At 41.7% G+C, this 286860-nt stretch overlaps 5 protein-coding genes across 5 annotated transcripts; 4 read left to right on the forward strand and 1 right to left on the reverse strand.

Annotated features, from left to right (window-relative positions):
* Positions 1-13434: 13434 nt before the first annotated feature.
* On the forward strand, positions 13435-27185 carry hepacam2 (HEPACAM family member 2). The gene is made up of 9 exons (XM_033636654.2): positions 13435-13639; positions 16904-17263; positions 17351-17638; positions 21336-21635; positions 23739-23864; positions 24192-24213; positions 24304-24338; positions 26112-26185; positions 26299-27185. The coding sequence occupies exons 1-9, from the start codon at positions 13582-13584 to the stop codon at positions 26407-26409; spliced, it is 1374 nt and encodes a 457-aa protein (XP_033492545.2). The 5' UTR covers positions 13435-13581; the 3' UTR covers positions 26410-27185.
* A 2598-nt stretch (positions 27186-29783) lies between these two features.
* On the forward strand, positions 29784-168566 carry vps50 (VPS50 EARP/GARPII complex subunit). Its single transcript, XM_033637672.2, has 28 exons — positions 29784-29924; positions 30443-30511; positions 39972-40094; positions 41005-41076; positions 51477-51530; positions 58320-58390; positions 58843-58960; positions 60440-60475; positions 60894-60976; positions 72019-72061; positions 73759-73857; positions 80214-80354; positions 93985-94117; positions 106434-106519; positions 106753-106847; positions 108448-108546; positions 110092-110182; positions 111547-111732; positions 113671-113789; positions 115729-115835; positions 117794-117915; positions 123668-123748; positions 147344-147492; positions 153522-153618; positions 154449-154607; positions 160378-160499; positions 164087-164276; positions 167000-168566. The coding sequence occupies exons 1-28, from the start codon at positions 29892-29894 to the stop codon at positions 167117-167119; spliced, it is 2898 nt and encodes a 965-aa protein (XP_033493563.1). The 5' UTR covers positions 29784-29891; the 3' UTR covers positions 167120-168566.
* Positions 168567-197704: 29138 nt separating this feature from the next.
* calcr (calcitonin receptor) lies at positions 197705-282938 on the reverse strand. The gene is made up of 22 exons (XM_033637450.2): positions 282552-282938; positions 235824-235891; positions 230143-230290; positions 229744-229851; positions 227931-228016; positions 227674-227833; positions 226881-226991; positions 225475-225587; positions 224113-224185; positions 223899-224009; positions 223563-223675; positions 221461-221626; positions 221245-221355; positions 220946-221058; positions 218239-218330; positions 214281-214407; positions 208364-208517; positions 207488-207548; positions 207243-207309; positions 206880-207098; positions 206215-206256; positions 197705-198947 (listed from the first exon to the last, which is right to left on the reverse strand). Exons 2-22 carry the CDS (start codon positions 235866-235868, stop codon positions 198726-198728), a joined length of 2442 nt encoding a protein of 813 aa, XP_033493341.1. The 5' UTR covers positions 235869-235891; positions 282552-282938; the 3' UTR covers positions 197705-198725.
* Positions 248754-250274, forward strand: LOC144467417 (uncharacterized). Its single transcript, XM_078175999.1, has one exon. It carries the CDS (start codon positions 248754-248756, stop codon positions 250140-250142), a length of 1389 nt encoding a protein of 462 aa, XP_078032125.1. The 3' UTR covers positions 250143-250274.
* Positions 251778-253331, forward strand: LOC144458330 (uncharacterized). The gene has a single exon (XM_078176001.1). The coding sequence runs from the start codon at positions 251778-251780 to the stop codon at positions 253164-253166; it is 1389 nt and encodes a 462-aa protein (XP_078032127.1). The 3' UTR covers positions 253167-253331.
* Positions 282939-286860: the final 3922 nt, after the last annotated feature.

Consider the following 286860-nt stretch of genomic DNA (forward strand, 5'->3'; position numbering starts at 1 on the left):
CTAATGTAACCATCTTGTTGTGATCTCATGGCCTCTTGAGTTAAGGTGCTTGTTCACTTTCCTCACTTCCGTTTCACCCAGTTGAACTGCAGATCAGAGTGATCTCACTCACAGACAGGCTCTGCCACCTCCGACCCCTATTCAACATGCTGAATTGGCCAAAAAAACCCCGATGAGGGCCGACTAGTGCCAACAGTGTGGGACCCTTGGGTGACAGATGCCCGACGGTTGGTGTTTTGGTGTATCAGGGCCTAAATGATCAAATGCTAAAACCTGTGTTAGCATTAAATAATTTTCTTTTATGTGATTAATTGACTCTGTTTGAGGTGGTTAACAGCACCATGTCATTGACACAATCCCCCTACCTGCTCTAATGCCTTATAAAGAAACATAAAAAGACATTTTCCAACATGACTTTATTAACATTTTGGGTAAAAAGCACATGTCCGACAAACACAACCTAGTTTGACAAGAGGTCAGAGCTTAGCTCATATATCTACGTGTCCACAAAATAATAAATCAAGCTCATGTCAGTCAGTTGTCATTCTTCTCAAGTCCGATGGGTGAAACCTTCTCAGACAGACAGCAGTTTAAAGCTTCCGCAGCCCCTTTAAAGGCCCCAATCAACAAGTGTCAGTTTGGGGTCAGCCAGCAAGACGAGGCTGCCTACGTCCTCCTGCTGCAGGCGGAATATTCTGGAGAGACTGGCGAGTGAACCTCTGGTGCCTGGCTGCTGTTCATTAAGAGTATTAATGATTAACTGAGAGTGCTATTGTCCCCTCGGGCCCAGCTGTCCCTCCTTCGCCGTTGATCCACTCCGATGCCTCTGAGCCACTAAACTGGCTCCATTCATGTGCTAAAGTGACAGCTGCTCCTCACATTCCGTAGAAAATTAACTGCAGACGCTGGGGGAAAAAAAACAAGCCGGGAGCAAATGAATAATATTTGACAGATTTCTTTTGTCTTTTCTTTTAAAGGGATGGATTGGCGATTAAAGGGTGGATCGGAAGGATTATTTCTGGCCTGTGCGGTAATAGTTAAAGAAGCGGAAGATGGGAAGGAGGGGGTGCAGATAATATTTGCTGTGTTGGTACTTAGTCACTCAGGATATGTGAGTCAAGTGAACTCAGCAAATGTGCTGTTGAGATGAAAGCCAATATACAGTATCAATGATCAATTAAAGGTGGAGTCTATAAAAATGCAGAATCAGCATTGTTGAAAAATGTAATCCTACTCTCTGTAGAGTGATTTATTTTGTCACCATTAAAGATATACCATGCAGAATATACCTAAAAATCCTAAATATTTAGAGATCAGTCCCCTGCCTGTATTTTCTTATCATTTTGCTAGCTTCTGGGCACAGCGAGCCTGGTTTCACTCTGAAGTCGTTGAAATCAGGTGCTTGGGCAGCGGCTTGCGGCCTCAGAAACCAACAAAAAAAGGCGTTCTTTAACGTCGGAATGATACATGGCTAGTTGCCGTTATAGTTTAACGACATCCGGCAGTGTCAGAGGGAAACACAGCCGAACAAGGACGAAAGTTAAGGCAGCAAAAGTCTGAGTGGGGTGGGTGTGAGGGGTGGTGGATGGGTCACTGACTTTCACCCGAGCTAGCAGTGTTTGCATCCCGTAAGATTCTAAAGCCAGACCCTGTGCTTTTTTCCTAAAACTAACCACATGCTTTTGTTGCCTAAACCCAACCATGTGTGTTTGTTATTGAAGGAAAAGAAAACGTCAATTTGCGGTTTAAAAGAGACTGTATGTGAAAACGGAAGTGTATCTTGAAAGAAGACAATGCATGTACCGGGCAGAACTTGACACCACGTCCCAGAACGTCAACAGCTAACTCACCCAGGGTACCTTGCAGGTTGTAGGTGGTTGTGGATAGTCCATGACCAAAACTTCAATATGTGATAAAGTTGGAGTGGGAATGTGTTAGCACAGCACACAGGTAAGGTTGTGACTTTATAAAAAGCTAGCAACCAGGCAGTGATAGCAGACTTCGAAGAGGAAGCTACGAAAATCGTGGACACAGCACCAAAAAATGCTAATATAGCAAGGCAAGGCACTGAGCGTTCATTCCAAAACGATAGTGAATCTGGGGTTGGCTTTCACTTTTTCTTGAAAGCAATGAAGGAGTGGTTGAAGAACGACGTGCAGTTTTTTTCGTTGTCTGTTGGACAGATAGATGCAGGCGGTTAGCTTAGTTAGCTCGCTTTAGTAACAATTCACTATCAGCCGAACTAGCTCGCTGTCCTTGTGTGAGACATAACGTTTGTGACGGTAGATGAGAGACTGTGGATGGAGCATATTGAATATCGCTGTCTGCATGTTTACATGTTCATGCTTGCTGAACACATGTATTGATAAAGTATTGGCTTCTTACTCACTAAGGTTTAATGTCACTTACAGTAATGAGTGTAGCTGGGTCCATGTCATTGGTCCGACAGCCCATTGGTCCGACATCCCATTAGTCCGACGGTCCGCGGTGCTGAACGGCTCCCGGCGGGCGTATTTCTGCCTTGATGGTGCGCCGTGACCGGCTCTGGGTCAGCTGGGAAAGGCTTGAGGCGAAGCAGGCTCACAGCTTATGTGTTTGTCACTTTCTTTTTCATTTTAACCCACACTATGATCTTTTCCTGACCCTAACCAAGTGGTTTTTGTGCCTAAACCTAACCAGACCTTAACCACAGGGCATCATGATGATTTCGGAACGGACTTCAGAACAATGGGTTTAATATGGTCGGAACAATGGGATGTCGGACCAATGGGCTGTCGGACCAATGGGCAGTTCCCGTGTAGCTGCTGTCAAATCGAGTCATTTTCGAGTTATTTTCACTTTGTTTCCATTGCGGCCGCTCAGCTGTTTGCTAGTAACCGCGTCACGTTGTTGTGTGTGTAGATGTGTGTAGAGGAGATCAGCGCCGGCACAAAAGAACCAATACCGTTAGCGCTTATCAATACTACGGTCTTTAATAATTTAGCTCCGGGGCTAATTTAGTACCGGGTTTTGGTACCCATCTTTAATCAAAACACAAACGAAGTGAAGCTTGTAGAAATGAAAAAAAAGTTTGCAGCGGCTGCCCGTACCAGGAAGTGCGGAACGCTGCAAGTGTGTGCTCCACCAATCAGTGTTCTTCGGCAAACAGCCCCGCTCCTCAAGAACTGCGGGTAATCTGAAAAGTCCTACCCCCTACTAGGTATTTTTTCCAGGGTAAAGTTGGGGGTGAGGGAAAGTTTTTTACCCGGGTAATTTCGGAGGAAACGCACGGAGGTTTTTCAAAATTCCAGGTAATTGATAAAAATTCCTGCGGTGGAAAAGGGGCTAATGTTACGTTCCCACAATAGTAGCTTGCAGTGACAGCAATTTATGGAGGAAGGGCCAAGTTTGAGTGTTTACAAACAGTAACCGCCTTTGATTTCCCTTCCAAAAACTGGCATATCATTTATCATATCTGACTGTAATCAAGAAATAAAGGTGGGTGTTTTTTACCTGGATGGGACTTTGACTTGAAAGGTGCCGCTGAAAAAAATAAATAAAATTACACAAATGGTTATATGTATTTTTGTGAGTGTTTATGTATGTAGCACACATGCTCCATGTAGCCTGTTGTAGCAACCATTTAAAACTCCTGTCTGGAGTCACATATGTGGTCATTAGTCACTGGCATTTGTGCAAAAGGAGCAATACAATGAACAATATGAGCTTTCAGATGCTGTGCCCTCTTGTATTGTTTTATAACATCTGCAGTAAAGAAATCAAAGCCGGTTTATCTTTCCGCAGGGAGAGGACTTTAATTGGACCTTAAAAGGCACCGCTGGTGTTTTGCTGGCATCTGCAGGTCTTGCACTGTGAAGAATTGTTACTGTTTCACCTGGGAACAATTATACCATCTTGTCTGTAATCAGTTGAGTGGTCACAGATACTGTATGTGCATGCTGTGGGAGTGCAGGGCTGTGTTACTGAGCAGCATATGGTCTTACTGTCCCGTTTCCTTGTATTTGTACCCCTTAGAGACAGGTGGGATCTAATTACTGGTAACATGATGGTTGTTTTCCACATCTCTTTCAATTAAAGGGTCTCTTTTTATCTTTGTTCATGGTTTTTGCACAAGTAAACACATACTTTACATTCCACTTTTTGTGTTCCTGGATTTTTACAGAGGTGGACAAAATAGCACCTTCCTTTGAGTAAATACCAAAGGCTTATAATTATTAGATTTTGCTCAGTGTGTTTGGAGGTGTTGGTAGAACTCAGTGGTTGTTTTTGAGGCTTGTAGTTAGCAGTGTTGCTCTCTCCACTGTGGTGAGGGTCTACTTGTGTTCCTCTTTGCTGTATTTGCAGTATGTCGACATCAATTTTGAGACTTTTCCTCTTGCCACATTTTACACTTTTGTGACTGATGCACCAACTGTGAACTCAGGCAGTAACCAGACTCTTCTTTAAAACTTCTTTAAACGGTTACTACATCAGAGTACTCACAAGAATATTAAATTATGCTAGTTTCCTAATTGTGAATATCCTCAAATAACTGCATTTACGTCATAAACATTCAAACATACATTAACACATAGGTGTTCAATTATAAGATGAATGTGTAAGGGACTGTTGCTTGCAATTCCGTGAACTCCTCCCTCTGAGTCTTTGAACTGAGGCCAAGGTGAATCCAGTGTGGATTGACCCTTTCCTTGATACCGACAAGGGATATAATAGGTATCGAAACCGATTCCAGTTGTAAAACCATTCCAAATTGTCTAAGCTTATCAATTCCTTTTCATCGATGCCGGCATGTTTTTCTGACATCTGTGTATTGTCCAGCAATGATGACAAACGTATGCGTCTATACTGCAGGAAACTTGCAACAAGAAGGGGTCATGGCACAAAGGAAGAAACTGTCCAAAGTGTGGCCTCATTTCACAAATACTGATATACTTGTTTTGTGTATTTGTTTATCCTCGAACTTAGGAGAGCAACCTTCAGTGCTTTGCAATCTCATAACCAGTGTATAGATGATGTTGAACTGCACCACTTTGACCTGCTTTGCTTTAGGTCTGTGCCTGATATAGGTCTTTAAGTCTCTTGCATTGGCCCAGGTCTGAGTCTGACTCACAGTCCCTTTGCCGTTACAAAAACAAAACAAAACAAAAAAACGCTCTTTTGTTTGTCAGACCTGTTAAATGCACGAAATTCAGAGCATGAGTTGTCTAGATATGGTTCTCAGCATGGAGGTGGCTGAGCTGGGGGCTAGCAGCTAACTGTACTAGCTCTGTAAACAGTGCTAAACAACAGCGACAGTGCTGATGGAGCTAATTGGATTAACTAGGGAGGAAGCGGAGGATGGGCACTGCATTTCTGCAACAACGTCACTAATACAGCAGCGGTAACTGCTGTATTAGTGTAGTGCAAAGCAGCAGCAATGAACTTGCCAGGGGGATTCACACATGCATGCATGGCTGGACCAGTTTACATAAGCAAACTGCGGAGAAGCTGGGGTTACATCACACGCAGAGGTAGTGTGACTTCAATCTGTGTTCAGGACACCATTACTCTGCTCAGAGCATCTTAAGCTGACACATATGCTTATTGGTGCGCCATAATATGACTCATCTATGTATCTGCCCCGTTAAGAGTGGTTTACTAAAGTCACTGCCCGAATTACTGCATCAGTTTTAAAGTCAGCAAAGTTTTGTAATGTGGTTAAGACAGACAGTTCTTTTGACTAGATCTTCATCAAGTCTGACTAAAAGACACTTAACTGCCTGCAGTATAAATACAAACGCTGACTGAAAATGACTAGACGAAACCTCTAATATTCATTGGAAAAGCTGTCCCTTACCATCTTTGTCTGTGATGATGAAATTGGTATTTAATACTTTATTATTACTGTTATTTTGTCAAAGCATCAAAATCTGTGTGTTTGTGTATGTTTGTGTATGTGGAGCAGTGGTGGTTTGGTGAAAGCCTGGCGAAGGGTGTAGAAGAACGGGTATTTCTGCATCTGTGTACATGTTTTTTTTTGCGAGTTTGCACGCAAACACACAATGAAAGCTCCCTTACAAAACTTCCTCTTCACGAATTCAAAATAATTTTCGGTTTCCTTAGAAAACCAACAGACACGCTACCTTGGCATGTTTTACTTTACACCTCCTGCTGATTACATCACCACTGTGGGTGGTTACGGATATCACATCTAAATACTTTCCAACAAAGGAATAGCTCCATTTAAGAGACGTTGTGTGTGATACAGTAGGCCCCAACCAGCTGTTCAACCTCCCCTATCCATACATCTCTCCTCTTTTTGACAGGAAGTATGTAATCTCATACTTGTACGAGGCAGCAGTGGGAAATATTTTACTCTGACGTCTCAGAGGAGAGAGGGAGAGACCACCGGAGGCTGGGCATCACAGCAGGGTGCAGCATTATGTTGCATATGACTGATTAATGGCAGAGTCCTTTACAGCGGTGCACATGAGCAGCCACCCGCCAGTTTGTGACGAGTGACGATAAACATGGGCACACCTTCCATGACAGGAAAGAGGCCAATGAGGTGGTCCCTGTTAGAGCCAAAGGTGTGTGTGTGTGTTGGGGGCCCAGGGTGTTTTGACTCCTACCTCCCATGGCAATTCCCAAATACAAAACTGTGCTTTCAGGAAATGAAAAGTGTACCTGGTGCTTGTGTCTGACATCATGTCACAGAATGTCACGTTTTCCTCTCGGGTTACTTGAGGCTGTTACTAAGTCAGTGAGGCTGGTCAAATAAGGTTAATATATACCCTTTTACCTCCAACTGATGCAAACACAGTTTTGCTTTCCCTTATCCTGCGCTTTACGACTATGCAAAGCAAAGACGTCAAGCACAGACCTGAGCAAAGGGAGTACTGCCTTTCAGCCTGGGATTGTGGTCGGTCTTAACAGCCAACGGTTTACTGCTGGAGAGAACATAGAGGTGGCTGTGTCCATTCGACTCTGTATGCATGCACGTGCACCCACCCGCAAAAACACACACAAACACACACCAGTTTGGTTTGTGGCATATGCGATGTAAATACTTATTTTTCATAGATGTGTGTGTGTGTGTGTTGGAAGAAATGCTGCTGGAGAATTAATTAAAAAGTCATTACTGCCATGGAATAACTGTGAACTTTCATTTCGCTGGTTTAGTAAATACACACGTTGTACTGCAGATGTTTAAACTTAGTCATGTCTGTGATAGACACTTTGCATACTTTAAAGGTCCAGTGTGTAAGATTTATCGGGATTTAGTGGCATCTAGTGGTGAGGACAGCAGATTGCAACCAGCTGAAACTCTTCCCAGTTAGGATACCTTCATTGCTCATTGTTCAAAAGAGTTTTACTGGGAGCCGAATTATCCACAGAGGCCTCCTCCTCTCCAAAACAAACAGACCAGTGATTTAAACCAGTAAAAAAAAACAAATGAAGCAGTTTCACGTCACAAATCAGTGTTTTTCAAATGTAGTTTGGCTTGTTGCAGACCACCCGCTAGCTCAACACCTGCTTATGTGTGCTCACCTTTTTTCTCTGATAACTTTAAATCCAAACGTTCAAACGGTTTTTATCAGGAGCCAAATTATCCACAGAGGTCTTTTCCTCTCCAAAACAAACGGACATGAATGGTCTCATTTAGAGCCAGTGTCGGGTTTGTTTGTTCTGGGCTACTGTAGAGCGAGGTGGTGCAACATGGTGGACTCTGCGGACGAGGGCTAAGGTAACAAAAACAGCATGAATCTTGTTTTCAGGTGATTATTCACAAACGAAAGCAACTTACTTATTTCATTATATTTCTGTATATATTCCCCCCTTAATCCTACACATTGGACCTTTAAGTTAAACACCCCCCACCCAACCACCTTTGCATGGCATATGTCTCAAAAAGTGTCCAATCTGAATAAGAATCTTTGATTTATAATCTCTCCGAGCAACTCAAGACTTGAGAGCAGAAAACAAGATAACATGTCTGTGTGTGTGTATATGGGTGTCAACTATGTAAACACAACTGAAAGTTTTTATCAGCGCTACACCTGCCATTGACAGATACCACGTCACATGTGCGGCAGTAAATGTACACTTTATGAGTTAGAATTTAAATAAAGCAGGCCCATGTGCTCCGTCATGTTCACACTTTGAATTAAGAAACCAATCACTCAACCGGCCTTCAGCAATGCACACAGACTGAGCTGAGAGTGCAGCTGTGTTCCTATAGATTTACGTCGAGCTCTGCGCCGTGGGTGTGTTAAATTTTGCGCACACAAAGTCTTTGACTGGAACCAGAAGAGGATCTGGGTTGCAGGGAGCAGGATTTGACATCAACTTACTTCCTGTCATTGACTGCGGGTCACATGGTGAGTGCGTGGGCGCTAAATAGTGGAATGCATTAAAGGGGTGAGGCTCTTGCCACCAGGCACACACACACACACACACACACACACACACACACACAAAGGGAGTGATAAAAATATGTAGAATCATTTTCACACCTCTGCTTTGATACACACTTGCATTACACACATGCACACACACTGACAATGTTTTGACTGTTGAAAGTTCAGGCTGGAGAAGGCGCTTTCTGAAAGCTTCGCATTGACTCGAGCCATGCGCCCTGGGTCAAACACTCAGTTCACGAAGTCAAGGTGGTATTTAGGCAACAACAGTCAGATCCAGAGAGAGATAGAAGAGTTCAACGGTGCAGCAGTAAAAAAAAAAAAAAAAAAAAAAAAAAAAAAAACATGCGAGCATGAGGGAAAAACATGCGCCTGCATCCACCCACACACATGCACGCACCCACACTGTGCAGCGTGTGTCCAACATTCTGTTTCCCACTGTTATAAATCTTTGTGTGTTAATGAAACTTTGTCATCCAATCAAATCACTCACAGGCCATGCAGACATCCCCGCCCCTTTTTGTTGCTCCTGCACTGCTCTGTTTAATCCCTCTGTGTGTGTGTGTGTGTGTGTGTGTTGGACTCTTACAGCTATAGGCTAACATTTATACATATGAAGCATTTCAAGTTGTCATCCAAGGTGTGACATCCTCTTATCAACAACCTCAAAGGCACAACCGTAAACTACCGCTTCTCATTTTAGTCGCACAATAATTGATTGTGTGCGAGTGCGAGTGCTTGCTTCCCTTGTTAACTATTCTTCAGCATAACTTGAACTGAAGACTGGCACATATGTATTCATCTTGCACTTCGACAACCTCCCTGAGAAAATCAAGGGACCTTTAAACATAACCACGCAGCTACAGTTATACTTTATTCCACATTTCAGTGGATTAAAACAGAATTTTGTAAGGGAGCCCAAAGTATATCACGGTAGGCCGCTGACACCCTATGTGGCCCCACTGTAAGGACTGCTCCAGACACACACACACACATGCACATGCACACACGTGTGCCAATAGTGTGGCCTTGATGTGGGCTGGTGTGCTGCGTCTGCTCTGAGTGTCTGCAGCTGGAGGCCAAGGCTGCTAGAGGAGAGGAGGAATGAAAAAGGAGAAGAGGAAGGATCAAAAAGAGAAGAAGAAGATACTGGGGTAGAGAAGAAGACAAATACAGGGGGTTGAGGAGGAGAGGAAATTATCATAAGGAGGAGAAAGAAAGTGAAAAAAAGAGTGTGGAGTAGTTTAGGTTGGATCAGTAGGAAAATTATTTAGCGCTACAAGAATGAGGAGAAGTAGATAATATGATGAGCATGAGGTGGAGGAGAAGGATGCGGCGGGAGGCAAACAGTCCAGAGGGGTAGAGTTGTGGTGAAGTGTGGCAACAGTCACAGACATGGGCTGGGAGGCTGAAAATGGAAAAAGTGACACGTTTTAGCACTGCAAGAGGGCCCCCATTTGAGGTTGTGTGTATTTGTGTGGGTGTGTCTCTCAGCTGCTGTGTCCTGGTTTTTGGTTGGGCGGTCCAAAAAGGCCGCACCAGGCCATACGAACTATAACGGCACTCGCTGGATGTACAGAGCCAGGCCAGACCAGATTAACAAAATATGTCAAACAGCTTCCGTTGATTGTTTCATTCATAATACTGTAAGAGGAAGAACATAGACAGTGGTTAGGGATTGCGAAATCTCACTGAGCAGAAACCCCCTGTCATTCTGTCATAACTGCACATCCAAACTGTTGTTTACATGGGCGGACTATTAGATGTTGTGCCCCTGGGCACAGATATGCAGAGGGCCCCACCACCTTTCCTACACAGGGGCAAAACACACAGAATGTATATTGGTTTTGTGTATCTTTGTGGTTATTTTGCCTGCCTTTCTAATTATTTTGTTTTTCCTTTGCATCTCTTTGCGGTCTTTTTAAGTCTCCCTGGTTGGTACGTGTTAAGGCCCAGACACATCAAACCGAGTTCAAAGAACTAGCATCAATGAAAGCTGTTGAAAACTGTTGCATCGCCTCATGTCGCCTGTGTCTCAGCCAAAATGTTGCATGGGAATGCACCGCAAAGACTACAGCTGACAGCTAACTCTCCACACCAGCAGATGGCAGTAGTCTGTATTCATAACTTATTCATCCTGATGCTAGTTAGCCACTTAGCACACTGACAACACAATCCAGTGTTGAAAGAACAAAGCATATTTCAATGTCAATGGCTAAAGAAAACTAATCTTACCGTATGTAACAAGTTTGTTTTGGTCTCACTCCAACTTGACTTTAGCTGTTTGTTTACTTTCCTCACTTCCGTTTCTCCTCTTGTGCACTGAGCTAAACTGCAAGAGTGATTTCATTCACCTTCAGGCTCTGTAGTCACCGACATGCTGAATCAGCTGAAAAAAAGCTGATGCAGGCCGACAAGGGGTAACGGTGCGGGACACACCGCACCGACTAGGGCGACAGACACTCACCGATGATCTAATCCATCCATGGCTGTTAAGGACACATCTGTATGAAATACTAGCTATTTTTATTGTCTATGTCTAAGCTCCAGGATGTGATCTACTTTCCTAATGCATCACTCATCGCAGTGGTTGTCAAGTCAAAAGGTCACAGTGTGAGCCGTAACATCCTGACCCAGCCATTAGCAAAGTTCTGTTTGTCTTTCTCAATATCCCCCAGTCTTTTGGCAATATGTTGTTCCCTTCTGAATAAGAATATACAACATTTCTTGTGATGTGCTGTAGAGCTATCGTTTAAGTCAGCACTCTTTAAGGAATATTTCACCCACAAAATCACCAGTTGTAAATCAGTTAGTCATGCTGTGTTACCTTGAATTTGTGAAGAAAACTTTGTCTTTCTCACATGCGTCCATGGAAAATGGTGAACATATTGATTTATGGATTGACTGGGGACCAGGTTAACAACTGGAAAACTCATGCAGCCTCATGTGCACAGTCATCTGCACAGTACCTCTGAAACACATGCATTGAAAAAACAAACAAACAAGAAACAGTGTGTGTTGAAGTGGCTTTGAAGAGAGCACAGATAAGTTTCACTCTCAGATCAGTTTTAAATGGTAAGGTTTTAACTCAGGGGCGTACCGATCATATGACTGGATAAATGAAACTTATTATTCTGAATGAGTTGCATGAGAGTTTGTTAATGGATGCTTTGATCAAGTTTGCTTTGTTAAAAGCAGCCCCAAATCAGTCAATAAATCACTATGTTTGCTGTTTTCTGTGGAGGCGAGGTGAGAGAAACAAAGTTTTCTACACAGATTCAGGGTATCACAGCATGACTAATTTATCTACAAATGGTAATTTTGTGGGTGAAGTATTCATTCAATCCTTCATTTTCAACCATGTTTTTCAACCACCAGAGAAGAACAAGGCAAAATATAGAAATAAATTCTGATTATTTTTCTGAATTTAACTGTCTGTTATTGTGAAAACTAGGCAGTAAACCTCACCAGGCCTCTAAATACTGAAGACAAGCTCTAATAAGGGAAAATCACTCCTCTTGGAATTCATTGAAATATGCAACCTGCAACATGTGGCTGTGATTTAAAGGGTCACAAGCCAAATAAGTCTGGAACCACTGCCATACAACCATGCAATGCCATACCTACCATTAAATCTATTGAAACCTGCTCAGTTCACGAAGCCAGTGGTGGACTCTGTCAAATAGATGATGCACTGACCCCATCTAAAGGTGGAAAGGAAACTTGCAGGTTTTGTGAACAGAGCCTGCCTCATACAGTAAAGGTACAAAAGAAAACAGTTTTTTTAGTAAAAGAATATTAAGTTTGAACATTGCATATTTCATTTTTTACTTTTGTTTAAATCATTTTGGACTGCATTTATTCTCTTGTTAAATTTGTGAGGTGGATTTGTTTCCAACACCACGAATAGATGACTCCGTGTCATATTCGCCAAATCATGTGTCCAGGCCAACAAATAGGCCACTGTACTGTTGATGTGATAAAACCTCGCTTTAATCAGGTTCCCCTTGCAAATGGGCATCCCACGAAGAATGGGCAGCAGAGAAAATAATCACTGTATTAAATGGTGCCATCACCAAACTAGGCACTCATTTACTCAACCTACAATGCCCCAATTCATTCACTGCACAGTTCAGTCCCAAGTTTCACCACATCCTTTCAGAGGATGACCATGCAGAAAAAAAGCCACTGAGCGGACATAGTGAGTGTTTAAGTGTTCAGCATGTGACTGTTATGTGTCTGTTGTTTGAACTTTGAGAAAAAACGTTTGAATGATTTCTATTAACATATCTATAAAAAAATAAAACCCACTTTCTTCATGTGAAAATGTCTTTTATAGAGACTTATGCCTAGAGTTAGACAGACATTGGTTGTGGCACAAGCAAGTCTTTGTTTTGCAGCAATGCAAAACAACTTGCTGGACAAAAATTGACAACAGATTTCCCTCTGCTTTTTTATCATGGAATACCCCCCCCCCCCCCCCCGCAATATCTCCCCCAGGGCTGAAAAATAATATATAAGTTACGTCATTGTACGTCTCTCTGGTCTCGATGAAAATCTGTCTTGAAGGCATTTGAAAGGTCAGTGATACTTGTGTCCATGTCAGAACAACAGTCCATTTAACCCCAGTATCTGTTTTTCTGTCTTTCTGTCCTCTAATTCCAAGACTACCAAATCATTACTGACAGGGTAGCTGATTGCTGACCGTTACCAGCTCTGTAACTTAACCAAACTGAAAGACGTTAGCTCTCTGTGTGTCTGCTTTTCTTTGTTTCACAGCCTGAGGGACTGAAGCAGCAGGCAGCTGGTGTATTCTAATGTAAAGACTCGACTATCCTTTTACAGTTTTTATGTCTCAGTTTCTCTTTGACAGAGTAAAACCCTCAGCCTTAGGGCAGCTCTGTGTGTGTGTGTGAGGACCATGCTGTGCTGTGTCCCTGCCAGGTGGACCTCGTCTTCCTCCTGGTGTCACATGGGAGGGGCCTGGCTACACGCAGACTAAAGGCAGCTCCTCTTATTTCCCTGGCAAATGTTGTCACCACAACCAGTCACATTTCTCTCCTCCTCCTCATCGTACTCCTCCACCTCTTTTTTCTTCCACTCCTCTCCTCCTTCCTACATCCCTCACTCCCTGCCTGCCTGCCTGTCAGAAGTCCCACATATCCCTAGAGGATAAGATGCCATGGAGGCCACAGGAGGAACAGCGCTCTACGTCTGCTCTGTTCTCTTCATCCTAACAGGTGAGCGCTCAGTTGCCGCGGAGGGATGATTTGCTTGAGTTGTCAGTGTTGCGTTGGTGCAGCTATAGCAGTTGCTGTGGTTGCTGTGTTTGCTTGGTTGGCAGGGTAAAGCTGAGGGTGAGTTGAGGAAGTTTTTTGTGGTGTGCAGTAACAAAATGTTCACTTGTGAAATCTTTTGTCTTTAAAAGATTCAGGTCAGGGAAGCAATAATGAAACTGGGTTACAAAATTAAAAACAAAAAAGGATCCCTTTTGGCACGAGACGTGAATTCAGGACTTTCATTGTATGTTTCTGTAAAAAGTCAAACTTCCAAAAACATACATTGGTCTATGAGTTCTTTACACAAAAGCACCTCAACCTTTTTCAGCCTTTTTCAGTGTAAGGTGGAGTCTGTAAAGCATAATTTTAGAGTCTGTCATGGTTTGTTTTGCATGTCCTTTCCATAGTCATCGCCGTGTGACTTTACAGGATTAGCTTCTCTACTGTTGTCGGCTCTAAGTAAAGACATCAGGTGGCTGTCGGTGGAAAGAAGAAGTGACCCAGGCCACAGCTCTGTGACTCAGTGGTACAGACAGATACCAGCGTTTGTCACATGACCAGATAAATCTAACAGAAAAAGCCCCTAAAAACATGAAGTCTCACCTGCTGTGATGTTTGTATCATCAACCCTCCTTGAGGAGCTCTATTTGTCTTATCTGAAAGAGGACAGAAGATGGTGGCGTGTGGACACGGACCGGGAGACTTTGTTTAGTGTCCAAACAACTTGGATGTGTGTGTGAGGGTGATAAGAGGCAGGTGCTCCTGGGTCTCCACACAATAGTTGTTTGAATGTGTGTGTGTGTGTGTGTCCACTACGTGAAGATATCCTCTCACCTCAAAAGCCATTGTCACTGTAATCTCCTTGGTATCACCACAACAATATCTGTGTTGTTTGGGGACAACAGTGAAGGAGCGGGCTCGGCACACTCCTCCTCATTCTGTCTTTTCACCGGATCTCAGCTGGTGTAAACACAGGCACACTCCTGCTACTGACAACACACACACACACACACACACACAAACACACACACAGAAACTAGCCTGCAGGCCTGTAAGAGTGGAACGTGTCGATGGGGCGTCTGCTCTGCATGCATTATTTAGGAGATGACACCAGACACACAGTGAATCTATTGTGATTAGCAACATGGACAGCAGTCACCAGGGACCTGGTTGACACCAGCTGGACGTCCCCGGGGAGGAAGTGTGGATGGGTCAGTGGGGAGAGGGGTGACAAAGAAAAAAAGAGATTACAGAGATAGAGATGTGAGGAAGAGAACAAAACTAACTTCTCAAGGTTTCCCCTCGTTTTCATTCAAGATTTTACTGCATGAGATGTAAATTATGTGCGATCATATAGCAAATTAACAGCCTTTCATGAATAGTTCTTCAAGTTTTTTTTAATGCTGAAATGGAGCAGGAGACGGTACACGGCCAGAAGTGAGACAAAGGGACACAAGTTAGAGAAAAGTGAGAGGTTTTTAGTGAGTTTGTTTCACAGTAACTGCCTACTCACATGCTGGCGTTTAACACAACCTGGCATCCAAACACAGTCGCTCACTTTTTAACTTCAAACTGTCAAAAAAAAAATCCCAGAAAATAAAGTTTACAGTTGTCAAAAATGCCTGTAAAACAAAACCACCAGGTCGTAGCTCTGATATGATATTAATGACCCTTGAACTCATGGAAGATACTTTCAATTGAAACAGTAGCTGCTTAAAAACAATCATACCTCCTCCCACTCTTGGTGTGTTTACTTCTCCAACTTGTTTTTTAGCTGGTTACCAGTGAATTAACTGCCCTGGCAACTACCGAGTGCTTCAACAGAAGACAAGGTGCCATAGATCAACACTTATCGAGTGACTTCAGGCAGCCCAAGTGTTTGTTTTGCGAGTCGGGATCAAAGAGACAGACCTCGTCCTTGTCTGACAACAATGACACTCTGTAGTGAGCTCGGTCAATATTAACTCACCACGGTTTCAGGACCTGGACACCTTAAAGACGAGGATATGGATTATGAGATTAGGCAGACAAAACAGGACTGGGTTCATCTTTGAATGAAAATATATCTGTTTTGCTTTCATATTGTCACTAACACCCTCCCTAATCAGTAGCACAATATGAATAACAATGTGAATTTTAATCGACTCACTTAATTCCTATGTTTACAACTTTACGAAAACTCATTTCGGCATACAATATGAATAAAACAAGACAAAAAAATACCGTAACATGAGCATCATAAATCCAATACCAGTGTTTTTAGGTGGGGGGACATGAAAAGAAGGAAAGAACGAATCAAAATAAGCAAAAGCAAAGCGAAACCAGTTTGTAAGTAAGTTTCTAGCCAAATTCTAACCACATATGTTTGTTCATTTGGACGACAAACTTTTGTAAAACGATATCACAATATGATCATATCATCACAGCAGAATTTGCTGTCTCCCTCTTTGGAGCATTTTAGCATCTGTTAGCTCATTGTTTTGGTTTTACCTACAAGAACGTACTATTTTGGTTCCCTCCCACCACCAGCACTCTCATGGATGCCAGTTCCAGTTGCAGCAGGCAGCTGTTTCCAGTGACTACAAATCTTACTGTCTGTACTCTGCCTGTTCAGCCTCTGTCAGCACCAAACAGCAGGCGAGCCGAGCCAAGCATTTAGCAACTAAAGAGACAAATATTTACTTCAGGAGTTGGTGGAGACCAAAACAGAGATAAAAGGGGAGTGAATATTGGAATTACACTGTGTCGTGTGTCCAGAGACACAATTTCAAATAAATGATGCTACTGCTAGGTGTCTGCTGGATGTGTTAATTGACATCTCTTGGCTAACACAATAGCCAGACCAACTTTATATGTCGCTTGGTACGCTGTAAAAAGTGTCCAAAAAGTCAGTTATTGCAGGATGAATTGGTGCCATATTGCTTTAATTAGAAACACTGAATGCATTTACTTTTTTGATATGGAAATTGTCACTTTTAAAGATATTAATTATGGGGTATTGGCTTCCTAAATCTTGGTCTCTTCATTTATCTCCATCCCATATTTATTTAGATTTACAGGGAGAAATTAACACTTGGGAAACAGAAACACACTCAGTGATTAACAGACGCTCTATGGAAGCTTTGTGTTTGTTCATACCTTAAACAACCCAGTTATTGTGCAGTAACTCTCTTTGCTTCCCTCCTTCTCCTCCTCTTCTTTTCCCTGCCAACTCCTCCAACTCAGAAGTCAGCTCTGAGTTCATCCACATCCCGACATTGGTCCATCATGGTATTGAAGGGAAGTCCGTGCTCCTGTCTGTTGAGTCTCGCTTCCCGCTGGATGAAGTTGAAATCCAGGGAACTTGGTCCCACACCAGGCCAAGCGGCACCAGAACCACGTTGGTGACGTTTACCAAAGAGACTGCAATCACTGACATGACGTACCGCAACCACCTCCTCTTTAGAGAACCCAATGTTTCTTTGCTAATCCGGAAATTAAACCAGGACGATGAGGGGGATTACCACCTGACCCTCAACATACAGTTTCATAACAAGACAGGGCTGGTTATCAAGGAGGAAAGAACTGTGCATGTAACAGTGGACGGTAAGTGTTTTCCCATCACATGTCATAACGACCAATTTGATGTCATCTATAGACTCATCCCTAACCTCTTCTTTCCTTTTACCTCAGTCCCTGTGTCCACTCCAGTCATTGAGAAGAGCCCATCATATGCAGTTGTTGAAGACAAGGCAAATGTAACCTGGGCTTGCTCTGTCGAGAAAGGAACAAGAGTTGTGTTCCAGTGGCTAAGGGACAACGTTGCACTAGGTCCAAGTGACCGATACCACTTCTCCCAAGACAACTCAACATTGTTAATCAGTCCTGTGAGAAAGGAGGACAAGGGAACGTACCACTGTGTGGCCAGCAACGCTGTCAGCCAGGGCCGACACAGCAGGGCCGTGGAGCTCAACGTCTATTGTAAGTAGATATACTCATCTGTATTATCTTTTCCCTTCTGCTCCTCTATCCCTGTTTCAAGGCAGGACGTTCTCACTCCTAACTCTACAGCACTACGCCACATGGAAGAAGTTTTTCTAGAATGTTTTCTGGCAGTAATCTATTCCTTTAAAACCAAACAATGATTTTTCTTCCCATCCTGAAGATATACTATGCAGGATTTCCCTAAAAACAAAGTATGGACTCTTTCAAAGTAATCCCTCTCAATTATCACTGTATGGGCATGTACCCCCACAGTGCTCCAAGAGATACAACACAGTAGAAATGCAAATATAGCAAGGAGAAACACCAAATGAGAGTGAATCTGGGGTTTGCTTTTACTTTCACCTTCGCTGGTGAGCGTATTTACAAACAGTAACCGACAATTCTGCGTAGTATACCCTTAAACAAGAAATCCCTTTCTGGCAGAAAGCCCTCTGGGCAAACTTCTCCCGACAACATGCTCTACATGGCTGTAAAGGAGGAAGTTGAGTGACGCATTATAAAGATCGTCAAAGTCCCCATTAGGGAGGTGGATGGATTGGTCAAACAAACACAGGACTTTCACCCAGGAGACCATTGCTCATGTCCTGCATGGTATCATAATGAACTCAACCTAAGTCACATACGTGAGTCCTTAAGTTACATCATGTATGTAACATTATGTATGTACATAACTTATGTACATAACTTACATTACAAATGTACTTTTTTATGACCCGAACTAGATTTTTTAAATAAAATCTGACAGGGTAGTTTTGGTTCCTAAATGAAACTCCTAAAATAAAGTGATATTCCCCAAAGTTTGCTTTTGAAAAGACACTGTATGCATGTACTGAGCAGAAACTGACACCTGCAGAGCTGATGCTATATGTAGAACATCATAGTTTGAGGCATAGAGGACTTCTAACCAAGCTGCTGTATCTGATGCGCTGGGAGTGAGAACATGTCGACCAAGACCACCTGTATCTGCAAATCTGGTTCCCATTTGGTTTCCAGAAATTCTGCAATGTGGTCCCTGTGAGAATCCAATCTTAAATGTTTTATAATATAAGGAGATGGATGTTGATGTCTCATAGCCAACAGCTTCTCAAGCTCAGAGAGTCTGGCATAACAGAATGCTGCTCACTCTGATCACTGTTTTTCATGTGAAAGTAGCTGCTATGAACGCCAGACTTGATAAATTACAGCAAAGAGAAGTCCATAATGCTCAGCTAATTTTACAGGGACTGGAATCAGATTTTGTTTTACCTCCCTGGTTGCCAAATCTCTAACATGGCAGGTGCGATCTTTATTTTACAAGCTGTTGTCAACTTGTACCTAAGCAGGATAAAACCTAAATGAACCAAACAGAGAGATACCACAAATACAACTATGCAGACATAGTAATAGTAATGAGTGAGTTTGGTGTCATTTCTTACACATGTAAGTCTTTTTTAATTTGGCACAAACTGGAACTAGATACAGTAACATGACAAGGTCAGAATAGCCTGTGGATTTCATGAAATACATAGAATACATCTATCTTTGTTTTTGCTCCTTCTTTGCACTGTATGAGATCATATGTAAATGTGTGTGAGTATCGGACTACTCTCTGACAACTATTAACATGTGACTGTTATGGACATTTGCATGGGAGCAGAGTTAAACAGAGCCCCTCTGTTCTACCAAAAAGTGTGTAGATACACTGATAAACTTTAATCTGAGGTTACACTCAGAGCCATGTGTTTTAATTCTTACAAAACTGATTTTTTAATGTATTGATGGGACCTAAAGGATGAAGTATATCTATCTATGGCGTGACAGAATTTTTTTCCATCCTTTCAGTCAGCGTGCTCAAACTGTGGGTGAGTCAATAACTTGGCACCAAGACTTGCAGCGCTAGTAAATTTAGCATCACCATCATTCCTGTTTGCATAGGCAGATCACGTTTGTGTTGCAGAAAGCAAAGATACTATCATTATATACCTCCCTCAGTTTTACCCTGTTCAGTGTCTTTTAATGCTGAAGTCTTTTTTTTAAATGTTAAAATATGACTGACAACTCACCAGGCAGTAATTATAATATATACTGGGGGAGACACACAACCCCCTCAATATTCAAATATGCTCAAAATGCCACACGTCACATTAATAACTGATTGGTATCACTCAGAGAACGAACAGTGTTCATGGATGGATTTCATTTTAGATAATGGTGATGAGAATTACAGTTCTTTGAAGGGAGACGGATATTATGGCTCTGCTCTAAAAGGCTTATCTTTTTCTTTTTAAGGGTGTAACCATGTTAGTCTGAGAAATAATCTAAGATAATGTTAAGGTAAAATTTGGATCAGATACGAACTTAGACATCCCACCAATATGGTTTCATTTTGCATGTGTGGACAAGGTTAAACAGAACTAAACTACTGAGTGCCACACCTAATGCACTGTAAACATTACACAAGGTGACATCATATCCCTGTGTTTTGTCAGTGAATTTACTACATGGAACTATCGCCTGTATGAAATGTGTTATGTCAATAAAGTTGCCTTGCCTTGAGTGCAGTTCATGCAACACTTAATATAGAAAACCTTTCATTGGCACAATTTAAAAAAACAAGATCAATGAACTTTTGCGCAGAACAGATTTTATCAAATCATCAAATTTATTTATAAAGCACATTTAAAAACAACCTAGGTTGACCAAAGTGCTGTACAATAAATGTAAAATCACAAAATAACAAAGTGCAGAGATCAAGATATGTAGCAATGTAATGTGTAGCCCCATGTACACAAGTCCAAAAGTAGAGGAACAAATTGGAGAGTGGAAATACAAAAGACTAAAAAAAGGGGATAATAGTTCAGGAGCGCTCAAAAGCTTTAGAGTAAAAGTGGGCCTTAAGTCTAGCCTTAAAAGTGTCCACATTTTAGTGCAAATCAGAATCAAAAACAATTATCTAAAATCATTTCAATGGAAAAATGTTAATGAATAGTAACAATTACAATTTACAACTCAGTTCACATCATTTCTATGCTTATAACCAGGGGCGTTGTAGTGGGTGAGACTAATCAGCTAGTCTTAAAAAGCGTGGAATGAAAAGATTGGTTTTGTTTGCAATTTTTAGTGCCAAGGTTAAATTAAAATTGGCAGAATAAATCGGTTGAAAGAGTGAACTTTGTATACACTGTACACAGAGTGCTACACCCCTGCTTACAACTGAAGTGTTTGGGTTGCCACTTAATCTTGTAATGTTATAGTGAAGTCTATCTTAACAGACTTAAAACAGAAATCTTACTTAAATACCTGGCTTAGACATGCTGGAGGGACACACCACTGTGACACCACAAGGAGAATCTTTTAAAATCTTAGAACATCATTTTTTGCCATTAAAATGTACTAAATTACATTAATATATATGTGTAACATGAAACATCTCTGAACGTTTTGTTCTTTTGTTCTTATGTCCGCTGGAACTGCTTTGTTCAATGGCAAGCACTCCTCTTTCATTTCCCCATCTGGACTCATCCTGTCAGCCTGTGTATTGAACCTATGACCCTGTGTTCAAAATATTTTGGCCACCGCTGCCCCACAGTGCATTAAGATGAGACAATTCATAGAAAAGTAGCCATTCTGTTTAATAAGTCCCATATCAGCAGCAAACTCTCATGTTTCTCTGCCCTACTTTTGGCCCCTGCAGATGGCCCCTACAACCTGGAGGTGAACTCAGGCCAGGGCCTGCGGACAGGAGAGGTGTTCACCATAAACCCCGGAGAACTGGTCTTCTTTGAATGTCAGGCTGACTCCAACCCACCCAACAGCTACGTCTGGATCTCTAAGAGCCGCAACTCCACCCAAGTCATCACCGAGGGCCCGCGGCTGGAGGTGCGCTCCTACAGACTGGCCCAGGCTGAAGAGTACCTGTGCCGCGCCTTCAACAACGTGACACAGAAGCAGGACGAGGCCCAGTTTACTCTGGTGGTGGCCAGCTTAGGAACAGGTGGGTAGAGGGTGGAACATGGCAAGAAAGAGCAAAGCGTGGGTAGATTTTGGGAATCCTCTGAGATAAACACTCTGCAAACAGTGCGTCATGCCAAAAGCAGAAGAGGTTTATGAGCGAGGAGAGCTGTATCTTGACAATGACAAACACCATGGCCAGCTTTGGGAACAGTTGTGTGGACAGAATACCGTAGCTGAAGCAGTGTGTGCACAACAGGTGAAAAGTGAAATCAGGTTATGGATATAACATGAAATATACATGGCTGTTACGAAACTGGAATTTATCTCTGTTGCTAGGCTCCAGCCCCTGCAGCCTGTATTAAAGTTCACTGGCTGAGAAAGTAAACAGTGGATAACAGCTGTTGTATTTGTTGACTAAGTTTTATAGCATGTGGAGTTTCTGTGTGCCCGAACGCGACGTTGATATGTTGTCCAGGTGACACTGAGAAAGGCTCACTGATGGCTACTGCTGATACTGGCTATGATTTAAAATGCTGTTTATTGAGTCAACAGAAGTCATGACAGCATCCATCTCTTATTGACATCAAATCTTATGGAGGTTAACAGAGAAGCCTCTGATAACGAACCCTTTAACAAGACTAGTCATGCAAGCTGCTGTATAAATCTGCAAACACCAGATCTTTAAGGTAAAAGCTAACATGAGCAGGCTAATATGCATAGTGACAATACTAACATGCTAATATCTATAAGCTAATATTTAACAGGTTCTACTGTATAATCATGGATCCCACTTTGTGACTGGCTAGTTCTTGACACAGAAGTCGAAGGGGTTAGAATTAGACCAAGGAGGTCATAGTGTAGGGCTAGTGCTAGCCAATCACAGCACAGTAGGGTATGACTAGTCAAGAAAAGCAGTGGCATTCATAATAACGCAATTCTACTTTAGTTTGACCTAATGGCATACTAGCATAAGCTAATTAGCAATGTACGACTAAGGGCTGATCGGATAAAATAATGGATGTAGCTGACATAATGTCACTCATCGCTTTTGTGTATTGCTGTTTTGAAGCCTCAAGTTCAGCACGTAGATCTATGATAATAGCTAGAAACTGTATGCCAAGATGGCGCCTTTTTGATCCAATGGAATTGCTTGCCTGGTGCATACACCTAAAAAAAGTTTCTGGGTTTAGTTCTGCAGTATGCAGCCCACTGAATATATGCAGTAGTGTTTCCTCCACTGGCCCCGTCTGCGCATTCCTGCTCGGCCCTGTCAACAATTTTACAGATGTGTCTTTTACACAGTGGCCTGTTTTTGCAGCAATACCGCGAGTGGACACTGGGAAAAATTATAAGCAAGGCTAAGCTGCTTTCCTTGGGGCCTGCATTGGCATTTTGGCCGTCGCCATCTTGAATTTTTGGAGCCAGAGGACACCATATTTGGATGAGAGGGTGGAGCTGTAGAAGAGTGAGGGCACAGACTGTAGTGACACCTGGCAGATGGCCTGTCACAACTGGCCCCACCTTAAATATGTGTAACTTTAAGCTTCAATAAAATGTAAACAGATGCGAATATAAAAATTCACCCCCCATACAGTTGTCATGAATGTTGAAAGCTTTAAAAACCCAAAGTGTTTTTTTGCACCAGGCCTTAAACATGTTTATTTCTGTAAAGTTGGGCATTTTAACATGGGGGTCTATGGGGTCTATTGACTACCTTTTGAAGCCAGCCTCGAGTGGTCATTTGGGGAACTTGAAACTTTATTTTTCAGCTCTGGAGATGACCGTTTGGCATTTGGTCATACAGCAATGTATTGGGCAAATCCAAATTCTGACCTGTTAATGGTGCTAGAAGAAGAGATATCACCAAAGTTATCTTCTAGGGCAGAGACCTCAAATATTAGCACCAAATTTTGCATAAATCCATGTAGCAGCGGTCAAGATTTTTCACAAAAAATGTAACTTCATGGAGGTGCTAGAGGTGAAGTCAGGGAGATGCCAAAGTCATTCAGATTTACCTGGGAACAATGAATGCATACCAAATTTCATGGAAATCCAACTGACCTTATAGTTGTTTGGACCAGTGTGGTTGACCACAGCTAGAGTGAATATTAATATCAGTGTCCCTTTGTGTATTTGTTTACAGGGAAAGAGAAGCACACCCAGGAGGGCAGCCCTGTCTCCCCTTTGGCAGCCATCACCGTCTGTTCTTTGTTCGTCATTGGCTGTATGCTGCTGTTCTTCCTCAGGAGAACCTGCCACCCTAAGAGAGGTAAGATGATGTCTTATTCTGCTGCTTTGACAAGACAGAGGTGTTTTTTTTTCTAACAATAGTTCTTAGAGTTCAGCCCTCACAGTTGGCCCTGCAACCTGTTTAACATGTTCCATCTTTGAAATCTACATGTCTATATGCTAAGATAACACTAACGGCTTGCTGCACCAAGATCTCACATATTGGGCTTTATAATGAATGTAAATATCTTGCAAATATTAGTCAAACTGAAGGTAACCGTGGCAAAGTAACTACTATATTTGAATAAGTCCAGTTCTGCATTTGTGAATAATTATTCCCCTGTCTCTTTCTGTCCATTATCAACAGTGCTCATGAGCATTTACAACAGGTAAGAGCCTTAAAATGAATACAGACATTGACAGTAATATTGTTAATATACATTACGCTTCAGCTAACAGCTTTATTTGCCTGTTTGCAGGCCGCTTTCAGAGCAGAAACGACCACATCGTTCAGGTAAGCTACTGCTTTTCAAAGGTTCTGTACACACAGCATTCACAGCATTAATATAGCAGCAGACCACTGTTTTCCATGTAAAGATATAGTGGAGGGATGGTGTCCCGAGCTGAGAATGAAGTCACATGAAATATCTTTGTGTTGTAACCCAAGCTTCTCTGTTTATTGCTGTGTTAGACACAGCAGGATGTGCATTTTAGAGCATGTGAGTCCTTGTGTTTAATGCCGTCTGACCCGTGGAGTTGTTGCGGAAGTGTAGTGCCCACCCTCTGCTTCCCCGCGGGTTAACACTGTTAGCCCTGTTAGCACTGTTACGGTTGTTAGCACCGTTTGCGCTTTATTCTTTATTCGGATCCCCATTAGCTTCCACAAAGTGGTCGCTAGTCTTCCTGGGGTTAATCTCTCAAGACAGATTCTGCAATTTACATTGTAGAACCTGTCGGCAGCCCTGTTTCAAAGACAACTAGAGAGGGGGGGAGGGCGGGGCTTTGAGTTTGAACGATGCTGCGCTTTAGCCAATCACAATGGAGGGGGCATGGCCGAGATGTGCAGGTGTCCCCAGGAAATGTGTACCTACAGAAACAGTAAGCTCTGCGTCCATAGCAACCGCTCCACCCAAAACGACGTCTCGTCCAACGTGAAAATTTTTTTTTTGTCCAGCGGATGTCTTAGTTACAACATGATTGAGCTAACTGGAGTAATTTCATGTCGTATCCAACAACGGGAGGCTTTTAACAGATGACGTCCTGATGTTAGCTTTGCTAACTGTCCCTGTCAGCTGCAGCCACTGCTGCTTTCTAGACATCGTGATTTCCCATAACTGAATAAATACCACACATAGCAACACAAAGCTGCTTTGCTAGCTCAATCATGTTGTTACTAAGATATCCGCTGGAAAAAATATTTTATTCACGGACCGTTTATTGAGTTATTACCTTATTTTTATACAGTCTATGGTTATTACAGAAACCGCTAATGGCTAACGTTAACAGCTAACGGTTAGCCCAGCTAATCTACGATGTTATTATTGTTATTATTTACAAAACGTGCACACAGAAATAGTAACGTTTGTTCAGTCATTGTGTTTATAGACTTAACAAACATCAGATTAGTCTACATGGTGATATAGTGACGTGAAAAATGTGATATAAACCAGCAGAGTTTAGCTATATAGCTAAACTCTGCTGGTTTTCTACCCGAAGTATTTGTAAACAACACAGCGATTGTAGTGAAGGGCGTGAGTGATCACCGAGTCCCCTCCACTTCCTTTAGTCGAAAAACTCCGGGCTGTGCCTCCAGAGGTAAAGGAAGAAAAAAAAAGTTTTTATTTTATTTTATTTTTTTTTACTGATGGATTTCCAGATTGTCCTGGGGTCAACTCACAAAACAACATTAAAAGTACATCAATTTGAAATCACACAGATTCTAATATTCTCTGATTGTCATATACAGCTCATTTAAGAGATGCTTTTTCCTGCTTATCAGGGACACCCACATTAAAGAGCATGTCTACATATCTCACATCATGATATTTTGAGGTGATCATAGGGTTGAACAGGGCCTTGGTTTTCCATTTAACTGAAAGTCATTCCCAAAAAACTGGTTTGAGATAGGAGGAGTTTAAAGCAGAAAAGCAAACAAGGACCACATGTCTCACTGATCCCAGCTGAAAAACAGTTTCATGGTGTCATCACATTCATCATGTTACTGTAATGTTTGATTCAAAATAGATACCAATGCACTGGTCTGACATTACTGTCTGTGTGTTTACAGGTCATGAAGATGCAACTGAAGACTTTGGCATCTACGAGTTTGTCTCCATACCTGGGAAAATGGAGTCTGCACAGGTATTTATCATGTTGTACATTGACATGGATTCAGTGACAGCTCAGTGAGATTTAAAGCTTTTGTCTATTGTTGCGTGCAGTGTTTCAAATGTTCCTATGCAACTGTCCTGCAGGCATCTTGCAGATCTCTGGCTCGCCTGGAGTCAGTTCAGGATATGCACGCCACTATCTACGATGTGATCAGACATGTTCCCGAAACCCCCAGTCACAGTTTGCTGGAGTAAGCTGGAGAGTTAAAAATGGAACTTATGGTCATTTCACTTGAAGACTCCTGTGTAGCTTTATTCTCTGCTGTCAAAGCTTGAAATAATGGTTTTGGTGGCCCGTTTTTTGCACAAGGGATGAAGAAGACTTGTGTGAGTACACAACCTGATCATGCACTGTTGCTGTCCAGAGTTTGGGACAGATGTTAAATGACTTTTGCTGACATTATTGTGAGATGAAAGTGTAAGTATGCCTTGAAATGTTTGATTTTTTTTTTTATGTGAAAGTATAATTGAAATTATTTTGTCTTTTTCATTCAAAAATTAAGATCACTTCAGATTATATTAAACCAAGCAACTTAGTTGATATTATGAGTTACCTACAAGGTACCCAATCTATTTAAAGCATATGTTTAATTTAAATACTAAGGTTTTAATTGCCATTTTAATAATATCCTTCTAATTTAACATTTCCGCCTATGAGAGTCTTGTGAGACAAGTGTTATAATGAATGCATTTTCTTGTATGAAATATATTTAGGTTTAACTGTAAATATTGTACATGGATTATACTGCAGATTCTTTATACGTATTCAATTTTTATGTTTTGCTCCAATCTATTTATTCCCATAGAAACACTTAACCCTGTTTCCACAAATGTAGCATCATTTTCTGCTCAACATGGATATAATGAAATGCTGAAACAAGGAAAAGGATTGAAGATTCATAAATTATTGTACAGTTTGCATTCACATGTTTGTTTTGTACTTTATTAAAGATATAACTGTTTATTATCCTGGGTCATTTTTCATAGATGTACTTCATTCTGCAATGCCTGCATTTATATTCACACTTTTTCATAGGATGGCATTTAAAGTCAGGGCTTGAAATGAACACTTTCTCAATCACAAATCCTAAAAAAGCTGATGCCAGCAAAGATGTCAGTTGTTCTGCTGCTTCACAGTCAGCCTTTGTCTGACGTCCTGGCTGTGATCTCCCTTCTCACAAGTGTTTGAGTTGTATTTGTTGCCACCAAATTGCTGCAGAATGCTCCTTTCAGCTTCGTTGCATTGGTATGCTGTGTACCTGGCGTGAAATGGAGACAGGCAGCAACAGACGGATGGTTCAGCATGTGGCAGAGTGCCCTCCACCTGCTCCTGCTGACACCTTGTCACGAGTAAAAACGTGTGTGCTTGCTTGTCTGTGTGTGTCTACGTTTAAGAGAGGCAAAGGGACGGGGAGTAAATATACAGACTAGACACAGAAGTCATTTGATAAGAAAATAGAGGTCAAATTTTATATGCAATTTCCAAAATCCTCCTGGACACTTATTTTTCTATTATTCCTCCCACCTTGAATAGACCACTTAAAGGCAGCAGTCTGCTTTCAGCTGTGATTCAGCTTATTACCAAACATTGTGTTGTCCTCATTATGTCACTGAGTGCTTCCATTCACATTCATCTCAAATGCTGCGGCACAAAAAACGAATAAATTCACAAACCATTACATCTGGCATTGAAACTTTTACAGCTCTTAGAATATAAACATTTGGCACCTAAAGAAAACTGATGATTTTGAAGGTTTTACACAAGATAAATGACACGAGGGTGGAATTATTATTTAACAACATATATGCCAACATGACAAATTGTTCCACCAGTGTGTTTGAGCTTGTTCTCTGGATAATAAATGGCCAAGATCAGAAACTCATTCTGAGTCATAAGGGCTGCTTATCGTGATGCTCCCCTGCATAACAACATGCAGTTTATTGAATCTAGCTCTAATTATAGCTGATGAACTGACCAACTGAGTGTTCAGTGTCTTTGCCGTGGCATCTCCGGGTAGGGGTTGCCATCTGTTCCGTCTCAGTGTATACTTTAAGGGAGGCTCCGTACTGTGGATGACTGCCTAACAAACAACAGTGGAGTAAATTCACCTAAGGAGAGCGACCTCACCTTCATTTGACTGGGAAATAGCCTGAGGCATCATTAACCAGGAACTAGAGCTCACAGTGCCTGCTGTCTGCTGCATGCTGCCTGCTTTTAACCAAGTGCTGCTCGAAATAACACCTGAGGGGACAATTACAGAACAGGCTGAATGGGTCTGCATGTACCGTTTTTGTAATTATTTGGAACAGTTTACAAGGCAGAGCCAGGTCTAATTACTTGGCAGAGATGGAGCTACATGGCACCGAGTCATGGATGTCATGACACGATGACATGATCACAAAATGTGGAGATATTTTTGGCAAAATAATGCAGCCACACATAAAAATGATATTAGAGAGAAGCGCATTCTCACTAATTTATATACTTTTGGGAAGTTTGGTCTATAACCATGTCTCATATTTTACATAATGATCATATATGTTTTAAAATTGTCCTTCGGGATTGTAATCAGCTGAATCAACTTGGTTATATTCCACTACTGGCTTTATGTACAGCTATGTAGTGGGAAAAATCCTGGTAACAGTACAACCTTTGAAACAAGGTGCTTTTCACACATGGGTGGATTATGAGATAATGGGCCCCTGGGCACAGACATGCAGAAGGACCCACCACCTTTCCTACAGAGGAGCAAGAGACAGACTTTGTGGTGGTTTTGCCTTTTTTTGGTAGTGGTTTTGCATCTCTTTGTAGTCATGTTGTCTTTATGAGGCAGTTTCATTCCTTTTTGGTCTTTTTCTGTCTCTTTATGGTTGTTTTGTGTCTCTTTGTGGTACTTTTGTGTTATTTTGTGTGTGTTTTTTCTCTCCCCTTTATGTATTTTTTGTTTTTGTGTCCCTTTGCAGTTCCTTTCCATCTGTTGGTGGTCTTTTTGTGCTATTTCCTAGTCAGTTTGTGTCTCCTTGCTGTCTTTTTGTGTGAAGGCCAGGGGGGCGATGACACTTAGGGCCCCTGTCGGCCAGCTCAGTAATAAGTCAGTTTTTTCCCCAGCAGACATTTTGACATGCACAGGTGTTGCTGATGCGATCTGCTCTATGTGACAGTGTGTCAGGGTCCCAGCATGCACCAATCCAGTACCCACAGCCATTATTTTATTGTACACACTTGTTCTTTTCCTTGTGCCATGTCCAAATGTCTCACCTGACACCTATAGGTGACTAATAAAACACAGAGGTAATATTTTTTCAGTGAGGCAAAATAAACATTGCTGTCTAATATTCTGTTTCTATCCTATGATGTTAAATTACTACCATCCAGTGGTGTAAGGCAGCAATACAAGCATCATTAAATTATTGGCTTACACTGCTTTTAAATACAGTTTAGGATTTTTTTTTATGCAGAACAACATATACTTTGAATTTAATGCAAATATTTTGAATAAGCGTAATAAAAACTACATTTCCCGGGATGCTTTGGAATTTTCCGGTTCCTGCCTGTACCAGTCACGTGACGCTCAACTATGGCTTCCCTCTCGTAGTGATGGAGGCGCATCGTTGACAACAAAACAAAACTGTGACTTTACTCATTTATTTTTACACTGACACGAGTCGGATTTACGATGCAGAAGATCAAGTCTCTTATGGCCCGGCAGGTGAGCGAAGCAGGTCCACAGACAGCGAGCTGCCGGCGGTTTGTCTGTGACAGCTGCAGGTAGCTAGCATGACAGCTAGCTAAGCTAAGTGGCTAATTTGACAGCTCGTCGTGTGGCTCATTAACGGCCACATTCAGGACGGATAACGGCCGCTTTTTGAACCACTGCGTCCCAGTTATTAACTATTCACCCCACGTAAAGAGAATACACCGGCATTGCTAGTAATACCGGTGGGAGTTTAACAGTAGACAAACACAACACTAAGTTACAACAGTGGAAACTGGGCGGTCAGGGAAGTTCTCAGCTTGCACTGCAGCACTAATGTTACATTCATTGGTTCACCACTACACAACAGAGCATATCGCTTTCACAAATCTGCCCATCAGTTCCACTTTTTACTGTAAGCAGCAGAGTGCTGATGAATAGCAAGCTGTGTGACAGCGGGAGCAGGTTACAGCTGTACTATCAGTTGACTTTTGGGGGATTTTAAAGTCTAACAGTGACTCTTATTTTGACAGGGCCTGAAAAGCCCCCAAGAAAGCATGGCAGACCTCAGTCCTGTGGAGAACCTGAGGATCCCGAGCAAGGTAAACTTCATGACAAGGCTGAAGCTGTAACTCTCAGTTGTGTTGTTAGGATTGACACATTTGGGCTCCTATAAAATCAACATTTCTGTAATAAAAGTAGGTAATAACGGATTGTTACCTGTCCTATTTAACTGTTTTCATTGTGCAGTAAGGTCTGACTAGTTGTATACTTATACTGTAACTACTTATTACTTATACTGTAAGAGTTTTGTCGACAACTGTGAGAGAAGAAAATGCTCCACTTGTATAAATATGCCTTTAAACTGTTGCTTTATGTACTGTGCTTGTGTAGTGTATGAAGTAGGGCTGCACAATTAATCAAAATATTACTGAAATTGCAATATGGCTAAGTGCAATATCCAAATTGCAGGGTCTGCAAATGTTTAAAAGGTAAAACCTGTCACAGCCATTATAACTATAGATACTGCTACTAACTACGCTAACAGATATGCCACGGCCTACAAATCATATTTCAGACTAGGGCTGCAACGATTAGTAGACTAATCAATGACTAATCGACTATTAAAATAATTGGTGACTATTTTAATAGTCGACTAATCGGTTTGAGTCATGTTTCATAGAAAAGTATTATAAAAGTACCCCAAAATACTCTTATTGCAGCTTCTTACGTTCAAATATTGGCAGCTTTACACACTCTCCCATGACGGTGAACTAAAACCCTTTGGCGTGTGTACGAAACAAGACATTAGATGACATAATTTTGGGGTTTGGGAGAGACAGACTGACATTTTTCAACATTTCAACACACTTTTCGATAAAATGATTAGTCGACTAATCGAAGAAATAATCGACAGATTAGTCGACAATGAAAATAATCGTTAATTGCAGCCCTATTTCAGACATAAGGGAACATGCTTGTTTGTTACAACACCAGCACAAAAAAAAATCAGTGAAAATTCAGTGCAAAAATGACCATTCCCAATCAAATCATGACTCATACTGCAGTTGGAATATCTGTCAAAATAATCGCATCATGATTTTTCTCTCATATCGTGCAGCCCTAGCGTGAAGTAATTATTTTGAGCAACCATTTTTTTCATCTTGTTTACAAAAGCCAATCAAACTCAGAAACAGCTATGTCGATACAAGTGACACGACAAGATTAGATTTGAACCAGTCTTACTGTATAATTTATGTGTCACTGTATTACACTTTGAACTGCTTCCTGTAAATGAGTTACATCACACCTACTGGGTTTTCTGGACTGTAATGTAAAGAGACCAATGGCTCCCATTTATATCACTTAAGGACATACTTCACATCAATCTCAACCTGAGGAGTGTGAAATATGGTCTGCTTTATTAGCATCATGGCATGGCGGCATTTGCAATCAGTCACGCTCAGTCACAGGAAGCATTCATCATTACCCACTTGTTCAATTTCAGTCTGCCAAGAGCAGACTGAGCGAAGCTGCAGAGTGGCTTTATATAATATATAGTCACTTACTCGCTTACACCTCAATGCACTGCTAGTTGCTGGCTTTGACTTTGCCTTGTAGTGATGACCTTCTGTTAAAGTGGCAGCATACTATTTGGAAGGTGACCAATTCAATTTGCAGTGCACGGTGATGTCAGCTTGAATCAACCAGGCGTTTCATTTCTCTCATTCTAAAGACTTGGCTTTTAACGGTTGTTTTAAATGTTGTTGTAGTTTGGTCTTCGTCGTGTGCTTTGCTGATGTACCGTTTGAGTAGCAGCTTGAAAGGCGAGGCAAAATATGAGAGTAAAAGGAAGTGCTTTTCTGCCACCTCATCTATGAGAGTTGTGAAACTTGAAGCTGAGAGAGTTTTGACAAATATCTCTCAATCTGTTGTTTGTTTCAAAAGTCTTGCTGTCATGAGAAAATAAAAAGGCAGAGCACAGGCTGTCCCCTTTGGTTGGCTTGTACACAACAATGATTTCTTATTATTTTTGTTACGAAGATGATATTTAATGATCTAATAATGTGGGTTCATTGCATTATTTTGGTGTATACAATACACACTTCTGTTGTTACAAATCTGTTACTGCAGGAAAACCATCCAGTGACACAGATCAAGCTCAGATAAGATAAGCACCTCGGTCTCACTCTCCGAAACAATGTCACGCAGTGTGCCCTCACAGTGGAGAGTGAGTGGATTATTCACCTTTAATCAAAGAGGACCGTGGGTTTCGGTGTATACAAAGCCTGTGTGGGTCCTATTTCATTTTCCTGAGAGCTGAAAGGCCCTGCAGCAAAGTAAATAAAGTCAGCGCATAATATCATCAAATAATAAACCCTGTGTTTTGGTTCCACACACAAAAGGCAGGTGTTTGCAGTACACACAGGTGACTTAATTCATCTTGAATGTAAAGAGGTAAGCTGAGGTTCATATTTATCCTCACATCCAAACTAAGCCCCTCCCAGCTTTCTGTCTGCTATGCTGCCTCATAGTGCATCAGCCAAACATAACAGGTATACTAAGTAGTTGTACAGGAGTATTCTTCTTTACTTCGCCTAAAACCAGGGTGTTTATCCAGTTTGGCGACATCGCCTGATACCAATCCCACAAGCCAGCGGGAAAAGAAACAAATCTTTCATGAAACACTCCCCTCTGCTTTCACCCTGGCTCTGATTACACCTGGAGAATAACTGACTGCTTGACTTAGTGCATCATTATTATTATTATTGTATATAATGTGATACTTAGTGCTTAGTGCCAGTTGTGTGCTTCCAGCTATTTTAGCAATGCCTCGCATCATTTATCATCCTCCAGGAGCTGACAGCAACATCTGGCTCGCTGCAGGGGGGGAGGAGTGATGCGGGGGATGATTGACAAATGATGCTGCCAAGTCATTATTTTGACATGACTTGCAGGGTTGATGGTGTTTATGTGATGCGCAGGGAAAACATAAACATATGCCAGTGAGCCTATAATTGGAGATTTATGTGTGGGAAGGCAAATGGGATGCATTTATGTAGCGCTTTTATCCAAAGCACCCGTCACATACACACTGACATGCCGATGTATCAAGTTCAAATGTCAAACAGTCCAAAACCTGTACATTTTCAGTTTACTGTCACGAGCAGATTTATGACATTTTTGCTTGAGAAATTATGTAAAAGATGACTTGATTATAGGCTAATCATTTAATCGATGAATCATTTCCACTCACCTGAGGCACGTTCAGTCTCAAAACGGTGTGCACCAGTTTGCTACGGTTCCCAGTTTGAACAACATGCGGCTTTGAGATACATTTTCTCTCATTTGATGGATGTGTCAGAGGTGTCATCCTTTTAGCAGCAGTACGCATCTACACCAGATCTTTCCTTTTTGTTGTTTTTATTTCATACTTGCTTTGGTAATGTAACATATGTTCCCCTCGCCAATAAAGCCCCTTTGAATTGACTTAAATGAAACCCTGCCATATTAAAAGGCAGTGCACCTCTGTAACACGACAGGATGCTTAACGCACCACCGTTTCCCTTCAGATAATGGTTTTGCAACAGTTTTTGTGAGGCTGGACACAGCCCTGGTTTGCTGTAGTCATTTACAGGAAGTGGCGAACTGGCAAACTGGCGACTGATCTTTTCATGAACTTCTGCTCAGTTCCACTGTTCCACAGTTGAAGTAGTTTAGTCTGTCAAAACTTTGACATGTCATTGTCTACTTTTAGTTGTATTTTTAATAGCATTTGATTCTGCTCCTGTTACAGATGTCAGGTTGGTTGTATGTGCAGACACACAGAGGTCAGAGTCTTGGCTCCAGCAGCAGTTTTAATATCAGGGGAAACCATTCTCTCAAAGAAAATCTGATCCCCCCCTTTAACCTGCTGCTGCGCACCTGATGCCCTCTACGAATTTACATGTAAATCTGGACAATGAGCCAAGGACCTAAATTTAATAAAAGTTTGACCTTAGTTGAGATTTCAGTTTGATATAATCTCAAAGATTATGATAAAACCGATGTCTTCTGCTGTGGAAAGGAAGTAATTTGTATCATGTTTGCACCAAAACCTTTAAATAGATCACAACCTCATTTATTTGAATTAGTCCAAATGGCTCCAAGCTCTTTTTGATCACTTTGATGTTTCTTTTTGTTTGTCTCTCTTGGTTCCTGAGATGGTATTAAGCTGCTTTGTGGGGTACCCTTTTTCCCTCTTTCCGATCCTTTTTGTTCCAAGCTGCTGTCCCTCTGCGAGTCCGTTTTAAGGATTTGCTTTGCAGGTGTTGTGTTGCGCTGTTTCACTTAAAAGCTCCTTAACTCCTGTGGAGCCTTTGATGGTCTCCATCTTTACAATCTGGCATTGTGTGGAAAAGCTTGAATCACCAAGGCTATCTAGATATAAAATATATGTTATACTAACTTAAACCAGGGGTTGTCAATCTCACACACTATTTTTATCACTATTTTTTTTAGCAGCCATCAACAATAATTGGGGAAGCATCTAATAAAAGGATCTCTGTAGAATTTTAGTGAAATTAAGGTCAGCATCATAGCATTTTCCCTACATAAATCATATTCAATTCAATTCAGTTTTATTAATAAAGCCCAATATCACAAATCACAGTTTGCCTCGGAGGGCTTTGCAGCATGCGACATCCCTCTGTCCTTTGGACCCTCGCAGTAGATAAGGAAAAACTCCCCCCCAAAAAAAACCTTTAATGAGGAAAACAAATGGTAGAAACCTCAGGAAGAGCAACTGAGGAGGGATCCCTCCTCCAGAACGGACAGACGTGCAGTAGATCTCGTACAGAGCAGATCGACATAATAAATTTACAGTTATCCATATGACATAATGACACATAAAGACAGACGGAGACAGAGAGAGATTAATTCAGCTTTGTATTACTCCATATTTTTCCCATGGTTATCCACACCCCACCTTCAGTGGCTCTTAACCCCCCCTAGATGGATCTGCCCCACAGTGTGAGAACCACTGATGTAAACTGAAGCGCAGGAAATCAACTGTTTCCGAGCTGATGCAGAAATGCAGCCACAAAAAAATCTCTTCTTTGTCTGCATTATTTTCAAATGGCTGTCCTCAGGTTTTGGAAGTATGTAATTTGAAGATGTCACGTCTTTAGCCTTGGAATGGTGAGGGACATTTCCCCCACTAATTTCTGACATTTTATCATCTATTTATACAACTTTAAACAACACTTAGTTTGCTGCAGCCCTAAATGTGTAATACAGGTTATAGTGAAACTCTGGAACAAGCTAATTTCTGTGTGATGCTGAAAACTCTTTTGTTTAACAGTAGATTTTCCTGGAGGCTTCAGTTTCCTTGAGGCGAACAGTAGTTCCTCTACACCCCTACTGTTATTGCTTGAGATACGTGCAGTTACCATTTCCCTCCAGCAGGGGTCAGCCTCAGTTTACTCATTACACAGTTCTCTTTTACTGCAATTCAGTGCTCACATGAAAAGCGTTCATTTACACAGGCTGAGTGCATCACCTGCTATATATGGTAGTACTTCCTGAAATTTTAGAATGAATATGATTGGCTGAGTGCCTCCCATGTGCAGTATGTATTTTCTGAAGATGTGAGGGGGGCATGTTTGATACCCTGTCATTAGTTCACACAGGCTGTCTCCAGGAGGAACACAGCTCACTCTGACACTTCACGTGTTCTGGTGTTAAGCCACCCAATCAGGTTTGTTTTTGAGATGAGCTTTGGTCTAATTAGGCTTCAAAGGGCCTGCCTGTGCAGTCATGTAACAAAACAACTGCATGACATCATAGAGAGACAGGCCTTTCCTCTGGCACAGAGATAGAGAGCGGAGAATGACTGTTAAGGAAAAATAATCACTTGCTTTCAAGTGACAAAAATGAAGAGTATTACTTGTTAACCCGGCAGCCGACAGCGGCGAGGCAGCCTGGATATTGAAGTTGGTCGTGATTGTGTCCTAATGTCCCAGAGGACAGCTGTGTCACACCCTTGTTTAGAAGCAGATGAGGATATACACCCAGTTGAGTTTGCATAAATATTCAATGCTGATTACAGTGAGGACGTTTTGATTTGTTCGCCTAATGAATGATTCCATAGTGGAAATAATTGGCCCTCCTCTCAGTATCCTCACCCTGCCGTCTTTCTCCCCTGATGTCTCGCTGGATTTTCCATGCACCTCTTTTTTGTTTATTCAGGCGTCTGTTTCATCACGGCCCCGTGTTGTTGAGCACCTTTTTGTTCCGCGCATGATTTTCCACGTTCAATCAGCATTAGGGACGAGTATCCACTTTGATTCTTTGATATCGCTTGTTAAACGTCCCACACTTTGGATGCAAATAGATTTCTAATTTTGCAGGGGGGGTTGTGCAGGGTGGTGTGTTGTGTTTGTCCCTCATCCTTCAAAGTAAAATTTGATCAAAGCCTCACAGCGGCTGATGTTGGGTTTCACATGTGAGGCACAGGGGTGCCTGGTTTGTTTTGCGCCCACGCAGTGGCAGGAAGGGAAGGAAATTATTTAACCTGAGGTGGCCTGTTAAGGAGTCATTCACTTAAAGATGTTCCACATGTCACCGCAGGTGGGACACTGGGAGAGGGGGACGAGAACGATAGTGACACGGGGGAGGTGAATTGCTCTAACCACACCGGAGTGGCTTCACATGGTTGTCTTTTGTTTCCCTCATTTCTCTCTCTTTTTCTTCTCGCTCCAACTTTGGCTGCCAATGAGTCATCCACCTCATCCCTCCGCCCTTCCCTGTTTTCTCTTTCCTTCTCATTTGAGCTGATTTCCCACCCACCCTTTTGATGGCAGAGCGTGATCTCCTACCTCTACCCCTCCTTCCCAATCTCACACACTCACCCACACATTTCCCCCCGGGGGCCTTTGCTCACTCCCTCACCTGATTCAACCACGGCAGCACACACACTTGCCTGAAGGTTGCACACACATACACATACACGCACACAGGCATGGACACATGCACGCATTTCAATTTTTAATTACCACCCTCCCAATTGCCTTGTGTAAAATTTTATATATGGTATATAAAAGGGATTCTGTTTGTGTAATTGAATTAAATGTTAGTCTACTGCGAACATAAAAATTACTCACAGCAGCGTTCTCATATAAATGTCACTCAGTGGGACACACTCGCCCACAGAAGCAGATTCAGTTACATGGGCAGCATGCTTCATTGCCTGCTGCACGCTGCTTGCTGATAGTAGATGGGAAAATAGTTGTGGTTAGGCAGGTGTGTAACAGGGTTTTCCTGATCAGCATCTGCTATCTCACGAAGACTATATGAGATGATATGTGCAGATCTTTGATAGAGAATTCTATATTTTCATTTGAGAGGGTATGAACGTGTGTGTGGGGGTGTATAGATCGCAATTATCCCATGATTCTACATCCATCTTAGTTCAGCCTACAGTCTATTTTTAGTGCTATTGTGCTTTAATGTGCTGATGCCTCACTGTATTGATCCCACACAAGGAAGTTGTCAGAATCAGCATAACCTTATATAAAAGATGGCCACTCAGGGCATAAAGTGAATCCACCTGTTCCTTTTATTTGGGATGCAATATTGGGATGCAATGTAATATTTAGCTGTATGTTCATCCATGCTAGCGGCTTGAGTCTAGGAACGGCATTGGTAGGCAGTTGGTTCTACAGAGACTGCAATATCTCAGCAACTGTTGGATGGATTTCCATGAAATTGGGTACAAATATTCATATTCCCCAGAGGATGAGTCCGTATTTTCCTTTAGGCCCTAGCACCACTATGAGGTTCACATTTGTGGCTGGGCAATATATTGATATTGTGGTATTAAATATCAACCTGGAACTTGGATATCCTAATATTATGTTGTCTTATCCTGCTTTTAAAGGCTGCATTACATTCAAGTGATTTGACTGTTTTGTTCAAAAATCTCATTGTGTAAATATTTTGTAAAAGCACCAATAGTCAACCCTACAATATAGTCACAGTATTAATATTTAAGTATTTGGTCAGGATATTTGTGAGGATGTCAGCATGCTTTTAACATGGCCGTGGACTCTTTAATGAGCAGCAAATTGCGATTTGGACACCTCTGAGTTATCATTTTTTGGTGTCATTAATAACTGGGTTTCCATCCAAATGTAGCACAAATTTTCAGACAAGGACGGGCAAAAGGAAATGCAAATGTATTCGCTATTCTATCCACTACTGTTAAATGAATACTGGGAGTTTTCTCATGGAGATAAGCAGTGGATGGTGCTAATCCTCCAGTCAAATGCCATTATACTACTGCAGAAGAAGAGGGAGCAACTAAGGAAAACAAGGGATGTGTAACAGCTAAATGGCAACAAAAATGCATTGAAGCAGAATGTTTTGATAAATAAAATGTGATGACATCCTTTTATGTTTGTTTTAATTAATTTTGACTTTTGGATGTTAAAATGCTCAGGGTTTATTGGAAAATATTGAACCACATGAGTATAATTCAACAAATCGTATGATATATAATGTTAGTGTAGCCCAATGCTTAACTGCAACTGTGCAGAAATACCGGGCTTTAAACAAAATGAATAGACATGAAAGAAAAACGATGCACAGTTTTCAAATGTTAACTTTGAATTTGAATATCAGTGTTATGAATTAAGCTTTAAACTATTCGGTACAGCCCTACCAAACGTAACAAAAATTATTTGCAAGTTTTGTCGTTGCCACTCAGGTGTTTTTATGCGCAAATTGAAAATACGCATAAAAACATTGAAATGGATATGCACCAACCAAACAGTGTTGTTCTCCTTCACTTGCTAATAAAGTCATCCTACCACTTTTGTTATTAACCCTTGATTATATCTGGGCTCATTGGCAGTGCAGGTTTAAAACCCTTCATCTAAAACCCTCACTGCAGTAACGCCTCAACGTATGCATGGCATGCTAATCAATAAAGCTCTGATGTTTCTCAGAGATGCTCTGAAGGGGAATCCCCATCGTGTGTTTTTCCAGTCATTCCTTTCTTCTCGTCTCTCGTCTCAAGGCTCCCTGCCGTCCCCCATGACAGCTGTCCGACGAAACAAGCTGCAATCTTCTCCCAAACTCTGCGATTAACGTTTTTCTTCTGCACTTTGATGCCCACTACACACACCCTCTCTCTCCCTCTCCTCGCCTCTTGTTCTCTGTCTCATTTTTATTCTGCTCTCTCTTCACTTTGTCCTTCACCCTTGCCCGTGTCCTTTAACTTCCTGGTACTTCTTGTTCCTCTAATTCTATCTCCATTCCCTTTATTGTTCTTTCCCTTTGGCACCTGTCCTCTTTTTTCCCATTATTACCCCATTTCTCTCTTTCTCTGTTTTGATGTGGTTTTTCTTGGTATTTATATTCGAGGCTTTGTTTGTTGTTTTCATTACTTAGGAAATGATGTAATCCTCTGTTTTGGAGCCTTTTCTGTTTGTGTCCCAGTGTGCCTGGAACTTTATTAAGTGCCTACTTCAAGGACACATTTTAATTCCCTCTCTTTGTCACTGTCTCCTTCTCTTCCAGGAGGAGTTGCGGGAGCTGAGGGAGCAGCCCATAGACCCCCAGGCGGAGCAGGAGATCATCGACAGCATCGAGGAGGTCTACTTCTCTAACGACTCCTTCGACATGGTTCAGCACGAACTGGAGGTCAGAGACTCTCTGTATGAATGTGCGAATTATCGACTGGATGGGCGCCACTCGCTTGTAAAATGATGTCAAGAGACTCACTCCCAAGTTCCCACGCCCTCCTCCGTAAAATAATAATTCCATCAAACCCACCACATTTCAGTAGTTCTGATAACAGCAATATTGCATTTCTGATGTGAATAAATATAGTTCCCTGCCCCTTGAACCTTGTCTGACTGGCAGAGTTAAAGCTCTTTCTCACCTGAGCTGCTGTTTTGTACACTTCTGCTGAGCCGCATGCGTACCGTTGACGTTGGGATTGATGGATTGCATCCGCTCAACAGAGGAAGGGTGTGAAATCTCATTAGATTTATCTTGGTATTGCTACGCCATCTGAAATGAGACTTTCAGTCAAGGGGAAAGTAATTACCTATCATCCTTTGGGCCATGGATTTGCAATATCTTCTTTCCTTAGCAGAGTTTGTTTGCTGTTTACTAAACAATGCCCTCTACCTTCTTGACTAATCTTACTTATGATCTGGCAAAGTCTATTTATTGAGCAAATTCTTTTTGTTTGCTTTGAACGTAGAAAGAGCCACCGCTGTCCGCAGTGAAACCATCTCAATCTTTGCCCAGCGAGATATTTTAAAGATGCTCAGGAGTCTAGATGAGCTCACTCAAGATAGATAAAAACTCTGCTGTGGCCTTTATTTGAATATTTCTGTCTGACACACACCTAGGCTGGACTCTTACCACGCTGAGAAGTAGACACATTTGGAAGCAGCATGCAGCTGTATAGAAGTACGCAGTGCTTACAGACTGTGTTTGCGGATGTGTTTGCAAAAGTCTCGAGTGTTTTTTCACCTGTGTAGGAGGATGAGTTGTTACAAACAATAAGGTTGCGTGTTTGTGCTTGTGTGTGTGATTATAGAAACTACCACCTGAGCTGAACCTGCAGGAGCTGGAAGAGTACAGAGATAAGCTGAAGAGACAACAAGCTGCAGTAAGTAACTCTCTCTGTCTCTCTCATACACACACACACACACACACACAATGAAGAAGACAAAGTAGATTAATATTTGAATCATCAACATTCTCGACCTTAGAAAACATGGTCTGCATAGGCTCTGGTTACACTTTGTCATCCGATCACGCCAGGACATATTAACTGTCAAGTCTGCACGCTCAGAGATTCAATCTTGCTCGCACTGGGATACAACCAGCCAAACCACATGCTGAAGTGGCCTGGTTCGCCTTGAGTTCAGATCTCAGTGATATGTGGACAGTATGTGGGCCCAATCCAGATAATTTACCAAATGTAGGTCTCGCATCATCTTAACGCCACATTGGAGTTCCTCTCCTAAGCAAAAGCAAAGAGAAAGCCAGGTCTGGAGCACAGCTGAGGCCTGTTGTCTTGTAGCACTGCTGTCCGACACCACTGTGCACCACTGGGCCCTGCAACCAGTACAAAAAACCCCAAAATATAAAGAAAAGAAGGGTCTTTCTTGCACTAGAGTTTCTGTTATCCAGTAATTGTTGAAGTCCAACATATTCAAACCTCTCCTGTCATAATGTCTGGTCAAACTAATTCCCTCTGACGCTTTGTCCTAACAGCAAGTGAGTGTCGCTCTTTACCACACACCAGATCGTTAAATATGCACTTCTGCTATGTCATGTTAACAAACCACATAGCTTGCAGCTGGGTGCTCGAGATCATGGTGTACTGGAGACGGAACCACTTAAAAGATGTCTGAGTACTTGCTGTCCTCCCACGTTTACTCTTTTTAAACAGAAAAAACCTGTTTTATATTCTATGTTTGCGGACAAGGACCAGGTAATGTATCCTCATGGAAATATATTCGATCATTATCCAGTCAGGCAGGTCGCATTGAAGTGTCAAGTGTGGACTCATGTGTGGACACAGCTGCATTTTAGTCTGGCACATCTGATCACAGAATGAAAAGACAAATGTAACTAAGGCCACAGATCATTTTCCTTGGCTTTCAGCTGTATTGCACAGCCTTTATTTCTATACAGTGTGCTCATTTGGCACGGAGATGAGTCTCTGGACATGGCACTTTTAGGGCTTTTTGTTCGTGTTGGCGTGAAAGATCATTCGTTCATGTAGTTGTGGGCCAGAACTCTACGTGCTGATTTAAGTCTGAGCCAAGGTCCAATCTAAGGTTTGCATTCCTCTCCTATTGTATCCTCGTATCCTCGTCCGCCAAAAAACAATCAACATAACATTAGATTTAAATAAATAAGCACATTAAAATGAATAGCAATAATAATAATAATAATAACAACAACAACAACTGACTCTATAAACTTGTGGTTCAGTTTGATCCGGACCGAGACCACCTCTTTTCGTCAGACCAAGGATCGACTGTCTGGTCTGGACCATGACCCGGGGAAAGTTTCACCTGTAATTTTGGTTTGGATCAAATTTTAAAGTCTGAAACTCTTGTCCAAACGAGTTGGGTTTGGTCCACGTAACCATAGTGCACAACACCATGAAGTACCGTTGAAGGCTGCTGAAAGAGCTAATACGTGGAACTCGAGTTTAGACCATTTTTCATTTGAGACATTTTGTTATTGCTGATTTCTGTTTGGATTGGACGACTCATCTCCTTTTGTGCTGCTGCGTCACTATAGATGAGAACAATGCTTGAGAGTTATTATTAGGAACTGTTCGCAGTGTTTCTTAAGATGCAGCACCAGATGTGCACAAGTGGCATGTCAGATCCTTATAGTTACTCTTGCCATTTTATTCGGAGCAGTGTGGTCCCACAGCGAGATGAAAACAGCATTTGACAACAATCTTACCTCAAGGTCCATTTGGTAGCTTTTCAAGAAAAAAACAATAACGAAAACTGCTTAAAACCTAACCCGCTGGCTTACACTGCAGACATGGAAAAACTAATATAACTGAAAAATAATTCCCCAAAAGCCTGTTTTCATTTAGATAAAAGCCCTAGAATTTCTGTATTTGCTGCAAGATCTCATAGCAGTTTATCTCAGGCTCCTACAAAGTCCTTATCTGTCCCACCCCAGATCACAGCGACATTTTTAGTCTATCTGAGGCTAGACACATTAACGCCCCTAAACACCATGATTTTATTTGTTGATGGGTGGCCCTTTAAGCCAAATAGCCATAGTTTGAACTCTGATTGCAGAGTGGTCTGACGTCAGGGATTGTGACCATTTACCTAGCGGCTGTCACTCTGAGGTCAGTCAGGTTCCTTGCAGTTTCAGACCGGAGAGCTGGCCTGTCAACAAATTCTATTTTTAGAACCACGTGGTAGAGAAAGCAGCTCTTTTTCCCCTCTGCACCCTCAATCCTCACAGTCCAGTGCAGATTTTGCCCACTTCCCCTCCTTCCTGACAAGCTTCTGTACTTTCGCACACCTGTTCATCTCTCATAGCTCCCTTGGCTCTACTTTTATTTTTTTTGTACTTTGCCACGTCTTCTCCCTCCACACCTCCACTTATCCTTCTTTTTTCATACATGCCACTCTTCCCCCACGTCCCCACTTTTGACGTTCTTGGCAGTTGTCCACAGAGCTGTCTGTCTAGTTGAGGTGAGGCTCCAGACTTTGTGGCCTGTGGCGTGGTGAGACCCACAAGTTAGTAAAGCCCAAGAGTACACAAACGTGCTCTGACACATACCCTCTCCCTGTCTCTCTTTCTCTGGCTGCGAGCCGGCAGGCACCTCACTGGAATAGCCATGGTAATTGGTCCGGTGTGCTGTCAGGCAGAAAATCCACAGCCATGTTTCACAGCAAGCTGGTCAATACAGACCTGCAATCCTGAGCCTAAATGAGCAAACCTTCTACATGTTTGTCTACCTCACTGCCCTGAGGCTTTTGTAAAAAAAAAAAAACAACTTCAGTACCGATCTCCTTTCATTTGTTTGTAAATGTTTTTTTTTTCAAGCTTAATTTTCTTTTTTTGGTATTATTACAGTCATCATCTTGCAGTTGTACATGTTAAATTCCACAGATCTTTTACAATGAGCGTTTAGAAAGAGACAACAGAATATCACATAGACGTAGAGTAAGTATACACATGCAACAGCGTTACATATATACATGCATAAAGAAAAAACAACAACCCAAAACCAAAACAAAAGAAAAATTTACAAAAAAAATATTGTATTTGTGTTCGTCCACTTTCTTTCAAGCCTCACTCGATCCCATTGATCAGTCAGACATTTTCAGAATAACTGTGAGGAGATGGATCTGTTGTTTCGTTGAATAAACGGCTATCTTTTATTTAATTAATTAATAATTAATAATCTCAAATACTTATCGCTCTACAATTCAGGATTGTTGGGTACTGTTAATAAAAACGCTCACCAGCAAAAATGAAGGTAAAAGCCACTCATGTTTGGCGGTTTGCCTCACGTCATTTGTGGGGTCTTTTTTCGCTTGCATGCATGCGGCTTACGGTTTGGCACCTGGTTGCTGCCTTTTTGTTAAGCCCTGACTTCACCTGGGTGCTGTGGGTTTACACGCCCATAAATATCCCAGACACAGAAAAGAAGAAAATACAGGCAGAGGGCAGAGTTATTACAGAAAAATACTTCACCACACACGTCAGTGATGATTGAGAAGGATTACTTCTGTATACATTTTCATAAGTGCTATATCTTAGGCAACGGACTTGCTTGCATTTCTTGAAGATGTCTCGCCTTTCATTCAAGAAGCTTCTTCAGTTCTAAATGACTGGTGTGGAGTCGCGAGCTTTAAACTCTGTGTGGGTGTGAACCCTTACAGTCGTTGAGGTCACATGTGAGTCGTCGACCCATCTGGCCATCATGGGTGTTGTTAGGTTTAGATGGGACCAAGATGGTCCCTTGTGACTTTAACCACTGTGAAACTAAGGACGCATTCACATTGGCACTATTTGGTGCGCTTTAAACGAACCCTGGTCTGCTACCATGGATAGTTTGGTTCGTTTGGAGTGGTGTGAACGCTCATTCAAACTCTGGTGTGGACCAAACGAGCAAACCCTGGCCAGTCGATGAGCCGAGTTTTCTTCTTCCTCATGCTTTTTTGTCTTCCTGGTCAGTGGTCGTTTCGGGCAATACCGCCCCTGAACGAGCAGCTGTTGTAACTGCGTGATGTTGTCCAGGCAGTTTGGGCCGCTTTAAAAAGTGCAGTGTGAAAGTGAACCGAACCAAATGAAGGTGTGAAATTTTTCAGCATTCCCCGCCCAGTCGAACCGAGTCTCCCGGCCTATCCTGGTGTGTATGCGCCCTAAGAGCTCACATGTTACCTCAACGACTCTGTAAGGGTTCACACCCACACAGAGTTTAAAGCCTGCGACTCCGCACCAGTCATTTAGAACTGAAGAAGCTTCTTCAATGAGAGGTGACATGTCTTCAAGAAACACAAGCAAGTCTATTTGCTTACAATATAGCACTTATGATTACCATGACCTGGATGACTGAGAATCTTCACCGACACGAATCTATTGTTTTTTAGGAAAATCCTGCATAGTATATCTTAAACAAATACTGTATCGATCACTCCCTTTCTCCCTGAACACCGTAGATGGATATTTGGTATCAGTAAATATGGAGCCTCCTGCCTTGTACTTACCTGGTCAAAAATACAACACTTTTTCTTGGTAGAGTAAGTTCTTGAAAATATTCTTTGTTATATACTAGCAAAACAACACTGTTGCCATAACTGGGAGCCGGTGTGATTGATTTTATGCTGTGTTGTGGTTCAATATGGAGAGTTTTAAGGCTTGAATTCTAGTAAAATCAATGTTATTTAATCGCAAATGAGATACAGGAGAAGATTTGAAATACACCAGTAGAACACAGTATTAAAGGGGCTGCTGAATTTTTATTTTTCCCTTTTTTAAAATCAGACTTAATTTAACAGTGTACTGCAAAAAAACCCTCACATATTTTTCAAAGACCTTTATTGTATTGGAAAGTCACATGTGGAGGATTGTGTTCGTGTTCACCAAACTAGAGCTGCTTCCACTGATGGAAAGACCTCTCTGTAGGCGGGTAATTTATATTTGTGCATTCATACTGGACACATACTGACTCCACTACACACAGATCCAAGCCCCCAGAGGAACATAGTCGTCAGTGTGTGAAGATGCGATAATAGTGCTTTCAGATTCTCACCATGGGGCTGTTGTGTGACTCGCTTTACTCCTGACGGATGATGATGCTGTAAAGCAACATGATGTAGGTTTGTGTGTACTGCGGGGGGTGGAGAGATACGGTACTGGTACCATATGTTCTGTATGAACTTGTTTCTCTGTTTGCCGCTCCTTCTTCACACCTGCTGAGGAGGTGTGTATGAGCTGATGTGTTGATGCATAAATATCCCTTCTCTTCCTTTTTCTGCCCCTTTACTGTGTCATTCACTGAAGGTTAGAACAGACTTTCTGTAGTGTTGGAGAAGAGAACAGCTGCCCTGTTTCTCTGCCACTGTATCCAAGCTTAATTGGCATCTTTGACACGTGTGGCAGGGGCTCGTCTCAGGGCCAATGGCTTTTTCACGCAGTTAGACTTCAGCACACACAAAAATGTCACGATCCAGAGGCGCACTTTGGCTGTGTCTTGTTGCCATGCTAACACACACATGCTTGTATTTTACTTCTTAGGGCTGTTTTTGACTGTATTTGTCATCTGAACCCTTATCTGTCCCAAAACCTGAACTACTGGCGGTCTCAACACTAACTTAAAAGTAATTGCCAGACTGGCAACCAGGCATTTTTTATGCAGTTATACATCAGCTTAAAGGTCCAGCGTGTAGGATTTAGTGGCATCTAGTGCTGAGGTTGCAGAACTGAAACTTCCCCCATGTGCCAAGCCTGTATGAGACTTATTGTGGCTGACGCGAAAACGCAAAAGCTTTATTACAGGAACTAAACAAAAATCTTTGTATTTTCTGTTTTATCTCATACTTTACAGAACTTAAATCTTAAGTGTTATCAGTTAACGTGTCTATCCTTAATTCCTGGTGTATGACATTCCAGGAATAGCATACATGCGAGTAAATGCACAAACACTTGTGCAGCATTTTCTGGTTCTAGTTCTGACTGTGAAAGCAATACTTAAACATCACTAATGCAACGAAAATTGAAAAATTATTCATTTTGGGATGCATTTTGTGCCATTTGTTGTCCTTATTTTTTACATGTTAAAATGGGGTTGCCACTGATGGCAACCAAAGGCCAAGAATTAGTTGCCAATTTTTCAAAAATGATTGGCACTGGCATTCATTAAAACCCAGATACACCAAACCAACATCAAAGAATTGGTGGCAGCAAAGGCTGACTGTTGCGTTTTTTCACGTGGCTTGTGTCTTAGCCAAAAAGTTGCACTTGAACACACTGCAAGAATTACAGCTAGCGGCCAACTAGCATGTATGTTCTGCGCCTGCGTGAGAGGAAATAACTCTCCATAGCAGCAGATGGCGGTAGTCTGAATTTGACATTCAAAAAGGAAAACCTGAAGGCCGCTTCGCTAGTTAGCTAGTTAGCACACTAACAGCACAAACCGATGTTGAAAGAACAAATGATATTTACTGTACGCCAGTGAACAATAACACAAACAATTTACAGAGTTTCTGCTAAAGAGCTCAATGGCTAAAAAATAATCTTACCTCATGAATCAAGTTTGTTTCAGTCTCACATATTTTGACTTTAATGGTTTGTTTTCTTTCCTTACTTCCGTTTCTCTTCTCGTGTGCTGAGCTGAACTGCCATTCAGAGTGATTTCACTCACCAGCAGGCTCCGATGGCGATTTAAAACGCCAAAACCAGCTGAAAAACAGGCAACAAGGGCTGACTAGTACCAAAGGTGTGGGACACACCGCAAAAACTAGGATAACAGACACTCAGCGACAGCCCGATATTGACCAACGGCCGAATATCAGCTTGGTTTTTGTCGGCCCTTACTGTTGAGCCCTTTACTGTACTGTTATCAGTAGCATTTCTAGAACATCAACCACATCCTAATAATAGTTCACAAGTGCTTACTGCCTTTGAAGGTACAACTCAACAGCAGTTTCACAACATTTTGCCTTCCTATCAACCTCAAAGTGACTCTCTTCACAGAAATGTTGGCTGCAGAGATGTCAGAGGAGGTGATGTTGATAACTCGTGTGAACATATTCAATTTTTAATGAAACTTGAAAGCTAGAGATGACTATCACTCCTGCAGCAATAAAGAATTCTCTCTCACCGCTCAGCTTCTTTTAAAAGTTAGTAACGCATATGCAACCTTTGCCTAAACCCTGAATGGCTGCCAAATTCCTCCTAGTGTTTCAGTCAGGCTGAAACGATGCCCTACTGTGCAGAGGAAGTTTCAGGTGGGGTGTATGTGTGAATGAAAATAGAGAGATGACATCGTTGCATGAAAAAAAGATACACACACACACACACACACACACACACACACACACACAGCTTCAAAGTGAATAGGGGTTATATTGCTCTGTGTTACCAGTGGAAACCTTCACTGTTGAGTTTATGCTGTCTCAGTGCGCAGCTCTCTTCATCAGGAGGACTGACCTTCACTGCTACACTGCTTTAGACTTTTCACTGCTACCAACCCTAATTAGCACCAGCTAATTTAGCTCTAATTGCCTCATACATCTCAGTAAACACTTGCAAGAAGTAGCAAATGTGTTCTTATTCAGACACATTTATTAAAGCCTAACAAATATCTACAGCCTTCCTGCTAATGAGCAAACTGTCCAAACATGTATAATCTGTGTTATCAATGCTTGTGTTCATTAGCTTTTTCACTCTAATAGACGATGTGTTTGAGCTGAGGATTGTAGTCTGCATAAGGCATCTGTCTTCTCCCATGACTTCCCTCATTTTTTACTCCCTCATGGCATGTCAGTGTCCCTAATGAGAAAAATTACATTCATTGTCTTACTGTGGGTCTATGTTGATGATCATTCATTGCCAGTCACTTGTTTTGGGCAACATTTACCCCCATCTGTTAAATATTGCATGCACTCCATCACTGCTTTGCAACCCAGTCTGTGAACAATCAGCCTCCATTTGTATATGTGAGGAAGAGCTGAGAGCTAATGTCTTTGGCCTTGTGGCTCAGGTGGGAGGTTTTGGTTACTCATGGGTTTTCATTATGTATTAAGAAGACTCTTTCACTCCTGTTAAAAAGGTTTGTTCTAGTCAGTGGGTTGCCAATAGGTGGCATTATGGCCTAATTTTGAGGGCAGCTCTGTTAATGGTTGAATGTCTGTCTTGAGCTTCTTTAACACAAATATGCATTGTTTTTTTGTTCGCCATTTCCTCGTCTGATTTCTTACACTTCTTCTGAAAAGTACTGAATATATTCTTCTCTGTGACCATCTTATTTATGCATTTGAATGGTAAAAGACGCAGACACTGGAACCCTGTGGCATGAACAGTTTCAGTTGAGCTGCGTTTGCCATAAAGTAACCAGACACCAGAAGGGACAATAATTCATAAGAGGTTACAGAAAATGATTGAGTGAATTTTGCTAATTTGGCCAGACACCCTGTAGAAGTTGAAGCTAACTGAGATATATAATGCCTGGTTTTGATCTTGGTTTGGTTTAATGATGATCTTAGCTGGTGATTCAATCAAGCACTTGTAGATATCGAAGTATTTCACTTCTGGCCACACAGTGGGATCATTTCTCCAAGAAAAGCAAGGTAAATAGAAGAGACACTGAGACTGACAATACTGAGCTTGTCAACATTTTTCTCTTTGGTGGACTAAGGGTGCTAAAATATCCCTTTGTCATGCTGAAATCTAAGGTTTTCAGCTAGCTAAAGGCATTTTGTCAGTGTTTCAGTCCTTGGTTCCATGTTGCGACACAGATTGGTTTCCCGTCTGGTGGACATGGTTTTTACAGTATGACGTGCTGCGCTCTGTCTCTATCTGTTAAGGTCTCTAGTCGGCGACCATCTTGTAAAGTCATCCCCTCCCCTAACCTGGTCTACTGCATACTAGCAGATATGAACACCTTCTCACTATTGTAATAAACTCACTGAGTGGGGAAAAAGATGATTGGTTACATCCACTGGACAAGTGTTTTTCCTTCTGTAATCATAACAAGCAGCACATTGATTTCCAGCTCATGTATTTGTATTAATTTTTGAAACATTTGAGCTTCATTCACCCTTCACTTTGATATTAAAATCAATTGTTTTTTTTGTAATTGACACGGCCCATGAGTTACAGAAATTGGCACTTACTGAACATACATGAGAATGTAGCCTACTTTTTAAAAAACAAGATATCCCTCCCTGTAACTGTGGGGACATTGTTTTGAAGCAGCACCTCACCAGTTTAAGAAAAATAACCCTGATGATGTCACAGTGATGCCATCAGGGATAATTCAGCTTGGATTTTGAGACTACAAATTCATTTTAGAAACCTGCCTTACAAAGTGGAGGGAGTACCAATTAGTTTCGAAACCTTCAGTGAAACAATACATGCAGTCGATCCTTTTTGTAACGAGGTCTTGTAACGAGGATTTGTTGGGTTTTGCCTGCAGCCAATCACTACTGCAGCAGCCACAACCCATACAGTGTGTGGTGTGGTGAAGTAGAGCGCGATGTATTTACCAAAGTAGGCTGTTCAGCGCACTGAGATTCAACCAAAATATTTGAAAGTAGGGTTATACTACATGCCTGTGATGCCTGATGGCATTTTACACAACTGAATAATTTCAATCACATGATAGGTATCAAATGAAGTAGAAAAAAAAAAAGGTATCAACTGAAGTATTTTTATCTATCACTTTCAGGGTACTGGTATCTTAATTTTTCCAAACAATACACAGTTCTACCAGGCAGGAAAAGTCTAATGACACAACATATCAATAGTTGTATGGGACTACAGACAGCTTACAGTGCTTTAATGTGCTGAAAGTATTTTATGAGAGTCGGCAGTAAGAGTTAACCAGAGCTCCCACTCCAATCTATAAGACCTTGTTTGTAGGGTCCTTCAGTGTTAGCTTTAGATAATCACAGTTTCACTTCAGATGTGAGTCAGATTGGTTGAAGGCACAAGAAAAGACCAGGGAACATTAGAAAACAATGGGAAAAGAGAGAACAGAGACGTCTCTGAGAGAAGCACGAGTAATGCTATTGAGAGAGACACTGAATGAAATGAAACAGAGAAAGGAAGACGCTCTTTTAAAAGGCTTTGGATATACTGCGCTTTAGATACAGACATCGGTGATTGTAATTCTGGCTCCATCCTTGACAGCAAGATTGTGCTGCCCGAACTGTTTCTGTGGGGTGACATTTGGGTAGAACATCAAAATGTCCTTTCACTTTTTAAAAAAAAAAAAAAAAATGTTCCAACTCTGATCTTTTTTTCCCTTCTCTCTCTCTCTTTTTCTCTACCTCTCTGTAGGTTTCTAAAAAGGTCGCTGATCTCATTCTGGAGAAACAGCCCTCTTATGTCAAGGTAAGTTTCCAGTGTCACCTCATGACCACATGAAACAACCATGGCCCGGCCGCTCATCTTAAAAAACAGTCAGTTATATTTGGCCTTTTTTTTTATTTTTTTATTTTTTTTGGGATTGGCATCTTTTCTATTGATCTCTTCTACTTGTTATGACTGGACGTCAGGTTATTTTGATGGTATCAGGGTGTCAGTGGATGTGTTCCTGTTTCAGCTGTCAGCTGCCAACGAGATAACGTAGAATTTCTGTAACCATGGTAATAGGAAATCTTACTCCATCCATGGATAAGAAAAAGGGGGCAATAATCTAGGTTTTTGATTCAGAACATAGTCAGGATGTGAATTTAAACTAAGTCCATGAAATCCCTTCTTTGGATCGCCTGGTGAAGTTGCAGTGAACTGAAATGAACCAGTGTGTGTGTGTGTGTGTGTGAGAGAGAGAGAGAGCGAGAGAGAGAGAGGATTTCTTTGAATCAAGTAAGAAGATATTAAGTCTATTTTTGTTCCGAGCCAGTAGAGACGAGAAATTGTAGGAGACCATGTTGGCTATAACGATGAGTCGGAATGATTTTTGTAACTGGTTTTATTCATCTGATTCATTTGAGGGTAGTGAACAGATGCAATCTCATCCTGTTTAGAAATGAACCTCGCAGCGACAGCAACATTCTTGACCCTTTTAAAAACATGAGCTAAGAGTAGTTTGAACCCACTGCCACATAGAAAGGGAGAGAAATTACCTTTTTTGGAGGTTTAACGATCTTAGTTATCAACTCTATACAGACGCTGGTGCAGCAGCAGAGGCCAGCATTGTGTACATGTCTGTGTACATTGAATGTGATTTGTGGCTTTGCAAGTGGACTTCAAAATAAAAGTGTTTTACTGGGAGATCAAATATTTGTGTTAGCCTAAATGTGTATATTTGTGCACGAGTGTGTGTGTCTTGGATTAATTGGAGGAGTTGGTCTTTTGATTTATTTAATCAAGCAATCAAACTTCACCAGTCCCATCAGATATATCACTTTTGAAGTTTGATAGAATTTGTGTTTAGTCAGTGAAGCTTTGATCCCAGCAAGGCACAGCAGATGACTGACAGCTCTAACAAATCTGGCGTGTCGTGAAGTTGCAGTGAAATTACGATCATTGTTAAGCTTTCTGAAGGTCAGTCTATGAATAGCAAATTGATCATTATTTCTGTGACCCTCCATGAGACTCTGCAGAGGCAAGATGACTGCAGGGCTTGTTAGCAGAAGTTGCCAGGGATTTCGGGGGCATTTCCATTGACCCGTCTCAGCCCTCTTTCACTTGGTCTACGAATACCCTCTGGAGTTCAGAGAGCACTTGAGTTTCTACATTCACTGCATTAATGTCACAAAAAGGAAGACAGGGTTTCACCACATTATTTCCTAGCAGTGATACTTTACTAAACCCAACATCTTCTGTTCTTTGTGCCTCCTTTTATATGAGGTTTCATCACTTTTCCACCGACTATTTTCGCCACCATTTTTTCTCTCCCAAGGCCTCTTATCTCCTCAGTGTGATATTTTATCAAACATGTACACAGAAATGCACACTTCTGCAGAAACACAGCCACAGGGCACAAAGCCACTTCTCCCCAGTGCTTGTTCACTGTGTATAACACATCGGTGGACACATAAATCGTGCAAACACACACACTCATGCCTCAGCGCCTGAAATGATGGCCCGCAAAGTGTCTGATGTGAGTCATAGCTATGTAGTGACTAATCTTTCTTCTGCTGGGGCCTGTGTCTGATCACTGTTGCTGCTCCCAAGCGATGCACTCGGAAGGGGTTGAAAGTGTGATTGGGCTTTCCTCTGTGGGAGGTTACATGGAGGCCAGAGCCATTTTCATTGATTCATTTATAACTGTTGATTACTAATTAAAGCTGTATATTCTTCAGGTGCTGTACTGTACCTGTGCTGTACATTTGAATTTGGTGCTCTGAAGTTGACAGATGTAACATTATTTCTCATTAGTTCAAGGCGAGATTCTTTTAACCTGCTGGATCAATAAAACAAGTAGTGTGCTGATTTAAAATAACTGCTAACTAAGTAAAATAACTCTTAAATCTCCAAGTAAAAAGAAACAGGTTAGAATCATAGAGTGTTTATCAAGATGGACGATGCATCTCCACTTCCTCCCACTGTACAAAAATGAAGCCAAAAGTCCTGGATGCAGGCACTGCCATCGTGCTCTGGTGACCTCATTTGGAGCCAGAGTCTATGCACTATATTGGGGGAGTGGTGCTGCAGTATCAGCCAATCACAGCTGTCAATCATGTTGTCACACCCCTTTTTATAGCATCAAATAACAAAGTAAAGCCAACCTTATCAGAAAACCTTTGGAAAAGTTTATGTGATATGTACGCTGGGGGTGGGGTTCATGACCTAAACTGCAGCCAGCCAGCAGGGGGCGATAAAAATGTAATGGCTTCTCTTTAAGGGAGCTGTCAAGCCGCCCATCTTTATATACAGTCTATGGTTAGAATAGAGTGGCCAACTGCATGACCCTTCGGCTTCTCAGGAAAGAAAGATTGCCTTCAGTGAGTCCATGTTGTGATGAATTTGCACCAGGTAGCCCTGACGAGGTCACTCAACACCATAGGAAAGGGACTTGGACAGAAATTCAATTATCGGCCATGCACTGGAAACATTAATTCATTACTGTTACTGCTGTTACCTTTCTTTGTGTTTCCTAGTTGCCTCCTTTGAAAGAGATTAGTAATTTGGTGGTCGTACCTGACAATTACATTGGGGTCAGAGGGTTATAAAAATGTGTGAAGGTGTGAGGGTATGGTCACATACCTTTGAAGTAACAGTGTGGGAATGTGGAGACAAAAATGTATTATGTGCACAAAAAATGTTAAAGGAATAACTACAGTTACTCATACTTTGGTACATTGTTTTGATGAATTTGAATTTCTTGCATTTTTTAACAGCAAAAACTCTCAGACAACTCTGCATTATAATCCAATCTTATTTATCCAGTCATATGCTCAGTACTTCCCGAACACATGCATTTTCACTAAAACCTTACATTAAAGACACTTCCGCATAATTAGTCTCACTCATGGATGAGTGTGCGCCTGGGCAAACGCGTGTGTTTGAACTCTGCTCAGTGGAATGCATGAGCAGAGTTCAGACGCACGCACTTGACAGAATTTTGTTGTTGTTAAACACGGACCTCCGTGACTTCAGTTAATCAAGAATGTCCGCCGATTTTGGAGCCTTCACTTACCGTGGAGGCATTCAAGAACAACAAAGTTTATTCACAAGCTAAAGGTAACAGGATGAGCAATTGATATTCAAATGGTCATTTTGTGTTTGTGAAGTATTCCTTTAACTCCAGCTGTGAGTCATTGCTCTTGTATACCCTAGAAGTAATTTAACTTTGTTTTTCGTTCACTTTAATGCAAATAAATGATAAGGGCATGGCCCAAACAGCAGCATCATTAGAATGTAAAGGCAGAATGGGCAACAGGGAGCCAGTGCATAGTCAATGTCCCAAAGGGTCGCGGGCAGGACCTCTTATGAATATATGAATAAAGAACCCTGGAATAAAACCTCCCTTGTGACTGAAGATCTCCTCCTCTTTGACCTTCACTTCCCACACCAGCGCCTGTGTTTGTGGACATCGTAGGAGTTCTGTTGTATATTTTCATTATGGTGGAGTCGGCTCACCTTTCTTGTATGTGTACAGTACATATAGATCCACTGTACACACATTGCTTTTTAAGGTCATCCCAGTTGTGCATACCAGCTCTTTAACCTCTTTTATTGACTTAAAACTAATTGAACAGTTGCCAGAGTCCACCACTGTGCACAGTTACAGGTACACAGTTCCACAAGCTGATTTAGCCCTCCGTCTGTCAGGTTAACTGTAGCTAATAGACAGGATAGACGGCTCAGAGCTGTGGTATAACAACAAATTGGAGCCTCAGGCTACATACTGAGCACTCAGCATGTTCAGCGCGTTTGTCTGAGTGTGTGATTCTGTTTGAAGCTGAATGTGTGTATTCAGGCTGTTAGGTCTCTTCCTGTGTGGATATGTGAGCATAACTGAATGCGTGAGTGTTTCTATATTACATCATGGTCTGAGTGTTTGCACAACTGCTGTGTACTGTATTACCTGTGTATTGATCGTGGGTGGCATAACAAGGGGCAAAGAGTGAGAGCCAGACCGTGTGTGTGTTCGTTTGATTGATAGATATTGAAGAAGTCAGGAGTTTGGGATTTTGCTGTGAGAATGATGCCTGTGCAGCTTGGTCACCTTTACTGTGAACTGTTTAGTGAATTTCATACTATTGCTGTGTTTAGACATAGTACAGTTTTACAGTTGTAGCAGAGTGGGTGATAAAGATGTGGCGACACTGCTCCCAGTGTGTGAATCAGCTGGATTCAGCCACTGAATTATTTCTTAGCTAGACCTGGTGAGTCAGCCCAGTCCCAGCCAGCCCCTCGTTGCTGCGAGCGCAAGGGCATTTTCTGAGGACACGTTTTAATGTGTGTTCGAGTGTACAAAGGCCACTGTGGTACCTTCATGTATTAATTAACTCCTCTAACCAGTGCGTATGAGCTTATTTAAGAAAGGCAACTGTGTTCTACGCATGTGAAGTATTTATGGACAGTTGTTGCTCTCAGTTGTCTGGGTAGTATTTAATTTGCAAAAGCATCAATGTGAGGGTTAGATTATGTCCAAACCAATGTATATAAAGATGGATGACGCATCTCCACTTCCGCCCACTGTTCAAAAATGAAGCCAAAAATATCCTAGATATGGCAACTGCCATCTTGCACTGTTGACATCATTTGGAGCCAGAATCTGTGCAGTAGTGATCTCTGCTGTGTCAAGTTCCCGTCCATACACCTGTCCGACCAGTTGTGAGCAGTGCCACCGATTGGCTCACACAGTTGTCAATCATGGCGTCAAACCCCCTTTTTATAGCATCAAATAACCCAACTTATTAGAAAATGAACACTTGGTCATACATCAGCGTGAGAACTACCTAAAATGACAGAAAATATTATTTATTTATATTTATTATTATTTAAATAAAAATTTGTTTGGCGTGTTCTTTGATCCTTTAGTTTGGCTCATGTCCCTTCTGCTAATGAGGAGGGGGCGGGGTTTATGACCTATACTGCTGGCCTCACATTAGGGAAGCTAACATGTTGTCCATGTCTATATACAGTCTATAGTCCACACTTGCCTTTGCTGTCTTGACAAGATTGAAGGTCTCCCCGTCTGAAAAGATCTAATGAGAAAAATATTGATACCACTCTCATAAATGTGTATATTGTGCTTAAAATGAAGCTACTGCCAGCAGCTGGTTAGCTTAGCTTAGTTTAGCATGAATATTGGAAACAGGGATACAGCTATCCTGGCTCTGTTCACTTGTTGCAAGTACATGAACTGTGAAAGCAAAGTGTTAAAATGACGTGGTGGTTTAATGGGGTTTGGTTTTTGTCAGGATTTTAAAAAATGAGATATAAGGTGTTAGAAGTGAAGTCTGAGATGCTGGCAGGTGGATTTTGTTACCTTCGGACAGAGCCAGGCTAGCTGTTTCCCTTTTTCCAGTCTGTATGCTAAGCTAAGCTAACAAGCTGCTAACTGTAGCTTCATATTTAGCGTACAAACAGGAGAGTGTTTGTACGCCTCAGGGTTTGTGATAGCATAATGATAAACTATAATCAAAAAGTAAATTAAGCTATAAACAGTTGATAGATACTTCTGCCAATAAAGTTCTAGCTTTGTTAAACATTTTCATGAAACCAACTCTGTTCCCAGTGTTATAGATCATGAGTTTTAAGCCTAAGAGTAGCACAGTACGTGTCCCCTCAGAGAAAAACCCCAGTTACTGATTCAACCCTTGTAAAACTGTTCTGAGGACTTGTCAAGGTCTTTGTCAACGCCCAAGATCATAAGGCCAGATTGCTTTGACTGGAATCATTGATCTTCTGTTGTTGTTTATGTAATTACTGTTTTACAATTAATTTCCCCAGACTGTATTCTGTTGGTAAAAGGTTGCATTTCTGACAGTGTTATGTGGATGTTTGTGAGCACTGGACTTCTTTTGCATAGGGATGATGCTGCACTACAAAACAAGATCAAAGAATAACCATCTCCCACCTCAGGCATGGCATCTGGTAGATCAGGAAAATAAGAACCAAGAGGGGGAGAGAAAAAGTCGAAAATATAACAGCGACGCGAGTTGTCCCTGGGTCCTGCTCTTGGCTGAGGGAGTGTTTGTGCTCCACAGAGGTCACTGAAGTGGCATAATAACTCAACTCTCAGAGCAGAGTGCTCATTGATCCTTTTTCTAAATGTCAAAGCTCCGAAGAAAGGAAGCTTTTCTGTTTCTTCTGTGTGTTATTTGCACCGATGATGCATGCCTTACTATAATGACATCATCTATAATATCTGTCTTCATAAAACGCTCACTGCAGGATGCATCTCGCTGTTGCATTGTTGTTCATGTCTGTAAAGTACTTAGTGGGGGAAGTGATTTGCTGGGTAAATGGCATTATTATTACAGGCATATTTCACTGACGACACCATCAGTGAACCAACCCAACAATATCTTTGTGTCCCACAGATTTTACAAGCCCACAGCATTATCATACGGCTCTCTAAGCACTAGATAGAAACTTCAGCAGTAAATAATTCCTCTGGATCTGAAACACTAACTTTGAAATGTTCTAGTGTTTAGAGATAACTGTATTTTAATAATAATAAGAATCAGTAATTTTTACCACTGACTTTGTCATTCACAGGAACTGGAGCGAGTGACGGCGTTACAGACCAACCTGCAGCTGGCAGCAGTCATTTGCACTAATGCAAGGAGGTATTGGTGTTCCATCACATACCGTCTATTCACTAAATGCTGAAATAGCCCATTCAAACTACATCTGCATACTAAGTGCCTTCCTCATAGCCGTGATAACGTTCCTTCCCTTCATATAGTCTCAGTCTGTTAATATGGTCACACATGACAAATGATTCTGTCTTGTTTGCCCTTGAAATAAAAAAGGAATCTAAAACATGCCACTTTACATGATAATCTGCACAGTATGTTATTTCTGTCTTCAATAGGCTATTTATTATGCTATTGTGGGTGAAAAGAAATGTTTTAGTGTTCCTACAAGTTGGGTGGTAACAGTAAATAGGCAAGTTTCAGTAAAACAGGCTTCTGTTGTAACGTATTACAGCTATTGTCATGTTTATTGCCAGCTAAGTAACAGCAGCATTAACCTGTGATGATGGTGTATTCACTCTGTACTGTGATGTCTTGTGAAGGCAACTAAGTGTGGCAAAGGAGGGATTCACAGAAGCCAGCTTGGGGCTATTGGCCAATCAGAGGCGTCGACAACTGCTGACAGGCCTGCTGAAGTCACTGAGGACCATCAAGACGCTGGTGAAGTTTACACACATAGTTAACAACAACATGTTTCGTCCTACCGCCCTGAGAAATACCAGTCTGGTTCACAGTTGACCCTGACCTCTGTCAGTCCCAAGTAACTGTGCTTTTTATTGGGTGCTGCATGGATTCTTGTTCTGATTTGGTTTACAAAACTAAGTCAGTACTTTTCAGCATGACCTCCATGCCCTACACAGATTGTTCCAGCATCTAGTGTGCTGCCTCTTTAATATAATAAAAGCTGCATAACACTCAGACAGCTGCCTACAAGCTGTCCTTTGAATTTCCTGTGTAATTGTCTTGGCCATGGTCTTGGTATTATAATCAACACACCTTTCTGTACTCACATTTCTGTACTATTTTTTTACAGTTATGGCTGATGTAATACATATTTCTTACCTGCAACATTATGTATTTAAACTGTAGTCATGAGGGAAGTTTTTGATTTTCTTGTCAGTGTTATTTTGGCTCACATTCGGAATCTGACCTTTCTACTGTAAGACTTTACCCCGAGCTGTTTCTGTCTGAAATATCCAGAATCAGAATGAGAAGAGACAGAAGATGAGCTCTATGTGTGATGAGAAAAGAGTGGAGGAGCAGAATTGCTTTTTAGTCTGCTATGTCACCCCAGGAGCTACATTTTATTTATTACAGAGAAAATAAAGTAGCGAAAAAAGGTACCTTTGGGTGCCAGTACCAAATTCCAGGTGCCAGTTTTGGTTACGATGTAAACGGTATCGTGTTGTCATGATACTTGAATTTCTAACTTTTATACGACACCTTGAAACATATCAGTATTCGATACCTTTTATGATACCACAGACAAAAATTGACATTACAGGCATAAAATTTCAATTATTTAGTAGGACTATAGGCTATAAAATGACAACGACAACGACGACTCTGTTTTTTGGTTCGTAGCAAAGAACAGCAGAATGACTGCAGTAAATATCAACATTAAGAGACAGTGAGAAAGTGCAGCTGGTATGTTCAGAGAGAAAAAATTACATCACTAAAATCACTGTTTGCTGAAAATGTTTTAAAAATACTGTTTAAAAATATGCACAATGCAAGTGTTTAAAATGAAAGAGCTAGGCAGAAATGTGCAAAGATATGATCTAGAGGATGTGCAAAAGTTTTACAGCATAAACAATAAAAAAAATGCGCAGTGTACAATGAAAACACATAAAGACAGATGTGAAGACGTCATTGTAATGTGTGGCGTCAAAACAAGACAAAACAATGTGCAACACCAAGGCAGCCATCTGTTATAAACCATTACAAACACACTGTGTGACTTTTGGGAAATGAATTACTGTAGTCAACACAATACTCATTGCATCTGCACATGATTTAAATATGTAAGTTAAAGGAACATACTCTGTTTCAATGATTTGCTTATTTGCTTTGATCACAAGTGTGTTAGTGATTTTATGCTGTATTCATGTCTTCATCTTGTCATTCTTACCCTCACAGCAAAGAACAGATGTAAGACTCAGCGAGATGCTTGAGGTATTTTCAACCCTTCTACACACACACACACACACACACACACACATGCAAAGATATGTTTGTAATCGACTTGAAAGGTCAAACATCAGTGGGGATTCTGCATTGAAAGCCAAACCCACACAAACATGAGACAGTCCCACAAATGCCGATCTGTTGTGAAGGTCAGCTGTAGCACATGGAATGGATTTGACTACCACTGAATGTAATCCAATCCGTTATCCACACAGTATCTGTTGTATCAATCATTTTTAAGGAGATCAAACAAATCTGGTGCACAGAAGAAATCACACGTGTCGCCGTCATAATCCAGAATTTTCTGTTTATATGTTTGGTATTTATAATTTGTTTGCAGACTATACAATACTGTTTATTGTACGTGAAACGTACATTAAATGACTTTACCTCTCTGTGTTTTTAGGAGGAAGACTATCCAGGTGCAATCCAGCTCTGTCTGGAATGTCAGAAGGCTGCCAGCACCTTCAAACACTACAGCTGCATCAGGTACAGTATGAGCACATTGACAGAATGATATTTGATTGTATCCATATACAAGCAGCATGGACTTCATTTTCTATGGGTGGATGAACATTTTATGATCACTTATTTCCTGTTGTGAAACTTTTAAAGTAGTTGTTGGATTGAAAGGTAGTCATGCCATACAGATGCTTAGACAGAACCGTGTGAACGCTCAGGAGTACACAAGGATGTTTTTAACCATTTGTTGCCACTCCTTCTCTCTCTCCTATGTAAGATAAGAGTGGGTTTTCAAATTATAGGGTATATCGAAGATTCTGTGTGTATGCGAATCAATGCAAGCTTTGCAATCATCTCTGTCCCTTTGATATTGTGTGTAATTGTGGTCAATTTGTGTCAGGAGGTGGGTGCCACAGTGCCCCTTTTTCTTCATCGATCATTTATTGATCAAGGATGCACGTTATTGCTGGCTTCATCCTTCTAGAGTATTTGGTGCAGAGGTGTGTGTGGGAAGGTCTTTAGCTGCTCCCAACACTTGCCAGTGCAACACAAATACACGGTGTTCCAGCTGTAATTTTTGCTTTTATGCCACGTGCAGCAGATTGTGCGTCAAGTCTATTTGTGGAGCGAGCACTGGCGTCACAAAATGGTGAGCCCCATGTCAGCAGAGCTCCGTGTAAAGGCACAGTTTCTCTGGAAGATTCAGACCTTTGAAACGACACTGCGCACCTGCAGCTTTACATTTAAAAGCTTCACCTGGCTGGCGACAGAATGACCGTTGAGAAATGGTGATCAATATGGTATCATGCTGTGCACTTGTTGTCGATATCACTTTTGTTTGCACAGTGTCATCAGTTTACCATTCATAGCGGTGTGTGTCCGTGTTAATACTCCCTGAATGTGTTGGGATTCTGATGTGCAGAGCAGTTTTTTCACCAATGATACCACCCATTGTCAATGAGGGAATCTGATTGTGATCATCATAAAGAGAAGCACTTACTTTTTTTATTACCATCATTGTATTCACACGCGGTCCGAATGGGTCATCAGATGTGTCTATGGCAGACGGACAGAAATCCAATTGCCCTCTCATCTTTGCTTTCCTCTTCAATATGCTAATACCGCCTCCTGAACGTAGTTGTTTTTAACATGGGTGCATTGATGACACATCTGTCACACTTTACGTTAGCATGCACATTCTACTTTGGCTCTCTGCCCAAAATTCCAGGAGCCCTTACTGCAGCGTTGCCGTCCCCTAAGCAGCTAGTTACCGGTCTGCTGCACTTTGATTTAACCTTGTAGCCATGCTTTTCCATGCGCTGCTGAATGCCCTACATGAAGGCTTTGTTCCATGTCTGCCCTTCCGTTGTCTTCTGTCCCTAACCCTTTAAAAGTCAATATTGTTTCCCCAAGAAGGCACTTACACAGCCTCATGCTCTGTCTCGGTCCATTTTCATCAGGCTTCCCACATGGGCAGCTTTAGACCTGCACATGTCAGCACAGTGTTCATAAACTGTGAACTCTGCTGTGGCCTCAGAAAAACAAAGATGTCAGGTTTTCTTTAGCATTTCTATTGTCTTGTGAATCTCACAGAAATAAGAGAAGCTTTGGAAGAGAAGCTTTTGTACAATATGATAGTAATAAATTATGATACAGAATATACAGTACAGGCCAAAAGTTTGGACACACCTTCTCATTCAATGCGTTTTCTTTATTTTCATGACTATTTACATTGTAGATTCTCACTGAAGGCATCAAAACTATGAATGAACACATGTGGAGTTATGTACTTAACAAAAAAAGGTGAAATAACTGAAAACATGTTTTATATTCTAGTTTCTTCAAAATAGCCACCCTTTGCTCTGATTACTGCTTTGCACACTCTTGGCATTCTCTCCATGAGCTTCAAGAGGTAGTCACCTGAAATGGTTTTCCAACAGTCTTGAAGGAGTTCCCAGAGGTGTTTAGCACTTGTTGGCCCCTTTGCCTTCACTCTGCGGTCCAGCTCACCCCAAACCATCTGGATTGGGTTCAGGTCCGGTGACTGTGGAGGCCAGGTCATCTGCCGCAGCACTCCATCACTCTCCTTCTTGGTCAAATAGCCCTTACACAGCCTGGAGGTGTGTTTGGGGTCATTGTCCTGTTGAAAAATAAATGATCGTCCAACTAAACGCAAACCGGATGGGATGGCATGTCGCTGCAGGATGCTGTGGTAGCCATGCTGGTTCAGTGTGCCTTCAATTTTGAATAAATCCCCAACAGTGTCACCAGCAAAACACCCCCACACCATCACACCTCCTCCTCCATGCTTCACAGTGGGAACCAGGCATGTGGAATCCATCCGTTCACCTTTTCTGCGTCTCACAAAGACACGGCGGTTGGAACCAAAGATCTCAAATTTGGACTCATCAGACCAAAGCACAGATTTCCACTGGTCTAATGTCCATTCCTTGTGTTTCTTGGCCCAAACAAATCTCTTCTGCTTGTTGCCTCTCCTTAGCAGTGGTTTCCTAGCAGCTATTTGACCATGAAGGCCTGATTGGCGCAGTCTCCTCTTAACAGTTGTTCTAGAGATGGGTCTGCTGCTAGAACTCTGTGTGGCATTCATCTGGTCTCTGATCTGAGCTGCTGTTAACTTGCCATTTCTGAGGCTGGTGACTCGGATGAACTTATCCTCAGAAGCAGAGGTGACTCTTGGTCTTCCTTTCCTGGGTCGGTCCTCATGTGTGCAGTTTCGTTGTAGCGCTTGATGGTTTTTGCGACTCCACTTGGGGACACATTTAAAGTTTTTGCAATTTTCCGGACTGACTGACCTTCATTTCTTAAAGTAATGATGGCCACTCGTTTTTCTTTAGTTAGCTGATTGGTTCTTGCCATAATATGAATTTTAACAGTTGTCCAATAGGGCTGTCGGCTGTGTATTAACCTGACTTCTGCACAACACAACTGATGGTCCCAACCCCATTGATAAAGCAAGAAATTCCACTAATTAACCCTGATAAGGCACACCTGTGAAGTGGAAACCATTTCAGGTGACTACCTCTTGAAGCTCATGGAGAGAATGCCAAGAGTGTGCAAAGCAGTAATCAGAGCAAAGGGTGGCTATTTTGAAGAAACTAGAATATAAAACATGTTTTCAGTTATTTCACCTTTTTTTGTTAAGTACATAACTCCACATGTGTTCATTCATAGTTTTGATGCCTTCAGTGAGAATCTACAATGTAAATAGTCATGAAAATAAAGAAAACGCATTGAATGAGAAGGTGTGTCCAAACTTTTGGCCTGTACTGTATGTGTGCAATTTTTTTCTCTCCATACATGGTTTAAGACCATTTTGGGAGATTTTCTGCAAAATATAAAATTCATAATATGAATGCATGTTAGCCTGTCATCTAGCAGCTCTCAACCTTCACCTCCACAAAATACAGTACATGACTAGTGTTGTCAATGAAAATGTCAATCCCATTTCTACCCCTTAAATTTAAATCCTCCCTAAAAACCTTTGTCTTCCACCTGGCGTATCATTCAGCCTGAGCATGATGATCTTTTTCTTTTTTCTTAAATTGCTATTTTAATGTTTGCACTGTTTGCTCTGTTTTCTTAGCGTTGTTTTCCACATCTATTTTATTTTTATTATTGACGTTGTTTTAACTCTGTACACACCTATGTACAGCACTTTGGTAGACTGCCGTCGTTTTAAATGTGCTCTAGAAATAAATCCTGACTTGACATAAATCTTCCACTTGTATTGAGTGCCCTCATTTGTGAGATAACCCTTGATGAGGGAAGTGAGAAATATTAGGGTAGAGATCTTTCCCAAAGAAATGAGACATCACTTAATGCAAATCGGCGTGGGCGATGTGCAGGCATACGTCACGCGTAGTAGCGACGCAAGATAGTGTTAGTCATTCAGGTTTGAACATGCCAGCTCCAGCGCTTGTGTTGTGGCGTGTGCTATGTTTATTCTTCTCCATCTGATAAATCAATGGGGAAGAAATGCTGAAAACAGGAGGAGCTTACAACGTCTTCTAGTTCTGATCGATTTTGTTCGGGTAAGTCGATTTGTGTAAGTATTTTGATGCTGTGTTCAACCGAGTTGCTGATGAGTTTACGCTAGTCCAACCATCTGTTGTTTGTATAGCCTACATTCCCATCGTACTGTAACAAATTGTTTTCCAAAAATTGCCGAAGTTGCTGACTTCGCAAGGTGTTCTGGGAAATTTCATCTTCCACTTAGTTGAAAGTGTGGGTCGGGGCTCCCTTGGAATCTAGGGTGGGTTTTAAGTGTTGGAAACCACTTCCAGTACCTCAGTTCTGTTTTGGGATACCACTAGCCTAAACGTGAACGCACAACCAAGTGCAAGTGGGTATTTTTAGGGGAAGTGTTGGCATTGGGACAGGCCCATAATCTCAGTTTTGTTCCACAAAATCAGGATTTCAGAGATTTAAAGAGAGCGTGTCTCTGTTTCAGAGGTTGTCTACACATGGCTCTCAAAATGGAGGTGGCTGAGCTGGCTAGCAGTGTACGGTGCTAATAATGTCACCAGTGCTGACAGAGCTTGCGGTGTTAACCAGGTGAAATCAGAGGGTGGGTGCTCACTTCTGTGGTGATGCTGTCCCAGTATCAGCGGTAATTGCTGTATGAGTGTAGTGCAGAGCAGTGGCGATTAGCTAACCAGTGGGATACACACACTTGCACTACAAACACACATGGCCAAATTGACAGAGAAGCTCAGATTGCAACACACACACACAAAGGTAATGTGACTGTACTCTCCACTCGGGATGCCATTTCTCCACTAAATCTTTACATATCAAAAAGTTTTGCTGCTATATTAATGCTCTAAATATCATATAGAGCTCCTTAATTACATAATTGCAAAGCTCTTCACTTTGTTAGTGTTGTATTGCTACAACAACAAAAAAAATCACATGGTGTCAAATTTTAGTTTGGCTCAGAATATGCTTGTTATTTCACGCCTGTTGTCAGACAAATTGTGTGTGGGTTATTCTAGGTGACTTTCCTCCAGATCTCCACTTCAGCTAATTGCTGTCTAAGTATTGAGGGAGGCGGCTTGTTCAGGTGTATAATCTATTTGAAGGACAGCTGCACTTTCAAGAGGAGCAAAGTGTAGGAAGAAGGGCAGATGGCTGCTACATTAATTTCTGTCTTAGACACACAAACAATTTTGCGCAGACTGCACAACATGACACTGTCAGGACTTCAGCTGTTCACCAGTTCATTCAGAACTACAACCTTCCTCCTCCCCTTTGTGGTTAGAGTTTATTTTCTTTTGGAGGCTGCGTGGTAGTGCACCAGCGCAGATTTTTAAAAAGGTCTTAGTGTTTATGAGCTGTAGTAGTGTGTCACTTGAATTTGTGTTTACTTACAGCGCTTTAGAGATCATAAAAGCCTCCCAGCACTCAAAACAACAGCAGAATCTTGAGACTTATTCAAAGTCGGGTCAGTCACATTGGTCCGAACGACAGTTTGTTTTGTTTTGTTTCTTTCCCATTCTGACAGGTTTGGTTTCACACAGAAAAATTCAGCTGAACCTCAGTGCATTAGTCTGTTTTTTTTATTTGACATTAACATCACTTTTTTTTTCATTGGCGCTTGTGTGCTTGGAAGAAAGAAGATGCTTAACATTTTTATTTTGTTAATTTGCAGGCACAGTCATTTTCATGATGAGCACCAATTACGTTGGGTGACAGTAATGTCTCCAGCAAAACTGTTTTAGTCATTATCTGCTTCCCACGTGTTTGGGTTTAATTGGATGTTCATGTAAGCTCCTGGACTAAGTAGTCAGGAAACAGAGAGACTAATCACAGATTATTATTTTCTCGGGGTAGCATATTAAAACCTAAAGTATTGTAAGAGATTGTTGCATATCTGCTGTAAGAAATAAGCGTAAATATTCCTGTTCTGTTGAGCTAAATATTTTCTGTTTTAAGCAGACAACAGACACCTGTTGTCATGTGAAACCCACTCCGCCTTTCTGGACTCTGACCAAGTTAAACATGGACTCCAGTCTAAAAAAAACAAGCAAGACAAATAAACAAATACAACATGGATATGGGAGTCTTATAGTTATGATATTGTGCCTCATGAGCCGGCATCATGTCGCCCACTTTTCATGCAGTGGCCCATGTAACTGTGGAGAAAGGGCCATAACTCTATATATCTCATTACATCAAATCTTGCACCTGAAGAAAACTATCAGTGCACATTGTTCTGGTCTTCTTGAGTCTGTTACCTCTAACCTCCTCTGCCTAATTATGGCTGTGATCCCTCCTCACTATGTTTCACTCTTTGAAGCCCTTCCCCTGCCACTTTGTTGCCTCTCTGCCTGCCTGGTAAAACTAGCGAACATGACGACAGCAAAAACGTCATTCTTGCAAAATCCAAGCATCCTGCAGGACTCTTTAAGCACAAATGCACACACTTTGCCGAATTAGCAAGTCACTGTGGAGCGGCTTGCTTCAAGGCTTCATTGCTTCATATTCCGCAATGACATCTACATTTAATGCAGCACGTCTAATAACAGGAAGGCCTTTTGAACTTTATTGCACACCTATGAGACTAGATCATAAAAACATAGAGGTGTTTCAGCACATTTTGTTGTACTTGCTGCAATGGACATCTATTGCCACTGATTTCTACATACCTCTATTTCAATCCTTGTGTTCCCTGCAGATAACAGATTGTTAGGTTCCTCTCCTCATCTGTTATTTATGCATTCTGTCTGATGGTGGAGGGGTGCCAGTATGAGGGGAGGAGCTGCATCTACACACACATGAACACTCGCTGGACAGTGTAATTAAGCAATATAATGATGGAATGGACACAATATCAGGAGAGCTGGATGATAAGGTCACCTGAGTTGTTGGCTTTGAGATGACCTCTTGTGTGGTTCTTCAAAAGCCCAGAAGGTTCTCAAAGAAGATGGAGGTGGTTTGTTTGCCTTGCTTTGCACCATGTTTCTGGCATTGAGTGCTCTGGTTGGTTTTTTAGTTTAGTTTTGAGATTATTAAGGGTAACAGGAGTTTCAGTGATGTGAAAAGTTTGATAACTGTTCGTGTTCTGCAAGGTGTTAAAATGGCAGTTCATCTCAAAATAAAAAATACCTTTTTTCTAGATTGTTTTGGTGTGAGTTGCTGAGTGTTGGAGGTGTCTCAAGATAATGCGCAGACCTTGTTGTTAGCAGTTTCATGTAGTGTTGCATGGTATACCGCTACTAAAATAGTACCGCGGTACTAGAGCATTCCAAATGGTACTATACTGCATTTAGAAAATACCGGTACTTTGAAATTGATTCAATTCATTAATTTAGTTAATTTATTTTACTCATTTATGCACACAAACGCCTTTTTTGTTCCTATTGGAGCACAGATTGCACAAGTGGTGTGTATGACAACACCTGTATCAACATTCGCAGCTGGCGCAAGAGAAAGTCTGCCTCGCAAAGGGAGACAACACGAGACAACACCAACTTAGTGAAACATTTGAGCAACCAAACCGTGACGTCCGTACGGAGGTACTTACCGAACCATGATTTTTTTGGTACCGTTACACCCCTACTATTTATTGTTCTAAAGGTTTGTATCCAAAAGGACTTTTCCTTAGGAAAAGTACCGAAGAGTATCGAAAAGTATCGAAATTCATATTAGTATTGGTACCGAAACAAAGATTTTGGTATCGTGACAACACTAGTTTCATGTAGGCGCTATTTTCTTTCCCCCGAACTACACCTGCAAACAGTATCAACGTGCAGAAGGAAGAGTGCATCTACTCATTGACGAGGGGCTTCTGCCAGTGTGAGATATAAATGTTAACGGTGCCCTCCTTGGCTGAGCTGTAATGTTAGCCAGCTTAGTGGTGCTAGGTGAACTAGCAATAGATGCACGTTTCCTTCCTTGCGGTGGTACAGTTGGCGTGTGTAGTTGGGGAGAAAGAAAATACTTCCTACAAGAAACTGCTCACAACGAGATCTGTTAATTACCTTGACTAACCACGTCATGATCTCTGGAAAGAGACATAGCTGTTGAACTTTTCAAATGTATTTTTTGGGGGGGTTCTTTTAGCCCTAGAAGCCAAGTGCCACCTAGTTCTATTATATTTCAGAGTAGGCTGAGGCAGACATCTCTACGGCTGATATCTCCAACACTCAGCAACTCGTGTTCTGCTAGGTGTTCGACATTTTGGGAAATTTCTTTCTAAGAGTGAGATTAGAAGACATCTGACCGCTGGATGTGGAGCTAGAGCCAGCTAATTTTTAGCTTAGCTTAGCAAACAGACTGTAATAGCTAGCCTGGCTCTATACAAAGGTAAGAAAGTCTGCCTGTCAGCACCTCTAAAACTCACTAATTAATATGTCATAATTTGTTTAATCCACATAGAAACACAAATGTAAACAACAACAATTTGTGGTTTCACAGGGAGGTTGTGTTCTGTAAATATTTCTTAGCTAGGCCAGTGAGGAAGTCACTGACTTGGCCTGGCTTTTCTTTGGCTCACACAGGGAGACATAATGTATTAATTGATGAGCTTAGAGGTGCTGGAAGGGTTAATTTTGAACTTTAGGCAGAGCCAGGCTAGCAGTTTACCCCCGTTTCAAGTGTGCTAAGCTAAGTTAATGCCCGCTGGCTTCAGCTTTGTATTGACAGACCTGAGGGTGGTATCAATCTTCTCATCTAACTCTCGGCAAGAAAGCTCATAAGCCTTTCCAACTTTTCAGTATGTACTTCTGGAGAAAGGTTGTTGATTGCTGAGTCTCATTCCCAGCTTGTCAAATGCTGATGCAGTCTCATTTCCACGACGTTCAGTACCTCTGGGTTGGTGGTTTGGTCCAACTACTAACCCAAGGTCATTGATGTTTGATGACCCAGGAGTAAGATGCACAAAGCAACTGTCTTTTTCTAGCATTGCATACTGAATTTTTAACCAGTAGATATCGGTCATGTTAGACGCTGTTGCTGTCTAGTTCTTACTGGTTGTAAGTGTGCCAGTGTTGGAATGTCTGCAGTGCTGTGATCATGACTGGTTCTTGTCCTGGGAAATTGCAGTGTTACACCTCACTCTCAGGCCTGTTGTCCCCTGAGCACTTGCAGGATACTTTTTCTCTCATCTGCTTCTTCAATGCTGTTCAGTTTGTTGTTTAGCTTCTGTTACTCGACCACACTGCAGCGTGGGAGTACAAAAGAAAGTTCAGTGATGAACGGGGCATTTATCCTGTTGGCCTCTGCTCCTCTGGTGTATCTACTTAGTGTGGCTGCCAGAGCTGAAAGCCTTTGTTTAGCACTCTCCGGGGCCTTGCATATAGACAATTCAAATGCATTTCTTCAGCAGCCAAGACCTGACATTGATCCGTTCACCCTTGTGTAGTTAAGCCAGCTTACTTACTTTCGTGTTTTCTTTATCTTGACTTCCAGTTGGGGTTTCCTTGTGGTGTTAGGATACTGGCTATGACTTGCTTTGCTGAGTTTGTAGCTGAGAGTGTCTAGTGCTGTTATTGCTGTGGTGCGTACGAACCCATGGGATTCAGTTACAGTCACTTTCGCACTTCGTTGGCATCTGCTTTGTCACAATCTTTGATGGGAAGTTCTCAGTCATGCTTGTCAGTTTAGTTCACACGCTGATAGTGTAGCTTCTTGTAAGCTATCACTCTGATGTCAGCATTTTGGTTGCTTAGCTCATCTGTCCATCTCTCTACATCGTGCTTACTGGCCATTATTTGAGCCTCTGTCAGTCTCCATCAGTTTCTCTGTACTTTTCTGGAACATTTGTTAACTGTCTGTGTCCAGTTGGTGTAGATTCCTGTCCGTCACTCATCCATAATATTTATCTCGCTCACACAGGCAGATAAAAAAGGCTTACAGTGCATCAAGTGTTGAAATGGCCCGCTCATTTTGTTACCTGTTTTGTGCACGGCCCGTGGGACTGCAGCCTTCTATCGGTTTCTCTGCTTCCTCCTCCTCACTCCCCTCCCTCGATACCCAACTGAGTCTAAGGTGCTTAATTAGCAATTTGTTAAGGACACTCTCTCCCTTGGGCGTCTGCGGTATCACAAGGCACAACATAAGTGTGGGCTGACCTGAAAAAGACCCCAAGCAAAGCAGGGACAGAGGCAGAAAAACAGCGGAACAGAGGATGTTATGAATGAGCGCAGTGCAGGGGCAGTCACACGGGAATTGAACTTGGTGTCTTGGGATGGGCAAAAATAGTCGTGATTTCTGCTGCTACTTAGCAGCTTTCGAGTTTAAAGTATTTCCCAGGATGAGGCAAATGCTGAGCATGCTCCACGGATGCGTAGGCGTCTTGTATCCATGATAGTCTGGTACATGCATAGACACACACACCTTCAGAATTGTTACTGTGGATTCCAATGTAGAAATTGATAAAGTACAAACACTTGAACCACAGAACAAACACAGATTCTCAAAATACTAACTGGAAATACATCCATCACTTGTACTTTTGCTCCCGATTGTCCCTGTTTGTATGAAAGACGAGAACTGTGAGACACATGGCTGCAGCTTCATGATGAAGTGGCTCTTTTTAAGATGACTGTCAATTTTTTTTTTATTGCTACCTTTATCTTTATATAAACAGTGCCTTATTGTTGTTCCTATCACCTAACTAAGATTTAAGGAATGCACTCGGACTCCACTAACTTTGAACGGGTACTTGTCATCAGTTTTGTCATGTTTATAATTACTCATGATGTTTTATTGACAAAACTATTAATATCCCAAAAAGGTATACCATACAGGAATCGTCGTCTACTGCTTGTATTGAACAGTATCGACAGCACAAGTGAACGCCAACCCTAGCTTTGTTCGCGAGGGCTTTTGCCTCATTGTATTTGAGCTTTTTCTGCACTGTGTCTGTGATTTTGGTAGCTTATTTTGGATGTGTGCTGCCTACGGCCTGGCACGACCTCACCACTGCGTTGTGCCCAACATCCTGACTATAAGAAAATAAGAATATACAGTCAGGAGACAGGGTCTCTGTGGATAAATGCACTGCCACACACTGAGGAATTAACAATCTCCTTTCGTCTTTGCAGCGAACTGAATTCCAAACTACAAGACACTCTGGAGCAAATAGAGGTACGTGCTTTCCTGCTTTATCTCTAATTCCATTATTTGAGAGCGATATCAGCAAAGAGACTTTTAGCAGTGAATAAGATTGTTCTCTAACCTTGTAATTTTCCACAAGCCCTCATCTGAAAGAAGCAATTTCTCCTCCATTTTGACATTTTGATAGTTTGCCTTTCTCTTTCTGGGTCTGCTAAATATTGACACATTCAGAAAGTCATTATTGTCAGTGTGCAAGCACGGTAAATTATATCTGTTTCATCTCTAGCTGTGCCGTCATACTTGTGTGTGATAAATGGTATGCAAAGCAATTTTCTCTGCGCCGCTGCTGCCGCTGCGCTTGAGTAGATTAATTACTTACAATTTTGTCTGTACACAAGAAACAAGCGCGCATGTACGCACACATACGTAGCCACGTGGAAGGTGTGCTTGTTTGTTTACCTGCTAGCGTGAATTTGTGAATAAGCAAAGCAAAATCCTCTAAAATCATAACGGTAAACACATGCACAAAGGACAGACACAAACAGATCCAACACCTTCACCTTAAGGATGCTAACAGCTTAAAGCATTCATATTAATATACATATACTCCACAGCATATACTGTGTATATGCTTTACACAATAGAGTTGTCACTGGCTGGCAGTCAACCTAGTGTGTAATATCTATTGATTTCTATCTGTTTTCATCTTGCAACACGTCTTCGATCTCACACACACACACACACACACACACAATAGTATCCTAACCATCCTCTATTGTCCAGTCTCTCTATAGAGATGCATCTAGCCAGTCAACCGAGAGAAGCAATTTTTCTATAAAAACCCACTCTCCGCTCTCTAAGCATGATTAGGCCCAGTAGAAATGCAGAGAATGTGTTATCAGTGAGGTTTTGTTGCTGCTGCACAGTGTGTATTACTGTGAGATGTATTTGGCAGCGGGCACCATATCAAGTTGGCAGCATTTTCACTGAAGAAAACATTAGTCATGATAACCAAAAAACTACACTATCAGCTGTGTTTACTACCGAATCATTTTTCAGCTTCTTCTCCTACTGCATATACTAAATTTAAAGCGTATAGAAAGTATTGTAGAAAACTACAATAGCAGGAACTAGTGATTGACATGTTCAATATCTATATGTCATGGATTTAATCATCAAATTACCCATCATTTCTACATTTCAGGGACCAAGTGAGAGGCTAATTTACAGTAGCACCACCTAGTTTGGTTTGTCTCTCCTCAAAGCACACAGCATTATGAACTCAGAATAATTACTGACTAGTTACCACCTCTCAAGTGATTATAGAGCATATGTCAGCGGTAGTTATTGTGCTATGTTCAAGTGCAGCTTTGAACGTAAGGCGTGAGAAAATGGGTGGCGACACTCGGTGTTTGATCACTTACAGCCTTTGCCCTTTAATCTCTGAGGTCGGCTTATTGTGTCAGGGTTGTTCCACGTCCCTGTACATCCTAACTTCTGCTAACCTTGATTTACTTTCTTACCTCTCTTTTTATCTCTTTGTCAAAGACTTAAACACACACACTCACACGTATACCCCCACATCCACATCCAATTGCCCTTGGCCTTGTGTGGTAGCTATACATCTGCACATCTATGTCTAAATCCCCGGTCTTAACGTTGATAATCCCTCTCTTTTTTTCTCCCTCCCGTTTTTCCCTTTGTCATCTATCTATTTCTGGCTCCAGGAGCAGCTCGATGTCGCCCTGTCGAAGACTTGTAAGCACTTTGATGTTTCGCACTACACCAAGGTCCAGCTGGCATACACACTCCTGGGCAAGACACAGGTCAGTGGTCTAACATGTCTACGGGGGTCATGGGGAATGGCTTAATATGACTGGATGTGATGGTCTGATTTTTGTCCTCGCTTACTGCATATGTCCTTTTGTTTGACTTTTTGTCTCTCTCATTGGGATTTTTTTGGGAGGAGAGGTTAAGTGTCATCATTTTTTTTTAAAGTTCCTCTCCGTAACAATGTCAGCACCAATTACCTAAATTTTTCACCTTTTGCCACCATTTAGATAAGAGCAGTATAAAAAAAATCTTCAACAGACAGGCTGGTAAATCCCCTATAGAAACCATGAGAATATAATTAGGTTTATTTAAGTCTTTTTCATTATTATTTCTTCTTGCCTCAGTGGAGTGTTTTTACTCCAGTGAGTGAATCCAGGGTTTTCTTATTGACGTAGAGAATATTTTAGGCCACAGGGCATGCATGTCATCCTTTGTGATCACGTTATGCTCTGCTTACTGTCAGTTAACTGACAGCCGCAGAAATCACCCACAAAAAGGATCCCACTTCTCCAAAATAATCCTTGGATAATAATAAATTAAGCTCTTGAAACCACCAAATGGCTGAGATGATACAGTCACAGAAACATGTTTGTGTGTGACATTTGAAGCTGTTAACATTCATGTCTAGTTTCTGTTAGAAATGCTGGGGGAAAAAATAACAGACTATAACCTTAAATGACACAAGTTTTATCTTTAATCAATAGCATCTTTCTGTCAAACTCTCCTCCTTACTTCTCATATCATATTCCAGCCCTCATGTTTTTGGTCAAAAAGCATTGATCTCTAACGCTACGGCCTCTCTCTTTAATAACCCATGCACTCCATCATTATCCAGCATTTCCCCTGGGCCCACTACAGTGGCCTGGAGAATCAATGGGAAGCGGCTAACACAATTAAACACTCATTCTACCACCTACTGCCACACCAGATTTCCATCTCAAATCCAACACAAGTTTCTCTAAATATTTACCAGTTACTTTTCAAAATCCACATGAAATTAGATCCACTGCACAGCACATTTAAAAGAGAATATGTCCCTCTTAAAGCTGGTTTGCCTGTGACTTCCAACACCAGGAGCACATTTAATTAAGTTTTAATTAAAGGTCTGGTGTATAAGATTTAAGGGAATCTATGGCAGAAATTGTATATATATGTTTACATTAGTTTATAATCACTTCAAAATAAGAATTGCTGTGTTTTCTTCACCTTAAAATGAAGTGTTAGGAGTACTTCCTCTTCCACACACTGAGACATGTTGTTCTTTAGTAGCCTCACATTTTTGTGTTTTGTAGTTCTCCTGCACGCTTGGCACACAGAAGTTTCAGTTCTGCAACCTCACCAATACATGCCACTAAATCCTACACACTGGACCTTTAGAACAACATTATGACTCACAAGGCCAAATTGTCCCTGGTGTTACCAAAGCAAAGTAACAGTTGAAAAGTTATTTTTTAACAAAGTTTAGTCAGTACTAACTCTCGAGGTCAAGAGAACACTTTGAAATAAACTGGACTGTTTGTAAATTCAGAGCGCTGTTGGAATACATTGTTCTGTTATTCAGAGCACCATACTCTGGGAGCAGCATAGCGTACACTGGGTACTCTGTGTGAGGAGACGGAGCAGAGCGCCATCCATTTTGACTTAAACGTTAAATTATTACATTAATAGAAGCTCTATTATTTTGATCAACACTGTTGTGTATAGTGTGTAGAGCATCGGATTGGACTCGTACGCACCCAGCATCGCTTCCAGCAAACTTCACAGTAAACAATGAGGGCAAAACGGTATCACCATTCTGAATTAACCATAGACTGTAAAATAAAGATAGACGACGTGACAGCTCCCCAAAAGTAAAGCCAAAACATCCCGGTCTATCCCTGGTCTTAAACCCTGTCCCCTTCATGTTAACAGATGGAACAAGAGTCATGCAAAACTCTCAAAGTACATGTCAAATAAATTTTTCCTAAAGATGGTTGGTGTCATTTTAGGAAGTTGTTATCACACTGATGTTTGTTCAACTGTTTGTTTTTCTGATAAGTTTGGTTTTATTTAGATATTTGATGCTATAAAAAGGGGGTTTGATGTTATGATTGACAGCTGTGTGCGCCCATCAGTGTGCTCACGATTTGTGGTGCTGCTCGCATTGGCTGGACTGGTGTAGATCCCTAAGTGCGCAGACTTTGGCTCCAAATAACATGACCAGCACATGATGGCAGCGGCCATACCTGGAATATTTATTTTTTTACAGTAGGAGGAAGTGGCAACGCATTGTTCTGCTTTGTATACAGTCTATGGTTAGCATGCTAGCGTGTCAGTCAGAGCCTGTTTGTTACTGGTAGGCTACCGACAGCATTATCTCCACTTATCTCAAGCACTTTCGATAACACTTGTCTGTCCTGCTGTTATTATAGACATGTGAACTAACCACTGACATTTGTCTTGTACATAGACTCACAAGTGTGCTGCTGCAGAATAAATTTAGGGGAAACATGGGAAGGGATATTTGACGTTACTTTGGCATTAAGTCAAGGTTTATTTTGGTCTGACAGAGGTTCTGGTTGGCAAATTTGCATTTCCTAGGATAGTGAAGACATGACCAGCCCAACTCTGCCTTGCTCTGCCTCTGATTGGCTTACCCTGACATTCTTACCCCCACCAATCCCACTGCTCTTGCCTAAATCTAACCAATCCAACCAACAAAGGCAATGAGTACTAGCCAATCAGAGGAGAGTAGGGTGGGTCATGCCTTTGCTGTCCTAGGAATTGCAAATTCGCTCCCCCTGTAAAGGTGAAACAGTTTCATCTCCGACATATCACTTGGCCCAGATCTCTTTAATTCTCTGCTTTGACTTACATCTCCTCTTCCCTTTCTTATTACCTTCATCTTATTCCTCCTGCTTGGATGTTTAAACTAATTTTCTGTTTAGTACCCTACTTCTGTCTGTGTGACAGTGCTCTCTGACATGGGTATCAGTCATGGGTTGTAAGCGAAAAATTTAAAACTTTGCATTTTGATAATCTTTGTCATCCTTGAAATAATTACATTTCTACTCCAACTTGCTGAAACGAGTACCCATCCAGCTGTGCATGATAATTTTGAATGATGAGGAGGCTGCCATGTCTGAAAATTTCATCTTTCAGCCAACTTTATGCGGACTTTGTAATTCCACTAATGCTATTCCATTCCTTATCCTTATCATTTTGAGCCCCTGCTACAGGTGATGGTAATCAAAGCCTGAGAGTTCAGCTCTTAGGGCTTATGGTGGATGTTTGAGTTGGGTCAGTCTAAAATTGAGTTACACTGGTTAAATTAATGTTCTGCAAACATGGCATTTTACTGTACAGCTTTAATATGTTAAATCGCCAGTGTAAAACCTTAAATTATTGGCATTGACATTATAAGATTAGAATTATGTCACCTTCTTCACATTACACTTGGAGGTACTTACGTGTGAGGGCTACTTGACGAGCCTCGACACAGCGAACACATAGTCATTGTTATTCGAAACCAGAGCCAGTGTTGATGTTAATAAATATGCTGTATGCCTCTTCACAGTACCAGACATCCTTGAGGTGGAGACTGAGCCATCAAGGCTTGTTGAGAATGAATGGTGTTTTTCTTATTACTGTGATAATGAGCATTTTCACACTCAAAAGCTAACTAAGAAGTTGTTCTTGACTGCCTCTCGCCATTGTCCCTAAGGGCTTGTTGTTGTTTTCATCTTTCCTTCTCCCTTCTTCCTTCGGCTTGCACTGAATCGGTTTGTCACAGCCTCTCTGCATCTGTTTTCTCACAGTCCGTATGATCTTTGCTGGAATCTTAGCTTTTACTGCAGGCTCATTTTTGCCGCAGTGAGCACACATGCACAAATTAACACTTAAAATCTGACGCTTTGCAATAGGATACATGAATTAACTGTGTCATTCAAGAAGTAACAGGCGTCACAAGGCTCTGTAGCATCCCACTTCGGATCATATGTATGTTCTTTACACTGGTCCCTCAGACTTTTGCTCTCATTACCTGGCTCATAGCCTAATGAGCCTGACACTTACTTTGCTTTTCCAACATTTGTCTGAGCGAAACATCTGCTTGTTTGGTTTAAGTAGCTACTAAAGACTGAGTGGGTTTGCTTTTGCGGTTGATGGATAATTATGTCTTTAGGTGATGATAATCATGACGTGAGTCACCTTTCTCTGTTTTTCTTGTCTACAGTTCATGATTTGTACAGTGAGACAATTTCATGGTGCTTTGGTGGATAGATGTAGTGAAACTTGTTGTTTAAATGACTTTGGTGGCAGCAGGCAGTCAGAATGGATGGGGGCAACATTTTTGTGGTCGTGAGCTCGCAGTAAGAAAATCTAATTGCGCCGTAACACCCATTACCTATCGGCCCTTTGCTCAACTCTGTGCCCACGTCTCCTGAGACTCTGGTGTCGTCAATTCACCAGGGTCCTGTAACGAGGCTGTGGGTGGGAGCTGCAAAACAGAAAATGATGGCAAATGTGTTTTCAGAAAATAAATGATTTGAGACTTGAATTGCAACGGCACAAACTCAGCTCAGATTGTACTGCAGATGTTTTCCTGTGAAGTAATGGTTAAGATTAGTTTTGGGATTTACCTGCAAAATGAAATCCCTGATTATTAATGTTAAATGAAGTAATTAAGAAATCCTACTTTGCCATTAATGATTTGTGTTTTTAAGCTGCTCTAATCAATATTTATATAATAGCTGGATCACACACTACTTACTCAGGGTATCTTTTTGGTATCTGGCTTCACTATCTTCTAACATTTGCCATCTGGATAACTGGTATCATAAAGCTGGTTGTCAACTAGTTCAGTCAACTCTGGGTTTTTCTATCCAGCCAAGAGTGTGTTCATGTAAGAGGTGGGGCTGTTAAGTACGAGGGACCTCATCAAAACCATGAATGAAGTAGCTTATTTCATATGATATGAAATGAAACAGTGCCTGCGGGAATCTTCTGTTTACAGGTCATTTTAATAACAATGTAATGTAAATGGTAGCTTTTAATCTAACAACAGAATAGGAAAATAATCAGTTTGAAAATGAAGACTTTGTGAAAATGTCACAAATAACATTTAAAAGTAATGCCAGACTGTTAACCAAAGCAAAGTAGCCGAGATAATGAGATTCATCTGGCTGAAAATTTTGCCTTTATAATAATAGGAGCCAATTAACAGTGTGTTGATTATTTTCCAAAAAAATGTAATCTTTCTTTTTTATTTCCAGTTCTCATCACGCAGGTGTCCAGGTCTTACTTTTATCCTCCAATGATCTGATTGGTCAGAGTCGGGATGTTGACAGGTTGTGATTTGATACTCCAGAGCAGTTATTTATTAAGAGCATTCTTACTAGGATCTGTTCCAGTCTCAGGAGGCAGCCTTTTTCCAGTAAGAAACACTGTTCGCTACCTGTCCAAGACCAAACATCAGACATACAAAATTAACAACTAGCTGGTGAGCATAGAGGAGCTTTAAGCAACTGATATTTGCCCCAGGGGTTTGTGGACACTGTTAACGAAGCTGAAGGATGAGTGAATGTTGGACTTTCATTCATCGGGTAGCCAGAAACAGAACCCCAAATGTGTTACACCGTGTCTAATTGATGTGAGAACAAGCCACTGGTTGCTAACGTATTAGCCATAACAACTTTGTAAGCTGATAATGTGTCAATGTTGTGATTACATCCTGCTGTGCTTCCCCCAAGTAGCCAAAAAGTCAGTTAGTACAGCTTTAAGGCAGAAAGGCTGGTTGGTGTGAAGTCAGTACATCATCATTTCTGTATGATGTTTCGCTAAATTTAACAGTGTTAAAGTAATCTGGGAAATTTTCCTTTAAGTCTTAGTGCCCTGATAATCACTCATTTTGATGAATGAAACACCTCAGGGTATTCCATATGAGATGAGTGATGACACAAGTGAGCAGAGCTGGAGGCAGTCAGCTGTGCATGTGTCACTAAAGTGCCTCCGCCATTGTGTTTTTCATTTTGTTCCTTGCTGTTATTGCTTCATTAATGACACTTTCCACAGCAAACTGAGCTGTTTTCAGAGATGTCAATCATGGAAACTGGAGGCAAAATTGCCCATTTTCTCTTGGACTTGAACATTGCAGTTCCCAGGAGACAGCTTTGCCCATTTCCCCTCATGCCATATTGTGTAGCTGACATAATACATCTGCAAATAATTCAAAATATCAAGTACACAGCATGGGTCTCCAAAAAGTTTGATTTGTAATTTCCTTGCCTTTTCAGCCATCCACCCTGGCAGATGACAGTGACATCTTATAACATAATAGTTTTCATAATAATGTGTTTGGCTCTCTCTGCAGACTGCTATGGACCAGCTACACATGCACTTCACACAGGCCATCCACAACACGGTGTTCCAAGTGGTGCTGGGATATGTGGAGCTGTGTGCCGGCAACGCTGATACCAAGTTCCAGAAGATGCAGTACAAGGACCTCTGCACGGTAAGGAGATCAGTGTGTGTGTGTGTGGTCATTATAACAATACTTAATTTAACAGAACTTAAGTTAACCTAATTAAAACAGGGCTTTATTTAACTATATTATAACAGTATTTTATTTAACTTTTTGTAACAGTAGTTTATTTAATTCTGTTTTAAAAGTGCTGTATTTAACTTTATTATAAACATAATTTATTGTAATAGTATTCTATTAACTTCATTGTAAGACTAGTTTATTTAACTCTATTATAACAGTAGTTTTTTTTTGCTTTATTGAAACAAGTTAATTTAAACGTATTGTAATAGTAGTCATTTAACTTTATTGTAAACATACTTTATTCAACTTTACTTTATTATAACAGTAGTTTATTTACCTTTATTGTAATAGTAGTTTAATCAACCTTATTGTAATAGTAGTCATATAATTTTATTATAAAAGTGCTGTATTTAACTTTATTATAATAGTAGTTGATTTTACTTTATTGTAACAGTAGCTTATTTAACTTTGTTATAAAAGTGCTGTAGTTAATTTATTATAACAGTATTCCATTTAACTTTATTTTAATTATACTTTATTTAACTATATTATAATAGTATTTTATTTAACTTCATTGTGAGAGTAGTTTATTTAACTCTATTATAACAGTAGGTTAGTCAACTTTATTGCAACAGTAGTTTGTTTAATCTTATTGTAATAGTAGTCATTTCACTTTACTGTAACAGTAGTTTATTATAAAAGTGCTGTATTTAACTTTATTGTGAACATACTTTATTAACTTTATTGCAAGAGCAATTTATTTAATGTTATTATAATAGTAGTCATTTAACTTTATTATAAAAGTGCTGTATTTAAGTTTATTGTAACAGTAGTTTATGTAATTTTATTATAAATGTGCTGTATTTAATTTATTACAACAGTATTCCATTTAACTTTATTTTGTAATGGTACTTTATTTAACTTTAAACATACTTTATTTAATGTAATGATAGACATAGACTTTTTATGTTACTTAATTGCAACAGTAGTTTATTTAAGTTGTTATAACAACACTTTATTAAACTTTATTTTTCACAGTAGCTTCTTTAATTACCTGTACTGTAACTGTAGTTTATTTAGTATTTTATTTTATTTTTGTATTTTAGTAATCTACAGTACATTAAAGATTAAAAATATCAAGACATACATATATTGTGTATTGCAATATTATCTATAGGCCTTATCGCCCAGCCCTACTTCATATTTGATCAGCAATGCCAAGTATCGTGCTGCTCTCTCTTTGTGTCTGTGGTGGCTGCGGGTACACAAAAATCTGAAAATCGTCAACTGGTGGATTTTTGCTGGTAAATGAGCAGGGAGGTCTGGGCGCTGGCAAGCTGGAGGGAAATTAACCACTGTTCATTTACACGTACTACCCATGTTGTTATGATGTAAAGCTGGTTGAAAATCTGCAATTTTTTAATTTGATACAGAATAAAGAACACTGCCTGCAAAGTGCTGTGATGGTAGGAAACATGACATACTGCTGGGCCCACTCTTACACACTTTGTTACTCACATTACCCCTCTAGCGTTTTTATTGCCGTGTAGACAAGCGAAAAATACCTTATTTCATGACAAGGGATTCTACAGATTCTCCATAATGGAGTGAAATGAAGGGAGTAGAGGAGAGAGTGATTCAGATGTAATAAATTTTGCTCACAATACAGAACGAATGCACTGCAGCAGCAGCATTTTTGATTGGGCTCTCCATACATCCATATAGTCCCTCTCTTTTTCTTACTCTCCAGATCAAAATAAATCAACTTTGCATGGCCAGCAAGCCATGACTTGGTCAATTCATCATTAACTTGCTGGGAGTGAGTTTACTTACTCACAGGGGCAGTGTTACAGTCTGATCGACAGTGTGGAGGGGTATATAGAGGCAACAATTTGTTGCTCTACAGTCTCAACTGTCATAGGTTTTTCCTGCCTGACTCTGTAGCTCCATGTGTGGTCTTGCTGTTTGACTGCACAGCTTCTCCAGAGCCTTCGCCAGCTGTACTCTTATCTACAATGCCCTGCCCTTCAGCTCTTACCTTCATGCCACCTCTCCTCCTCGTCCTCACTCCCTGTCTCCTCTTCCCCCTGCCTCCAGCTTCTTTTTCTGTCTGTTTATGCATGTTTTTCCACCCCAGTTGGTAAGTGGCATGGAAGGAGCAATATTCAGTTTGGAAGGGCTGGAGGTTCTGGGTCGAGGCTTCTTTTTATTTTGGACTCGTTTTAGATCCAGAGGGGTCTATGATACCCTGCATTCAAGTTGGCTGACGGGATGTTTTCAATCTGGGAGCTGAAAAAAGATTTAGATATCAGTTTCTCTGTCACTTCAAGCTGGATTTAAGCACATTTTTGTATTGCTAGAAAAGGGGTTTGGTGGGATTTCAAAACATATGAAATTGCTTTCCTGACGTTGATGGCCAAAATAGGCTTGTAGCAAGGGGTGGTAGCAAATGATACATGGGATACCTAAATAGAAAACTGTGGATGTTATGAAGTCATGCTGATAAAATGTTGATTATTTCTCAGGTGTGGCCTGAGGAAGAGCTCTCTCTCATTGTTGTGGGGTGATAGTTTTCTTGCAAGGAAGCCTGGCTTGTTATAAACGATGTGCTCTACTCTGTTCTTTACCAGGGCGCAGAGTGGCTATTAATATATCAGACACTGTAGATATACTGTACTACTGTACTAGGATGCTTGACAATAATACCATTTTATCAACGGTTCAGTTTGCTCTTATATGCTTCATGCTATAAGTGCGTGACCCATCAGAAGAAGTACGATACAATCCACCTTATATTTCAATGGCATTATAAATAAGGTGGAAAATTACTTATCAGAAGAGTGTAGCTGCCTCTTGGGATTGGACAGTGTCTCCAAGAATCATCGGGGAGTAATCCAGGTCAGCTATAATTTGAGATATAGTTATTGTGGGGGGAAAAAATTAATTTAACTTTATGCTCCATATACAGTACAGGCCAAAAGTTTGGACACACCTTCTCACATTCAATGCGTTTTCTTTATTTTCATGACTATTTACATTGTAGATTCTCACTGAAGGCATCAAAACTATGAATGAACACATGTGGAGTTATGTACTTAACAAAAAAAGGTGAAATAACTGAAAACATGTTTTATATTCTAGTTTCTTCAAAATAGCCACCCTTTGCTCTGATTACTGCTTTGCACACTCTTGGCATTCTCTCCATGAGCTTCAAGAGGTAGTCACCTGAAATGGTTTTCCAACAGTCTTGAAGGAGTTTCCAGAGGTGTTTAGCACTTGTTGGCCCCTTTGCCTTCACTCTGCGGTCCAGCTCACCCCAAACCATCTCGATTGGGTTCAGGTCTAGTGACTGTGGAGGCCAGGTCATCTGCCGCAGCACTCCATCACTCTCCTTCTTGGTCAAATAGCCCTTACACAGCCTGGAGGTGTGTTTGGGGTCATTGTCCTGTTGAAAAATAAATGATCGTCCAACTAAACGCAAACCGGATGGGATGGCATGTCGCTGCAGGATGCTGTGGTAGCTATGCTGGTTCAGTGTGCCTTCAATTTTGAATAAATCCCCAACAGTGTCACCAGCAAAACACCCCCACACCATCACACCTCCTCCTCCGTGCTTCACAGTGGGAACCAGGCATGTGGAATCCATCTGTTCACCTTTTCTGCGTCTCACAAAGACACGGCGGTTGGAACCAAAGATCTCAAATTTGGACTCATCAGACCAAAGCACAGATTTCCACTGGTCTAATGTCCATTCCTTGTGTTTCTTGGCCCAAACAAATCTCTTCTGCTTGTTGCCTCTCCTTAGCAGTGGTTTCCTAGCAGCTATTTGACCATGAAGGCCTGATTGGCGCAGTCTCCTCTTAACAGTTGTTCTAGAGATGGGTCTGCTGCTAGAACTCTGTGTGGCATTCATCTGGTCTCTGATCTGAGCTGCTGTTAACTTGCGATTTCTGAGGCTGGTGACTCGGATGAACTTATCCTCAGAAGCAGAGGTGACTCTTGGTCTTCCTTTCCTGGGTCGGTCCTCATGTGTGCCAGTTTCGTTGTAGCGCTTGATGGTTTTTGCGACTCCACTTGGGGACACATTTAAAGTTTTTGCAATTTTCCAGACTGACTGACCTTCATTTCTTAAAGTAATGATGGCCACTCGTTTTTCTTTAGTTAGCTGATTGGTTCTTGCCATAATATGAATTTTAACAGTTGTCCAATAGGGCTGTCAGCTGTGTATTAACCTGACTTCTGCACAACACAACTGATGGTCCCAACCCCATTGATAAAGCAAGAAATTCCACTAATTAACCCTGATAAGGCACACCTGTGAAGTGGAAACCATTTCAGGTGACTACCTCTTGAAGCTCATGGAGAGAATGCCAAGAGTGTGCAAAGCAGTAATCAGAGCAAAGGGTGGCTATTTTGAAGAAACTAGAATATAAAACATGTTTTCAGTTATTTCACCTTTTTTTGTTAAGTACATAACTCCACATGTGTTCATTCATAGTTTTGATGCCTTCAGTGAGAATCTACAATGTAAATAGTCATGAAAATAAAGAAAACGCATTGAATGAGAAGGTGTGTCCAAACTTTTGGCCTGTACTGTATGTATATGTTTTAACCGTCCATATCTTTCTGCTCGTGTCTCTTTTTTGTTTTTTTCCCGTGGACATAATTGGACATAGGCTTAATGGAAATCTGTGTCATGGATCCCCTGAAATTCTGCGTGCATGCAACTGTATAACAGTTACAAACACATCCTAATGTTTACTTGTGTTTGATAGATACCCTGTCAGCACGCTGCGTTGCCTGGATGATCCCACTTATACCGCAAACACACACACACGTATATACTGTACAAACACGCTTACCAACTTAAGATTGATGGGATGTGTCATTACACACTCGCCTGTGTGATCATGATTGATAGGGCAGCCAGCTACGCAAAGGCGCCCACTCAAATGAAGAGGTACGTAAATGCCCACACACAGTTCATTTGTGTCGCAGACAGCGTTCGCAGCCTGTCTGCAGCGGCTCTTATGGGGAGATCAAGTGTTTTGCTTACTTTTACTCCTCATGGTCGATTATTTTATTGAAGGCATTTATATACCTGCCTTTAAAATGTCAAAAGGAGAGCTAACCAAAGTACTTATGTGAAATAAGTGTCTATGTAGCTTATGAGGTCCACACACTGGATTGAGGTGGTTTTGAAGAGATGTTGAATATGAAGGGGTTGAAAGCTTGTCCTTTTTGAGATTTCTGAGTACTTGAATCGCCTCCCTTTGAGGTTCTTTGGGACTTTGCAGCATAAAAGCAATTTCTCACCAGTGCAATGTGAAACCATAGTGTGGGAATATAGAAAATCTGCATGTGAATTTGGTAACCTGGTGCCCCAGATGGTTTGTTACAGTGAACCAACTGAGGAACAGTTATCAGAAACTGTTGGGAAAAGGGCAGGCACTGGCAGATTGGACAAACCATCTGGGCCTGTCTTAGGAAGAAGTGTCGTTCTTTGCTCTTCTTTCAATGAAGAAATACTCTCCAGTTCTGATACAACTGATGCTATTGCAGCATCTACATACACTGAAGTCTTTAGGAGTCACTGTTGTCGTTTTGAATGAACAGTCACCTCTCAGTGTCGACACACACACCTAAACCTGGCAAACACATTACTTGAAGCCTTACAAGGTGGATTTTCTTGGGATTTCATGATCCTGCGAGTCTCGTGATCTTTTGATATCACAAGAAACCAGCTGCCATGCAGAGTAAGTGTGAAGGCACTAGTTTCCAAAGTCTCTCTTGCTAGTATAAAAATATACCAGCTCTCTCTTAAATTAACAGAGAACGTGGTTGGGGAAATTGGCTAAGCAATGCTTTCTGCTCCTTCAACAAATACCACTGGCTTGCTCTTGAGCAAGGGATTGGACCCACAGGGGCTGCTCAGTAGAGAATGTGTTAATGTTGTGGTTGTGTATCAATGGGAAACGCGGTGTTTGTGGAGAAGAGCAAACTTATTCACCTGCTGTTCCCCTGATAAATAAAGGTTAAGAAAATGTTAGAGCCACATTAGACCTCTTGAACTTGCCTCTTAGTTATGCACTTAAAATTCAAGGGAAATGGGAACACTCAGAAAGGTCGGTTCTGATTGTGAAAGGGTCTTATTAATTTTACATCAACATCTCATCATTATTGGCCAGACTCAGTCCTTATCAATCCCCTTGTCTGTCTGACTTTTCTCCTGATGGAAATAGGACAGTTCACTCCCAGAATCATAGGAGGTTCTTATCGGAGAGGAGGTGACTGTAAAGGCTCAACCATGATAATGATATTCATCCAGCCAACTGGTAGTTTTCTAGACTTTATTGGGAAATACGCTATTGTTTCTGATAATCTAACAAAGTCATACTGTGGGTTGTAGTGAACATGTCAGCCTCTAGAAGCCGCTAGTAGGGCTTTAGCCTTTCAGTATTGTTTTTGTTCCTGTGTTATACAAAGCTATTAACTCTACTGATAATAGAAATATCACCCCAATGATATTGAACAACTGCTCAGTAACCCATAGTGATCTCTCCCACTCTCTATTTATCATTGTCCCAATTTGATATAGCCTGACCTTTAGCGCAGTTGTATATTTGAAAGATAAACAGTTTTGCCAGGCTGTGGAGTGGATGCAGACACTGTTGCTTTTTCATATTAAGCAGTGCCATGATCCGGGGCTGGGTTTTTGTGTTTAGTTAATGATGGGCTGCTGATAGCTTCATTACAGAATGAAACTAATCTACTGCCAAACATTGTGCATCTTATCATCCGAGCTCTTATGGATGGAAATTGGTCTCATACTGTTTGTTGTTATTACTCGGTCACAGTAGCAAAAGGCATCTAAAGACTGCAGCTGTTTATCATGAAGAGTGTTTTTTATTTATTTTTCCCCCTAGAGGAAGGATTTGTTTGATTTTTGATTCTCAGGCGGGGATATCGCTTGGATCATCCCTTTGTGATTGTGTAGAATCTGTGGTTTAAATAGCAACAAATACGTCTCTCTCTGAATCACAGGAGACTCAGTCAATGCCTTTGACAAAGTTGACATGTGCAGTGAACCTTGTTGTTGCACATGACAAGATTTTGTTGAAGCACGTTAAAGTTAAACATGAAACGAAGAGCAAATGATCAAGAACATGTCCCTGTGTGAAATATCAGTCTCATACCCCAGTCTGATTAAAGCACTTGACAGCTCTATGTAAAGGGATGGTGATGAAAAAGAGAATTACCTTAAACTATTATTTTTTCTTAAAAAGTTTAAAGACTTTGGCTTTAATGGCGTTTAACCAGCTGAGTTGCAGGTGACACCATCAGCCAGTCTGAGCTCAACTCAGGCCAGTTTACACCGCTGCAACTTTTCTCTGCAAAGCTCTAAAATGGTTTCATCTTGTCACAAATCATTGGTCTGAACTGGGGTTTAGGGTGTGCCACAGGGTTTTATATTGGGTCCTTTGCTCTTATTTTAGTACAAAGGTTTGCCTGATATCAGATACTATTGTCAACTTGTTACACTCCGTTTACATCTTCATTCTGACATTACCTCCACTCTAATCAATTTCCATGGGGGAGGGGGATTTGATTTTCCCTAAACAATTACAAAAGACCAATGTATCTGCCTATATCTAACGTCAATAATGCGTTGCCATGCCAGAATACAGGTTTTCCTGGGGTTTGAAATGGAGCAAAATAAAAACAAACGGTGATGTCAGCCGATACTGAGAAGACATTTCGTCTTGATTTGAAACGGGCTCGATAGCAGTATCTGTCTCGTCTACAGCAGTCGCCAATGTTGTTATTACTCCAACTTGGTTCTGGCGTGCAGCTCGACACCAGCTTGAAGCTGTGCAAGTGCCCATGGCACTGATTGGCTATTCATTAGTCCCCCTGTTGTGCTGATTGGATTGATTGCTTTTTCAACCAAGCACCCCTGTAACATATCATAATGCCAGACAAATCAGTCAACTCTGTGCATTGGGTGGATTCAACAGTGTGGACCGAGACAATACGTAGGCACTTCGTAGCACTGTACCTAACCACCTAGATGTGTTGTTAAAAGTATTTTCCTATATGTTGGCTGAAAGTTAAATTGGACTCTCTTCACAGACTTATGCACCAGGTTGTGTTTAAGAGTGTGTTTATGTGAGAAAAACAAGAGCTTCCTCTTCAGCAGAGTGTACTCTACTTTGTTTCTTTTCTCGTACCGCAGGTCTACAGATTGCTGACCATGTTTTTGATCTGATACAGGTTAATCTGGAGGGGGCCGCGGTCATTTTTTTCCTAAAGAAAGTGAATCAGCTAATTCAAGCGCAACTGCTCTTGCTTCAATATCTCTTTTGTGAATGTGTGGCATTTCTTTCGTGCGCTCTCCTCCGCACGCCCACACGTACAATTGAAAAATAGCACTCAGCGATTTGTCTTTTCAAAACCTCCCTGACACAGCTTGGCATATGTGCATAATGATGGGTAACTGTCTTCAGAAAACCAAATGGCTGAAAATAGATCCCACGCCCACCTCCTCCTCCGAGCTCTCATCATTGTACTTGTTGAGAAGACTATGTCCAGCGAGGTGGATGACAAAAGTTTTTGATTTTATTTTTTCCTGATGCAGGTGTGACATGCAAACACTCTTGCGTCAGCTGAAGTCTTCAACATACACACACACACACACACACACACACGCACAAACTGGACAATACAGTGCATCTGTGTAGGTGTACTTCCTCTCATCTAATCAAGATCCTCACACACACACACACACACACACACACACACACACATCTCTTACCCCCTACATTGTCTCCCCTCACCTCAGTTGCCTGGCAACATGCTGCTGTGATATGGTTGACTGGTGGAGAACATGGAATGTCAAATGTAAGCCTTGTTTAGTCCAAACTGGTTCATTAGCTTTCCTAAATGTCCGGTGGTGCTGGAGCCTGTTTGTAATGGGAGCTTTGTTTATCTCTATTTGTTTATATCAGGTTGGTCTCCAAAGCACTGGTAGCCAATTATTTCCTTTGACTGTACATGAAATTAGAATTCTAGTATAGAACCCTAAGTAGAAAACATACTGTAGTTATATATTTATTTTTGTAGTGTCTGTAAGTGCTGGTGTTTCATGTCATGTTTGATAGCAGATATACAGAAATATTATATAATAGGCCAATAAAGAGGCATATTGTCAGTTGTGCTTGTATACACTGTACCTAACATGAACTAGAACTAGACAGCAGTAGCTTTTTATGACAGTATGATGATTCATTTTACTATTTAAGATATTAAATATATTATATCCATGTAGAAAGGATCCTTACAGTACCATTATAGACAGTAAATTGTTCAGCCCCATGCTGAACCAGCAGAGAGCGAAATAAAGACAGTTTGCAAAATGTGTTGATTAATTTATTAATCACAAATTCCACTTATTGCGTGACTGGTTAAGTGTGCTGTTCACCGCTCTGAACAGCTTGTTGTTGTCACAGATATGTAGAGGTTTGTTATTGTGTTGTTTAAATGCTAATTTGGAGATGATATGCCACTGTTACAAAACATCTGCAGTAGGAAAGCAGTTATTAATGTCCATTGTAGCAAAGGTATTAAAACCTGTCAAGTTTAAGTGCAGTAAAAAACAAATTCAAATGAGGATTTATTACACTGGTAAGAGCATAATTGACTGTCGTTATTGGAGGCTGTGCAGGATATGTTGTTTTAATGTGCTACTGAGAGTGGATGGCTAAATGTCTGATGTGTATTTAACAGTAAAATGTGTATAAAAGCATCGCCTTACCCCCAATATTCTGTGCTTTAAATCTGGAGTGCGGGATTTTTACATATAAATGAACGTCCATTATATTTAAGCCCTTGCCAGTGAGTTCACACAATGCTGCTTAAGCCTGTCACTGCCAGCTAAAGCCTCCTGGATTTTGCAGTATACTGGAGTTGTGGGTTGCGTTGGAATAGTCTTCTTTGCTCATAGAGGTTCCTCGCTGAGTGAAAGTACTTGGAAGTATTAAAGTGGCAGCCATGATAAGTGTTGTTCAAATTCTCTAAATACAAAGGAAATGTGCTTCAGTGCTTCCTGTCTTATCTCTTTGAGCATAGGATACACTCGACCATCCCATATGAATGGAAAGAAGTTAATGACTTCCACAATTTCTTGCAGCGTAACCCACCATTCGGCAGTTTTACGAAAACAAGTGATATGCCTGTCTTGCATTAATTGATTTTTTCATACAACTACATTAACTGGGATTTGTGTTGATAAATATGAGTGGGCAGGAGGGTGAGTGTGAGCGACCATTCTCAATGTGACACTGGTTTTGTGTCACTTTTGTGACCTGGAGCCCATATTCCTCCTCTTGTTCCAGTTCCAACTTTGGTAATACTTTTCACTAGGTTGTCTATGTTTATTAACCTGGAAATCCAGACCCAAATCTAGAAAGATTTAGGGTCTGGCCATGAGTAATGAAAATGGCCCAACTCGAGGGGCGGCACCAAGCATGCATTTGTAAATATCACTGCACGCAAATGGATAACACTACGACCAATCAGAACAATACACGGGGTGACGTATACGCTTAGCTACCAGCGGAGCTAACTGGTAGATTAGACTTTTGCCATATCCGGTCGGCAAAACAGCAAAAATGTCCTTCTTGCAAAGGAAAGACTCGAGCGCCGTCTTCTGTTCCTCTTTTAGAAAAAAAGCCAAGTCTAACTCGTTCATTGTAGCGGCCAAAGCCGTTTCAAACAACTGGTGTTCATCCGTAGCCATCTTGCAATGTTTACTGACTGATTCCGGACTTCGCTAGCACAGCGCTGTCGTCATCTGTTTAGTTCGCCTCTGGCCCGCCTATATCAGATACACCGATGTGATTGTGCATAGGTAATGAGCATCATTACTGATTGCCAGAGTGACTCGCTGAGCAAATTCAAATTGTGCTCTCGCGAGAACTCTGGATTTCTGGGGTATATGTTTATACAGCCGGCATGAAACAACATGGTAGAAAAGCGCGGAGCGAAGATGCACTTTTAGTAGTCTATTTTCTAAACATTGTAGTTTCACCATGGCAGACCCAGCTGCATAATCACGAAGTCCAGTGTAAGTGCAGTTGGACTGTTTTAGCATTGAAGTTGTCTTTTCCTAAGTCCTTACAAATTCTTCTTCACATCCTGACTTCATGATGTTTTCCAGCAAGGTCAAGGAAGAGTGTTTAGGAAAAGACATAGAACGTCATTTTTTGACTATTGGACCGTAGCGGTGGTGTCTGAAGCAGCAGCTAGAGTCACTCTTTCCCTGTGCCCTTATTAGCACAGGGCCTGTCCCAATACCCACACTTCCCCTAAAAATACACACTTGCACTTGGTTGTACGCATTCACGTTTAGGCTAGTGGTGTCCCAAAACAGAATTGAGGTACTGGAAGTGGTTTCCAACACTTAAAACCCACCCTAGATTCCAAGGGAGCCCCGACCCACACTTTCAGTGAAGTGGAAGATGAAATTTCCCAGAACACCTTGCGAAGTCAGCAACTTCGGCAAGTTTTGGAAAACAATTTGTTACTGTACGATGGGAATGTAGGCTATACAAACAACAGATGGTTGGACTAGCGTAAACTCATCAGCAACTCGGTAGAACACAGCATCAAAATATCTAAACAAATCGACTTAACCGAACAAAATTGATCAGAACTAGAAGACGTCGTAGGCGCCTCCTGTTTTCAGCATTTCTTCTCCATTGATTTATCAGACGGAGAATAATAAACATAGCACATGCCACAACAAAAGCGCTGGAGCTGGCATTTTCAAACCTGAATGACTACTGGTATCTTGAGTCGCTACTACGCGTGACGTATGCCTGCACGTCGGCCACGCCGATTTGCATGAAGTGGTGTCTCATTTCTTAGGGAAAGATCTCTACCCTAATATTTCTCACTTCCCTCATCAAGGGTTATCTCGTAAACGAGGGCACTCAATACAAGTGGAAGATTTATTTACTATTTCACTTATCTAACTTTTAATTTGAAGAGCTAAAAATGTTTCATTACCTGCTAAGCTTTAGTGCTAACTTCAGCTTAGTGATGTCACATTTCTGAGAAGTGGCTAGTAAATCCAAAGCATGTCAACATCATCTCCAGCAACAGTACTTGACAACAGTGGAGGCTTTTGTGCAATTTTGCTGCCTGGGGCAACAGCTCTGTCATTACTATCTTTGAGATGGTGGTCATTATATGATTTCTTGCTGATGGCTTACAGTGGTGAAAGCGCCTCAGATATCTCGCTGAGAAGTGTTCTGGTGAGAGATTGTTCTGGCAAGTGGTGGTTTGTCACTCAGGGACTTGGACATGCTGGAGGAAAAGCCAAAAGAAGGCATGGGACTTTACTTATGTTAGTTTGTGCACAGTTGGGGGCTTTATTGCAATGCACTGTTTTCCAGTGTGTGACTAAACAATGCTTCTGTGAAAGAAAGCAGGGGTCTACAACCACTTATTCATCATCGTAGTATGAAACAAAGTAAAGTGCGGCTGCTCTTGACAGCACGGTTTCATCTGGCAGTGATTTATTTGTTTCTGGACGTCTTGACTGGACTCCACCGGCCTGTTTCTTGGTACAGCCTTGAGCTGTGTCAGTGGCTACTATTGTGCCAGCTGTACTTTTCTTCGGTGGGCCAAATTTTAATTTAACACACATATTTTTCCAGGCTGTCGGGCCTCCTCAGAGCTCGCAATCAGACGTGGTCATCTGTTGAATGTTTGCAGGAAAAACAGCAATGTCTATTTTTCTTTAAGTACTTTCTACTTCACACTTGAGCTGTCTTGCTGTCTGGAGTCAACACCACTGATATTTTACAGAGCTCAATGCAGTTTCGGTTATTCGGTTACTTCCACATTTTCGGATGGCGGCCAACACGGATACAGAGTACAGAAGTGGATCAAGAGAGTGAGCAGCCCCTCATTCTCTCTCTGTCTCTCAAACTCAGACCAGACTTAAATCAAACTATAAAACAGGGCAATGTAAACCAAGATTCTGTTACTTTATTGCATATTTTATCTGAACTAGGCACAAGTGTTGTTACCCTGAGAGTACACTGAGATGGAATAGGTCTGTGAGATCCATTTAAGAATCATCTGTGCTTGTTATTTTGAACCCAAGTTGTCATATTATAGTATAGCTTCCTAATGTGCACATGAGAGATATTCAGCGCTCCCTTAATAAAGCCATTATTTTAATCAGTCCTTACATTAATTAGCTCTTACATAAGATGAAAGTGTTTCTTGTGACACAGAAAATAGATGTTTTCCAACACCGTGTCCTTGAATGATGAGTATAAGCAGGCTTTAATTAGATTAAAAAAGAGGACAGCTGATCAGCTTATGTTTTTTTTATCTGAGTCTCTTGCTGAATCTTGTTATAAGTAGTCCAGCACTGTGTGTTTCATAAGTCTGAAATTATTCCTTTTTACTTTTAGGTAAGTAGCATACAGAGGCATATGACACACAAATACGACGCTAAATTCATATAGTGCAGAAAAGAGCGTCAGTGACCTTGTCTTCATCTCTTCCCTGTTCTTTGCAGCACATCACCCTGGACAGCTACATCCCCTGCCTGACTGATCTATGCAAAGCATTGTGGGAAGTGATGCTGAGCTACCACCGCACCATGCAGTGGCACGAGGAGCATGACAAACAGGAGACCACCCCCGCCCCAGGTAAAAGAGCGTACTGAACCTGTTTAACCCTGTGACCTTTTGTAATGTTTCAGAATCTATTTACATTCAGAGACACTGCTCTGTTTGTTCAGGCCTACCAAAATGCAGCAAAAGATGCACAACTCCCCGAAGAATCACACAGACTTATACATATAAGATACAGTAACGACCTCTGGCATGGACCAGATCCCATAGAGAAAGCATGTGTACACCTTCTGTTCTGCACAATATGATATTTGTGGCCTCCAAATGCTTTTTCTCTTTAGTTTTTAATTTACTCATAATAAAACAAATCAGCTCCCGATACCTTAAGATAAAAAAGTAACTCACAGATTCAGTTTACAAAGACTCGGGGGAAAATGGGGTCAGCTTCCTCCACACGCTCAGGAGTGCCATTCTTTCCTGGCTTTTTTATTCCAATACGCAGTAAGTAGGTTTATCAGCTTTATAGCTCACAGAAAAGCACAATTGAATCGAGCAGAGAATATTGAATGTGGACAGGTGCTTCAGTGAAGTGGCACAGGTAACTGAAGTGGTGCATATTTTGCAGCATTTACTTAGCTCCCTTTCAGTGTAGAGGTCATGGAATGAGTCAGTGGTGGAATGATAACTTTTGATTAGACCGTCCTTTGTAAAGCATCTCCTCTCTGCAACAATAGAGAGAGATGTGCATTTGAGGGTGACAGGGGAGTGTATTTTTAGTCTTATTTAGGCCCGCATAGTGTGAGGAAAATCTATGATGAATAACAAATATTGAAGTGTGCATATTAGCTACACACTTTCTTTGTCTTTCTGCTTTAATAGGTACCCTGCTAACATCAACCCCAAACACTGAGTAGCCAATCCAATACAGAAATCAAATAAAATATTTATACTGGCCAAAATGTATGCACACTGGGTATGACTGTTGTATTTAATTATTTAAAAATGCTGTAAAACAACTTGAAAATTATCACAGAGGTACTTGGGGACTTGTTGCACAAGAATATGGTTGAGGTTGCCTCAATAGAATTTTCTAAATCTGCCGGTGTAAAATTAACGGGATATTGTTATGATTTTAGCATCTAATTATCAATAAACATGGAAATTGGTCCGCACACTGTCACTCCCTTTAAGGCAATAGTAATGTCACTTCAGGGAGCCACAGTGTGTGGGCCTTTCTCCCTGTTTATTGTTATCGTTTAGTAGTTCAACACCTGCCTTAACGGTTTTTGGATGTGCATGATGACTTTGCTTTTTAGCATCTGACAGATATATGTGTTACATATGAAAAGAATGAAAAAAATGAAATGAATTTTAAACAAACTCTGTGGCCATTCGAGCAGAGATTGCTGAGTTTACAAGGTGCACTTGAATGCACCATGAAGTTCCTGTTCCTGTGTGAGTGTCAGACACGAGCAGCAGGACCGTAAATGACACCAAAACGTGGTAGAGACACTCAGCGTGAGTTTTTGTGACATGACTATTTTGATACTGACGTTTACCCGCCAGTGTGACGAATAGCCCGCTGAGATTTACTCACCAATTGGAAAGTCTACCACATTTGGCACTTGGCAGGCGTTAATTTCAGACCCTGATGGTGCGTGTAAATAATTTATTTTTTTTCCTAATTCATTGCATTTCTGGCAATGATTGCAGTGAAGGTAAAACACAGTTTATCATTCAGCACTGCTCCTGTCCCATTCCCATAAAAACACCCCTGTCCTGTCCAAATCCCAGAAGAATGACGCCTGTGTCATTGCATTCCTGAAAGAAAATAGGGTCTATATATATATATAAGAACTGCGTATCTGTGTTGTGCAGTAATACAGTGTTTTAATTAATTAATGAATTGCTTTGACAAGCTGTCCTAATTACATAAATATAAATTATATGTACACATTGTTGTATTTATATTGTGTAATTAATATGACCCAGACATATGGTTTCAAGGTTAATATATGCACAGGTGATGAAGCATGCATGATACATTTTTTTCTTATGGAAATGTGTCATGCGTGACTTTGAGTGTGCTCTGTTTCCAAGCTGATACAAACAGGACTTTCACGTCCAGCTGTTTTATAATGGTACTGTTTCCAGATAAAATTAGGACTTTTTGTGACATTCTTGACCTTCTGGTATCATTCCGATCCCAACATTCTACCTGTTTTATCATTTAAGGAAAGAAAAAGCAGGTTACCCGTTGTTCTATAAAGCACACTGACTCCCCACTGGAAACTCTGTAAAGCTGCACTCAAGTTACAGCCCATTATGAACCGCGAGACGACTGAACACCACATCTGTCCAAACCCAAAGCTTATATCTGGATCAACAAGGAAAGTCTTGCTTGTGTTGCAGCTTCTATCCATCCTGCCTTCAGTCAGCCAGATGTGAAACCATCAGCCTCGAGAAGCTGAGTTGTCAAGGCGAGACATACTTTGCGGTTTAGCAGTAAGCTCCACAAGAAGTTGAGTATCTTACCAGCGTAAGAAAAGAAACCACGCCGGATTTGGTTTATAACCCTTTTCACCTCATCGCTGTTTATATCATTTGTGTTGCCAAAGACTTTGTCAGATATTAGCTGCAAATACAAAACTGTCAAACTGGCTGGTACCTTCCTGCTTAGTATCAAAAGATAGCTTATTTCCATTTCCCATATTATACAGAATTCATTAGGTGGATAGATGAGGACACAAAGACGTCCTGAATGGTTGGTGACATGCTAAGTAGGATCCTTCATTAGATGCTATCCTCCTCGCAGGGGAAAGGACATACACCACATTCCCTTTCATGAGACCCATCTGTCATCTCACTATTTGATTGGCTGTTACCTCCGTCCTCTGTATAAAGGTGTCCCCGACCCTGGCTTTGTCCTGGCTTTCACCTTTCTCTTTTTATCCTAATGTGTGCCGGGTCCATCAGAGTAATGATTTAGTGTACAGGCTTTTTGTCATTTGTTGAAGAGAATGACCTCCGCAGGCGGTGACCTCCATCTCACACAAGAGGCCATCAGAGTCGTACCAGTCAGACCCACTGAAGATCACTCCTCTTCTGTCACACACACACACCTCTCATCTCACTGAGAAAGCAAGAGGAGCATCCCACTGAATTTAAACTTGTGGCCACTTGATATATCGAGCTGGTCAGTGTAATGTTTCAGTAATTAATCTTGCCACTTGATAAAAGGAAAGGTTGTTTCAGGAAGTAATTTGAGCCAGGGTCATATCCCTACCTGACAAAATGGATTTGCTGCTGTAGCACACACCCTGTCATGTCCGATCAGCACTGACGGCCATCAGGCACAGGGCTGGCTCCATGTGTGTGAAAGTAAATAACCAAGGCCAGACTGTGCTGCTGTTACATGTTCGCACAGAGCACGGGCATGCACCATGAAGGCTAGATTGGAACGTATGGCGGCTGTCTGCTCTGCTATGATAAAGAAAAGTAACAGTTTTCAGCAGTCAGGGTGAGAGGTGGCTTTCACACCTCATTAATTTTTCAGTAGCAAGCAAGTAATGTGGCATTTAAACTAGGTGGCACGCTGTGTGAAATAATGTACAGTTTACCGAACCCTCCCAGCACATACTGCAATTTAATTTTTTGATTGACCCATTTCATCTTACTTTTTTCTTCATGTCAACCTCTAATTTTTAACTCAATATTTACAACCTGCTCATAGATCATGTGTTTACAGTAATTGGATTTATTCGCAGGCCCTTTAAAGGCATCTCCTGTGAAGGACTCTCAGGTTGCAACCAGCCTGTCAGCACTTTAAGGTGTGCATGTGTATTAAAAACAAAAGATCAGATCAGTCTGTGTTTGCACAATCCAACATGTCCACCACCGCTAGGAAACTGAAAAAAATTCTACTCAGATGCAAAAAATGAATACAAAAAAAAAAAAAAAAAAAGACAAGCTGCTTTGCCCTTCCGCTTTTCCATATTGTAACATGATAAACAACATGTTAGGGCATGTTAATCAGAGGCTGCTTTAGGGAATCATTAATTTCATTTCATTCATCATTCATTTCTTTTGCAGAATAAGGGCAAAAACCAGAATATTTTGTGCATATAAATGTACTCACTCCCAGTAAATGTGGCCTTCAGTACTCTGAATTGAACATTAGGCCAACACAAAAACATTTGGATGTCTTATATAGATTATATTGTATTAAATGAGTGACACAAATTTGAAGGTATTTTAAAAACCAAAAAGATTCTGGGCTTATGAGAAAACATACAGGGCTGGAGCCCCAGAAGCCACTCCTTGCTCCGCCTCTGGTCGTGACTTTTTTTCTTGCTGAATTTTAATAGATTTATGCAAAGCCATGCACACGCTGCTCCTCTATGAGTCATAGTTTGGAACCAGTGGGGAGCTAATGCCCCTGGAGGTGTTTGTCCAGTGAATCACCAGAAACTCCGTTACCCACAATGCCACCAAAGGTCAAACACCGGTTACCACCTGCAGTGTGGCAAAGACCGTCTCTCCTGATCATTTATTATTTCCTCCCTCTCTGTAGCAACTCTCGTTAATGACCATTATTAACGAGAGTTGCTACAGAGAGTAGATAACGTGGGGCGGCTGTCTGCAACTTCACCAGGTCAGCAGTGGGAGTTGGCAGTGACACGAACTGTACTGACGGCAACTGCTGTGAGGAATTAATGGGGATGTACTGTAGTTGTTTAAAAAAAATGAATGGAAAAGAGTACTGAGTTATATGTGCCGAAAACATTATGGATTCAGAAATCTCATTTAAAGCATCAACTAAACCTTCAATGTGTTTTTAAGAGATTGTCTAAAATCGTGATGTGACTTGTGGACTTTTGAAACTGGTTAATTACCCACGTCTCTCTCACCTTTATCACGGCGCACAGCATCAGTTTTACTTTGTCTTCGCTGAAATGTTCTCTGCTCTCTCTTCCTCACACCCCTCCATTCCCACTGCCGTCCTTGTGCTCATTAAATGAAGCCCAGTTATGTCAAGCTGCCGTGGCACGAAGTCTCCCAAGCCCTTTGTTCTTTCCTCTTTTAGTGAATGATGCAGTTGTTTAAACCAGCTCTGTCCTTATTAATGACTCAAATTGCAACAAGTGTTATTTGGGTCTCAAGGACAGCGTTTGAAACCCTCCTTTTGAACTTCCCAGACATGTTTGATTAAACCCTGCCACAGTGTCATTATTAGAAATCATGACTAGTAATGGTGGTAACATGATCGTATTGGCTGGAGAGGTAATATGAAAGGATGGGAATGGATTGAATTTAAAATGCATCATGAGCACACTCAGTGAAGGTCAGATTGAGAGATGAACAATAGCACCATATAAATATATATCTCATATAAATCCAAAGGCCAAGCAAAAGCATGATATGTCACATCCGTTTCTGAGTGGGATGATTGCGTACAGTCAGTGGAAGGAGAAGGTAAATGCTCATAATATAGCTAGATGGAGAGGTATTCTTGCTGGCCAGAATGTAAATTAGAATACTGTTGTGAAAAAGCCATCCTCTTATCCACCAAATGATCTTGCTAGTCTGGTACTGGTCTGGTGTGGTAAACTTGCTGGGTCAGACCCACTTAACCCTACTTCAGACCCAATCCGCCCACTCAACTGAGTTCTGGTTGACTGAAACTAATGACTAAGAGTTGACAGTCACATCTAATACAAGCAAGCTCAAAAACCCCATTATCCATTAAGACACACTTGACCATCTCAAGTTAATATTGAAGCCCTTTCTTCCCCTAAATTAGTGGTTAACCCGCTAAAAATTGGCAAAAGACTTTACCATTGTATACATGACTTTGCGGTAGATGAGTATTCCTTTTTGTTATTTATTCCAGTGTGTCACATTTGATATCATGGAGACTCTGGAAAACAAGGTTAGTAAACAGCACAAAGCAGCATGGAGGCCTTTGAAAATGTTGCTGTCGTTACTTTTGTCGTTAGTATCTCTTTCAAACTCAGTGCTGACCAACTTTGTGCGATGTTCTTGGACAGAGATGGAGGGTATTTGTGACGGAGCGTCATTGCATTGCGCTGCAGAAGGAGCTACTTTGGCATGTCCATTCATGTGTGATGTTTCAATCACTGCCGATCAGAGCTAGAGCCAATAATACCTGTGACTGCTGCAGAGTCATTTGTCCAAGGAATAAATGCTGTTTTTGACCTTTTCCATTAAATACAAAAGCCAAATATTAGTGGGTGTTTGTGCTGTTTTGTGCAGTGGGGAAGGGTCTTGCGTCAAATGTGAAAATTCAGTGAGATAATTTGATGTGTTGCCGTAGAAGGAAAAAAAATCACTTGTTTTAATAAGACATATTGTTTGAACTTAATGCTTGGCTAAGCCTCTTGTTAGTATTGATTACTGCAGTGGGCAATCTGAGGCACCCATCAGCGGTGTTCTAAGGGAAACCCATTGTTCTAAGCTACTGCAACAAATACATTTCAACATGAAATCCTCTTGAGGATTCTTCTTCTCTTTGGTGTATGGCGCCCACTGTCAGAATCTATAATAGGGCTGGGCAAATCCTCTCTGCTTCTAATTGTATGCCTCAGAGTACGATTAACGCAGGTCCTCTGGGTAAAGTGGTTATCTACGTATGGACTGATGAAGAAGAACAATAGAGTAGGAAAACCTTTTGAGGTGAACTATGCTGCAGAGGACAGTTATTCTTTTGCTTTGTTTCTAAGGGAGGTGATCAGCGACTAGGGAGGTTTACTGATGATTGAGGGATCATTTCTATGAATACACCAACAATTTACTGGAGCATTGCACTTGTATAGCATTGTCAGACTCATAATGGATAGTTAAAAGAAAACTGCCATAATTCATGCAGCATAAATGAGGGATATTGTCTTTTTTCATTCCACATTTCCTGGATTACCCATAATGCCACCGAACCACCAACAGTTCAGTCACAGAGATTCAGGGGTGTTATGCTAGTAGTGATAAATGTAGCCTTGAGCTACTACTAGCCTCAAGCAGATGAGTAGCAAGCCACAGAGGTCTGGTGAATTCATATCTTTCTGACACAGCAACCCAAGATTTTTTTTCCCATTTCTAAACTTGTAGTCTTCAATCTCAGTCAGCGCTAAATTAAGTGTGTGCAGTAGTACTCCCCCAAGACCTGCAAACAGACCCTGATGTGTAAAATAGGAGGAGTTCTTTAAGAATGGGATCGAAAACAAATATATAAATCGGTAATGCACAAATCGGTGACCCTTGGACATTGGCTCCGTCGGTTCAGTCAATTCCATCCGTCATCTGTATGCCATACATTAGATATAATTGCTGTTTTTCATGTCAAGAACAACAGATGTCACTTCAGAATTATCTGGTTATACATGCCATCCTGTAATCCTAGGATTACCCTTCCGTATATTTGCATCACACCTGAACAGTCCACTGCTTTTTAAAGCTCATTTTTATACACCTTATGTTGGTGACTAAAACTCCTCTTTCTTTTTGTCTCTATCACCATAAAGTAATACCATCACAGACTCAGAGGTTTCCGAGGAGCTTTGATTAATCCATGTTCACTGATCCCAGCTTGTGTCTTCTGGTTTAGGTTTTTCATGTCTTTTAACCTCTTGAAGTCCCTTGTGATAAATTACTTTTCCTTCTTTAAGGTGCTCACTCTTTAACTCCTCACTCACGACATCTTGGTTGTGATGGTTCAACTCCTCCTGTCCTTTCTCTTGCTCTCTGTGATTTTATTTATGTAATTAGATACACAGTGTGTGGGTGTAATAAAATTTACATGTGTACTTTCCTTTAATGGATGTACTTTTTGTTCTAGTGTGCCATTATGGAAACACCCTCACTGCCACTGTCTCTCAGGTCAAAAAGAGATATGTTTGATATGTGATTTTGCTGCTAAGTGCATTTTATTCTGACAGATGTGATATGCGTATAGTTTGTCACAAAAACAGCCCAAATGGTAAGAGCTATTTATCGCCTCGCTCAGAAGACGAACGCCTCACCCAGCAGAGTAAAGTTCCTCTGTTTTGACTACAGCTTGAAGATTTTTGAGTCAAGCTGAGTTAAATTATGTGTTTGTATGTTTAAGGCTTCAGGTCTTTCAAGCAGCTCACTGCTTCAGAATAGAAAAACACTCCTCATGATTCATGCCTGTCTCCCTTGTTCTCTCTGACTAATGTGTCTAACCATCATCTGGTTTAATGGTTAATGAAGGCCAGTGTGTGTGTGCGTGCACATGTGTGATTTCAAACACATCGACATCCACACGTACTCTTTCAGTGACACATTTATGTTTTCTTCACCGCTCTTACACTGAAGATTGAAGTCTTGGAAATCCTTGCCTCTTGAATGTCTTTCACATCAATAATCTGTTCTGGTGGCCTGTAAATATGCACCCTTGTCCAATACTTGAAAGGAATGATTTTAACCCAAAGTGAAAAGGAACACTAATAACAGATGCTGCAGCAGAATCTTTTTTTTTTCTTCAGCCTTGGGTTTTGTCAAAAAAGGCCCTGACCAGTGTTATTTGTTACTCTCTTGCTTAGTAACAGTTGTGATTATGTATTTGGACTACGCTTGCTGTGGTGGGCTACAATTATAAACTGTGTTCTCCGTACAGCAGCAGAAGCAGCAGTAGAGTCGCAGCACAGAGTAGCAGGAGTCAGATTTTACAAGACAATGACAGAGGATTTGGTGTGAGGATGAAAAGCGAAACCTCTGTTTGGTAATGTTGCGGATTTAAACCCAGTGTTTAAAGGGAAATGGATAATGTTAATGAGGGAAAAGGGGTTAGTTACACTGCGAAGACGTTGGAGGTATGCAGCTTGTCGCTTGCAACTGCTCCTTGCTCCAGTGCTCCATTGCAAATGCCAGAAACGGCCGTTTTCTTGTTGTCTAAATGCAGTTTTCTCAAACTTGTTTTTTTTTTCGATGGACAGTGATTTTAAATTGGATCGGCAAATTAGCTCTGTAGTGAAGTCCATCTTTTTTCAAATTAGACAGCTGGCTAAGGTGAAACCTTTCCTTGCACAACAGCACTTTGAAACAGTAATCCATGCCTTTATTACATCTCGGCTGGATTACTGTTAAGGATAGACCAATACATCGGCTGGCCGATATATCGGGCCAATATTTGAGTTTTTTACTTGTATCGGCATCGGCCGATACGCGCGTGGGTTCGCGGATTTATTTTTCCCTGGCACTTTTTTTCATTTGAAAGTATGTGGTTAAGTTGAACAAAGCTGTTGAATCCTACTGTGTACAGTAGTTGTTGTTTTATTTATGCTTCAGCTTAAGTATTTGTTTATTTTATAAAGACATTACTGGAAGATTTAAGAGCACTGAACTCTTTTTTTTATTTGAATGTATAATGATAATAATAATATTCTACCTGTTCTACCTCAACTTTCCATCTTGTTTTAGTATTTTTTACTGTTCAATAAATGTTTCTTATTTTAAACTTGAGACCTGTAATATTTGTTATCATTGTGTCATTTTTTTTATGTAAATTGAGGAAGCAAAAGCAGTATCGGCCCCAAATATCGGCTCAAGAAAATCGGCAGTCCATAATCGGTCATCGGCTAAGGGTGATGGAAAAAAATCAGTATCGGCATCGGCCCTAAAAAATCCATATCGGTCTATCCCTAATTACTGTAATGCACTTTATTTTGGAGTCAGCCAGTCCTCCCTTGCACATCTCCAGTTGGTGCAAAACGCAGCTGTGCGCCTGTTAACTGGAGTACGTAAGAGGGAGCATATAACTCCCATCCTGGCCTCCCTCCACTGGCTGCCTGTGCACTTTAGAGTCCATTTTAAGATTCTTTTATTAGTTTTTAAATCTTTAAATGGTCTGGCCCCACCTTACCTCCCTGAGCTTCTCCACTCCTACACTCCTGCTCGGTGCCTCAGGTCAGCCAATCTGCTGCTCCTGGAGGTACCGAGGTCCAAACGGAAGCTCAGACGGGACAGAGCTTTTTTCGTTGCCGCTCCTAAATTGTGGAACGACCTACCCCTCCACATTAGACAAGCCTCCTCACTGTCCATTTTCAAAACTCGTCTAAAAACCCATTTTTATTCCTTGGCTTTCAACTCCGCATGAGACTCTGCTTCTGTTTTAGTGTTTTACAGTTTGTTTTATTTATGGTTTTATTGTTTTTAAATTGTTTTAAAAACAATAAACAATTATTTTAGTATTCATTTCCTGTTAATTGATTTATGTCCCTGTGTTGCTTTGTCTATTTATGTACAGCACTTTGTTTCAGCTGTGGCTGTTTTAAAGCGCTATATAAATAAAGTTGAGTTGAGTTGAGTTTTAATGAATAGCCCCTTTTACACTGCCAGATTTTCCGCGAATGTTGGGCCGTTTGGCCAGCAAGCTGCGAGCATTTAGACACACAGAGCCGGATTGGCGAGTTGATCCGATGTGCCATATTGTCATATTGGCGGAACCCTTTTAGTTTAAACAGACCAAGGCGGCCTTCCACAACGGGAGGGGCTGTTGAAGACGCCACATGTGCGAGCCACTGGCGGTGGATAAACAGGAAACAGCTGATAGCAGGAATCAGCGAGCAGCTAGTAGCAAGAGGGAAACGCAACCCTGACAGACACTGTAAAGATGAGCAACTGGGGAGACAAGGAATTGCGTGCCCTCCTTGTCCTTGCAAACGAAGAGGCCATTAACCGTCAGATGACAGGGACGGTGAAGAACGGGCCGATTTACGACAGAATCACCGAAGGACTGACCAGCCGCGGCTTCCCTCCCACGTCACTGTTAATGTGACACGCTGAGCTACACGTTTAGTTACTTGCTCACGCCCCCCATTGCCCCGAAAAAGGCGCATTCTGTATAAACAAAATTAGGTAGGCAGCATTTTGCCGCACTCCCCGGTGCAAATTTGCACAATTCCTATCTAAAAAGGACTAATGATAGCAGTAGCGCTAATCTCACTGAAAAACATATTGCACCAGTGTCTTTCACCTGTTAATTGTTTATAATGTGAAGTTGCAGCAGAGGGAGATGTTCATTTGCATCGGTGAAAAAATAATATGGCGCTCTATAGATAGGCAAATATGTTTTCTTGTAAAATGTCCAGTGTGACTGGTAACTCCGGTGTTCTAACGTGATTATTACTCAAGTGAAAATTTCCTCACCGTGGAATCCCTAATTTGTACTTATAATATGGGGAATTAATACCCCACTGAATGTTGTCCAGTAGCGATTGAGTTTGTTATTAGGCTGCTGCACTTTATAGGAATGGCTTACTTCCTACAGAGAGAGCCAGGATCAAGGCTTTCACATCCACAAGCATCTTCCCAAGCATCTTTGTGACACTTAATCACTTAGGGTAGAGTATCCCTGGCTGTAGCTTACCCTGGCAGCTGGCCTTACACTAGAGTGAATTGTAGTTGTAGTTTCCAGGTGTATACCCAGTAACAAAAGACAAGACAAAACCACACACACACACACACTGACCAGTGGGATAATCCATGACCGAGATGAGTCTCCATTTTTCTGTCTTCCCAATACATTAAAGGAATTGAATGTGGGATTGACAGCCACCTGCTTGTTGGCTCCAGGCTCACAGCTGCCGGCTTTCCCAGAAACCCACTTCAAACAGAGCGAGCAGCTTGAGACTGATTGAAGCAATTTTCAGCCAGAGCAAAGTATCGCAGCTACTGTGACATCATAGCCTCTTCAGTGTCTGCTCCAAGAGAAGAAAAAAAAACACACACAAACGAGAGGATAGTGAGCTGATAGAGGACGAACCACGTTCACTGGAGATGTTGGTTTAATTCCCTGACCACCAGACAGTGAAGAGGTACTGTCAGTCTTTCCTCTCTTGAGGAACTCTGTGACCTTCGCTCCTGTCACATGCTGACTGACAGCCACTATTGTACAGAAAGTCTTCAGCTAAAACTCAGGCTGTTTTTCAGAGGAACAGCAATCCCTTCCTCAAGCTCAATCAGGGTTCGATAGATTTCCTGAAAGTTGCTGTTGCTCATAGTATATCTGGTCAGCTTTTTCATGCTCCATCCGCCAGAGTTCGCTCGCTCACTGTATGTTAGGAAGAGGTGTTATAATGCACCTGGGAAATCATATTTCATCATTATCAAAGGGGTGTTTTTCATTTACTTCTTCATCAACCGTAACAATAGTCTTTTCTGACTTCTGTATGGATTCTGATCCAGTCTGCTCGCCGTGCATTGTGCAGATATCCAATGAAATAAGTAAATGAATTCCTTTGAGTCGTGCTGAAATGACACAGTCAAACAATACAAAAATAAAATGGATAAGGGGAAATGGAATTTCATCAGCCTTGTTATTAGTTTTAAATGTGCTTTGTTTGAATACCCTTAGATGACGCAGCAGAGTCCGATGAGTCCGTGGTGGACCGCAGCTATGTGAAGAAGAAGCTGGAGCATGGGTTGACACGCATCTGGCAGGTTGGAAAGAATACTGTAACCCGTCTCTCCTTGCATAGTCGTAGCATGTCTCTTCCTCCCTCTGCCTCGTGTTTTTCTCCACAGTCATCCCACAAGCTGCCATGTCTCTTCCTCTCACAGCTCCTTGCTTTTCTTTTCATTTATTCTCCCAGATTTCTGTTCAACTCAGAGTTGCTGAATCACGACTTCTCCTCCCTGATGAATCACCGTGTCCCTCTCATTTCTCTCCTCAGGACGTCCAGTTGAAAGTGAAGGCCTACATCCTGGGGACAGACATGTCCAACTTCAAATACGACGATTTCATAGTGGTACTCGATGTCATCAGCAGGTACGCCGCAGGGCCAGGACAGTCAGCTCATCCTTGTTTTCCACTAATTGGTTTTCATTATCTCGCTGTCCCTGCCCCTTCCTCTGTCTTGTCCTTTTTCTCTCTTTTTTTCAGGTTGACTTACTCTTACATTTTTTCCCCTCAGACACTTAGCTCTCACTAACTGACTGAAAGGAAGAGACATGTTTGTCAGTAGAATCCAGGATGTTACTGTATACGATTTCAAGCCCACCTGGAATTATCTGTATTCATTTGTAACATAATATTGAACTTTTCTGTAAAATCTAAATTCGCAGCCAAAAAGCTTTAAGTAAGTTTACATTCAGTGTTTGTTGATCTTATCTGTCTACCTATGTACGTTCTGTAGATGAGATCCTCTTTTTATGTCGCAGAACAGCTGTTTGCTCAGTCAGCTACCGAAAAATGTCACAAAAGGTTCCTTTAGATCACTGACTTTAGCTGCAGACTTGTGAGGTCCTTCATCTTCAATACCGCTGCCACTGTAACGACACATTGTCTCGCCTTTTGAATGGCAAGTTGCAGTTACTAGAGCAAGTCTGTTTACATGGCGTCTCTATGCCCCTGCTGGCTCAGCTGTCAGTCAAACACGCACAGCAGTCCTCCTCCAGAGAATTTGAAGCTAAAGATCATTTAGAAAATAGCTTTTACAGTTTTGAGTGCAAAAAGGCATGGATTTAAGGGTAATTTATGCTGAAGCACATGGGCACAGAGAGGAATTTGTGTTATTTTTTTTTCCAATAAAACCTTAAAATGACTACTTATCACTTTACTTATATAGATAAAAATCTGGAAGTCTGTCAATAAAATCATTGCCTTAACCACAGTAGCCCTAACCTGCAGTAGTTACATCATGGTGCAGATGTGCACTCTAGATGAAGTCATTATCATTTGAGGTTTTAATAGGCAGCCATCAAATGCCTCATTTCCACTGCATGATTCGACTGGACTCTGTTCACTTTTGGTACCAGCTCCTTTTCTCTATTCCGTTTTCCACCACAGATAGTAAGTAGCCTAGTACCCCTAGTATCTGGGTTGAGTAAACAAAAAAAATTGTGGTTGCTATTGACAGTAGCTGGCTATTTAAAAATGGTGGATTTGTGCAGGCAAGATTTTTTGGGGGGCATTTTTTACCTCTAATGAATAGGATAGTCTGCGCCAAAGGGGGAGAGAGAGAGGGGGATGACAGGTAGCAAAGGGCCACATGCTGGGATCAAACCCAGGCCGCTGCAGCAAGGACAGAGCCTTAATACATGGGCTACCTGCTCTACCCACTAACCCACCGACACCCAGTCTGTAGTGTATTAACTCCCCCTCCTAATATTGGTTTAGCTCACTTGAAACCTCAACCAAGTGTTAGAAATGGAAAACCAAAACAGACCAAGTCAAGTTGAGCAGAGCGGCTGTACCATGCAGTGGATCCATTTGTTCTCTTTACACCGGGTCTCCTCACTCATCAGATGCGCACCTGCAACAAATCCCTTTCCCCCTATCTCTTACCTTTCCTCTTTGCCTTCTCTCTTCTTCATCTTTGGTCTCTCTGTTATCATGTACTCCCTCATCCTTCAACCCTCTCTTCCAGGTTGATGCAGGTGGGCGAGGAGTTCTGCGGCAGTAAGTCAGAGGTCCTGCAGGAGTCTATCAAACGCCAGAGTGTCAACTATTTTAAAAACTATCACAGGTGAGATGTCTCCATTTCTGCTGGATCATTACCTGGATTGTGTGACAATTAGATGTACCTTCTGTTCATTCACTGAGCTGAAAGGAGTGATTGTGTGTGAACAATTAGACATAGAGTGCATAGATCTGATGCGCAGTCTTCAAGAAAGTCATTAAGACAAAAGCAGATGATACTGATTTCAGGACAGTGCGTGTCTTGACAAAAAAATGTACACACAATCACAACAATTGGCTGCGTCAGTCGCACCCTATTCCCGGCGTAACTTTCTTCGGAGCAGACGTGTAATTACACAGCAACACTGGAAACTGAGCTGGAAGCACATTTACCTCTTGATTATGTAACCCCCTGCCAACCACATGCATATGTATGATTTCACACAGACAGCGCCCCATCATCTGATATGATTTGCATTGATCAGCACTGTGATTACCTGTCATGAACCACTGATAAGATTCTTTAATGTCACAATGCTAATAAGCTTCATCCCTGTGACACATAATGGCAAAGGAGGGGGACACAGAGGCATGATGGGATACATCTGTAGGTTAGAGCTGATCTTAGTTTAAAATAGTAATTGGAATTGAAAAACAGTTAGGTAGAGGTGACAGACCCGAGAAGAGGAAGAGGAGGGGGACACCAGACAGCATTATGAAGGCACATTACCAACCGCAGCAGTGTGCACACATGCTCTCACATACTCACACATCCGCACCGCTGCCCAGGAGGCTTCCACCATGCATCATCTTTACATTAGGTTTGATTCATTTTCCAGCTGGGTGTCATTCCCAAAAGAGATTACCCATCAGTGAACTCTGACTGGCTGATGCCTGCGTTTGTCAGCTGCCTGCAGTCACACACTCAGTCATCGGGGTGGGTGTATTCTTGGCCCCTGCGGGCGCAAAGGACAGTGTGACATTGTCAGGGTTCAGACATGATTAATATCTACGAGCTGTGCCATTGGTTGTTTCTGCTTTCCTGCCTCATTTTCTCTGATTGATTGACATGTTTTCTTTAATTCTCAATGCGTTACATTTTAGGAAGTGTAAGGGAAAGATGCCAGTGTGTGCAAAATGAACCTGCTTCAAATGCAGCTGATATCCCCTCTTTATTTCTCTGCCTCAAGGCTTCCATTTCTTTCACTTCTCATTCTTTCAACACCTTTAAGACAAGTCGCACGAGCCACTGCAGTGTTTGAAGTCAACACTGCTCTGACATTTCACACAGAAAGACCTGATATTGACCTTGCGGGTGACTGTCAGGGTGGCTGTGTTGAGCTGTGATGACAGTTAACATGAAAACATGTTACACACACACACACACAAACAGAGAGTCTCGCACACCTCTTCCTTTTCACTATGTATCAGTGACCTTTGCTGGCTGTTTGGTGTCTGTACATTCAGCCTGGACTCTCGGAACACATGTTAAAAGACCCGAACACACTGCTGGCACGAGGTCAGCAGTGGACACGTGTGCTTTTTCTTGTGTCTTCTTCTTTTTACTTTTTTCTCCCTGCATGTTCCCTTATCTTTCTTCTCATCCCCTCAGGGCACGACTGGAAGAGCTGAGGATGTTTCTGGAAAATGAGACGTGGGAACTTTGCCCTGTTAAGTCCAACTTTAACATCGCCCAGCTCCATGTGAGTAGGAACCACATCGCAGAGGAGAGAAAGCGAAGCACTGACAGTAGCACTCATTTATTCTTCACTGTCACTCATTGCACCCCCGCCACTGTGAGATTTGCATAAGGATATGAAAGACGAGGGATCCTGCTCAGTGACTTTTGTGTGTACGTGTATGTGGGTGTGTGTGTGTGTGTGTGTGCAAGTGTGTCAGCCTGTGTATCAGCACGGGGGAGTACAGTTCACTGCACATCATATAAGACAGATGAAGATAAAATGGTTCCTTTTGATGTGTATTTTAGAGGATTTTATTTCCCACACTCATAACAGTTATGAAACTTAACATATCAGTGCCAAATAGATCATGTACAGCCACAACCAAAATATTTATTTCGTGGATTTATTCCATAACCAGCTCAAAGGAAAGATCGCTGTGCTTGTAACGAGTTCAGCTCACTTCACCTAGAAGCAGAAATGATAAATGGAAAGAAAGAGATGTCGGAAAGATAAATGGAGTTAATTCAATTCCTTTTTTTTTTTTTTTTTTTTTTTTCATTTTCATGCATCTTGTTTTCCCCATCATGTCAGTTTTGCTTGGGCACATTTTATAACAAACAGACTTCACAATAAAACCACCACCATCAGAACTGCATATGTTTACATTATTGTAAACAGGCAGTGTGCTTTGAGCCTCTTGCAGCAACATTCTCTTAAATTTATTTTATATTTTCTCCTGATTTTCTGTTGACAGAACAAATTATCATTGCACTTAGATTCTTATCTTTTTAATGTTTGTCACATTTGGTTGATTATGTTCTGAATTGTTACTGTTTTTATCACTGAAGTTCTTTCACACCCGACAGATCATTTTTGACTCCACAACTATGATCCTTTTAAAATGATTTCAGGAGCACTAGGAGCATTTCCCGATTAATAAATAATACAGGAAGGCTTGTCCTCTAATACCATCTACAGCCTAAGGAGAGCCCATTGTTGAAGGTCAATGACTTGAAGGGAACAAAATAATGCATGAAGAAGCAGGTTGCCGAGCAAGCAGGCAGTTTGCTTGCGTTGTTGCCTTTGGGCCAAGATATTTCCATGAGAACATGCACCTGGCACCTGACATGACCTGTTATGTCAATGGTTTATTTTCTGTTTTCTACCACTGTTTTCAGCCTTATCACGATTGCTGATTTGCAAACGCAGCCATTAATGATCAGCAACATTTTATACTGTAGGCTTTTTGTAAGATAATAACACAGAGCAAATTCTGAAAAGCTCCAGTTTCTAGACCTCCGTTTCTTTTCCTTTGTGCCCCATTTGCTAACTTACAAACTTACATCCATCTCTTTTCTGTCTCTGTCTCATCTCCTCCAATCCAGGAGTTTAAGTTCATGGGTCAGTGTCGTTCTCCGTCCGTTTCCCCAAGCAGACAGGCAGCCTCTTCGACCAGCCCGGCTCAGGAGGAGCTGTCTCTGTTCCAACAGTACCTTCAGGAAGGAAACCCCTTTGAGATGCACGCTGAGCACAAAGAGGAGGAGACAGAGGATGTGCTGGCATCTAATGGGGTAAGTGGCGACTGTCAATGAAACACAGTGGTAGCCATGTTATACTGTCTTTCCACATGTGGACCGTGTGACATCATGTCTTATGATTCAATCTCATTACCTCCAGTGAGATACACCCACTTACATGAGTATGTATAATTAACAAGGTTACCTATTGAGGTGCATCACCAAGCTGATTAATTGGGACATAATCACTGTGGGTCATTAAGTTGTTTACAGCAGCTCTCAAGCTGTCATCACCAGAGCCATAACAAACTTTTATCAGCGGTGCAGGGCCAGCAGTGTAGAACGTGCCGTGATTATTGTAACACTCTGGCACATTGTCTGACTTGTGATATAAAAAGCAAATGAAATCCATGGGTAGATCGAGCAGCTGGGCAAATAATAGATTGAGAGTGGAGCTCTATGTATTTGTCATGTAGTTGTTTTCCTGTAAATGTGTGGGTCCTCATCCAACTGGATTCAACAACTTCCTATGCAAAACTCCAGCCCTCCAATACTGGACATCTTTTTATTTCTTAGAAAACATTTTATTCTTTTTCTTTCTTTCTTTTGTTAAATATAAATAGGCAGGACAATATTTAAAGCAAAGTTAAACTACTAGGCCACTTAAGTGCCAAACGCAGTTGACAGAGACGAGAATTCTTTGCTTTCTTTGAGAGTCTGTGTCACTGTGCATCCATCAGTGTGCTTTGTGCAAACTGCATCTTCAAACCAAGAAGAAGAGTCGAGCTTTGGACGTAGCAGGACCCTCTTGTCTTGTCCAGCAGCTCAAAGCAAGCACTTCCGCTTTGCCTAGTGAATCTTAATCTGGAAACATAGTAGGCAATGCATGTATCAGTATGTTAAACAACAGCCCAACAGACGCAACGAAATCAATAAACACTTATGCCAGGGCCCTCGTGTTTGTTGAGGGGAGTTTCTTGTCTGTTATCACACACACCAGCAGTGCCTCTTTGGTACCTGCAGATTTCCAGTGAAGCGTAGAAATTGCTTCAGTAGACACTGATGGGCAGCCTCAGCACAAACACTGCCTGTCTTCATGGTCCTGTGTTGCTGCTAGCTGGACAGATTAGCTACCTGCTCCTCCTATGACTAGTATAAAGTCCAAAATAAATTAGTTGTACCTTCAAGGCTTATGCAGCATTCGCTTGGACTGAGTCAGACGGTGGACATCGGACCAGATATCATTTTAGAGGATGAACGCATGGCGGTAAACTTGGGTGAAGCCGGCAGAGAATACCAGCAACTGTCCACCATCTGCCTGAATCAATGTGAATGCAGCATTATTTGTTGAATGAAACCTTACTTCAAGAAATTACACAGGTGCCCCGCCAACCTGACACGCCACGCACTTTTTTATATATTGATGTATTATCCTTCCAGGCTCAACATCAAAAGCAATATTGCACTGTCTAACATGTCAGGCTTACAGGAGCCCTAGCTCGGCTCACTTTTAAGCTTGTAATCCTTTCTATATGGCTGTTGTGTTGCCTGAGCTTGCCGTTAAGGACAAAGAAAATATTGTCTTATTTCAGGGAAGCTTTAGCCAGACTCTCCTCTGGGAGGTGAATTAATTTTCTGCTTTTTCTCCTCAAGCCAGTCTTTTCATAGTTTTGTACCCATTAGGACAAAACGACTGGGAGGTTGTACTTTCTCTTTAATAATTAATTTTAGATCATTTAATCACAGCCTTTTCACACAATTTGGTTTTACAGCGGTTTCTTCTTCAGTAGCCAGTTTTTATCTGATGACATAATTTCCCCATGGCATCATTTTTTCTTCACACTTCACACTTCCACAGCTGGTGATGTGTCAGCAAAGTTTCACAGCATGTTATAACAGCGTTGTTTTCTACCCTTGTGCTCACTTCAGTTTGACTGCATTTCTTTTTTGACTGTTTTCCATTGACTTCCATCTGATCTTCCCCAATTCAAGTACGAGTCAGATGAGCTGGAGAAGAGTGTGTATCAAGATTACGACAGTGACAGTGATGTCCCCGAGGAGCTAAAGCAGGACTACGTTGATGAGCAGACGGGCGATGTCCCCCTCAAGAGGTCAGTTCCCAGTCAAACTGTTTTACACAACAGCGTGTGTAGCGTTTTCCACGTTTATCTATTTGTGACGGCCCGCAATGACATTCGTAATGCTGTTGCAATAAATACAGCGTTATTAAGGGCATCACACTCTCAGAGTAAAGACTGACTTTGGGCTTAGACCGAGCAGCAGAATGCCAAGTGCAGTTACAGTGAAATTTAACAGTTCATTAATTCATATATAGAAACAGTATGCTCCGTTTCTTAGAACAACAGTGCTCTCATTTTAGTGTTATCCATCGTTAATCCATGTTCCCTCGGAAACTGCGCTACCCACAGTCCAGCGTTGCATCTAACCTGTGTAATGGCAGCAACAGAAAGGTTGCTGTCGCTCACCTCTGCAGCACCTGCTCCTCTAATCTAATCCACCAGTCTGATCTGACCAGCTCCGACTGATCTGACCACAAACTGACCGACTAAACAATTCTCCACCATGCGGCTCAAACTCAACAAACTCCTGCTGAAGGGGGAAAAAATAAGGTTCCACTTGCAATGTGTTCACGGGACCACAAAAACCTCCAGGGGACACAGATCACAAAAGGACACACACAAAAATAAGAAAGCTGACACCTCCTCATCATGAGCTAATTCTGTGGGAAACACTGAAACGGTACGCGGTATATCCTGGTGTCCATCCCTTCTTCCCTGTGCTATTTTAAAGTAAATGAACATGAGCACGGAAAAATAAGTAACTCATGTTAATCACAGACACAAAACAAAATTACATGTCTTTCATCAAGGAAGTTCTACACACACATTCTATGCATTTAGCAATGATAATTTTGCTCCCCTCTGCCTAACCCTGCTAAGTAGGCAGAAAGCTCGTATAAAGCTTTTTTGTCTACACATGAAAAATTCTCTTTCTTCCCACCTCCTCCATCTTGATTGGTGACTATTGAAAGATCAGTCACCACTTAACAAAAGCAGAGGCAATCATGCTCCTCTGCACCTTGTGTAAAATGATTCATTTTCATTTGAAAGAGAAAATCTGAATGCAATTTAGGAAAGTTTTGTATTTTTCTCATGTCATTATCACCCAGTGTTGAAGTCATACTGTATGATTAATGCAAGCAATTACCACTGTAGCATGTTATAACTGGAATTATTTATGACTTTATTGCTTTTGTTTGAGCATGACAGAGTTTTTTTTTTTTTACCCTCCTCGTTCAGTTTATAATGTTTTCGTCATGTGTATGTGGTGGACTGAATGATTAAGAACCCAGGATTATGTGCGTTTGTGCATATCTGAGAGCTGACATCAAGTTTCACACCGGATTTGCACGGGAAACAAGACATACAATACTATTAATTATTCAGTAGCTCCTTATTACAGAAGCATTGTTCTAATAATCATTTCCTGTCATGTAATATACAATGACTTATTCATGGTATCGTGATGTTCATGCTCAGCGTTGAGTCTCGTTATTTCACAGATGTGACATCGCCTGGTACTTTTTGCTTTAAATCTCACGCCTTCAATTTCCTACTCCCTATGTGTATTAACCTGACATTAGCCTATAGTCGCTAAAATTCTAATTTCCCATTCTTATAAGCAGGAATCACTAATTGTTAATTACTGAACGGGTCGCATGGTCACATCCAGAAATTAGACGGCCCATGTAATGATTGCTGGTTAATATGGCTCAATAGTCAGTGTCAGGGGTCTGGTACTCCAAGATCACCAGTTCAGAGACTTTACCACCGGGGTCCTCCTCTGTCCCCTGCATTGTGTAATGGGTTCTGATTTATCAATTACAAGACTCTGACCCCCGTTAAGGTTTTTGAACCTGGCCGATCGTTGCTAAGGATTAGTGATGTTAAGATATATTACTGAGTCTCACCTCTTCTCATGACTCTGCCCTACTTTCTGTCTCACCCCCTCACGTCCTTCATGCTTCAGCGTGTCCCGGGAGACCATAAGAAGCAAGAAAAAGTCCGACTACAACCTTAACAAGACCAATGCACCGATCCTCACCAACACCACCCTCAACGTCATCCGGCTTGTCGGTGAGTCCCTCACACGCATACACACAGCACACACTCTAACTCTCCGTGAGAGCTTCCCAGCTGCAGTGGTCATCCTCTCCAGCCTGCTGAGGTTTCTATTTAGTCACTATTAAAGCCAGCAGCTCTTTGCAGTCGGTACGCTCAGGTCTCTGCCGCCACCTGTGTGACGTAGCTGCGCTAACAATCGTTACTCTTCAGCCTGAGCTCTGACCTTCCGTTTCCAAAGAGGTGTTCATACATCTTTGTGACGTGGATTTAAAGACATCTTGGCCTCTCCTTGGCAAATCGTGCCCTTCTCAGATGTGACCCTCTTGAAGTGATTTTCATCATGTGTGGAAAGGAATTAGACTTGGCAGTTATCTCTTCTGTGTGGTTCATATGGCGTGAATAAATCTTCTGCTATATGAATTAATTTGATAACTCAGCTTGATACAGACCTGACATTATTCTTAAAAGGATACTTTGCAGATTGTTAACTAGCTTTGTCTCATAACAGTGTGGCTAGTATATGGAAAAGAAGTGCGATAAACTTTCTTTCAGTTTTATCAGCATCCATATCTCAGTGCTCATATCTCTGCTCAAATGTGTCATCCAGTAGACTTTAGCTATTGACTTAAAGCTTAAAGCTAGGACTGTTGCCTTAACTACAGCTTATACTTGAGCATTTTTGTATGCCACCACTGACACAAAGAGTGTGGAAGCGAATTGAGGGAGCGACACTCCCCCCTCTCTCTTTCTCTTACTTTCAAACTCAGACTAAACTCAGATCAAACTGTAAAACTAGACAGTAGTGATCAAATATAAACCAAGATTCTGTGACTGTCTTCAGAAACATATTTTAGTGCACTGTTTAGCTGTAATATGAGAATTTTTGAACAAGAAGTGTGTGCTATACTGTTTAAAACTTTGCCTAAAAGGTTTTTAGAAACATATTTTAGCTTAATGTTTGACTATAAGTGGAGATTATTTGTTACCAGCCAGCTGCCATGTTGTTTACTGTGTTAAAATGGCCAAGCTCGCATTACGTCAACCACCAGTAGGAGTGTTAATTGGTCCATTCTGGTAGTTGTAGGTTTTCCACTTCTTGAGCAATAGTAAATTACACAGCCCTTTTCCTTTGTTTTCTCTGTTTATGTAGCACCAATTTCAAAAGTATTTTGTCTTCTTTCTGCATAGAAAAGATTATCTTTCCAGCAGTGAACATTAAAAAAAAAAAAAAAAAAAAAAAATCTGGTCCCGCCATGTGTTTTCATTTAGAGTGCCCATCTTCTTTTTACACTTCAGCGTTTGCTGCACATGCAGTACAAAATACAATAATTGATTTCCTTTGTCTTTTCTACACAAAATTGGTGATATTGATTTAGAGCAAGTGGCAAACTGAGCTGAACCAAAATTTGATCCCATGCAATCACTTCTAATTCAGTCTGTGCAGCTCTTTGACGGAGTTAGATTGCTCCCCGAGTTCTCGGTGCACAACTCAAGAGAAGGGGCGTGAAAAATGAGAGTGTGAGAGAAATAGCGCTGCCTCAGTGGCACAGCCAGCTAGATTGAGTTTATTTCTTCTTTCTTTTCCCTCCATTCATCAGTTCTGAGTCAATGGTAACCTTGTTACACCCCTGTACCTCTGTACTTGTTGCTTTTATTACCTCCCTGCTAAATTGAATCCTTGCCCTTGAGTGTATGCAAATGCAGCGTGTCCCTGCTCAAGTTCTTCCCCAAAGGATGTGGTTCCACTTTGATTAACTTCTCGTAATTTAACTCTTTTAATCCCCTGTAAGATGTATTTAAGAACAAAGGCATTTCATTTGTTGTCAGCTGATACAGGGTAAAAAAAAACTTTAAATAAAACCCAGTATGTGTGTCCAGAGCTGTACACCTAGAAATGCAACCAGCAGTACATAAAGCTTGTCCAACACACTTCTTGTAACTACTTATTTTCTGTCTCTATCTCTGCACAGGGAAGTATATGCAGATGATGAACATTCTGAAGCCCATCGCCTTTGATGTCATCCACTGTGTGTCACAGCTCTTTGACTACTACCTGTATGCTGTATACACATTCTTTGGACGCAATGACATGGTACAGTATTTTTTTAATCACTATGCTACTGTTTGATTAAACACTGTATATTTATGTTGAAGAGCAATGTAACTGTCTCCACTGTCAACATACATATGTGATATGATGTCATTTCCGTAACCGCTTAGCCTGTTGGGGTCGCTGGGGGCTGGAGCCTATCCCAGCTGACATTGGGCGAGAGGCGTGTACACCCTGGACAGGTCACCAGACTATCACAGGGCTGACACATAGAGACAGACAACCATTCACACTCACATTCACACCTACGGACAATTTAGAGTCACCAATTAACCTGCATGTCTTTGGACTGTGGGAGGAAGCTGGAGTACCTGGAGAAAACCCATGCTGACACGGGGAGAACATGCAAACTCTGCACAGCAACATGCAAACTCCACCCAGCTCTCCCGCCCTGGGTTTGAACACTCTTGCTGTGAGGCGACAATGCTAACCACTGCATCACCGTGCCATGCTCGAGACCAACAAATGATAAAACCGGGGGTTTTTAATACATCTGACATTTCCAGCAATGTTTGTTGTGACGAAACAGGCCAAAACATGATTTTTCCGTAACCCTGAACAGGTGGTTTTTGTTCTTAGACCTACCACACGTTAACCACAGCATTGTCACAACATAAAATTGGGTAACACTTTACTTATGTACATTATGTACATGTCATAAACATTTATGACTGCTGTCATCAAGTGTCATTCGGTGTTTGTAATGACAAGTTGACATTGTTTGGGTTGTCTTGATTATGACAACTTGACATTAATCAAAGTGACATTACCAGAAGTTGTCTTTGTCATGACAAGTTGACATTAAATTTGTTTGGGATGTCCTTATTATGAGAGGTGCATTTCTTGTTAATGTCAAGTTGTCATGACACAGACAACTTCTGGTAATGTCGCTTAAATTAATGTCAAGTTGTCATAATCAAGACAATCCAAACAATGTCAACTTGTCATTACAAAAACCGAATGACTCTTAATGACAGCAGTCATAAACGTTTATGACATGTACATAATGTTCATGACAAGTTCATGACAGTGTCATGTCACCCTTATGTAGATACCTTCAAGTAAAGTGTTACCTAAAATTGAAAATTAAAATGCAAAGAAACATAAAGTTTCAACATATCCACTACATATGAAACATATAAACTTAACACATGAAACATGGTTCGCGGAAACATACAGTGCCAGCATTTATTCTGGCAGTTGGGTTTTGACAAATTATTGTGGCACAAATGTGATGAAATTGTAACTTCACTGAAAGTTGACACACGCTGATGCTGAGAAATGAGACAGTGGTGTATTCTGACGAGTCTACAAGTGTCAAGACGGTGCTCTAGTGGCCCAGAGGTTCAAGGTTTCAACAATCATCAGCAATATCACTGTTCATTGTCCAGTATGACGTGCCCATCTCTCTCCCCTCATTTGCTGTAGTCTTTCTACTGTCAACTTTTTTTGATAAAGGCATAAAATGCTCTTGGGGACAGTTTTTTTATGTGTACCATCCATTACAGTGCTACTAATAATTAAGAAATGTAAGCTCCCACAAGTAATCAGGAGTTTTGTAATTTTTTTTTTTCCATTGAAATGCCTGCAGTTACATATAACTTCTGCTGTATCAGGGGTATGGAACTTTAAGAGAGTTGCCTGCATTCATTTCTAAAGATAGATTTTAGATACTTTCGCATTTATTAGATGATATACATTGAAATGAGGGGAGAAAAAAATGCTGCCTCGTCTTTTTTCATTGCTGTCTCTCTCAGCATAAATTTAAGTTGAATGTTAGGTTGCGGTGTGGGAGCCCAGTTTCCCCTGCTCCATCTTAAGACTATCATGTCGTTTATACTGTGCTACACAAAGAAAGAAAACAGCGTTTGTGTCAGTATCACCCTCGGGGAAGTGGTAATGATAGAAACAGAATGACTTTCCCATTGAGGTGGGGGGATAAAGTGGATGAACGCTCCGTGGGGGCCGCTCTGCTGCACATTATTGATGTCTATGTGTGTGTGTTTGTCACGGGGAGATGAGGGAAGGGGACACGCTGATTTGACAACTTGTCAAGAGGTCGCTTTTCTCATGCGTCTTAATCTGACCACTATGAGTTAATGGACAGAGTGTGAGTGTGTTTAATGCCTTTACTCATATCGCTCTTTCTCCTTATCACTGTCTACTCTCTTCTCCTCTTTACACATATACTATATGTCATATGCTCCTTCCCACCCTTCTGCTCCTTTCACATAGCATCACGTCTTTTATCCCTTCTGCTTTTTCCCTCTCACTGTTCCCAGGCCATTTATTATCTCTCTGTCTGCATCTCTCTCAAACTCTCACTTTCTTTTTCCTGTGTGGGTCTACTCCTCATTAAATGTAATATCGTGAACTGGCCTGTTTCATTAATAGTCTTACTCAAAGAGGCACCTACAGCAAAATGCTAATGCCCCTATGAATCTTTAAAAAGCTTGTGGAAATTGCTATGCACATATGCTGGTATTCTGACCTAGGCTATGCTCTCTTTACACCACTGGAATCAAGATGGAACTGCTTAACTTCTCCAGTTGAAGAGTAATGGGTGACATTAATATTTAAAAGGGTAAATACCCCATTATCTGTGTGTATTGGTCCTGTCAAGTCAAGCTGCGCTATTGACTCTTGTCACACACATGCTAAAGATGCACAAGAGAGGCAGAGTTACAATTAGGTATTTTAAAAAGTGATAATCTTTCCAAAAAAAATATAAAAAGTTTGCCCCATTGGAATAACTTGGATGTTTCTCCTGGGTGTCTACTCCATGAAGAGACAGAAAAAAGACACAGTAAGAGAAAGAGAATATGACATAATGTGAATTGAAAGATGGAGGAAAGATAAAGAAAGAAGACGATGTACTGTGCAGATCTGTTTTGCAATATGATGGCAGAAAGAAAAAAGAGAGGCTGGATATTGAAACAGCGAAGTGGGAGAGATGTGTTGAGTCAGAGCTGCAGAAAGAGAGAGATCAGAACAGGAAAGTATCTGACACGTGAATAGATTGCATCTCTGAAAAATGAGCAATAATGCAAGAAATGGTTCTTTATCATTCGGGACTCCTGACTCCCACAGACAGTTCCTCACAATGCCTGATATTCATCTTGCATGCACATGTGCGAGCCGAAATGTTTACACCATCAGAGTCTCCTGTGACGCAGAGCCAAATAAAATGCCAACCAACTCTCTCAATTGCTTCCTGTCTTCCTTCAGATAATTGTGACCCTGGCTGATAATATAATTTAAGATACTGGTATTTCACTGGCGGCCAGGTTAGCTTATAGTTGGAGTTGCAATTTCCCCTTCAAATGCAAGGCCATTTAACTCCTTTGGGATGAGGGCTGTGTCATTAAAATAGTGCTCTTAGTGTTACACTTCCCCTAAAATTGGACTTTAAAAAAGGGAGATTGAAAAAAGGAGGTCAAAATTGAAGCAGCAGAGGTCGAGATGTCCTGACTTCTTGACTTTAAGTCTCATAAAGCAAGTCCACCACAGCTTTCATTAGGTCCTCCTTGCTTTCTAAGTGCCACCGTCTTTAAAACCTCAGAAGTTTTTATTATAAGCCTTTATAAGCCTAATCATGATGATTTCGGAACAACGGGACCTCGGAACAGTGGGTTTGATATGGTCGGAACAATGGGCTGTTGGACCAAGGGGCAGACCCCCTCTGATGGGGAACCGAACTGAAAGTGAAACTTGTTACTGCTCTCTTCAAAGCCAGACTCCATTGACAAAAACAGTAATTTTACCTCGCTGAACATGGGAGCTGCTGGTCTACTGCTGCCTTGATTGGCAGTTTTGTGTGTGTCTGTGTTATTGTGTGATTTTGCTGAATCTGAACGAACCCTTTAGAACACCAAAGTAACACACACTAGCTAACTGATCGAGGCAGTGGTACATCAGCAGCTCCTTTGTTCAGTGACATTAAATTACTGTTTTTGTCAATGGAGTCTGGCTTTGAAGAGAGCAAAGTTTGACCTTCAGTTCAGTTCCCCATTGGAAAGGGCTGTCTTTTTAGAGGTACTGAGCATACCGGAGAAATGAGACCAGTGCTGTGTCTGAAATCACATACTTCCGTTAGTACACTTCCATGTAGTATACTACGTGCATTATGTACTTATTGGGGTAGTGCATGAATTTCAACAGGGTAATGTTGTTTCAAACCAAACCGACCGCAAATTAGCTAGTTGGCAAACTAGCATTAGCATTTGCGTTATCGTTTGCTTGTACCAAATCATTACAGATGGCTAAATTAACCCAATTAACATACTGCTGGTTTATACCCGGCAACAGTATAGTGGTGCTGAGTGCAGAAAACACATGTATTTGTACAATGCAGCGACTGTAATGGTCGCACAGTCCTCAGCCATTTCCAGTTTGAAAAGTGGTCCCTCCCCTTCCTCTACGTAGCCAAGATGGTGATCATTGAGGGCGAGAAGTGTCCATAGTTCCACACTTAACTTCTTGACCGTTTTGAGTGCACCATCCGGATACTCATAGTGCACTGCATTTTTCCATACTTCCCAGTGTGAAGGCACTCATGCACTCAAAATATTAAGAGTACAGAAGTACGCGATTTGAGACACAGCAAGAATTTTCTTTGAGTTTGGATTCTTCGTTCATTGTAGGCATGAAAGAAAAACAGTGTTTTCTTCACAAACTCAGCATAACACTGGGTGAGTAATTCATATACAAATGATGATTTCGAAGATGAAGTATTCCTTTAAGCCCACTGATGACATCATCAAGGTTATCTCTGATGACATTTTTTTTTTTTCTTCTTTCAAACCTTGGAAAGCTTCCTCCGGGGATAGAAGACATTATAGAACTGTTTTCACAGGCTGTGTAGCACTAGTGGTGATACAGAAACTGAACCTCTGAAGGACGTTTTCAAACATCACCACGCTTTGTATCACATCTGAGAGATGTAAAAAGGACGATGTTGAACTGGAAGCATGTTTCAGTTCAAGGACAAGTGCAAGATAATGTGGGAACACAAAGTAGACAGCCACTATGTATCCTGGTAACAAGGTTCAACAGCGACTGGATATTACTTTCATTACTAATTGTTTTTTGCTTTGTGTTTTATATTTTTGTAATTTGAGATTTTGCTTTTTCCTCTCTGCTGTCCATTCATTGCCCAAAGCCCGTCCCAAGCCCGTCTTTGCCAGCTCATGGCAGTAGGGATGCAGGCACTGCCAGGGTGTTGGGCCCTGCTTGCTTGGTAAGAGTAGATCTCTGGAAGCATTATGACTCATACACAAGGTTTTTCCCTGCCTTGTGAGTGCAAAACACTAGTCAACACTTGTGGTGTGGTTGATTTGAAGCCCTTAAGGTGTGCGTGATTTGCTTACTCAAGTGACATCGAAAACATCTGAAATGGATTTCAGAGGCTTTTAGATGTTGTGTTTGCTGTGCTATCTCCCTCGCCACGCTCCTCTTTTACCTCTCGTCTGTCATCCACTGTAGCTGGTGTGATTGTCTGAGTTTGATGTCTGTTCCTCCCCGTTACTCCTCCCTCCTTCGGATAGGACTCGACTAGAAGCAGAAAGTAAAAATTCTCTCGTCTCTGACTACGTGAGATGAAAGCAGATGTTGCAGTGTGTATGTGTGTGCGTGCTTTCACACTCTGCTGAAGTGTGTGTTCTTATAAAGGAGCGTGTTTTTTGCACGGTGCCGACACTAACTGTGTGTGTATATGTGTGTGTGTATTCTACAGTATGAGTCATCGGGTCTGGGCCTTATCAGCAGCAGACTGAGAACCACACTGAACCGGATCCAGGAGAGCCTCATTGACATGGTGAGACTGTAACTCTCCCTTCCTCTGCTCCCTGTCTCACTTTCTCTTGTACTGATTCTCTCTCTCTCTTACCATCCCTCGTTACCTCATCGCCTGTCTCATTTTGTGACACAAACATGCTCTCCTCTCCCTTTTCCTTATGTGCCTCTCTCCTCTTTATGCCTCCACCTGCATTTTTTTGCCCATCCACTCTATCCACCCTGAGCACACGTCTGATCCCACAGCCCGTATCGCCACAAAATGCATTATGGGTCATCATTATCTGGCCAGTGGTCACTCACACGTACGCACACCCCTCTGTGTAAGTGGACACACCAGGGTGAATGCGTGTGTTATTCCATTAGGGTTTTCAATCACTGCTCCCCTCTGTAAAACTACATAGTAACAATTAGTCTGGTGCGGTCCACTCACTACACTTCTGTCTGATAGTGTGTCCTTCTGCAGTCTGTCTCCTCTGATACACGATGAAGCGGGTGCCATCTCTCACTTCTGCCTTTTATTAGTCTCCATATCAGACAGGCGTGTTGGCCTGTGTTCACAGAAGCCACACTTGGACTTAAGTTTGGCCCTAATATGCAATACCATTGAAGTTTTGCACCCCTGCAGGGGAAAATAGCATTGTGTTGATGTGTTGGCGTGGTCTCTCTTTGTTTTTAGTGAGAAAAAACAACCAGATGCGTCCCCTGAGTCTAATTATGATAGAAGTGTGAGTGAATGGCTCACTGAACTCATGTTTTCGTCATCCTGCCATGATTTCAAATCTGGATACTCGTTTTTATGTATTTACAAATGTAATTGGTTATTTACACATGTTGGTTATGTACATTACTATTCAGAGGTGCCAAGTTCAGAGGCTCTGGAAACCAGACATTAACTCAGCTTTTAATTTAGCTCAGAGTTGCTGTGTCAGAAAATAAAGAGGCCATAATTGCTTATGCATATTGTAATTGGATTTTTTTTTTATCATATGTCACAATATGTGACTCACAATCTGTTCTGAAAATGAAGAAGAAATATTCTTTTCCCATAGTACATCCTGTTTTTCATTTTCTAAAACCCTGTGGGGCTTTCTTAGGGTGTCTGCATGTCCTTAAAATGTCATAAATTCTGTAAATATTAGGCCCTAAAGCCATTAAATAGTCTTACATATGAATTTCTGAGGTCTTAATTGCCACAAACCTTTTAAGCAGATGCTATTTGCACCCAGGTGTGTATTCCTGGGCATCCTAGCTGGCAGCATCAAAATATGACGTTAAAGGTATAATATGTAGTTTTTCCACATAAAAATGTCTAAAAACGAGTAAACCAATATTATATATTTTGTTAAGAAATGTAATGTTTCCAAAAAATTTTCAAACCCAGATAAATATGAAATATTAATAAAAGTTACGGAGCGTGTCATTAGGTCGCATGTCAATGGCGACGTAACTCCAGTTACCATAGCCATTAAATGAAGGAGAAAAAGAAGAAGCAGACCGGATGAGACGTCAGAGAATGAACGTTACTGTTGCTAGGCTAAGCTATCTCGTCATGGATCATGATTATGCATTGACGGTTGCTGCACCTCCTGACAATGAAGCTGTCCCGGTAAACAAGCCGGTAAAACGGAAACATACGGGTCAACCAAGCGATCCCAGAAGAATTTGGGATAAGAAAAGAGCTAAATCCAGGATAAATATTGGTGTGGCCTTTCCGAGATGGAGAGAGTTTCGTGAAAATCTAGGACTACAATTTGACGCCGACCTCGCGTGTGTTCTACTAGACAGGTAAGCAAACATCTGGCAGATGTTATCGAAATATTAATCATTTCCATCAGTGTACTGCAAGCACTGCTGCCCGCCGGGGCACCAGCGCTCCGGCCAGCGGCCGGCAAGAAACGTTACTATTGATAGTTAGAACAGAGTTTGACGATCCGGTGTAGGTACCAGATCGGCTTGGGCTGCTACACCAGCCGACGGACCCTATTTGCATAACGTGAATATAACTTCAGTAATATACCTCGTCCATGAGCATTTCTCTGCTGCTGAAGCTCGCTCTGCCAAAAAAACTGCCACAGTCGGTTTCGGTTTCACGGAGTGAGGAACGTCAGATCTGTATCTGTTATATAACTACAACTCCCATGATCCCACGCTACTTCGTGACATCATCAAACTCCGTCTTTTGTTATTATTTTGGTTTGAGACCCCTAGCGGCAGAAAATTACATATTGCACGTTTCATGCAAACCGGTCTATTCAGCTATTCTGCTAAAGTTTATGTGCACAATGTGCATTCAATTCCTGTGCCTAACCCATTCACCCACCATGTCTTGCTTCCTTCAGAGATTGTGTCGCTCTATTTACCACGTCACCTGACTTACCGGCAGTACATTTGTGACTTTTTCCTCGTCAATTTACCACTGAAATGTCAGAGAATATCTGAATTGGCACTAGCGGAGGGAGCTCGGAGTAGAGCCGCTGCTCCTTCGCATTGAAAGGTGTCAGTTGAGGTGGTTCGGGCATCTGCCTAGGATGCCTCCTGGGCGCCTCCCGCTGGAGGTGTTTCAGGCACGTCCCACTGGTAGGAGGCCCCGGGGCAGACCCAGAACACACTGGAGGGATTACATATCTCGTCTGGCTTGGGAACACCTTGGGGTCCCCCAGGATGAGCTGGAAAGCGTTGCTGAGGAGAAGGATGTCTGGGGTGCTTTGCTTGACCTGCTGCCCCCCCAACCTGGCTCCGGATAAGCGGGTGAAAATGGATGGATGGATGGATGGATGGATGGATGGCCCTAACCATGACCTCTTTACCCTAATCCTATCCTCTTCCAACCTTGATGTGTCAAAGTGCTCAGGACATTAGGACCTTGACACATACAAAAAACAAAGATGATTGGTCAAGAAATCCGTCTCAAATTTTGGTAAAAATGTGTTTTTAAAAGGTCTTAAAAAGTATTTAATTTAAGTGTCACATACCTGTAGACACTCGCTCAAATTCTGCAGGGCAATACTTTAAATGTGCCATTTAGTGTTCTTTTTGATTCTGAAACATTATTGAAACACAGAGAAAACAGCTGGCAGCAACTCCGTCACTGATTTGGAATGTTATTAGTCGTCAGGTGTCTGTCAACACCAATAGCAATCTAATAAGAAGCTGCCATGGCAACCATCATCACCGATCTCATCTTTAATGTATATCCCATCAGAATGTGAAGTGAGGTGAACAGAGTGAATTGTTTTCCAACCAGCATCACTTTTGCATGCAGATATAATCAGCAGTTTTCCACAGTAGAAAGCACACAGCATCCAAAGCGCCTTTTTTTTTTATTGAAACAAAGTATTTATTTGACAGTGCAAAATAATGGCATTTCGCTGTGATTGCAATGCTGGCTACTTTGCTGTGATGTTTATAGCTTAGAAATTCAGGGTTAGACTGAGGACGGGGGGAGGGGGGACTAAAGCAAAGTAAAGCAGGACGACAGAGGGAAGAACAGAAATAAAAGTTAGAAAAGAATGATGAGGTAACAGAACTTTAAATTGCAGCGAGCAGTATACATACCACAGCAACATGTTTTCTTCCCTCGGGGGGCATTACAGCGACTATTTAAACCCCAGTTATTTTCTGGCTAAATCGTGAGCCATTTCCAAATGTCAGACAAGTGCGGTGCTCAGCTGTGGAGAGCATGTTTATGCCCTGAGCTGATCAAATGAGCACAGACGGACAAATGGACAGACTGGGTGCAGAAAGAGAACAGAGACATTTGGGCTTTTAAGTGAGCTCTCTCAAGAGACAAAACGAGGTTAAACCTTTAACGCCTGCATGCACACGCGCATTTCAGATGAGCATAATCATATCACTTTGTGGCCATCACAGGCTGTGTGATATTAGTTCTATTTAAAACCACTTCAGAGGCAGGACACTGACTCGGGCTTTGCAATTACATCCATCCACTCTCTAATGTTTTGGCAAATGCTTTTAGTCTGTCCTTTCTCATATGCAAAACTATTTTAGCTCATCTCGATAAATCATTCAATGTTGGAAAAATGCCCTATTTTCCAAACTTACACAGCACTCCCTATTTTTTCCTCTTTTTTCATCTCTGTCTTGCTCCTTCTCTGCTCATCTGTCTTTCACATCATGATCCGCTCAAATAAATCTCACAGACACACACTTCGAAAAGCGTTCTCATTTCCACAGCTGATGTATACTGTCATTTATAACAATTTACATCCAGTTTCCATATGGATTATAAATCCCCTCTTTTTTTAATATAGGTGATTTCACTCCAAAGTGAGAATGTATTCATGTAGAGTACACAGATGCACTCCCCCCTGCATACAAATACACACACTCACACACTCCAGAGACTGCAGCAGGGTAGACCTCATTTGTAAACAGATTATAAAGTTAATTGCACACTGCATTTCAATCGAGCATCCGAAACCCTTGTGATTTTGTTCCCCTGGTTTGCCGTCGCAACTGTTTGATTCCAAAACCAATGTGCTGATAATGACTCCGAGTCCCATATGGACGACAGCGAGATTCCATCTCATCTCGTCTCAGGTACGAAGTGGCTTCAGCTTAAATTGGGAGCTCCATGGGGAAAAGTAAAAGATCATCCCCTCGTTTATGCTCTCTTTCGCTCTGCCTCCGCTGTTCTTGATTACCTCTGCAAAACCCCGACGCTTCTCTGGGTTTGACGGTTTTCATTTTGAGTTTGCTCCCTTTTGACTTTGAATATTTCATTGAGAGTGTTCAAAAGGTTGTGAGGTTATGGAGGAACTTCTAAGATGTGCAGAGACGTAATTGCCTTTTTCACACATTCGTGTTCCACCAAACACCTGTTACGTAATGTTCAATCATTCGCACTGTCATCCGCACCAGTCTCCAGTTGGAATGTGTCATCTTTACTTGAACTTGAAGCTCCGAACTGAATTGTTTTACTTGAAAGGAATCAGCTGTCGCATAAAATAATGGTTAATCTTTGCTGGAAGAAAAAATTCAACTCCTTTGGTAATATGCTGGGGGCAGGTTAGATGACAGTGACGTATCAGAATGGTGCCATGAACCCCATCTGCGGCCATATTGCCGCTGCCAGGAAGTTCAGCTGTGGCAGCTGTTAAGAGCCGTTGCTGAAGGCAACATTGTGAAGAGAGCTGACGCAGGCTAGCATTTGCAATGAAGGCCACCTCAGGTTCATTGTACTTTCACTGCTCTCAATACTCAAACCACCAGTATTTACAGTTTTAATCAGTTGCTCCATTTTCTCACTTTTTCCCTCTCTCTCATTTCTTGATTTTCCTCCTTTCACTTTCAGCTGTTTGTCCTGTCGCCTCCTCGTCAGCAGATGTGTGCCAGTGATTACATGCCTCTCAACTCTCAGCACAAACAACTGCTTGCATTGTTCCTCCTAGTTTATTGGTTCTTTTGATTGAATCCACAATGGCCTGTTAGCATGTGTATTTATTTCATGTTCACCATCAGTCCGGGCGTGAAGATAAGATCAAAAGTTGGAAATTGTGTTTTTTTTGTCTGTTTAATTTGAGTATACTATTGCTGAAGTCAACCCACAATGTTTGATGAGTTGATTTGATGTGTGTTCGCGGTGTGCACACATCCGCTTCTGGGTACTCTGCATAGCGGAGAGTGGGACTCTTCAGGCTTTTTCATGCCTGGCACTGAAACAGGAATTAGACAACGGGTAATTTCTGTGTTGGCAGCAGTCATCTGGCACTGAGGGCTCTTGCAGTGATGCACACAAAACACACACACAGACAGACAAGACACCACATATATTCAGAGATAATGGGAACTTTGACGGACAGATTAACGCCTCAACAGGTCTGTTGTCCGACTGTAGGTCACTACATCGAGCCCTCGTGCTCCGTCACACTTATTACGCTCTTTTCCTGTTAGCAGCAGAGTGATAATCCCTTAGCATGTGTTGTGGTTGTGGTTCGCTACACTGGCTTGGCACGGCAAATGCATACAGGCACGCTGCCTCTCATGAGAGGCACTGGCTAATGTCACACACACACGCACACACTGCACACTGAACCCAGCCATTAGTTCCGCGTCTCAAGAGGGCACATCACTGTCCAGACTGTCCTCTTTGCCGTGGCCTGTTGTCTCTCTGTGTGAATGGTGCAAGACTCCAGAGGGGATTGCCATTTGACAGGGATTATAGATCATAATTAAGCTCCATGGTGAAACTATTTATACTGTCGTTGTCAGGATATCACAAGTATTGACATTTCGTTGTGGTTTCAGTGGAACGCACAAACACACTTTATTGATAGGCCCAGCTGTAGGTCATGCTCCTCAGCTGTGATGAGGAGACAGTCAATCCCCCTGGATACAGTAGCTCAGCTTCCTGTCTCACCTCTCCCAGTGTGACAGACATGGTGATAAGCAGAAATATGCACTTAAATACAAATCCTTCCATTAGTATTCTGCATTCTTGATACACTTCGTTTTGGTACATTCATGTTCTGAAAGGGAAAGTTCACTCCAAAATCCAAAGAATACATTTTTTGTCTTACCTCTTACAGGCCATAGAGATGCCTGCCTTCTCTTGTATATAATAGAAAAAAGTTAAGGATTTAAATCATCTCAGTAAGATTCTTCAAGTCAAGCACTCTTTTTTTGGCAGTTTGGGTTCAGTCAGTGTGTAGTGTACTTTTGAGAACATTTTGGTCCCTTGAAGTAGCCGCAGAGACAGGGCTGCCTTCCACTTGGTGAAGATGTTGACAGGTACAGGCAGCTGTGGACCCAGGCCCATTCTGGTCTGGGCCCACAGTCTCTGGGTATGAGTGAGATGGAGGCAGCTGCCCAGAGGAAGAAAGGCCGGGTTTGCCCAGTCAGGCTCTAAAAATTTTCTCCTGCTTTCTGTATAAAAGTGGGGGTTTTACAGCTCACAGCAGCTTAATACGATGTAGTCTCTGGCTTTTGTTTTTTTGTTTGTCGGCAAAAAATGTTTCACATTTCCATCCGACGTAGCACACATTCGCTCAGAGGGCTAACTTGGCTGGAGCCTATCCCAGCTGACATTAGGCGAGATGCAGGGTACATTCTGGACAGGTCGCCAGTATATCGCAGGGTCAACACATAGAGACAGACACTCAAATTCACACCTATGGACAATTTAGAGAGACCAATTAACCTATCCCCAACCTGCATATCTTTGGACTGTGGGAGGAAACCGGAGTACCCGGAGAAAATCCACACTGATATGGGGAGATCATATAAACTCTGCACAGAAGGGCTCCCTCCTGGGATTGAACCAGGAACCCTCTTGCTGAGGGGCGACAGTGCTAACCACTACGCCACTGTGCTACCCCCTAACATGGCTTTTTAACTACATTATGTGAAATGATTTATGTGAAATCACTGTCACCCTGAATGTCCGGCAGAACACCGTTGAAAAAGCAGTTTAATCTGCTGCTGCTAAATTGCTAAATATTATAATTTGTTTTGACCAGCCAAATTTGATTCGACTGACAAAATTGTGAGTTGGATACGGCCCTAGTAACGGAACTAGATGGAACTTGGTTTGTGATGCTCTAAAGGCCAAACGAATAAAATTGGAAAACTCAACAGTGATGTCACTGTCCTAAAATCATGACCCAGTTACTCAAGATAATTTGGAGTTTCATAGAGGAACTATTTTTCTTTGTACCTAACCAGACCTGCCAACTGTACCACCACACAGAAGGAAGAGTGCATCTACTCATGAACGAGAGGCTTGTGCTCATGACAGCATAAGATGTAAACATTAATGGTGTCTTTCACAGCTGAGCTGTAACGTTAGCTAGCTTAGTGTTGCTAGGTGAGCTAGCAGTAGATGCTGCATCCTTCTGCATGGAGATACAGGCATCTGTACAGACATCTCTACACTCACCAGCTCACACCAGTACAATCTTAATTGATAAATAACACCACAGGCGAGAGGAAAATTATGTAATTTCTGATTTTAGGGTGAAGTGTCCCTTCAAGTCGAGTATTTTAAGTGAGTTAATTTCTTATTGTATCATGGCTGTTGTCATCTCAGCGCAGGTGAGCAGACCAGCAGTTACGGGGGAAAGGAGTTGCCAGAGACAGGCTTAGAGATGCCGGGTGGTATCACGCAAAATGAATGAAAGCCCTAATTCCATTTGACATTCATCTAATGAGAACCAAAATTCTAGTATTAGAGTGACAAAGAGGTGCAATAGGATTCACTTGACAGTAATTGCCTGGCAGGCAGTCCACTCGAGTTGCCCATAAATCTCTGTGGAATGGATCGGAGAGTAGTAAGCAGTCAATCATGAGATCACTTTTCAACTCCTCCACCTTCATAACAAGGGTGATTAGAGAATTATCAAGTTCGAAGAGTTTAACAAACCTTTCAGATCAAGGGTGTTTGTTTTTATTAACATTTGGAAATTGTATTGCTTTTTAAGGTTTTACATGCAAACGCTAGTTTTCGAAAGGCCACAATTCTTAGGGTCAGAGCTCCCTTGAAAGGTGCAGGAGTCAGATTTGCTTCAGGCTCCACCTAAGGCTTTCACTGTATTGATCAGCAAATTTATTTCAGCTCCAGATGTATACTGATGCTTGAATGTGAGGTTTAAGACACTGATTTGAATAGCCTGATATGTGTTCCTACAGTATAGGACAGGATTGCTTAAACGCTGTGAAACTTATTGAGAAAATATATTTTCAGGGCCTTAAAGTATTTCATTGTATCGGCATATCTTTTCTCAGGCCAGCTGTGTACCTTAAGGACCATTTCTAATCCGCCCCTCTCAGGTGTATATAACTTACTTCACACAGTTCAAATGATGGATCCAGCAGACTTGATACTGAGAGGGGAGCTCCCGTCTCTCCTCAGGTGTTGACTGCTGCTGACTGATAGGGCCTCCCAAACGCACCTCAAAAGTACCTCAGGCTGTTGCTCAAAATTGAGCTGCTCACAACAAATCACCCGGTGGACGTGCAGGGAAAACCCAATAAGAAAATAGATGCTCCAGCAGAGGTGGGCCTGACTCAGCGCTTTGGAAAAACAGAGAGTCTGTCAGAGCCAAGATAAACCCATGGCCCCACACTGCAGACTCTGGCTACTTTAGTGTAATGACAAAGCGCTATAGTTTGGTTCCCCGTTGCACTTGCAGTATCTTTGTATGGGAAATGCTAAAACTGAACTTTTAGGTGGTTTTTTGTTCAACAAAGTTTGTTAAGTTGGAAAGTATAGCCTGTATTCATTTCAAAATATGCTACAGAGGTTTGTTTGTTTTCTTCTCCTGTAGACCTGAAATCCTGCACTCTTCATTCTGATTGATTCAGAGCTTTAGTGCCACTTTCTCCCTAAGGCATTGTGGGAAAGAGATTTCATGTCCCATATGAATACCATGAAGCGTAGGACAATCTTATTACACTTGAGTCCTACAACACACAATTAAAGTACATACATATTCACACACACGTACTTCTGTTTTAACTTTCTGTCCTCATTAGGAATCATCTTCTGCTGGCTAAATATCTCAGCCTCTCGTCTTTGATCTGTTGGATGATAAAACAGCAGAAATAGATAGACATCAAGCGAGTGCTGTATCCCTGTTTTTATTCAAAGCTTTGCTCTTATCTGTTTTCAAATCCCTCCCTGGACGTTCATTTTTTTATGTTTTCTTTTCATTGGGAATTCCAGGGCTTAATTTCTAATCATTACACAGGGGTGGGTAAGCTCCCTGGCTTTGATGCTTGATGTCTTCATTCTTAACAGTGCTGTTGGTCCATGTGAGGAAACTATCTTGGCGTCAATACCTCACAGACAAACAAAACTTTTTTTCCCTTTTGCCTGTCCACACTTTACAGAGGCCCTTAAGGACGCTGAAGTTGATGTTTGCACTGCTAGGCAAGCTGTTCTTTCTCAACTACTGGTTGTTAGCAAAGCTGACAGACTCAAGTAAAGAAATTCCTCCCGAAGGCATTGGGTTGGTGCTGCTCGCCAAAATTCCTAATCAAATTATGGTTTTGGCTTTGAATAAATGCAGTTGTAGTGAATGTCTCTAGAAGAGCTGATATTCCAGTTTGCTTTGGTCCTTTGGCATATGTGTAGGCATATGTATCCTGCCAACACCTGAAGTATAGGTAAATCAATAGAAGCAGGGGTCTGTCACACCAGAGAGGACCCCGGGTGCAGGCTGTGCAAAGATGCTCCTGAGACACTTCAGCACATAATAGCAGGGTGTAAGATGCAGGCAGGAACAGCGTACATGGAACGCCATAACCAAGTGGCTGGCATAGTACAGGAACATCTGCACTGAGTATGTCCTGGAAGTCCCAAGGTCACAATGGAGGACACCGAAAGTAGTTGAGAATGACTGAGCTAAGTTGCTGTGGGACTTCCAGGCCCAGACTGACAAACTGGTGATGGCTACCCAACCGGATAACATGTTGATCGACAAACAGCAGAAGAAGGCAGTGGTGATAGATGTAGCAATCCCGAGTGAGAGCAACATCAGGGAGAAGGAACACGTGAAGGCGACAGTGGTGCCAGTGGTAATCGGAGTACTCGGGGCTGTGATCCCCAAACTGGGAGAGTGGCTCCAGCAGATTTCAGGTACAACATCTGAGGTCTTTGTCCAGAAGAGTGCAGTCCTAGGAACAGCTAAGATACTACAGAACCCTCAAACTCCCAGGCCTCTGGTAGAGGACCCAAGCTCTACCTCTACCAGAGCTTGGGTCTGGGTTGAGAGGGGGATTTTTTTTATTCATTCATTGCTTAAAGGTGCTTCCACATCCTGCCTCACTCTTCTGTTCAGCACCATTGACAGTAATTGTTGATCATTGATGAAGTGTTACCTGTGGCTGACGGTTAGGGGCAAAGACACTACAGCATGACTAAGAGACTGCAGGGAACAAAGACTGCAAGAGTTTAAACTTCACTGATGCTTCAGTGGATGCAGACGGAAGGAAGATGTTTTTGGTCAGAAATTAAACAGAGACCACACAGAAGACAGAGGCCATAAATAAACCTATTTCATTATCAGGCGGAGGGATTTAGTTTACAATGGTGGCCTCCTGCCAGAACATTGTAGGCCCAAGTTTACAAGTGTACTGATTGTATCAAAAGTCAGGATACTTGATATTTTTGCCAATATGAGATATTCCAGTATTTTCCAACCCATTTTGGCCAATTGCAGACGCAAACATGTATACAGTTCTCCTATGCTGATGGCCCACCAGCAGATGCAAACATGAAATACATTGCTTTTCAAAATGTACAAATTCAGAGGCTAAGATAAGAGAACTACCTCAATTTTTAAAGCCTCTGGAAACCCAAATCTACAATAGCCTTCTAACTATGTAATTTAGGGTCTTATGTATATAATATTAAACATGTAAAACAATTAGAAATCTGTTTCCATCCAAATTCGAAATATCTGTCTTTTAAGTTTTTGTACATTCTTGAAATTGGGTTTGATTTGGCCATGGTTATCTCTGAGATTTATTATGCAATAAATTCCAAACCAATCATAAATCATCAGTCAGTTGTCTCATCCCGCCCCCCAGTAGCAGCGCAACAAAACCTTTCTGCTCCAGCTAAATCTGCCTCTTTGAGTCTGAGCCAACTCCTCTTTCTAGTCGTAAACTGGCTGAACCGCTCGGCTGCGACCCAGCGAAGGCTCTGCCTCCGGCGGGCTCCCAGCAGCATTGGAATCAGGTTGACTGGCTCCAGAGCCCGGACAATCCGAGCCTTTGCAGCTCATGGAGCTGCAGGAAGAGGCGGCTTGTGAGTGGCTGGGCTTGCCCCCCGGGCCCGGTGCCCGTGTCGGCTCGTGGGGAGGGGACGTAATGTGCACCCTTCCTCACCCCTGACCCCAAGCAGTTAGCTTTGCTACGCATAAACATATCCCCAATCGCAGAGGCGATGCTGCGGGAAACAACACAATTTTAGCCGGAGGGGAACATTATTCGAGGCGGGCCAATACTTCTACACAACGCCAGAGAGACGGCCGGCCGGCACCGGTCTCTTCCGCTTTGACGGTCGGTGTGTGTGTCAGAGTAAAGACATATTTAATCTATTAAGACTGGATGTGTTTGAATGAAAAAGGCTATTATCCGAAAAACGGAGCAGATTTGTGTTTTCAGTGAAAATGTATCTCAATGAAGAAAGGCAAAGCGCTAGCCTCCCGTTGTCATTCATCTCAGCTAACGGCCGGGCTCAACCGGGCACGTCTGCAGCGCGAGTCCCGTAGCAGCTCGCCCCCCTGTTAATCAATTACAGCGGCTCCACCGGCAACGAGAGCGGCGCAACAACTCTATTTTACGCAGCTCTTCTATTGTTTATCCGTGACACTGTGTCTGTGGCGGACATTTGAAAGCGAGTGGACGACAAACAGTACAGTAAACTTGTAGATAACTCAAATATATGTAATAACTTAGGTGGAAAATGCTTTAACATTTCATGCAGCCTACATGCAGCCTCTGGGCTCAGCAAATGGTAAACAACCCCGCAGGCTTCTCTACATGTCGCTTCCGTACGCAGTCAGTGGAGCCCAAATGCATACGCCGCGACGCTACGCTATACGTTTGCAGCCGGTGGAACCTGGCCGTAACGTTGCATGTAAAAGTTATGCTAACTATTCTACGAAGTAACATTAATATGAATCACATAACATTTTGAAACTTACCATTCAGTGACCACCTGAAAGGAATCATTTTTAGCTTCTGCTTCGTCCTTTGAATCATCAGAGGGCTCAAACATGTACGGCTGGATTAAATTTGTGGCAGCCATTGCTGAGCCAGGGAGCTGTCAATCAGAGCGTTGTCTGCCACGCCCACTCTGTCCTGGCAAGTGGTCTAAACAGCAAAATGAGCTGTTTTTAAACCAGGTTTTCTAATAGTTATTAATGGTTATTTTCACTCAGACTTTTGTGGATGATTAATGAGACACTCAACTTTGATATAATATATGCATTTTTACTATTTCAAGCTGTGTTTCCAAAGGCTTTAAAGCTTTTATCTGCCAATGACGAGCTGATATTATCTTGCATCCCTAATCAAAAGTATTATTAGGGCAGCACGATATGCAGAACAAAACATATAATGATTTTTTCGGCAGATATTGTGATTGCGATAGTGTAAATGGTCATTTTTGCATTTTATTTTCACAAAAAATAATTATGATGTGATTTCTTCAGGGGTCTGGGCAGACAAAGCGTGTTTCCTTACATCTGGAATATCATTTCTAGGCCTGAACATCTCTGTAGCACCACAATGCTTCATTATAATGGTATATGACATATTTGACCTTCATCAAACTTTGCAGCTCCTGTGATTTTGGTACTGCAATTGGCCATATTGCAACTTTCATGTTTTTTATGAATTGTGCAGCCCTAAGTATGCTCAAACATTATTTGAGCAGAAGCCCTTGAAAGTAATAACACTAGAACAAATTGGAGCTGTTAAAGTGATTCTTCAGTTAATTTGCCTCTCTTCTGGTAATAATAGTTGCCTTAGTATTTTTTTTTTTTCAACATTTGAAACATGGTGCAAATCCTAATTGTAGCATTTCTGTCTTAATAATATAACTTCTGCTGTCATTTACACCATTAACAAGTGGGTGAGTCAAACTAGATATCTTTGATGAGAGCCAAAATCTCCTCACAGCATAATGTTGTCAGCGCTCCAGCATTCAGATTCAGTGTATGATCATTAGTGAGTTCATATGTCACGTGCAGTATCAAAAGAGACTTTGCTCAGAGCAGATGTCTTCTCCTTAAGCTTGGTACACTGAAGTGCAACTTCAGTGATTAAAGTGGCCTTTAGTTATATCTGTGACAGATTTCTATTAACATCTCATGAGTCAAAGGTTTGAATTACTTTAGTATGCTCAGGGCATTGCTTTTGTTAAGTGTTATGCGGGGGCACAGGCTCTGTTTAAAAAAAATAACAAAAGACAGGAATTATCTGTCTGTCACAGGGAAATATTAGCTGCTTTTTTACTCATCGTTTAGCAGAAAGGTCTTCAAATGGTTCATTAACTCAAGGACCACTTCTGTCTGAGCACCAGCGTCAGACAGATAATTAAAACCCGGTGCGCTCACAAAGAAAATAATTTTTCTCTCCTCCCAGTCCTACTTTTTGGCCCCCATTTTGATTCTTCAATTCAGATTATACAGAGCATTCAGACGCCCATGCAGATATTTTCTTTTCTCTGATACAATGGGCAGAAGTGCAGCTTTTATTCAAATGTCATCTGTGAACTCTGATTATTTTTCAGATGAAGTACTCAAGGTATGATGAAGTGGAGGCTGTTGGCTGTAGATAAGGTCTGAAAAAAATGGTTTACTGTGAACTTGCTTGTAATTTTACAAAGTCTTGAGCTAGTCCTATGCATGTGAGGTTTGTTAGCTGCTGTTTGACCATGCTAGTAAAGGTCTAAGGACTAGCAGAGGGCTAATGGCTAGCACAGCAGGCAAAATGTTACAGTAATGTAGAAAGTAAATCTTAAGAATGCAGCATAAAGTAATGCATTATATCAATACACGTAGCACATTATAACCAGTGTTGTTCCCGTAGATGCCTTAATATTACTTCATGCCTTGGGGCTACGGGTGTTTATAGGCCCTTTCCTTCTTTCACAAGGTGCCATGGCAACATTATTTCAGAATAGAGCATAGATCGGGCCCAAAAAATCCAGCCCGAGCCCGTGCATGTTCTGTCCCAGCTCGGCCCGGCCTCTCCCTTTAACTGTAATTACGAGCCAGAGCCCGTTTACACCCGACATTTTTTTCAAGGATACGAACGTGGACATTGAAGGCTGACTCTCGTCTTTCTTTCCATGGCAAGCCGTTGTCATGTGCCTCTTAAGTGTCGAGGTCCCCGTCTTTTTGCTGTCATATACCAGCATTGTGCTGCATGTGGTACACTCGACGAAGCCGACACACACGTTGTCATCGTCGATGACTCACGTGCGTGGCCAGTGGCGCCGTCAAGGAGAGCGACCAAGAGTAAATGCCCTGTGTATTCATAAACAGAATATGAAACTCATCAAAATAAGACAACACTCAACAGTAAGACAAAACAACATTAGGTTATCAGTCAAGCAGACCAGTGTGCACTACGGCAACACAAAATGATCAGACTTTTCAATTTGAAAACCTGCAAACATCCTGTCTCCTACCAATGCTTCTCCAATGGTCGTTGCCGCCATCCCATCCCATCCCTTCCCATCCCTTCCCTCTACCTCCACACATAGTCCTCTGGCTGCCTGCTCAATTTTTCCTGCGTCTTCCTCAGCACACAACCCTCACCGAATGATACACCCAACTGATATATGATTTTAGGAATTCTGAACTCTGCGACTTCCTTATTTATATATAGGTTGTTACAAGTTGCTGATGGCTGTTTTTGTATGACTACATTTTATCTGGCGTCACTGAGGCAGCATTGCAGAGCACGGTATGGTTAGTGTTCTCCTATTCTCTGTCAACTCTTCTGTTATTTCTGTCATTAGTTTTACGTCAAACAAACATTTAAATTGGGGCAGATTTGCTTCAGCTGTAGACACAAGAGAAATCTTAATTATGGTGTCATCAGCGAAGACCCCCTGCAACCTCCGCCCTGATTAAACTGTGTTGATTACTGCCAACCTGTCAGACAAAAATACTTAACATTCACTCATTAATCGTCAGTCTGCTCTTGTGCAGTAGGTTGATTTAGCATTTAAAGAAAGCATATTGAAGAAGTCTCTCTTAGCTGTTAGAGGAGAATGTGGAGAGAACTGCAGCCACATTTTTTAAGAATATGCTCTTAGGGACATTTTTCAAGCACCTCCTGTCTTGTTCTCGTGTATCAGTAACTTGATTCAGGATCTTTTATCAGTGGACTTCTGTTCCTTCCTACCAGCGTTGAACAAATTGTACCCCGCAGTGCCTCCACCGTGGAGGATGCCAACCTTGTTTATTACCTGCAGAGCATGAAAATCACTTTTTGCTGATGTCGTGGGTGTTGGTCTTTAGAGTAGCCAGCAGAGTTTTCCCAAATCAAGGCATGTTATTCATGAAATGGAGAAGAATGCAAGGAGAGTTTAACTGCTTTTCTTCACCTTTTTAGTCACACTGTCATTACAGAATATGATATTTATTTTCTATCATTTTTTTTATAGCTCACATTAGTTGTTTTTGTAACTGGATAGATTGACATTGTGTGACTGATACCACAGAGTTAATAAAGCCTCATCAGCTGCAGCCATATATCTTATGATTTCACTGATCATATTTCAAAATAAAGGCGTGTTCATGATTTCAATTTGGATTTTTTGTAGAGCAGCGATTCTTTAGGTTACATTGAGATTACAGGTTGTGCTGTTATCATGTTATTCAGAGTATTTATAATCCAACACACAGTCAATACTGTATGTGGGTGATGTTTTCTTCAGAGGTCCCTCTGTGTCTCAGAAGTTGGTGATCATTTACGTCAGCACACTGAGGTGAATGTTCACAGTGAGAAACAAAAACAAGCATACTTTCCTTCCTATGACCTGCCAGATTGATGTCAGTTGTATAGAAAGGAGGCTTCTTCTGGCTATTTGTAAAAAATCTCCTCTGTAAAAGTTTTGTGATTTACGAGGATCTGCTGAATGTGTGCTCGCCCTTTGGCCCTGACGCTGAGACTGCTCTGTGAAATGCAACAAATGCAATTTGAGGGTATTTGACAGTGAAACTGTTTAAGCATGCTTGGATGCACATGACATATTTTGTTCACAGAGGAAATAATTCATATGCTTGTCATAATAAAGTCAATGCAGTGTCACGCAACCGCTAATACCACATTCATGTTAATTTTGCTTTTGTCAAAGCTTTAATTTGCTGTCTTTTCTTTTTCTCTGTGTGAACAGGAAACTGTTAACAATGAATCGACTTATTTAATGTCACATGCTAATGACTGGAATTTTAACTTATCAGTCTTAAACTAATGGGTATTTAGCTTGATTGCATGTGTATGAAAGTGTAAACGAGTGCCATTTTAGGCAATTACTCGCCCATTTTCTAGAAATGCAACAAATTATTATTTGTGTTATGAATTATTCCACTTTTCCTTTCTGGTTTTTGCTTTTTTGGGGAATTAAACTTCAAAAATATATGAAAAACTGCCTCTGACTGTCTCTCAGAGTATCCAAAACCCAAAGATATTAAGTTTATTGTGATATAAAGCAGATGAAAGCTGCAAATCCTATCGCTTGAGAAGGTGAAACCAGAGAAGATCAGTATGTCTGCCTGAAAAATGACCGATTATCAAAATACATGCCTGGTGTTTTTCTGTCCATCAACTAATAGTTTTATCTCCAGTATTTCCTGTGAATTATTATTATGTGATTTACTAGAATACACATATAGCAACAAATAGATACCGAACATAAATACAGACATTTTTAAAAGTTGTATGCCATCAACATGCCAAAAATTGTTCAGTAGCAAATATTGAAAATCACCACGGACCAATAATCATCAGTCTGTATTGGCTACAGTATGTAACACACACTCCACACGCCTCATTGGAAAAGCACTTTCAATATTTATCTCAGTGGGACAGCAGAGAAACGACTGTTCAGGTTGAATCTCCCCCTTAAATATCTTCAGCAGCTGCAGGGTGTAAATCACATAAAGTATGACCTCTTACTATAAGTCATACTATATGGAAAGGTCTGCCTCATCTCCCATTTTTCAGGCCCTTGTGTGACTTTGAAAAATCTATCACTGATGCTTAATTTGTCCAATATGGCATTCTTCTGCACTTTCTTGGAAATGCAGCAGGCGCATGGAGTTGGTTTACTTTTATCTCGCTGAGGTCATTTGTCATTTTGATGGAGGTTCTTCATAAAAAGTAAAACCATAATTTTTTGTGCAGTTGTATTTTTTAGGGAAATCAGATAAAAAACAAGTTACACTACAGTTGATTACAAAAGATCTGTCATGATGACGCATATCTATATGTGTGAAGCTATTTTAAGAAGTTTGGATCATTGAATTAAAATTTAATTTTTTTTTACCTGCTTTCTGATAAATGTGAGGATTCCTGCAGCCGCATTTTTGCACGTCTGCCAACAGCCACAGAGATTACTGTGCTTGAATCATGATTGCCACTGGATTAAGAAGACAAGTAAACAAAGACGTTAAATCTCTCTTTTTATGAATTAATTTGTGGGAAGAAATGAGCTTCCCTATTTCAGCATCTCTTACATTTGTTTGATTTAAACAGGCAGATGCATTGAATTGTATGCAAGTATTTGTATCTATTATATTAACATGCTACACGACTCCGTATATTTGCATGTTTATCCCCAAAAATATTTTAAATATTCAGGGACACTGAAGGGCAACAAAAATGGGAAATGATTTTAATGCTATTCCATCAAATCATGTTTGCCATGTTGAGCATGAAATGATAAAAGATCAAGCATCTAATAAACTAATAAACATGAAGTAGGCGGTTGCTATATCACATGTCAACCCAAATAAGTAAAAAGATAAAACCCTGTTCACTTTACCACAAGCTGCCAAAGCTTGGAGCATGTCTAAAATGTGTTCCTTGGCTCAAAATTGAAAATGTAGACCCCTAAAATCCCAAAATGTCATAGTTGTTGTTTGTTTTTTTTTTCTTCTTCTTTAAAAAAAAATCACCTTTTGTATCCAGTCGAGCCTTTTACCTGAAGAATCCCTGCAGAGTTTTATGCAGTTGGAAGTGAAACAGACATTTCCCCCAACAGTGTTTCAGAGGCTTTATTTTCCTTTTCTGCATAAAGTGTTTATGCTGCAGGGGCACAGTCGATGAAAAGTCAAGCCTCATGCAGAGGGATTAAAAATAGACTGAAATAGACTATGCTGTAATGTCAGACTAATGCAACCAGAGTTTAATTGATTTGATTAATTCAAAGGAGAATATGCAACAACCAGTGAGACTTTCATAATCAACCCGGTCATAGAAGTAGATGTAATACAGCAGAATTAAAGGGAACAGGCTGTAAAGTTAGAAAGGGAAGAGACTGGCAAGAAATGCAAATTTGTGCTCAGCAGCGGTGCTGGTGAACAAAGGGGTGCAAGGGTGAGAAAAAAATGTTATGTCATAACACCTATTTCCTTAAACCTGAACATCGGCGTTACATAACTTGTAACCTGTAAAACAGAAAAACACCTAAAGCAACCATGTGCATAGAAATCATATTCTCACTCATCATTTTTGCTCCCTTCTGTGGAGGAGTACATTATGTTTCTTCCCCAGCAGGAGCCGGTTTATAAAAACAACAAACAAAATAGTCAGAGACATGAATTTTGAATCTGAAAGGTTGTGGAAATAGAAAAGAGATACATGTGCAGCAGGGGTGGGAAGCACGAGGCACTTCACGATTCGATTTGGATTCAGAGATGCAAATGTTTGATGCATCTTTAGTTTCTCTGTGCAGCTTTTAAAATACTGCATGTTTGTAATGATCCATTACTGAAATAAAGAGATGAATTTATTTCCATTATCTTTCATGAATTTTTTCCCTTTAATGTCATAGAAGCCAAAATGCCTCCAAATGCTAGCTTTTAAGCCAGGGGGTGCTGACTGGATTGTGTCCAACTGCAGCCCTTTTTATACAGCCTGTTCAGTGAGAGTCTGTGAGACAACAAATAGGCTAGTAACAGGGACGCTTGTGGATATAAACCTTCCATAACAATGGCAGACAAATGCGGACCACCTCCAGCTGGTCCAACGGGGAAGTCAGTTGGCAAAAGAAAGAATAAAGCAGAAAAGAAAGAATAAAGCAGAAAAAGAGAGAACTCGATGCTGCAAGAGCCAAAACTCAGGTCAACATCGGCTCTGCTTTCGAGCGATGGCAAAGACTGATAGCTGGTAGCTTCATCCTGAGCTAAAAAGGGACGAGATGGTCACAGAGTTTCTGCTGGACAGGTATTTTTAGTTTGCCTCTAATGTAACGTAGGCTATCGTTAGCCTCTGAAATATTAACTTTATCTTCCTTGTGCATTTCCACTTACTCGTAATGTTAACGCTACTATCTAACGTTAACACTGTAACCTTATTCTAAAAGTCATCAGTCATCACTGACTCCGTTTGAGTTTTAAAACTCCAGGGTTGCGTTTGACTGTCTTGGTTGTAACATTACACTCGCTCTCCTCTTCCATGTATCTAACGTTACCTTGCCAACGCCTACGTCTATCGTAGACATAATGAGGACGTAATGGAGGAGGAGGGTGGGACTTTGGAGGGAGGTGGGAGTTGTGGATGTTCAAATTGTGCTGTGTGAAATGCAAGAAAGGTAAGAGTAGCTTTAAAAAGGGCTTGCGGTTGCTCACATTCAGCCATCCTCACCAAAACTCAAGAAATCACCGAGCTTAGAACATGAACACATCGCTCATTTTAACAAAGTTAAATTCCTTACAGACTAGTCTCAGTTACAGGCGATCATAATGTCAAGGATTTTGGACTTTTCTGCATCAGTACGTATCTTTAGGATGCATGTAAGAATCATTTTTCCCCACCTCTAATATCAGCACAAGTGAAAGTGCCGTAGTATAGCATCATTCTTCTGACGTGTTCAGTGTTGCATTGATCAACAACTGTAGAACTACACAAAGAGGAACATCAATTATTTTTTATTTATCTGCACTTGTTTGCAATATATTGCATATACATGTGTTTGTGTTGTAGTCATCCATGCAAATGGCCGACACCCGCTGCGCCTCAACAGCTTTTATCATGATCCAAATCTTAAATCCCTTGTCGCAGTTGCGTGTACTAATGGCCTTTCTGGATTAACTCCATAACCGCTGCACTGTTTGTCATGGTAATGCGCTGTGAAGTGCTCTGGACCGTCCTTCTTTAACCCCATGATCAGTGACCTGGTTGACATTGTTTTAGCTTCACGCTGCACTTTTGTTTATAACAATAACTTTGTTTGATGTCGATGTTGTGGAATGCAGGAAAACATGAGTCATTTCTATTTTTTGCTACAGAACAATCTTAAGTGCTTCAGGCTTCAGAGTATTAGTCATTATCAAAGAGAGAGACCAGTACATTCACCAGTATAAACCCCTTAACATGTGTAAGTCATACTCTACAACATAAACAACCTAAGTTAATCCCAAGAAGTGCTAAATTTAACATCCATACACTTGAAATAAACAAGTTAAAACAAAGGGCATTTTTTATTGTGGAGCCCAAGTTGTTCTCCCTTTGCCCCGAGTTCAGAATAACTACACTTTCAGCAAGTTCAGCAGTACACAGGCCAAGGTGTGGGTGCTTTGGTGCAGATGAGAGGTCGTGCTGTGAATGCTCTGCAGCCTCTTAATGCCAGAGGAGAAAAAGTCCGCAGTGGAATTAAAGATCGCTGAACACTTTTTGTCCTGTCCTTTCACGTCCGGTTGCATACACGTCAGAAGAGGAAAAGTTTACCATCAGTGATTCAAACAAAGGAACAGGTCACATTTAAAATGTGTAATCAGATGTGAATTCTGGATTTAAAACAGAAAAATATGTCCTTTACAATAATGTAATTGTTATGTAAGGCTTATAATATTCCGTGCTTTGGATTACTTAACAGTCCTATTGGGCACAGGCACAGGGGCCCAGGGTGTAAAGGCCAAAACACACCGGCAGCGTCATATGACAGCGGCATCATTGACGCGAGTCAAGTGCCGCCCCCAACACACACAAACAGCGTCGCGCTGCGGGGCGTCAACCGGATTTCTATTGCACACTCCAGTCCGCTAGGCTGGGAAGTACAAAATAGTGCTTTTTCAAGGGCGGCGACGCTGGAAAAATAGGACAATAGCGTAAAGTACCGCGGCGCAGCGCGTCGGCGCGCGTTGAGACGCCGCTGGTGTGGGTTTGTAAATAGAAAATAATGGGGCGTCTGTTTTGACGTGCGTTGTACGCCACCGGTGTGTTTTGGCCTTAAGGGGGCCTCACCTGCAAAATGTCACTCAACTTAAAGCGCAGTGAAGAGGAAGGAAATTAAAATGGCCGCAAAGAGATGCAAAAGGAATGCAGAGAGACACAAAACAACCAAAAAGATGCATTACGACTACAAAGAAATGTGAAACAACAACATAAAAAGAGGCTAAACAACAATAAGGGGGTGTGGGGGCCTTTTGCACACCTGTGCCGAGGGGCCTATTATCTGAGACACCGCCCCTGGTGCTGAGGAGGGTTTCATTCCATCTAATGTCTTATTTTATGCCTGATTCTGACTTTTAAATACAGAGTTACTCCTGGGGGAGATATACTGCACCCTCCACAGGGAAGCCATTAGATTCCCTACGCTGTGAAAGAAGTATAATTCAAGTGTTAATCTTCTGAATGTGATAACATTTTATCTCTGACTGATAATGGTTTTTGCATCACTGAAGGTTTGATTGAATGCCGAGCGATAACTCAGAGGTCGGGGAGAGGTTGCAGTTTTCACATACAGTGGGAGGTCTCGGTCGAGCAGAATCATAAATCCTTATAGCTGCATACTGTGCATTTTTGTTCTGTATGCTCGGCTGTTTTATATGTCTTAAGTGAATGGATTACTGTTAGAGGAACGTAAGACGTCATCATCTTAAAACTGTGGACATGACTGCCTGTTTCACAACAGTTATTTTTGTACTTTCTTTTTCTTTTTATGTTTTGTACATTTCACTTGATTTACACACTTCTCCCTAATTCTAAAATGGTTTCAGTGATGAGTTGCCTGGTTGCCTCTAATAATGGTTCCCGTACACAATATTAGAACCACATTGATAAGAAGTACAGTATGTAAGTGCTTGATATGGTACAGCATTAATAGCTCCCATTCATTCATTACCATTGTGATTGCTATTGATCCACCAGAAGCTGTTTCAGGGGGCTTTGCAGCTGCAGGTTGCAGGCCTTTATAGAAAATAATATAAACTAACCTCCCGTATGGAATCTCAATGGCTTTGTATGCAGGTTATTGTGATTGATGTGAAGGGACTTAGGTTGAAATCTTTCTTTTTCTATTCTAGTTTTAAAATGAAGGGATAAAAGGGTCGCTGGATGGAGAGGTGTACTGGAATATATCAAAAGGAAGATAAATGCTTTGCTGTTGAGGAGTGTTCGGTCAGCAGAATTTTAGAGTGTGTGTGCTTTGGATGTAACTGAGTTCCACAAGGTTGATTGAATTTCAGATTTTGCTTACCGACCTGCATATATCTACATTTTGTCTTCATTTTTGCAAGTGAAACATCTGTTACGTCAGATTAACCATTAAAGTAAAGGTGGGATGATGCTCTCCCACAGCAGCACCTCCACAGAAACCATAACAGATTAACACTGATTAAAACAAACAATTTAAATTATTTTTCTGTATTTTATCCACTGTTAACTCTGTTTATCACACGTCTCTGTGCTGCTTCTATTTGCATAAACAACTAGGCTTTGAAGCAAGTATAACAGTGTCCATGCCCCCCTACACAATTAGCTGTAGAGGGTGAAGCATTTCATGCCTCAGTAACTTCTTCTCAAGTGTCTCTTTGGTCTCTGGAAACTGAAATGGCAAAAAGATAATGAATACACATTTTGGACTCTGCACACTAACTTGCTTGCACACCTGTGTGTCTTCCAGGAGGCAGTGGGGGAGAATGCAGGAGTCCACGGCACAGGAGAGGACAGGAAGGAAAAGGTGCCCAGCCCACATCTTAGCCAACTGGTGGTCCTCACTAACAGCGGGACTCTTTATGGGCTAGCGCAGAGGGTTGTGGCCACTGAGTCTCTGTAAGTACTCTCGACACAACACTCCAGTTAATGTTATTCCACCTTCAAGGAATACTTCACCCACAAAATGATGATTTGTGTTTCAAATACTCACCCTATGTTATGCTGAACATGTGACGAAAACATTGTTTTTCTAGTGTGCTTCCACAGTCAACTAGAGGCCTGTCCCATTTCTACCCTTTAAATCTTCCACTTGGTATTGAGTGCCCTTGTTTGCAAGATAACGCTTGATGAGGGAAGCGAGGAATATTAGGGTAGAGATCTTTCCCTAAGAAATGGGACACCACTTAATGCAAATTGGCGTGGCTGACGTGCAGGCATACGTCACGCGTAGTAGCGACGCAATGAAAATGCCGGCTCCAGCGCTTGTGTTGTGGCGTGTGCTATGTTTATTCTTCTCCGTCTGATGACTCAACGGAGAAGAAATGCTGAAAACAGGAGGCGCCAACGACATCTTATAGTTCTGATGGATTTTGTTCGGGTAAGTCGATTTGTTTAAATATTTTGATGCTGTGTTCAACCGAGTTGCTGATGAGTTTACACTAGTTTGTACAGCCTACATTCCGATCGTACAGTAACAAATTGTTTTCCAAAACTTGCCAAAGCTGCTGACTTCGCAAGGTGTTCTGGGAAATTTCATCTTCGGCTTCGTTGAAAGTGTGGGTCAGGGCTCCCTTGGAACCTAGGGTGGGTTTTAAGCATTGGAAACCACTTCCACTACCTCAATTCTGTTTTGGGACACTGTTAGCCTAAACGTGAACGTGCACAACCAAGTGCAAGTGGGTATTGGGACAGGCCCTAAGAATCCAAAAAGAAACAGATTTGTTATGATGAATAAGAGTAAAATGGGGACGTTTTTTACAGCAATACTATATCAAAACATCTTTTTACAAACTGTCACGCAACTCCTGCAATATAATCCAGTTTTATCCATTCATGTGTGAGACTGTTTATTGTGGAAGTGTTATTAATGGTAAGGTTTCAATAAAAGTGCACGTGTTTGGAAAGCACTGAGTATACAACTGGATAAATGAGACTTTGGTTATACTTAAGTTGTGTGAGCTTGCAAACAAATGTGTAGGTATAGTTTGGATGTTGTTAAATGCCATCCCCCTTTACTATAATTCATCAAGAATTTTCTCTGTTTTTGGATTCTTCGTTTACCATGGGGGCATGCAGAAAAACAAACAGTTGTCTTTACGGATTCAAGATTACATGCACTCAGTAACTGATATAAAGATAATCTTTTTGTGGGTGAAGTATTCCTTTAAGATGGTCTTTTTTCCTCTGCTATGGAGGAAAGGATTATGTCTGCTAGGCTTGTTTTGCGTCATCACTTGTGTGTCCTGGCGGCGTGATGTAACTCGGCAGTTATGTTCATCAAAGCATTTTCTCTTATCAAGTTAAAGAGGCTGATTCTCACTCGCTGTCTCGCTTCAAGGTGGACATAATTTCATTAGGCAATATCACACAGCCTGGCCACACAAACACACTCCCTACAGTGTGTGTGTCAGTAAAGTTTGTGATATTGACAAGAAGAAGAAAAAGATAGCTGAAGCAGAAAGAAAGACTGAGAGATTTATTTTATTACTCTTATTAGAACTCTTGGTTTTCTTCCTGTAATTTACGATTTGTGTTAAATCTTACAATCAGCGGCTCACTAATTTATTTTTATCCTCTCTCTCTCTCTCCGTGTCTGTAGTTATTCTCCCTCTTTATCTTTGTCTATTATATCCACACACATTACACAAAAGCGCCTCATACATAATTAGGTTAAACTATTGTGAGCGCGACAACTCTTGGACCCTGACAAGTCTGCAGTGTACAAGTGCTTTATAATGAAAGTCTGTAAACCGAGGGCCAGATGACACCGCTGCCCAACTGCTGAATAGGCTTACACTTTCTCACACAAAGTTTTTTATGTATCAGAGGCAGCCAACAAGCTCGGAAGAATAATGAAAGTAAAAGAACCAAAGTGCAGAGGTGAAGTAATTCTTGGGTAAAGTTTGAAAGGGAAAGATCCCCTGGGGAGAAAGGGGTCAGACTTTTTTCTGGGCACAGCTGCACAAAAAGTCTGAAAAGGTGTTATTAAAAAGTCCGACTAACACTAGTGTGTATTGTGAGCACTTCTGACATCTTAAGCGTATGTCTTTTTACACCACGGATAAACCAATGAGGCGTGAGACACCTCTGAGCATAAATTAAATGTAAGAGTTCTGCAAGGTGCTCTTCTCGCTGTCGTTCAGGTATCGTGATCAGATGAGTGTGAAGCGCAGGGTTGTTTTTTCTTTACCCAGACTGCACCATGTTGCAGAGGTAAACACAAGCTGTTCCAGCTAACCTTAATGTGATTTTCTCTGCACCATAAAAAAGATTAAATGTCCACCGTGCTCATTAGCAGCTCGCTGGCTGTGTTTAATATAGTGCTTTCAGATTTAGCAGTAACAAGACAGACTTATTAATATTTATTACTTTTAATAAAAACACTCTGTTGGGGTTACCAGTATTCACTGTCGTGCAGCATCCTTACACCTTGACTTTGCTTTTAAATCGTTCATCCATCCCACCATTTTCATCCACTTATCCCGGGCTGGGTCGCGGGGGCAGCAGGCTGAGCAAAGCACCCCAGACGCTCCTCTCCCCAACAACAATTTCCAGCTCTTCCTGGAGGACCCCAAAGGCATTCACAGGCCAGATGAGATATGTAATCCCTCCAGCGTGTTCTGGGTCTGCCCCAGGGTCTCCTACCAGTGGGACGTGCCGCGGACACCTCCATCTGGAGGCGCCCAGGAGGCATCCTGATCAGATGCCCGAACCACCTCAACTGACCCCTTTCGACACCAAGGAGCAGCGGCTCTACTCCGAGCTCCCTCCAGATGTCCGAGCTCCTTACCATATCTCTAAGGCTGAGCCCAGCCACCCCACGGAGGAAACTCATTACCGCCGCTTGTATCTGTGATTTCATTCTTTCGGTCTCTACCCAGAGCTCATGACCATAGGTGAGGGTTGGGACGTAGATGGACCAGTAAATCGAAAGCTCCCTCTTCACCACAACAGACCAGCACAGCGCTTGCATCACTGCAGAAGTAGCACCAAACCGCCAATCCATCTCAGGCTCCATTCCACCCTCACTCAAGAACAAGACCCCAGGATACTTGAACTCCCTCGCTTGAGGCAGTAACTCTCCCCCAACCCGGAGAGGGCAATCCACCGGCTCAATCCTCCTGCATCCAAAATGTGATGTTTTCAGGTGCAAGAAGACAGTGCTCAGAATCATTTAGAGGGGTTTTGTGTTGATGGCTTGGAGAACATTATTGGTCATTAAATGTGGAGAGAGAAATGTTGAAATAATTAGCTGCTGATAACTCTCTGAAATAATTAAGGTGCAGTGTGTAATACCTGGCCACATGCCCTAAAGAAATAGGGGGCAGCATTTTGCGGGTCTATTACTGGGTCCGTACAATCTCAATTTACAGTCATGAGTGACATTAAAAAAGCCAACCACTAACGAAGAGCAGGGCAAGAATCTGCAAATGTGACCAAACTACTGAAATGTAAAAGAGGCTGTCAAAATAACTGGTATCTTATAATCTTCACGTGGTGTCAGCCTACTCAGGGTTCTATACTAGTGCTCTATGCAGTTGTCCAATCACGTAAAAAAATGAAAAGTGATGTCTAATGTAACGTTGTCTGAAAATAAATTGCGTATTGTATCGCTGAAGTGGAACATTCCCAGTTGAGCTGCATGCAGGTGTCTGTCTCACCACCAAGGCGTTGATGGTTCAGACTGGACGCTATATTGATTCACTATCACGTCTGAAGTTTAAGTGGTATTACAAGACAATCCAAGCCAGGGCTAAGTGGTCAGCATGCTCATTTCCGTAAGGAACAGGAAGACAGATGCTCAGAGTGACAAGGTATTCGGTACCACTGAAAGGAGCGTATGACTCTGAGGATGACATCAAAGTTCAGTTGGCTGCTCAAAAGAGAATTGGGCTCAGAGGGCAGCGCAATATCTGGACGCCCATGTCTTGTTGAGTTGTTTTCTTCTTTGAAATTGCACCATCCAATCATTTGTGTTGTTGTTAACCTGGAACTCTAAAGAAATCACTGTGCATGTCACGCTGTGCTGCAGCAGTCATACTCGTTAAACTCCAGATTCAACCGTGAACTTAAACCTGTTCCCTCCGTTTTGTATTTATTGTATGTTAAAACTTCATAGCCATCAGCCAGTGCGAGTCAGGTCTTCATTCAGTCACAGTGGAATGAGGGGAATTAGTTCTGTCTGCATTGATTTTGTTCTGCCCTGTGTTTCTTTTTCTAGTACTTTGCTATTTTTCAAAGATAATTGAAATCCATTTGTTGTAGAAAGTGTGGTGTGATTTGTTGGACGTACAGTACGTGATACTTTGTCTTGTGAGGTGAGACTGAAAATCAGAGGTGGTTTCCACAAAATGTAGAGTTGAGGTGCTAGAAGATAATTCATGTCATGACAGCACTAGAGTCTGTCCAACGTAACCTGCCCTGAACACATCCACATATCAATAATTAGTGATAAATATAGCACCCCCTACTGACAACAGGAAATAAAGTTTTAGACTTTGATGTATATCTCCTCCAAAGTTGAGTAGATCCACCTCAGACTTGGTAAATTAAGCCATAAGACCTTGATGATACTTTAGAGTTTTCATCGAAGGGCGTGGCCGTGGCCTGGTGGCGAATTTTGATGTTTCGCCATGATGATAAACTTGCTGTAACTTCACTCCACGTGGGCATATCTTTACAAAATTACACACATATGATGACAGTCCCACTCTGAAAACATCTACAGAGGAATTTTTAATCACCACCATAGCGCCACCCACTGGCAACAGAAAGTTACTTTGTTCATTCGTTGATGTCCCTCTTCTATCAGGTTAATCACACCCACCTGAAATTTGCTGATAAAAGTCCTAAGACCTTCATGATATTAGTGCCGGCGTCCTGCCAGCACCTCTGAGTTGTGTGAAGGTGCGAGGGCCCATTCATCGCTGCTTACAGCTTTAATTATTTATTACTTTAGGGGCGCCTAATGTGCTCATTTTCAGGTTCATACTTGTGTTTTGCTGGACCACCTGTATTCATTCTCTGTCTTAGACATTTTAGCGGCTGTCTCTTTATGCCCCCTTCCTGAAAAAGCCCAGTCTGCTGTGATTGGTCAGCGTTCTGCATCTTAATGTCTTTGCACCATCATTTCAGCTGGGGAGTGACTGTAATGGAGTATAGCGACACTTTCTATCATGAAAAATCACCAATAAAAGCTCTAAACCAAAATCTTACCTGGGCTAGTACCAGCAAAAATATGTTACAAAATGAATCATGAAGAAACTTCAGCACCCAAGATTATCTTGTTTCCCTGACATTAGCATTTAGCTACATGTAGCAGTGTATGTAACACAAACACTTGCAGTGGCGTGCCTGGAGCAGATGACCATATAAGGAAATCTGTTTGTTTCAAATGTATAAAAACTTGTTGTGTTACTTTTACAGCTTTGCCACGTTTAATACGAACATCCATCATTGTAGCATTATAGATATGACAGAGAGTAAGGTAAAGCATTATAAGTCCCTTTTAAACTGTTATGGTGGAGACATTTCAATTGCTGCAACAGTGGAGACTGCTGTAGCTGTTTAAATAGTACAACAAGTAATTAAATTGAAAAGTGACTTTTAGGAGAAGTGCAGCATCTGCAGTTTACAGGAAATGTACATTTGTACAGAAAGAGTAGGTTGTGAAAACGAGCATCCTTATTTATCCACGTTATCATTTTAACAGAGGTAACATCTGAAGTTTAGTCTCGAATTGTGAGTCGCTCCAATTTAGCATCAGCTTTTTTTTGTCGATCGGCCTGAAAGTCTTGACGAATACAGAAAGGCAGCACATAGTGCTTGTGTCTTTATCTTTATGTGCCACACCAGAATATTTTCATTATGCCACCACTGCTCCAAATTAAAAGGCTGTCTCTGTTTTGTTTTGTTTTTTTCCTCAGAGTGTTTCTGGCTGAACAGTTTGAATCCCTCCAGTCCCACCTGGACACCATGATGCCTGCAGCCAAGAAGCCCTTTCTGCAGCAGTTTTATTCACAGGTACACTTGCACCTGTTCTCTAAAGGCTGTGTCATTACAGTAATTGTTAATCATGATGTCACTGTCAGCTGCAGGTGAGGTTGTACCAAACATCTGAGTATGGGGATGCAAAACATTTATTTCATTATTTATTTTAATTTCTGATTGTCTGTTAAAATCACAGTTAGTAATTGCTTTATACGTTGTAGTGTTAGCATTGTCTGGTGACTTTACAAGCTTGTCATTTGCCTGCATCTGTGGCTTGGATGGCATAAAAAACTGTTTTCATCTATATAAATCTAATATAATGAACATTTACTCAATCTTATGATGTTAACAGACTGGTCTTTAGACTCATCATGCAGTAAATAAAACATACTGAAACATACGCACAATATCTGTCATTTGATGCGCTCTTAAAAATAAAACACCACTTGCTTTCACTCTGTTTTTATTTTTTATTTTTTTGTAGCCATCACACTTTGGTTTTCTTTAAAAGCCTGTTTCTCCATAGACACAAATTACCATGCAACTGCAACCCAACATTCAGTCAACAAAGGAGAAAATTGTCTGTCACCCAGAACCAGCAGCAGCTCTTCCCTCAGTCGTTTCTCCTTTTTTTTTTGTGCCCACTTGACATTTAAAATGTTCAGGTACACAGACAAGTCTATTTTCCCCAAACATCAAATGAATGTCATGTCATGTCATGATTTCACTCTTGGAAATGTTGTGCAATCTCTGACATTCAAAGCGAAACTGAAGAGACCTTGACTTCATCTCTACTGCACACATAACATACAAAAACATGTTGAATATAACTCACATACATGTATTTCCCTTCCTTCTGTCAGACGGTGTCGACAGCCAGTGAACTTCGGAAACCCATCTACTGGATTGTTGCGGCCAAGGCCATCGACTATGAACAGATGTTGCTCCTGATGGCTGGAGTGAAATGGGACATTAGGGAGATAATGTCGCAGCATAATGTATACGTGGACGTCCTGTTGAAGGTAATGATGCATATGAAATGTATAGGTGACTGAAAATGATGGGAATGAAATCATTAAATCAGCATTTAGTAATTTATTTATTTTTAACACTATGGGAAGGCAAAACACAGTAAACAGCACTGAAATGTGGTCATGTTTTAAAATGTTTATGGCTAATGTGTTGGCAAATATGGATCAATTTACACATCCAGCACATGGGGAGCAACATTAGCACTGATTTGGAGTTATGCCTCTGGCCAGCCAGCCAATGTAAGTCCAATATTCACTCCTCTTCTAGCTCTGTTTCTGGTCTTCCTTAGCCTCTGAGCAAAATATCTGGACCTTTAGCAACTATAGCTCTACTTGATAGGGCTGTAGTCAACCAAAAAATAAATCTTAGTTAAGATTTTTTGTACTCTTCAACCAATGAATTGGACAACGGGGGGGAAAAAAATCACACAGTCGACTAAATCGGCCGTAGTACACTGAGTGCACTTTATGAGTTAGCACTGTGTGTCCACCAATGTTTTTTCCTGAGGCCAACATATTTGAATTCGTCACAGTGGGATCACCACGTATTTACACTATGCCCCAAATACCGCCAAGTGTTGATATGCGTTCAACCTTGGGTAAAACACTTCACTGTCACTTTTTACCCAGCTGTCCAATCACACTGGAGGAGGGGCGGGACAAATACAACAAAGACCAACTGTCATGTTCCACACGTACAAGTGCTGAACAACAACTATTGGCCACATAGACCGGTGGGCCTGTCCTCTTTCTCTGTGTGCTTCAGCCTTTCCTTCATCCAGAGCAAGTACTCTACCTTGTGCTGACATTTTTACATCCACGGATATTTTGTATCGTTGCAGCCAGATGCAACAAAAGCGCCACAGCTGAAAAAACACTGCGCCTCCCAAGTGCTTCTCTCTTCAGAAGAGAGCCTGGCTGTTTCAGCTGGGAATAAACACTTTGGCGAACACACAGCCTTATGAAAGTAAAACCAGTGGTTGTCTCACCAGTGAGACTTTTGTTGGACACGTGCATATCAACAAACTAACTGACTCTGCCATTTTGTGCTCAGCAAATAACGTACAGCCAATTTATCAAGAAGGGTTCCCACCATCATGGAATTCCTGGGTTGGATTCAACAGAATGTTATATGCCACAAAGAGACGAGAGGCCTTGATTTTTTGAAGATATCTGTACGTGCGAGTTCCCGTCAGAAATGTCAGACGAGCAAGTAAAGTCGCTAACCCTGTTTATAAATGTATGTCAGTATGCTGGATAGACCAATTCATCATAAACTACTTAAACAAATTCATGGAAAGTTATGGAAATGTTTTAAAAATTAATTGGTAGACATGTCTAGGAACGTTGATCAGAACTGTTTCAAAGCGAGGTTGATGAGAGCCGAGCAACAGTGAAGTTGCTTCCTGAAAAACCAAAACAATGAGCAGGAGAAACTCTATAACGCTCTGTAAAGCTGAGGGGACCTTGTTACAAGACATGACCCCTTTGATATCACATGTGCTAATGTATCTGTTGTTAATATAAAGATTTTGATTAGTTCAGCTTAAAAGTTTCGAAGTTAAATCCAATTAGTCACAGTGCATTTTTAATCCCAGTTTGTGCTGCATTAAGCTGCTGTTCAAAGACAGGGAGGGAGACTTCATGGAAACATTTCAGCGAGATTATATGCAAACATCTCCCCATTAAGACTGTTGCATCATTTATGCCACCAAGACTCTTTGTCAGCTGAATGTAAATGATGATACCAAGATTACTGGTATCTTGGTGAAGTCTATTTTTTCGGTTCTTGTTTATTTTACATGTGGAAAAACTTCAGAATTGTCCCAGTGCTGTTTCTTTTCCCCAAACAAATACTAACTGTCCACTGCAGCCCTCTCAGTGTCACACACAAGGCAGCTGTAACAGATTTGCTTTTATCCAGCGGGGATTTTCCTCACATAATGTTTTTGTTGTACTTGAGAAATACAATCTCGGTTTATCCTTTAAACATCTGTGTCATTTACACAAAGTAAAACTTTAAGTCAAGAAGCTCTGTGTTGTCCCTCGTAAATTTAAGTTAATTCAGGGACCTTTAATGTTAATTATTTGGATGGGGTGAATAATTTAGTACAAGCTGGGTGAGCTGTGGAATGCAGATCTTTGAAGTAGGGCTGCAACGATTAGTCAACTAATTGATGACTAATGAACTATTATAATAATCTGTGACTATTTTAGTAGTCGACTAATCGGTTTGAGTCATTTTTCATAGAAAAGTACTATAAAAGTACCCCAAAATACTCTTACTGCAGCTTCTTACGGTCAAATATTGGCAGCTTTACACACTCTCCCATGACGGTGAACTAAAACCCTTTGGCGTGAGTATGAAACAAGACATTAGATGACATAATTTTGGGGTTTGGAAGAGACAGAACAACATTTTTCAACATTTTTCAACATTTTTTGATAAAATGATTAGTTGACTAATCGAAGAAATAATCGACAGATTAGTCAACAATGAAAATAATCGTTAGTTGCAGCCCTACTTTCAGGTTTTAGCTTTGTTAAAGACATCTGAGCTCACCAGTCCCAGATAGTTGTTTTTTTTTTTTGTTTTTTTTTTGGAATTGGGAGTTTTCCTCTAAATGTCTAAATGTGTCTCTTTATGCATGCTGGCCACTATCCCATTATAGTTTTCTCACGTCTGACGTGCAGCGACAGAGAGGTCTGAAGGGCTTGCTGCGGTGTAAAATCCCAAACAGACCAGCACCAACCCAAGACAAATCCCCATATATGCATCAGCATGTCTTACAAAGCTGTGGATTAAAACACAGTTTAAATCACAGATGTTGTTGAGATAGATAAATAAATATACAAACGCTGAGTCACTGTTATTTGCTTATGAAAAAAACAAACTCACCTTTTGAATTCCTGAGTGGCTCACAGATCTTTGTTTGGCTCTGGCAGCTCTGCAGTTAAGTCTGACTAATTAATCTTATGAGCTGAAATGCCTGAAGGGAAAATCTTCATCTCACCAGCCTGCTTTAAATGTCCAACCGTGTCAAAATAGTACAGCTGATGGACTGACATGGTGCGTATTACTACCAGCATGTGCTTTCCCCAGTCAGGTGTTAATAACCCTCTCTACCAACTTGTCAGACACTCATAACGCATGTGGACTCTGTTTTGTGCACTGATAGAAAAGAGTGTGCTACATTCTGTTGTTCTACACGCAGGGGAATATTTTATTCATGAATTCAGGTTGATCACTAGCATTCAACAATAGCACTGATTTGCATATAAAGTGGCAAGAAAATGCAGCAGGCTCAGAATGACTTCATTGACAGACTGCCTAAGTCACAAACTATTGTGGGAGTGTTTGTGAATGAATAACATTTCATTCTTGGCTGCGAAATTAATGGCAAGTGTGCACGCCTTAAAATTCAGCTTCATTTTTTAATGTGACGCAGTTTGAATTAAAGTCAGCACACACATATTTGCAAACACACACCGAAGAAAACCACATACTTCTCCTGAGACACATCCATCCTGTTTATTTACAGACCTTATGTACTGCAATTTGTTCCCTGCAAACAGCAACATAATATCATAATTGTATAATATCATCCATAATTGAACATTTCAGAGTGCAGTGAGGACACGGCAAGTGTTTGGCGTAGTCGAAACCCCTCTTCCTGTGCAGTGTTTATGGCTTCAAACAGCATCAAAACATGGCATGTGTAGCTGTGGGCCACTTGTGACCCAAACTGTCCAGTACAGCTTTGTGTCCTGCAGCCTGCATCCTCCTCTGGGATGTTTTCCACCTTTTTCTTTTTGTTAAAACATAAAAGAGAGAATGTTTGGAGGCCAGTTGTAGCAACATCCTCATGACTTGTGTCATTGTTTTGTCCTTGGGCATGAAAATGATATTTTGTAGGGGGGAAGAAATGGTGAGATAGTACCTGCTGAGGGGATGTAAGTACAAGACTCAAACGACATTTCAAGTGTGTGTTAAATATATAAATTAAAAGAGCCCAAAGGCCCACTGCGGGCTGACTGTAAGTAAAAGCTAGCATGCACATCAAAAAGTTAATGAATGACTCCAGCTGGGATGTTCCCAAACCTGAGCTAATGATTTGTGGCTCGGTGGATTTCTACTTCCTTCCTGTGTCTGCTCTGTACTTCAGGATGTTGTGTTCATCAGTCCAGGCTGTAAAACCATAGCTTAGTTAAAGTACAGTGGTGGTACAATAACCCAGACAATGTGCAATGTGTATTAAATGAATAAAAATTGGCTTTACTTATAAAGTTAGATTGACTAGTCCATACCCATTGGTAGCTTTGTCACCTTCTACCTCATCACCTTTTCAGAGACGGTTGTAGCAATTAGAGGCAGAGGGAGTTGAGACAATCCTCAATGCCTATGTGCAGTTTCACATAGATTGACCACGTCAGTGAGTAGAAAAACGTGGGACAGACAGAATGACACACTGACAGTTTCCGTGATTATGTACAGCATACCATACCATGACTTAGTCATACCAAAAATTAGAAAACTGAAACAACAACATTGGGCAACAGGGGGAGCCACAGCGATCGGTCGCATTTTAGCCATTTTTAAGCATTTTTCTGTTGTTATAGCGCCACCCAGTTGCCAATTAGAGTTAAATTCCTCCAGTCACCTTGAGGCGTCCTGTTCTACATATCTACCAAGTTTAGTAAAAATCAATATGGCGGTTAGGCCTAGATAAGAAATGAGCTCTCTAGCGCCCCCATTTTGTTTGATGGGGTCAATAATGGAGGGGTCCCCTCAGATTATGTGTGGTCATATGCCTACAAAGTTGCGTGGTGATGGGTGAAACCCTTGAGATGTTATACACCTTTATGTGATGAGCCACGCCCTCCACAATATTCATTGCCTTATAGAAGCTCAGTTTTAGTAAGTTTTCCAACTTTTGCCAAGAGGGAACTTTAGATATTGGTCCCTAGATTATGTTCACTGAGTTTCATGCAGATCGGTCAAACTTCCTAGGAAGAGATTGACTTTAAGTGTTTTTCAAAAAATTCAAAATGACTGAAAATCTATATAATCAGAAGTTATGGGTTCTTGAGGCAAATTTGTTCCTCATGAAGAGAGGCATCTCTGTGCAAAGTTTCATGTCTATACGACATACGGGGCATGAGATATGCCCATTCAAAGTTTGCAATTTCAGTCGGTTGCTATAGCGCCCCCCCTTTGGCCAATTGATGTAATATTGCTTCATTCGCATCCTCCCATGACCCTCTACCACTGTGCCAAATTTCACATGGATTGACCAAGTCAGTGAGGAGAAAAACGTGGAACAGACACACACACAGAGTTTTCGTCATTATATAGTAAGATACAAACCACTGATGCAGTTTATTCCTTGCAGGCTGTAAGTAACTGGATTGTGCAATTCACAGCATGAGGTAGTTTTATAACACTGTTCAGCTTTTCCAGGTCAGGCTTGGGGGAGCTAGTGTTGATGTGTTTGATGTCACCCAGGAACACAGAGTAGCTGAGAGCGAGTCAGAAGAAACACATTCATGTTGTTGTTTATGAAGATTTTTAATGTGCTTAATGTCTTTCAGTTGGGAAACCGCCATTGTATTGGTCCCATGGTGGCTTGTTCCCCTTATAGATGTCTTAGATAGTACAGATGTTTCACCCTAAAGACATCCATCTCTTGAACATAATTTATTTCTTCTACTTTTTTATTATGATACGTGTTCACCTGTGCCTTCTCCTCTTCCTCCCCAGGAGTTTGAGCAATTCAACAAGAGGCTGGGGGATGTTTCCAGACATGTGCGCATCCCACTGCCTGTGTCCAACGTCCTGTGGGAGCACTGCATCCGCCTGGCCAACAGGACTCTTGTGGAAGGGTAAGGAAGTCATAAAACATCTCCTCAGCGTCAAGAGCATGTGTGCAGTCTGGTGAAGTTGCGCCCAAAGCCAAAACACAGTTTCATCAAACGGTGAGGGTGTCAATTTGGACAACAAAGGATTGAATTTGCTCCATGTGTGCATCAATACTGATATTCAATATCTGGTGAAAAGACAATCGACTCATCACCCTTTCAGAGACGGTTGTAGCAATTAGAGGCAGAGGGAGTTGAGACAAGTCAGGTTGCAGTTCCTGTAACGTTACCTGAGCATGATGGACTTCTCTGTGCACTGTGTGGATTTCTATTTATTCTCGCTAAGAGCACTTGAAGAATAAAAGAACAAGTGCAGACTGCAGTTCGTCCCTGGGCTGATTTTGTAACACCAGGCTTTCCCACACACGTAACATCACTCTCTTTATCTACAAAAACCTGCATATCCAAGTTTGAATATGGCTTTTGTCATCTACCCAACAAATGTAAGGAGCAAACGTTCCAAAAGTTAAATGTACTTAAAACATCCTACATACTAAAAATTCACTTTCACTAAATTCCTACCCAAGTGACTTTTACCTGTGCAGATATTGGATTAATGCAGTTCTTACCTGATTAAATGCATGTATTCATAAATATAAAGCTGTTAAGCCGCTGTATTGATAGCTGTTATCGATAGTTTGTCAGTTTGTGAACGCCTCTGTCAGCAGGAAGGTGTGTATCAAATATTTATTTAGGAAATCTCAGCAGCTATTCAGGTTGAAAAGAGACTACACTGCAGGGAGAAAAGAAGTGTGCACAAAACACAAAGCTTTCTCAATCCACATTTTAGCACCATGAATTATTCAGAGCAGTAATGTAACCGGGCTAAGTACAGAGCAGACCCATGGAATAGTGTTTTTTGGGGTTTTTTACAACCATTGGGAGTTTTAAGACTGGTGTCTTGTTTTGACAGCCTTTTTGCTTGAAAAGGTATCTTACTTTCAGGTAAGAGTCATGAATAGTGTCCCCAGACCAAACCGCATTCATGAGTTATTGCATCCCAGAGATTTAAAGCCCCCCACTCTCATTTATTGGGTCTTGACAGGAAACCCTACAGAGATAATGATCGAGGAGATGTGGAATTTTTCTCTCCTCTTTCTTTAATTCTCTGTATGAACATCTGCACATCATAAATTAAATAAAAAAAGTATTTCCAAAGCATGTTGTCAAGCACCATGAAGAGACGAGCAAATTACCTACAGTACATAAGAAACCGGGAGACGCTGTTGCCAAGTTCCTTTGGAGTAAACCCCCGAATGAAAACCATTAATTTCCCACCGCCTTCTTCTCTCTTTGTGCTGGCACCCCTCTGTGCCAGTCACATCTCTCCATCGGGGAATTGCATGACACAGGCCAGTCACAGGAACCGTAAAACGCTCTTGACACATCCCTTTTAATGCATTTCACCACTTTCTCCCTTGCAAGCGAGACATATGGGTTGTGACAGGTGACAGAACATCAGAGCGTGTTTTTTCCTTAACACCTGCATCCCAGCCGTGTGTGTGTGTGTGTGTGTGTGTGTGTGTGTGTGTGTGTGTGTGCGTGTGTGTGTGTGTGTGTGTGTGTGTGTCGGGTGGATGTGCGAAGTAGGTTTTTAGATTGAAGGTGTGATAAACCCCCTCTGACTGGATTCACAGCAACACTGAGTCACACCGACTGCATGGTGACAAAGCAACTCGCTAACAGCTGACTATTATCATGAGGTTACACACATTTTATTGGGAACAAGAAATTGGCTGCTGTCAAAGCCAAAGTCATTCTGAGCTGCTAATTTGCGCAGGTTACAGTGAACGTGTCGGCAGGGTTGTAACAGCGAGCGCAGAAAATGATTCAGGTTAAAAACAAATGCTTGTTAAGTGGTTTGATGCTTACAAAGTCTTTAAAGAAGAAGAGAGAACATTGGACATTAAGCATCAGTAGAAGGCTCGCCCTCACTAACTGAAAGAAGGGAACATGTTTACCTCCCGACACATTCGCTGAGCACTTTTCTTCCCATTGCGTAAGAGAACTTTTGAACCCTTTCCAGTGAACAAATAGCCCGTAACGACTGGGATGCTCTGCAAATTTAAGCTGCTTTTGCAGACTTCTGCCGTCTGCCTGGGTCTACCGGTACACTCCTTTCACACACACATAAACACACACACACATATCCCTCCCCATCCCTCTGGCACACCAAGGTGGAGTGGTCAGCTTTGTTTGTTTGTACTCCCGCTCGCTCAGCCTGTTATTCAATTTCTCTGTCCAGCGCTCGTCTCCCTTTAGACACACAAAAATGGCTCCGTTAGCATTCTGATCCAAAGCTCAAAGACTCAGCGGCAAACTCTGGCAGGCCTGACAGGCAAAAGAGAGAGTGGATGACAGCGAGAGGTGATGAGAGAGAGAGAGAGAGAGAGAGGGGGGGGCAGAAAATGGAAGCAGAAGAGAGAAAACTGAAGTGTGAGACGGGGAGAGAGCAAACCTGTCTGTGTGGTGTGTTAATGTACTGTAGATGTCACAGACACTGACCTGCCAGTGGACAACGGTGCCCGCTGCCAACACAAACAGAAACACACACACACACACACACACACACACACACACAAAAATACATGAGTAGTCTGGCCCACACACTGGTTTTCTGACGCAGCACAGACAGCTGTGTGGACCAGCCTGACTTCATATTGAATAGAGGACACATACAGACACATGCACACACATCATGACGCGTGTATGAGTTGATCCTGTCATAAACATACAACACTCGTGTCCAAATATTCACAATGCAAGACTAGAGTAAGAGAAGAAAACCAAACCAAAATTACAGATCGATTCCAACTAATGCAAGAACAGAAAATATATAGAAGTTGTCAAGTTCTTCATCTGTGCGAGATTACAGACTTCTAATAATAAAAAGTTTTAAAACTAGCTTTTAAAAACTCAAATGGATTCTGAGAGTTCCCCATCATCTTGTAACTTAACTTACTACACATCCCTTCGTTTATTTTGCTGCTGGAGCTTTGACATTATTTCCATTTTGATTTAAATGCTGATAGAAATTGAGATATGAGGAGGCGAAATACATCTTCCAGACAATTTTTTAATGCATAACAAATTCACAGTACCGAGCTAAAGTACAAAGTTAAAGCCTTCCTTAAAGGGACAGTTTGCACCAAAATCAAAAGTAAACACATTTTCCTCCCTGTGGTGCTAGATATTAGGTTGTTTTGGTGTGAGTTGCTGAGTGTTGGAGACGTCCTCTCTCGGCTTGTGGTGCTCAAAGCACCAAACGAATATATTTAAAGAACTCAACAGCGATGTCTCTCCAGAAATCATGACCTAGTTACTCAAAATAATCCACAGACCTCATTGTGTGCACTTTTCGGACAGATTTGGCATAAGTTAGTGCATTCAAATGGGAAAAATTCCCCCTCAGCCAGACACGTGACTAACGTGCGACGACTTTCAGGAATCAAAATAATGATGTCACAGACTGTTCTTGCTCTCCAGTCATTGTTTACCTCCACCCGAATACTTGATGCCATGCTAATCTCCTCTTTCCCCCTCTGTTGCAGTTATGCTAATGTAAAGAAATGCAGCAATGAGGGCCGGGCCCTGATGCAGCTGGATTTCCAACAGTTCCTCATGAAGCTGGAGAAGCTGACTGACCTGCGGCCCATCCCGGATAAAGAGTTCGTGGAGACCTACATCAAGGCCTATTACCTGACAGAGAATGACATGGAGCAGTTTATCAAGAACCACAGGGTGAGATGGGGAAGATGGAGTTTAAAGAGACAATAACACAGCAATAAAATGAAGGAGTCAGGATAGAAATTACAAAATGAAAAGTGACACAAGGTTCTCCAGATGTGGGGGAGGAAGGGACAAAGTGGTTGTGCCAAATAAGAGAAACCAATATATCAAAACTAAGCCTCGACTTATTTTTACCTCTAAAACAAAACACAAACCAAAAACCTAACTTTCTGATCTAAAAAAAAAGAGACCTTCCCCAAACAAATACAGTACAGGCCAAAAGTTTGGACACACCTTCTCATTCAATGCGTTTTCTTTATTTTCATGACTGTTTACATTGTAGATTCTCACTGAAGGCATCAAAACTATGAATGAACACATGTGGAGTTATGTACTTAACAAAAAAAGGTGAAATAACTGAAAACATGTTTTATATTCTAGTTTCTTCAAAATAGCCACCCTTTGCTCTGATTACTGCTTTGCACACTCTTGGCATTCTCTCCATGAGCTTCAAGAGGTAGTCACCTGAAATGGTTTCCACTTCACAGGTGTGCCTTATCAGGGTTAATTAGTGGAATTTCTTGCTTTATCAATGGGGTTGGGACCATCAGTTGTGTTGTGCAGAAGTCAGGTTAATACACAGCTGACAGCCCTATTGGACAACTGTTAAAATTCATATTATGGCAAGAACCAATCAGCTAACTAAAGAAAAACGAGTGGCCATCATTACTTTAAGAAATGAAGGTCAGTCAGTCCGGAAAATTGCAAAAACTTTAAATGTGTCCCCAAGTGGAGTCGCAAAAACCATCAAGCGCTACAACGAAACTGCACACATGAGGACCGACCCAGGAAAGGAAGACCAAGAGTCACCTCTGCTTCTGAGGATAAGTTCATCCGAGTCACCAGCCTCAGAAATCGCAAGTTAACAGCAGCTCAGATCAGAGACCAGATGAATGCCACACAGAGTTCTAGCAGCAGACCCATCTCTAGAACAACTGTTAAGAGGAGACTGCGCCAATCAGGCCTTCATGGTCAAATAGCTGCTAGGAAACCACTGCTAAGGAGAGGCAACAAGCAGAAGAGATTTGTTTGGGCCAAGAAACACAAGGAATGGACATTAGACCAGTGGAAATCTGTGCTTTGGTCTGATGAGTCCAAATTTGAGATCTTTGGTTCCAACCGCCGTGTCTTTGTGAGACGCAGAAAAGGTGAACGGATGGATTCCACATGCCTGGTTCCCACTGTGAAGCATGGAGGAGGAGGTGTGATGGTGTGGGGGTGTTTTGCTGGTGACACTGTTGGGGATTTATTCAAAATTGAAGGCACACTGAACCAGCATGGCTACCACAGCATCCTGCAGCGACATGCCATCCCATCCGGTTTGCGTTTAGTTGGACGATCATTTATTTTTCAACAGGACAATGACCCCAAACACACCTCCAGGCTGTGTAAGGGCTATTTGACCAAGAAGGAGAGTGATGGAGTGCTGCGGCAGATGACCTGGCCTCCACAGTCACCGGACCTGAACCCAATCCAGATGGTTTGGGGTGAGCTGGACCACAGAGTGAAGGCAAAGGGGCCAACAAGTGCTAAACACCTCTGGAAACTCCTTCAAGACTGTTGGAAAACCATTTCAGGTGACTACCTCTTGAAGCTCATGGAGAGAATGCCAAGAGTGTGCAAAGCAGTAATCAGAGCAAAGGGTGGCTATTTTGAAGAAACTAGAATATAAAACATGTTTTCAGTTATTTCACCTTTTTTTGTTAAGTACATAACTCCACATGTGTTCATTCATAGTTTTGATGCCTTCAGTGAGAATCTACAATGTAAATAGTCATGAAAATAAAGAAAACGCATTGAATGAGAAGGTGTGTCCAAACTTTTGGCCTGTACTGTACATGGGTGGCACCAACAACCAATACACCAAGTGTTTCTACACACAAAATAACTGCGTGTCCCAAACCTCCCGCCACATACTTTTACACAACAGAGCAGCAGCAGCCCAGTCACTCTCAGGGTTCATCCCAAAGCCTGATCTCACTTTCACATTTCCCTCACTTGCGTCTCTTCCTCGCGTCTTAGCTTCGCGAGGAGAGAAGAAACGTGGAAATATGTCTCTAGAGAAATGAGATGTCTTTTCCTCTGAAGTGTCACACAAAGCGACGTCCGTATGTGATGACGGCGGCAGCTGATCACAGCTGGATCAACTATCAGGAGGCTCTGTAGGCTTTATTAAAACAAAGTTAACTCATCAACCTGACTCTCTGACTTTGATTGTATACATATTAAAAGTTGAGGAGGGAAATAGCAGATGAAGAACACAAATGAAGAACGTCATTTGTGCTCCTGTTTTTGGTCAGATTTTTAACTAGATGGCAAATTAGAGAACAAATAAAATATAAAACTTGGCAGTGATACACTCCAGCGTATCAGTCCGATCCAATCAATAAGTGATATCCAATCAAGGGGTGTGTTGGTCTGTAAAAGACTTTGCGAAGGCTGCGCTCGTGTGTCCTCGCTTCCCACTCCTCTGAAAGCCTCCTCTCTCCTCGACTCTTCCGAGCGCATTTAACGAACGTCCTTCAAGATGGATGGATCCAGGTCAAGTGATCGAGGATAGAGGAGTCGAGGAGTCGAGGAGGGTTATTGGGATGAACCCATAGAGAAAAACAGGGAGGAAGAAAAGGAAGGAAGCAAGGAAGTTGTGCTGACTCACTCTTTGTGTTTCTGTGCAGGAATACTCCATGAAGCAGCTCGCCAACTTGGTGAACGTTTGTTTGGGTTCGCATATAAACAAGAAGGCTCGTCAGAAACTCCTGGCGGCCATCGATGACATTGACAGACCCAAGAGATAGGTCGACGAACGGGGCAGACTCTGAACGTATCAAGCAGCCACAGAGACGGACACTCCAAACAGAGGAACTTCGGCAGTGGAGCTCCACGTAGAATGTCTTCATTTACAGTTTAAAGCGTTCATGTTGTGGTGTGTTCGACGAGCTGTACAGCACATGCAGTCGTAGAGCTACTGTGTGCAGCGAAAAAGCTCCAATGTTATCCAAATGCTAATTATCTGTTAGTGTACAGCTCTGATGTGGTCAAAAACATATAGTATCTCATGATATTCTGATTAACATAACTACTAACACTTTCACTCTCAAGCATGCTGCAGTTACTCTCTGCATTACAGTAGATGTCCCATAACGCATGCCCTCGCATTTCCATTTAACAAACATGCCGCTTATGAAATTTTCCTGCAAATTGTCCGCAGTCAGTCATCTCGATCTCGTCAATGACCGTGAGGAGCAGATCTTGACTTCCACGTAAGCTACAAGTACAGGATCTAACAGTGTAACGTGAAGTGTAGCTTGGCCATGTGGTCGTGTTTCGCGATCCATCTGTTTTCACCAAATGTGCTCATTTTCCGATATGACTGCGACCTTGAGATTACACGTGATTTATTAGTTGCTTTTGTTTGCAATGTTGTAAAGTTTTGTGGTTAAAACGTCCTAATTATAGATCCAAGAAGCGTCCTTAGTGGTTCTAAACCTCCATTATCTGAATGCTCCCCCCTGAGATACAGTGGATCTGGGTTGTTGTTCATTTTAATCATTCATTGTGAATTGTTCCAGCAGCCCATATGTTTGCTGTATGATTTCACTTCAGGGTCTTTGTTGTGCCTGACTAGTTTCTTTGTTTTGTTTATTTGTTCACGAATTACATAAATCTAATATATGATGATTCTGAAAATAATATAAATTGCCGTAGTTAGCGTTACTATAGAGTATGTCTGCACTAGCCGCGCTCCTGTCTGTCTTTTATCATGTCTGAGGAGGAGTTTTTGAGCCAGTCTTTGATTTCAGTCTGACTTTCTTGCTTTGTAGGTTTTTTCAGGCACTGATTGTGTTATTTCTGTCAACTACAAACGCTTTCCTCCAAAGCTTTAGATTCATATACTGTCAGAAAGACAGGGAGGGGACAGGAAGTTACAGTTTTTGATATGGCTTCAAATTTTGTGCGCAACTATTCCAAGAAGAATTCTGTAAATGTGAATGTTTTGAACAATGTCTGTATTTATTTCTCGCTTTGTGTCTCGTTTGGGTTTTTATATGATAACTGCTGGAAGTGTGCTCGTCATTTATCACCTCTCAGTATCTTGTAACTTATCAAATGAAAACAAATATTTTAAAAATTGTCAAATTTTGTTGGGGGTCAAGTGCACTATAGTGAAAAAAAATCAGTAATCGGTGTTGGAAGTGTAGGTTGAACCAAAATGATTCTAACATAATAAACACACTAACAATGGCCTCTGTTATTCTTTCCCACTTCATCCTCACAGTGCAACTGCATAATCTATAAATCACATCCAACCTTTAAAATCTCTGTGTTCAGCAGTTTGAATGGAGTTGTTGTCAATGGTCATCAGAATATGAGTGTTGTCTTCCAGCAGCGCTGCTGTCCATCCTAATGATGCTTTACTCAGCCAGGAGCACAACGCTGTCAGATTAATTGATGCGGCTTCCTATGCGGGTACAAGCCCTCCGTCTTCCTGTTTAGGGGGAGCCTGCTGATCAGGTTGGACTGAACGAGCTGTGAAGGACTCATAACTTTGATGATTCACTGTTTTTATGCCTCCATGCTGGCAATAGCTTTGGCAAGAGGCATTTTGTTTTCCAGTTGTCCGTCTGTCCATTTCTTTATGGTGAATGTGATACGTCAAGAAGCTCTGGAGAGGATTTCCTCAGAGTCAGCACAAACGTCCACTTGGACTCCAGAATGAACTGATCTTGGGCACCCATCTTGAAACTATGGTGATTGTATAGATCTCCTGTGCTGCCAGCTTTAAGATGTGTGTGAAGCATCCATGTTTTAGAGTTCAACTCTATTCAGGAATGTTTTCGCAAATTCCCATGGGATGGTACATCGTATGAAATTTTCACCAATGATTGGAAGCTGTGTGCAAATGGTGCTCAAGAAATATAAAGCCAATAGGCCAGATGGGGGCGCTATAATTTAGGTCAAAGAATTTGACACATATGTTCAGGTGAACGAGTTCTATGAGAGACTCAAAAAAAACGTAATTTCAGCCTGACTAGATTGTCAGCCATATTGAATTTTTGAAAATCACATTTTTGACATCTCCTCCCAAGGTGTGGGTCCGGTTTGTACCAAAGTTGCTGTTGATAATTATGGGATGGAGCTCTGCAAAAGTTAATAGCTTTTGGATATGTCATTGTATTTTGATGATACTGACCAATGAATTTTAGAGAGGGCGTGGCTCAGCACATTAATGGATTTGCATTGGAACTATCACCACAAAACTTGCAGGAAATGTCAACACAAGTACCTGAATCATACCCTGAAAGTTTGATTCAAATCGACCAATAGGGGGCGCTACACATGCAAAAAGTTGAGATCTCATAATCAGCCAGAGATATTTGTACGAAACTTGGTTTGCATCATCTAGGGTCATGTCTCAGTCAATGCACAAATCTGAAAATGATTGCTTAAAGGGGGCGTGGCTTATTACATTAAAACTAAATTTCAAGACATTTCACATTCTATACTTCAAAAAATCAGAATAAATCGCCAGTGTGTCCTGCAGAGCTGAAATTGTTCAGCTCGTCCACTGAGTTGTGACAAAAGTTTGCCGTGCTGCAACCTATAGTCGATTCAGAAGTCCGTCACTCTATATTTTTAAGAATATGCAAAATTAATTAACATCTATATCTCCAAAAGTCGTCATGTAAATGCAACCACCCTTTGACATAGATAGTCTTTGGATGTTAATTGTCACATGTTTCAAATGGTGTTGAGATCGTGTTTAAAGGTTAGCTCACAGTGATATTCATTATCTTGTAACATTTTCAATTTCATCTCATTTTTAACCAAATGTCACCAAAATATTTGATAATATGTCTGAAATCAGCGGAATGATGTGCGTTTTTTTTTTCAGAACTCTATCACCAACGCTTTAACTGTTATTGATACCTCATTACGTTTTGACCAATGAATGTTAAAGGGGGCGTGGTTTAGCACATAACTTCACAACCTTTGGGCCAATCATCACAAACCTTGCAAGCAATCTCTGAAGCGGTACCAGGAACCTATCCTGAAAGTTTCATTCAAATTGACCACTAGGGGGCACCACAGATGCAAAAAAATGGGCTTGGGATAATGCAAATCAGATTCTAAATCAGAAATTGATTGTCCAATTGTTACAAAACTTGCAGGATGTGTTAAATAATAATGATGAACCATGTGTTTTGAATTCTTTTGAAATCAGTCAATCTGGCTATAAATCAATGAGGGTTTGCTCAAACATCAACAAACTCAGTGTACTTTTTTAATGAAGCCATTATAGCATGTCCCCAAAATGTTTCTCCAGTTGACTAATCGGAAGCGACAGTTTCCAAAGAAGAGCGTGGCCTGGTAGAGATTTGGACGTAAATGAACGAGCATGTGTCTGATTGTCATAAAACCTGTTGTTCATCTTTAACACAGGTGTCCTAAACTTTCAAGGGTCTTGATCTTACCCAGTTTTCAACTTCCATGCTGGCTTGAACCCCAGAATAGCTGCTTGTGTCCATATTCCTATATTTAATATGGTGAACTTAAGATTCTGTGTTTTTGCAGTTTGTGTGGCAGTATTCGATAATTTCCCCCTTATGTGTCACCTTTTCTTGCAGCGCTGTCCTTATATACACTTAATTCACGACCTACCCGACACTGCTGCTCCTACTGTCCTTTCGCAACACATTTGGGTGCCCAGCTGGATCGTTCCCCTCCTGTGATGCTGTGGCCCAGATACCCTTTCAGATAAAAGACCAGGCACTCTTTGCGTCTGCATTTTTGCCACTCTGCCAAATTACATGAGCCAAGCTCATAGAAATCACTATCACTGACCTACATGGCCTCTATTCCCCCACTGCCTGCTGATGTGCAATCACACAGACTCCATTCATGTCTAATTAAAGAAACTAAGAACAATTGCTGGCAAAGCCTGTTAGTAATGTTTAATTTGCACAATGATTGACAAGACAAGCTGTGACAGTGGAGCAGGAGAGAGTGAAAGTAAATGTGGCAACCAGAGGAGATGTTGATGAGAAATGCTGGTTGTACATGAAAGAGAAAGTTGTTACACGATCAGAGAGATAACATGCTGACAATATTTAGATAATGACTTTTCCAGAAAAGTTCTGTAGCACAGTAAAAGCTGCTTTTTATCAACAGTGGTCATCTGTGGAAATATATTTTCTCAGGAATGGGATAGTCTCTGATCACTTGTCTTTGAATCTTGAGCTTTGAAATATTGATTAAAAATCTCCTGATCTCTCCTTAATTCACTCATAACCAAAGTTGATAGTGCATTACAAAGTTGTTTTTTATTTTTATCATTATTATTATTAAAGGAAAAAAAAGTTTGTTCTGCTTGTTTCAGTGGTACGCAGGGAGTCTGCAGAGTCATCAAAGTCAATATAAAGACAGATTAAAGCTGGAACTACTCCTGACATATTATGTGCAACAAAACTAATAGAGGAGGTCAAGCGTGGTCCACATAGACACACATGGTCGCAGAAAAAATAGTGATGCCAAGGGCCACTGTTGGCCATTTGGGTGCCATGAGCACAATTGCTTTGTTGTTGGGAGTGTGATCTTCAAACTGTAGATGTTTTGACTAACAATGTTATAAGAAACCAGAACTATACAACAAGAACAAGCAAACACACACACAGACATATTAATTTTTATTAATTCATTATATGACAGCTTCTCAGCTCGTGCTGCAGCTGCGATGTCTTCACTGAACCATCGGCAGTGCAGCTCAAACCGTGTTGTGTCTGAGCCTTAACTGGGAGAGTGAATGCAATACCTATAATAATGATTGATGATGATCATATTGGGCTGTTTTAGTGCCCCCTCCTGCACTGGTGCCCTAAGCGTGTGCTGCGTGTGCCCTCAGTGCCGCCGGGCTGCTGGCTGCAGACACCACCATGGACATCCTCACACCATCTTCAGCAGCTGTGAGGTGTGATGACCTCAACCAAGGGACGGTTTCTTTTAAAACGTTTTGAAGCATCTCATGTACTCAGAGTAGCTGGATAATATGCGTGTGGATGTTTTCCAATATCAAGTCTCTGTTTAGTGGCGGCGCGGTGGTGTAGTGGTTAGCACTTGCCTCACAGCAAGAGGGCTCTGTGCTCCCACCCAGGAGGAGCACAGAAGGGGTTTTCTCCAGCTTCCTCCCACAGTCCAAAGACATGCAGGTTAATTGGTGACTCTAAATTGTCCGTAGGTGTGAATGTGAGTGTGAATCGTTGTCTGTCTCTGTGTGTCAGCCCTGTGATAGTCTGGTGACCTGTCCAGGGTGTATCCCGCCTCTCATCCCAATGTCAGCTGGGATAGGCTCCAGCGACCCCCAAGATGATGGGCGGTTATGGAAATGAATGAATGAAGTCTCTGTTTAATGATGTAACGAGACGATGTGATTTACAGTAGCCAGATTTAGTGCAAAATCTCTCAAGATTTATGAGCTAGTGGATATAACATAAAACTGTCAGTAAGACACACATTTTTTGCTAAATGCTAACGTGCTCATGGTGGATCCCCAGCCGTGACTCCTGTGTTCATGTCACAGGGTGTGACTGTACCCAAATGCAGCGCTCAGAGAGGCAGGCAGACAGTTGGTAATGACCTTTATTGTTTACACAGATATGCAACAGTTCTGGGGTCTTGGGTTTGGCTTGCTTGTAGTTCCAGCAGTGAGTGAATGAGACAAGAGCAGGCAGTCTGAGAGCTGTGGACTACCATAAGTGCAGGTGGGTCTCTGGTGAGGCTGGTAGTGGGGTGAAGATTGACTTAGCTAGCCGAATCAGGAGAGCTGAGGTTAGGAGGTCGGGAATCGGAGTCGGAGACAGAAGGCTGAGGTGATTACCAGGGCAGAGACGACAGAGGCAGGTCATGAACAGGCAGGGTCGGTACTGGGAAAACAAGCCAAGAGTGAGTGCTGGAGTGTCTTGCATGAAGTCAAAGAACAATCTGGCTGATGAGCTGCAGCTGTGGAGGCAGGTGAGAGGAGTTGTCTTGATGGGAGGGGCGTGGCTAGCAGGGTGCAGGTGAATGGAAATGGAACTTTTTCACAGCAGACATTTTGAGAGGCCGTTTACATGTACACGGTGATTTTGATAAATGGAGACATCTTCCTTCGTTTGTGCCCTTCGTTTACACGCAAACGGAGATTTCTTTTTCTCTCTTTGCATGTAAACTGAGATAAACGGAAATAAACGGAGTTATAGGCAGCCGACGTCACAGTATGTGCCAGAACTTGCACCTGTGTCAAAAGTGCGACCTACTATGTTGCTATGGTGACAATGGATACATGGAAGGCTTGAGCTTCTCGTTACACTGCCACCTACAGGTTTGGCATGCTCTTGTGTATATATACCCGGGTAAGTGTAAACGAAGATCTTTTTGAAAACGGAGACGGTGAAATGTCCGTTTATGAAAATAGCCTGCAACGTGTAAACGGCCTCTGAATTTGTCACAGCAGAAAAAACCACAGGTGAAACTGGTAACATTAACAACGGCTCAGTCCCATTAAGAATGCCAACAAGCTGTTCCAGTGAGCCAGAGTGCAGGTGAGGGAGAGAAGCAGACTGTGACAGTTCGTGGAGGAACTGGTACGTCCAGTGATGTGTGTGAGAACTTTCTGCTGTTTGTGACAATAATCCCTGATGTGTCTGCAGAGCCACATTCAGCCAAGCTTGGGGAGCACAGCGGGACAGAGAGGCTGAGCGGACTGGATATAATATGCCTTAAGAGAGAATGATTAGCATGAGGAGGACGGTGTGGTGCTCAAGACTTGAATGCTATTCAGACAGGTAAAAGCCTTCAACAAACTGACCCTTAACTCCGGCGTTCTGCAAGGTAAAATTACTGTTTTTGTCAAAGTAGTCTGGCTACTTTTTGCTACTCCCCGTTCCACAGTAGTACATTGCATTAGGTTCGTAGTGGTACTGTCTTCTTCTCCACACTGGGGGTGTGCCAACTGTAGGTAATACACTGACTATATAATCCCACTTCTAAAAATCAAATTATCCTTTACCATGTAAATAGATAAGAGTTAAAATCGGATGAAGGGCTGAATAGCTTTGTCTTCCCCGTCATGTCAGTTGTCACTTATCTGACAGAGAGAAGAGGAAAAGACAGAGGGCTAACCTCAGGAGATACAGGCCTCGGGTAGAAAACAGATTGTCAGGCTAACTGGAACCCACATACACACATGAAGACCTTTTTAATCTCAGTGTCTCCCTCTGCAAGAGCAGAAAATCGAAAACTGTAACCAGGGAATTGTGCACGGTTAAGGCAAACCCGTTCACTCTGTCATAATGACAGCAGGGTGTATTCACAGAGCTTTTCATTAAAGCGGTTTTATTGATTCAGCCCTATCACAAATAAACGTATTGAGCCGTGGAGGGAGTTCAGGAATGTTCATGGCATGTGGTACAAAATGAGTATGCTATTTTGTTGCACTGTGCAGATTGGTGATGCAAATAAAAATGTCTCTACTTACCATAAACCAAAATAAAATGACATTGAATGGGATGCAAATATGGGGTTTTTAGTGTTAGGAGATAGAGAGCATGAAAGAGATATTCATTCATACGCCTCAGTACTTCAATAAACATAGCTATTTCCATTACTTAATGAACACAATGCCGGTATTTTCTCCTCATATTGACTGGTATTACAGATTGAAGCAGCTAATTGGATGTCAGACTCCGCTGCGTGAACTTTCACGTCGGCTCTCTGAGAATCTTGTTCCACCAGTCGGTGCTAATTTGTTGCATGACTGGCTTTGCTTGAGCGGAAACAAATGTTGTGACTGGTTGTAAACATGAGGAGGGCAGGAGAAACCTCTCAAGAAACATCAGAGGAAGGAGGCTGTTGATTCAAAGTTCAGCTCGAAGTTTATTCGGTGTCCTTTAAATTGTCAGCAAAGAGAATCTGAAACTTTAAGAGGCTGGATAGATGTTTAAGGGCAGTTCTGTACACTGAGAGAAAATAAGACATTGATTTATATGTACATTATCACATTAGAAATTATTCTACGGACACATGATGAATCAAACCTTTTATTCCAATTCACACCTTTAATAATATCATATCAGCAGCACCTCCTGGTGCTCTTGGAAATACCCTCACACAAAACACAAAGTCAATACTCCCGTCTTTGAGGAATGAGTATTGATTTCTCTCCTCTGAACTTAGGTTTTGGTGTAAATTATTGGTTTCCACAAAGTTCAGAAAAGGGGACTGTGATATTTAGACATCTAATTTCAAAGTGGTGGATGTTTATTTTGCCACAGGGGAGCTAAGATTTGATTTTGCTTGCATTACAAATAACTCTCTGCGCATATTTTTGTTTCATGATCTCAGTCCTTAACCACTGACATACTTGAAATGATAGACAGGGAAGTTTTCATTGATTGACAATAACAAACAGTGTGTTAGACTGGAACTGCAGGTCCTAAACTGCAGGTTTGATACTGATGGCGCTTAGTCCATGAGCCAGGGGGTTGGTCATGCCAATTTGGAGGGACCATGTCTCTTACAACCCTTTTCTACTGCACAAAAAACACGGCAACACTTGCTTATGTCTGGCTTTTTAATGCAATGGGAAAGGTTTTAATTGGCATTCACTCCCAGGTCAAATGACTCTGCAGTAGTCACGGCTCCGATCGACGTTGATGGGAGCACAACACCAGGGTTGACTCACTAATTTTAGTTCCTTTACCACAGTTAGCAATAATACCACACCACAGCATGCTGTCCGTCTCCGCCCAAGCAGTGCTCAAACATCGATCCAAATTAGTTGCCACCGAGTTTGAAAGAGAGACTGAATAAGTTAGAGAGATATAAAAAAAAATAACCTAAAGTTTTCACTGTCCCAACCCTCACCTATGGTCATGAGCTCTGGGTAGTGACCGAAAGAATGAGATTGTGGATACAAGTGGCCGAAATGAGTTTCCTCTGTGGGGTGTCTGGGCTCAGCCTTAGAGATAGGGTGAGGAGCTCTGACATCCAAAAGGGAGCTCGGAGTAGAGCCGCTGCTCCTTCGCCTCGAAAGGGGTCAGTTGAGGTGGTTCAGGCATCTGATCCTCCTGCTGGTGGTGTTTCAGGCACATCCCACTGGTAGGAGGCCCCGGGGCAGACCCAGAACACACTGGAGGGATTACATGTCTCATCTGGCCTGGGAACACCTCGGGGTCCCCCAGGAGGAGCTGGAAAGTGTTGCTGGGGAGAGGGACGTCTGGGGCGCTTGGCTTGGCCTGCTGCCCCGGATAAGCGGATGAAAATGGATGGATGGATGGATGGATGTTTTCCAGCCTGTCTGTGACGTTGAACGTGACACACTAAAAAAAACAACTCGCACACAAAAAGGTGTACTCATCCGCTGTAGAGACATGTACACAGCTCTGGTCTACTAGCAATGGGAAAGGAGTCTATAGCCTATTTATGTGTTTAAAAAAACCCGTTTAAATGTGCTGATTTGGGTGGAAAAGGGGTATTAGTGATTTTTTTGTAAAGGTCTATGTCCGTAGTGTTGGAAAATGCATGATGTCATTGCAGCAATGGTAGCTCTTTATGTGCTGTCACTCCTTTTTTCAACCCACCATCATTAAGATTTTTCCATTTAACACACAGAGCCAGTGTAAAAGAGGGTAACATTTACAGAACATTACAAAGTCATATATCACAGTAAAGGTTAGACTATAATCTATCCACCAGTCACATTTTCATGATATGTAGGAGAACAGATTTTGACCTTTTGACCTATAACGCTGCAATATGGCAAAGTCTGAATGCCTCTACAAATGCCCATGTACCTAAAAACATCAGCACCCAGAGGCCACTTTGCAAAACACAGAATATTCATTGTATTATAATGCTCTTTCGCAGGCATAGTTTCACATTCCTGTTAACAAATGACTCATATCCACTCTGCCTAATAAGTGAGCCATGATTGAAGTCCGTAGTCATACAGTAGAAGACCGTGAATCACTCTAATGGGCTGAATATTTATTCTGGTAAACAAACAGAGAAGATTATTCCATGTAATTTCATGGGTCTCGCCCTCTCGTGTCCTCCCTTTCACAACACTGCAAACAGTGTGATGACTCCTGAGTACTGAGACAGATAACAAATGAGCGATTCTCTGTATTTCATCAGTGACAGTATCTCACAAATCTAATTGTATTTGGCCTCACTATATGTAAATCTCCCTGCTGAGTGTAGTGTGTACGCAAACATAGTGTTGATTTAGAGTTTAATAAAAGGGCAGGGGTGTCTTTGCATTTCTTGTTTACACACCCAGTGACCACTGTCCTCAGATTACTTTGCGTGTTTGGGTGAGGAGAGTTTAATATGCAAAATGGGTCAATATTAACATTCCGCGGGGGTTCACCGTAATCGTCATAATGCAGACAAATGATTAGCTGTGCGTGATCAAGAAACATGTTTGACCTCGAGGTTGAAACACACGCACACAGTCGCCATCACTGCATGTTTAAATTACATTAACATTGTAACGATTGATCCTGAGCTCGGAGTCAAATATGTGACAAGAATTTTTATCTGCATACTGAGATCACACTCTGCCCTTCAGGTAGCGCTAATAGTGACAGAATGGGAGCACAACATACTGTAATGTCACCGCGAAAGGTCACTTATCAAATTCTGTCTCTCCCACTTTGTGTCTTGTATTCAACAGGCTCTTTTTGTAAATGGCGACATAACGTGCACGACTGATGTAATTGGAAGAGAATGTCTACAAAAACCACTGCAATCAAAGACAAATCACACGTTATCACACGGCAGGAAAGATGACACTTTTTTTCCACACTTGAAGCCGACAGGAGAGCCTCCAAACAGTGACCCACCAATGTCTACACTGTTTTCATTTTTACTTGATGGCAAAATAATGAAAGTGATTCATCACACGAGGGAAAGTAGACCTGCTCACATTCTCTGCCTTCTGTGGAAAATGCGCTTCACAGCCACCATTACCATATAGACCAATATTTCACCCACCAATTTGTCAAAGGCTCCTCCGCATTGCTTTTAGTAATACAATATGTATACTGTACCTTCCATTTCAATCACCGGGTTATCATAAGGCCCAGCGTGCTTCTCTTGGCTTTCCCTGTTTCTCATTACTCAGAGGAAAGCCACGGCCTACAGATCAGGGATTTTAAAGAAGTCAGAGTGAAGGCGATGGCAAATGAAGGTTTAACAGGTCCTGAGCTAACCTGAAACCGTGACAGCTTTTCTTTTAACGGCAATTACACACCGCCTTTGCGCCGCACCCATACTGACAGTGTGTAAGTGTGTGTTAAAGAGATTCAGAGGGGAAAAGATAGAAATATAAGTATATATCATGGATAATATATGCTGTAAGGAGCACGCACCACAATGAATGCTAATGTGTCCAACTACTACTCCCCCGTGGCATGCCTGTCTTCTCAAAGCTACAGGGGGTTAAAGGAGGGACATTAAAGGGTCATTCCAGTTAATTACAACTTGGACCATGTTTTCATAGTGTTTGCCATCATTTCTATGAATTCTATGAAAAATATTGTAGTTGCCAAAGTTATCAGTCAGAGACAAGCGGCAACTAGGCTCAGATATTAGGCAACATCAGGGTATATAGAAATCACAAACGTATGATTTTCGATACAAAATATAGACACTCCTCTTTCTATTAAATTGATACGGAGATGCTGTATTGAGGCGTGGTGGAACATGAAGCTGGGCTGAGAAACATGCCAACTGCGAGTGGTGGTTGACATTACAGGACGAGTAAAATTTGAAAATGCCTCTGCCTGTTTGCGAGTATTTGTGGTTTAGTCCTGATGATAAAACTGAGCGATCGAACATGGACAAAGCTGTGTGCAGTCGCATATCATCTCCATTCAGCCCACTGATGTGTTGATATACCAGTATCAGTTTAAGTGTCTTCAGGACCTCCAGCATATTCCCATCTATTCATTATTCTATGTCCCATAAGTGTTTAAACCCGGCAAGAATTGTCTAAGTGGGCTGATTGCATTTTAGACCCACACACAGTATTGTAGGCTAGATAATGTCATACATGCACACATACAATACGTACATTTTTTTTATACAAATACCGTCATATACCATATACCCCAGAGAAATGTCAGGAAGGTATGTAGGTATGAAAAATAAGATACTGCCCAAGCCATGCAGCAACCATCAGGGCTAAAAAACATTAAGCCAACGCAAAAGGGCCAAAAACTGCAGTTCTTTCGATGGCCACTTGGGGCTGGCTCTGAAAGTGAATCAGTCACCAAAATGTCCAGCTTTACAGCAGAAATAAACATGCTTACATCCTGGTACAAAAAAAACTTTTGGTTTTTATAGCTAATTTCAACATGAATGACAACTGTACAGTGGGTGAATTTATATATAACCCACCCTTAAGTTTTATTAAGGCTTAATATTTATGAATAATTAAAGGTGTGGTGCTTTGGGTAACTGGCTGCCTGAGAGGCATGGTCAGAGATCTGAGAACAGGGCAATATTGCTATAATGAAGTCTAATGTTACGGTCACATATGAGTGACAGCAGGTGAGTGACCATCGCCTGCTGAGACAGTATTTGTTGAGTCTTTGCAGCGCCGACAATTTGTATTTTTCATGGCCAATATCATACAATATTAGCTGGTTAGATACAGCAGCAACCAGTGTCTCCTCCACACCTGCGTCTTTGCTTCTGGTTGAGGCTACAACTTTGCCGGTCAAAGTTGAATTCCATGGTATGTGAAAATGTGAACTATGCAAATGCTTTTCAAGCCCCTTCCCTCGCATTGAATGAATCAATTTCTGTAGCCACTTATCCTGTTAGGGGTCTCAGGGGGGCTGGAGCCTGTCCCAGCTGACACTGGGCTAGAGGCAGGGTACATCCTGGACAGGTCGCCAGACTATCACAGGGCTGACACATAGAGACAGGCTAACCTAACCTGCCTGTCTTTGGACTGTGGGAGGAAGCTGGAGTACCCAGAGAAAACTCACACTGACACGGGGGGAACATGCAAACTACTCACAGAAGGGCTCCCCCACCCTGGGTTCGAACCAGGAACCCTCTTGCTGTGAGAGGACGATGCTAACCACTGCACTGCCATGCTGCCAGAGAAAAATATTCGCCAATGAAAAAAGAGCACTCACATTGGCATCAACTGTTTCGTTCATGCTGTATAACCACTGGCTCATCTGCAGCTGTATGTGGCTTTGAGCTGATTACTGATGTCCATTTATATTTATGAAGGTGCACAGTCGTAACTTGACACATCTCACTATTGATAATAAGCTCATTCCACTGTTGACGGCTGCTGCAGCACCATCACCTCAGCCTCCTCTTCATGTGCTGTATTTTTTTCATATTGCTGAGTTAATTAAGATTTAATATTCATGTTTTTATCGAGGGAATTTTGTCAAGAGCTCACTACAAAAGCAGGTCCTCTTCGGCAACATCTAACTGTACGAACATTCGCTGTAAATGCTTGAATTCGTGACACTCTCTAGCTAAAGCTCAAGAAATTGGAGATGTTAAACGTTTCCACTACTCACAAGCACCACCAGGAATCCTCATACTGTACATGTTGACTTTGAGGTTTAAAGGCTGTTTCAGAGGTCAACAATGACGGAACAATGAAGCTGTAATAAGCCAGAATCATCCTTTACTGATAAAATATGGAAAATATATTGAAAACACCCACTCAGCTGCACTCCTGAAGAGACACACAATCTTACTTTCGGAGTGCAAAAACTACCACCGTGACAGATCTGGACATATTTGAAGGAGAATAAGTTTTGCGCCCTACCAGACTCCTGTCCTCCTCCTTCATCACATCTGCCTTCAAGTATTAGAAGACCATCAGCACTCTTTATTGCTCGTTTTATGTTGCGCTTAATGTTGCGTTCAGCACGGACCATTTGTGATCTTGATGTTGATAATCATGAGGGTTTAGTTGTGTACTAATGGGAATGAGGTTTATATTGACACAGAGCTCAGCGCTGGCCAACTTAGCTCTGACAGGTTTTTGTAGATCTCCCCGTGGGTACTTTGAGGATAATTGAAACTGCAGACAGTGGGCTCACAGAGCTGCTCCGGATAAATCATCCCATGCAATCCCACCTGGGCCTCAGCCAGCGTTATTTACATATTCAAATTAACCGCGGGATTAACTTGAGGTTTGCATCGTGAACTCACTAAAGTGGAGGCATTATGCATCTGTCTTGTGCATGTGCTTGAATTTTCTCCCCACTTATTAAAACATTTGCACTGGTGGCAACCTTTACTACCACAGAAGTACGTAGGGGAAGAAAAAGGCAGCCGTGTTTACTTTCTCCCCAAAAAAATCCTTTGGTTCTGCTTCTTAACCTTCCTGTCTGCTTTTCTTTTTCTCTCTCCGTCTTCCTTTAGTCATTCATCATCAGATTCATAATTTATTATACTGTCAGCGTGTCTGTGAGTAAATTGCTTGCATGCACACAACCAATCACACTATTTAGGCAAAACCCAAGAGAAGCATCTCATAAATACACAAGAAAAATCTGAATCTGCTAAACTTTGTATTTGTCAGTTTTCTTATTTTGAACAGCATCCTGTCTCCCATGTCCGTACTAATGCTGCAGGATGCTCTGGTGTATAATTCATCTCAGTTTCATTTGTCATGGTCGTGTGTGTTGTTGCTTTTGTGCTCGGCGCTCGCTGATGCTAGTCTTCCACTTCGGCACACATTTCAAGACTTTAGGAGTGAGACAGATTGGTGTTATCTGGGCTTGATTTAAGCTTGCAAGGTGATACAGGGTGCATACAGGCTAGGGCGCCACAGGCAGGTTTGGATGACAGTAAACAATGCCTTATCTATGGGTGGAAAGTGGCTGGCTACCCCCTTCTAACCTGCTCCAGTGTGCTACCCCGAGGGAGGACACACTTCCTTTTAAGTGTGTGACTTACAGCCTGAATACATGAAGAGCCTTGAAGTACCAGAGTGTGTGGGCTGTTTATGTTGAAGCAATTAAAGGATCTATTTTTGCTTAAAACATGCACACATGATGACTTTCAATGCACTTATCTTTATTAGAATTTTATTCTGGGATGGTTTCTCTTTTAATGCTTTTTTTAGGAGGAAGCGTGTTCAAATTGAAGTGGGATGTTCAAATATATTCGCTTTCTGGCAAAGAGTTAGATAAGAGGATCGATACCACTCTCATGCCTTTGATTTGTACCTGTGAGGCATGTGTTACCCAGATTTTAAAAAGTTTACTGCACACATATTCTTTTCTTTTGCTTTGTGTTACATGCACACTATGTATTTGAATAAAGCATAACTTTTGTAGGAATATCTCTCTTATTTTCAGACCCCTCTCAAAGCTGTATCTCTTCAAACCTCACATGAGGTCACACTGCAGGGGTAGTAAAACTGAAATAAGTTAGTGCTTCTCCCGCTGAGCTGGGACCACTCATAAAACGCTTTGAGGACCGTGGAAAATCCGAGCACACAGCCTTTGGATGGAAAGCAAACTCTGGCCACTAACTCGGCGTTTAACGAGGCTCTGCGGTCCCTTAAGTTTAAGCACTTTTTCTCCTGTGTCACCGTAAGCTCTGTGTGTAAAAGATTTACAACGCTGGTGGATGTCCGTGTATCTGCACAGTAGATGTTGAAATTTGTGGCTCAAAGGTAATGGATGCTTGCAGATTAGCTGCGTGGGAGCTGAGATTTTTGTAGGCTGACTTAAACAAGAGCTTGGTGAACTTTTCCAGCGCAGATATTCAGGCCGTGTTGTATAATGTGCTTCAGTAACCTTTTTGGTTATGCTCAACAGGAGGTGTCACAGCTGGCTGGTGGCCAGCAGCAGGTTGATACTGTAGACTTACATGGAATGCCTTATCATAGAAAGATGGATGGCATAACCCCTGCCCTCTATGTTAAACTAAAAAAAATCAAATGCCATCCATTCAGTCCATCCTTTTTCATCCGCTTATCAGAGGCAGCAGGCCAAGCAAAGCACCCAGACGTCCCTCTGCCCAGCAGCACTTTCCAGCTCCTCCTGGGGGACCCCAAGGCGTTTCCAGGTCAGATGAGATATGTAATCCCTCCAGCGTGTTCTGGGTCTGCCCCGGGGCCTCCTACCAGCAGGAGGCGCCCAGGAGGCATCCTGATCAGATGCCCGAACCACCTCAACTGACCCCTTTTGACACAAAGGACCAGCGGCACTACTCCAAGCTCCCTTTCGGACGTTCGAGCTCCTCACCCTATCTCTAAGGCTGAGCCCAGCCACCCCACAAAGGAAACTCATTTCGGCCGTTTGTATCCATGATCTCATTCTTTTGGTCCCTACCCGGAGCTCATGACCATAGGTGAGGTTTGGGACGTAGATGGACCAGCAAATCGAAAGCTTCACCTTCCAGCTCAGCTCCTTCTTCACCACGACGGTCTGGTGCAGCACTCTCATCACTGCAGACGTTGCACCGAACCCCCGATCTGTCTCACGCTCCATTCTACCCTCTATCGTGAATAAGACCCCAAGATACTTTAACTCCCTCGCTTGAGGAAGTAACTTCTCCCCAACCCAACCAATCCTAAAAATCAAAGTACATATCAGATTAATTTTTCCCAAAGATGGTTTCTGTCATTTTAGGTAGTTCTTATCACGCTGTTGTATGTTCAAGTGTTCATTTTTCTGATAAGTTTGGTTTTTAGTGAAGGTGTCATGGCTATTAGTTGGTGTCAACTGTGTGTGACAACTGTTGTGCTCGCAATCAATGGCACTTCTCAGGATTTATCGGAGATCAGAAACAGGATTCTGGAAAGATTGCTAGTGCACTGACTCTGGCTGCAGATGATGTCATTAGCACAAGATGGAAGCAGCCATATTCGTAATATTTTGGCCTCAGTTTTGTACAGTGGACAGAAGTGGAGACACATCGTCCATCTTTATGTACAGTCATTGGGTTTAACCTGCTTAACAGCAGCAGAAAGTTTGCTGATCCAGCAGGGAGTTGGGGCTATGTGGTCCCTTGGAGCTGGGGTAAGCACACACACATCTGCATTTGGGGAATAGTCAATATGAATGCCCTCTCTCTGAAATGACCTGTGATTGGCTTAAGTCCAAAGTCTCCCATCAGGGGCTAGATTTTCTATAGCCTGAAAACAGAGCCAAGAGGAGGTGCCGAAATCTAGTTTTCTTTCAGACCAACTGAATGCAATTGAATATGCTCAGAAGTTTATTATGGGATTTTTGCCCATTGATGCCAAAATGAAACTGCCTACCCCATCTTTAAAGCTGACAATATCCCTCAGTTTGTTTTTGCATCTAATTCTTCGCAATCCCTGAAAAACTCACTTCATGGACTCCTTTTTAAAAAATGAAAAGCTGAGCCTCTGGTTCCTGTAAATTTATACTGAATGTTTATACTGAACAAGCATTCCACATCACTGAGTAATACCTCCTGCATTTTAAGACCATTTGAGGATAGAGAAAAATATGCGGATGATTCAGACTTTGAGCAATGTCAGCAAGGAATAAATTTGTTCATTTGTTCAGCACCCTGCAAGTCGACAAACAAGTAAAAGTGTACTGACGTCTTCTGCCTCCCTAGGATTGAGAGAATGTCATCGTTTGAGTAATTATCTTGACACTGAGAATAATTGAATTTCTGCTGTCGAGTGTTGAAATGAATTTACACAGAAACGCAGCAAAGCTCTCCAACAAGATGTGAGCTTAAGTCCCTGATGGCGGAAAGGCAGAAATAAACTGTTGTTTCATGGAAAGCCTCTCCACCGCCACAGCATGTACCCTATCGGGGGCCCAGATAATTAATAATTTGCCTCACAAATCTCATTAGTGTATAATGAGGGAACAAGTGCTATTAGTGAGACATGACTGAGACGGTTATCTTCTAAGACGTATAATAAGCCCTGGGCAGACTGACAGGCACACCCCTGCTTTTCGGACAAACAAGAAAGGAAACCCCTCCTTCTGTGCTCATAATGTCCTCGGGGGTGATATTAACCCCACACCTTCAGGTTGTCCTGGGCTTTCTACTGTGATTGAACTAACATCCAATGGTTTCTTTCTGGGGTTTTTTTTTTTTTTTTGGAGACATCATCATTCATGATGTCAGAGACTGAATTATGAGTGGCACATTGTGCAGCAGCCTACAGTACACATAAATCCTCCTCCCTGGAAGGTTAGAGGAACATTTGGGAGAGTTGCCATAATTGTAACATTTTTCACTTTTCACATTTTTACTCCGGCTTTTTTGCCTATATATGTAAATGTTTCAGGCAAACGCCCTCCATGTGTCTGATAACATGAACCCCTGAAAGTTTTTCAATAGAGAAAACAAGTCGGGAGGAATTAAGTGAAATGTGGATATAACACCACTAAGAAACAAAATTAAACAAATTGTTTTTAATGCAAATCGACAATAGCAACTGTTTTTACATTGAATGTAATCAGATAATGTACAAAACATAATGATATTATTAAAACTTACCAGGTGCAGAGGTTGGCACATTTGTATACAACTACATAACCACATCTATGTAGTTAGCAAATTCCATAAATGGAAGTATGAAACTACTATACAACCTTCAGAGTCTCATTCCAAAGTCGTCCAAGTCCGGCTTTTGGGCAGTGAGTTGCAGCACAGAAACCAACAAAAAGAGGAGTCCTTTAACATCGGCATGATATGCAGCCGGTTGCCGGTATAGTTTAACAGCGCCCGGTGGCGTCGGCAGGTCACCCGAGAGAGCAGTGTTCGCATCCCGCAAGATTCTAAAGCCAAACCCTGTTCTTTATTCCTAAACCCAACCATGTGTCTTTGTTGTTGAAGGAAAAAAAACATCAATTTGCGGTGTTGTACCAACGTAAATTTCCTGTGAAAACAATAGTGTATCTAGAAAGAAGACAATGCATGTAACAGGCAGAACTTGACATGGTGTCCCAGAACGTCAACAGCCAACACACCCAGGGTACCTCGCACATTATATGTGGACGTGCGAAGTCCATGACCAAAATGTCAATATGTGACGAGGTCGGAGTGAGAATGTGTTGACCCTAACCTGATTTAGATTATAACTGGAAGACTTCTGACTGAACACAGTATTGATCAATACACCAATGCTTTTTGGGGTAACGTGTTACAAATGAGGTACTGTACTGGTCGCACCCATGCTTTGGCATTCCTTAGGCCTACGGACCAGAACATGACATGTGAAAACTATGTTAACTAACAAAGACCAGATACATGCAGACAGCCATGTGGATTTTAACTCCACAACATGCAAACACAACTTTACATTAAACTAAAATTTTGCCATAATAAGAGTTATGGCCAAAAACATGTTTTGTGAGGTCACAGTGACCTTGACCTTTAATCTTCAACTGCCAGATTCTCATCTTCATTCTTGAGTCCAAGTGGACGTTTGTGCCAAATTTGAGGAAACTCCCTCACGGCCTTGTTGAGACATCACATTCACAAGAATGAGAAGGATGCAAGACCACAGTTACATTGATCTTTGACCACCAGAATGTAATCAGTTCATCACTGAGTCCAAACAAACATTTGTTCCAAATTTAGAAAAAAATCCCCTACAATCTTCTTGAGATATTACGTTAACAGGAATGAGACGGATGGATGGACAGCCTGAAAACATAATGCCCCTGGCCACAGCTATCCCTGGTGCAAAGGCATAAAGAATACCTCTATCTTAATTTTTACTTACTTTGTGCTAAACCAGTTTTCCAGCTGCCGTCCCTGCAGAGTGGATGAATCCTGTTGATATTTCCCCGATATTTACAGTGCTATGCTGGCAACATGCCGACTTGATGAAGTCATGATAGCATTCAGGCAGCAGGGGGAAAAGGGTGTATTACAGCTGTAAAGCATTATGTTTAAAGCAACTCTCCCTACATTTTTTTGTAAATGCTCCTTCTCTCTCTTTCTTATTTCTGCAGATCTACAAATTACAACCACTGCAATGTCTTACAACTATAATTCCAATGCTTCACTACAAAATAAGATACTAAGATGAATGTGGCAGTAAATATCATCACACAAGTGGATCAGTGATCCGCTTCAGGGCATTACTTTGGCACTTATGTTCTCAATATCAAAGGATTTAAATCAAGAGGGCTTAGATTATTATCACGCACTGAACATTGTCTTCCAATAATACATCAAAGGGTTTGAAAATGCAAAGCTCATTTAAGATTATAATTTATGAGTGTTGCATTGTAATCCTGAAGGAGGAGTTATTTCATTAAGTAATCTCTACTCCTCGCTCCGCAGACTTCTGGGGGATGCTCATTTCCTGCAGCCGCAAACACCATCAAGTGCAATTTAAAAATCCAATAAAAAATCTTGATTGTTCTGGGCATTTGTGAATAAATTGACTTGGCCTTTTAAAATGTGGAATACTGCTATGAGTGAATCATGTTGAAACCACAGCACAGATGACACGATGGTCTCTGAAATTACTCAGTTAGTACCTCTGGGGATGATGTGCTAATCATAAACTAATGAGTATAAAAACAGCTTTTTTTCCTCCTGCAAAATGAAGAGTTCCAGTCTTATATTCCTCTTCACCCATCCTCTCATGTGCTGCTCCGCCCTGCTGCATAATTGTTTTTATTTTCAGTGCCTGAATGCAGCCACTACTGCTAAATCCCATCACGACACAAAAGTCCTATCTCTCATGAGCAGTAAGAGACGATGCTGCAGATTAGTCCCAGAGGGACAGAAGAGATATTGATGGCTTGATTCATTTTCTTTGAGGTGGCGGCGGTGAACACAGCAGGGGTTCCCTTCTCTCACATTATGCTCGAAATACTATAGCTTGTACCAACATACATGTGATATGCATCCTCACATTCATACACAGCGTGAAACTGTATTGAACACACACACATTTAGATTCAGGGTCTTATGGCACATTTCTTCCTTCCTCCAAACAAACACAGAAACAAGCAAAAACAACTAAAAGACACCAACATTTTATGGTCATATCCTCTTCACATTAGTAGGGCTGTGTTACTGAAATTCTGTCCACAGCACATTACATGCGTAACCGTGCATGAAAAGTATGTGTATAACACACTTATTATCAAGCAAAGTCCCTAACATTGTCCTATTGTGGTTTGATGATACATCATGTTAAAAATAACTAGAACATTGAAAAAAAAATGGATTTCATCCCATTCCCATGATCCAACCCCACATGTAACCATGAAATATAATGATTGGAAACCTTAAGGGGATTTTTTTATGACCCTTTCTAAGACATAAAATAGATGTCACAGAGTGACCAGGAGAGAATTGTTGTGTGTGGGATTTCATTGTATTTTCAGTTTGCAGTGTGTGTTTTCTCTTTTTGACTCAATTGAAATCCACCAGAGCAAGAGGCCGTTTACATGTACACGGTGATTTTGATAAACGGAGACATCTTCCTTCGTTTGTACCCTTCGTTTACACGCAAACAGAGATTTCTCCTCTGAAAACAAGTCTTTCTAAAAACTTCGGCCAGAGTGGAGATTTTGGAAAACTCCAGTTGCGCGTTTGCATGTAAACTGAGATAAACAGAGATAAACGGCAGCCCACGTCACAGTATGTGCCAGAACTTGCGCCTGTGTAAAAAGTACGACCTATGTTGCTATGGTGACAATGGATACATGGAAGGCTTGAGCTTCTCGTTACACTGCCACCTACAGGTTTGGCATGCTCTTGTGTATACACGGGTAAGTGTAAACGAAAATCTTTTTGAAAACGGAGACGGTGAAATGTCCGTTTATGAAAATAGCCGGCAACGTGTAAACGGTGTCCAAATCATGCCTCCTGGGCCTAGAGGACCTCCCCCTACAATTTAGTGCACCTGCAGATAATCACCAATCAGGAGAGGCTGTTTAAAATCACCTGCACCAAGACTGCGCGAGAGCCCGGCAGAGCAGAGGAACTGCAGGAGGAAGTGGACGCTACACGGTGTGTTCGACGGAGGCAAGGCTGTTGGCTGGGTGGAGGATCCAGCATAAGCAGGAGAGGCGAGTAAAATATCACATAAACTATTGAATGCTTTGTGCTGTGGAACTTGTGGCACTTCACCTTTTCCTCTCCCTGAGGTGGACACCAAGCTGACTTGCCAGCTGAGCAGACTGAATCGGCATGCTGTGTACCGCCGGCCGCAGTGGAGGAGCCGGACAGCGCACAAGGCCAGGGCCATAACCACGCCATCCATACTCCTTAGCCACCGCAGCCAACCGCCACCCCAGCCTTCTTACCCTCCTGGACTTCACCCCTGGACCCAAGACTGCTAAGCAGGTTTCTTTATTGAGTTGGCCAACAACAAAAAGAAAAGGAACTTTATTGTGGTCCCCCCCCCCCCCATCTCCATCTGAACTGTTTTAAAGAACATATGTTGCTGTAGTAATTAAACTATTTTTTTAAAACTGAACTTGGACTCACTCGTGTCTGTTGTGTTTGTTGCCAGAGACAAAAAGAAACCTGTGACATAGACATTACATATGTTATTTCTCATCTCAATTCATAATGTGGTATGTCATGTCCCAAGGTGTCCACTCAGTTCTCTTACCCCCTTTTACAAAAACTGGGGCATTACACATAAGCAACAGGAAGTAGCGTCATTTGTTTCTCCTGAAGGCTACGGCAAGACCAAAACTAAGTTCTCTAGCTCTATTTTCTTTGTTTTCCATCTTATTTTAAGTGTGACTTGACAATGTCAATCTCAACATACAGTCGTCGGTGAAGATTCTCAGTCATCCAGGTCATGGTAATCATAAGTGCTATATCATAGGCAGCTGGACTTGCTTGTGTTTCTTGAAGACGTTTTGCCTCTCATCCAAGAAGCTTCTTCAGTTCTAAATGACTGGTGCAAAGTTGCAGGCTAAAAACGGAAAAGTCTGTCCTTTGCGTTTTAAAAAACTTCTGCGTTTATATGACGCAATATTGAAATGATCCCCGTTCACACGGAGCCGCAAAATCTACTGGAAACGCTGTAGTATGCACACCGAGCCAATGGGTGGCAGTTTAAATTTGCAAAGCAACACCACGACATGATGCCATGCGCCTGTGCTGAAGCGCCTTCCTCTACAACGTGATGATTACAAACCAAAACAAAGAAGACACAATGGCGAAAGCTTGCACAGATAACTTTGTCTGGATGGACGATGAGGTGGAGTTGCTACGGTAACAGATCTACACTTCGTGTAAACGATCGGCCAAAACGCAACTAAAGTTTAGTGTTTTCAGTTGAAATCGTTGTCGTATAAACGGGGCCTTAGTTTCAGAGTCATTAAGGTCACATGGGACCAGGGGTGAATGGGTGTGAAGTCATCTGGAGAGGGATCCAAAGACTGCATTGTAGGTGGGGGACAAGTAGTGTCGTAAGCCACCCCCTCTGTTTGACGATGGTCGTTCCAGCTTGACGTAGGTGGCTTCTTTTACTCCTCTTTCCAACCATCCTCCCTGGCCAAGATGTGCACATTGCTGTCCTCAAAGGAGTGTCCCTTCTCAACATACAGTCCTGTCCCTTAAATTATTTCTTAGATGTTATGTTTTAATTTTTAAATAAACACAAGAAGTTTGTGCTCCAGAGAAAGGATCAGCACTGAGTGAAAAACCCCCTAAGCCCTATGATAAGCTAATATGGCAAGGCTTAACTATACAGACCATTGAGCAGTGATAACTAACATGTCTTTGGGGTCATCGGGTGGGAACCTCCTTTCACCAGTGTTTCATCTAGTTGCTCCCACGACACCTCCAGGAGGCTAGACGGTGATCTGTCTAGTTTTGGCAAACCACAGTTAGGTGCCCAGTGTTCTGATGCTAGTAGCACTGATGTCATGGCTACTTTTCATGTGCTAATGCTGTGCTAAAAACTCAGTCCTTTTACTTTCAGTCCTGTTATTCATATGAACCCTCTCCTGTTTAGAAATAGTAAACATGTTATGAGATACAGTGCTGACAGAAAGGATAAAAAATGAAGTTTAATTTTGAAAAGTTCCAAAAAGCAAATGGCACCGATTCGGCTGAATGGCCCAGTAGTCAGCAATTCTCTAATGTCACTTTCGTTCAGTCTGATTTATTTCAACAACTATTGGATGGATTGCCATGAAATTTGGTACAGACATTCATGGTCCCCAGAGGATGAAGCCAGCTTAATTTTCTTATAACCCCAGGAGTAGACATTTGTAGTTTGGAGTAAACTTTTGGATGGATTGCCATGAAATTTTACACTAGTGACCAGTAGCAAAAACAATTGGAGGCTATAATTACTGTCTTTAAGAGATTGTGACGCAAAGGTAGTTGTATCTTGTGACACTAGACAGCCCAAAGCATCCATTGGTACCAGTCATGTTGGCTAGATAAAGCTCAACATTTAAGCTACATTTTGGCAAAAGAATAACTGGCATGGCCATTTTCAAAGGCTCCTTTGAACTCTCACCTCAACTTATCTGAGCAAAAATGGTTCTTTGGGTACCCCTGAGTCTTTGCTAAACTTGAGAAGGCTTGTTTCTTAACTTGTATCTTATCTTAACTCTTATACTGACACAGTTTTCAACTAGCCTTTGTATCTCAACAGTCTGAGCAAGTTCCTTAAATCCAGTTATGGGTTTTGGTGTTGATGTGTCACCCCAAATTTTCAGTGGCCTCATCTGTCTGCCCCTTTTGAAAAATTCCTGGGGGTACCACTGGTGTAATAACACAGTGGAACATTAATGTGACAGCTCTCAAGCTATGGACAATGATGTAAACGAGCTGCTTGAAGATATTTTTTTGTTTTGTTAGTTCTGACATCTCTTAAACATACGTTAAAATGTCAGTAATGTTGTTTAACTTCTGTTAATTCATGTGCACACATTTTTAAGTGAGCATGACGAAGGCAATCTGTGAACAAAGGAGCGGTTATTTATACTGTCCTCCTGAGACTCGCTGGCTTCTGTATGAAGGCCTGCTGGTTAAACACAAAAATCTGTGGCCGTATTGTGACAATCTTCGGTCTCTCAGCACTCCAGGCATGTTTACTCATGGACCGTGACTGTGAGCCAGGTTGGATGTGGGCAAGAGCTGCAGTGCACTGTCACCAAGTCAAAGACCAGATGAGCTTCTATTACACCTGGTTGAATGAAATGGACGGCAGAGAAAAAAATTTCATGGTGAAGCATGTCCTTTCTACCACTGTCTTTGCGCTTACTGCAGTGAGGCTTGGTTGTAATGAATTTCTGGCCATGACAGCTGAAAACAGTCCAAGCCTTGGGTGAAGGAGTGATTCACTCCACAGTCAGTACATTTGAGTTGGAATGAATGGACATGAATGTGCCCAGACGTCAAAAGGGAAAGAAACATGACCATCCACAACAACAGTGATCCGAGCAGTCACAAGCTGGAGACGTGACGGTTTCAAGTAACCTTGAAACATCTTTGACGCACAGATCAAGATCTGGAACACTGTAATCCCTCATTTGAACAGTAAAACCACGCAAAGGACCACACTGTCAGCCGGATTTTTGAGCGCACATGACACATTCTTGGAGTCGTCCAGTGTCCTGTGAGATCGTTTCTGTCGGGGAACATTCTCGAATGCCTGAAATAGCCAGCCGCTGACATTTTCCTGAAGTTTCCCAGGCCGATGTGCTCCCAAGATGGATGCTGTTCAAAGCAATTTACAGCTTCTTCCTGTAACTTCCTGCCTTTTTGTTCCAGTGAATCAACTGAAGAAAAGCCCACAACCAGATGATTTATGATAAATATGGAGATTTCGCCCTCATTGTATCTTCATTATTGCATCTCTCCTCCAACTCTGCCTTCATATGCAATACAGTTTGCATACAATTTCAGACTTTGCACTGAATATTTTCCGAGTTTCCTTTAGTTGAATTTGGTGTGATGCTGTTGGCAGGGGACAATATTTATCACACGAATAATGAAACTGCTCCATATACGTCTAACTTCATCATATTGCTATTATTATTATTATCTCATAGACTCAGAAGGCCTGTGAATATGCAGTAGCAGGGTACGCCTTCCTCTCTTGGCTGTAGCATTAGGATTCAGCAGAGCCTGAAATTGCATATTATACAGTAGCTGCCTATAGAAAGGCTGTAAAATTTTCAGATAAAGAGAAAAACTCGGCCTTGTTGGTGTGATAACAATCCTATTTGTCGTAGGGCGTGAGCAGCCATCCCTCTCTGAGACCAACTGTTTTGAATGATTCTGTCTTGTCTCACACATCTGGTGCTGGCATGAGATTTGAGCTGAACCTTTTAGATAAAAAAGGGCTGTGTGGCACTGCCAAGTCCAAGGGGTAACAGAAATGGAGTAGGACTTCCTTTGTTTTCCCCGCACACTCATTATACAAAATCTATCAACCCTGAAACACTGACAAGAATAGTGTTGGCGAGGAGAGCGCTGCTGAATCATTGGAGAATATTGTAAAAATGCTTGAAAACAAAGTTTGTGCCTGTGTGCTCGAAAAAACCATCCAAGAGTCCATAATCTCATTTAATCGTTTAAAAACCACAGAATGAAAATAACTTCATATCATCAAATAAGTGGTGCAAATTGTTCATTTTTATCTCAGTTCTTTCATCTTTTTTTCCTCTTCCATGAACACATGTTGCAGCTTGTTTCTTTGATTGCTATTTACTCAGGAAATAAAGAGCAACACCAAAGCATCTTTTATGTTGGTACTCTTGTGCTAAATAGGTTTTTGAAAAAGACACCAATCGATTTAGCTTTTACAAAATGCAAGGTTTTTTTTTAATCAGCTTTGTTAGTCCGAGCTGAGAGGGAGAAGGAGACGAACACAGGCCAAAATGAATGGCAGGAACATAACGAAAAATAGCTGTCAGAGTATTTCACAGTGCAAAAATCTATCATATACACAGTGTCTGCTTGTATTTACATTGGCATGGACATACAAAATATACAGAATCTGTCTTCCCCGAACCCAAAAGATTAATAGTGTGTCTTACAGTGAGTACCACATCCAAGACAAACAAAAAGAAGAAGAGGAAGATGAATTTTATAATAAAATAAATAGAATACTTCTACCTTCATTCTCTCATAGTGATTGTCACTTTCTGTTCCTTCTTCATACCTGGCTACAGGGTCTGAAATTAGCACCTGCCAAATGCAGGTATTTGGTGGCAAAAAAATAAAATGGTATCTTTTTAGTAAGATTAGAAAATGATTAGAGCTACACATGTACAGTAAAAGCTGTTTGCAACTGCAATATAAAAGCATCGCTAGCGGCTATCAAACCTCACTTCTCTATCACCTTCACTGGCCACCTCATGTAACAGTTTAATTTAAAAACCCAGCTCATAGTGTAGCGAGTGCATGGTCAAGCCAGAAAGACACAGGGACAGTGCTCAGAGCAGACATGTGTTGGGGATTGTTTTCTTTGTAGTCCAAGGCTCAGTTATCACTGTTGGAATTGAAATGTATTGATAGTATAGTTTTGCACATTCATATATGCACGTGCACAGTACCCTCCCACCCCCCCAGAAAAACACGGCTCCACCAAAGTCAACAGTATGATTTAAACACTGGAATTTACCTTGTGCATTATGTTTTTCTTTTTCTCTTTGTGTGTGCGTAAATATGTTTAATATTTAATGACATTACTCTTTACAAACAATCTGTAAATTATCTAAATAGGTGTGTTTCTATCAGTCTATTTCTGTGTGCATTTTTGATTTGAGTATTAAAACACCTGAGTGGAAACAACAAAAATTCTAAAAAAATTTTTTGAAATATCGCAAAAAAGTTTGTACGCTTTGGGGAAGTGGAAAAGTTGGTGCAATGATATGCGAACAGATTTAGTGAGTAAATGTTGATCTACTTGTTGCCCGTTCTTCTTCTGCAGTGGCACCTGACTGGAGAATTAGCGCCACCTACTGCTTGTCCCATTGAACCGACTCCCGATCTTCGCATATACGTAATGGATGGAAAAGTGCATACATTTGCATTTACGTTAGATTTGAATGAAAAAGTAACGGATATCATTTTTTCTTTCATTTAGCGGCAGATAAAAAAAAAAAAAAAAACTTGCCTGCCTCAGTGCAAAAAAGCTAATTTCAGACCCTGCCTGAAAAGCAACAAAAACGTCTTTGAAATATGGCATTTCAATAGGTCCAGATGTTGGTTTTATTCAAGGGGGAATTTAGGGGATGGCCAAGCGAAGCTTCAAATGAAGACATTAGCTTGCAGTAATTCCCATATTAACCCCTTAATATATCTGAAGGAGATCTTTTTTGTGGTCCTGTGTGTCTTAATTAATTATTTATATTTGGTAATATATTAATGGTAGTGAATAAGCCAATTATTACAATGTGAACATGTGTTGTCCAACATACTATAAAGATAAACTTCAGAGCTGTATTCTCTGTGACTACATGTGCAAATGTTGCTTGACTCTATAGGTCCATGGAAAAATACATTTCAAACTGCACCTCACTATAACCTTCTAATATCTCATATGGCTCACACAAATTCCAGTTGACAAGGATAACGACTAAAAAGCTTCTCATATCTGATGACCGTTCAACAGATAATAACACAGTAGTAGCCATGTAGACATTAAATGTAATGAGTCTGTGAGTAGAACGAAACATGACATCTCAGACAGCCAAATTAGGTTTTAAATTATTCTAAAAGTCTGGTGATATTTATTTATTTGGCAGCAAATCCTATGAAAAGACCAAAACCATCAATGAACTATTGTCTGCGTATCTATGGGCCGGATATAGCTGCTTTCTCTGCACCATAGAGCTGAATTGTTCCTGCAAAACATTTTAAACAAATCAGTGGCTTGCACTTCATTACCATGAACATAGGCACTGTAGTTTATTTTGAGTCAGTCCTACATGCACTGCCCTGCTGCTGTACATTCGTACTAGAGCACCAAATGTGTATTAATCCACAAGTAAAAATAGTCCCTAATAAATACATTATTACTCCTATGTGGGTAACATTTGCTACAAACTACAGTGCCCAGCTGTTTTTGAAAATAATTTTATTTTTTTTAAAAATAAAACACTGATTTATTATTATCACTATTATTATTCTAGATGAGCCTGACGTTGAGTGTGACAGTCAGGATAGGGGAGTTGGAAAGTATTGAGAGATGGACTTTTCATGGAGTTTGTTAACAAAAACAAAAACATAGAGCCTTATTCTTAAAGATGCCACTTCTCTGAAGTTTTTACAAAGATTTTCGCTGACCGTTTTTCACATAAACGGGGAGTTTAACAAACTAATCACAGCAGTCAGAGCCTGCCAGAGGCTTTATTGGCTTTATGCTATAGGATGATAAATGTTTTTCACTGGCTGAATATAAATGTCTGCTATAAGTTATGCAGTTTAGAAGCTTATTGGGCTTCTGAGTAACTTTCATAGATCATTCATTAATCCAGCCTTCAACAAAAATGGTGATTTTTTTTAAAAAATGTTGGCTGTTAATACAAAAAAAAAATTTTGTGTCACACTTAAGGCCTAGACACACCAAACCGTCATTGAAGAACTAGTCACGATGAAGGCCGACTATTAGAGCTCAAGTTGCCTGTGTTTTTCGACCACAAAGTTGCACTTGAACACACTGCAAAAGTAAATGCTGTGCGCTAGCAAACAATGGCACAAACAAATTCATAGCTTTCTGCTAAAGAGTGGCTTAAAAAAATAATCTTACCTAACATACCCGCCTTCTTGACTTTGCTTGCAATCATCACATCCGTTATTTTTCATGGGCACTGAGCTGAACGGCAAATCTGAGTGATTTCACCTACCGACGGGCACTGCCAAATCTGACATTGATTCAACATGCTGAAAACAGTATTAGTAATAAATGTGTGAGACACTCAGCAAAAACTAGGTGGACAGATGCCCAGGGCAGCCTGACAGCTGGATGTCGGCTTGGTGTTTCAGGGCCCTTAAATGCACTATGGCCCTCCAGACTCTTAAATTGCATCCTGCAGTACATGACACAGTTATGACAAAGCAAGAATAAAATGACAATAGAGCGATCGGAACATATTTAGGACAAAGACTAGATTATTCATGTTTGCTGTCTGTGCAAGAACTTGCCTTTAAGATCTTCAGGGAGCATTTCTTGCCCTGGATGCTTACTCATATGAAATGCAACAAAATTCACAAATAAATATGCATTGAGGACAGAAAAGCACTTAAAAGAAAAGATAGATGAAAGGCATCGTGAGCATGACAAAGGACAACTGTGAGTAAAATCAGACGCTGCTTGTTCATCAGAATCATCAGCACGACTGATCGCATACTCGAGTCATACGCAGTGAAACGACTCTTGTGGCTGTTCAACCTCAAAATAAAGTTCTTTTATTTATACATATATACTTTGTGCATTTAGCTTCTTTTTGCCTTTTAGCCCTGTGATGTTCAGCATCAGCACAGATACAGCAACTGCGAAAAACAACAAAGCAGTTGGGAGTGCAGCATCACAGGACACACACTTAGCACGTACGTAGGAATAGGCAAGAATAAAATATCAATAGAAAAAAAATAAAGTCCTTTTGAAACATGTGAACACTTCTTCTCAAATGAAACATGGTGAACATATATTATGTACATAATTCCAGAGCTTCAAACACAGAGGGTCTTTTGAAATTTGACCTTTATCATGGCACATACGATCAGGTTTGTGGAGTTTGTTGGCGCGCGCGCGTGTGTGTGTGTGTGTTTAGCTTCAGGGTACCAACGTCTGTGCTCAGCTGGACATGGTACGCCCCTTCATAGCTGTTACCAACATACAGTACCCTTTGGTATAGTGAGGTTAGGAGGGGTTGGTTCTTCCACTTCATCTCAAAATCATCATCCTGACACCATCAACAAACATGATTCACCTCCACCTCATCTCAATCAGAACCAACATCATCATCACTGTCACATTCAGCGCCATCATCTCGTACAGTAAACACCGCCACCCTCTTTGCCGTCACAGTCATGTCTGTCTCCACGCCAGCACAAGCCTCCGTCACTGTGAGCGTGCTCACAGTTTTAGCAGCTTTAGGAAGTGACTCATGTCAAAAGCAGCTCTTGTCTCATGCCACAAATTCTTGACATCACAAGTTCGCGACAGCAATGTAAAGTAAAATGAAGTGTCAGCCTCGTAGCTAATCCATCTCCGTCCCAATGAGCTCTTTATTCCTGGACCTGCCTCTTCGTCCTGGGCTGAACAAACCGGCATCAGCCTCTGAGATTAAATCACTGAGATCTGGCAGGCAAATCGGATTTTCCTTTCCTACTGTACATCTTCATTTCCCAGTTGCTCCTCTTCGGCTGTTCTCACCGCTACGCTCTTTATCCTCGGTGTGGCTCAGCGGCTCAAGCGTACGTCTCTCCTGATTTTAGTGCCACCAGTTCAGAGTCCTCAGTGTGGCGTCCGTTCAAGTGTTCACTGTTACAGTCATGGTGGTACATGAAGGCGGGCACCTCAGTGATGGAGGTGGCTGTGTAGGATGTGGAGCGCATTGAGCAGTGGTCCTTTCGTCTCTGACCCCACTGGGTTTTATACTGCATCCACTGTCTCTTTAGAGCTGCCTGCACCTGGATGACACACAAACACAGATGGTTTATTATCATATTCAGCATTACTGACAACTTTTTGTCTTTGCATACATAAGACCACATCTCAGTGCACATGCTGTCAGTTTGAGCACTGTTTTGTGTTTTTAGTTGTCAAAGTTTAAATTCACAAATATTTCTCCTAAATGTTTTTATGTTTAGCCTTTCTGTTCAACTTTGACCCGGAAATGATCCACCAAACATCCAGAATTCAACCTAGTCTCCTGGAAATTCTGTTTGTATATCACTAAATTGTTTTCATAATTACGTGCAGGTCCATGACACCAGAATCCTGTCTTTGTGTCCAGATCACTGTCTGTGGCGACGAAAGCACTTTGGTTACAGTTAAGGAAAATTGTGATTTCTCTCTCCAGACATGCTTTGGAGTATAGCCCTATTTGGACGGGATTAATTTGACATGGAGACGTGGGGTAAAGTAATTATTACCAGGGAATTAAGTCCCATCCGAACGCGCCATGTCTGTAATCATTAAGGATCATGTCAGTAAAAATTCCGGCGACTTTTACCTTCTGTGAAACGGTCCGGAGAAAATACCTCGGGTAATATTAATCCCGTGCGAACGCGATCCTCTGTAAAAATGTATGTAAATATTTCATCATGTCCTGTTTACAACCATTTTTCCGTGTTTACAACTAGTTTTCCACATTTTTTCGATGATGGAGGCGTTGAAGAAACATTTGGTGTTGTTGGCAGTCGTGATAGTGAACATTCTTCTAATGATTGCATAGCCCTACGTGGGAGACCAATCAAAAAGGTCGAGAAGAAAGCACTTTTCAGAGCCACGAGACTTCTGGTTGTGTTAGGTAGGCCTAATATAAATCCATATTGCTAATCGTTGTGTACACACAATCCTGCTCATGGGCAATATTTCATATTGGGCTAATCATTAATTATTATTATCCTTCAGCTAATGCTTTATGCCCTGCTCCACCAACATCCTCCACCACAACACCGCAATGTAGCACGCACATGCCGACAGGAAGGTGATGCCAGGGCGCAAACCGAGTTACCACTCCCATCTCTGGTAGAATTACGGAGATTTCTTGTCCCGTGCGAATCGGACATTTATATTACAGACATCCTGTGGTAAACTGACATTAGTCCACATCCCTATGTAAAACTAATCCCGTCCAAATAGTACTTAGGTAATACTAATATTTTGTTTAACATGGTTTTCCCACATAAATATGACTCTGAAATGGGGCTTAAATCAGATCTACTCTTTCCCTGTTCCTCCGTCAATGTGTGTTCCCATGTTAGACAAAGATTGGCTTTAGTATTAGTGATGTAGCTTATCTAGCTTGTCCTGGGTACATTTGAATCTGAGATTTTTAGTGCAGACATGCTCCTTTAGCAGAAGAATGTGAAAACGCATCTCTAGTGAGAAACTTTGCACAGATACAAGTCAGTATAATTAAGGTCATTTATTTTAGGGGAAATGAAAACAGAAGAAAAATAAATTGTCGAGTGGAGTGGGACTTAGAAATTATTAAAAAGGTGATAATGAGAAAATGCTGCTGCAGTCACTGCGAGTGGATGTTGCATGACAAGACTGTCTACTTTGGCAGAAAACAAACGAAATATGTTGTAACTGAACATTTTGCTCATTCAGTCAGTATCAATATTTTTGCGTTCTGCCTGGTGTGTTCATTAGCAACCGTTTCTTATTGTGTTAACTGAAAACATAATTTGCCGTTTCAGATTAGCTGCATATTAACGTAACTTCGAGGAGGCACGGCTGTCCAATTTACACGCAAATGAAAACATGGCAACAGTGCAATGTGAGTAATGTAAACACCATCTTGTGACAATATTAATGCACTCAACAGCGATCTTAATTGCTGCAGCATGTGTGGATCACTTACATTTCAGTCGCGTTAACATATGCCACCTCAGCCAATGCAAACACCAAAGTCACATTTCTTGGAATGTGGCCAAGTTGTGCATGTGGCCATGTTGTTTTCTGCCAAGTTATAAAAGGGAGGATAGATGCAAAATCTATACTGAGCTGTGTGTTAAAGATTTAATTACATATTAATTCTCATCTGTCATCAACAGCTGCTCATAGTGTGACGAGCAACCTTCCCCTCAGCCATTCAAAGGTATCAAGAAAAATATTCATATCAGCAGTATTCAAATGGATGCATGATTTTTAAAACAGAAAATCAGAGTGCGTGTCTTAAATGTGGGACAAAAACTTCACTAGTCTACTTTTTAATTCCCCTGTAAGATCCTTACCCTTTCAGAAGTTTAAAAAACTTCAGAACAACAACAACATACTCAAACTTTTCACCCCCCAGAAGCTCAAATGCCTGAGAGAACTCAGTGTTCCAAATTTTACACCCCCTCCCTCTGTTCACCTACACTGCCAATACAGTTGAACAAAAGGAAAGCAACTCCTCGTGGCGACCTGCTGAGCATTCAGTAACTAACGAAATGCCACAATATTCTAATTTATTGCACCTTTCCCCTCTTTAAAATCAACTTGACATGTTCCGTTGTTATTAGACAGAATTTAGCAATAAGCAGCATCTTTTTAGTGATGACATTCTCTTAACCTGCAGCTGTGTTTGGTAATATGCACCACGAAAGCACACTTTAAAACTTAGAAGGTAAATGCCATGTCGTGACTCCTGCGTTTGTACCAAATCTTCCTGTTCCTGTCTCATAGAGGGACCCTGTGTCAAAAAAAGCACAACCTGTATTTTATTATTTTTGTCTTATTTTCTGTGCTAAGGATGTTTATGCATGAACCCCCGCAGCGCTCAGATGAGGTCGGGGCTTTATATAAAAAGGTAGCGACAGGGTGCCAGACTGTAAGCAGTAAGGATCCAAGAGGGCACAGTGCTGACAAACACAAATGTAGCGAGGTGAAACGCCAAACGAGAGTGAATCTAGGGTTTTCTTTTACTTTTACTTTCGCTGGCGAGGATGTTTACAACTCACAATCCAAATAAATTATCACAATACAGCAAATTTGAGACAAGGTAGTGTTGTAGTGTAGGAATACTGGTTGGTTTCTGGGCAAAATGTGCCGGGGGAATGTGTCTCTGTGTATGTGCGTGTTAGGGCAGTGGTTTGGGCTTCTCAGTTAGGGCCTCTGGCATATTATGTCCTAAGAACTGAATCCAGCCCTGGCTAAAAGCTGTATATTGTTGATAAATGAATGTGAGGCTTCAGGATTAGTGTCTTATTTGTTTTGTTTGTCAATTAAATGTTTTAAAATGGTGAAAAATTCCGTCCAAACTTGGCCCGCGCTTACAGCCCACATGTAGAATGTCTTGCTTGATGTCACAAATACAGCATGAAAGCTGTTTGTCTCACTGACCTGACATCACAATAGGACCATTGAAGAAACAAAGCAGGCCTGTGCAGTTTGGCCTTGAAATCAAAGAAGAGAATTGAAACCGGCCCCAGAAACCCGTGTCCTGATTAAGGGAGCTGAACTGGTCATTATGCATATGCACACAAACCCTCTCGTTCCCTTGTGACGGTTTGTGCGCTAGGTGACCCAGCATCACCCTGGAAGTGGGCCGGTCCTTCATACACACGCTCTAAAGACGTTGTTTATACTCCATACATTGTTTACGTCGCTGTTGCTTTGTGGCTGCTCATGTATGAGCTAATACCTGACCTATTTTCCAGGCTGAACCCCACAGTAGATTGCTCTGTTCCAGACACCCCATGCTGAATATTTAAATCTGTTGCTCTGTCACTTTATACATCTCTGCCCTGTTTTCTTATTATGCAAAAAAACCCTCCCAACAACCTCATTGTCTTTATGGAAGACAGAGAATTTCACTTGTTATTTTTACCCTCGCATATTAGCTTAAACACACAGAGATGTCTGTCTGATCTGTCTGTGGTATTCTCTCCACCATGGAGACCTGCTAAGAATGCCTAATTCAACCTTACAACGCATATTGTTGGTGCTTTGCTCTGCGGAGACCTTGAGCCTGAAAGCTTCTGTCACACAATAAGTCTGTGGAGCACAAAGGTCTCTGCAACACCATTAACTCCAGATCTGGGCTGTGATGGGAATCTTGCTTATTGGTTTGTGTTTGAACCAAGCCGAGGATGCTCGTAGTCAGACAGCTGCAGACAGACATAAAAAGGCTGACAGGAGGACTTGAAAGGAGAATCAATTTCCAGCTGGGCCTGGAAACCACAGTCATTTATAAACTGTCTCACTCTTCACCTGACATGACCCACCGGCTTTTACTGCCGCAGCACTACACTGGTCTCAGAAGAGACAAGCAGCACAATGCTTTATAACCTGTTACAACTGGACTAATGACAGACGTAGCATCTCTGTGAAGTTACAACTATCTTACTCAAGTGTTCAGTGCCAGAGTCTGTGTTTGGGTGACTTTGTGATATGCTATCAGGAGTAAGATGCCAGAGATCTGACCTGGAAAACAGAATATGAAATGTTTTGCCTGATGGAATCTGATGTCTTCTACTTAATGTCATAAGCAATGAGCAGTTTTATTGCTCCTTGGCTGAGCAGCTCTCAGACTAACATGTGCAGGTTGACCTTTATAAAAAAGCAATTGCGCTATCAGAACTATAGCGTTATTTTGTCACACATGGCTCCAAAAATTCAACTCTTCCTGGATACAATGTTCTTAAAAGTATACTATACAGGATATAAACAACTTTAAACTTGGCTACTCCTCCCTACACTGCCTGTATGTGCACTGCAAGCTACTATTATATATTGCATTTTTTGCAATGGAAAAGCCAATACTTTAGTTGGCGAGCTAAGCTAGATGCCAGTGTTCTGACAAATAGAACAACCTACTCAGGATGAGCTACCTGACTGATTGATTGGAACGGACTACTTCCTCTATGTGGTTAAAAGTATGGGCATGTCCTCTGGAATATTACTGTTTGCCTCTGAAACACACTACAAACACGCACATTGTGTTAGTAGGTCATTCTTTATTTGTCAGAACACATCAGCACCTACCTGTCCAACAGATAACAAGCTAACTCCATGTTGCTCTTTATGGTGTTTCGCTAGCCTGGCTCTGTCCCAAGTTAACAAAGCATAACTACCAGCTAAAGTTCATTGATTAAAGAAACAAGATATACCTTGGAAATTAGTGAGCTTTTGAGGTGCTGGTAAATCTCTACCTTTACGCCCAGCTCAGACCAATGGTTGCCAGTGAGACAAAATGGTTTTAGAATGTTGCAGAGAAAAGTTGCAGCGGTGTGAACTGGCAGGTCTGAGCTCGACTCAAGCCAGCTGATGATGTCACCAGCAACTCAGCTCGTCACATTGCCGACGGCTGGTTTTAGAACGTAAAGCACGTCACCTGTTTTTGCAGCCAATGATTAATTGGCACTTATTTATATTATTGTGGTGTATTTATTATGAATACAGTCCATCTGATGCTTGTTTTGTTTCTGTTTTCGCTGTTTCATCACTACAACAAATGCAACTGTAGCCACTATCTCACTATCACTATCCTCATTCATATTTTAAGAAGCTACACATTATATCAGTGACAAAATAAGCCTGAAAAGCTGGAAAGTAAAGAGAGTTGTTGCATAGAGATGATACACCGTCTCATTCAGTTGCATTGGTGTCAGCGTTGCCTGGTGGGAAATGCAGGATTCTCGTACCAGAGACTCAAAATTATCGTATTTTGAGGGAAATTATCGTACATCCGTCATAACCAAAATGACAATCTTACTGATGCGCTATAGGCAAATATAGTCACTCTAGTGTTTACTTTTTTGGTTTACTTTTTTTTCCCATTTTCCTTGCTTCTGTTTTTCCTCTTCTTCTTCTTCTGTTTTGAATCTCATTCTCGCTCGACTTCCTGACGGGTCCGAGCGCCTTGTGGGGCGGGTACAGCTGACCATTCACCCAATCGTGCTCATTGTTCAGAGACAAACGTCACCCGTATCTCACGCTACGCAAAGTGCGATTGGCTGGAAACATGTCACATGGGAACAGATGCCTTCAGGGCGCACAAAAACACTCTGGCATACTGATTACAACCACACATTCATGAAATGGTCAAATTATTGTACATTTGGCCTTTTTTGGGATTATTGATCGTACATTGTACAGAGGGCCAAATTATCGTACAAATATGATAATTATCGTACACCTGGCAACGCTGATTGGTGTGAACCAGCAGGTTTTTAGAACGTTGCAAAACTGCGTACTGCAAGTAGTTGCTTGTTTCAGCTTGTCTTGTCATGAATCTTTGGTCTGAACTGGGCATTAAACAGAGCCAGGCTAGCTGTGTCCCCCTGCTTTTAGCCTTATGAAAAGCTAAGCTAATTGTCTATTGGCTCAAGTTTCATACTTAGCGTACAGACGAGAGAGAGTGGTATCAATCCTTTCAGATAAGCGCAAAATTCCCGAAATGTCCAACTCCTCCTTTTCTCTGTACACAGCAGTACGTGTGTTTACGTGGAGCCATGTATTCCTTTTTCATTCGGGTTGGAAGCCCTACCCGAATAGAAATGCTCCTTGTAAACACCTCAACCCGAATGAAAACAGCCAACCCGAAAGAAAATCTAATTGGGTGCACAGGGGTGGGATATTCCTTTTCAGAACCCGAATGGAAGAGTTTTTCTGTCTTGTATACACCTCCTACCCGATTACAGCCATTCCGTTCTTTCTGCGCATGCTCGTTGCCGATGACGTATACAGCGTGCATAGCAACGGGCTGAGATAGAGCAGTCGGACATGGAGCACTCACCGGTTTCCATTCGCCAAAGCACGGTCATCTATCTCCCTTCTTCGACCTTCTACCTCCCTTCTCCTCCTCAACAGATGAAGCATTAGCAGAACAAGGTTGTTGTTGTACTGCTGCTTCAAGAATATAAACAAAACAAGCCCAAGAAAGGCACTAAGAACGGCGTCGTCAATCATCTTGTTATCCGGAATGAGGACTACAGTGTTTTCTTCTGGTAAACGTAACATTGCCCCGCCCCCTATCCAATCAGAAACCTTCCCTGCCCCAAACCTTGCGCAGACCCAAATAAAGGCGATTAAACTGATCTCCCGTGTAAACCCTCATTCGGAATGAATATTTCTCATATAAACTACCCGGAAAGACTTTAAATCCGAATGATTTCATTTAGATTTATTTCATTCCGAATGAGAAGCCATCATGTAACCGCACCTAGTGTGTAGCAGCAGTGCAATGTGGGAAAGCCAAATTGCAAATATACATAAATACTGTATATGTAGAGTGCTTACCTCTCCATTGAAGAAGCAGAATATTGTTGCCACCAGTAATCCCTTAGAAAGCAAAACAAGAAAATATAATTAGCGCTTTTTTTTTTAACAAAATGAAAGGAATTAAATAAAATCAAAATGTGTCATTTCTTGCAGTGAGGTGGGACAGAAACTTTACACTCAGAGCACTTTTGGAGAAGAAAAGTACAGCACAGAGAGGACCTGGTGATGCAATGAAATCCCTGTCTGGTAAGTGAATGAACTGACTGCCTACCTGGGAATTTCACGCCTGCCTGTTGTTTAATTAAATGCCCAACCGGTAGTTAAATAAAGCTAATGGAGTGCCTAACTGGTGCTTTAAAATATAATTCGGCTTCACACATCAATCACAACAACAACGAGGCAGGAAACACGGCTTTTATGGGTGGAAACTTTGAAGCGAACGTCTAAATCTCCAGCCTGAGGGCACTGACAAGTGTGGGCTTCAGGATCGTTTTTGTCACTGATGCTGTTTTTTTCCTCCCCCTTTATCATTGATTGGATTGTTACCAGATATGTAAAATACTTCAACCCACAAGGGCAGTGAAGCAGCACCTTTTTGCTTTTTTCCCCACCGTTGAGCTGAGCTTCTACTTGGCACTTTAATGGAAATTCTGATTAAAGTGGTGCCTTGCTGTCAGCTCTACCTGGTAGTGCATGAGTATATGCATGATGTACTCGTAGACCTCCCCAGCTAAGCGGTTCTCTGGCCTCCAGGGAAAAATGACAAACTGTATTCCCAGCAGGGGCACCAGGATCAGGGTGGCTCGCACTGCCTTCATGTACATGTTGGACTCTGCCCGGTGTGTGTCTCTCAACTTGGTCACCAACACTCTTATAATATTGAGTAAGAAGAAAAGGTTCACCTGCAGAAAGTGAGACAAATATTAAAAAACAATAGCCATTTTGCTAAAACTAGAACCAGAATAACAAACTTATTATCGTAATGTTCACTGTGAGATCCATGTATTTCTCTGTATTATGCTGAAACAGTGGATTAGCAGACTTACAAGGAGCGCTGCCATTATAGGACCATGGACGGCGTAGAGCAGATGGGTTTCCACACTCATCCAACAGCTACAGAAGGAAAAACCTATCAGTCAGTGCTGTCTGTGGCCCAAAATACACATGCACACACACATACAAAAACATGCGCGCGTATGGATCTGCACACTCCCGCTCTTTGCCACACACAGACGAGCACGTATGTAAACACTTTCTGTTTATTTGCAGAAGTTTCTGGAGCATTACTCACTTGTCGTCAAAATACTTTTTCCTTGCCACGGCGTGGATGGATGCAGGCACTAGAGGAAAGCCTTGGACGGGAAAGAGATGGCGGCCATATGAGGTCTTGAGTGAATTTAGGGAAATTCATTTGTCACTTATGCAACACTAAAAAAGTGTGGTTAGCTTGGTCAGTTGTTTTTCTGGACTCAGACTTCCTCATGAAATAAATGGTTCCTTAACGAATCTATTATTGGAAAGGCTGAAACACAGTGGATTGACTTTTGCGTTGCTCGAACCTGATAAACAACACCGCATGCTTAATTTCCTGTAGCAATCCTGTCTAATCATGTCAATAATAAAACCCACGAGAGGCAGGGCTCAGATTAGCTTTTTACTTTTCATCTGGATATAAACATAGGAATCCATGTATGGTCAATTTTCAGACACCATTGAGACCCTGCAGCAAATTTACCACAGATGGACCACACTAACTGGCTGGCCTCCACACACACACACACACACACACACACACACACACGCCGCATGCACAGTCCTCAAGCTCCCATTTTAAATGATGACCATCCATTTTGTTCAATCGCCTACTTGTTTGACAGACTGCACCCATTATTCCTGTTTTGAACAAGGTGAAAAGCAGAACAGCACTTAGCGACAGGAGGGCCAATAAAGCTGTCAGCATATGTCTAGGCTGAGATACTGTACAAGGATCAGGTGGATTGAAGTAAATTGTGGCTTATAGATTGTTCTGTCTTGTTGAATTGTTTTCAGTGAGGTCTTAAACTGCCACTGAGTCCAGCAGAGACATAAAAAATAAACCCAAGACACACAACGGAATACAACACATAAATAGAAAAGACAAGTTTTAAACAGATGCAGACGGACTCACCCCAGCCCAGGAGGTAGTACCAGTGCAGATGCTGCTCCTCTGCAAACACAGCCACCACGATGAGCGTGTGCAGGTAGATGCCTTCACACAGCATCCAGAAATAATTGCAGCCCAGCATGTACATGTGGAAGAAGTGCAACACTTTACAGCCGACCTGCAGAGAGAGCCGAAACAGGAATACTTATTTGTTTTGTCTGTTTTTGGACTTACTGCATAAAAAGAGACCTATTAAGTTGGTTCAATTCAAACACTCCTGACACCATCTCAGCAGGACACAAAAGAGATCTAAGAGGATGTTTCTGCTCTCATGGCACAAAATCATTAGCCAGTATTACCCTCTGCAGACAGAGAGGATGTTTATTCATTCACCCCCTCTGGAGGTGAGCTGAGATGGAAGTGAGGATTTTGCTTTGTATGGGGTGCTCTTTAAATTGTGTTTGTTTCCATTTACACATGGCAGTGGAAAATCTTTTGCATGTGTATATTACTGTAGTATCTTATACCCTAGCTACTATGCACTATTCATGCACCCAGCTCAGTGCAACATGTCCTATTATGTATTTTGGTCTTTCGATTTAATCATCATTGTGATTCTTTGAAAATAGATTACTTTGATGACATATTATGTTGTCAGTCTTATCCTTTCACAGTCCACTGAAACTATAATTACCGAGACGCTTATGGATGCACCATAAGCTGTAATTCTCCTAATCCGTTCTACACACAGGCTCCATGAGCCAGACTGTATTAACGTCTATTCAAAAAGTACCAACTTCTCTCTTTAAAAAAAATTTAATGGTAAGTTAATTTCACTTTTTTTCCGAGGGTCTCTTGGACATTTTGAAACACACTGTTTCATTTCTTTGGAGATTTGTTAAGAAGACATGTTTTTGGACTTGACCCATCTCAGATAGCTCCCCCAAACTTGGATTATGTTGCTCCAATAAAAGCCAAGATAGAGGCCAAGTGGTAAAACCAAATCAGAAATCCATCCATAAACTTATGCATAAGTTAAGAAATTGCTACAATAATGCTACAAAAAATGCTACAAAAATATTTCTTTTCAGTTTATGGTAACAACTCAAAAAGCACAATATCATACCTGTAGTGTGGCAAAAAATACTCTCTCCTTAGCTATTGATAACATGGTTCACAACATTTTATCAAATAATCCTCTTTTCATGTTTTGTTGATTCTGCAAACAGTTGATTGTCACTGCAGATGGTTTTAAATCAAGTCCCCAGACAGTCGATAGATCAATATTAGGCTCCATGACATTTACTCTATGCATACATATTGTTCCATTGACCAACCGAAACACTGTGATGTCCTTTTTATGCTGATGATACCATCTTGTACGCCATCAACTGTACCCAAAACCATACTTATTGTAATTCATTTAAAGTTTGTTCTAAACTCTAAAAAAAGACAAAATGTATGTATTTCACATGAGCATCAACTATTGTTGTTGCTACAGTGGTCCATGTTCTCTATGGAAATCTAATCGATTCAGTACAGCATTAAAAATACTTTGATTAGACAACAGACTGTCCTGCAAAAGTGACGTTGAACACTTAAATCAAAAACTAAAAGAATCTGTGACTTTACTTTCTAAATTGATGAGATTAACATCCTTTGTTGAGTTTGAAGTGAAGAACCAAGACACTGAATTACAGGGTACATTTTAAATAAAAGCTCCCAGTGCAACTAAACTGAGCATGTGATATGCTCCTCACCACTGGAATAAACTGCAAAACAAATTAAAGATAGACACACTTGTTCTTCTGAGGGCCTTCAATGTTTTTCTTGCGGATATAGAAATATATTTAGGACTGTGTTAATTATCTATCTCAGCATGTAGTTATTGTTTTGTGTCGCCAAATTATCTTGTAATCTAAAATATTTGTTGTCATCTCTCTCTTGCAAATGAGTTCTTGATCACTTCCTGCATAAATTCTTACAACAATACAACTAATTAACTAGCTTACTTTTTATTCTGAAAAAAACAAACAAAAAAACAGGTACTGAATTATGTTTTTTTTTTCCTGAAACACATTTGGAGAACATTAATGTAAGAGTTCTTCATAAATACAAAAAACAAAACAAAAAAACATTTACATTACGAGTACTTGACTTGGGCGATAGAATTCCCCAACACACACGTACAGTGACGGCCCTTTACTGCTCTACTCTAACCTATGTGATGGCAGCTACAGAAAGTTTGCTGAGTGTTCTTGTGTTAACTTTGAATGTATGGTTGAACAGGCTAATTGAAGCCTGGTTGTTTGATGAATGAATTTCATATTGCACTTGTTTTCTGTTGTTGAGCAATTTACACTCCTATTCTCATGTTTGTCTCTTTTCTTTTGCAAGTACTACAGCACTCTATAATAATTTAATGTGAGTACTCGAATGACCTAAAATGCCCATCCCCAATTTACATAAGGTTTCAGGTTGATAGTCCTGTGTTAAAAGAGCATGCATGCAGCCGCAGTATAATTCAAATATGCTGGCGCTGCTGTTAACTGCTGCTCTCAGGGGTCTTCTTAGCTCAAAACACACACAATCATTCACCTCTAAACTTTTAGCCATATGTCTCTCCCTCACTTTCCTGTGTTTCCCTTTCCACCTGAGGAATCTCCACTATAACAGACATGGAGACAGTTAGGTCACTCACTTTTTACCACTTCACAACTGTTTTGCACTGCAGCTAACCGAGGTTTGTCTAAAGTTACCGACAATGTTCTGTTTTAGAAATCAGGCAGCCATACATCATGTGGATGTTTCTCATGTTTTTCAGCCTCCTCCCTGGTTTGACATAAGCTTTGGGGATTCACTCCCCCCACTCTGCTGGCAGGCCTAACCAGTCTCTGTATCACCACACCAGAGAGAATTTAAGAAGCTTGTATTCTCTGTGAGAGCAAATCTCCACCACAAAATCCACCTTTCCTAAATCACCAGCACAGAAAACAGGCTCATAAGTCTAAGTTTGGCAGCGGTAAATTTCAAAATGTTTCCCAACAGACACGCGTGAATCTCAACCACTGATGCCTGTGATTTCTTTTTCTGCTTCCTCTTGAGAAGCAAAGAGCTACCATGACCAGTTTTGTTTTTTATATTGCAGCCAGTTAGCACAACTTGACAGTCCTATGTCGGAAAGTAACTGATGCGACACAAACCTTTTTGACAAATGGCGAGGAGGAAAGGTTTAAAAGCGAGCCATTACACAAATATGTATATATTTCTTCACATTGATGAGGATGGCTGTCACGCCTGGCTGCCTCTTGGACACGTTCAGAGAGGGGATGTGAATAAAGAGTTGGGATGAGCCAGACAGATTTGGTAAATGCATAAAAATGAGCAGCAGCAGGAAGCAGAATCAGCTGAAGCCTCCGCTGTCTACTTTGAGAGCCAGAGATGCTCCAGCCGAAAGCGGGCTGGGGGCTGTGCGCCAACTTCTACAATCCTGTTGTTTCTGTACGCTACTTTGAGCATCTGAGGTTCTTTTTTTAGTTTAGTTTTTGTATATTAACATAGAGATTAACATGAAGAATCTTGACTTATAAAGTTTCAGGCAATATTCTGACACAGTTTTCAATAACTTGGACTTTTAGAGCCTGAATGTGTTCATTGTATTAAGGTCTACATGAAGGTAAAGCTCTGTAATAACAACCTTTAAGAAGCAGCGAGCATTGAGTTAACAGGTTTTCATTATTTTTATTTCCAACAAGGAGTGGTTCTTGAAAAGTAGCACATAAGTTTATGTTCAGGTCTGATAGTGAAGCATTCCTACGAGACTGATTTATCATCCCTACCAAAGCAAGACTCAGGGTTTCAAAGAACTCACATAATGCATTCAGCGTGGCTCCAAAACTCTTGACAGGAGAAATGTGGAAGAGAGCGAAAACTGTCTGTTTACAGTGCAACACTGCCAAGATATGGCACAGTGAGATTAAATACTAATTGGGATGTACCTACAAGTCTGTTGTACCAACTTTTGAATATTTAAAATCTAGAACAACTCCTTAAAAGCAGCTGCAGAACATCGCCTGGCCTTGCATACACAAATACGTTTTAAAAAGATCATTGAAATTCTTCCTTGCATTTTTATCTGGTTTAGCATAAATTGTGAATGCATTTGTATCTCATTTTAAGGAAGTGGAACTAATCCTCCTTCAAACACTGGATTCTGCTAAATGGCATTTTTAGCCATGCTAGAATCTGGCTCCAGGGATGCCGGTCCACCACTTAGGTCCAGACAGAATTATCTCGACAAATATTGGAGTATAATACATTAAATTAAAGACATTTATGTCCCCTTCAGGATGAATTGTAATGCTTTTGGTGTTTCAGTACCTTCTCCTGTAGTGCTGTTTTCAGGTAGTCTGGAAATCCAGACTCAAATCTAGAAAGATTTTGAGTCTGGCCCTCACGATACACCCTTCCTACCCAAGGGGCGGCTCTAACTGAGGCATATTAAATGCCACCGCACGCAATTGGATAGCACGATAGTCAATCAGAGCAAAAAACAAGGCGACGTATTCATTGCACTAAGCCCCATTTGTTTGCCGACCAGTGGGGCTAACTGATATATTATACTTTAGCCGTATCCCGTCGGCAAAACGGCAAAAAATTCTTCTGGGGCAGCCTTCTGTTCCTCTCTCAAGGAACAAGATAAGTGTAGTTGGCTTAGTGTTTCTTCCAAAGCTAAATTGACTGGACACGGTCCTTCGGCAGCTGACATCTTGGCTGTTTACTTTTCGACTCCTACGGCGCAGCGCTGTCTTCATCATGTTACACCTGCCCAGAGCCCGCCTGATTGGTCCAATAGGTGATTCAGTGGGCTCTGCTCGTCGGGGCCAGATCCCCATGCAGTGCAAATTCGAATTTGCTAGGGGCGAGGCATCTAGATTTCCAGGTTAGTTTTCAGGTACAATAGGTCTACTTCGGTTTATGACCAAACACCTGCAAAACTAATGAAATTTCCATCAGCCTTAGCTGTACTTTGTGTTTTGTGCTAGCATTAAGTTCACTAAGTTCACATTACAAGCAAACACAGCCCAAATCCAATTGTCTTTGCTCTCATGAGACACAGATGTCATCTTTCAGTGTAGTGTGGACACAGAAATCTGATTTTTTTCCAATTAGATCTGAGCCTCTTTCATTTGTGGTCCTAAATCTGATTCATATCAGATCAGTGGCCATTTGATCCCTGTGAGAACAATCATATCGCAATTTGTGTTTGTTGTTCTTATTTATCCATAGTTTTATCATCATGCTTCACTGCATAGGCGCAGATCACTCACAAGCGTCGTAGCGGTCCGCTAAAACTACCGCATTCTGCCATGACACTGCTGCAGTAGGCTGCCACAGTCGCCATGGAGCCAGACTGCCAAATGCTTTCTGATGGTGACAGCTTGCCTACATGCTGTGACAGCATGGTCATGAGGTGCTGACGGAGATATTTGTATGACAGCCTGTTATACCAAAAACCAACACCCATTGCTGTAAAGGGCCATTTCTCCAAAAATACGCTACGTACTCAGATAAGAGCACATGGCTAATTATTTTGCAGAATGACTCATTGGACCTTCCTGCTATGGTGATCATCCAGCAAATAAAGCTTGCAGTTTTTTGTTTTTGCTCCAACGCGCATGTGTGTGACATTATTTGTTGCATGTGAGACTTTTCAAGGCAGAGATCTGTTCACACTGATGTCAGATATGGGTCACTTCAAACATGAATGTAAACAGTCCAAGCCCAAAGATCGGTCTGGGAAAGAATTGAGCATTGAGCCCTGTAATGTAAACTTTAAAAAAAGAGAGATGTTTCCATTCCCACAGTTGATGCTCATGTATGTCAGTGGGAGCAGTCACATATGTGGAAGTCCTGGTGGTAAATATTTGACAGAGCTCACCGGGTTTCTGTCCACCACTTCGGTATCATTGACCACTGCTATGAGGTAGATGATAGTGAGCGCTGAATTGAGCACATAGGAGCAGAAGAGGTTCTTGTGCAGGGTGATCCTTTGGCAGCTCAAACTCCTGTGTGAAGAGAGATGCCATGATTGACTTGACATACCAGGACATGATGTGATAATGAAAAATCTCTTAAGACACACAAAACACAACCTTAAACAAGACAAAAAACTTGCCACAAGTGAAGAAGTGAACAGGATTAAAGTGAATGGCAGACTAAAAGTTTGTAAAATATCAAATTATTGGGAGCTTTCATCTCACAATTCCTTTGTGGTTGCTAAAAAAATCAATGGGATCAATGAGCTGCATTCCCTCTAAATGCTCTGTATTGTTCAGGCTAGAAGTGCTGTTAAATAATGCAAAATAGATCCTGAGGGTGGTCCTCATTACTTTGGCGGGCCACTCCAGAATTAATAACATAATGAAATGCTTGACAGGCAAAGTGAAAATAACTATTATCAAAATTGTAACAAGTCATTCATATGCAGTAGCACATTATTGTTGTTAATGGTTAAATGATGTTTTAATTCCAGGGCAGCCATCAAATGTGCCGCAGCTCACTGCAGCGTGTTTGAAGCTGAATGAAACCTTGTACCAAATATATTTTGCAGAATATAGCCTCCTATAAATGTGTCCGCGACAATTTAAGTTATATCCTTTTATTGCTCATGGCCAATTTTATCTCTGTTGAGTCATAAAAAAAAACCCCAGAGATACATGAAAAACAGGAATAGCGCTACATTTCCTCAAGCTGGGACACAATGGCACATTTTCACCGTCTTATTCAGAGGCCGTGGTTATCTCCGACAGGAAAAACAGCCTCGCTTCAGCGCCAGACATAAAAGGAAATGCAGGAGCTGCTGAATGCTTATATACCAGGGGTTTTATCTAAAAGGGGATGTCAAAACACAGGCTGAGTCCTCATGGCAGCGTCGCTCGGACTGCCCTAACGTCTTCAGGGTCGGCCTTTCAACCACATCTGTTTTTCCACAGCAAGCTGGAGTATTTTTATCTGGGAATCCTGACAGTGTTGATGTAGAGTTGTAAATAACAGAGTAGTGCAGCTGTACGCCATCACATACCACTGTAAGCTTCACATCTGGATCTTATAATACAACAATGAGCCTCCAATAGTTAAACTGTTTTGGCTATAAATGGGGTTGGTTACAAAGAAAACAAAAAAATATCTAAGCCAATGACATTATTACTTTATTAAGATCTTAATTTGTTGGGACTTTAATCTTGATGGATTGTGTATGTCCCGCTGAGTTTCTGTGTAGCTCAGTGTGACTCTCAGTGGGTCATGGGATTTTGCAATAATATGCCTGCTCTGAACACAGCAGCTAGATTTACAAGTGTGTATAAAACTTTGCAGCAAACTGAGGGTCTCGTGCAAAATCTGCTCTGGATAACAGCTGCATTAAGGAGGTCAAAACCCTTCAGCATGTTGACTTTTACAACATTCATGAACAACAGCGCCAACAAAGACACTTTTTCAAATATTGTTTGAGAACCTGAAGTTGATTCTCTCCCCTGGGCTCTGTATTCAGGTTTATAAAACAGCACAGTCGCCAGAAGAAAACGTCGGCAGTGTATGTTTCTGCAAACCCAAATACATTCACGTTTCGTACGTAACACATCAACCATTCTAAAATGACATAGTATATGAGCTAATTTTGTCATCAGGAGGTGGATGACAAGACGCCTGCCAAGCTGCAAATCACTGTACAAGATCAACAAACAACAAAACTGATCCAGTCAGACAACTCATTTGAGATGTTTATTTCAACAGCGGAACATGGTTATAGTTTGGCCTCTAGACTCCAGCCTCATCACTCTGCGCAGATATGTTTACATATTGGCGAATGATGATTAAACACCCCCCCCTCATCCCCCCTAGCCTGCAGGTGGATGCTGGGGAGGAGGTGGGGCTGAAAGAGCAGGCAGCAATACAGATGCAGGGCAGCAGCGGCACTGACAAGGCACAGGGAGAGCTGGGAAATTCTTGCAGCTTAAACAGACCTCGAAATTGGAAGGGTGTGTTTTGTAAATGACATTTGTGAGTGAGGTATGACGTGTGTGTGTGTATGAATCAGCGCAACCCGAGCTGACTCCCTGAACTAGCTCACTCCATTTGTGTTTTAGCAAGTCATTGTTGAGTTTCCGTCATTTTTGGCTCCGAACCTGGGTCTTTTATAGCGACCAGTTGGCAGGGATATCGCCAGTATTGACAGAGACATTGCTGCGTTTCCAGCAGAGATTGTGCCCCCAAAAACCAGGTATGTTAGCCAAAATATAATCTTATTTAACCATGACCAGGTGGTATTTGTGCCTAAATTTAACCACAGGATTCAACATGTCCCTGTACATAATAACAAACAAGTGAGACATATCCAAGGTTTGCAGAAACCTTATTGTGTAATGCTGATCAAGTTCATCCCTTCCTAAAAAAACTATAAAGTTCAAACAATGTGCACACTGCCAACTTTTTCTCACGCTTCTTCACTTCTAAATTTCACGCCGAATATTATACCTATCTTCCCTTTATCCACTTCATTATTCTAAACTCTTATCTAGTTGAATTTCAGCAGCAGCATCTCCTTTAATTGTGCACCTCTTCCCTCTGGGATTAAGCAGTTCATGGGGATGAACAGCCTTAATGAGCAGTGCGCTCAGGTGCACGTGCTTCTAATAAGAGCACAGCGCCTACGCATTCAATGGACGTCACAGCTCTCCACTTTTGAATCCTAAATATCCGTGGAATAAATGTGCAGCACAAAGAAGCCAAGTTGGCATGAAATTAGCGACGGTTGTGTGTAAATTACACTCTGTGAAGCAGCAGAAATATTTTAAGCTCGATGGTTTGCCTTCATTTGTGACAGCAGCTAAGATAGTAATAATTTTCTGATTACTGCCTTAAGTTTTAATTTAACACTGTGCCAATGTTTACACCAAGTGAGTTTTTCCAAACACTTAGATAATGTGACTTTCCCCAGAGCAGTGAATAAACAATCAGTCTTTCTGATTGTATTTAAATGTGACACGACCACTTATTTACACTGTAAAATCTTTTGTGTGGCTCTGGTGTTAAAAAGCTGCAAAATTCACTCTGCTGCGGACAGAATGGAGATATCACTGACTGCAAATAAGACCAAGACCAAGCTACTGCCCATGATGAGTAATGAAATGGTTGGAGGAGACTGTAGTGAGCACTCAACACCATCTGTGTGTCTGTCAGATCCACTGATAATAGCAATAACATGTCTGAGCCTTTAAGGGCAAAGCTGCCATTTACTCATCGTCGATTATCATCAAGTGTATCAGCTTCATCTCATTACAGCCATCCTAAACATTCACTCAAATTACAAAGCAGTGTTTAAGTCAAGACTACCAAAACCGAGACCAAGTCATGACCAAGACCAGACCGGTGTCAGTCCCACACTGCATGACATGTAACATGTAAACCATAGGCACTCTTCAAATTGATCTGAAAGATCCACATTCCTATTAAAACACCAACAGAAACCAATGAAGATTCATCTTCATTCACCTCTTTGCATGCATATGTTTAAGTGTACCATGAGAAATGTCTTGATAAAATAATAAAAGGGCATTGCAGAGGTGAATTTTATGTGTGGGAATTTCCTTTTAATTTTCTATGACGAACAGTGTGTAGATGGAATCAGCTTCTTTATTCAACACTATTTTTTGCACAGGCAGTTTCATGGTGTCCCTGAAGCTGTGGTCTTGACCTGTCTTTGTCTAAGACTGAGACAACGCCAAGTAAAAACAACCATCAACAAGTGGTCTTGAGACCGGTCTCAAGTACTACAACATTGATACAATCTCCAATATCAAACCAGTGCAATTGCAGCTAAATAGTTCTTGATTTATTACCTGAAGTAGAAGAAGATGGCCAAAGAGATGAGCAGGGAGGCTATGGATAGAGCATGACCCACAATTGCCATGTAAAACAGGATGTACGCTGACTGTTAATAACAAAAAGAGAAGGAAAAAAGATAGAGAAAACATGTGTAACATTACCACTTATAAATCTGATTGTCTTTGACATGTCACATGTTGTTTTCTGTGAGAATTCTGTGCGTAGAAACATACAAATCAAGGCCCTCAATAGTTTGCATTTTCACACAAAATTCAAGGTGTGACACTTGGCACTAAATAAAGTGGCATTAATATTAAATTTTACATTTTACTGTGGACACAACTCTTAATAGGGAAAAAACAGACATTAATATCTGATGATCTGCTGCTGGGGACAGTGAGATAAGATTGTAAAGACTCAGGATTGACAGATTTAGAGAAATTTGGTAGACACTTGCAAAGGATAGAACTACACCACTATTTGTACACCCCTGTTGATCTAAATGTTAAAGATTTACCATTTAAATTTAAATTTAACATTTCGATTAAGATTTAACATTTAAATTTAAGATTTAGATTTAACATTAAGATTTTGATTTAACATTTAAATTTAAGATTTAGATTTAACATTTAGATTTAGATTTAACTTTTAGATTTAAGATTTAGATTTAACATTTAACTTTTAGATTTAAGATTTAGATTTAACATTTAACTTTTAGATTTAAGATTTAGATTTAACATTTAATATTTAGATTTAACATTTAAATTTAACATTTAATATTTAGATTTAGATGTAACATTTAGATTTAACATTTAACATTTAGATTTAGATTTAGATTTTACATTTAGATTTAACTGTGACATTATATTTAACATATTTCCAATACTGCTGTAAATGTGGTAAAAAGTGACTTTAAAATAATTCACATCACTTTTTTTAACGTTTGAAGCTAAATGTGGCAAAATGTTACTGTTAATTTCAGTGAGAGCCACTTTACAAACTGCACCCCATACCCATCAGCCTTATTTTTATGGTGCACATTTATATGTGCAAGGACCTCTCCTGGTTGTGGTGATTCACAACTTTGAAGAACCTGTTTTGTTGACTGTTTAGAGAGTCACTGACTGCCTAACTGACTGGCAGGGGGTGGAGGTGATCAACAAAATTACATAGCAAATGATATTTTCCAAAATAGGCTTGGCTCGAAACAGCAAGCCTCATCTGGTCTGTTGCAGGACACATTTTAGCCTTCGTGGCTCATAAACTGACATCCATAGAAAAGTTTGGTTTCATTTTGAAGCGGAGCATCTGCAGATTAATTCTACACCTGGTTTACTATAATCCACTAAAGTTAGGCACAATACAAGATGAATGAATCCCTGTTTTTGTTATCTGTGCTACCACCTTGACAGTAACAGAGGCAGAAGGGACAATTGAGTGAGATTAAATGTTGTTTGGGAGAGATTTTATTGGACACTGCATTCAAGGTTTGTCTCCATATAGCCCATCTATGCTAGCTACACCATGATAATGTAACATGCATATTGTCTCCCCTTCATTCCACTACTGTAATGCTGACATGCTGGACACAAAGGCAGCCCTGCACCCCCTGTTCCCCACCCACATGACCCAGACACACCTGGTGGAGATCTGCTCTCTACTGAGTGCACTTTCTTAGTTTCTCTTTGAGATCATACTGCTGAGGCTGTTTGTTCTAAGAACTTTCCTGAAGCTGGGGAGGCTGAGTCAGCAAAGATCAGGTTTCTGTGGTAACAGATGGAGCGGCTGATCTCTGGTTTTGATTGATCAGCAGACTTTTTGAGTCTTTCTCCCGGGTTTGCCAGGACAGCTGCGTAGTACACCAACTGGAGACTCGACAGAGTTTCTTGCAGAGGTTTTGTTTACAAGTCGCTGTTATTTGCAACTGACCGTTTTCTCTGTTCCAGACGGGAGAGCATAATAGAGTTGTTGTTTTTTTTTAATTTCCTTGGATACTTGTCAGATAATCTCCAGCATAAAAAATGGATAAGTTTACAAAAGAAAAGCCAGAAAATTTAAACTTATGAAAATGTCTTAGAAGGCACTTTTGGCTTGGATTTGGCATGAAGAGAAATTTGGCACAATATACTTTCATATAATCAACCAATTACTGAATGAATACAATCTGCGAACAAGTGTTTAACGCCTAAAAGTCATGTGCATGAATGTTTAAAGTTCACGAGTGTGTCTCTGATGTCCCATCTGGCAAAATACTGGGAAGAGCTCTGGGTTGGACCAGTCTGGTCTCCATGTGGGAAACATTGTTAGTGGCAGTCTGGTGCTTTTGGTGATAAGCAGGTTTCTAATATGTGATGGTGTCAACACCAGACTATTTGCAGGGAGGCTCCTCTGCCAGGCCTTTGTTTTATAACAACTGTATAGCCTCAGGGACAGACGGCATGCACGTGACTTTCCATCTCTAAATATTTCTGTGGAACTCACTGTAGGAGAGTAATGTGTTTTGGGAACAAAACTCCTGTTAATATTGGTGTCTGGTACAATATTTATGAGCAACTACATCAGAATACGTATTTCAAGTTTCCACATTTACGGCCTATCTGCCTACTCTCCAAATACCAGAGGACTCCATGCAAGAAAAAGAAAGATTACGCTGAGTCATCACACTGTGACCACAATGCAGGCGATCTATGATAGCAGGCTGCTTTATTTTAAATAAATTACCTTTAACTTTGCCTCTGTGTTTTCAATACAGAGTGTGTAGTTGGACCAAGTCCTGTTGGTATCCGGGTGGCGAAACCACTGCCCGTCCTCCCCACAGTACTTAGTGGCCTTTTCTGAAAGTAACAATTAAATAATGCATGCATATTCTCCAAATGTCTTCACGTTCATAGAGTTGTGTCCATATATTCAGGTTCTGTTAGCCTCAATAATTCATCCTCATAGCAATTAATATTTTATAGTTCTTGGAAAACAGTCAACAGAGTGTCAGAGGAGCAAAACTCTTGAGTCCTGCTTCTCACCTGTCGGGTCAAAGTCAGCAAAATAATTAGGGCAGTTTTGAGAGGTGTAAGTTCCTGCTGGAGTGTCATCCCAGCACAGCCAGCCATCCCAGTTTCGACTGCAGTGGAGCCCTGCGACACAGACACGCGGCAACAGAGAGAGTTTAAACATCTGGAGAGGAGAAGTGCAAAAACTAAAAAAAATCACAGTGAGCCCCAGAAGAATTTCATCTCTACCTGATTTGTTATACGGTAAATCTCGATTCATCTTCTCGAAGCATTTGTACTGGCTGTCAAGGATTTTCTTATTCACAATTTCCTGTTCCTCTGGGTTAACCATGGGGCTGACTGTGGCCTCATCAGCAGACTCCACTATAGCGTCCCCTGAGAACTGGGCGGCTGCCTTCATTTTAGTCAAACACAAATACACACACACATACTCAGAGTCACAATCAATCACAGAATTAGCAGTGAGGCTATGGAGAGTATAGCAAGACATGCAGCTGAAGACATTTTTACTTTTTAGTATCCTTATCTCTTTTGTTAACAGTGAAAGAACAAAGGAAAGAAAGAAACTATGTGTGTGCTATTTTCTGCATTTTTATAGCAGCCCAGCAAATTATATTACACTGAAATTGGCCATTTTGCTTCTCTATTGCTGTGTCATTACAGGAGCTGTATGTATCCTGAGTAGATAAAGAAGTCATCCCCGTCTGTGTGTGTTGTAATCTGAGCTTCTCTGTCCATTCATGTAGCAGCTACCACTGATATCAGGACAGCGTTGTCGCGAAAGTGTAACGCCCACCCTCTAGTTTCACCCCAGGTAAAATGTTAGCTCTGTCAGCACTGTAGTCGTTGTTAGCACTGTTTATTAAGACCAATTCCCCTGGAAAGAGTGAAGGCTTTGAAGCCAGTTTTCATAGTGGCCAAACAGTGTAATTACATCCATCAAGTATTCACTCCCTTACATTTACATGGCCAAAGGGGACGTCACTTGATCATTTTTTGAGGCTCAGTAAAATGACTTGTTTCACTCTGTCCAATAACATTTAGAAAGTCTAGAACAGCTGTATGATTAATTAAAGTAAATGGAGCACTTAACCGGAAGTAGCTGGCTCGGCTGGAGGAGGTCTCTAGCGTGCCCGCTTTATGATCCACACAGTGTTGAAGCAGTGCAGATCATCCTGGTAATTTTATACGAGGCAGGTGAACTTTTTGGGTTTCATGAGCCACTGAACAACTTTCATAGGAATGAACAGGGCCTGCCTTCAACACTGTAGTTGTCTTTATCCATCCATGGTTAGCACCATTAGCCCGGCCCCTTTTTAAATAGGAATTGTGCAAATTTGCAGGAAAGCCCATTCAGTCTTCTTTCAGCATTGACAGTATAAAAGCAAAAACGGGGAGTGCAGCGAAATGCCGCCTACCTACTTTTGTTTTTACAGAATGCGCCTTTTTCTGGGCAATGGGGGGCGTGAGCAAGTAACAAAACATGTATGTGACGTAAACAGTGGCGCGGGAGGGAAGCCGCGGCTGGTCAGTCCTTTGGCGATTCTCTCATAAGCTGGCCTGTTCTTCACTGTTCCCATCACTTGACGGTTAATGGCCTCTTCATTTGTGAGGACAAGGAGGGCACGCAATTCCTTGTCTCCCCAGTTGCTCATCTTTACAGTGTCTGTCAGGTTTGCATTTCCCTCTTGCTACTAGCTGCTCATTCCTGCTATCAGCTGTTTCCTGTTTATCCACCGCCAGTGGCTCACACGTGTGGCGTAATCAACAGCTCCTCCCACAAGTCATCAACAGCCCCTCCCGTGGCGGAAGGCCGCCTTGTTCTTTTTAAACCAGAAAGGTTCCGCCAATATGTCTACCCTACCAGACGGAAAATTGGGCACCTCGGATCAACTTGCCAATCCAGCTCTGTGTGTCTAAACGCTCGCAGCTTGCCGGCAAAACAACCAAACATTCACCAAAAATCTGGCAGTGTAAAAGAGGCTATTAACATCAATGGCCAGCTGCCAGCTCAGCCAACTTCCTGTTGAGAACCGTATGCAGACTATCCTGCCCTAGACTCTGAATCATAGATGTGCTCTGAATGTCGCATACATTTAATGAACTCACCCTTTTTAAAATCGCAGTAAGTCTAACTGACAGTGACAGTATAAATCAAAATTATTTTTCCTACCAAAAAAAAGCATTTTTTCAACTATATGCACATCTTCCTGGATTTCTAAATCAATCCTGCAGAATAGCAGCAGTATTGCTAAATTTAATTACCAGAAATGTCTATGCATAATCTGTACAATAACTCTTGAGATGCACAGTATGTCAGGATGAATTACCTTCAGCCTCTGCTTTGTGTTGACAGCACAGAGTGTATAATTGGTCCAAGTCTTATTGCTCTCTGGATGCTGAAACCACTGCCCATCTTCTCCACAGTACTTAGTTGCCTTCTCTAAAAAAGAGCAATTATGTGATAAATATACTGTATGTTTTCCACTGCTCTATAAATCTGTGCAGTTGTGTTCATAAACCTTGTTCCCATTAGATTCAATAACTAATCCTCAGAGCAACTTTATAGTCCATCTTCTTTAAATACAGGACAGTGAGGTCAGAGGAGGTTAACGCAATATCAGCAGACCCATAAAACCACAAATTTCTTAAGGCACACTGCTCACCTGTCGGGTCAAAGTCAAAAAAATAATCCGGGCAGTTTTGGGAGGCGTAGGTTCCCGCTGGAGTGTCATCCCAGCACAGCCAGCCATCCCAGTTACGACTGCAGTGGAGCCCTGCAGCGTCAACAAGGCCACAAAAACATGATGACACACGGTTACAGGCCTTTTAGACGTACCAACATGAGACAGGCAGAGTTACACGGCAAGTTTCATGTACCTGATCTGTTAAAAGGTGGGTCTCGATTTATCCTCAGGAGGCATTTGTATTTATTCTCAAGCATTTTCAGTTTCTGCAATTTCAAAAAAAAATCAACATTGCATAATATTATTTAGACAATTAAGAGAAATAACAAGCCAAAGCTCTGGGTCAAACTGTCCGGGAAAATTAAACTACACTAATTGTTTAGATGAGGGCAAACAGAGGGCTACGGTTTCACTATAATCCAATAAAATCTCAGCAGGGAGGAGTGGTGTTAGATGACTGTAGAATTTAATTATTAGGGAATATTAATTGAGGAAAAAAGTGCAGTGCTACCTTAATTAGTGTGAGGAGAATCAAAGGCACAAGTAACTGTTCGCATTGTCTTTCCATAACAAACCATATCCGTTAATTTGAAACAGTTTTGGAAGGCACTCGCAGACAGTGCCATAGTGATGACAGGTTTGCCAAATCAGGAAACACTCATATACTGTACTGTTGTAGTTACTGTAGTAAAAAGCAGTTATAAACAACCTATTTTCTTGTTTAGATTGGAGGACTGGGAGACTCGAGTCACGACTTGAGCTCCAAATTTGAGGACTTGAGACTTGATTTAGACTTGAGACAGATTATTTGAAAAGAACTTGCTTTTTAATATATATTTGCTTTTTTCTAGGCATTTTCGAGTAAGTTACATTCTGTTTTTGAAACATGATAGGGTGATTTATAATGCCATGTGCGCAAATCTGGCACTAGGATGCCGCAGGCCAACAGATGCCAATGCACGAGGCAGCTATCACATAGGGGGACGACTGTAGTCCAAAAACAAGAACAACTGAGTTCAAGGATGATGTGGTCGATGATGATGAATCAGTGACACAACCAGCACAACATCCAACTTCATCTGTCACTACAAATTCTCAAAGAAAGGCGCAGGAATGTGTCCTATTACTGATCCCTCACCTGCCTCCCACCCAAGCTGGGAGCACCACTAGTCTTTGCAGCAGACATGTTGTTCTTGTTGTTATTGTCTCGATCAGAGTGTTACTCACTTTAGGAACATCCTTCAGTTCAGTCTAAATTGATGCCCTTTTGTATCCTAACGCTGCTTTACCAACTGTTATAATGGATCCAGAGGTGCTGCTCCCATATGTGCCTATTATGGTTTATCTCTGCGTAATACAAACCTTTACACAACCCTGGCTGACCCTCTGAGATCCCACTCTTATTAATGATGCTGTATATGTTCTCAGTAGTGGAAACTACATACTAAGGGGGGACCATATGTCCTGAACTTGCAAGCCGACCCAGCAGTACTAAACCTGTATGCTTTGTTTGATCATGCAGGATGGATAGTTTATGTCGACAGCAACACATTACCCTCAGTCTCTTCTCATAGGATGCTGTGCAGAGTGTGTAATTGGTCCAAATCCTTTTGGACTCTGGATGGTGAAACCACGTACCATCCTCTCCACAGTACTTAGTTGCCTTTTCTGGAAAGAAGCAATGATGTGATGATTAAGTCAAATTTCTTTAAATACAGTCAACAGAGGATTAAAGGTGAATCTATCATGTGAGGGTAAGAAGATATCAGCAGAGCAGCAACTCCCTAAAGCCTTGTTCACATTACATGATTTTCACCGCGATTTTGACATCGCAGAGGATCTTGAGAGCCACCTTGGGTCGGAGGTGAGTCGGCAGATAGTCTGCCACGACAAGTCCTCGTATGTGAACAAGCCTACGAGCAAGTCGCCCCCCGTCTGTGACTGGGACTGGATATCTGGCATGCTAGAAAACTGGAGAAGTCTGACACGACTGATGAAGAGCATCAGCCAATGAGAGGCGGGATACGTCCCACGTCAGCACGCAGGAGGACGGAAGAAATGTGAGGATGACAAGCCTCAGGGTTGCCACCTGCCAGATCCACTGATTAGCCACGACTTTGTGCTTGTTTCTAAAGTGGAGTTGCTTATTTGGGCTTGCTCTCTAAATGCCACCTTCCTCTATATATCCGTCTATTAAGTTATTTAAACGCATGATAGTCGCTTCTTTTGGGCTTGTTTCCATAGCCCTGGTTCCTTGTTTCTCTCCCAAGATCTGCCAACACTGACAAGCCGGCAAGCAACAACAACAATGGCGGCAATCACAGGATCACGGGGAGCGCGTCGTGTTTGGACCCAGGCCCTGGAGGCAGATCTGATTCAACACTGGGAAAAATATCCATGCCTTTACGATGTGTCGTCTCCAAGTTTGGTGACGTCACCGCGTTATCTGGGGCTCTGTCTGCGAGGGTTTGGTGGAGAAATCTTGTGGTGTGCACACACAGGTTGTAACGCAGTTGGCGAGACTGACAGAAACACACGTCACCAGGTATGAACACTCAAAAGATTACGATAGTCTCTGCGACACAAAATCAGGGTGAAAATCTTGTAATGTGAACTAGACTTAAGGGAGCGATCACACCAAGATGAAACGCTAGAAACGCGACACCAGTAAAACCATTGTTTTCCTATGATACAGCGCGTCTGACCAGCGTTCAAGCGTCTCTTTTTAGACAGGCGTTTTTCCGGCGTCTTTTTAGGCGTGCGTTTTTCTAGACGCTTCTTTTTAGACGCTTCTTTATAGATGCGCGTAGACGCTGAAAAGTTAAAATATTTTCAACTTTTTTGAGCATCAGACGCCGGTCGCTATCGTGCAAATGCTTCCAGCATTTCAAGCATCTTTGAACCATCCGCGTCTCTAGCGTCTCATTTCTGTGTGACCACCTCCTTAGTCTCTCTGCTCACCTGTGGGGTCAAAGTTGCTAAAATAAGTGGGGCAGTTTTGAGAGGCGTAGGTTCCTGCTGGAGTATCATCCCAGCACAGCCAGCCATCCCAGTTACGACTGCAGTACAGCCCTGTAACACCAAAAACAGGGATGTTTCAAATGACTAATATCTCTTATGTTTGAATGGAAGTTTTAACTTGGACTAATCGAAAACAGAAAGACTCAAAAAAACAGTCACAGCTGAGCACAGTTTAATTTTTACAGAGAAACATTGTGTATTAGAGCCTTTTGAACTCGTTAATCACATTTTTATTAACCAAATTGTATTTTAAATGTGTGTATAAAACATGACACCAACTTAATTATGTTAGGCACGTGGATTTACTGTAGTCTACAGTGGACTTTGAATTTTATTTTTATTTACTGTGTCTACTTGTTATGTGTAGGACTACAGATGGAAATTAGGGTTTCACTAAATCTGGTGCAACCAGGTTTTCACTTCTTGTAAATGATTAATGTAATTGCACACTGACCTCTTATAAATCAAATAAACTAAATAAAACTAAGTTTATTTCATAAACTAAATGCATGAAATAATAACAACATTAATGATAAGTTTAACTGGCTGGTGTTTCTGGTGTTGACTAACGAGGGTATCACACACACCCCTACCAACAATCACAAAAAAACACAAAGAAATGTTTGCAGGTTTGTTCATGAGTTTGTCCAACATGAAACCTCATCATGTAAAAATCATGTTGACACATAATATAATAATTTGTCACTAGACCAGAGTCACTCATGAGCACTACCTGAATTGTTATAAGGTGGATCTTGCGTCATTTTCTCTGAGCATTTCTTTCTGTTCTCGAGGATCATTATTTCCACAACACCATCTTTTTCTGTGTCAACTCCTACAGCCTCTGTGGTCGGCTCTCCAGCAACATCCTTTAAAAAATGAGTGACTTCCCTCTGAGAAAAAAAAAAACAGAGAGCTTAGCATGAACAGGTGCATCTGTCTCATCTGATTCTTCTGTAACTTACAGCAAAACAGCCAATAACCAAATACCTCTGAGTTGTCCTTTAAAGCTGGGTGACATGTGGACCCAGTGTGCACCCAGTTACCGAATTCGGCACAGTATTTGGTCACTTTTTCTGTAAAGAAAAAAAACACAATGGCATCAAAAAACATAATAATCCATCAATGATTACTGCTAGGCACATTATTGCTTCTGTTGGTGGTTCATGTCCAGTAGAGAATCTCTATGTCCTCAGCTCTGTCTTTGTTTTTCAGCAGTAGTATGTTGGCATCATCCAAACACATAAATTGGACCCTGAATCTTGGCTTTACCGAAAGACTGCAAATAATTCAACTTGGCACACATCATCAAACGTTATGTCAAACATAAAATTCCATCTTTGGAGACATTTTCTGGCAAATTCTCAAATGTCAGGCTTAAAAACCACATGTACTGTAGCTCCACGACTGGGCCGAGAATGAGATCCAACAGTCCTGACAACAACAACCGTAGCCCGACTGCTTATTCTTCGCCGACAGCTCATCAACTGTTCAGCATCCACTTCCAACTGTACGTCTCCCCCTGAAGCCTCATATGAGCAGCATCGGCTTTCAGATAAGGAGCCATAGGGGGACTCTTAATGTCACAGGCATTTTCGGAGGATCTTTTATGAGCCCTCTCTTATAAAAACACCTTCTTTTTCTTCTCATTCATATTCTCTCTCCCCATCCATCTCTCTGCCTCAGACTTCTCTATCTTTTTTGTCATCTCTTTTTTCCTTACTTCTCTTTCTCTCTCTCTCTCTCTCTCTCTCTCTATATATATATATATATATATATACCCCTTCCATCCTCTCTCTGTCCTCCCCTTCACCTCCCTTCCATCATATTGCATCTCCTAAATCAGTCAAAATCAGTCATGACTTGCCTCTGGATCTCTCCAACTAGACATTATTGAGTCATGCATTCATCACAATGTAAAAACTGCTCATACTGTAAGGTACCGCAATCCCAACATTAATGCGCACACATAATCAATTTCTACGGTCAATTTCAATTCAAATAAATGTCAGTTTTTGTTCCGACTGATTGATAAAAACAAAATAGGCTAATACTTCACCTTCTATTCAGTTTAAAATTCTCTTACACTAGTTGTCCTTTAAACCTGCAGTGCATACAGATGCATGAGAAGACAAGGGGTCTACAGCCATGCTAGCAGCTCTGTAAAGCTATACTTAGAGTCACAGCGGTGCTTTGAGCTAAATCCTGAAACAGGCTTGCCAAAATGCTCACAGAGACAGTGCTAACATACTGGTGTTACAGATTATCTTAGTTTAGCATATTAAGCACTCAACAGGAAGTACAGCTGAGGCTGATGGGGATGTTTCCACCAATAAATCAGCAGTAAATCTAATTTCAGATATTTCCCTCAAAGACAAACCAATGACACCAAAGGTTGCATGACAAAATTTGGTGCCAATCTATCCAGTAGACGGCCTCTGTGGTAATTCCAGCCCCACTGTTGCAACTGGTTAAAATTATTGCCCAGTTATGAGTTGATACCTGTACAAGCTCAAAACTCTGAGTATAGCGCAATAATCAACTAACTTTACCCTCGAAAAATCTAGTGGAAATATCTAGTAAAACTGAATGGAAACACTTGAAATACAAATTAAAATCCTCCAAGCTTCCCAAAGCCCCATGCTGGCAGTGGCCCTTCATTTATGCAATTAGCCCCATGACCTTTGATCTCGATCGCACACAGAAGATTGGATCGTTTTCTGTGTCGCCTGCTGAACTGGAACTAAAAAGTCTAGGGAGCTTGTTGTTGTGTATTGGCATGAGAAGTGCACATCTTTCTTACCAGTTGGGTCCAGGTCAGGGTGATCTGGACAGTTTCGTGTGACAGACGTCCCAGCTGGTGTCTCATCCCAGCAAAAAAAGCCGTCCCACATGGGTCGACAGAACGTTCCTCGAGACAGGAAGAAGGAAAAAAGTGTAATGACTATTCTGAGTTATTACCAACACACATTTTCTTTGTCTTCACTCATATTTAGTGTGCGTCAGAGTAACATAATTTCTCTAGAGCTACAGCCTACACTGCAAAGCACTCAGCTGAACCCCTGCTGGCAGCACTACCATTACCTTAAACAAGAATAACAATTGTGTTCAGCTCCTAATCCACTGCCTTACAGCGTCATAACACCTGTGGTGCTCTTGCAATGGTAATCGCTTTGGCCTTGAAATGATTTGGGCATCTCACCGGTTCTGTTTTCTTGGTGGTCTTTCTTGGACAGCTCAAGACATTTGTACTGACCCTGGCTCAGTGCCTGGCCCTGTTCATCAGTCATGCTATGTCCAGGCCTGAGTGATGGATCTGAGATTGACTCAGCGCCTCCTGCTGTCCTGCGCTGTGGAGACAATACGACACAAGAGGTGAGAGGAAGGGAAAGAAAACATGTTGTATGGTGACTCGGAGCATGGTAAGAAGCGTAGGTGGGGAGCTGTTGGTGTGTTTCATAGTTGCTGCTCTGATCTGCGTTAATTTCATGGTGAAAACATAAATATTATCTTGCATGATGCTGTTAGTTGAATTTGTAATACTTGACAGTTTTATCACACTCAGACAAACGCTTATATAAGATAAAAAAATTGAAACAGAAGCGTAGGCATGCAAAATTTTTGAAGCGTCGTCGAAGCCGATCTGATGAGGATTTCACTCTACTTTGAAATTCCAGTCACTCCCCATTCATGTAACTCATTAAAGTGTGTTTGGGAGCTCACAAAAGAAGTTAAGCAGCTGATTTTCTCCAAATGAATCTTATCTGCTCTCTATTGTTTGTATTTGGAGGTAGCATTAAAAATGAAGAGGCCTGGAGTGTGAAATGCTGATTTTGATAATGCTGCTCACTGAAGGATAAAGAGCCCATCTTAATGTGACTTATCTGGCAAATTTTGGGGGGCTGAAAATTAAGCCTCTCAGAGAGCCAGGCTCATGCGCTTGCATTTTCTGAATTATTTAAGGAAATTTAATACTTTGCCTGGCAGATTGTCTCCACAGGCCTTATCACAATTGAGACGCAAACCTTCTACATCTGTGTCTTTGTGGAGGCTAAAGGAATTCCTATTAAACCAAAATCTTACCTGTCTGATAACTCCTGTAAAAGGCAAAACACTTTAGGAAAACACACAGTGACTTTGTGAGAATGCTGATGTCCCATGTAGCAGTTTAGCAGCCGTACATATGATGTCACTCCAAACATTGAAGTAAATGACGTCATACATACGACCACCAGGCCACCACCAATATCAACAGATGAGCTGAACAGGAAGAAAAGAAAATTTAGACACCTCCCCTTGCCTTTTTACAATTCATTCATCTTCCTGAATCAACATGACAAGGGCACTCAAGAAAGAAAGTACAGACACATAAAGCAGGACAGCACAGATACTTCAGGCAGAAAACGTTTGGCAGGGATACTATTCTGGACCTCAATGTCAAACTTGATGCCGAACAGCAAAGGAAATTGAAACTTCCATTTCACACTGACACTGAAGAATAGTGGACTGAGTGGTTTTTTTTTCATAAGGAACAATGACTCAAGAAAACCTCTATTTTTCTGCAGTAAAAGCTTTAAAAAAAAAGTCCCAAAGTGAACATGTTCTGGACGACAGATGCCGATGTCTCTTAAGCCTGTCTGGAACAAGATGAATAACATCTCTGAGCTGTCCAAAATTTATAGCAAAGGTGTTGAAAATGCCATTTATTACAAAACACTCTTCAAGCCAACTGGTTTACTGTGATTTCTAAGGACAGTTGCAAGTCCATCAAAAGAACATTCTAAAGTTTGATTTGTTTAATTATAACCCCCTTCACCAGGCAAAACAGTATGTTTTTAAATAACAATGCCAAAATGTGAGGATTCACATCTTTGACTGATGATTGGGAAAAACCCCATTAAATTAATTGATATAATTTCTCAAATACTGGAGCACGCTATGACTATGACTCAACCCTTCAAGCTCAGATTAAGACTTCACATTTGGCAAGCACAAACCAAAAAACACCCACTCAAACCCCCAACAGCCTCGCAATAAATTCAGGATATACAGACAACCATATATAGAGTTGCTAAATATACCGTATGTGTCTGATCGTGGCATAATGTTGCAGGAATGAGTAGAACTGTTGTTTTAAGTTATGCACAGGACATAACAAATACCTGTACAGCCTGATGTGGATCAGACTTTAGATTCGAAGGCTACAGATGAACACTTGTGGTGTTTAAGTTCTGACTGCTCCAAGTACTGAAGAATGTACAGTACAGGCCAAAATTTTGGACACACCTTCTCATTCAATGCGTTTTCTTTATTTTCATGACTATTTACATTGTAGATTCTCACTGAAGGCATCAAAACTATGAATGAACACATGTGGAGTTATGTACTTAACAAAAAAAGGCGAAATAACTGAAAACATGTTTTATATTCTAGTTTCTTCAAAATAGCCACCCTTTGCTCTGATTACTGCTTTGCACACTCTTGGCATTCTCTCCATGAGCTTCAAGAGGTAGTCACCTGAAATGGTTTTCCAACAGTCTTGAAGGAGTTCCCAGAGGTGTTTAGCACTTGTTGGCCCCTTTGCCTTCACTCTGCGGTCCAGCTCACCCCAAACCATCTCGATTGGGTTCAGGTCCGGTGACTGTGGAGGCCAGGTCATCTGCCGCAGCACTCCATCACTCTCCTTCTTGGTCAAATAGCCCTTACACAGCCTGGAGGTGTGTTTGGGGTCATTGTCCTGTTGAAAAATAAATGATCGTCCAACTAAACGCAAACCGGATGGGATGGCATGTCGCTGCAGGATGCTGTGGTAGCCATGCTGGTTCAGTGTGCCTTCAATTTTGAATAAATCCCCAACAGTGTCACCAGCAAAACACCCCCACACCATCACACCTCCTCCTCCATGCTTCACAGTGGGAACCAGGCATGTGGAATCCATCCGTTCACCTTTTCTGCGTCTCACAAAGACACGGCGGTTGGAACCAAAGATCTCAAATTTGGACTCATCAGACCAAAGCACAGATTTCCACTGGTCTAATGTCCATTCCTTGTGTTTCTTGGCCCAAACAAATCTCTTCTGCTTGTTGCCTCTCCTTAGCAGTGGTTTCCTAGCAGCTATTTGACCATGAAGGCCTGATTGGCGCAGTCTCCTCTTAACAGTTGTTCTAGAGATGGGTCTGCTGCTAGAACTCTGTGTGGCATTCATCTGGTCTCTGATCTGAGCTGCTGTTAACTTGACATTTCTGAGGCTGGTGACTCGGATGAACTTATCCTCAGAAGCAGAGGTGACTCTTGGTCTTCCTTTTCTGGGTCGGTCCTCATGTGTGCCAGTTTCATTGTAGCGCTTGATGGTTTTTGCGACTCCACTTGGGGACACATTTAAAGTTTTTGCAATTTTCTGGACTGACTGACCTTCATTTCTTAAAGTAATGATGGCCACTCGTTTTTCTTTAGTTAGCTGATTCGCGGTTCTTGCCATAATATGAATTTTAACAGTTGTCCAATAGGGCTGTCGGCTGTGTATTAACCTGACTTCTGCACACAACTGATGGTCCCAACCCCATTGATAAAGCAAGAAATTCCACTAATTAACCCTGATAAGGCACACCTGTGAAGTGGAAACCATTTCAGGTGACTACCTCTTGAAGCTCATGGAGAGAATGCCAAGAGTGTGCAAAGCAGTAATCAGAGCAAAGGGTGGCTATTTTGAAGAAACTAGAATATAAAACATGTTTTCAGTTATTTCACCTTTTTTTGTTAAGTACATAACTCCACATGTGTTCATTCATAGTTTTGATGCCTTCAGTGAGAATCTATAATGTAAATAGTCATGAAAATAAAGAAAACGCATTGAATGAGAAGGTGTGTCCAAACTTTTGGCCTGTACTGTATGTCACATGACTTACATTACATTTTTGACAAACGTACTTATTTTAAGCCTTTTCTAAACCTATGCGGTGTCTCAAATCGCGTACTTCTGTACTTACACTTAATATTTTGAGTGCATGAGTGCCTTCACACTGGGAAGTATGAAAAAATGCAGTGCACTATGAGTACCCGCATCGTGCACTCAAAATGGTCAAGAAGTTGAGTGTGGAACTATGGACACTTCTCGCCCTCAATGCTCGCCATCTTGGCTACATAGCGGAAGAGGAGGGACCACTTTTCAAACTGGAAATAGCAGCCAAGGACTGTGCGACCATTACCGTCGCTGCATTGTACAAATACATGTGTTTTTTTGCACTAAGCACCACTATAACGGTGTTGGATATAAGCCAGCAGTATGTTAACTGGGTTAATTTAGCAGTCTGTAATAATTTGGTACCACGAACGATAACGTGAATGCTAATGCTAGTTTGCTAACTAGCTAATTTGTGGTTGTCATTTCCAGTGAGTGCACAATGGCAGTGTTTGTTTTGAGACAACACTACCCTGTTGAAATTTGCGCACTACGCCAATGAGTACATAGTGCACATAGTATACTACATGAAGTGTACTGACGCAAGTACACGATTTGAGACACACCACAAGACACACGTGTTTTTGTTGACTAAACCTGAAGTAAATCTGAAAATGAAGTTTTATACCTATGTTTTCAGTTTGTTTTGAGAAGACAATGTTTACATTTAACAAAGCAGAAACTGTGCATTTCCAGTAACAACGTAAGTTTATTTTGAAAAGACACAGTGTTGACCTGCAATCTCTGAGCATCCAAAACCGATGCAGGAAGGATACCTTGACATGTGGGGCCACTGACCAAGGGTCTGTATTTGACAAGTTTGGAGTCAGGACGTATTTGAATTGTATGCGTTGCACTTCTTTCTTTCATTCTGGAGCCTTTTTTTGTGATCACATTTTTATTTAGTTTCTCTGCAAAGTATTAATAATAAATCATATATGTGTCCATATGTTTTACAAAATTTGCGGTTATTGAAACTGGGAACTGCCCATTGGTTCGACAGCCCATTGGTTCGACATCCCATTGTTCCGACCATATTAAACTCATTGTTCCGAAGTCCGTTCCGAAATCATCATGATGCCCTGTGGTTAAGGTCTGGTTAGGTTTAGGCACAAAAACCACTTGGTTAGGGTCAGGAAAAGATCATGGTGTGGGTTAAAATGAAAAAGAAAGTGACAAACTCATAAGCCGTGAGCCTGCTCCGCCTCAAGCTGGTCGCGGTGCACCACACGCCCGCCGCGAGCCGTTCAGCACCGCAGACAGTTGGACTAATGGGATGTCGAACCAATGGGCTGTCGAACCAATGACACAGACCCATTGAAACTCCGGAAAGAAAAATTGACCCATTGTTTTGAGCTTTCGTTCTGGAGCCAACGAATGCTTTGTTCCTCTACATTTGCATGGATGATGTGCTGTTGCCATGTCTGTTTCATGGCAATAAATCATTGGAAGACAGTCATAGGAAGTGTGGTCCAGAATACAACACAATGCAGACTTAAACACCCACTACAAATGCACAGTGAGGTATTACACTTTCATTTTGTGTCTCTTTCCAAACCAAGTTTAAATGCAAGGCATCATACACTGTGCGCCATCTGCAGAACAGAGTAAGGATCAGTATATAGTAAGAACAGTAGACACGTGCAGTCGTGGATCACATACTCTCTCTTGGGTCATCCAAGTTTGTAATGAACAAGCTAAGCTAACTATAAACTATAATTACCAATTATAAATGGAGTGAAAATTAATCATGGGATTTTTTTTCTGCTGAGAAAAGAAAACCGCTGGACTGCAACATATTACATGTCCATTTAATGAAATTTGAATCCTATGTTTAAACACACGGGTGCAGCATACATAATGGGCATAAAGAGAAGAGTACAATTACCTTCCAGCATTCCTCAAATTAAAAAATGAGTGCTTACCACAAGGAGAAACCAAAGGATCCAAAGCGAGCCCACTAACTTCATATCTTCCCCTCACAGGCGAATCTCTGGAGAGAAAGAACAGAACAACAAGTTACTATCAGAAAACAAGTTGTCTACCGTGAAAGTGACTGACTGAGCAAACAGATGGCTGTTTCGTATCAGGATTATGGCCTCTCAGGAGAAAACACCAACAGCAGTCATTAATCTGAAACGCAAAGCACTGCAGCAGATTCACTGCAGTTTATGCCATTTCACACTTTTCCTGTGTTTGTGTGTGTGTGTGTATTTGAGAGACAGAGAGAAAGTGTACCTGTCAATATGTAAAACAACAGCATTAAAGAGTAATGTTATATTGTGAGAGCAAGTGGAGGAAGAAAAAAGCCAGAGACACAGTCAGACAAAAATAGTTGATGGTCATTAATCATCCTGTGCTGAGCCTCCACTCCTGCAGGACGGCAGCAGCTTATCTGCCAGTTCAGTAACTGAGTGCATGTGAGATTAGAATTCACTTCAGGTCTCTTTGCTTTGGCTCGCATAGTCCCTGTTGGAAGCCCATCACTCCGCACTTTGAACAGTTAGGACGACCTACTGGTTGTTTTCCACACCCCGCAGCGGCCCAGGGGGCAGGCTTTTTAGCAGATCGACATGCATGAGCAAGTCCTAAGTCTCTGGGAAAGGTTAACAGGATTGATAGTATTTGTTTTGGCTTTCGGACGCACACTGATGGTAGGCTACTTAACATGAGGATGACAAACCTAGAGCTGCATCTGCCAAGAATTGAGGGCTAGGATTGCTGATCCCTAACCGAAGATCCCTTCAATTACCATCAGATATCTCATTTCTCATTAATAATTGATGGTAGATATGAGGATGATTATTATCATTAAGCCTCAGATGTCTTCTGTGATAAATGTACTTGCAGAAAAAGACCATATCTTATTCTCTGTTCCAGGAACAAGTATGGACCCACCCTCTGTTTCATTTAGTGGAGCTGAAACGATCTGTTAATTTATTCAAGAAAAAAAATATATACGTGGTTGTGAGGATTTGATGCTTTTATTTGTATTATCCGACAGTTCAGTCAGACAACTCAACGTTTATTTCAACAGGAAAACATAGTTAGAGTTTGACGTCTAGACTTCAACCTCATCACTCCCCACAGATATGTTTACACGAAATATTGGGAATGATTAAATCTTTACCCCCTAGCTGGAGCCTGCAGGTGGATGCTGGGGTGGAGGTGGGGCTGAAAGAGCGAGTGACAGTACTGATGCAGGGCAGCAGCATAGACAATGCAAAGGGAGAGCTGGGAAGATTTTGCAGCTTAAATAGACAGCCAAATTAGGAGGGTGTGTTTGCAGATGACATATGGGGAGTGCCGTACGTAGCTTGCGGGCGTCACTCCATTAAACTGAGGCTCTTTGTTCAACAAACAAGCAATCTGCAGCCATCACCTTGGTTGCTCGGCATTTTCCACTATTTTCAAAAAATTATAGACCAATGATTATTTGAGAAAATCATCTTAAACGTACAATTTGAAATTGCAGGCAGCATTTTGAAATTCATTTGACGACTTGACATACATCTTATTTCCTGTGAGTAGGAAATGGTGCCTCTTAAGTTGATTTCCTGTTGGCAGATATAATGAGTCCATTGTCTCTATACAGCCATGTTCAGCCTCGATCATAAACTCTGCTCAATATTTCAAGTGTACCAAAAGACTATACAGTTTGTGGATCCAGCATCCTGGAAAGCTCAGTCATGGACACAACAACAGGCTGCTCCATATCCCAGTTTTGAAAAGAGCAAAAAAGAAACACAAAGAAGCACAGAAAAACACCAATCAAAGACAAAGGGATAACAGGAGGCAGAGGAGGGAAAGAATGGATCTCAAAATGGCCTGTAGGAAGAGAAGATCTACAATAATCATCATCATGCCAGAACAGAGAATTCACACTAGTCAATTATCAACTAATCACCTCCGGGTGTTGCAGGAGCATGAAGATTTGTCTAAAAGTGGGAAGTCTGAAGTCTGAGAGAGACGTGTTTCTACAAGTCAAAAAACAGCATCAGGAGACAGGAGACGCATCAGGACAATTGACTCAGCTGACTTCATATTATACTGTAGTTGCTGCCACCTTAGAGATATCTTTGATATCACAAACTGTAATGTAAACTACTTTTAAAAAGCAAATTTACTTGAGGAGAGTTAGATGAGAAGATCGATTGCACTGTTCATCACAAAGCTGGAGATGGCTAGCATTAGCTTACCATAAAGGCTGGAAACAGGCGGAAACAGCCTGGCTCTGTCCAAAGGTTGAACAAACACACTCAACCCCCCTGTGCTAACAGTGACAACAAGATTCATGCAGATTACAAACACACTTATATTAATACTTTTGAAAGCCACTTGCATGTCATTTAAATATGACTTTGGACAGCTAATTTCATAAAATCGCAACACGTTCTCACTCCTTACTCGTGAAATTATGCAGTTTTGTTAGTGGCCTATGCTTCAAACTAAGACGCTCTAGGTACCCTCTGGTGTCAGTTTTGAGTGCTCAATGACTGTGTGCCAATTTCTGTTCGTTACATTCATAGTGTCTTGAATGAACTTCTATGTTGACAGGAAATGTATAACCAAAACTACCTTAGATTTAGGCAACAAAACTATGTGGTTAGATTTAGAAAAAAAGACCATGGTTTGGGTTAAAATAAGTACATTTGTTACGTGACTTAAGTAACTTAAGGACAAAAAATAAAGTCTGTTATGTATGTCATGTGACATTACTAACAATGCTACGTAGTATAAGAACTTCAAGGTTTTACACAGAACATGAACAGCAGTCTCCCGGGTGATAGTCCTGTGTTTGTTTGACCCATCCACCACTCCTCACTCCCTCTTCTTCCCACCCTACTCGAACTTTCTTGCTCTTTCTTGCGACATTGCAACAGATGGGTTTTATCTCTATGAACAGATAACGCATATGAATAGAGAATCAGTAGGCGATGAAATGTTGGTACTCGAAGTGTTCTGGTTTCTGTTTGCAGTCCGTGTGTATAGTCCAAGTAGCATTGACTAATCACGTTTCAACGGCAGGTAAACTATAATAATAATTATAATACATTTTATTTGTTAGGGTGCCTTTCAAGCCACCCAAGGTCGCCTTACAGCAAAGATTAAAAAAAGCATACATCAGACAAGAAACACAGCATACAAAACATCATACAAATACATTAAAATAGAGGGGAAGACAGTAAGACAGTGTAAGAACATAATGCATTTGATCAGGTGGAATGGGAAAGTCTGAACAGATGTGTTTTGAGTTTGGATTTGAACAGATTGACAGATGTGGTGTTGCGGAGGTCAGGGGGGAGTGAATTCCAGAGCTGGGGAGCAGAGCGGCTGAATGCTCTGCTCCCCATGGTGGCCAGGCGGGCAGGGGGAACGGAGAGGTGGATGGAGGAAGAGGATCTGAGCGTGCGAGCGGGTGTGGCAGTAGCTATGTTCCATCCAAAAGTGATTTGAATCATTGGGAAATGCGCATTAAAAGAAATACGAATCCTGTGTGTTTCCATTAAATGTACGGACTTTGGTGAAAACTACAAACTTGTGCGAGTTTTCCGCAGAACCGGAAACAAAACAGCTCTCACATTCTTCTTCTTCTATGTTTTCTGGCGGTTGGCAACCAGCTTGTAAATGCATTACCGCCTTCCCAACCCAGAGTGTGGATATCACCATGGAGAGAGGTGCGCCACGTCAGACTTAGTTCGAACATAACTGTTTCCATCCCCCATTTTGCGAATCAACATTTTTTCGAATCAACCAAAACCCGGCTAAAATGAGCGTATTTTAGTTTGTGCGAATCGGGATTTTAATTCGAATTTTGGCGTTTCCATCATAATTTTCCGATGCGATACTTCTAGATGCACATCTAAACAGGCTGATGGAAACATGGCTAATGTGGAGGAGGTCAGACAGGTATGGAGGGGCGAGGTTGTGAATGGCCTTGACAGTGAGCAGTAAAATCTTGTATTGGATACAGTGTGTGATGGGGAGCCAGTGGAGCTGCTGCAGGACTGGTGTGATGTGGTGAGTGGATGGGGTCCTTGTGATGATACGAACTGCTGAATTCTGTACCAGTTGTAGTTTATGGAGAGTTTTTTGTGGAAGACCGAACAGGAGGGAGTTGCAGTAGTCAAGACGGGAGGTGACGAGACTGTGGACCAGAATGGCAGCTGTGTGAGGTATGAGGGCGGAGGCGGTTGATGTTGCGGAGACGGAAGTAGGCTGACCGGGTTATGTGGTTGATATGAAAAGTGTAAGAAAGCGTGCTGTCGAGGATGACACCCAGACTCTTGACCTGTGGGAAAGGAGAAATGTAGAAACTGTCCATCTGTCCGTGTTAAGAGGTCAAATGCAATCTCGAAACCAAGTGCCTATCATCTGATGAATTCAATCAATCAATCAATCAATCAATCAATTTTATTTATAAAGCCCAATATCACAAATCACAATTTGCCTCACAGGGCTTTACAGCATACGACATCCCTCGTATGACCCTCGCAGTGGATAAGGAAAAACTCCCCAAAAAAACCCCTTTAACAGGGAAAAAAAAAAGGTAGAAACCTCAGGAAGAGCAACTGAGGAGGGATCCCTCTTCCAGGACGGACAGACGTGCAATAGATGTCGTACAGAACAGATCAGCATAATAAATTAACAGTAATCCGCATGACACAATGAGACAGAGAGAGAGATAGAGAGAGAGATGCAGGTAATAACAGTAGCTTACAACAACATTATTGAAAGTAATAATATTATAGTTCTGGCTGCTGTGGTACAATATGTTGAAAGTATGTATTAATATCTGACAGTATACTTGTGTGACAATAGTCATATGTGTATAATAACAATAGAAGTATGACTAATGACTAATGATGGCAGCAGCAGCAGGAGGCATCTGGCAGGACCACGGCAGCAGCACAACCACACACGTCACGCTGTCCAGGCACCGCTGCGGTATGAGTTAATCTGAGAGACAGTGGAGCACAAAGGCTCCGGAGAAGAAGCCGAGTTAGTGACATCCAGAATGGCCGAGTTAGCAAGATGCAGTAATAGAATACGAGAGAGAGAGAGAGAGAGAAGGAGAGAAGGTGCCCGGTGTATTATAGGGGGTCCTCCGGCAGACTAGGCCTAAGTCAGCCTAACTAGGGGCTGGTACAGGGCAAGCCTGAGCCAGTCCTAACTATAAGCTTTATCAAAGAGGAAAGTCTTAAGTCTAGTCTTAAATGTGGAGACGGTGTCTGCCTCCCAGACCGTAACAGGAAGATGATTCCACAGGAGAGGAGCCTGATAGCTGAAGGCTCTGGCTCTTGATCTACTCTTGGAGACTTTAGGGACCACGAGTAACCCTGCGTTCTCAGAGCGCAGTGTTCTGGTGGGATAATATGGCACTATGAGCTCACTAAGATATGATGGAGCTTGACCATTTAGAGCTTTATAAGTTAACAGTAGGATTTTAAATTCAATTCTGGATTTTACAGGGAGCCAGTGCAGAGAAGCTAAAACAGGAGAAATATGATCTCGTTTCTTAGTTCCTGTTAGTACACATGCTGCTGCATTTTGAATTAGCTGGAGAGTTTTTAAGGACTTACTAGAGCTACCTGATAATAGAGAGTTACAGTAATCCAGCCTAGAGGTAACAAAAGCGTGGACCAATTTTTCTGCATCTTTTCGGGTCAGGATAGGCCTAATTTTCGCAATATTACACAGATGAAAAAATGCAGTCCGTGAGGTTTGTTTTATGAATGCAGATATCTTGCATTCATATGCAGATATCTGTTTATAGAGATTAACAGAAATTACCTTCGTATGTAGGAGTAAGTTTGGGCTCAGATATCTATTGGCTACACCGGATCAGCCTGAAATATTGGCCCTCACCCCCAGAGGTTTTATTGCCATAGATGATAGTCATTGGGTTCTGAGATTGGGCTTTCATTGGAGTAATATCAAAGGTCAGTACAGACGCTAAATGGTGCCTTGTGTGTAGGAAACTGACGCTGATGGCCACTGACCATGCTGCCATATTTGATGCCCTGGGAATGAAAACAAGTCAATAGCTTCTTTACATATGACGTCATACATCGGTGTGCTGTTCAGATGGAGGGCAGTCAGTGGGAGACAAAGACCACCATCACCGCACAAATGCCTATGATTTCAGCTGACTGGTCCAATCAATCAAATAGCAGGACACAAAGATTTCACTGAGAAACAGAGGCAGAGCAAAGTATTGTGTTAAACATGCCTCGAGTCGGATGTAATCACAATGTGCTGTGACAACTCCTCTGTGTTTTTAGTCATGACCCAGATTTTTTTGACAGTGTTTCCCCAGACCTCTGAGAACAGTTGAACTACTGTTAGTAGGTACAAAATAATAGCTAAAGTTAGCTAATGTTAGCTAGAAACGTTAGCCTGACAGCAGTGCATCCATGTACAGCGATGAAATATAAAAGATAACAGGGTTACTGTTTCAATTGTGGACCCAACCACACACAAAATAGTTATAGTTTATTAGACTGTCTGCTTTTATTGGCTTGCCGTATAACCTAACATTAGTAACGTTAGTAGGTATGGAGGACGAAGTAATTTGTGACGATGACTGTGTCCATACCGGGCAAATTGGTTGTTATTTTTTGTATGGATCAAATTCAACGTAAGTTTCAGTTTTCTGATGATAACTACTGCCTGCAGGCTCACCCAACACTTTTATGTAGTCACTTTCCTCTCACATGATTGCCAAAAAGGTATTTTGTCCATCCTTAGGTTGAGGTTACAGTTGGGACTTTTTGAAACATCACCAATAATCTCTGGAACATTTTGACATTTCAGCTCACTCTCAGTCCATAAATAATACATTTGCCAACAGCAAGTTTAATATTTTAAAATCTCTACTGCACATGTGACAGTTTACTCAAACTCAAACCTCCAAGCTATATTTGACTTATAGCAGGGGGAGGAGTGGTCTCTATTTACAGCTCTCTGCCTTTCTGCCTTACCCACTAGATCTTCATACATCTCTAAACATCCCCAGAGAAATTTATGGGCCATTAGGTCCAATGTGAAATGATCAGTGAGGCTTAAAGCATGTGTAGCTCATTAAAGAGACAAGACCCCCTATAGAAAAGACAAAAGAAAGCACTCAAACGGAGTGAGTTCATAGTATCCATGTAAAGTACCCGATCCTCTCCAGGAATGCTCTTTACTGTAGATCAAGTGATATATCAGGTAAAATGAAAAAACCTGCTTTTGCAATATTAATTATTAGATTCTAAACCACTCACAATAAGAATTCACGTGTGGTGACTGTAAGTAAAAAGCAAAGGGAGGGTTAAAAAACTGTTTTTGGTGAATGTTTTGCTCTTAAATTTGTGCCCTTGAACAGACATTGCTTTAGTTTTGAAAGCATCTTTTTTTCCCTGAAGTTCTCGACTTTTCAGACAATGAATTTGTGGCTGACATTCAAACTTAACATCTTATCTCTTTGTATATTCCACCCGTCATCTGCCTCCATTATCTCCAGTCTAACAAATCCCTTTAAAACTCAAGTTTGACAAAATACATTTGTCCTTTTGTTCATGCAAAAAAACTCTAAAAGTTTTTTCAAGAACCGAAACATTTGATGGAGGTCGACATATTGCCTCGAGCTTTCTTTTGTTATTCCCAGAATCGCTCTAAAAATTGAATCAAAGTGTCCTGATTATATTAGTATTATTATTTATGTGTTTTGCCCACGGTCAGATCCTTTGTCTCTTCTCTCCCCGTCGTCCTTTCTTCCCCCTCTCTTTGTCATCGTTACATCACTCTGACAGCAGCAGACAGAGCGGCACATCTCTTCTCTTCCATCCTGCACGGTGTGGTCACAGGTACGGTGACAAAGCTGATTTGTGCTGACATCACACCAACGATGGAGGATGCAACAGCTCGATCAACCCCGCCCCGACGTCTAACCACTTCGGAGCCCATCACTCAGTCTGAAGGGACACACAGACGTGATTTGGCGTCCCGTAGCTGGGCCACGACAAATGAGCTGGATTACAATGCAAACTCAGGTGGATTAGTTTGACGAATGGACGGACTGTGGACTTTACCCACAAGGCTGTCGCATAAATCTTGTCTAAAGGGCAAATATTTTCACTGTTCTACAAGCTACATGATGTGCAACCTATATTAAAGGACTCACCTTATGACTACAGAGGTTCAGTAGCTCTACAGCAACACATGCATGGTCACATTAAGCAGTCTAAGGTATAAGATGTCCCTGAATGTGCTGTCGAAGACTTCAAGGAAGGCATTAGATGTACTAGATATCTGTGTGGTCTTCTGGGAATACACACAGTGAAGGGAGATTTCTATACAGGCATGATGCAATGCATTCTTGAAATGTGCAGAAAAATAATATACTGTGTAAGTTTTTGACCAATAAATATTAGCACTGCAAAGATCCACTGATTATTTCGTTAGTTTTCAACTAATAAATTAATCACCAAATATTTTTTAAGTCAAAATCCTCTGACTGCAGCTTCCTAAATGTGAATATTTTCTAATTTATTTACTCTTAAATAACAGTAAACTGAATATCTTTGGGTTGTGGATACAAGAAGACTTTGGGAAACACTGATCGACATTTAAAATCATTTTATGACCAAACAAAATAATCAACAGCTTAATAAATAATGTATAATATATGCATAGAAGTGAGTGATGTGAAAAAAACACTTCGTTATTGTATGAATATATTTAATTTCGTATCTCTATATCAATATTTATCATGATATAGGACACTTAGTCAAATAACAGGCAGAAATGTCTGCTCTTAGACTAATATAGTATCTGACAAATCAAGGTATCTAATCACAGTGATGCAAAAATCATACAAAAATCCAATGATGTTCCATAAAGTTGCATTGATTTTCAACATAGCCAATGAAGTATGGCCTACAAGTGATGGGTGGCACGCCAACCATTTTCTAATTCCCATTTCTTTGTACTTCAAATGTAAATAATGTGCCAAAGTGCATTTTAAAAAGCATCAAAATAGAGGTTGTTTACAAAAAAAAGTGCCAGAGGAAGATCCCCCTCACCTCCTGACATTGGTCTGGGCTATCTGTATAATAATTATTAATGTTGTTTATTAAGCGGCCCCTGGCCTCCTGTCATTTTGCAGCAGTGGCCCCTGGGCAAAGCAAGTTGAGAATCCCTGGTATGAACACAAGAACTAAATTAATGACAACTCACATTTGTCATCTCATGTTATATAACGCTGTATTATCTATCCCTAAAATCATATTGCATTACTGCAGACTTGAAACATAGAACATTCTGTCCTGTTTATGTAATTATTTTCTTACTAATGACTTTTCTTTTACGAGACAGCAGTTATGTTGTCATTGTCCAGTTGCAGGCAGGGGCTGTTTTTAAAACGCTTCCCTGATGGTGCATTCAAACACACTCTGACATTCAAAAGCTAAAGCTTCGGTTTGAAAGGTTTGAATTTCTGATTTAAAAGCATATGAATATCACTCAAAGCACTGAATTAAATAAGTTTGGATATCAGAGCACCCGGATGGAGGAGAACTTTGCAAACGTTTTCTACAATAAATTTCATCATCATGTGCCTCTGACAAAAAACATACTTCCAGGGCACCCAGTAGTTCAGTGGGTAGAGCAGGTATCCCATGTACAAAGGTACCGTCCTTCTCGCACCAAAAAATGACTCACTATGATGAAGGACCATTCAAAGAAGTGAGACTGTGTGAAACCTTAGAGTGCCAGGCTCATGTGAGCTGATCAGTCGGTTTTAACGCTCCGCTCTGAGTCTCTTGTCAACACGTCTCGAGGCGAGCATGTTTCTCTGTTTGAGTCAAGCTCGTGTTAAGGTGAAACAGGTAAATGATGAAATCGGTGAAAGTGTTTTTGGCCTTTATCATCCATCTAAATATATACTCAATGCCAGTCTGTCCAATTAAGGTAAAAAGAACAAGCTTGCATCGTTTCCTCACATGCATTTACCTCCCTCTACTCACCAAACCCCACTTTCCTCTGCATTCTCATTTCCTCTCTGGCCTCTTTTCTCAATTCCCTTCCATATATCTTCTGCTTCTTTAATCTATTTCCCCTCTCACCTCGTTTCTCTATCTCTTTCTCATCCCCCCTCCACCCCTATTTTCGCTCCGACTCCCCCTCTCCTTTCTCTTCCTCCTCTCTTCTCCCCCTTTAAAAGCTCTGGCCTCCTTTCCAGCTACATTTTCAAGGCTTCTCTGGGCAGATCCAACAGATTCATCAGCTAGCACATCCTTTAAACATTAAACAGGCTCCCGTTATGGTGACACATCATATTTTCAACTAATCTGTCTGTGTTCCACAGTCCTGGTCCTTCTCACTGTTCTGTCGTGTCTGTAACAGACGACTGAAATGCTTGAATTACTTAAAGAAAAAGCAGCGTCACAGAAAAATCAAACAATTTATGACTTTTAAGATTCATATTATTTTTGGACTAAATACATAGGGATGGATTTCAGTGGATTGAAGATCTTAAAATACAGTGACATCACATTTGGAGAGTTGATAGGCCTCCAGTTTGGGATGTAAAACTATCAGTAAAAAATGTTTGATTTAAACCCGATGTGTTATCCAAATATGGAGTTAATTGTTTAACCTAGGTTCAGGAGCAGGACCACGCCTCAACCACTCCTCTAATCACCTGACTAACATATATATACCAGCACAGCTCTACCACAGGCCTCTCAGATCTCTCGAACATTGGCGACCCTACGTATGTTATCTCAGCAAGTGTGTTTTTGTGCGTACTCACCGATGGATCACGTGTTGCAAGTCTACCTGTCCGAGTCTGACTCCGACGACTTGTACGACTCTCTGCTCGAGCCAGGTGATCCTCTGACCCTGTCTCAGCAGTCTGCCGGTAGCCGAAACTCCCAGGGGAGCCGGCTGCGCTCTGTGGTCCACATCCCTCCGTCTCGCCGTGGTTCTCCGTCGGGCTCCATCAACGAGATCGCCCCAACTCCTCGTGGATCTCAGGCCTCCTCTTCTCCGTCCTCGCGGGTGGGAAATCGACGCCGCGTCCACAACCGTGGGAGCCAGCGGCGGTCTTCTCCTCCTCCTTCCCGAAGCGGTGCAGCGTCTAGTCGACCTCGCCGCTCCCGCGGCGCTCCGTCATGCTCCACTCGGCCATGTCCACGTCCAAAGCAAGAGCCCGACATCAGAGACTGGACCATCGCCCGGCTCCAGCGGTTCCTGAGGGCAAAAAACATCCCCTTCCACCGCAGCGACAACAAGTCCAGGCTGTTCCAGCTCTATTCAGCCGCCGTCCGGGCTCCCGAGGCCACAGCTCCTTCTCCCAAGCCGGCCGCACTTCCGGGTCGCCCTCCGAGGCCTACTCCCGCCAGCGTCACCGTCGGTGACGTCACGGCGCCTCCACCACTCCAGCCGGAGCAGCCTCTCTCATTCATTCCCCCAGCCGGGGGTCAGGTCGTGTCACGCGCAATATCTGCCTTCTTCTCCTCCCTGTCTCGCAGGCCTCCACTCTCACCCCGTGCACACACATCCTCCATCCCCACATCCCTTTCCTCTACCCTTCCTTCCAACTATTCCATTCCGGCTGGCATAGCAGCCCAGGAGCCCCGTCCTGCAGCACAACAGGCTCCTTCGGCGGGTGTTTCACTGCCTTCCACTCTCTTTCCGACGTGTCTCTCCTTACCCCTCCCCTACCCCCCCCACCCCCTCCCTTCCCCAACACCCTAATGTTTTTTCCTCTGCTGCCGTCTACACTCTAGCCACAGCCACACCACCAGCTCTGCCAGCCTCTGCCATTCACCGCCCCTCACCCGTCTCGCACTCACTGCGCCAGCAAATACTGTCCGGTAATTATGTAGACCTAGCCCAGCTCATTCAGCCATCTTTTTTTGACAGTTGTCAACCCAGGGAACTGCAGACCGTCCTCGGTCCAGTTCTGTTAAAGCAGTCACTGCCAACCAGGTCCAAAGACTTGACTCCTGTCGAGTTTGCTCTAGCTTTCTCCCTATTTCGCGACGTCATCTGCTCTGCTTTTCCTCACCTTCGATCAGAGCTGGACGACTATCTGTCCATCGTGTTGGACATGGCTTTGCGTTTCAGGGGGACGGGATTTTATACCTACCATGTCCAATTTGCCGCACAAGCAGCCGGCCGGTTGCAGCAGCTAAACCAGGGGACATACTGGGGGGCCCTCGATTCAGAAATATACTGCCGCATTTTCGCAGCTCGTTCCTCCCTCTCCTGCGACTTATGTGGCGCCCCTTCTCATCCGGCCTCTACATGCACTATCATGGCTCCTCCACCGCACTCCCGCCCCACCACTCCACGCAATGCCCCGATCTTCGACCGTCTGTCTTCCGCTGCACCCCCCCCTCCTGTCATCCCCAGAGCCAAGGACACACGTCCCACTGTCAACGTGCCGGTGCCAAAGGGCGTCGACAAGCGAGGACCGCCGATCCTCTATCAGGGCGGCAGGATGGTGTGCAATAATTTCAATCAGTGGGGTTGCAACTCGTCCGGCTGCCGTCTCCTGCATGTCTGCTCCTTCTGCGGGGGCGCTCACGCCAGGACCACCTGCCCCCACAATCCCACCAACACAGCAGCATGACTAGAACGTCACCTCGGCACGCCCATAAAGGTACGTGCACTCGCTGCCGCTCTCAGTGACCACCCTGATAAGCAGTTTGTCGATTTTCTCATCTCTGGCTTCACTCACGGTTTTCATCCCGGCACGGAGGTGCTTCCTGATTCTTCCCACACGTCACAATCTTCAATCCGCTCTCACGGAGCCCGACACTGTTGACACATTACTGGCAAAAAAAGTCATGGAAGGATTTATGATAGGCCCTTTTGATCATCCTCCTTTCCCCGTATTCCGTATCAGTCCCATCGGTGTCGCCACACGCAAATACTCGGAGAAAAAGAAGCTGATCATTGATCTGTCGTCCCCACACGGCTCCGACATCCCGAGCATCAACAGCCTTATTCCTAGCCCGGATTTCTCCATGCAGTACGCCACCATTGACCACGCCATGGCACTGATTCGTCTGGCGGGACACGGAGCATGGCTGTCTAAGGCTGATATCACTAGCGCATTCAAGGTCTTGCCCATTCACCCCGACTTCTGGTGTTATTTCGGTGTCTGCTGGAAGGGGGCTTACTACTTCTCCGTGCGTCTCACTTTCGGCTGCAAGAGCAGTCCCAAAATCTTTGACTCTTTATCCGAGGCTCTATGCTGGATCCTCTCCAACAATTACAGGCTCCCCTACGTCCTTCATCTCCTTGACGATTTTCTTGTCGTGACTCCCCCGTCCTCACCTCCTCGCCACGGTCTCACTACACTTACGTTTGCATTTTCCGACCTCGGTGTCCCTCTGTCCGAAGAAAAAACTTCAGGACCTGGCACATCCATCGAGTTTCTGGGCATCACTCTGGACTCAATGTCATTCCAGGCTTCACCGCCCTTGGAGAAAGTGCAGCGCATCTCGCTGCTCTTGTCTAATTATCTTCTGACAGACAGGTGCACCAAACGCCAGCTGTTCGCTCTCCTCGGGCACCTCAATTATGCCATCCGCATAATTCCACAGGCAAAATCTTTTCTTTCTCAACTGCTGACCAAAGCTGCATCCATTCCCTCTCTCCACGACCACGTGGTTCTGGACGACACTTGTAAAACAGAAATGCGCATGTGGCAGCAATTTCTGTCATCCTGGAACGGCATCTCATTCTTCTATGACGACTTCATCACCCATCCCGAGGACATTCAACTCTACACAGACGTGGCTCCCTCCGTGGGTTTCGGCGGGTATTACGGGGGGAGGTGGTTTGCTGCCGCTTGGCCCTCCGAGTTCGAGTCCCTCGACACAGAGTCATGCTCTCCCTCATCTGCTCTGTACGAGCTGTACCCCGTGATCATCGCCACTCTAATCTGGGGGCACGAATGGTCAAAAAAATGCATTAATATTCACTCTGACAACACAGCAGTAGTAGATATAATCAATAAAGGCCGTTCCCGTTCCACAGCCATCATGCCATTCACCCGCAGACTCACTCTCATCTCCGCTCAGTATCAATTCATCCTCCGCGCATCTCACATTCCCGGTCACCACAATGCCATCGCTGACTCACTCTCCCGCTTCTCTTTCCAGAAATTCAGATGCTTGGCTCCAGGCTCGGATGTCCATCCCACACCAATCCCACCGTTTTCAGCAACCATATTCAGCTAAATCCTCATCTGGCAAATCTCACTCACATCTCCCAAGAAACCGTCCTTAACAGTTTAGCACCAAGCACGCTATCTGCCTACCTCACCGGCTGGAATTCTTTCAAGAATTACCACGCCACTTATCATCTACCGTTTCCCTCTCTGGACGCCATGTCCATATGCAACTTCATCTCACACTGTCATACCATAACAAAGATCCGGGCCTCCAGCATACAAACATATCTAGCTGGTATCAGCTTATTTCATAAATTATCCACCGGCCTCCCTTGTCAATCAATCTCGCACGCTCACGTCACCATGCTAATCTCACCCCGTGCACACACATCCTCCATCCCCACATCCCTTTCCTCTACCCTTCCTTCCAACTATTCCATTCCGGCTGGCATAGCAGCCCAGGAGCCCCGTCCTGCAGCACAACAGGCTCCTTCGGCGGGTGTTTCACTGCCTTCCACTCTCTTTCCGACGTGTCTCTCCTTACCCCTCCCCTACCCCCCCCCCCACCCCCTCCCTTCCCCAACACCCTAATGTTTTTTCCTCTGCTGCCGTCTACACTCTAGCCACAGCCACACCACCAGCTCTGCCAGCCTCTGCCATTCACCGCCCCTCACCCGTCTCGCACTCACTGCGCCAGCAAATACTGTCCGGTAATTATGTAGACCTAGCCCAGCTCATTCAGCCATCTTTTTTTGACAGTTGTCAACCCAGGGAACTGCAGACCATCCTCGGTCCAGTTCTGTTAAAGCAGTCACTGCCAACCAGGTCCAAAGACTTGACTCCTGTCGAGTTTGCTCTAGCTTTCTCCCTATTTCGCGACGTCATCTGCTCTGCTTTTCCTCACCGTCGATCAGAGCTGGACGACTATCTGTCCATCGTGTTGGACATGGCTTTGCGTTTCGGGGGGACGGGATTTTATACCTACCATGTCCAATTTGCCGCACAAGCAGCCGGCCGGTTGCAGCAGCTAAACCAGGGGACATACTGGGGGGCCCTCGATTCAGAAATATACTGCCGCATTTTCGCAGCTCGTTCCTCCCTCTCCTGCGACTTATGTGGCGCCCCTTCTCATCCGGCCTCTACATGCACTATCATGGCTCCTCCACCGCACTCCCGCCCCACCACTCCACGCAATGCCCCGATCTTCGACCGTCTGTCTTCCGCTGCACCCCCCCCTCCTGTCATCCCCAGAGCCAAGGACACACGTCCCACTGTCAACGTGCCGGTGCCAAAGGGCGTCGACAAGCGAGGACCGCCGATCCTCTATCAGGGCGGCAGGATGGTGTGCAATAATTTCATTCAGTGGGGTTGCAACTCGTCCGGCTGCCGTCTCCTGCATGTCTGCTCCTTCTGCGGGGGCGCTCACGCCAGGACCACCTGCCCCCACAATCCCACCAACACAGCAGCATGACTAGAACGTCACCTCGGCACGCCCATAAAGGTACGTGCACTCGCTGCCGCTCTCAGTGACCACCCTGATAAGCAGTTTGTCGATTTTCTCATCTCTGGCTTCACTCACGGTTTTCATCCCGGCACGGAGGTGCTTCCTGATTCTTCCCACACATGTCACAATCTTCAATCCGCTCTCACGGAGCCCGACACTGTTGACACATTACTGGCAAAAAAAGTCATGGAAGGATTTATGATAGGCCCTTTTGATCATCCTCCTTTCCCCGTATTCCGTATCAGTCCCATCGGTGTCGCCACACGCAAATACTCGGAGAAAAAGAAGCTGATCATTGATCTGTCGTCCCCACACGGCTCCGACATCCCGAGCATCAACAGCCTTATTCCTAGCCCGGATTTCTCCATGCAGTACGCCACCATTGACCACGCCATGGCACTGATTCGTCTGGCGGGACACGGAGCATGGCTGTCTAAGGCTGATATCACTAGCGCATTCAAGGTCTTGCCCATTCACCCCGACTTCTGGTGTTATTTCGGTGTCTGCTGGAAGGGGGCTTACTACTTCTCCGTGCGTCTCACTTTCGGCTGCAAGAGCAGTCCCAAAATCTTTGACTCTTTATCCGAGGCTCTATGCTGGATCCTCTCCAACAATTACAGGCTCCCCTACGTCCTTCATCTCCTTGACGATTTTCTTGTCGTGACTCCCCCGTCCTCACCTCCTCGCCACGGTCTCACTACACTTACGTTTGCATTTTCCGACCTCGGTGTCCCTCTGTCCGAAGAAAAAACTTCAGGACCTGGCACATCCATCGAGTTTCTGGGCATCACTCTGGACTCAATGTCATTCCAGGCTTCCCCGCCCTTGGAGAAAGTGCAGCGCATCTCGCTGCTCTTGTCTAATTATCTTCTGACAGACAGGTGCACCAAACGCCAGCTGTTCGCTCTCCTCGGGCACCTCAATTATGCCATCCGCATAATTCCACAGGCAAAATCTTTTCTTTCTCAACTGCTGACCAAAGCTGCATCCATTCCCTCTCTCCACGACCACGTGGTTCTGGACGACACTTGTAAAACAGAAATGCGCATGTGGCAGCAATTTCTGTCATCCTGGAACGGCATCTCATTCTTCTATGACGACTTCATCACCCATCCCGAGGACATTCAACTCTACACAGACGTGGCTCCCTCCGTGGGTTTCGGCGGGTATTACGGGGGGAGGTGGTTTGCTGCCGCTTGGCCCTCCGAGTTCGAGTCCCTCGACACAGAGTCATGCTCTCCCTCATCTGCTCTGTACGAGCTGTACCCCGTGATCATCGCCACTCTAATCTGGGGGCACGAATGGTCAAAAAAATGCATTAATATTCACTCTGACAACACAGCAGTAGTAGATATAATCAATAAAGGCCGTTCCCGTTCCACAGCCATCATGCCATTCACCCGCAGACTCACTCTCATCTCCGCTCAGTATCAATTCATCCTCCGCGCATCTCACATTCCCGGTCACCACAATGCCATCGCTGACTCACTCTCCCGCTTCTCTTTCCAGAAATTCAGATGCTTGGCTCCAGGCTCGGATGTCCATCCCACACCAATCCCACCGTTTTCAGCAACCATATTCAGCTAAATCCTCATCTGGCAAATCTCACTCACATCTCCCAAGAAACCGTCCTTAACAGTTTAGCACCAAGCACGCTATCTGCCTACCTCACCGGCTGGAATTCTTTCAAGAATTACCACGCCACTTATCATCTACCGTTTCCCTCTCTGGACGCCATGTCCATATGCAACTTCATCTCACACTGTCATACCGTAACAAAGATCCGGGCCTCCAGCATACAAACATATCTAGCTGGTATCAGCTTATTTCATAAATTATCCACCGGCCTCCCTTGTCAATCAATCTCGCACGCTCACGTCACCATGCTAATCAAAGGCTTACGAAAGCACGAACCAGCGCTGACAGCCAGACGCCTCCCTCTCGCCTCCGATCTGCTCAGCCGCTGCATACGCACTCTGCGCTCCGGTTACATCTCTCCCACAGTCGACTTAACACTGGAATCAATGTTTCTACTTGCTTTCTTCGGATTCCTGAGGTGCTCTGAATTCGCTCCAACATCATCTGTCTACGATCCTTCCCGTCATCCCAGTCTATCCGACATCACCACCCACACTTCAGACTCGCTCATATTCACGCTCCGCAGGAGTAAAACTGATCAGTTAGGAGTAACCTTTCCCATCTACATCTTCCGCCTCAACTCCTTTCTCAGCCCTCACGAGCCACTGACCAGCTACATCCACGCCCGGTATTCCGCCCGCGCTTCACGACAAGATCCCCTCTTCCTCACTGAAACAGGGAGGATGGCCACCCATTTCTGGTTCCAGAAACACTTCCATAACATCCTCCGTCTCTCCGGAATTTCATCTGATCATTACTCTTGCCATTCCTTCCGCATCGGCGCCGCCTCCTCAGCCGCCAGATCAGGTATTTCAGACCAAGTCATTCAGGTCCTTGGGCGCTGGTCCTCACAAGCATATCAAACCTACATCCACAATAACCTCAATGATCTCCGTCTAGCGCACGACAGACTAAGCCTCACTTAATCAGACTCTTTTGGGGGCTTCCTAAACAGCATGGGCTCATCAGAACTCGAGACGGAACCCCCACACTGAGTCTCTCCGCCCACATCTACACCTCACCCAGTCCGACCCTCCGATGACGTCATCTCCATCCCGTTCATTCACCTGCAATCTGCACTCCCCCATTCATCACCACCCCATTCATAACCATTTTCTGACAATCACATCCTTATTAAATCTCTAAACTGCATATCGTTGTGGTGTGGTCCTTGCTAGTGAAACAGAGATTAATGGATCTTTAATTTCTCAGGGGAGACGTATAAACTGTATTTTAAGTCAGAGGCTGCACTCTCTGAGGACAGAGATCCCTAGGGTGACTTACTGGGGGTTCTTATACAGTGTGGACAGGGAGGAGTATGATACAAGATTGCAGAGTAGTTCGGCTAATTTGATAACCAAAGAAATAATGATTTGGTTAAAAAAAAAGCATATGCATAATAAACACACAAATATGACTACAAATTGTGTGAGGCTGATTGTCATTATATCTATTGTCCCAGTAAGGGACTGTATGGAAATTATTGGTGTGGGGAGGAGGGTTGAATTTTATGTTAGCTTTTAAAGGCAAGATTCACCATGGTGTTGCGAATATCTTATTTAGATCCTCCCTCTCCCAATATCTTAAAATAATTTTATAAATAAATAAATAATGATACAAAGGTCAGAATAACAATTATTATCATTATTATAAATAATTAAAATAAAGTCTGGCCCCCACCTTCCTCCCCAAAAAGTTAACCCTCAAAATCATCCCCATTTCTTAACACCCATTTCTTTATAACAGTTTTTTTATACAGTCCCTAACCAATATGCTACCAGTCATGACGTCTGTTGTAACACCTCAACATATTCTCATACAACGGATGATGTCTCATAAAAAGTTATGCACACAGTTCGTAGTGCATCTTACCCATTAGGGGAGGTTTGGGGAAAGATTCACAGTTGGGCGTTATCAAGTTATAAGAACGTCAACGTGACAGCACCTAACCCTTATGATGATGTGAGCAATGTAACGTGACCTGACATGACGTGATGTGACATAAAATAACTCAGTGTTTACCTTTGGTTTCATAGAGGACATGAACCCCAGTCCCCAGAGTCTAAGTCCTATGTTTGTTTGACCCATCTGTTATGTGCAGCAGTCTGTTCTCTCTCTCGCTCTCTCTCTGCCAGCCTGGTCTCCCTCCTCCCTCTGCCTACCTCGAGAGAGGAGGAGGGGATAAGAGGGACAGGGAGTGTAGAGACAAGGGAGGCATGGCACCAGGCATGGCACATGGAGTCTTTTTCTTCTTCCTTTGTCTTCCCTCTCCCGAAGCAGGTTCTTTTCCCCATGCACATTTAGGTGCTGGGGTTTTGTTGTTTTAGTTTGTTGTGTTAGTTTGGGCTGGAGGTTGCCGGTAGTTACATTATTCGTCTCTTTTGTTTTCTTTAGGCTTAAATCAAGGTTTAGGTAGTTTAGGAGGAGACGCTGGGAGTGGCGGCCCACTGTGTGGTTGGCCCAGCGTCTTCCCTCCTTTTGTTCCTTTAGACATTGTGACCTGACTTCTTCCTTCACTACTGTCATATGACAGATGGACAGTCTGCAACAGTTAGGTCATGTGATCACAGCATCCTAGTTCACAATTAATTGGGTTATACACAAATTATATTGCATTTCTTTTTGTAGATATAGGTATGACCAGTAAATGAGAACAGCCTGAACTCCTTAACACGACTTGCTGCGAACTAGGGGATGTGAAAACCAGTTTGCAGGTGCGCAGAGAAGTCAAAATAAAACAATGGAGTAGAGGTTGTAATGCCAAGAACCCCAAGTGGGTGTGTTGACCAAGCCTTAACACTGACAACTGCAAGATTCATCTGTCTTAAATGAAAAAATGAATATTGTAAAAATATTTTTTTTATGTATAATAAGGGTTAAATAATATCTGGTTAAAATCGATTCATTCATAAAATGAACACCATCTGCAGCATCCCAGATGATGTACATGAAGGGGTACTGGAGCTCATTTATAGGGCAGACAAAAAAAAGAATGGAAACCACTGAGGGCCAAGCTGACGGTCCAGACTCACGCAGTGTCCTCCCTGAGCAAAACACAGCTACATCGCTTAGACGATTCGCAGGTGCCTTTGAAATGCCTTGTTTAGCATACCAGAGGATCCGACACAGCAGATTCAGCACACCTAGCTTTAGGCGCACGCTGTTCATAGAGATTTTGAAAATAATGAATTTGTTCTGCTTTGTCAACTGCTGCAAATCTCAACTCATTTTCCACATTTTTGCCAATTTATGACTTGATTTATGCTCCTTTTTTTTTCCAGTGGATGTTGAATTACTGCTGCGTTTCCGTCTGCACTCTTATCAGGCCTCGATATTGAGTGCTCATCAAATAGCTGCTCAGTCAGTTAGTTAGCAATGTGTCAGCACTGAAACAAAACAATGACACTCATAGTCCATCAGTCAACATTGTTGTTTGCCAGCGCTTTTCATATGATGAAATGAACTGGATATTCATGCAGTCCATGTTGGTTTTCGTTGTAAAAGCCCAGCACAAAGGCAATGAATTGATCACTTTTGATTGCAGCGTCAAGCAAACATTACTATGATGTTCCCTGCTGCAGTGAAGGGTTGTTGAGGCCTGATTATGACAGGGAAATTCATCTCCATGATGAGTAAACACATTAAGATGCATCCGAATACACAAAGCATTCGTAGTCTGGACTGGATCAGACCCTTATCTCCTTCAGCATAATGCAATTCATCTTCAGGAGGTCAGTGTATTTAATTGCAAATGCAACCTTCCTAAGTTACATGTAATGCATTCTTAAGCTGTTTCATTCCTGGTCTTCCATATCTCAGCGTCTCTGCACTGTCATTGCAGCCTACAAATCAAAATCTTCACAACTGGACATGTTCCAGCAGGAATATGATCCGAAATCAGAGAGAAATTAACATCACTGTCAACCAAGGTGACATGTTTCCCTGACGTATGCATGTAGCTACATGTAGCAGTGTACTTGCAGCCGGGTAGTGACTGTGTGTAGCGGCACTTCCTCACATCAAAAAATCACTAACACAAGCTTCTAAACACAACCGGACATGTTTATCTGAGAGAAATTAACAACATTGGCAATCAAGATCACATTCCCTGACATTAGCATGTAGCTATATGTAGAAATGTATGTAATGTAAACACTTGCAGTAGCATGCCTGGAGCAGATGATCATATGAAGAAATCTGTTATGATCAACATTAGCCAAAGAAGGGAAAAAAAATGGAGAGAGGGTTTTCAGAACAGTTTGGAGGTTTTTGCTCACAGCGATTACTTTTACAGACGTAGCCACGGTGAATATGAACATCCAACACTGCAACATTATATATCAGCAGAAAATGAGAAAGAGCATAATAAGTCCTCTTTAAGCAATGATTACCCTCAAGTAAATGGATAAAATTGATTCTTTCTGGTGTTTGACGTTGCGCTGGCAGTCAGCTCCCATACCCTTTATTAAAAGCTCTGCCCTTGAATAGACATTTAGTGCTGTAACTCACCCTAAAGGAGCTGTATTGCCTCCAGCATTTGAGCTCAAGCACCTCTCTCTCAAATCCAGCCTGTTATTCACCGGTGAAGTGGCAGGAATATGGTTAGGGGCGCTGAAGCAAGAGAGCATTGTGTGCTCCAGTGTTCCAGCTGTTCAAAACAAGCCGCCTGTAATGAGAGGACTCTCCCTGGCTCTGCGTAAACAGTTGATTTATATCTGATCTCCAATGCCATGACATCCCACACACTTCCTCTGCTAGACCAGAAAGGAACTGAAGAGGCAGACAGGGGAAAGATGGGGATTATGAGGGGGGATTATGAGGGGAAACATGGATAGCAGAGCAACAAGACTCTGGTGGATATCATCTCCTCATAGTCTAGACCTTATACAGATACATTAGCCTTGCCTTTCCTTTTTCTTTTAACTCACATGGACTCCTTTCAAGTACTTGAAACATACATCATATGTAAATTGGTGTTATTTAGCGTTTGCCAGGCAGACTAATGGGAGCCATCTTACCGTTTCCTCCTCTCCACTTATGACTGCATGGAACAGGTTGGAGCCTTCAGAGACACTCTTCAACTCAAACAGCTAATAATTCAACTGTGGTTAATGGTCTTAGGTGTGCCCATGCATCTTAGGACAGCTGCTTTTTTTTTTACTGTGAGGTAACATCCCAAAATGAACATGTTTTTTCCATTTCTGTAACATCCCTAAACAGGCCTAAATCGGGCATTACAGTAGTTTTAGCAATCTGTCTGGAACATGTCTGGAAAAGTTGTGCTGTGTCCTAAATTTTGCCTGCCATAAATGTGCATCTCTTTCATTCTGTACTTAACGTCTTCTCAAGCACAACTAATCACTGAAATCCAGCACCTGTTTAAGGCTCAGATGTAAGAAAAATTAGGACAGAGAGCTGCAGCTCTGATGCCAGCAGAGATTCATTGCTCACTCATAGATACTCCAGCACAGCACATGTTTGGCTCTATGCAATCACTTTATCGAGGTGGTCTATAAGCCAAACAAAAAAAGACTGCTGAAATCTAAAAAAATATTTTTTTGGTCACTTGAGGGCAGCAGAAACAAGCTGGGAACACAACACTGACATATTCTAACCTCTTAGGGTAACAGTCGCCTATCCAGCAGATGCAGTGCAACATTAGCATTTATTTGGAGTGGTCCTCCTGATCACCTGAAAAATGTAATAGTCACTTGGATTCTCCCAGCTCCTAAAATGCTCTATTATTTTCACCAGCTAGTCATAAGCTGTGGCAGTCGTTTGGTGCTGAGCAGGTGTACAGTGGGTTTCAGGTTCGAGACTTTTTTTTTTGCTGAAAACTGCTGCCTGCTGTGGCTGAAAAATGACTCAGTCAAATCAGTAAAATAGCCATGAAACCAAAACAATGAGCTGAAAGACACAAAAACCCTCTGTAGATCTGAGAGGCACAGCAGAGTTGGGTGATAATTCTCTATGGGTTCATCACTACAAGAGGCTTCTTTTATGGACATGTACTCATTTGCTCTATACAAATAAAGTGATTTTAGCCACTTAAAACTGAGTTATCATAACAAATGAAGTCAGGTCAGGGGAAAGAACCACACTTGATCGCCAAAAACAAAACTCCTCCCTGCATTCAATTACATGCTCCATATGCATCCTGGCAGGACCTGCACCCATTATGCTCTGCTTTTTGTAAACCTCTTCCACTCCTTATTCCCAATTCTCTTTCTCTTTCTTTCTCTCAAGGTTACAGTCACGGTGGTCTTTGCATTAATCTGCGGAGGGACCACCACAATCCAGAGTATTCCTCACTGCTCTCAGACCAATTTACAGCTGAACCAACCGACCGCCCAGTCCACCTCACTGTCTGACAGCTTTTCCTCATTCCTCATTTCTGTTTTCTTTGTAAATGCCATGAAGAAATGGTCTTCGCCCCATGAAAAACATACAGTAAGTGCACTTAACAATATAAATATAATATGAAGTTTCGTATGATAAATGGCACTGAATGCATTCAGAGTTGCAAATACAGTATGCGGTTCCCATCTTGAAAACTGAAACGCATGATTTTACACATGAGGTTCAGTTTATTTATCGCCCTGATGGTGTCATCAGGGTTGTCTTAAGAAAGCCTGATTAATGATCTGGGGGTGCAGGGTTTAAGAGAAGTTGGCATTAACAGTAGAAGGGAGGGTGGGTCTAAGGAAAGAAGCTCTGAAGTTGCATTACGTAGGACTGAGTGTTTTTTGAGCCTGGCTTGTACTACAAATTTGAAACATAGGATATCTCGGCACCTGCTGCTACAATTTCGACCTTTCTTTTTTTGAATCTGCTGCAAGGCTGCAACTAATGACTATTTTCATTATTGAAAGATACTTAATTGTTTTGATGAGCTAACAGTCCAAAACCTGCAAAATATCCAGTTTACTATCATATAAGACAAAGAAAATTCTCACATTTGAGAAGTTAGTTAAGGTCATAATCAAATAATTACTGGGGTTTTTTTTTTTCAGTTGAAAAATTCCTAGCCTAATCACCTCTAATGAGCTTTGCGACAAAATACAACCTCAAAAATGACCTTATAATTTAATCTGCACTTTTTTCACACACAAAAATTCAAAATGATAGGTTGCACAAGTGTGTCTGACATATTTTTTTCAAGCTCATCATACTTCACAGAATTTGGGGCTTCTGTGTCTACCAATGATCAGAGAATTATTTCAGGGTTACACATTACACTCCATTCTCCTAAAAAGCTTTGGCAAAGCATGGTTCTTATCTGCTTTCAGCTACAGCAGAACTGCAACACAATCACCTGTTTTGAGTTTCCAGAGGCAGCCAATGTGCCAATCAACAGAGGTACACCATTACAGAATACAATAATCAGATGTTAAACAGTGTAAGCTATGCTACCAGCCTGGCTGACAAAAGAAAAACACTGGTGTGTGATTGCTGCTTTCAAAGCTTCGGCTGATTTGCATACAGGTGATTAATTCACGCTAATGTCACCACATCCTGAGGGACGCTGCTGAGATGGTGTCTGGAAAAAGATCTGATTTTCATGCCAATATTATCACACTGTATCCGCACCATAACCGTGTATCGAAGAACTTCCTGACTTGTAGCTACACTGCATATTGAATTTTTTTTGTTTTATATCATCATGTCACAATAAGGAATCCCGAGGACAGCTGTTTTCTCCATTACAATGCAAATGTGCGTTTACAAGGTTTAATTTCCTCGATACTTCCCACATGGGAATCTGAGACAGTGAGAACGTACCACCAATAGTAACAAGGTCTTCACAATAAAACTGCATATTTGAAGCGCATTAATACACATTTCACATGCACAGCTTATGGCACTCCTTTACAATCAAATGTACAGGCAGTCCAGATTGTCACTAAACATGAGAGGATTTCCAACAAGTACAGAGACCACTCAGCTGTGTTGTCAGGTTTATTGAATATATCTCCTCTGTTATATAATCCCCTGAATAACATTTTCTCCTCCTGATACCGGTAAACAAAGGCGTCTGTTCACGAGCGTAGGCTTTGTTCTGTCAAATGAGCAGCTCCTATCCTGACGCTGACATCTTCCCACTAAGGTTTTGTTTATTTCCTGAACTGATTAAGTGTCACTTTATACTCAACCTCTCAGAGGCAGTGTGTGGACAGCTTCAGGTGCTCACAGACATCTGCCGCTGAATGGAGGGTATTTTCAGAGGATCAGAGTCCTTTCATCTGGCAACCTTTCCTCTCCCCAGCCTCTTCATTTCCTCTTGACATTCCACTGAGGGTACATCTCATCTGTCAACCAACCAATGACATTTGTTTGTCTCAATTCCCAAAAGCAGAGAGTAGAGGACAGATGGTGAGTGCCGTAAGACCTCTCCCAGGTTTGAGTTCATCATGCAAGGCGCAGAAAGCTCACTTCGACTCAAAAATACCCCAAATTAAACTCTGAAGGAATAGTCTGACAACCTGGGAAATATATTTACTCACATTCTTGCTGAGAGTTAGATGGGAAGGCTGTGTCTGCCATTAAACAAATGAAATATACTGGGTTAATTTGTGAGCTTTAGAGGGGCTGCTTGGAGGATTTTGTTACCGTTGAACAGAGCCAGGCCAGCTGCTTCCTCCTGTTTGCATTTATTTCTCCCTTGGATGGCAAAGACATGAGCCGCCCTTCTCTCCCTCTGATTGGCCAGTACTTGTTACCTTTGCTGGATGGGTTGATTAGGTTTAGGCAAAAACAGTAACCATGCATTCATGTGGAAAAATCAGGCCAGGAAAATTCATGTAGACACCTCCTCAAGTCTGAACAGCAACTTGGAAAGTCGGACAAAATTTTAGTACACAAGCTGCCACGATGTTGTCATAAGTGCACAAAAATATATCATATATGGACAAAAAGATTGGTTCGGTTGATGGTAATACACTTTTTATTAATTCACATACTGCACGTCAGTTGTTTCACTCACATTATTTGTAATATGGGATTGGTCGTATTCGTCGCTGTCCACGTAGAGTGACCCAGATTAGCTAGAAAGGTTACTTGTTACCATCTACTCTGATGTAAAGCTTCAAACTGTTACTAACATGTCTTATAAATGCTCTGAGCTACAACACATTCCACTTTTAAGCCTCCATGTTTTTTCCACATTATGACCAAAAACTCATACATACCAAAGTCGGAAGAACGACTTCCCAACTCAGGAAATGGGGCACACAAATGCAGTATGAGATTTGTCAGGGTTAGGGTGAGAATGTGAGGGTAAGCCAATCAGAGGTAGAGTAAGGCAAAACAGGGTGGGTCATGCCTTCACCATCATGGGAAAAATGGAGCAACACCTGCGAGCTAGTTTAGACAGTCAACTCAAGCTGCACTGATTCATACACACACACGTCATACGTCACTCCTATGTCATCTACAAACACACCCTCCTAATTTGGCGGACTATTTAAGCTGCAAAATCTTCCCAGCTCTCTAGAGGTCCTTGGCTTGAGCACGATCAAAGGTTATATCTTTGCTCTAAAAGGCCACATTGAAAGTATTACCAGAGATATTGGATGAAGCGAGATACCCAACTCAGCTCACTTCCTGATTCAGTGACGTCAGCGCCATGCCCCCGTAGGAGACTTGAGGCAGCTCTGAATGTATTGTCGTCAATGAGGAAAATGAACGTGATCACAATTTATGGTCAGTTCTTTAGCCCTGTAGTCACTAAAGTAAATATTGGGTTCATTTTCCACAAGCCACACATCTTACCAACATTCTGACGCTAAAGCTGCATTTTTCATCCGCACAGATCAAGAGAAAGTTAACTTTATTTGAGCCCTGTCCATCTCAGAAAACAAGTTCTCGCGAGATCTCGTGATCTTGATAAACAGGCGGTAAAATCACAGTTAGCTTACAAACAGTTATTTACCGCTAGTAATAAATAAAAAATGCCCAAGCTTTGTGCAACAATAGGCTGCAATAATAGGAAGAATGTATTTTCATTCCACCTGCTTCTCGATCCGCATACACAGACATCCACAGAGCCTCTGTTCAACACGGTGGTGGTGGGGGGGAGGGGGGACGGGGGGGGGGGGGTTGAGGGAGAGCAGGCTCTGATTGGAGGGAGAGCTAACCACGCCCACTTAGGAGACAGGAAGAGTAACCGTTTTTTTAACATTGGATAAGCCTACAGTTGGGTATCTCCCTTCATCCAGTATCTCTGGTATTACTAAATGATAAATGGAATCAAAATGCAACTGCCAGTGCAAAGTGCTGTTTAGAGGAGTGCACAACATGGCTGCACAAGGCAGCTTGTAGAGCCATTAGCAGAGAACAGGTACTACAAATCAAAAAATAAAAGATAAGCCCCTCTGGATCAAGGGTCGCACTTGGACAGAAAATAGATCCCCGAGGATGAGATCCGAGGCCCCGAGGGCAGAGATCCAGCCTAATCCTGCCACTCAATCTCAAACTCAAACAAGACCCGCATCAGAAAGACAGGGCTTATTCGGATGGAAAATGATCGGCACCTATTGGAGCGACTGATAGCTCTGGGATGTGGATAGAGCAACCATTCTTCACGATAAATCAGGCGAGGTGGGAGGAAATGAAGACAGAGGCTGACTGGAATAGCTCCATTTCAGCAGGCGCTGCAAAAGCACATCAGAGACACACAGCGCAGTCATTTCAGTCGAGGCTCATAGGGCAGATCACTCCCGCATCCTATAAGACTGCAAAATAAAGACACGTATCCACACGGACACACTGGAATAGAAATCCCATTTAATGGATACAAAATGCCTTTGTTCTCTCTGTAACCTTTTTACAACCATGTTTCCATCATAAGAAAATCTTAAGCAGATATAAAAACACATTCCTAAGAAACCCCGGGAGCATTTCCCTAAACCAATAAACAGTGCACCTCGCAAAACATCTACTGTAATGTAAATATCTTCAGGAGGATAACTGCACAGAAATGTATATTACAAGTCAGTCAAATCAAAAATACTCAAAGAAAAGACAACTGCATCTCTCATGTCTGCATGTCTGCAGGTAATGAACAGTATTTCTCAACTATGCAAATGACTTCAGACGACAGAGAAGCAACAGGAACAGAGGAGAGGGGAGGAGGAGGAGGAGGATGGAGCATAATCGAGAATTTCTTCTTCAGGCTGTGTGAGAGTGAGTGTGAATGGGAGGGATTACAGTCTCTTGGTCTGTCTGTGAGTGTGTGGGAGTGAGTGTGTGTGTTAGTGTGAAGGCAAAACATAAGTGGGTCTATAATTATGCACTGCTAAATTTAATACTGGCTGCATTTGTGTGTGATTAAATGCCAAAGTGTTACAACCTACTTAACACTCATATGAACACGTTGGCAGTGCCAGTGTGCATATGTGGGTGTGTTTTTGTGCATGTGTGCATGTGTATGTAGCTTTCTTTGAATGCACAGTCTGTGTGAATGAATAGATAATTGCATGATTGAATACCAGTGTTGGGAAGATTACGTCTGAGATGTAATCGGTTACAGATCACTAGTTACTATGTTAAAAATGTAATAAGTAATGTAACTTATTACATTTGCTACTTCTGGATCAGGAAACAAAGCTGAAAAATGTTCAGACATAGCCTATGCCAAAAGAAGTCTTCCTGCAGGGCAAAATGATGCACAGCAACAGAATAAATGTGATATTCTAGCCTACATGTAAACATTTTATCCAAAACATTATATCCGGATGTATCTCCCTTTGTAGTCAAAAACATTTTAAATAGTAACTGTAATTTAACTGCATTGTTTTTTTTTCTGAGTAGCTGTAACAGGCCTTTGTTCTCTTCTCTAATATTGTATTTACTGTTAATGTTAAAATCAGTGTTACAGTTTAATTATTGGGGTCTGTTTTTAAAAATACAACATCCTTTATCAAAACTTTGCTGATGATGCACTGCTGTATTTCTCTTAGTCACTGTGTTGTTTTTTTGTTATTCCTCTGTTTCTTCCTTTCTTCAGCCCTATTCGGATGGCATTAGTTTAACGTGGAGACGTGGGGTAAAGTAATTATTACCAGGGATTTTAGTCCCGTCTGAACGCGCCATGTCTGTAATCATTACGGATAATGTCAGTAAAAATTACGGCAACTTAAAAGTCCTGAGAAAATACCTCAGGTAATAATCCTGTGCGATGACGATCCTTTGTAAAAATGAATGTAAATATTTTGTCACGTCCTGTTTACAACCATTTTTTTCACATTTACAACTACTTTTCCATGTTTTTTCAATGATGGAGGCGCTTGGAGAAACATTTGGTGTTGTTGGCTGTTATGATAGTGGTGTTTTAATGATGGCATAGCCTTACGTGGGAGACCGATCAAAAAGGTCGAGAAGAAAGCACTTTTGAGAGCCACAAGACTTGGTTGTGTTAGGTAGGCCTAATATAAATCCAGATTGCTAATTATTGTGTACACACAATCCTGATCATGGGCAGTATTTCATATTGGGCTAATCATGAATTATTATTATCCTTCAGCTGATGCTTACAGGAAGCAACGTAGCACACACATGCTGACCGGGAGGTGACACCAGGGCGCAAACAGAGTTACCACTCCCATCTCTGGTAGAATTATTGAGATTGCTTGTTTCTGCCTTTATCTTACAGACATCCTGTGGTAAACTGACATTAGTCCACATCCCTATGTAAAACTAATCCTGTCCGAGTAGTACTTTTCTTCTCTCTGTGCCAGATTTCTTAACATGGTCATCTGCTACGGGCTGCTGCAAGTGTTTGCATTTCATAGCCAATGCTGCTACATGTAGCTACATGCTAACATCAGGGAAACATGTAAACTTGGTTGCTAATGTTGTAAATTGTAAAAGTGCCGCTATATCCATCACAGTCAGTCCCTGGCTGCAATGATGGTGCAAAGATGCAGAGATACAAAAGACCCAGAAACACTCACCAATCAGAGTAGACTGGGATTTTTCAGGAGGAAAATATACTGTTTCTGAACATTAAAGCAAATGTTTAAATAGAAACCCAAAATATGAGTTTGAACCTGCAAACTGGCATAAAAGGTTCTCTTTAAGCACCAGGAGCACCTTGTGGTTCTGCATGGCAGATTAACACTCGTCGCAAAACCAAATAATATTTTTGTGGCATGGTCCGGATGTCACCCCCGCAGTCCGACAGGTGAAGCATGATTACCGTATTGTTCTCTGCTTAATAAATGAGTAACCAACGTCCTTGACCAATTCCATCCGGCTCATACTGATGCAGAGAAAACAACACTGTTAGGACAGTGTCATTATGAAATGTCAAGTCGTATTGTTAAACACAAAGGGAGAGAAAATAACCACTCAGGAAATGTATTAACTGGAGAAGCATCATCATGAAAGAAGCAGAGAATTATTTAATTATTTACCATTGAATTTCAACATAATCATAAAGTCTTTAACAACAAAACAGTATGTCCTGCTGCACATACAGAATGAGACCTTCGTGTCTTGTTTGGGAACATTAGCAACCCTGGAGGTAAAGAGGACAATCATTAGCTCACGTTTTCACACACGCAGAGAAACACACTCTATCCACGTTATTTTTAGCCAAAGGATAATAATCTGTTGAAAACCAGAGCAGATCTCGTAACTTTTCTCTTCTGCATGCAGAGTAACACTAACTCAAGCCACACACACACCACTTCCAATAACCTCACTGCCTCACCGTTCAACTCGATATAAATGTCTCCCCTGATAACAGCCATTTCAGTTACATATTTCTAACTTTATCTAGTTGTCAGAATGTCGTGGTCTGACAGGTGAAGAAGGAAAACAGTGTACAACATTGCTGGAATTTTTCGGAAAAGCCAAAAAAAGTCAACTTTGATTGGCGGCAGCAGATAATGACTGAGTGCTGCTGCCTGAGCAGAATTGCCTGGAGTAAAACCAAGCCCATGTTGATTTCTGAATCAATATGGGCTTGGTTTCCAAATCATTAACAGACACGAGCAAGCCGAATTTTTCTGAATAAAGAATCTAATTACATCATTGTGGATGGAAAGGATGCAGCTCTCCCACACAAGGACACACATCTCCTCACTGAAGAAAAGGATCTCTAGTAGTAGTAGCCTTGTACTCGGTTTTCTTCATTCTTCACTCTACGTGTTGAGAGCAGCTTTCAAAGTTTATGGCCACTATAACAATAAAGGTGCATCATTTTTACCATTTTCTGAATGATGCCTCACATTCTATCAAGTGCTTTATTTTCCCACTACATTTACAACCCTAACTCACAAGGGGCTGCTGCTAAATGTAATGTAAAATAGCAGAGCGATTCCTTCTCACCCTGTAATTGGTCACGCACCAGCACCTACAGTAAAAACTGCATTAAGATGGCTTTAGCAGAGCATGGATTACTGACTGTAGTTCAGAGCAGTGGTGATAACAAAACTACTCTATTTCATGGGCAAGTGGCTGACTCCTTCACTTTTCCACACTCATCTCCTTCACCTTTAAGGAATATTTTCAGTGGCAGATATAAATATTAATGGTGTGTTTCGTAGAGATGTAGGCTGATTTACTGTCCTGGGATATTTAGCTTAACATGTTTTGAAAAGTAAGTCATGTAGACTATTTATGTAAAAGTATCTATATACCACTCTCATGCCACAGAGCTGCAGAGCTGAAAAGATAAGCCAAAAGGGCAGTGCCAAAAACTGCAGTTCTTTAAATGGCCACTTGGGGCTAGCTCTGGAAACAAGTCAATCGCAAGTGCCTAAAAACCAGAAATGAGTTAATATTTTTCTACTCCTGGTTCCCTTGTCTCAGAGGCAATGGATTTTTTGTTAGATGCCTTAATGAAGGCTTTTAGGACTTTAACGTTTTGCTGTACGAGATAAATCAGTAAATACCCGACTCGTGATTTTTGAAGCTTTCATGTGTCTTAAAAAAATAGCTTTTTACTTCTGGCGACTGCATTTAGGCTCAAAATTCTTGAAACTGTTGTGGAGATTATCTTGCTGAACAAACATGTAAGTATCATAAATATTTATTTGCCACAGAGCTCATTTTTGCAATCATCCAAAATCCAAAAATTCTATATGCTTTTTGATTAGGGGAGCCAGGGCGATGCTAACTTCCATGTCAGCCTATAGAAAAATGTCATCCCTGGAGCACTCTGTAGATCTAATGATAAAATGCCCAACTTTACAGCAGAAATAAATGTTTACAGCTTGGAACAAAAAGCAGATTTGGTCTCTGTCACTAATTTCCTCCTTCATGACAACTGTGCCAGGGGATGATTTTTCTTTGATAACTCACACATTTGCGTTTTATTAAGGCTTAAAAGTTCAGCGTAGGTCTCTCAGTAAGATCCACCTTTCGCTCCTCCACAGTGCCAGCCTATATGGTCACTTCTGGATCCCAAAGAACAAGATGGTGATGGCCGAAATGCCAAACTCAGATCTCAAAACAGGAATCCACAAACCAATTACTGACATTACCGAAGCTATGTCCATTAATTTTCTCGTCTGAGGCTCATAACATCCGCCCACAAGAACTTCTAAAGCTCATTATTGTGTTATACATATATTCTTTGTTTAATACAAAACCAAAGTATGCAACCACACATTCCTATTTTTGCACTTGGGTCATTATACGAAAACGTGCCATTTTGTGTCCCTCGAACAAAACTGTGCTGTAACTGTCAATAAACAATAAATACACTACAATCATTTTAGAACTTATTTTCCATGATATCTCTTGTAAAATCAAAACAATGTAAAAGTTTATTTCTTTTGTTTTCAGAGAGTTTTAAACACCTTTTTGTATGAAGCATCATTCAAAAGCTGTAAAAATGGCCTGTCCCTCAATATGATTGTTCTACTTTTACTAGCTATTAAGGCCCAAAAAAGTCAAACTATCATAAAAACATAAACTTATATATACAGCCTCAAGTGTCCTTTCATTACTCGTGAATGGGCTTTATTCTTAATATATGTAAAATGTAAAAAACATCAATTTAGTTGGGTCGCCAGGTAGTCGTCAACCCTGTTACTTTTAATGAAAACACCCCTTCTGAGATAATGGACTGATCCGAAAGTTGCATCATTTCCTGGGAGTGAAATCAGCTTCCTTTTGTGAACATGCTGGTGAAAAGACAAACAAGTGTCCTCTTCTTTTCATGATTTTTCTTAGAGTTATATAATGTTTGACAGACAGGAATAAGCTTATTGTGTCAGCCCTGTTTCCACAAAAGGACACTTTAAAAAGATATTTGTTAAAAAATTTTAACGTACCTAAATAACATGATTTAAGCCTCTAATGAATGCACACCATGTGGTCTCATGACCTTCACCACATGGCTAGTAATGGCTGCCAAGAACATTTTTCGTCAACTCTGTTACCATCAACCCTGACGTAACAGGGTTGACAAAAGTATGGTTTTGCAAATACATGAAAATATACTTTCCTTACCAAAAGTATTTACATTATATACATGGTTTTACAAGTTTCATCGCTAGCTGAGAGGGAAATTGAAAAAATTGTGCACTTGGTGACAAGTTTTTGAAATTTGGCATAGTGTAAGGTATGGGTATAAGGTTTTCAAAAACCAAGTTGGGATAGCCACAAATATCAATATGGCCCTCACCAGAGATTTGGATCTGCTCCAGATTGTAATGGGTTCCGTGTTGGACCATGTTATACCTCTCCACCAAGTTTAACACCGTGCCAAATTTCAAAAACTTGTCACCAAGTGCACAATTTCTATGAATTTGTACAAATTCCCTCTCAGCTACAAAGTTAATGATCTATACTTATCTATATTAATACACTATCAGCACAATGTCATGTTGAATGAAAGGTTTGTGAATGTCCCATTATCTCCATTACACCCAAAGCTGCAACTTAAACTAGCAGTATGGTAACTGTTGTCAACCCCGTTACTGAGGTGCCAGCCCTGTTACTTGTATAATATTCTAGTATAATTCAAAAAATGAAAACACAAATGTCAAATCAACTTATTTTATATGTTAAGTAAAAGAAACCAGTAATCTACAGAACAAAATGTGGGTATTATTGTTTTGTTTCCATATTCTGTTCTTAAAAAGAAAGATGCTGTGAAAGTGTCAATTGCAAACGAGCATATTCATCCATGGATAAAAATAAACACCTCAATATTCTCACTGTACAAACACACTCAGTGTAACAAGGAGAGATTTATCCCCTTCTATATCAGATTTGTTGTAAATATGTGTTTAAAACATTTTCAAACATTAATTGGTGTATTGTAACAGGGTTGACAAAACACATGTTTATTAAATGTGGAAAAAAATAAGATTAGCAACTATTTCTAATAGATAAGGATCTATTTAATCCAAAAAGGGTCATAAATAGTTTTAAAACAGTACTTTGAAAATCATACATTAAGAATGGGAAATGGCATGTTTTCATATAATGACCCACTTCTGTTTTTGTACTTTTTGTACTCAGAGCTGTTTTCCCCTCTTCCCAATCTGCTATGCTACGCTAACTGTCTCCTGGCTGTAGCTTCAAATGTAACAAACACAGGCCTCAGTGAGAGTATAAATCTTGTTATCTAACTCTTGGCAAAAATGTGCGAAAGCGTATTTTCCAAAATGTGAAAATATTAATCTGATGATGATATTTAGCAACATAAAAAGGCGACTACACTTCAAATATAAAGACACACACTGATTCTTTGATGATGGTAAAGGGAGTCCTACAGTACATGCAGGGATTTGATTCTTTAGATTTCTGAAGTGGTGAAAGAGTGAGAGACGTGTGGGTGCATGACGGCACATCTGCTACAATACAAATATATCAATCATGTTGCTTTGAGGACATTTTGTCAGGTACACACAGTGTCAGCCAAAGACCTAAAGATGAGTATTAGTTCTTCAAAGTGACGGATGAAGCTGAAGGACGTTTTGGTAAAACAGCAGAATAGACAGGTTACTTCATCAAAAGTCATTGTCATGCAAATTGCACGACAATTTAATGCAAAGGTAATTAATTAAAATGACTGCTCGGGCTAACTTGATGTCACTGCTCTAAAAATAACTCCAAATGAAATAATGGCTTTCTTTCAGGCTCGGATTCAATATTCTGTCTGTGAATTTTCTATCAAAGACCATTAAAATAAAACAGAAAGTAGGGGATCTGTTTAATAACTTTCACCAGATGCCTGATCTGCCTGTGCATTCCTTCGCTGGATTCAAAGTGGTTTACACAAGTCCTTATCAGCAGCAACTGAAGGTATTCATTTGCACATGTGGGCTGGCTAGAGAGGAAATTTGTGCTTCTGGCTTCACGCTAACCCACAAGCTCCTGTATTAACACACACACACACACACACAAATGGTCACATAAATTTACAGAGGTGAAGAAAGTCTCCTATTTCCTCTCTGCCTGATACCATTACCATTATCCGTGCCATGCTCATGGCAACCATTTAGAGCCCGGGAAGAGTCTGGCCTGCAAAGTACACCGCAAATTGCCCCACTATTAACTAATCAGTGGATAGGTGTACATGGATGCGCCTGATGTCCTGCACCATTACCGTCACAGCCAGCCTCATAATAATGTGTTTGGAACTATCAAAATTAAGTTTCAGAATGAAGATGTGCTTGTACAAAGTGCATCCACCACCAACACTGCTTTGTGTACAGACCTTTGACTGTAATTTAAATGTGACTGACTGAATAAGCACCTAATCATTCATGTAGTAATTAACTCAGTGACAATATGCCACATGCAAATACCTTAAATTATTTTGTGGCAGTGCATTATATAGCCATATGTCTTTTCCTTGAACTCTTTAAAGTTGCTTTTCAGTTGAAAAATACGTATTAAACTCATGATTACTTGGTGTGATGTATGACAAAGCCTACACTATCATTTATTACAAAGAAACTTGTTTGAGCAGAAACTTAACTGTATTTCTTCCGGTTGAGGAAATAATAAAGCCTTTGACTGTTTTTGACTCTAATTTCTCAACAAATTAAGATTATTTTTTTCTTCAAAACTGATGTGCATTAATGGAAGATGCAGTTTGCTGCATAAATGCAATCTTGATCAAATTTACACATGATGAATATTTTAATTAAATGTTTTGTTTTTTTTCGGGACACAATCCAAGAGCATCTGATTTAAAAGGCTCATGAAGTTTAAATTTATAAATCAACAATTCTACTGTTATTATTATTATTATTATTATTATCATAAAAATAATTATAATAATTCAGCAAATTTGCTGAATATACATGAGCACCTATGATAAGCCTTTAACCTAAATCATGCTAGTACTGTCCACTAAATTATACATAACTGACTTGTAATTAGTTTTGATTTCTATTATTTAGAATGGAATAAATTGTTGTAATCATTATATAATCAGTTTAACAATTTAGGTTATTATTTTAGAAAAAGTTATTCATTCTTATATAAACTGCAAATTAAATTTAAGGATTCATTATGTTGACACAGCTCCAGTTATTAGAGTTAAATTGAAAAGACCTCTCGACATTGTAATTAAAACTGCAGCTAGTGGATTGTTTCTCGCTTTAAAACAAGTTTATGGAAATTATTTTACCGTCATAAGATCTGTTATGGTTCTTGTAACTAAAAGCAGATGTTAATAAATCTTTACAAATGTTTAATAGCGGGAATTTCACACATAAATAAATCATAATAAAGCTGGATATCAGAGAGAGTAATGCAATACAGAAACTCTATAAAACAAATAAAGACATACACAGACAAAAACCATTAAAGTACTTCTAAAGAAGTTACAATATACTTTTGTTTTCCTTTAATATGATGAATATTAAAAAAAAAAAAGAAGAAGACGAATTTCCCCTCAGGGGGATTAATAAAGTATATAAAATTAAATTAAAAAATTAAATATATTTATAGTGCAATATAGCTGAAATGTCCTAAACATACTATTTATTTCTAAACAAAAAAATTACTTTGCATTTTATGACTATTAATGTTCTCCTAACTTCAAAGATAACTTACTCAACTATAAAGTCGAATAAGTCCTTTTTCTATAAAGTCCCTTTCATGTGTCACTTCTAATAAAATTTCAAAAAACTTGATTTGCATGAACAGGAAAATGTCTCCCTCAAGATCTTAACAGCCAGTCCAGAGCGAAGAAAGCAAGAAAGACGGCGACAGATGGGTTGAGCAGAGGTCTGCGCTGTCATCTAGGTGACTTACTGTACCGCACTTTCCATCCACCCCCCCTTCTCCATCTGCAGATCATAATTCACATCTTAAAGATAACCTTGCTTTTTCAACTCCAGAGAAATAAATAGCCACGCGCATTCTTCCACAGTATGCTCTCAATTATCACTGTGAGGGAAAATCCGTTCTCAGGAGGCCTCCCCCTCTCAACCTTTGCTCTCCTTTCAACGTTAAATATGTTTTTGAAAAGAGTTTAAATCTCCTGTCAGTCACTAAATCGATCAGGCAGAAAAAAACGACGAGAAGTGAAGGCAGACGACACACAAGCCACGATATCCTTAATCAAACTGGAGGCTTAAGATTTTTGTATTTTGGATTTTCTGCTCGTAAAAGTTTAAATATTCCTTACAGGGATAAAATTAATTGACCAGAATAGCATAACAAAATAGGCCACGACTGATAAACTGCGTGCAATGTTCTAAAGATCCAACTTGTTTGCAGAGATGGATATCTGCATGCAATACAGATCCCATTAGGGCACCGCCTTTTGTCCTACATCGCTAACTCCCACTTGCATCAATAGGCAATTGGAGAGGAAGCACACTGCAGCTGAGGGCTATGGGAAAGCAATTAAAGAAGTATTTTGTCACTGGACTTCAGCCGAAAGGCATTAACTACAATTCCCTTCTGGGCATAGTGTTCCTCGTACGCTCTGTTGGGTCAGCGAGTGGGCTGTATCTGGGTGCTACAAGCTGTAAACAGACAGAGAGGGAGACAGGCGCAGTGAGAGAGATGGGTACTGTTCTAACGAGGAAGCACAGTAGCCAGCAGGAAAAGTAGTTGCTTTAATATCGTGGCCAGAGGGTAAAACCGATGGGGGTGGTCATAAACAATGCAATTAATATTCAGTTAACATTATAGGAGCAATAAGAGACAAATTAAGGAGTAGGGGAAAGGGAAAGCAGCCAGTGACAGAGGAGAAAAAAGAAAAGCAGCAGCAGAGAGCTTTAGAAGAACAGAGCGGTATAGACTGCAAATCACTCTCTCTTTGCACAACAAGCCCCTGAAGCCTCTTTCTGAAGCCCCTGAAGCCCACTCAGGCCCTCAGAAAGAGTCCACCTGGACCTCTCTACCGCTCTGACTCACTGTTACTGTAACATGGAGGAGCATGTTTGCCATGCAAGCAGGGTCCTTAATGGTGAACAGTGAGAGTTTTACTCCAATACCTTGCTAAGGTCAGACGTCATTGCTGCGGCTTTTAAAAAAAAGCAGCGTTTGAAGTTTCACAGAGGTTATGCAAGAGAGAACGTTTGTGCAAATACCACTCGTGTGATGACAAATGGCGTGGAAATAAATTGTTACATCAAGGTCGCATCCAACTTGAAAAGGCACCTCTAAATTTTCCAGCGAAAACTGCCTAATGCAACAAAAAGAAAGTGAATGTGTTAAGAGAGAGGAGAAAAATCATTGGCCATAACCTCTTAAGTCGGCGTAACAGCTTTCCCTGGGTGCCACCAATCAATCATGGAAACCTTAATAGGGGGTGATTACACCCGGTATTACAGCCGACCCCGTGAGTCATGGAGAGGCTTGAAGAGCGAGCCAAAAATGAGGATGAAAAAGAGCCAAACTGAAAAGGAAATCAATGAGTTTTCTGGTAGTCGAGGGATATTGTAATAAGTCAGAATTACCAATGTATCACAGCGTGCGCGCACACACACACACACACACACACAGGGAGTGGCCCTCGGAGGGAAAAAGTAAGCTACATTAATTACTGCCAACCACACTGGGCTTTGCTTTTCAGCCCCCTGAGAGACAGGCTTCCATGGTGAACAGCAGGGGTCTTCTGGAGGTGCCTGATGTATCTGTAATGCTCTTACTAGGTATTTCCCTGGGCCTCAAAAGGATTTCTGATTCATCTACTGTCTTGTGTCAAAGCAGCTCTAAAGCTCTCTAATTAGGACGTTATATCTCATTTATTTAATCTTTACATAAATGCAAGTGTAAAAACAGCAAGGCTTTTTTTTTTTTTTGGCTGGGAGCAAGAAATGGTTTTAGAGGGGAGGTAAATGTTGTTACCTTTGAACAGAGCCAAGTTAGCTGTTTCCAGCCAGCTATGCTAAAACTGTATCTCGCACTACATAACAGAGACGTGAAGTAGGTGAAGATCTTGACGACTTTTTAATGTTTTCTTTCGCATGTTAAAGGATCAGTTCACCCCAAAATAAAGAGTCCATATTTTTCATCTTACCTGTAGTGCTGTTTAACAACCTAAATGTTTTAGTGTGAGTTCCTGAGTGTTGGAGATATCGGCCATAGAGACGTCTGCCTTCTCTCCAATATAATGGAAATAGATGGCACTTACGGTGCTTCAAGTGCCTAAAAAATGTATGTGACTAGCTCAAAAGCAATTTCTCTTTCCAGAAATGAATCAGTCAGAGTGCCGTCATAAAGGAACTATTTGCTTTCTACAGAACTACACCTGCCAACCGTATCACCACACAGAAGGAAGAGTGCATCTACTCATGGATGAAAGGCTTGTCCTCCTCGACTGAGCTGTAACGTTAGCTCAGTGGTGCTAAGTGAGCAATCAATAGAGGCAAAAAATAGTTCCTACATGAAACTGCTCACAACAAGGTCTGTGGATTATCTTGAGTAACTGGGTCAAAATTCCTGGAAGGAGTCATTGCTGTTGAGTTCTTCAAATGTATTTTTTTGGTGCTTTGAGCACCACAAGTTGAGGGCCAACCAGCTCTATCACATTTAAGAGAAGGCAGACATCTCTATGGCTGATATCTCCAACACTCAACAACTCACACCAAAACAATCTAGACTGATGAATAGCACCACAGGAAAGAAAAAAACTGTGCATTTTTGTTTTTGGAGTTGAACTGTCCCTTTAAGTCCTCTATGTAGTGCAAAACACAGGTTCTCATTAATAAAAAGATCACTTATTAGTGCCATCTTCTTGACAGATTGCAGGCACGTATGCAGGCAGATGCATCAGCACCGTGTGAGAGCACCAAATCTGGAGAATCGGAGCCAAAAATATTCCAGTGCGTCACTGTAAATGTCAGTGTTTATGAGAAAAAAACAGGACATGCATATCTGGAGTGATGATCTGGACACCTGGCTGGTAAACAGCAAGGAGAGTCTTGGGTGAACACAGACAGAAAGGGAGAGAAGCAGCAGCTTATCTTAATGAAAATTAAGGACATTATGAAAGGTTGAATGTAGGACCTGGAAATTTTCAGCAAACTGCAAAAAGGAAATCTATTTTTAACGATGAAAAGGGATCCTGTCAAGACAAGCCATCACTCCCCATATCTGCGTCAGCGACCCCATGTGCACTCTGTGACTGCGTGTCTCCCAAAGCGACAGAAAGCTATCAGGGGTTGACGCTTTGGTACAGGGAGAAACAAAAAAAACCCAGGAAGTGTTTTCCAGCCAAACACGGGAGGGAGAAGGTGAAAAGATTTAGTGCAAAGGTGGGAGGATGGAAGGAAAAGAGAGACTAAGAATGCAATTAACTGTGAAGGACAAAGAGTTAAAGGACAACAACAGAGGACAGAGATGAAGAGAGGTGAAGACAGACAGAGAAAATGAAATGAAATAAGAAGGCAGGTCGGTGTATCAGTCTGGCTTCTGATAAACACAGGCAACAGGAGGGAAAAGAACAAAGAAGCGAGAAATGAGATAGTTTGGAAGTACAAGTGAACAAAACTGCTAGAGTAGAGGAGGTATTGCAAAGGAAGAAAATGAGAATAAAAGCGAAGGACTGCTGTGAATGAACAGCAAACCAGCAATATAAAGAGAAAAAGAGGCATTTTTTGTTGCGCTGACAGCAGAATACAGAAACATACGGACATTAGCATGCTAATTGGATCCTTATACAGACATGTTTGTTCCAGTTACCACCAAAGTCATCCAGAAGGATACAGATGGGTCTACAGCAAGAGAGGTTTGGCTTTACAATGTAAGTATATGGCTGCTGCCATCATGAGCCACAGTTTTAGCACTCAACGCAGGCTTAATTTCTAAAGCAAATGAGCTCACTATAAGCATTAAACATTTAGCAGAGTAATTGTTAATTGTTGTTTTCAAGGAGTCACTTGTGAAAAGTGGCCTAAATACAAGATTTGGGATGCTTAATAGGGTTAACAGCTTCCGTAGTCTGGTGGAAATTTAGAAACCATTCCGGAGAATTGAATTTGCATTAAAAGCCCAATTTAGCAGCTTTAAGGGGGCTTTAATCAGTCCTTCACACACACTAACAGCCATTGGATAATGAGCTACCTCACCATTTAAAACAGCAACAGCCCATTAGGTTAGAATAACCCCAGCACATATTATTTTACCTGTTTGACAAATTGCTTTTTACGTTTCAAAACCTATAATGTGGTTGTTATGACGATAAGGTAAACTTGTAAGATGAACACTGTAGGAATAATAAAAATCTGATATGGGACTGCATGTTCCTCTGCTCCGCTAACAAATGCACCGTGATTTCAGATAGGGAGCATTCAATCGATCAAGGAAGTGAGGGAGCACGTTTTGCTATTAGCTGTGCAGCTGTAGCATCTTGAGTAGCAGCGCTGCAAATTGAATTCAGGTATTAGAGCCGGGGGGAGATGTCACATGTCAGCAGAGACACAAAGGCATTTTTCAGAAAGGTACATCTGTTTGTATCTTTGTGTTTTTCAGACACACACAGAGCCACACTCATGCATGGGCGGATTATGAGACAATGGGCCCCTGGGCACAGATGTGCAAAAGGCCCCCACCACCTCTCCTAGATAGTAGAGAGACACAGACTTTGTGGCGTCTTTGATCCTTTATGTTGTTGTTTTACATCTCTGTGTGGCTGGTAGCATTTTTTGTGGTTTTGTCTATGAGTCATTTTGTGTCTCTTGGGAGTATATTTGGTGTCTTTTTGGTTATTTTGTGTCTCTTTGTAGTTCCTTTACGTCTATTTGTAGTCATATTGTGTCTCTATGTGGTTCCTTTGCATCTCTTTGTAGTCATTTTGTGTTTCTTTGTAGTTCCTTTGTGTCTCTTTGTAGTTCCTTTGCATCTCTTTGTAGTCATTTTGTGTCTCTATGTAGTTGCTTTGTCTCTTTGTAGTTCCTTTGCATCTCTTTGTAGTCATTTTGTGTCTCTATGTAGTCGCCTTGTGTCTCTTTGTAGTTCCTTTACATCTCTTTGTAGTCATTTTGGGTCTCTATGTAGTTGCTTTGTGTCTCTTTGTAGTTCCTTTGCATCTATTTGTAGTCATTTTGTGTCTATGTAGTTGCCTTGTGTCTCTTTGTAGTTCCTTTACATCTATTTGTAGTCATTTTGTGTCTCTATGTAGTTGCCTTGTGTCTCTTTGTAGTTCCTTTGCATCTCTTTGTAGTCATTTTGGGTCTCTATGTAGTTCCTTTGCATCTCTTTTAGTCATTTTCTGTCTCTGAGGTATGTTTGTATTTTTGGTCATTCAGTGTGTCTGTCATTTCTTTGCATGTCTTTGTTGTCATTTTGTGTTTCTTTAAAGGTTGATTTGTGTCTCTTTGAGGTATATTTATGTCTTTCTAGGTCGTTTTGTTTCTCCTTCTAGTCATTTTGTATCTCTTTGTAGTTCCTTTGCATCTTGTCGTGGTCATTTTAAATCTCTTTCTGGTCGACGTGTTAATTTGAGTGGCAGTTTGCAGGTGAAGTCCAGGGGACCCCCTGACACTTTGGGCCCGTTAGTGATCCATCCATGTACTCATGCTGTCTCTGTTGTGCAGACCTGTATTTACCAAGCCATCAGCCATTTACTCACTTCTAGCACCACCTATTGATAGTATATGAAGTGCTGTAGATGCAGCACTGTACATGAGATGTGTCACTGCATAAAATCCATAAACAGTCACTTTTGTTTTATTATTTTTATGTGCGTCTCTCTCCTGGAGTCTCCAGTGAGTTCAGTCACAAATCAGTAGCGAGGTCCTATTACTCTAAAACTGCTCATCCAGCCACCTGCACTTGGTAAACAGCTTTACGGGGGGAGAGATAACTGCAGCAGATGACTGTGAAATTGAATTTTACAACAGCAGATCCCCTTGTCTTCATGGAGAATCACGAACAAGAGCATTTGCCCGAATAAAGTTCATATCTGACTCACGCAGAGAACTGAACATGAAAGATGGACAGAGCTTTGCAGAGCGACTCCAGCTGCACTGCACATATTGCAACACTTAACTTTAATGGCACCCCATAACCAGTCCAGCTTGCTCAATAGTTTCAGCTAAGTCAACTTCAGCGTGTGTTGCTACTCTTTAAATGTCTTTATTATTTTATACAGACCCAGATGTGTGCTGCCGTATGTCTCTGGTAGCTGGAAATGAAGACGTAAAGGCTGACCTCTGGCTCTGACAGCACACTCCTATTTATTATGTAATGGAAAAGGTTAAGCCACACCCTCGTGCCTGTCTGAGCCAGGTGTGTGGCTTGCTAGCATGAGAACTCTAATGTGAGATATTTCAGTGTGATTTCAAACTGTGCAGTTGCTCCAAACGTTAAGCACAGCCAATGTAAGTAGTAGATTGCGTGACAGGATCACATCATCTGACAATCTTGAAACAGCTTGGGGTCAAAGGAAATGGCTTTTCCACACTGGCAACTCTGGACCACAATCACGTTCATTCACATCACTCTCAATTCCTCTGATTTGCCAAGGGTGTGCTGTGCAGCGGGATAAGCACCACTGTTAGTTCTTAGGAGTAAATTGAGCGTCTTGTTCATGAACATGACAATTGCGATGCCCTGGCAGAGAGAAAGAGTGACATTTTGGGTCATAGCATGTACCTATGAATAAAACATGGAGCATTAGCTTGATTAATATCGAGGAATAAGAACAAGCTGTGGATCGTCTGATGACCTTCCCTTGAGTGATGGGTCTCAATTACACGACTCTGTGTGTGCGCAAGTGGGTGGATCTGGGAGACAGGGAAGGAGACAGAAGCTGTGCGTGCAAGTGTGTATGTTTGTGTTTTTGCACTCATGCAGTGTTTTCCCATGGCAATTGGCCTCAGCGCCACACAATACAGGAGTGTTATGGTCCAAAACCCCCAAAAAAGATACAAAAGCACAAAGAGGCTGCATGAGTGTGCATCTCCCCCTCTCATCCACTTGTCTGTCATTTGGAGCGTGAAGCTTTAAAAGCCGTCCTTCAAACACTTGAGGACCATTGATATTTCGCACACAGTTTTTGAATTTGATGCACAGTGTCCCTCTAAAGGCCTGACTTTCCTCCTTCATCTTTTCACGCAGACCTCTCTCAGACCTCTTGTCCCTTCAAACATGAAGCAAATTTGCCGTTCGCTGGCTCAGCCGCTCACCCGTCTCAGACCAGACCGACAGACAGCATGTGGGATGATGAATGGCAAACTTATCTCAGAGACTCAGAAAAGCAGCCAGACACAATTCCAACCCAGCCTAAAGTCACTGCAGGGCTGTGTACGTATCTCAGCCTGCCTGTCGGCACAAATCTCTTCATTGCTTTCTTCCTCATTCTCTGCTGTTTCTGTCTCTCTCTCTTCCTTTGACAACCTCACTGTGTCTGATGCTATTCTTGTCTGCACCGCACAGTGTATCAGTACGTGCTGAGAAGCCCTCGTTCCTCACAGTCATATCAGCTTCACTCACCATTGCCTCTAATAAACCACCCAGATGACACATGCCATTACTCCAAACATGGTTACGTAAACACAAAGGAATCTCCTACAAGAAGAATCCCAACTTAGCCGCAGACATCTCCAAGGCATGCACTTCAGCTTTCTGCTCTGTTTCTGCCACTACTGGAGACTGAATTGAGGCTCGCAGCATTCGGCGATGATTTTGGCTTATTTTGTTTCCGGCTTGCGGGCCGGTGGGTCCATGAAGGAATGCTTATTTTCCTTCTCCACAAATTTCCTAATATAATCAATATGAGGGCGAATGCATGAGCGGTGGTTTACAGCGGTGTCAAAAATTCTCACGGAGAGAGAAGAAGAGAGAAGAAGTCCTGGGTGGATTTGGCTCGTGAAAATATATAACTCATGCAAAGTCAACAGTTCCGTCTGAGAGCAAGGCAGAAAGCAGCTCACCCTCTGCACAGATGGCGTGTCCTTTAAGTGTGGCGTTTTGATTAATACAGCGAGTGCAGAAAGGTTGCAGGCACTGACCTTTAATCTGTGTATGCATGTCTACCTTTGTGCAGTTGCTCTTTTTCGTGTGTGTCTCGGTGTGTATTTATTAGCTTGTAAAATTGTGTTTATTGCTGGGAACGTAACAGATGCCTCTCCATTTTTGTTCTGTTAATTTCTTTGAGGAGAAGCAGGAGCCTTTGTGGATACAAAATAATCATGCGTGTGTGTCCTGTTTGTGAATGCGTAAATCGTGAGTGTGTGCATGTGTGACGTAAAGGTCTCATCTGTAACACACCCTTTCACTTCTCTTTGGTTGCACAGAAGAGTAGAAGAAGCCAGGCTGCCTTATGTGCGCAGTTTGCTCTCCACTGTTGAAAATCTCTATACATTGGCATTGATTCCCAAGTAAGTATTCTGCACAAGTTGTTTATGGTATTCCTGAGTATTAATGTATTTTAAATCCCCTTTAGATCCCTGCATTCCCCAGAATTCCTTTAGGTGAAGCCCCAAAACCACTGAATAACATTTGCTATGTGCATAATGCATGCACCCATTTCAATTCTAAATATACAGAGGACTCTTCTCAGCCTTTATTTGAGTTTTTCAGCCATAAACCAGCATAGACAACTGTACAGCACATGAGTATGAGTCACATTCTGCAGTTTCTCCCTTGCTTAAAATAATCTGGATTTAAGCTGCTGGTTAGATTTAACACCTCTTCTAAAGGCTGCATAATAATAATCCTTTTACGGCATAAACACTGGAAAATGGAAATCCAATTCACACTGCGTTAACAGTCACGGTCATCCCGTGCAAAGAGAAGCGGATTCTCCTCCATCAGTCCTCAAAATGTGACACAAAATGAGGCAAATTGGGATTTAAGCTGATTGACAGACATGCAGAAAATGTGATCTCCTTGGCTGACTCATCTTCAGCAGTTACTTACAGAAGTTAACGATCAAACCCGCAGTCAGTGACTTACCTTACTTCAGATTTTACAAACAGCAGCCCCAGTGAAAGAAACAGATGCTGAGGAGGTTCACAGAAGCCCGGTGTCGTCCTTCCTCGGACTCGCAGCTTCTGCGCTCCTATTTAACGCAGCGTCAATAAAAAACTTTTTTTTTGCATCCACGTAGATAAAACCCATAATAAAAAAATCTATCAAAAGCTACTGCTGCCGCGGCTGTGCCCAGGTGTCTGTCGTTTTTATGAGATGAATTAATGACCGGCGGAGCGCGCGGTGAGGAGCGCTGGGCAGGGCGCCGGTCTGAAGCCGTTATGAGCGGTGACAGTTGACTGCCCGGTAATCCAAGTGCGTCTAACTGCCTCCCGTTTGCGCGGACGAGCGTGAGGTGGTGGAGCTCCTCCTCGCCTTATCTCTGTGCGTGTGTTGCAGACACACACAGCTAAGGGAAAGCAGCCTCTCCACAGCCTGTGTGCGCACGGTTTGGACACTCATCCGGACTCCTGTATTCAAACTAACACTATAATGACAATAGTGATTAATGTGGGCTGTCATGTGACACAGCTCAGTTTGACTTTCAAATGACTTTGCTGTTATTTTCTAATCTCCTCTCACAGCTGATATTCGAGTGACCTCTTTATATAAATATATGGTTATCTCTGATATACAGTAGAGATAATGGTAAAAACGATTTGTGACAGATCACATAGTTAATTGTTTCTTTATCAAACGGATTATCTAACCACCACAGGCTTATCAAACCTCCCCTTACACCTTATAGTCCAGTAGTCACAGTGTCAGGTCATGCACAACAGATTGTCAGTTGCCTTATTGCTGTCTCTCTGCATATAACCTCAAAGACCCCCAGCAGACACATTTTTTCCCCACTAAAAAGTTACATTTTATTGTTAAATTTCTTACAATTCCATTCACTCATTTCCCCTGATTGAAATAAAATGCAGTATTTAAAAATATTTGAATATTTTTCATTTTATTCTTGCTGGACACAATATGTCTCCCACCTCACCAAAAAATCTCCACATCACACTTGTTTAAGCTGCATATTGGACCATGATTGGCTTCCGGTTGTGATGTAACAAACTCATGCTTGTAGGTAGATGTGTGAAAGCCAGATTTAAAGGTCCTCTGTGGGGATTTAAACAATCAACTGATCACCAGGTGGCAGTAACATGCCCAAATATACAGCAATGCAGCACTAAAGACAGGACAGAAGAAGGCTGCAAGCTAATAAACATGGATGTAAGCAAGCAATGCTGTTGAGGAGGGGAATGCACTCAACACACTTCATAGACCTCGCATTTTGGTGAGTAATACTAATTGTAAACATAACTTTTGTTTGTTTAAAAGCAAACTCCACAGGACACCTTTTAAGCCTGGTATACATTTTTGCAATTTTGGGCTGTCTGAGATGAAAGATGGTGAAAGAAAAGTGGCGATATTTTTGGGATCAAAGTTTGACAGTGTCAGAAATTTGGGATGATCATCTCACCAAGTGACTGCTGTTATGACCTACATCTACCAGCCAGCCAATAGAAGTGCAGTATGAAATGACGCACTTGTGCTAAACCCAAACAAACAGTCAAATAGCAGCTTCCCATGGAGGCACAACATGCTAAAAGAAATGTGCGGGATTCCAGCAAGGAGGAAAACCTTGTCGAGCATTGCCTGTATGATGTGTCCTCCGGCTCTTCCCATGATCACATCAAGAAGGACAAAGCACGGAAGGAAATAGTGGTCGAGTTGCAGCTGCCAGATGAGCAACCTAGCAGCTAGCAAACACATACAGACACACCACAGTATACCGCAGCTTGAGAAGTAATAACCCATGCAGCATCCTTGCGCACTCCATATGGGAAGCTACTGTATCGTATGTTGTAGCCAGCGATTCAGTAGGTGCTGTCAGCTTGAACTAAACTTATAAGACCGCAGCAGCACTAACCACTATTTTTTATGTCAAGATATATTTGAGTAACCACTAGGCCTAGAACAAAGTCACCTCCCTGTGTGTGTGTGTTGTAATCAGAGCTACTGGAACAGTAAATGGACTTGCATTTTGTATATTGCCTTTCTAGTCTTCCAGCCACTTAAATTGCTTTTTATACTATATCACATTCACCCATTCACACACACACACACACACACACACACACACACATTCATACACTGGTGGCCGAGGCTACCATACAAGGTCCCATCTGCCACCTGCTGTTAACCGATCACTTGCACAGAGCAACTGGGGGTTCAGTATCTTGCAGTATCTTGGGGTGTCCCAGACTCTGAAATAAAAGAGATTCTTTGAATGGCACATACAGCTTCTTTAAGTTGAACACGGAGATAATTCTTCAGCAGGTGGATGTGAAAACAGTTTTAGTGTCAAACTTTGTACAGTGAAGATCAAAGATCAAGTGAAGGACCAATAAGCAGAGCACATTTTTCTTTAAAACCTGACCTCAACCAAAGAGTGACCCTAAACAGGATGCTGAATATGTTGACTTTATAGTGGCATTATAATCAACAGTGGGGCCTCTAAAAATCATCATGACCATAATACAGGCATGATGGAAACAGAAGTTGTAACACAAATATTTCTCAAATGTGACTATCATTGAAAACTGAGAATTGACAGGAGCTCAAACTCATCGTGCTGGGTGTCATTACTGCTGTTTATTCATGTCAGCATGGGAATTAAACACCCGGGCTCTTTATTTATTCAACAAAGCTTCAGACCAAAATTTCCACTGGACCACTGATGAGTTGTTTCCAGATGCTGTCCAATAAAGAATTATCATCTTTACAGGTTTTTCTGCACATTTGAAATGGAATTGTCGTTTAAGTCTTAAATTGAGGATTTTATTATTGATCTGTCTTTTTTAAGACGTGTTGTTGTATGATGACGCAAATAAAAAAATGACGATCACTGAGAGCATAGAGCGCTCACCTAGCAGGTGATTTCCTTATTAAAGCCCCTGTAATTTGATGCTTGGTAGTCAGACTTGCCATCTAGATAGCTGGTGGAGCATAAATCAGAAGGCTGTTCTCATGCTGTGTTTGTACGTATACAGACAAAATGTAATGCACCAGAATTCATGTATAACTCACGTAATTATGAATGCTGAGATTGCGTGACAAATGCACTAACAGGAGTACAAAAGGAGTACAAAAGGAAGCGGTATGAAAAGTGAAAGTCCATGTAAGGAGTCAGAACGGAGTGATTGGGTCAAACAAACACACGACATTTTCACAAGAGACCAGTGTTCGTGTCCCGTATGAAACCAAGTGAACTTTGAGTTATTTTAAGGTACTTCGTCACGTCATTGTGTTACATTATGTACGTAAGTTTATGATGAGTTCGTATGTCATGATGCTCAACCATGATTGTTTTCCTAAACCTAACTAATGTTAATTTACGCTAGGTAAAAAACTTAAAAAAATTAAATATGTAACATGACAACGTCCACCCATGATTCTTTTTCTAAACCTAACCTACAAACTTACTGTGAAGTACAGAACTTTGCATTAATTACATGACATTACAACGCCCAACCATGTTACTTTTCCTAAACCTATGTAACTTTACTCCCCTAAATCTATCCTACATAACTTAACGTAAAGTATGTAACATGATGACGTTCAACCAGGATTCTTTTCCTAAACCTAGTCTACGTAACTTTACATTATTTTACACCCAACCATGATTCTTTTCCTTTTATCGAATCTACAAACTTTACATAAAGTACGGAACTTTACATTCAATACATTACGATGCCCAACCATGATTCTTTTCTTAAACCTTACATACAAATTTTACGAAAAGTACGGAACTTTTCATTCAGTACATAACTTGACAATGCCCAACTATGATTCTTTTCCTAAACCTAACCTAAATAACTTTACTCTCCTGAACCTAACTCATGTAGCTTTATGTTAAGTACGCACTCTACCTTAAGTACGTAATGTGACAATGCCAACCACGATTCTTTTCCTAAATCTAACATACGAATTTTACAAAATGTACAGAACTTTATATTCAGTACATAATGTGACAACACCCAACCATGATTCTTTTCCTTATATTGGACCTACGAACTTTATGAAAAGTACGGAACTTTACATTCAGTACATAACGTGACAACGCCAAATATGATTCTTTTCCTAAACTTAACCCAAATAACTTTACTCTCCTTGACCTAACTCACAAGTGTGTAATGTGACAATGGCAACCACGATTTTTTTCCTCAACCTAACATACAAACTTTATGAAAAGTACAGAACTTTACATTCAGTACATGACAGTGCCCAACAATGA

This window comes from Epinephelus lanceolatus, chromosome 16 (genome assembly GCF_041903045.1).
Source record: "Epinephelus lanceolatus isolate andai-2023 chromosome 16, ASM4190304v1, whole genome shotgun sequence".
NCBI classification, from domain to species: Eukaryota; Metazoa; Chordata; class Actinopteri; order Perciformes; family Serranidae; genus Epinephelus; species Epinephelus lanceolatus.

Excerpts from the sequence above, each read along its gene's own strand:
- vps50 (XM_033637672.2), top strand. The coding sequence starts at position 29,892 with ATGCAGAAGATCAAGTCTCTTATGGCCCGGCAG. Across the intron at positions 58,391-58,842 it reads ATTTGCACTAATGCAAGGAG|GCAACTAAGTGTGGCAAAGG; the intron begins GTATTGGTGTTC and ends TGTCTTGTGAAG. Across the intron at positions 115,836-117,793 it reads CAACGTCATCCGGCTTGTCG|GGAAGTATATGCAGATGATG; the intron begins GTGAGTCCCTCA and ends ATCTCTGCACAG.
- LOC144458330 (XM_078176001.1), top strand. The coding sequence starts at position 251,778 with ATGATAGGCCCTTTTGATCATCCTCCTTTCCCCGTATTCCGTATCAGT.
- hepacam2 (XM_033636654.2), top strand. The coding sequence starts at position 13,582 with ATGGAGGCCACAGGAGGAACAGCGCTCTACGTCTGCTCTGTTCTCTTC. Across the intron at positions 17,639-21,335 it reads CGTGGAGCTCAACGTCTATT|ATGGCCCCTACAACCTGGAG; the intron begins GTAAGTAGATAT and ends TGGCCCCTGCAG. Across the intron at positions 24,214-24,303 it reads CTCATGAGCATTTACAACAG|GCCGCTTTCAGAGCAGAAAC; the intron begins GTAAGAGCCTTA and ends GCCTGTTTGCAG.
- LOC144467417 (XM_078175999.1), top strand. The coding sequence starts at position 248,754 with ATGATAGGCCCTTTTGATCATCCTCCTTTCCCCGTATTCCGTATCAGT.
- calcr (XM_033637450.2), bottom strand. The coding sequence starts at position 235,868 with ATGAAGTTAGTGGGCTCGCTTTGGATCCTTTGGTTTCTCCTTGTG. Across the intron at positions 227,834-227,930 it reads CTTTAAAGGACAACTCAGAG|AGGGAAGTCACTCATTTTTT; the intron begins GTATTTGGTTAT and ends TTTTTTTCTCAG. Across the intron at positions 224,186-225,474 it reads CCTATGAGAAGAGACTGAGG|AAACTGAAAATGCTTGAGAA; the intron begins GTAATGTGTTGC and ends TTGAAATTGCAG.